The sequence below is a fragment of the Dipodomys spectabilis genome, unplaced genomic scaffold, assembly GCF_019054845.1.
Source record: "Dipodomys spectabilis isolate Male_0828 unplaced genomic scaffold, ASM1905484v1 ptg000002l, whole genome shotgun sequence".
NCBI classification, from domain to species: domain Eukaryota; kingdom Metazoa; phylum Chordata; class Mammalia; order Rodentia; family Heteromyidae; genus Dipodomys; species Dipodomys spectabilis.
This window is the reverse complement of record NW_024870679.1, coordinates 48,877,416-49,125,691: the sequence shown is the minus strand read 5'-3', so window position 1 is coordinate 49,125,691 and position 248,276 is coordinate 48,877,416. Positions and strand designations below refer to the sequence as shown.

At 40.9% G+C, this 248,276-nt stretch overlaps 3 protein-coding genes, 1 long non-coding RNA gene and 1 pseudogene across 5 annotated transcripts; 3 read left to right on the top strand and 2 right to left on the bottom strand.

The window, feature by feature from the left end:
* Nucleotides 1-13,214: 13,214 nt before the first annotated feature.
* Foxj3 (forkhead box J3) lies at nucleotides 13,215-107,290 on the top strand. 2 transcript variants are annotated; one of them, XM_042677044.1, is made up of 13 exons: nucleotides 13,215-13,399; nucleotides 31,312-31,372; nucleotides 40,092-40,416; nucleotides 52,023-52,097; nucleotides 72,687-72,770; nucleotides 79,271-79,372; nucleotides 90,421-90,549; nucleotides 93,625-93,799; nucleotides 94,943-95,359; nucleotides 99,141-99,242; nucleotides 99,640-99,831; nucleotides 102,220-102,327; nucleotides 104,291-107,290. In XM_042677044.1, the coding sequence occupies exons 2-13, from the start codon at nucleotides 31,329-31,331 to the stop codon at nucleotides 104,404-104,406; spliced, it is 1,869 nt and encodes a 622-aa protein (XP_042532978.1). In that variant the 5' UTR covers nucleotides 13,215-13,399; nucleotides 31,312-31,328; the 3' UTR covers nucleotides 104,407-107,290. The 2 variants fall into 2 exon arrangements, with proteins under 2 accessions (XP_042532978.1, XP_042532987.1); XM_042677053.1 differs by lacking the exon at nucleotides 79,271-79,372.
* Nucleotides 107,291-115,849: 8,559 nt separating this feature from the next.
* On the top strand, nucleotides 115,850-117,886 carry Guca2a (guanylate cyclase activator 2A). The gene is made up of 3 exons (XM_042684431.1): nucleotides 115,850-116,052; nucleotides 117,062-117,269; nucleotides 117,642-117,886. Exons 1-3 carry the CDS (start codon nucleotides 115,936-115,938, stop codon nucleotides 117,704-117,706), a joined length of 390 nt encoding a protein of 129 aa, XP_042540365.1. The 5' UTR covers nucleotides 115,850-115,935; the 3' UTR covers nucleotides 117,707-117,886.
* Nucleotides 117,887-123,950: 6,064 nt separating this feature from the next.
* Guca2b (guanylate cyclase activator 2B) lies at nucleotides 123,951-125,996 on the bottom strand. Its single transcript, XM_042685134.1, has 3 exons — nucleotides 125,887-125,996; nucleotides 124,789-124,972; nucleotides 123,951-124,213 (listed from the first exon to the last, which is right to left on the bottom strand). The coding sequence occupies exons 1-3, from the start codon at nucleotides 125,977-125,979 to the stop codon at nucleotides 124,155-124,157; spliced, it is 336 nt and encodes a 111-aa protein (XP_042541068.1). The 5' UTR covers nucleotides 125,980-125,996; the 3' UTR covers nucleotides 123,951-124,154.
* A 43,660-nt stretch (nucleotides 125,997-169,656) lies between these two features.
* On the top strand, nucleotides 169,657-170,581 carry LOC122103831 (annotated as a pseudogene).
* Nucleotides 170,582-174,422: 3,841 nt separating this feature from the next.
* Nucleotides 174,423-175,118, bottom strand: LOC122104149. Its single transcript, XR_006146890.1, has 2 exons — nucleotides 174,984-175,118; nucleotides 174,423-174,747 (listed from the first exon to the last, which is right to left on the bottom strand). It is a non-coding gene; the product is annotated as an uncharacterized LOC122104149 (long non-coding RNA).
* Nucleotides 175,119-248,276: the final 73,158 nt, after the last annotated feature.

Sequence of the window (248,276 nt, the reverse complement as noted above, 5' to 3'; positions counted from 1 at the left end):
GAATTCAAGTGTCTCATGCATGCATTCATTCTACCCCTAAGCTACATATGCTTTTGTATATGTGAAGCCTCCTCTAGCCTAGTAAATGTAACAAGAAGTTGAATCAAAAGGCATGTGAATTTTTATTTTGTCAAATCTGTCACACTCCTTCCCTCCCTCCCTCCCTTTCTTTCCTTCATCCCTTCTTCCTTCACTCCTTTCCTCCCTCCCTCTCATTACCCCTCTCTTCCTCCCTTCCTTTTTTGTTTTTGACAAGGTCTTGCTAAAAGACACAAGCAAATCTCAAACTTGTAATCTTCCCATCTCACCCATCTGAGCAGCTGGAATTATTATTTTATGGCAGTACTGGGGCTTGAACTCAGAGCTTGGGCACTGTCCCTGAGCTTTTCTGCTCCAAGATGATGCTCTCCCACTTGATCCACAGCTCCACTTTTAGCTTTTTGGTGGTTAATTGGAGATAATCTCATGAACTTTCCTGCCCAGGCTGGCTTTAAACTATGATCCTCAGATATAGCCTCCTGAGTGGCTAGGATTACACGCATGAGCCACCAACACCCAGCTAAATTATTTTCTAATGTGGTTTTTACCAATTTATACTCTTATAGCAACATACAAGAGTTCATTACTCCATATCCAATACTTGTAGGAGGGAAGAAAGGAAGGAGGAGAGGAAGGGAAAAAAAGAAGAGGAAGAAAGAAAATAAGGGGAGGAAAGAAGGAAGGATATCTTGCTAAGGAATGATTAGGAAAAAAGTTTTAAGGAGGGTAGATTTTGCAGTGAACTATGAAGTCCATTAATGTCCCTACAAGCTGCCCCTTTTAGTCCTTCTCTATCTGTCATCTTTCACTTTGAAAGTAATGAGAACTTCATAGGGATCTGCTCTGGTTTGCAGCTCCTAGAAGCTGGAAGAAGCCAGGAAACATTCTTAGAACTTTCAGAGAACCACGGTCTTATGACACCTTGTTTTTTTGCCAAACAATGGCATTCATTTCAAACTTCAAACCTTCAGACTGTAAGACAGTAGTTTTGTTTTAGCTTTGTGTTAGTTTTGTAGCAATTTGTTATAACAACAATATGAGTGAATACAAAGGTTAATAAAGTCAATCAGGAAAAAGAATACATCTTAAGGGAAAATCCATAGTTTTGTTCATGGTGTCTTGAGGAACTGGTATGAAAGTTTATAGGAAAGTGTCAGCGGATCATTGGAAATATAGTTTGAATTTTAGAAGAGAGGGTATCCTTTGAAACATTAGAATCATTTCATGGAGGGAATACTTGGCACCTAGAATGTAGGTGAGATGGCGTCAGAAAATAAGTTTAAAGCAGTGCTGTCCCACAGAAATATAACTTAATTTGTGAATGTAAGCCATGGAAGCATTTTACAATTTTCAGCAGGCACTCTAAAAATAAAAAAGCAAGTGAAATTAAAATTTAATAGTATGGTTTATTATGTGCAGTATATCCAATTATGATCATTTCACTATGTAATGAAAACAAAAATTACTGAGATGGCTTACCTCAATTTTTTGTTACATCTCAAATTCATTACACATCTTACAATACATCTCAGTTCAGCACATCTATAATAAATTTCAAAGGCTCAATAGCCTTCATGTGTCTAGTGCTACCATATTGAGCAGTGCAGTTTAGAAGGAGAGGCACAAAGAGTGAGACATGGAGAGGCACTTGTATTTAGCAGATGAAAGAAGCCAGCAAAGGAATTAACAGAGGCAGGATGATGATGAGGATAGCACAATTTCTCAATATCCAAATAATATCTTTAGGGAAATGTGGAGAATGGGCATAACATGCTCTTCAGTGGTAAGAATCATTCAACTCTTACATTTGAGAGAATCTTCTCCCATTTTCAGGGCAGCTACATCTAAACGTATGTGGCTAGACATAAGAGGGTGACCAAGGTTAAGAAGAAAGGAGTACCGAAGTGTATAAGGTTGTTGAAGGATGTGATGATTTAGAACAGGTGCCTTGTGGGAGTAAGATGGAGATCATGTTACCATGACAACTGATTATTTTGTTGGTCCAATGACCAGTTACCATGGTGATGAAATCTTTGTGTCAGTGTGACATGGATCCCAAGGGAGAGGAAGGATGCTTGTGCAAAGGACCCTTTGCTCATTGGCAAAGCTTTTCATATTTGTGATAATTTCTGCACTGCTTGATGAAGCCTCCCTCAAGAATTTCAATCAACATGGATATTCCTCCTCCTCCCAACTGTTTATTTATAGCAGCCATCACTTGTAAAATTCACACATTTTTGCTGTTCATTTTCTACCTGGTGATTTCTCATTTTTGATTCTCTAGTTGTTTCAGTCATTCATCTTCCCCTTAAACAGATGTAACCTCATTAAAGACAGGGATCTTACAATTCTTACAGTTTAGTTGTGTTTTTAAAGGTTTCGGTATACTGGTACTCAACAGTAAGCTAGTGGAAAAAAAAAATAAGACCTTGGGAGCCACCAGATCTGGGTTATTATCACATCAATGTTTATTGCTTGCTAGTTGTGGGAATTAGGAAAACAACTATTTTTTTAGTTTTCTTCTATAAAATGGGGATCACAAAACTTGTTCCATGGGGTGGTTATGATTTTTAGGGATAAGTGGATTAGCTAACGTACATTAGGAAATCGATAAATGATCCCAATGATTTAACATGGTTCCTAATCTAGTCCTGGATGTAATGATTGGTACTTAGTAACACTTGGTGCACAAGAAAATAATGATACTATGATACAAAGATAATAAGACTAGGTTGAATTTTTCAGTTCCTTAAAGATCACTTGTAATTCTTTTTTTTTTTTGGGTCCGGTCGTGGGGCCTGAACTCTGGGCCTGGGCGCTGTCCCTCAGCTCTTCAGCTCAAGGCTAGTGCTCTACCACTTGAGCCACAGTGCCACTTCCGGCTTTTTTCTTTTTGCTTATGTGGTGCTGAGGAATCGAACCCAGGGCCTCAGGCATGCAAGGCAAGTGCTCTACCACTGAGCTACCTTCCCAGCCTTCCCTTGTAATTCTTAACTTGCAATCGAAGTTATGCTGATGATAATTTATTGGGAGGAAATGATTCAAGTATTCAGTTAAGGAAATAAAAGGAACAATATCCAAATATTTGTGCTTCCTTGGTAAAAGAACATACTATTAATTAAGTGCTTATTCCAAAAAGAAATATAAAGGAAGAAAACAAAACAACATATGTATCCGATCCTTCATCTGGATCCAAAACTAATTTACAGGAAATAAATCTTACCACAAAAACCAGGTGTTAGAATGTATGACTATAGTCCCAATTCTTGAGAGGCAATGCTGAGTGGGGAAGATGACTTAGAACAACCTGGGCAGCATAGTAAATTCTTGTCTCAGAAAACAACACAAAACAATACTAAGTAAACAGAAAATAAACAAAACCCAAACAACAAAGCAACCAGAAGAAAAAAGTAAAGAAAAAAATCCTGAAAGGGTGACATTGAGCCAGATGTGTTGTTACTTATAAATTAGTATGTTGAAGCCGCGCACTGGTGGCTCACACTTGTAATCCTAGCTACTCAGGAGGCTGAGATCTGAGGATCTCAGTTCAAAGCCAGGAAAGTCTGTGAGACTCTAATCTCCAATAAATCACCAGAAAACTGGAAGTCGTGCTGTGGTTGAAGTGGTAGAGCACTAGCCTTGAGCTGAATAGCTCAGGGACAGTGCGCAGGCCCAGAGTTTAAGCCCCACGACCAACAGAAAAAAAAAATGTTGAGTTGAAACCCCTTTATACAATTACCTAAAGATTATTTTCTTAAAAAAAAACCTGTTATCATCTTAGGTAAGCAAGCAGCAAAATCAGATTGTGAAAATACTACTGGGAAAATGGCCTCATTTCTTCAACAAACCCATTGCTGGGTAAAAGAGTGGAGATAAAAATTACAATATTAAAAAAAAGAGTATTTCAGTTCCCACATTAGGTCTTATTTGAGCTTGGATTCAAACAAAATTTGAAATAATTCATAAGGTATCGAGTAATTAAAATACCCCCAAAATGGATCAAAGATCTACCTAAACACCAGTGACTTCACTGATTTTTAGATAATATTGTTGCAGGATTATAGCTGCTAAAACAAGAATTTTTACCTTCTGTAGATATATTTTCACAATATGTATGCATTGATGTAGTATGACGCAGATGAAACAAGATTGTTTCCTACTTAATAATTGTTGAAGTTGGTTGATGGATCTATAGGGACTCTTATACTTCTTTTTTGTTGTGTCAGTACAGGGGCATGAACTCAGGGCCTGGGCACTCTTCCTTAACTTTTGCTTAAAACTGGTGCTCTACCACTTGAGCCATAGCTTCTTTTCTAGCTTTTTAGTGGTTAATTGGAAATAAGAGTCTCATGAGCTTTCCTGCCTGAACTGGCTTTGAACTATTATCCTCAAATCTCAGATTCCTGAGTAGCTAGGATTACAGGCAGGAGCCACGGGCACCAGTTAAAAATTATATTTTTAAAACATTAAGTATAGCTAAGATTATATATTCAGTAAAGACTTAGATATATTTGTCCTTGCTGGACAAATCCATTGTGTGTGTGTGTGTGTGTGTGTGTGTGTGTGTGTGTGTATGTGTGTGTGTGTGTTTGTGTATGTAGTATATATAGCATATAAAGTATATATATTGTATATATGTATTCCCTAGCTAGTCTTTGGTAATAAGGTTTTTACATGGCAAACATGAATCAATCTTTCACTTAAAATTATTCTTTATGTCATTCATTATGCCTCACACTAGATTCCTTAAAAACAAGACTGAGAGAAAATTTTATGACCAAGAAATATTTTGGGAGGGGGTTGTTTTTGTGATCCACCCTAGTGAGGTAGTAAAGGAAGTAAAAAATAAAGGAAGAGGGAGACATTTGACTATGTTACAATTACCATACATATCTCATCTGGCACTCCTCTAAAACTGCGGCAGCTTAAGAGATAGAGCTTTTCAATTATGTCTAGCCTTAAAGACTAGGATCTGGATCTTTATACTTGGAATCACTCTCAGGCTCATCTTGCCTCAACAAACTTGAAATCATTTTTTAAGGCTGAGTTTGAATGTTTCTATATCTGCAAACTTTTTCTTAGACCATTTATCCCAAGTCAGATCAAATTTCTCTCCCCGCCTCCGCCCCCAACCTTTTTATGTGAATCATACAGGGAATAGGCAGTGTTAACATTTGTAACTCTTTAGATGTGCCAAGTTCTGGGTATAGTATTCTGTGCATGGGTTCAGTTAACTCACAACATACTTACTCAGTAGCTATTATTCCATTTACAGATGAGGAAACTGAGGCTCAGAGAAATTAATCAATTTATCCAAGTAAAATCATTGAGCTTGTGAGGAGTGAGGCTGGCTAGGTAACCATAGTCTTGATCACTACTGTGCTATACTGCCCCCTAGCAACTATTTTTATCTTTGTAATATCAAAACTTTTTAAGGGGAATAGAAGCTCTTCCTACTTTTGAAAGACTGGACAATCTTAATTATTTTAGAAGGTTCTGATGTTCGATGATTAAATCAGATATTCTATGGACTTCTTTTTCTGGTGCTGAAGATTGAACTGAGGTCTTCACATGTTCTAGATAACCACGCTACCACTCATCTACACCCAGCCTGCCAAGAAGAGGTTTTAAAAATTAGTATGCTATTCTCTTTGGAGATACATAGAACATGTTAGGCCTTAGAACCCTGCATCTATGTTTGTGTTGAGTTCAGCCTCCACCACATGTTCTCTTCATCTGATTCCATTAAAAGAAGATCCACATATACTTCAAGCTAGACTTTCTCATTGCCATGTTCTCTGGTGTGTTCAGTGTTTTTCATGCATCACAATTTCTTTAGGGATGTTTTTGTGTCTTTACTCAATATGCTCTAGGCTCTTTAGATCCTAATATTTCAGAAAGTCTTCAATTATGTAGCATTTCAAACAACTGAGGTATAACATACACATAAATATTAGCTAGTAGTAATTTCTTAACTGAAGTGAGCAGCCCCACATGATACAGGAAGAGTCACTGTGGCAAGTGAGGAAATGCTAGTTACAGTTCTAGATAATCTACTTAGTTAATTTGACAAATGTATTGAAGTTATTCAGTGGATACCAGGTACAGTGTTGGGTGCTAGGTTAGGAAATGGGCATGGCTTTTGTTTTAAGAACAGGGACTGAATCTTAACTCGCTTTGTAACTTCCCCAGGTTCTGGGCCATGATGTAGACCATGGCATCTAGCTTCTAAAGGCCTGAGCCCACAGACTAAGACTAAGTTTCTAGTCCTACATTTAATACCTTTTGCCATTCTACACTGATTTAATCATCCTAGTCCATGTAACCTCCATATTTCCTCACCAATCTGGATCATCAATGGTAAGGTTTCAGTAAATGTCTGCACTAATCCGCAGAGATTCTGTTCTATTATGATAACAATCCCCAGATCTCAGTAGTCCAATCAGCAATGGGTTTAGCCATAGCTTTTTTGCACATTGTTTTCACTCTTGGACTGAGGCTGGCAGAGAAGGTTCTATCCTAAACATGGCTGGTCTTTAGGATACAGGGAAGAAAACCATGGCACAGCACACTGCCTGAGGTCTTGGTTTACACTCATTCTCATTCCTTTAGCTGATGCAAACAAGTCAAACAAGCAAGCTTGCTATCCATGAGGAAATGTAACTCACCCCTGAGAAGCACAAGTGTTTGGGAACAAGATAGTTTACCAAAGGTCTTGAGTAGACCTTGAGTAGAGATTGTATAGGTTGAATCTGTTCCTTCTTGGGAAGGATTAAATCATAGATTGAGCAGTCCTATTTCTAGGACTCTTTGCAAAACTTACATCAAGGATGTGAGGCCATCAAGGATGGCCTCCCTCAACCCTAATACTGGAGATCAAACCCAGAAACATTAACAATATGTTACTCAAGCACTCTACCACTGTAGCCTAGCCCATCATAGAAAAATTTTAAATTACTCTTTGAGTGGCTAGAACACAGGAGATTATATTGATTCTTATATTAATCTCTGATGGTTTGGAATCAGACAATTCTGCATTGAAATCCTGTTTCTGCCTCTCTCAAACTACTCAGTCTGCTTTCTTTTTTTTTTTTTTTTAAAAAAAAGGAGATTACTATCTCTTAGTTTTGCTGTTAAGGATTAAATAAAACCCTATGTCAAGGACCTATCATGATGTCAGTCACAAAAGGAATACTTAATAAATCATAGCCACTCCTTTGACAGGCTCCTCTAGCATTGGAGTTTCTTGATGGTTCTTTAGCTCATTAGGTACTAAGTAAGCTAATAACATCACTAGTTGAAATTAATCATTTCTTACCTACCAAATTTGTATCCAGAGTTTCAGACTGCTTTGGGCTGCAAATCTTGGCTACTTTTCCTCCTAAATTCTTTCATTCTAATATTTCCAAAAGATACTGCTAACTAACTGATAGCCAGGAGATTTCCCCTGGTTCCACTCTATCTGAACATCCACTGACTCACTCTTCCTAGCACCACCCTTTTCATCTGCACCATTGCTTACACATAACATAAATACTTTATTTAATCTACTCATTTGCTAGTGTTTGCTCAGCTGTCTTGGTGCCTTTGTGGCTTTCATTACTTTTAATTGGCTCAGTTGATTCTGAGAATGGAGGTGAGTCAAGGTTTGAGTCAGGTAGTTGCAAGGACTAGGGATAGCTTAATGGTTGAGGGTGGCATTGTTTGCCAGATTGCTTTTTCTTTTTAGCTTTCTACTGGGGTGGGGAGTAATTCTAACTTCACTTTTCTACAGAGAATGATTTGGCCATATAGTCTTTGTTGGGAAGGACCACATTTTGCCTTATTGACATAATCCAAAGTGAATACCAAGCTCCCAGAGGGCAGGAAGTCAGTTTAAAGATGCTTGATATATATGTATATATGCATACATACATACATACATATATACACACACATACTTGTGGAGCTCCACTAATTGGTTGTTTTCATCAGCCAGTAGTATTTAATAACTATTCATGAAACTATAACTTCTGTGGCCTCTACTTTTCTTGTATCCACCTAACTTCTTTGAACAGCACAGGCTGTTCTCTGTTGCCTGTTCCCTCCATTTTTTAAATGTGACTTCCAACCTTGCTTCTGTCTCTATATGGAAAACTCCTGTTCATTTATTAAGACTTAGCCTTCCCCTTCCCCTTTAAGGGTGAAGCTTTCTTTGCCTTCCATGTCAGCTTCACAATCCTCATCCAACTGAGCAGAATTAAGCATTGCCTTTCTCTGTTTCCATGGCATAAGTACAAATTTCAACCAGTCTGCATTGGGATGAATTGTTTACATGTCTCCTTTCTTTATTTATTCTTGTTTGACTCCTAAGTATTTAGCACAATGCCTGGTAAAGAGTAGGTGCTTGATAAATGATTATCGAATGCTATTTAAGTATGCATTGTGACTAACACCCAGATGTTGTCATTAAATAGCAGGAAAGTGGAGCTGAGAGTTTCTTCATGGGCTTCATACAGCCCTTTCCCAGAATTTCATATATAAAATCTAGATTATATAAACAAACTCAGGGAATGGGGAAGGCTCTTCCAAGGTTAGAAATGATAGGAGGTGTTGCTTTGCATTTTTCTTTTTTCTTCTTTCAAGTCTTGGCTACTCTTAAGTTCATTCCACATTTTCTCCTTTATTCTTAAAACAAATATAGAAGGAGTAGCGGATTGGGAAGAACCCCATTTGTCTAAGTGGCTGTGGGTCATTGCTGAAGTACTGCTAGTGCCCAACCAAGGGTTTTGTAGGGATCTCACTGTTCATCTCTGGGCAAGGTCCTTTTCACTGAATTTACAACCCACAAGAAGCTGGAAAAAGATTGCAGACAATTCAAATAATAAAATTTAGATCTCACTGTCTCAAGGTTTTGTCCTGGGTTAAATACCATCACCTCTTGGAATGCTCCCCTGCTCTGTATTCCCGGCCTCCCTACTCCCATCTCCTAAGTCAGAAACTATTCTATGCTGACACTACATGCTGTCATAATAATGACAGATGTTTTGCGGGGCTTTTATTTTATGATAGCCTATATATGATCTTGTTGGCTTTGATTGTTGTTCACAATTTATAGGCAGGGCAAAAGAGAATAGGAGAACCCAAAACCAGGTATGGCCTTCTAAACTGGGTTTTAAACTTTTCCTCCATTGGTGGAGGTACCAGGATCCTTCCAGCTGCTATGGTCAATATAACTTTTTTTTTTTTTAAGGGGAGGGGATGCTTCTTCACCACCTTTTAAAAATTATCTTTTAATGATAATTTTTTTTGTGCCAGTCCTGGCCCTTGAACTCAGGGTCTGGGTGCTGTCCCTGAGCCTCTTAAAGAGAATTTTTAAATTTACTGTGCACGTTTAAGGTACAACATAATGTTATAGGATGAGAATCAATAGTAAACAGGATACTAGAGTCAAATGAACAAATCTACCATCTCCTACCTTTTTTTTGTGTGGCAAGAGCAGCTAAACTCTGCTCACTGAGCATGAAGCACAGCTTAATTCTTCTTCCTTTTTTCCCTCAGTAGCTCCTAGTTCTTTTCTTCCCCAAAGCAGCAGATATTCCAAATTTGCCATCCTACTATGGCAACTATCCTAGTTAAATTCTGTCTCTTATCCTATGGCCAGCTAGCCCACAGCAAGTACTTTAGGGAAACACTTAGGAATCCCAGACAAAGTGGGAGGCAAAGAACTGTCCATGACTTAAAAGAGGTAGTGGCAATGTAAACCTGAACCTCCAGCCTTGGAGCCAGTCCAAATATTCATCTTCCTACTCTTTTACTCTGTCTTCTGGCAGACTCCACTTAAGTGGCTCAGGGAAATTCCCAGCTAGGGACTTTTATGACCCTAAACTGAGTTTCAGGGTAAAGCTTGGTGAATATTGGCCTCAATTTCTTCTCCTGACATGTGGAGGTAATATTAGCTGTGCCCATCTCCTTAAATACATGGCTCAAGGTATTTCTTTAGCACCCTTCTGCTTTTGTCCCCACTCAAGAGGAAGGTGGGCTATGAGACCTGAAAGGCTGAGAAGAAAGCTAGTGTTAATTATGCTACCAAGAATCTACCCAATGGAGTAATGAACAACCAAGAGCTTACATATATACGCACATATATGTACACATACATATATTACTCTTAAGTTAACATGTATTTTTTTACATTGAATTTTTGGCGTTAAGAGTTTGAACTCATGACTTTTTATATTCTGGGCCAATGTTCTACCACTTGAGCCACAACTCCAGCCCGCTTGCTTGCTTCTTTCTTCCTTCCTTCCTTCTTCTTTCTCCCTCCCTTCTTCCCTCCCTCCCTTCCTTTTGGTGGTACCAGGGTTTGAATTCAGGGTCTTGTGCTCACTTGGTTTTCTCACCTAGCTTGGCCCTCTGTCACTTGTCTTGATTTTTGCCTTCCATCCCTGCTTTCTGAATTATTTTGGAGATGGAATATTTTGGACTTTTCTACCTGGGCTGGTTTTGAAGAGCAATCCTCTGGATCTCAGCCTCTTGAGGAGCTAGGATTATAGTTATCAGCCACCAATTCTGGTTATTTTTGAGATTGGGACTCACTTTCTGGTCATGCTAGCCTAGACCATAATACTCGCATTTGTGCTTCCTGCTGAAACTGGTGTAATAGGCATGTACCACCATACCCATTTTTTTCTGGTGAGACTGGGTCTTTAGAACTGTTCCCTCTGCCCAGACTGGCCTGAAACTACTATCCTAATCTTAGCCTTCTGTGTAACTGACAGGTATTTAACATTGTGCCCAGGTATTGATTGAGATGGTATAGGGAAGTTAATTTTCCCCAGGCTGGCCATGAACCAACATCTTCCAGATCTCTGCCTCTTAACTAACTAGGATTATGGCATGGAGCCACCATCTTCCAATAAGACTCAGGAACTTCTAATTTCCTTGGCAATTTGGAACTGTGGGAACTATCACTTTTCAGGAAAGCTGGATAGGGCATAGTATTTTCCTTATCACAGTGTATTGTAATTTTTTTTAACCTACTTGCTTCCTCAGTACTAGGATTAAGTTTTTTTTTTTTTTGGTTGTGGGGCTTGAACTCTGGGCCTGGGCGCTGTCCTTCAGCTCTTCAGCTCAAGGCTAGCTCTCTACCACTTGAGCCACAGCGCTACTTCTGGTTTTTTTCTGCTTATGTGGTGCTGAGTAATCGAACCCAGGGCCTCATGCATGCAAGGCAAGCCCTCTACCACTGAGCCACCTTCCCAGCCCTAGGATTAAGTTCTTAAAACCACAGCACAGCTATTTTATTTTTCCTGTTCATTACTACCATTCTGGTCTAAGCCATTATCCTGCAGGTAGACACTGGAGACTAGGTTCCATTATGTATTCTCAATAGAGCAAGAGTGATCTTCTTCTGTTCAAAGCCCTGTAGAGGTTCTGTTATAACTAAAATCCTTTCAACGGTCAACAAGACCTCACTCTGTTCTTACCTTCCAACTCTCCTGGCTTTCTCACTATTTCCAATAACTTCAGGACCACTTTTGCCACAACTGACTGGCACCTCCCTTCACCCTATTCAAATATTTAATTAAATATCTGAATGGTGTTTATTTATATTCAAAGTGCCTCTTCCATTGTTCTTGATAGCCCTTTCCTTTCTCCTATAGCTCTCAAAACTTTTAACATACTACAAGTGTGTGAGAGGTGGTATAGGGCTTGAACTCAGAGTCTCTAGCTATTTCTGGACTTTTCACTCATGACTGATGCTCTACCACTTGAGCCACACCTTCAGTCCATGATTTTTGCTGGTTAATTGGAGAGGGAATGTTGCAGACTTTTCTGCCAAGGACAGCTTTGGATGTCAATTCTCAGATCTCAGCCTACTGAGTATAGCTAGGATTCCAGTCGACAGTTATCAGCTTCTGGCTCACAATTCTTTTTCTATGCTTATAACCTGTCTCCCAATCTAGAATGAAAGCTCCAAGAGGTTTGAATATTTATTATCCCTACCTTTCTCTCCCTCCTGTTCACTGATATATCAAGTTCTAAGGTAATGTCTGGCAAGTTTAATAGTGATTGACAAGTATTTGCTAGAAGAATGAGTGAATGAATCTTCAGAATCTCACTCAAGTATTATATAGAAAAGGAGTACGTGGGTAGTTTGAGTGCCTGGAAATTCTTGGCAAACAGCAAGTGTTCAATGTTTGTTGAAGAAAGAGAATGCTTTATGCCCTTTGAGGTGAAAAAAAAAAAAAAAAAGAAGCTTTCATGGCCAATTCACACAGGGCCCCCTTATCCACTCATCCAATTGGCCTAACACTCATCTAATAAACACTCTAAAACCCAAATATTGAACACCTACTACCAGTTCAAAAGCGTTCTTGGTGCTGCAAAGGAGTTATGTGACTAACATAAATGAAGCCAACAGCAAATAATAGCTTGCAATGTAACTAAGTGCGAAATTACAGGGCAGCTTATCAGTGCTAATAGTTCAGAGGAAGAATCAGTGAAGACTGACGTAGAAGAAAATTCCAAAGTCCACGAGGTGTCCTGGCTAGCGTTCTAAATGCTACACCTGTTGACAGCAGAACCATGACCCAGAAGGCGAACTTGAGATCAGAAGGGCCCTTAGAATTCCAAAAGTAGAAGGAAAGTATGACTAGGCCGGGGAAAGCCCTTGGCAAAGACGGGCCTGGAATCCTGGCCTCATGAAGTGCCGAAGAGCCGGGAGAAAGATTCAAGGCCTCCTTGTTAGGACCTGACGACTCTGCGGGGTACCAGGTCAGAGAAGGGGGTCTGGGTTCTTGGAGACGCTTAGGAGCCTGCAAAAAGGTGCGTGTGGGGGTAGGGAGGGGAAGGTCACGGGGAGGCATTCTTCCACAGCACCGAGCTTCTGGAATCTTTGGAAAGGGCCCAAGGCGGCCGACCTGTCATCCTTGAGTGCGGGGCCGCCCTCGCCGCCTTCACTCCTCAGACGTCACTCTCAGTTGCAGGTACCGGACTGGGAGACGCTCACAACCACCCTGTGGTCGTTTAGCCCCAGCAGCGCAAGTCCCGGGGCACTACTTGTCCCCGCGGAGGGATTCCGCGCACGTCGACGCGGCCGTGACGCCGTCGACGCCCGGTCGGTGGCGCAGCGACGTCGCGGGAGGCGGGGGAGACAGGGACGGAGTCGGGGAAAAGGGGGGCGGGCGTGGAGAGCGGGTCGGGAAGTAGTTCCGGGTGCGCGGCCCCGGATGTTGGCTGCTCCCGCTGCCGCTCTCGGCGCTGCTCGGGGCCTTGGCCGCTCGCATCAGACGCTGTTGGGACCATTCCCGGGGGGCGGAGACGCACGCAGCGGCCGGGGGCTCGGCCGGGGCCGTCCCGGCCTGCGCAGCCTGAGGTGAGCGCCCACCACCGGGGCGGCCGGGCCGGGGCGGCGGGCGAGGAGGCGGGGCTGGGGCATCTCCCGGGATCGAGGCAAGGTACTGCCCTCCTCGAGACGCCCTCTCGCTTCTCGGGGGCGCGGGCGGGCCCGCCGTGTGGTAGGCGGCGGGTGGCGGGCGGGGCTGGGGGCCCGAGCCCGTGCCGGGGCCTGGCGGGCCGCGAGGGCCGGGTCCCTCCGTCCCTCCCTCCCCCGCGGCGCTTCTCCTCAGCTGCTGCTGCCCCTCAGCCGCGGAGCGGCGGCTCCACGCTCCCGCCCCTCCCCCCCGGCGGGGCCCGCGGGGAACCGGACGTGGATCCCAGGGGGCGCCGCGTCTGAGGACCGCGACCTCCCCTTTCCCTCCTTGACCTGCGCCCTAGCCTGGGTTCGTCCCGAGCCCGGCGCGATGTGGCTTCTTCCCTTCAAGCCGAGGGCGCTTTCCCTCTCGAAAGGCAGACAGTCCCTGGCCCGCCTCGCGGGTGCCCTTCGGGGGCCAGGAGGTCCGCTCTAGGTGCCCGCGTTCCCGCCCATCCTGTCACCGTGTCCTTTGCTGGCCTTAGGGCAAAGGCAGCCGTTCCCTGCGGACGTGTTGCTGTCCTGTGTGTTGCATCCTGCCCACGTGGTAGGGTGTCCCGTCTCCCCCCCCCCCCTGCCATTTTTTTGCAGCTGGTGGAGAGGGAGGTTAGCCGGATGGTTTTTCCTCTGTGATTTCGTCCGGGTGCCGTGGAAGGTATTAAGGTCAGGTCAGTGTGTTTTGTCGAGGCCCACCGTAGGTGAGATGGGCCAATCAAGAGTTGTACTCTAAATTTGAGACCAGTAAGGGGACATTTCCTGGCTGGGTTTAGTTTCCTTAACATCTTTTCTTCCAGCAGCTTTTTCTCGTTCATATCACCTCCCCCAGGAGAATTAGGCAGGCACTTGCCAATCGAGGTGTGTAGTTTCTCATTTTGCTCTGCTGTACTTTTTGTGTACATGTTGGCATAGATTTTTCTATTTTGTGTTGGTGCTGTGCAAGTTTAGCTGGATTCTTGCATGAAGAGAAACGGAATTAGGGACTAGGGGGCATCTTTATGTCTTTACTAACACGTCTTTTTTTTCCTTTTTATTGTCGGTCGTGGTGCTTGAACTTTGGGCCTGGGCACTGTCCCTCAGCTCTTCAGCTCAAGGTTAGCTCTCTACCACTTGAGCCACAGTGCAACTTCCGACTTGTTCTGTTTATGTGGTTCTGAGGAATCGAACCCAGGGCCTCGTGAATGCGTTGCAAGCACTCTACCACTGAGCCACCTTCCCAGCTCCACACTTGTCTTTTTTTCCTCTTCTACTTTGTTCTGTAGTGAAGAAGCATGTGTGTCATATGGGAGTGTTCATCCTTACCTCTTTTCTTGCAGAGCCCTGGGTGGATAATTCCATCTAGTTCTTTCTCTGAAGACTTACTTTGCTTTCTCTTTTTTCACATTGGCTAGTATTTCACTCTCTGTTTCTTGACTGTGTGTGTGTGTGTGTGTGTTTATGTGTGTGCACCAGTCCTGAATTAGGGCCTGGACACCGTTCCTGAGCTTTTTTGCTCAAGGCTATGCGCTATCACTTGAACCACAGCTCCACTTCTGGCTTTTTGGTGGTTAATTGGAGTTTAATGGACTTTCCTGGCTGGGGGAGGAACTGGCTTCGAACCACGATCCTGAGATCTCAGTCTCCTGAGTAGCCAAGATTTAAGGCTTGAGCCACTGGAACCAATCGACAGTGATTTTGAAATGTGTTTTGGGTATTTTTTTTTTTTTTTTTAAATGTTTCTTCCAGGATAAGGTTTTTATCTTCCTGTGCTTTGCCCATTTGGAACTCTTTAAAAGGGAACAGACTACAGTAGCAATGAGAGAAACCTTTGATTCTTGCTAGAACTTGATGAATATGGAAAGCAGGCACTCTTTTTTCTGATGAGGTGGACTATATAGATGTAATTTAGTTTTCTTTTTAGTTTTTTAGGTAAATCTGAGGGTTTATCTTTTCTGTTGTTTTGTGTTGGAGTTGGTGAATCTTGTTTTTGGTTTGGGCTGCTGAAGAAGTTTTTTACTGGGAAGTTTTTCAGGCTTTAATTAGTTATTATTATTATTTTTGGATGAGGCTGGGACATGTTTATTTTGGGTCTTTTTAGTTCATTAGTTTGGGCAAAATAAATATTACTGTTTTGAAGTCACTCTTTAGATGCCAAAATGGTCTGCATTCTCCCTTGTTTATCACATTGTTCAATCTTTTCAAATGCATTTTTGATACTAATTTTTCCTTTTATCTGATACAATTGTTTGATACTCTTATATGTAGAATAAAATATTTAAATATAGAGTCTACCTGCTTTCAGTATGCTAAGTGTGGGTGGGGCAGTGGAAAATAGAGAAGGTTGTTCAGATACATTTGGAGGCATATTAGTATGTCAGTCCACATTTGTGTACTTCTGCAAAGTAATGTGCCGCCCAAGTGTGAAGATACAAGGAATAAATACAGGTTTTTGAAGGCTTCAACTTGTGTTTAGTGAGGTACGGTTGTTTCTTTTGTTGGAGAAATAGCATAAACATCATTTATACTCACCAAACTACATCAGACTTCCATTTGGGAAATCACTGCAACCAAGGTCAAAATTTAAGTGACATGTGGAAAACAGAATTTTCCAAAAGTGTACAAGTAATATTCTAGGAGACTGAAGGGTCATGTACATAGGCAGAAAAATGGCAGGTTACAAAAAGATCCCAAGTAGTGGACTGTCAAAGACTTGTGTTAGTTAAAGTAGTGAATTTAGGACTATCAGGATGATTTTTCAAGGATAGAGGGTTTGTTTGGTAGAGTATTATGGTAGGTTCTAAAGAGTAGGATGATTCATGTTATTCCTGAGATAAGTTTTTGTGTCAGCTGATGAGACTGACTAGAATGTTCTTAGAGAAACTTAGGAATAAGATGGTCTGACTTAAGATAGTGCTTGTGAAAAGCTAATGTTTATTGAATAGTTACTGTATGGCAGGCTTTGTTCTTAGAACTTTACATATATTTACTAAATCACCATATTATAATCATATAAGAACTTTGGGCAACCTAATGTATTTTATTATAATACAATGAATAATCAAAAGAAATGTAGATTTTCCAGTGATAGGGCTATGGATGGTGGTGTAAAGCATAAGAGTAGATACATGTTGATGGGAAAGTAGTATAGTGGGGAAATAGCTTTAAGGATTGGAATTTTTGAGATGAATGAACTAGGAAGTACATCTGTGCCATCAAAGCCAAGGACAGAAAGATTATACAAGGTAGGGCGTATCAAATGCAGTTTAGAAGTTCAGAGGCATAACTGCAATGGAATGACTATTGATTAGGCCAGGAGGTAATTTATAAGTAAGAATTTTGAAAAGAAAGATAGCTTATGTTACATTTTGTTTTACACAGGACATGTGAAATATTGTCTGATGTATTTTAGTAGTTAAAATTTTTTTTTCTAATGCTTCTCCCAGGATCATTCTTATTTATGTAGGAGCTACTGAAATACCAGATTTTTTTTCCTTCAAAAATGCTGATTATTTTACGCATTTACAGCTTTTCCTTAAACTTTTCTTCTAATAAAAAACACTTTATTGAGATACAATTCAGGTACTATAAATATTACTCATTTTAAACATACATTTCAATGGCTTTTAGTATATTCACAGAGTTGTGCAGTTGTGACCACAATAATTTTTAGAATGTTATTTAAAAAAGAAACTCTGTACCCATTAGCAGCCATTCCCCATCCTCCTGCCATCCCCCAGTCTCTGGCAATCACTTATATACTTATCAACTAACTGTATAAATATGCTGATTCTTCATAAATGAGATCTTATTGTTTTATATCAGAAAGTAATTTGTTTCTGTGTATTTCAAGGGTCATTCATGTTTTAGTATGTGTCAGTATTTTAGTTCTTTTTATTGCCAAGTATTCCACTGAGTGGATATACTACATTTTATTCATCAGTTGATGGACACTTGCGTGTCTTACTCATTTAAATCCTTCCTTTTAATCTTCACTATACCAAAACCTCTTACGGCTTTTCTTTTAGATTTTAACCTCTGCTATGCTCTACAAAACATTAGGAATATAAAGATGAGTAAGATATAGTTGGTTCTTGAATATTCATATAGGGCTTATTGGTTTATGTAAGTTTTCTACTATCTCATCTGATCTCACATTAACCCTGTAATACAGAGTTTTTCTTTGAGATGAACAATCTGAAGTTCAGGTTAGATGACTTAACTGCAATTGCACACCTTCGTCAGTGATGGAACAACTAAATTTTAGTTCATGTCTGTTCCATTTCTGCTACTCAGTGCAACTAAAAGGTCCTCATAAAAATTCCTGGAGACTTAAGGGACTGGAAAGTCTACTTGAGGAATCACAAAATTTTATTTTATTATTCTTTTTCCCCCCTTATGTTGAGCCCAGGTTCACAATATGCTTGATTGCCAGCCCAGTAATTTTTTAATTTTTATTTTTGGTTGGTTGTGGGACTTGAACCCTGGGCCTGGGTGTTGTGTCCCTTAGCTCTTCAGTTCAAGGCTAGCACTCTGCCACTTGAGCCACAGCACCATTTCCAGTTTTCTGGTGGTTAATTGGAGGTAAGAGTCTCATAGACTTTGCTGCCCTGGCTGGCTTTGAACTGCAGTCCTCAGATCTCAGCCTCCTGAGTAGCTAGGATTACAGGCATGAGCCACAGTGCATTTTAATGACTTATCTTTGGGACTTAAAGACTCCTAGACTTTTGTTGCTTGTTTTAGGCAAATTTATATTTTTGCCTTTTCAGAGTTTTTATCTGATGATGATATGTGATAGTGTTAATAGCTCACAATTTTGAGGCCTTACCATTAACATAAAGATGTTCTAAATACATTTATTATATAAGCCTCACGACAATCCCTTATAACTAGATTTAAAAAAAATGCACATTGTTTTACAGATGAGGAAATGGGCACAGATAGCTTATGTATCTTGCCCTAGGGTACATAGCTCAGAATGGAAAGAGCCAGGATTTGAACCTCTGTACTCTATTTTCAGAACTTAGTAGTTCTTTGTGTTTGTGTGTGTGTGCATGTGTGTGCGCGCGCACAAGTACTGCTGGGGCTTGATCTCAGGGCCTGGGCAGTGCCCCTTTGCTTTTTCATTGAAGGCTGGTGTTCTACCACTTGAACAAGAGATCCACTTCTGGCTTTTTGGAGGTTAATTGGAGATAGATAAGAGTCTCAGACTTTCCTACTGAGCTGGTTTGAATCTTGATCCTCAGATCTTAACCTCCTGAGTATGTAGGATGCCTGAACTCTGTAGTTCTTAATCACTGTATTGTTCTGTTTACTGGTTATGAATTAATAGAGGATAATATATCAAGTAAGGGCATGACGAGAATACATAATTGGAGAAGCAGTTAAACAGCAAAGTAAATGACATTGTATCTATATTTCTTTTTAAATATAGACCTAGCACTAGTATAAATATTGTTTGGACATTAAAGTTCACTTTTTTTTTTTTTGTGGGTCCCTGCTAATAGCCACTCATCTCAGAATTACATTATTTTCTCTTCACTCTCTCACTGTTGGCTTTGTCATTTGGCTTTTCACACAGGTGCAATTCAGAAAGCTTAGTCTGAGAAAGCTAAAACTTACTGTTGCCTTTTCTGTCTTTAACTGTAAAGTTTTCTTTTCCTTTCTAAACATTTAGCTTTTCTGTCCTAGAGGAAGATATTGTTTTCCCCCCCTCTGCCCCAAAACTCAGAAAACATGACAGTGGCATTTTGTAATAACTGTCCACAAAGTGTAGACCACCTGTATTGACATAACTGGATTGTAGTGTACAAATAAGAATGAAAGTACAGTGTTTGGTTAAGGAGATTGACTTACATTGAAATTGGGAAAGACATCTGCTGTACAGGATTTTTGATTTAATAGAATTTGTTATAACCAGATCAGCAAAGCATTATTACTGTGGGCCATCTGTTGTGATATGGAAATAGCTTTTTACATGGAACCAGATGTTGTATTATATTTATAACAATGGCATTTTATGTATTTTAAGTAACCTTTTGTCTTCGGTATCTTTGATGGATACTCTATTTTATGTGCATATTGACTGATAAAATGGATGTGAAGTATAGGATAATTAAGACCCTATATAAGAACTCTTACTTTGACACCATTAATAAACCTAGTTTCTAGACCACTTTGGTTGCTAAGATTCTTCTGTAAATCTAGAACTGGAGATGTGGCTCAAGTGGTAGAAGGCCCGGACTTTTAAATCCTGTACTCAGACAGCCACAATCCTATTGTAAATCTAAAGTGATTTTGGACCTACATTAATAGTGCACTGTTTGACTTATTTCCCACTGTCAGTGGTTCAAGTCATCTATGATCAGCTCAGACTTATGGAGTGCACTAGAACATAAGCTTAAGAGAATTGTTAGGATCCTCCTGAAACTGCTTATGTTGGCTTATTTTTTATTATCTTCAAATCATAGAGTGTCATGGATTCCATTGAAAAGTTGGCCATCTATACTATGATGATCCTATGTGTGAAGAAGACTTTCAATCAACTTTCAGCTAAACTTTTCACCTGGAATACAAAGCTGAAAGCTCTAACTGAATTCTGCTAGACAGAGTCCTACTCAGATGATTGTGCAATCAAGGAAAACAGATTGTTCTTCTGATTATTTGGAAGAGTTCGATGCCAGTGTAATTTTGTTTAAGACCTCAAAAATTAGAAATGACATTTTCCTAAGTTAGAGACAACTTCACATTAAACCATTAATAGGACTAATTTATAATAATTGCTGTGAGATTTGTGAGAGAAATGGGTTATGAGTAAGACTAGTAGAACTCAACTAGTATAACACTTTCAAAATCTTTTGCTTGTAGAGAGATGAGTGTGCAGGGAGGGTGAAATAGGGTAGTAATAGGTTATTTGTTGAGATCCTAGATATTGGCTGATGAGTGCTTGGTAAATTATTAAAAATAACTAAAAGCTGGGTATGATGGCACATGTCTTTAATCACAGCTATATCGGAAGCAGAGACAGAATGATCACAAGTTTGAAGCCAACTGAGAGCTGGTGAGATGATTCCTCAAAAACAAAATAACAAATGGCTGGGTGTTGGTGGAGCCTAGCTACTTATGAGGCTGAGATCTGATGATCACAGTTCAAAGCCAGTCAAGGAAGTAAAGTCCATGAGACACTTAACTCCAATAAACTACCCCCCAAACTGGAAGTGGAGCTATGGCTCACATGGTAGAGCACTAACCTTGAGCAAGCCCTAAATTCCAGCCCCAGGATCAGCAAAAAAACCAAAAACCAAAAAAACATAACTAGGGACTTAGCTTAAGTTGTAGAGCACTTTTATAGCAAGCACAAGGCCTGGGGGTCAGTCCCAGTACCACAGATAACAATAGCAACCAAGCATTAAAAGTTTCTGTGGCTTAACTGTAGAACTTTGGTTAATTATGTCACAGCAGTTACAAGTAGAATGGCCCTTCTGTGTCAAAGAGAAGCAGACTATCATACACTAGGTGTTACGCCTATGGATCTTCGATATGTTACACAGGGTAGACATGTAAAGTAAATGGATAATTTTTGTCTCACAACATACTGGATACCAATCACTGTTAGAAATGCTACTTTTGTGCGTTAAAGGAAAGCATGCACAGAGTGCAGTAAGAACTGTTGTTAGAACATACGCTTAAGAGAATTGTTAGGATCCTCCTGAAACTGCTTATGTTGGCTTATTTTTTATTCAAATCATAGTGTGTCATGGATTTCATTGAATAGTTGGCCATCTACACTATGAGGATATATGCTTCTAAAACATTTTTACCTTACATTTTACTGTTTCAAAAGTACTTTCTCTGGTCTGTTGAAACAGGTAGAGCAAGTATAATATTTTATGGACAAATGTGGAAAATGAGTTACAAGCAAAAACTTCTTAGTATCCCACAATTGTTTAGTAGTAGAGCAGATACTAGAACCTAGACATTCAAGATTTTTCTATTTTTTTTAAAGTAGAAAATTGACACGCTATTAATTAAGAACAGACTTTAGATTTCTAAGGTGAAAAATAAAGAGCTATAGAGATCTCAAAAAAAACCAAGACTACTTAGAGCAGAGTATATCTTAGGATAATATCAAACTTAAGAGTCATAAGACTAGTGGGGACAACTTAGTTACATTTAGGTCCATTTCTTGTCATTGGAAACATTTTTACTTGAACTTGCATTCTTTGTATCAAACTTAGAGGTAAGAAGGGGAAGGAATCAATGGAATTAAAAAAAATTGCTAAATAGCAGGTTTAGTCTTATTTTATACAAGTATATGATAATGAAATTTCTACTTTGAGAAATTATACTTTGAACATGGATCTAGTACAGATGTCAGGAATACTGTCACAGTATGGGACCTATTGTCTTTTGCCTGATGTGTAGGAAGATTGACAGTGTATTAGGAAATTTACTTGAATGGGAAAAAAGACTGGGGAAAAAGTATAACAATAGGCAATTTTAAGTTCTTTTTCCTTGAACCTGTCTCAAAAGTGGGCATAATTCTTTGTTTATAGTCAGGAAAAGAAAACAGGATTTTTAAAATTTAAAATGATAGTTTAGAAAAATGAATCTTATGACCTTTAAAGAGCAGTTTAAACAGTCACTTGGTACTGTCAAAAGTGTTTTGTTTTTTGAGCAGTTTTGTAGATGAATGAGTTTGATAAGTTTTTTGATTATAACCTTATAGGTCAAGTTGTGAATGTTTTAAATGATTTAAGTTTCTTTGTATTAGGATTTTCTCATTTCAAGAAATTACTTTTAGTCCCTCAGGAGCAAACAAGACCTTAGATTTCCTTACAGTAATTAATTGCCCACAAATAACCTAAACATGTCATTCTAGTTTATAATGAAAACTAGACTTAAGGATGAACTTAACAGCTTCCATTCTCTGGCAGGATTCTAAGGTATTTTTTTAAATTCAAGAATGTTGGATTCACTCATTTCTCTCACTTGTTTGCTTATTTATTTGCTCTCTGTTATGTTCAGAGCACTGTACTAAAATACTGGGACACAAATAAAAGGCAGGTCCCTGCCAGCTAAGATTATCTTTTAGTATGACAGAAACATCCCAGAGATATCCTTGCGTTGGTAGCCATATATATCCTATGATTTTTATTTACTAGTTTTTAACCAGAAAGACTAGTTTTAGAGAGAATGATTAGCTTACTTGTTTGAAGAATGTAATGCATTAAGGGGTGTGAATAGATGGTTTTAAAAGCAGCTTACGGTTTCATGGTTAGCTCTTTGATTGCAAAATATTGGGAATCATTGATCTGAGCATGAGTGGGAAATGGCTGGCCCGCGGGGCATATAAGGCTCATGAAATCATTTGGTTTAGGTCTGACAAGGCATCTGCAGGTGGGACTCAAAATTTAATAAGTCTAGGAGCTTTTTTCAAAGCAAAATTCAATAAATCCAGGCCCTCAAGTGTTATAAATATCTAAATGGCCTTTGGCAGTAAAAAGGTTCTCTACCCTGATAAAGAATGCTTTCATTTAAGCAGCATTTCTTTTTTCTTTCTTTCTTTCTTTTTTTTTTAGAGATAGGGTCTCACTGGGTACTCCTAGCTGGCTTGGAACTCAGTCCTCTTGCCTGAGCCTCCTGTGTGCTGAGCTTACAGTCATGTGCCATTTTACCTAATTTATATCAGGTTTGCTTTGGGAGAATGACCAAGAAACCTTACCTGGTCGGGTGGAGGAGGTAGGATGTCTGATCCCAGGCCAGCCTGAGCTATGCAATAAGACCCTATTTCACAAGCAAAATGAAAACAGAAAAGAAACTTTATATTGACTCTTTCACAAGATGGAAAAGGGCTGGGAAGGTGGCTCAGTGGTAGAGCCCTTGCCTTGCATGCATGAGGGCCTGGGTTCAATTCCTCAGCACCACATAAGCAAAAAGAAAAAAGCCGGAAGTGCCACTGTGGCTCAAGTGGTAGAGCGCTAGCCTTGAGCTGAAGAGCTGAGGGACAGCACCCAGGCCCAGAGTTCAGGCCTCATGAGCAGAACCTCCCCCCCCCCCCAAAAAAAAAAAAAATAGAAAGGACCCTCGCCTCTTGCTTTGCTTAATAAAGAGGACATATTCTGAGAAATGTGTTGATTTCACCTTTGTGAGACTATCAGACTGTGCTTGCATAAACTAAGATGGCTACAGTGTCACTAGATAATGTAAGCAGGCATTTGGGAAATATTTTGCAGTGTGTGGTTGTCCTTAGCACTTAGTGGGACACATTGTTGGCATTGCAATATATTCATTATGTTAGTAAATGAAAGGGAATTTCATGTTTTATCTTAATTTCAAGGATTTCAAAATTGCTAAAAATAGCTTGTTTAGTCTAATGAGATACACAGTAGTTCCCAGAATCTTAAAAGTTACCACTCAGGCTCTTGTATCCCACTAAAACACTTGTATAGTTATTTGACTACTTTTTCACCTGTAGTCACTAGTTAGTAATTGAAAAGCAGCCCATTTGTTGTTGACTCTAAGTGAGGCAAAATTTGCTGTTTTTCCCATGGAATAGTAGAGAGCTAGTCTGCCTTCTTTTACAGTTAGCATGTCAAGTATTTGATAGTGATTTTTCTTTTAGCATTTTTGGATTCTTGTGCATACAAGACATTGTTGTGGACATTGAGGTCTAAAGGTAATTAAGAGGCATAGGCTGTTCACAAGAAATGAGTGTAGGTTTGCTGAGAAAAAGAGTGTATTTTTTGTTTGTAATTGATCAAGAAAGCTTCATGGATGAGATAGTATTTGAATTAAGATTTGAGATGAGGGTTGCTGGGTTAATCATAATCAAAGACTTAAGAGACAAGGCATAATGCAACCTAGAATAGTGACTGGTTGATTCCCAAACTGGGATATTAAAAATGTTCATTGTTGTATCCTCAGGATCTATAGGAATGTTTGGTAAATAATTGGGCTCAGTAAATACTTGTGAATGAGTCAATGAATTGTCAAATCTGGGAAAATTCTGAAAGTACTTTTATTATACATTTACAAAGTTTAAGATGTTTAACTCTTTTACATCATGTAGAGAAATAGAGTGTTTATGTCACTTTTTTGATTGGCCACTAGCAGCTCTTAAAACCCCCTGGAAAATAATAAGCCAGGTCTGTATGGTAAAAGTGAGATAGAGGGCTGGAAAATGTTTTTTTAAGCTAAACACATCCAGTTTCTTCAATCATTCTGCACTTAATATTTGATTTCTGCACTCTTCAATAGGGTATATCCCTTCCTGCAAGCGTTCTAGCTTCTAAGTGTTCTTAGCATATCCTGCCTAAAAATCACAGCACAGTACTCCAGTGTTAACTACCAATGAAGAGTACATGGTACTCTTAACCATCCTTGATCTGAATACTATTCTTCTAATGAAGCCTAAGATTTTATTTTGTTTCTTTTTAGCAGCTGAGTCACTATGTTGGCTCATAGTCAGTTCTTAATATTAATTTATAAAAAGTTCTTTGAGTAGATTCAGAGAGATTTCCTACCAGTAGAGCTAACATTATGGGCATTCATGCCCATTTTCTTCTGATGAGTATAAACTTTTCTGAGAAGTACTGTCATTCTTAGCTTCCTGAAATTGAAGAAGGAAAAGAAAAAGAATTAATCAAACAGTGATAAAGTTGAGCAAATGACCCCAAAGATTATAGTCCAACTGCCTTGTTGAATATACTCAAAAGTATGTAAAATATAATGGATATATACTTACATTGAGGTTCAACAATAACGATCTTGTCCACATATGCCTTTAATATCTTTTTCCTTTTTAAATGCTAAAGTGCTTTAAAAATGTAGACGTATTTAATACCTGTACATCAGTATGCATCTCTAAGAGATAAAAATATTTTCTTACAAGCCACTTACCATCATTTTATTTTACCAAAACTGACAATGTGTTTTTGATGTCATCTGATAGCCAGTTCATACTCAAATTTCTGATTGTCTAAAAATGTTTGCTTACAATAGGTTTTTAATACTGAATTAAGAGCCAGACAAGGTCCCTACATTTTATTTAGTTGTTTCTCAAATCTCTTCTGCCCTAAACACAGCTCCCCTCTTCCTTTTAGGCATAATTTGACTCTTCCATCTCCTTTGGTCCCTATGTCTCTTATCTGTACCAAATTCTGTTACTGTTCCTTTTGAAATGTGAATCAGATTTTTTTCTTCCTTTATATCAGTTCTGCAAACATTTTGGAATAGTATGTATACAACGTGCTAGACAGTGTGAGAGATATAAAAGTTAACTTGACATGTATGGGTCCACTAGGACCAATATAGGAATCTGTGTTCTCGTGGTAGGAATAGATGCATACTGAAAAAAATGCAAAATGGATAGTTTGTTCGCCAATGGGCCATGTCTTGATTATAATAGCCTTCCAGTTTTTTCCTGGAAAGTGCTGCCAGTGGAATCCTCTTAATATATCACTTTTAACCATGTACTAATCAAACAATTAAATTCTCTCTTGAACAGTCCAAATTATTGTTAGCCTTTCACTTAATGCTTCTACTAGCTCTTATTATTATCCTTCTCAAGTGGAACTAAACTCAGGTTTGTATTGTCATGTGGCATTTTTTTCTTCAACAAAATTATAAACATCATGAGAGCAGAAATCATGTCTTCTATGTGATAATGTAAACGTACTAAGTACAGTTGCAGTGTCCTGCTTGATATAGCAGACATGTTCTTACTACCCTCCCTGAGTCATCCAGAGCTTCTGCTTTTAAAAGGAAATAATGCAGATCTAGGTTTCTTCTTACTCCTTAAAAATCGTCTACTCAGTGGTCTGAATCAAGGATAACAGATGATTTGAATGTTACCAGTTCCCCATCACAACTGGCAATCTCTAGTACTTTTTGGTTGTGTTTAAAGATGATGTAAGGCTATAAATGCTTTATGTAGTCCTTGTCCTAGACCACTATTTTCTGAATTAACCTGTGTATCAAAATCATGTATGATAGCTTTTGCTGATTAGATTTCCTGTTTCATCCTAGGTTCCTAAATGAGGGTTTCTAGGAATGAGATAGAAACCTTTATGAAGTAAACAGTGTTTTTTAGATTTGACTTAGGTGTGCAGGTAGATAGTTTTATTAACTCTAGTAACTTCTGATTTTTTTTTCACTTACAGTATATGATCTGTTAATCCTCTGACATCCAGTAAGTTTTTAATAGATTCAGCTTATTTTTCAGGGTTACTGTATATCTCTTGCTTTGAATTATACAGGCAAAGCACATGAATCAAATGCCCAAGATAAATATACAAGATCCAGTGAAGTGACATCTTGGTTTTCTAAATATAACTGAGCTCAGATTTAAAGCCTTAAAACCCTTCAGCCCTTTGAAAGCTGATATTATATATGTTTGTTTAGTGAATGAATACCTTTAAAAGTTGTTTTATATGGAAGAGTTCAGCATTTTTGGATTGGACAATCTTGATGGATTTTTAATATCTAATGCATATTCAATAAAGGTGACACAATATGATTTATTTTCATATTATGTCAAATTTTCCACAAAAATCTATAAATTGGAAAATGGCTTTTTATTAGACCACATGATTTAATTTTAAGTATGAATATTGTGGTTTAGTTATTGAGCAAAGTAGAGAGACTGAAGTTTCAGAATTATCCAGTGAGTACATGACAGACCCAGAAATAGAATCTTGTGTTACTTGCTTGGGTTATGATTTGTTTGAAGAGAGGGGCCTGTGATCTGTTTACATAAATTTCAGGAAGCAAATTTAGGGTTTGGAAGAAGTTATAGTTCTGCAATGTTTGGCCAGGAACTCTCCTTCCCCATGTATCTTACCTGTTTTATTGAGACTAGTTCTAAACCAAAGGAGTTAGTTGAGTTTTATCACTTTCTCCTCTTGGTGTTAAGAGTTGACTAACTGCTTCTTTCCCATCTTCTGTTTGACTTTTCATGGTCCTGTTTGACTAAGTAGTTGATTTTTGATAGTAGAGTGATTTCTTTTAGGATCTTTTTAGTTGTCTTGAATCTTTTTTTTTTTTTTCTGGGCATACATGTATCTCTGAAACTGTGTTTTTAGACCCTCAAACCCAAAGTCCAAGAGTCCCAGGTTAGGTCTGGCCAATTGCCCTCATATGCCAAATAAAGAGGCATGGGTGAAGGGCAGAGAAAGGAGATTTGTTACATGGCAGCTATGAGAAGACAGCACTTCAGTACATTTTAGCCATCTTCAGAGTACAGATCTTCAGGTTAAGGGGAGAATTAGGAGCTGGGGGGAAGCTATGTATATGAGAAAGGTATTGTATAGTTAAACAGTTGCAAGTCACAGGTATGGCTTGGTTGACCATTAGCTTACTCTTTGTCCCAGGAGGAATTCCAGGAAAGTGTTACCACTTTATTACTGGAACAGAACAGGAACAAGGTGGTCTCCTGAAGCTTTGTCTGTTTACTTTAAGATAATAAGAAGACATTGCTTGTTTTAGGACAGTTTGCTTTCCTTATGGTTATCACTGAATCTTCTCTTTTCTTCTGCAAACAGGTGATTGCAAAGAGGACTAGCTCAGATCAGAAGACACTGATACAAAGTTGGGAGATTTACAGGGCTCAGTTAAAGCATCTTTTAAGTTGCAGCTTGCATCTTCACTAGGCATAATGAATGCATAATTAGTATGCTTTAGAAATAGTGGCGATCACCAGAAAGTCAGTTTTACTGAATGAGCTCAAGGAGTTATTGATTTGAAAATAATTTTCATTAGTAGAGTTGCTTTCTGGTGAAGTCATTATTTTTACTCTCCACTTCCTGTTCTAAGTTTGGCACTTGGAAGTGGATTTGTGGCACTGTAGAGAAGCAGGAACTTGACAGAAAACATTTGTGTGTGATATTCTGAATTCTTTTCTCCTTTCTTGTTCATGTTCTGTTCAGTTTGCCTGTTTAAGAATATGAAATTCAAGGGCTGGGAAGGTGGCTCAGTGGTAGAGTGCTTGCCTTGCAAGCCGGAGGCCCTGGGTTCTATTCCTCAGCACCACATAAGCAAAAAGAAAAAAGCCGGAAGTGGCGCTGTGGCTTGAGTGGTAGAGTGCTAGCCTTGAGCTGAAGAGCTGAGGGACAGCGGCCAGGCCCAGAGTTCAAGCCCCACGATCGGACCCAAAAAAAAAAAATATGAAATTCATTATTTTTTAGTATATTCATAAGGTTGTGCAACCATCTCTATAATCTAATTTTAGAACATTTTTCTCCTCTCTGTAAAAGAAACTTAACAACTACCAGTCAAATCCCTTTTCTCCTTTTATTCCCGCTCCCTGATAGCCTAAGAAAGTACTAATCTAATTTAATCCAGCTATCTCATCTACAGTTTCTGCTGATAGGAATTTACTTATTGTGGTCATTTGAAATACATGAAATCATCCAATGTGTAACCTTTTGTGACTGGTTTATTTTACTTAGCATAATGTTTTCAGGGGTTGTACATGTTACAGTATGTATCATTTTTTAATTTCCAAAATATGTAGTTGCATGGAAATAATACATTTTACTTATCCATGTATCAATTGATGGTTTAGATTGTTGCTACTTTTTGGCTGCTTGAATGACATTTTTGTCTAGCTTTCCCTGTTTTTTCATATTTTCATTTTGGGAGTATTTTATCCTTGGAGTAGTTCATAATGTAACTTTGTCTTTAACTTTTTGATAAATCGCTAAATTTTTCCAAAGAGGCTGTTTTAGTCTACATTTCTATCAGTGACATGAGTGTGGCAATTTCTCTGTTTCTTTGCAGCACTTGTTATTTTCTTTTTGATTATTCCTATTCTTGTAGGTATAAAGTAGTATCTCATTGTGGTTTTGATTTGATTTCATTTTGATTTGAGTCATAGTGAGTAATGTACTTTACATAGTCATGTTTCTCCTTAGCTGTTGAAATCTTATACATATTTTGGATATCTAGCTTGTTCTTTTATTGAAGATTGGTCTTAAACTTTCATGGAGGGAGAGAGTTGAATGGATACAGAATGTATTAAGTAAGATCTGGTGTTCAGAGATCTATTTATTTATTTAAATTTATTTTTTGGGTCCAGTTGTGGGGCCTGAACTCTGGGCCTGGGTGCTGCCCCTTAGCTCTTCAGCTCAAGGCTAGCACTCTACCACTTGAGCCACAGTGCCACTTGCAGCTTTTTTTTTTTTTTCCTGTTTATGTGGTGCTGAGGAATCGAACCCAGGGCCTCATGCATGCAAGGCAAGCGCACTACACTGAGCCACCTTCCTAGCCCCTCAGAGATCTTTTAAGACTTCTTTTTCTAACTCTGGAAGAGCCCAGTTTATTCATTTGTTGAAAAAATATGACTGCTAACTATAGTTAAGTTTTAGGGATATAACAGAATATAGCAGGCAGAAATCATCGTCGTCTTCTTCTCCTTCTCCTTCTTCTTGTTCTTTTTTTTTTTTTTTGGTCAGTCACGGGGCTTAAATTATTGGGTCTGGAGCTCTCCCTAAGCCTTTTTACTCAAGGCAAGTGCTCTCTTACTTTAAGCCACAGCACCATTTCTGGTTTTCTGGTGGTTAATTGGAGATAAGATTCTCATGGACTTCCTGCCCCAGGTGGCTTTGAACTGTGAATTCAGATCCCAGACTCCTGAGTAGCTAGGATTACAGGTGTGAGCCACTGGTGCCCAGTAGAAATTCCTTTTCTTAACAGAGGAGAAGCAAGCAGTAACTTTCTATCACTTGTATCAAGTGATAAAATAGGGCAATGGGAATAGAATGAAAATTTTAAAATATTTCTGTTCTTTCTGGAATTCTTAATCTATGCTACTCTGCATAGATTGCCTAACTCAATTGTACTTTCTCCATTTTATGCAAATTGAGGCTAGTCTTATTTTCTTTTTATTCCTGATATTTATTTATTTAATTTAATTAATTAATTTATTTATTTAAAATCAGGCAAGCAAGTCCACAGAGTAGACAGGCTGCTCCCTTTTTTTTTTGGTCCGGTTGTGGGGCCTGAACTCTGGGCCTGGGTGCTGTCCCTCAGCTCTTCAGCTCAAGGCTAGCGCTCTACCACTTGAGCCACAGCGCCACTTCTGGCTTTTTTCTTTTTGCTTATGTAGTGCTGAGGAATTGAACCCAGGACCTCATGCATGCAAGGCAAGTGCTCTACCACTGAGCCACCTTCCCAGCCCCTATTTTTTATTTTTTGTGCTGGTCCTGGAGCTTGAACTCAGGGTCTGGGCACTGTCTGAGGACATATGTACTCAAGGCTAGTTAGTGCTCTATGACTTTGTGCCACAGCATTATTTTTGTCTTTTTAGTAAACAGTTGCCTATGACTTTCATAGACTTTAGTGAAAGGGCTGGCTTTGAACCATGATCTCAGATCTCAGTCTGTTGAGTAGCTGGGATTACAGCCATGAGCTACCAATGTCTGGCTGTTATTCCTAATTGTTAACCACTGAGCTATATTCTTATTTCCCCCTTTGCTTCTGATAGAACTGATATTGTGGAATATGACTTTTAAATGCCAAATGAGTTGACTGTCAACAGCCCCTTGTTTCCACCTGCCCCTAAGACAGCCTACTTGAGAGTATGTTTGTGTTAGCAGAGCAAGTAAATCCATATCACAGGCTTCTAGAATCCTTGTTGGAGAGAGAAGAAAATGAGACTAAGTTCTTGATGTTCAGGTCTTTTGTTAAGTTAGTTCTACCAACTTTCCAAGTTACCTTTTTGGAGAAGAATAGATTAAGTGGCTAAAGAGTGTTTAGAGAAGCATTTTAATAAAAACCGTAATGTAATTTATAGTTTAATTTACTTCAGAGTGTCTAATTACTAATTTTTCTTCACTTTTTAGATTCTCTTTGTGGCCAGATGGGTTTGTATGGACAAGCTTGTCCATCTGTAACTTCATTAAGGTTAGTGACCTTTTTTCTTCCTTTTTTTAAAAAAAATATTGGACTAATATTTAAAGTGTCATGCTGAGGAAAGAGAAATAGACTGGGAGGTTATTTACGAGGAGGGGATTGGGCTAATAAGGATAATGAAAGAGATTGAATATGGTTGAAATAGATTTTTTGCAGCTATGAAAATAGAACAGGGAAACCTGTTTTGGGAAGTGGGGGAAGAGAGGAAGAGAGTGATAGAGGGAGAGATATTGTTGGGAATACATTGGGTATATATGTGGAAAAGTGATAATGATTCCCCCCTATAACTAATGTAAGTTAATAATAAATGTTGGACTAGTCAAGTTATTCTACAGTTAATTTCATTACAAGGTCCAGAATAGAGTACTGTTGATGAAGTTAAATAGTTTTATTATAGAATAAGTGTCAGTCTTATGCCTCTCCCTCCATAAAGTATAGTAAGTCAGCCTTCTGTGAAAAATACATTGGAATTGGTTTTGTGAAGTAGTGTAAATTAATTGTAGTAGAAAGATATTTTTTGCTTAGAGATATTTTTGCTTTTAATTTCCATTTATTGAACTAAGTAAATTTAGTGGTGTGATAATATATATTAAATAACATAATTTTATAGTTTCTTTTCCTAAAGAGCTAATCAGCTTTCTATCTATCAGTGAGAATAAGAATAGATATTGGTTAAGTAACACTAAAGTAATTAATTCTAACTTGTTCTGCAAGAATTATGTGTAAATGTAATATCTGAATTATTTACAATAAAAAAGGAAAATGTAGAAGTAAGAATTAAGTTATTACATTCAGACTTCTGAAATTTGAGAAATCAAATCTTACATGAAATCAAATGGATGAAACAGATAAATAGGGAATTTTTCTTATATCTTGGACTTCCAATTTCTCTTTATAATGATTGGCCTTTAGGGACTGTTATGGTTCCAAGAGCACAATTTGAAAAACAACCTGAACTTAATCTATTAAGTGAAATCTTTCAGATTAGACTAGGAAGTGTTGTTGGCAGTACGTACTAGCTGCTTATGGTATTGGTAATCAACTGTATCATTTATTTGTTTAGCACATTGATCACCTAATATGTTGTCAGGTACTGTTCTAATGTAACAGGTAAAAATTTTATAATAATGGGGTATACATTTTGGTGGGGGGAACACTTAACAAAATTAGTGAAACTACTTGTTTGTGATAGTGATAGGGCTAAGAAGAAATTAAAATTGGATAATAAATATAGGTGTAAATATTATTTTAAATAGAGTAGCCTTGGAAAGCTTCACTGAAAAGGTGACATTTGAATGGAGAACTGAAGAAGTGATACAAGGTGGAGATAAGAATTATAGGCAGAGGGAACCCAGAAAGTGCCAAAGCAGGAGATTACTGTATGTTAGAGAAACACTGAGGTGGTTGATGTGTGGGTCAGAGTACATGATGAAGAGTATTGGAACTTTATTGCTGTGGGAGGAAGGGGGATATGTGTGTGTGTTTTTGTGTGTGTGTGCGGGGGAGGGAGATGTTAGAAAATGGCTAGAGTCATGAATGTGAAGTCAAAGAGTCCTTAGGCTTCATTCTGGCTTTGTGGAATGCCACAAGAGAAAAATGAACAATGAGGTTACCTTTTTAGTTTTTATGTACTTAAGTTCTCAGTAGGTGAAAAATTCTTCTGCAGTAGAAAAACTTCTGAAGTAGAAAAACTTTATGCCCTTACAGGATTTCTTTTTATCAATGGATTTTTCATCCTATAATAGAGATAGAAGAGTAATTTGATTTTCTACTTTCCTATAAACAGAAAACACTAGATAGCTCTGAAAGGAATTAAAAAAACAACAATACTGTTATAACTTTTTCGATCCCAAAACTATTCTAGAGCTTATTTGACTTAAAGATGATTTCTGCTTAGTATGATGGGAGGTGTCATTTTACTTTATTTTCATAATATTTAAAATTTGATTTAAATATTGGTTATATCAGGATGTTTTGTAGACTTTGATCTTCTAGTAACTAGATTTTCTTGAAAGATATTTTAGGCTGGGCACCGGTGACTCATGCCTGTAATCTTAGCTACTCAGGAGGCTGAGATCTGAGGGTCATGGTTCAAAGCTAGCTTGGGCAAGAACGTCCATGAGACTGTTATTTTCAGTTAACCATCAGAAAACTGGAAGTGGTGTTGTGGCTTACATGGTAGAGCACTCGACTTGGGCTGAAATGCTGAGGGACAGCGCCTGGCCCAGAGTTCAAGACCCATGACCTACCAAAAAAAAAAAAAAAAAGATATTTTAGTTGTGGGATATGCTAGTGAAATAATATCTTAAGGTCACTGACTAAAATTTTAAATCCTTTTCTACGAGCATGTTTAAATTATGCCTGCATATGACATTGGGTTAGGAATAATACATGTTTAACATTTTTGCTGAATAACATTTTTTTTTGTTGATAAAATATAGAACTAGAATGGGTGATAAAAATATCATGAGTTACTTTATAATTTACTTTTTGCTATAATTCCTGTGTGTATTGTTTTTTTTTTTATTGTCAGCTCAAGGCTAGTGCTCTACCTATTGAGCCACAGCGCCACTTCTGGTATTGTGTTTATTGGAGATAAGAGTCTCATGGATTTTGCTGGCCGGGCTGGCTTTGAACCATGATCCTCATATCTCAGACTCCTGAGTAGCTAGGATTACAGGCATGAGCCACCAGCACCTGGCTTCATGTGTGTAATATTAAAGATTCAAAATTTTTGGTGGCTTTATCTATAAATGTACTACTTAATTCATAAACTGAGTAGTGTAATAGCATCAGAGTCATGGTACTTAGTATTCATATATTATGTTTTTCATTTCTGTAATATTTCGTATGGCTTATCTCAAGCAGAGAATTCCCATTCTCACATACATTTACATGTAGAAAATATTGTCTGTCATTGGTTTTCTAAATGGAAACCAGTATTGATTTGCGATAAGGAAGGGAAGAAATTTACTTTCTTTTTTGGGGGAAGGGATTTAAAACCACATTAAATTTTAGTCTACTTTTCTATAGAGTCTTCCTCAAATTAGAAGATTGCTATAGCATCTACATAGGAATAGAGCCAGAGCTCTGACAGTAAGAAACTTAAAACTTAAATCTATTAATAAACATTCATGGGCTGGGAAGGTGGCTCAGTGGTAGAGCGCTAGCCTTGAGCTGAAGAGCTGAGGGACAGTGCCCAGGCCCAGAGTTCAGGCCCCACGACCGAACTCCTTCCCCCCCAAAAAATATTCATTTGCTTTTCTCTCATATATACTTCTGTCTATATATTTATATATACTGTCCTTGTATTTACAAATTGGCTAGCCCCTGACAGGAAGTCTTATGAGCTGATCAAAAAGAGGACATACTGCTGGGAATAAGAATGGGTAGGCAGGTGGGAATTTGTAAGCACATATTTGAGTGGGAGTGGACAATATAATGTGTAAGTGAAGAAGGTAAGGGAATGGAAACCGAAGTGAAATTAGGATTCATATGTAAGTCTCTAATCTAGTGCTCATGCTCTTGGAGAATCTTTCCTTATTTTCTTTTTGTGGTTCAGGGGTTTGAACTCAGAGCCTTCTGCTTGATAGACAAGTACTCTACCACTTGAGCCCACATACTTTAAACAAAATGACCTATGAGCTGGGTGACTGTGGCTCATGCTCAGGAGGCTGAGATCAGAGGATTGTGGTTTGAAGTCAGCCTGAGCAGGAAAGTCTATGAGATCCTTACCTCCAGTAAACTACCCTCTCCAAAAAAATGCAGAAGTGGAGCTCTGGTTTACTATGAATATGTACACTTACATGTCAATCTGATATAAAACTAAAAAGCCTTTGCTTAGAACATGTAATTAAGAAAAGCTTTATTATACTCCATTTTATATCCCTAGCAGTGAAATATTTCAAAGGTCCAGCATACACAATATATCCTATTCTTGCTGAACCTGATGACATTGTTTAATAATACCAACTACCTCATTGTGTGTATAAAGTAAGCGCTCCAGTGAACACATTTTAATTTGTTAATATGTCTGCTTGTCTTAGACTTTAGGATTCTAGATTAACCCATTTCTATTTTTAAGTTCAGAGTGGAGTGAACTTTTAACATAAACTTTAACATGAATTGTACCAAAAAATAAGAAAAACCCTCAGAAGAGTCTTATTTCCTCTCTTGTTCAGAATGTTAGTTTTCTACAATTACACTCAAAGTACAGAAGTGGGAAACCTTTGGCCCTTGGGCTTAAGGCCCACAAAATCATTTGGTCTGGCTTTGTCCTGGCAACTGCAAGCAGTACTCAACATTTAGCTTTTTCCCCAAAACAAAATTAAATAAATCTAGATCTGTAAATCTAGAGAAGAGCAATAGATATGTTATAATTATCATGTGGTAACAAAACACAAAATCATTCTATGGTAGATTTTTTTTTTTTTTTGTTTCTACCTCAGTCTGCTCCTTTAGCTATCTAAATACCCACATGTACGCTTCTTGTAATTTTCAGTCCCCCATTCTCAAGGGAGGCAACCTAGGGTTTCATCTGTTGTCTATAGCTAAGTGAAAACCCAAGCTTTCTGGGTATTGCTTCTCAGATTCCAGGATGGTGTCTTGTAGTTCAAAACCCTGTAAACCAAGTTAAGACTAAATACTAGATGACAGGTAGTGGTCACTGCTCTAGCTATTTCTAGTGGTCTGGGGGGGCTGAGATGCTATAATAGTGGTAGTATATATTTGACTACTAGTGATGGATATGATCAGAAGTTTACAAAAATCACTACTGTGGTAATTACAAAGATTTCTTTTGAGTTCTCAGTTGCTCAATTTTTCATATGTTGCCAAGTCTGTAGATGAAGTGCCAAGTATCAAGAATGGAGTGGGAGGATTTAGTAATATTTGGGTCACAATGTCATTACCTTCACTAGTCTTACTCCTTTTATTTTCTTGGTGTCTACTCAGTTAGAAATCTCTGCTATTCCCCTTCCTGGTTGGAACTTGAAAACTTTCCAAGTAAGCCTTTTCTACTTCTTGGGAATTAGGGAGGTTGCTGAGGGAGTGCAAAGCAATGTGATAAAGTTGCTAAAAAGCATATATGGGATTGTATTATGGAGAGTGTTTCATAAAGTGGGATTAGAGCACCTCACTTTCATGACTTAATTTTGAATTGTTATATACTGATGATCCTTTTAAGTAAAATAGATCCCATCATAGATTTAAGAACATCATACAGGTACCATTCTTTTTATCTTTGTTTTCATCTTATTTTTCTTTGCTATTCTAGTAGAACTGTTTCTACTCTTGTGTAATGCTACCTGTCAGTCTGTTCTGAGTCATAGTTTGTTTTTTTCCCCCAACTTATAAAGGACTTTGATTCTCTGAGTATCCTTCCCTATGCTATTGATTCTTTTCTTTTACTTGCTCCTTTTAGTTTTTAAAAAGTTTTTTTTTTTTTTTTTCCCCTACTAACAAGTGTTTTGGCTTAAAAGAGGTGCTACTCATTTTGGGAGGAATGTACCTATATCTTCATTGGATAGTTCTTACTTTAGTTAAGAAATTTCCTTCTTTTAAGGAGTTAAGAGTCTCATGATAAAGAGAATTTATATATATATATATATATATATATATATATATATATATATAAATCCTGTGACTGGTATTTATACCTTCTAGAGGAGCAGAATCTCAGATGATAGAAGATGGAAAGAGGGAAGGGGTTGATCAGGGTTTGGGTGGCAGGGGAAGTTGTTTGGTTTGAATTTTGAAGGAAAAACAGAAGCTACTCAGAATAAGGAGGAAAGGTCATTCCAGCATACAAAGCCCTATTCCTTATAGAATTGCTGTTATTTTTCATATAATTTGTATCCTGGATGATATACTAGCATGGTCACTATGCTCTGTGTGTGTGTGTGTGTGTGTGTGTGTGTGTGTGTGTTGGGAGGAGTTGGAAGGGGAAAAGGTAGAAAACTTAGACATATGATGTCATTTTGCATAGGAAGCAATATATTAAGTACCATATTATAGTTGTCCTAGGAATTTAGAGAAGGATAAAAGATTAGTAAAAGCCAAAGCATTTGAAAATGAGTTTAGATTGAGTATACTAGAAGAAAGGAGACACTGAAAGTTTTGGAATGACATGAGAGATTTCTCTTGTACTATACATGGACTTGAGGTGATTAGCAGGGAGGGAGGCATAGTGAGAAATCAAGTGTCCAGGAGGCCAGCTAGGAAGCTTTTGGAATGAGGTGAGGTAATAAGAGCCTGACATTTCTTAACCAGATTTCCATAATCAGATTCGTCAGAGCCTCCGATGCTGTTTTTAAATTTGCCACCATCTGTTCCCTTATACAAGTGGACTTCTGTCATCACCATTCCACTAATAAGCTTCTTTCTAAAGTTACTGGTGATGTGACCAAATCTAATGGTGATCTTTTGTTTTCCTGCTTAATGGGAAACCACTGCAGGCAGCCACAACCCAAGTAGCAACATTGGAGGCACTTTCTGCTTCACTACCAAGAATATGTAAAGTTTAATAAATTGTGAACAAAGTGAAACTCCATTGTTTCAGAGTTTAAAATTGAGCCATATTTTTTTTTTGAGCTATATTTTTATACTGTACTTAAAATTTTGCTCTAGAGAATTGATGATTAGAAGAAGCACAACAATGACCTAATTATTACACAGATTGTCTTTGAAAACTTTGGAGGAACCTCTTTCTTTTCTTTTTTGTTTTTATTGTTGGTAATGGGGTTTGAAGTCTGGGCCTGGGTGCTAACCCTGAGCTCTTCAGCTCAAGGTGGATGTTCTACCACTTGAGCCACAGCGCCACTTCGTTTTTCTGGTAGTTAATTGGAGATAAGAGTCTCATGGACTTCCCTGCACGGGCTGGTTTTGAACTGTGATCCTTAGATCTCAGCCTCCTGAGTAGCTAGGATTACAGGTGTGAACTACCAGTGCCTGGCTAGAGGAACCTTTTTCTAGTGCTGTACCACCAATTCCCTACACCAGTCTTATGACTGAGGTACTCTAAATTCTTTTCCTTTTCCTTTTCCTCTTCCTCTTCCTCGTCCTCCTCGTCCTCCTCATCCTCCTCCTCTTCCTCCTCCTCCTCCTCTTTCTCCTCCTCTTCTTCCTCCTCTTCCTTCTCCTTCTCCTTTCTCCTTTCTTCTTCTTTTTCTTGGCTCTCATTTTGTTGGTACCAGGGCCTTATGCCTACTAGGCTTGAACCATTCATTTACCCTATTGCTTTAATTATTTTTTAGATAATGTCTCTGTTTTTGCCTGGGCTGGCCTGATCTTTCTGCCTCCCCAGTAGCCTTTTTTTCCCTTTATTTTGATGTCTCTAAAGTCCCATTTTTTTTTTTTTTCTACTTGATCATTAGGGTCACTGTTTCCTTCCTTCCTCCTGCCCTCCCCCCTCCCTCCCCCCTTTCTCTCTTTGTCTCCCTCTCTCTCTTTTCTTTCTGTTGGTCTTGGGCTTGAATTCAGGGCCTAGGCACTGCCTCTGAGCTTTTCTGCTCTATCACTTTGAGCTACACTCCCACTTCTGGTTTTCTAGTAGTTAATTGGAGATAAGAGTCTCACAGACTTTCCTGCTCAGGCTGGCTTTAAACTGCGATCCTTAGATCTCAGCTTCCTGAGTAGCTAGGATAATAACCATGAGCTGCCAGCAAGAGGCCACTATTTCTTTTTTGATCCCTGAGTAGAAGGGTTTGTATTCTCTGCCTTAACGTTAATAATTTCACTGTTATATGTCATGCTTCCTTTCTACATTCTACATTCTCACTTTAATTCTTAGACCAGGATCTTTGCTTTTCTAGAATGCGTGTTAGCTTAGAAAGTTTTGTCTTTTTTTTTTTTTTTTTTGAGTGGTAATGGCCTGGATTTTTTTTACCTTAGAGATAAATATATTAGGTAACTCATTGGACATTTGCCTAGGCCTGAGCTTTTAAAGTTACTTTTCTTTTAGTCTTATAGATTGTACTCTTAAGTTTTTATAAGCTGCTTCCTTGGCTTGTTTATGAAAAATAACTGCCTGGTACTGCTTAAGCTCCTTTGGTTTTGCTTGTCACTGTCCTTGTCTTTGCATTCCTCTTTCTGGTCAGCTTTCCCAGCTAGTTTATTTCCTGCTGTTCTTGTTAATCCTGCTTTACTCTACCTATCTCTTACCTGCTCAGTTTTTCCTTTGCATGCAAATTCTTGTGTGTATTTTTCAATACATACAAGCTCTTGTCTTCATCTTACTATTTTCGTTTTTGTCTTCACCTTATTTTTGATAGTACTTTGTTTGTAAAACTTCCCTAAAATGTGTGTAAATTAAATTAAGGTACAGTTTCAAATTTTAAGGGTTTAGGTTTTGATGAGTAAGCTGAACTGCAGGTTGAGTTTTCATACCAAGATACTATACCTTGTTAAAGTGGCAGGTATTCCTTTTTAAAAAGACTGATATCAACAGCAGTTTCTGTGTACATATTGTTCTATATTTTGAACACTTTAAAAGAAGTTTGTTATATTTTAGAGAGGAAAGAAATAAGAAAAAAGATCGGAAATGTTGATCCCTTAAATATTTGATTTGGTCATTAACATCCTCAATCTTTTTCCTCCAGATTTAACTCAGGCTTTCCCTCACTTTGGAACTCCTAGATTTGTGAATATTGGATTATTTTGAGAAGCAGGGGTTCTTTCCTTGATATTGACTAAGGAGTCTATTTACCTTCAGGATGACATCTGAACTGGAGAGCAGCCTAACATCCATGGACTGGTTACCACAGCTTACCATGAGAGCAGCCATCCAAAAATCTGATGCTACACAAAATGCACATGGAACAGGAATTTCTAAGAAGAATGCACTTCTTGACCCAAATACGACCCTGGACCAGGAAGAAGTACAGCAACACAAAGATGGGAAACCTCCATACAGTTATGCCAGCCTCATTACATTTGCAATTAATAGCTCACCCAAAAAGAAAATGACTTTAAGTGAAATTTACCAGTGGATTTGTGATAACTTCCCATACTATAGAGAGGCTGGCAGTGGTTGGAAGGTAGGTATTTTATTTAAATTATTTTTCTGGCATAGTAAGCAATGAGAATAGTATTTACTGTTGAAACTGAAGTTTTAATATAACTTAAGGCTTTAATATAATTTAAGGTATAATTATACCTTAAAACCAATATACAAAGTTTAGGTAAATGACACTGTAAAAAAGCAGTATGATATTACCATATTCTTCATCTTTAATGACTTAAACTTTGTTTTCAAAGACTTTTAGATTTATATAAGACATACAAAAATAGCATAGACTATTTCATTTTATACGTTTATCAACTTCCTCTAATGTTAACATTTTATATAACTATACCACAGATAACCAAAAGAATTAGAGATGTAGCTCAGTTGTCGACTACTTGTCTGGGATTTACAGTCTTGCATTTCATTCCCAGGACCATCAAAAAGTAGAGAGGGGAAAGTTAAGATCAAAACCTAGGCGTTAATGTTAGTACAATACTAGTGACCAGGTAATCCTGGTAATTCCTGAGTAAATTCTATTCTTTATTCAGATTTCATCATTTTCCCCACTGTGTCCTTTTGTGTTCTAGGATCCAACCCAGAATTCCATACTGTATGTCGTAATCTCAAATTTGTAAAGCTTCCTCAGTCATTTCTTGTCTTTTTTGTCTTGTTTTTGACACTTTTGAAGAGCAGTTGTCAAATATCTTATATAATTTCCCTCAGTGGTATTTTCTGACAGTTGGAGGTGCTACATTTTTGGCAGAAATAGTGAGGAAGAAGTGATATGTCCTTCTGCATATTAGAGGATACCTGATGTCAGAATAATTGTGATTCTTTGGTTAATGTGATATCTGCCAGTCTTCTTCGCTCTAAAGTTACATTTTCTACTTTGTAAATAACAAAATGTTTTGGGTAGGTACTTTGAAAGTATCCAAATATCTTGCTGCTTCTTAAACATTGTCCCATCAGTTTTAGCATTCATTGGTAATAACTTCTTTAATGACGATTTTTCTCTTTTCCTCTCTTCCTTCTACAATTATTAATCTGCATTCTTCAGTAAGAGAATTATTTTTTCTCTTCCATTATTTGTTCAGTTATTTATTTGTTAATAGTATGTACTTGGGATATTTATTTTTTTGTGTTTTCTTTGGCATCCAAATTGTTCTAACTTTGGCTGTTGAGCTCTTACAGCTTGGTCCTATTCTTTTATTTCTTTATTTATTTTTTGGTCAGTCATGGGGCTTGAACTCTGGGCCTGAGCACTGTCCCTCAGCTCTTCAGCTCAAGGCGAGTGGTCTGCCACTTGAGCTATAGCGCCACTTCCAGTTTTCTGGTGGTTTATTGGAGGTAAGAGTTTCACAGACTTTCTTGCCCTGGCTGGCTTTGAACTGTGAGCCTCAGATCTCAGCCTCCTGAGTAGCTAGGATTACGGCGTGAGACACTGGCACCCAGCTCTTTTATTTCTTTAGCATTTTTTCCCCTTTTTGGCACCTTACGGTGTTCAAGGGCATCTTGTTAGCTTCCTTGCTATAGTCCTAAAGTAAACTACTTTTTTTGTTTGTTTTTTTTGAGATAAAGTCTCACTGGGTATCCCAGGCTGGATTGGAACTTACTACCTAGCCCAGAATGGCCTTGACCTGTATTCTACCTCTGCCTCCAAAGTGCTGAGATTACAAGCATGCACAACTACTTCTTGTCTACACTTTTTTTTTCTTTTGGTCAGTCATGGGTCTTGAACTCTGGGCCTCCCTGAGCTCTTCTGCTCAAGGCGAGCGCTCTACTACTTCGTAGTCTACACTTCTTTAAGGAGCCCTTTGATTTATGTCATATAACAAATATTCTAACTTAATTTCTTTGTCTCTTTTTCCTTTTTTTTTTCCTCCCCCTTTTTCTTTTTCTAGTCCTGGGGCTTGAACTCAGGACTTGATGCTCTTGCTTGGCTCTTTCATTCAAGGCTGGCTACCACTTGAGCCACAGCTCCACTTCTGACAGTTTTTGGTCATTAACTGGGGACAAGAGTCTCAGAGACCTTTCTGCTTGGGCTAGCTTTGAACCACGATCCTCAGATCTCAAACTTCTAAGTAGTTAGCATTACAGGCTAACTACTAACCGCCAGTGCTGTTTCTGCACGTTTTATTCATTTTCTTTCCTTTTCTTTCTTTCTTTTTTTTTGGATGCTGATACAAAGGCTTGAGCTCAGGGTCTTGTGCTCCAACTTTTTGCTCACAGTTGGTATTCTACTAACTTGACCCACATCTGGTAGACTGACATTTTGCTGGTTTATTGGACATGAAGTCTTGCTGAATAGTTAGGATTACAGGCATGACCCTCTGGTGCCTTCTTGTTTATTTTCTTACATAGAAATTATCTAGTTATGGGTTTTGGGGTATGTGCATCCAAGTGGGGAGGAAGAAAGGGATTTTGTAGGGATTTTTAGTTGTTTTTAGTTATTTATCAGATGAGACTTTAAATTTTTCCTAGGCCTTCTCACTTCAATCTTTGTCTTAGCATTTGACTAAATTTATTAAAGATATTTGCTGATGGGTTATAAATCAATGATATACCTTGCATCATGACAGATAATCAGATGTTAAGGGAAAAAGGACCACTTTGTATTTTTGTGTCTTCCATGCTATAGCATGTGCTTTTTGTTTCCTCATTTATTATTAATAGCTGTGTATTCAAATTTCAGATTTTGTTCACAAATCTTGTTTTATTAGTTTTTGCTTTTGTACACACTCAGATGGTAGTTACTTTTTCTATTTTAAGTGTATCAAACACTATTCTAAGTGCTTTTTATACCGTTGTCTCCTTAAGCCACACAGCAGCCATATTAAGTAGATCATCATTGTCCATGTTTTAAAGATAAGAAAACTGAGGCTTAGAGAGGTTAAGTTTCTAAAGTCTCTCGGCTAGAGAATGGTATAGCCAAGATTTGGTACTAGAAAATGATAGAAATGTACTTATCACCCAGTCTGGAAGAAATGGTTATATTGTTAATGCTCATAGAGTTCATAAGCTTTATAGATTAGAATGATGGTGATTATTATTGTGAAGGTTAAAATGTGTTTGTAACTGTAGCTAAGTATAACTACGCCCCAGTACTGTGAAATTAATATAGTTGCTTAATATCAATAAAAAAATCTTTGGGGGAAAACTGAAAAAAAATGGATTTGGTGCTCGAATTGCTAGATTTGGAGATATCAGTACATATGACCTTAACTAGTATACAGGGTTTATAATTTTGCAAACATGACATAAACATCTGTTGAACTTGTTAAGATGAGTTCCCTCTTTCATTACTGAGAGTTGATTGCTAATAATATCCTTTGAATGAGAGTCTACTCTAACATAGTATTTCTACTCTAACATAGTATTTCAGTGGAGAAATACATTATAAAATTTGACCCAAGAATCAAAGCATACATCAAAGCAAGTAGCAGTGATTTACCTAAACAGTGAAACTTTGCATTGAAGATGTCTTCTGTCCAGGTGTAGATGAGGGAGCTTGGAGATTTGGGTAAATCTGTTTGGCATTAGAAAACATAGAGAGTGGCCACTAGGAATTTGTGGGTATTTTATCAACTGTTATAAACTTAGATGCCTATATGTACCAGACAGGTAATAGTAGATAAGTAAGCAGGGTACCAAACTGAAGAGTGCACATCTTATGTAAAAAGAATAGCTATTTTCTAGTTCACCAAAGAAAGTGATAATCTGGATTTTTTTCTGAAATTTTCCTGTGGTGTGTATGTGTGTGTGCGCATATGTATGTATGTGTGTGTGCGTGCATGCATGTGCACGTGTGCATGTGTGCCTGCCTGCCTTGTCTGTCTGTCAGTTCTTGGGCTTGAATTTGGGGCCTGGGTAGTGTCGTTGAACTTTTCTGATCAAGGTTAGCTCTCTTCCACTTGAACCACACTTCCATTGTGGCTTTTTGGTGGTTAATTAGAGATAAAAGTCTCACGGACCTTCCCACCCAGGATCGATGATCTTTAGATCTTAGACTCCTGAGGAACCAGGATTATGAGTGTGAGCCACTAGTGCTCAGTGAAATTTTCCAATTTTTAAATGTTACCAATTCTAAGTTTCTTAAATATTTTGCAGTGTTGATATGTCAGTTGTCTGTGTTCAGCCTATGGACGACTAATTTGGAACCTTTTTTTCCCCAGGTAATTTTATGTCCACTCACTGATTAATGTTTACCATCTACCTTTGTGAAACATTGTGGTAGGCTTTGGCAAAACTGATAGGCTTGGCACATTGCCCTAAGAGAACTTACCCTTATTAGATGAAAAAAATAGATACAAACAAGTAATTATGTGCCTATATATAAAAGCTTTAACAGAGAAATGTGGAATAGTACTGTTATACAAATAGTTGAGTAACTGTGCATATCTACTATGAACTAAGTCATGAACATACTACGTATGTGACCTATTATAAAATATTAGGGTATGATTATAGTTAAGATTTGGTGGGGAATATGAGAGGCTACTTTTGGATTAGTGCTAACTGGTACATCACCAAGTCCTATTAAATAAAAGGAAGGGAGAATCATTAGGAAGCTATTGACGGAAGTGGTAATTGAGCTATATTTTGAAGAGGAGTATGATTTAGAGGAATATTTTAAAATTAAGAAAGTCATAAGTATTGCAAGTAGAGAGTTGGGATGATCCTGTGAATGAATATATGATTGCCCAACTGAAGAATTTTGTCCAAATTTTAAATACCACATAAAGTTTGATTATGTTCCTCATTAACCTGTCTGACCTCAGTTTCCAATGAATTATAAATCTGCCCGAGAGCAACAAATCTAGTCTGATGATACTTGCTGGTATTTAGTCCTAATCATTCTTTGAAATTGCTAGAAGTAGTGATACACTTTCAACTGAAAATAAATGATTTAGATCTAAAGACAGAGAAGTGTAGGAGGGGAAAATGATGATAGGTGGTACAGGATAATGTTGCTTTTAGAACCAAAAGATCCTCAGAAAGAAATATGAACTAGAAATGGATGGAACTGAAATGAAAGGGATGTAGAAGAGAATAAGATTTTAAGTGTATCTTTTTATATACTTTTAGTAGTTTGTTTTATTGTTTTTATTGGTTGTAAGGCTTGAACCCAGGGCCTGGGCACTGTCCCTGAGCTGCTTCTGCTCAAGGTTAGTGCTCTACCACTTGAGCCACAGTGCCACTTCTCAGGTTTGAGTGATTAATTGGGACTTTGCTGCCTGGGGTTGGCTTCCAACTGTGATCCTAAGATCTCAGCCTCCTGAATAGCTAGGATTACAGGCATGAGCCACCAGCACCTAGCATCAAGTAGTTTTTGATTCTTTGCTTGTGGGACAAGGTCTTGCTGTGTTACCCAAGCTGGTCTTGAATTCATTATCTTCCTGCCTCAATCTCCTGAGAGGATCATGCATGCATTTGCCCCACCACCTCTTTTTTTTTTTTTGGCCAGTCCTGGGGCTTGAACTCAGGGACTGGGCACTGTTCTCATCGTCTTTTGCTCAAGTCTAACACTCTACTACTTGAGCCACAACGCTACTTCTGGCTTTTTGTGTTTATGTGGTATACTGAGGAATCAAACCCAGGGCTTCATGCATGCTAGACGAGTACTCTACCACGAAGGCACCTTCCCAGGCCACCCCATCACCTTTTAAATATTTTATGAATTACAAAAAATTAAAAGAGATGAGAAAAGGAACCCCTAAAAATGAAGGTTTTTTTTTAAACCTAACATCATACCAAATAAATAACAGGAAAAAAACCTTTGACCATGACACTCTGACTATTCGTGTGTATTCTAAGGTCAAAAAGAAGGGAAATTATGAAGCTTAATTATTTAGTAGATCTGTGTTTGGTAGTAGTACTTCACTAGAAGCCTTCTCTATCTCCAGTAGCTCCAAGAATAGGACAGAAGTTAAGATGTTGGGAGTAGTTCTGAAAATTTATGTGCCTGGATAGGGTAGAACAAATCAATACATAGGTTGATGGGTTGAGGTATTTGGGCAGGGGAAGGAAGCTATTAGGACAGTCACAGTGGGAGAAGGTTCAGATTGTAATTGATTGGATTGGCGGTACCACTTTAAATTCAAGTTAAAAAAATAAATGATTTTAAAATTTGGATTCTTATATCACAATTCCAGAGATTTTGAACTAGTTACTCAGAAAATAACTTAGGAATTTTCATTAAAATATATCACAAGTCTTTGAGAGGCTACTATTGGGATCAGTGTCAACCAACATGCCTTGATTATTTAACTAGAGCCATTTTTCTTAAGACTGACGGGGATCATTCTGACCTGTATACCCCTGACTTCCTGGGCTTATAGAAGATAGATACTATCTAAGTTGTAAAGTCTCAAGCAATTTTTTTGTGAGGAGTATATATGTCCAGGCTTTCCCATCTCTATGAGTGTTTTTATTTTCTAAATATGCTTTTTGTTTGTGTGAGTGCTGGTCTAGAGGCTATCACTCTACTACATGAGTCACAGTTCTACTTCCAGTTTTTTGGTAATTAATTGGAAATAAGGGTCTTAGACTCTCCTGTCCAGACTAGCTTTGAAACTTGATCTTTACATCTTAGCTTCCTGAATAGCTAGGATTACAGGTGTGAGCCCCTGGCACCTGGCTTAAATATCTTCTGACGATCGAATTGAACAGTAAGCAAGAGGGGTTCTTAGAAAAGAAGAAAGGGAGCATGAATTAGGAAGCTGTTATATTAGTTTTAATGAGATAGGTGCCTTGGGCTGAGGTAGTAACATAACACGAGATGGAGTGAAGTAGGTAGATATAAGGTAGAATTAACAAGACATCTCAGTTCTGGGCATTTACCCCAATGATCACAAACAAGGCCATACTAAAGCTATAACACAACTATGTTTATCTCAGCATTATTCACCATAGCTAAGATATGGAACCAGCCCAGATGCCCCTCAGTAGATGATGGATCAAGAAAATGTGGCATGCATATATATACATACATACATACATACATACAGTGGCATTCTGTAATTCCACCAGAATGACACCTACCCAATTGTTAGAAAATGGAACGACTTGGAAAAAGTCATGTAAGTGAAATAAGCCAGACCCAAAGAAATAGAGGTCCCATGGTTTCCTTTATTTGCAGTAATTAGTATATGTTTAGGATAATCTTATCAGATGAGCAGAAAAATTCAAAAGCTATCTATGTATTTGGATAGGTTCATTTTGCTTAGGATCATCTTATATGATCATAGATATGACCATATAAGATGATCCTAATCATTTTGCTTAGGATCATCTTATATGATCATAGATATGACCATATAAGATGATCCTAAGGAAAATGAACCCCAAAGTATGGACATAAGAGGCCTTCTTTGTTGTTGTTTTTGAAGTATTATGTGATTTTTTTTTGTTTCTTTTGTATGTTCTTCCTCCTATGTCACTGTATTTGATCTTGGTACCATGCATCTTGTATATACATATATCTAATTTGGGGAGAGGGAGGGGAATAACAAAATGCTGAAACAAGGACACAAGATGATACATTCCAACAATGCTACTCATAAGACATTATGTTGGGGGCTGAGAAGGTGGCTCAGTGGTAAAGCGCTTGCCTTGCATGCATGAGGCCCTGGGTTCGATTCCCCAGCACAACATAAGCAAAAAGAAAAAAGCCGGAAGTGGCGCTGTGGCTCAACTGGTAGAGCGCTAGCCTTGAGCTGAAGTGCTGAGGGACAGTGCCCAGGGTCAGAGTTCAGGCCCCATGACCGGAATTCCTCCCCCCCCCCCCCCCCCCCAAAAAAAAAAGAAGACATTATGTTGAAATGAACTTTACAACTTTGCGGGGGCGGGGGGGGGGAGTGGGAAGTGGGGAGGAAAGGGTTAGTAGGAGAATAACAAAGGAGCGGGGTACAATGCTCCATAAGAAATGTATTTACTACTTTACTGATGTAACTGTAACCTCTCGGTACAGCATCTTTACAAGAACGTAAAATTTAAAAAAAAACAAGACAATGATAGATTTGTTTTAGATGGTGAAGTAAGGATAAAGGTAAAGGTTTCTGATTGAAGCAGTTTAAAAAAATCATTTGATTAGTAAATGAATTAATTTGTAGTGGCATTGGAGTTTGAATTTGGCCTCTAGAATTACCCTACTTGTTTTAAATTTATTTTTCCAAATTGAGCCTTATACTTGGGTCCTGGGTTGGCCTCAGACTATGATCCTCCTACCTTTACCTTCCAAGTACCATAGGTATGTATGGCTTGCTTCTTGAAACAGGCTTGCTTCAAACCATGTTCTTGGCCTCAAATCACTAGTGTCCTATCTCTGCCTTCGGAGTAGTTAAAATTTTGTGAGCAACTGTTTCTGACCAATAAGGTCTTTAAACTGAGAAGGGAAAATCTCACAGGTTGGATATAAAGATTGAGTTTAGTTTCAGACATGTTGAATTTGAAGTGCTTCTGGAGATGTCCAACTGACAATTGAAATATATGTTAGTACCCAGAAGTAATGTCTGTATTGTATTTAAGTGTCATGAATGATCACTGAAGTCATGGCTATAAATGTGATCAACTAGGTAGCAGATACCGCAGCATATAGGGAAATGAAAAAAGGACACAGGGTTAGAAAGTTAAAAATTTACAACATTTAAGCTTTTTAGAGGAAGAAGGCCAAGTAGAGATTGGTTCTTTTAGATTTGGTTTCAGTATATTACTATTATATTTTATTCCACATTTATTTTAGTAGTATATGTCTTTTAAAATTATTTTTAGTGTTGGTCTTTTTTTTTTTAGGTATTGGGGTTTGAACTCTTTTTCACTTACTAGTCAGGTGTTCTATCACTTGAACCATGTCTTCAACCCTTGAATTATTTTTAGTGATTGCTGTAAGTTTCCTATATTTATCTATCACAGTATGTTTAGGCTGCTAAAGCTTTAAAAAAAAACAGACTTGGTAATGTATGACCAATAAACATTTGTTACATTTCTAGAATTTGGGAATTCCTAGATGACGTTATTGGCAGATATGGTATCTGGAAGCTGTTGTACTAGTCTTAGTGAAGGTTCATAGACGGCTGTCATCTTGGTATAATCTCACATGGTAGAAGGGGCAAGTGAGTGTTCCTAGAATTTCTTTTCTAAGTGTTAATAATCCTTTTCATTGGAATTAAGTTTCAACATAATTTTTATTTTATTTTATTTTTATTTTATTTTTTTTTGGGTCCAGTCGTGGGGCCTGAACTCTGGGCCTGGGCGCTGTCCCTCAGCTCTTCAGCTCAAGGCTAGCGTTCTACCACTTGAGCCACAGCGCCACTTCCGGCATTTTTCTCTTTGCTTATGTGGTGCTGAGGAATCGAACCCAGGGCCTCATGCATGCAAGGAAAGCGCTCTACCACTGAGCCACCTTCCCAGCCCCACAATTTTTATTTTTATTTTTTGGTTGATCTTGGGTCTTGAACTTAGTGCCTAGGCACTGTCCCTGACTTTTTCAGCACAAGGCTGCCACTTTGAGCTACAGCTCCACTCATGGACTTTCCTGCCCAGGCTGGCGTCAAACTGCTATCCTCAGATTTCAGCCTCTTGAATACTAGGATTACAGATGTGAGCAGTCAGTGCTTGGCTGTCAACACAAGAATTTTGAGGGGACACAAACATTCCATTCATTGCAACATCTTTAACTTACTACATTCTACTTTTATATAGTATTAAGCTATTTTATGGTTGTGTAAGACCTTTATAAATTATCCTTCCAATTCCTTTGCTCCATTCTTTGTGTTGTTGTCACATGTTTTACATATTTTATAAACCCTATAATAAATCATTGCATTTTCTTTAGTCTTTGAAGAATTTTACAAGTAAGAAAATAAATTTTAAATGCACCTTTATTTTTATCATTTCTGGTACTCTTCAGCCTGATGAACTTTCATGATAATGTTAGCTAGTTAGGACTAAAGAAAATAAATTCTTTGAGCTTTTATCTGGAAGTCTATCCCCTCCTCCCCCCGAGTATGGCCTCAGTGCTGGGATGTCAGCACTCCTGACTTTTTATCTTGCTTTGTGAGAGATATTTTCACTGCATTTATAGTTGACCTTCACCTCCTCTCCCACTTTGAGTATCTTGAAATATCACTCAGTTGTTTTCTGGCTTACATAATTTTGAAAACATCCACTGTAATTCTTTATTCTTCTGGCTTACATAATTTTGAAAACATCCACTATAATTCTTTATTCTTCTATACATAATCTTATAATCTTTGTTTCCTTTCTGGCTACTTTTAAGGTGTTGTTTATGCTTTTGTCATTTTAACTACAATGCATATAGGAATGCATATAGTTTTTTTTTTTGAAGGGATTTGCTGAGGAAGTAAAGCAAGTACTTATAACTTCCAGCCCTTGAGTGATAGATTTTTAATTTACTGTGCTTGGTATGTAGGGTGGTATCTTGTGTTATTTTTGGAAATTTTTTGACTGTTAATTTGTGAAGTTTTCCTTCTGCCTCATTTTCTTTCTAGGACTTGAACTATATGTGTGTTATATATAATTATGTATGTATCATATAATAACATTAATTATATATGTATTAAATAACACATATATTGTTTTTCAGTGATCTGTAATGTTTTGTTTTAAAGTCTGGTTGCACATCTGTGTACATTTTTTTATCTTAGTTTAGATTGAACCCAGGACCTCAAGAGCATATTAAGCAAGTACTTGCCCATTGAATTATACCTAACCCTTATCATTAAAAAAAAAAAAGACTAGGGGCTGGGAAGGTGGCTCAGTGGTAGAGTACTTGCCTTGCATGCCTGAGGCCCTGGGTTCGTTTCCTCAGCACCACATAAGCAAAAAGAAAAAAGCCAGAAGTGGAGCTATGGCTCAAGTGGTAGAGCGCTAGCCTGGAGCTGAAGAGCTGAGGGACAGTGCCCAAGCCCAGAGTTCAGGCCCCATGACCGGACCCTAAAAATTAAAAAAAAGATTAAAAAGTGGTTGAATACAATCTATAAGCTGTCTAGACCTTGCAGGAAAGCAAAAAAGAAAAAATAGGCAACTTTGGCGCTAGTGGCCCGACTGCTCAGGAAGTTGAGATCTGAGGATTGCAGTTTGAAGCCAACCCAGGCAGGAAAGTCTCTTATCTACAATTAATCAAAGAAAAAGCAGGTGGTAGTGCTGTGGCTCAAGTGGTAAATGCTAGCCTTGAACAAAAGATGCTCAGGGACAGTGCCCAGGGCCACAGTTCAAAAAAAAGAAAATAGTCATCACCTAAAATTTCACTTAAACTACTTACATTTTGTGTTTTGATTTGTTTCCAAGAATAAATTAAAGCCATAATCTGTGTACAGTTTTGTATTTGTCCTTTAATATTTAATGTTATTATCAGGCTTCTTCCTGCATCAATAAAGGGTCTTAAATACTTAAAATATGCTACATTATTGTGGAATTCACTAGAAATTGTCTTGTCTAATAACTTCCCTTTTCAGCATGCATAATTTTAAAATCAGGTTTAATTTGAAGATCATTCAAAATGTTTATTCCATTTGTTGTTATATTCTGATGCATAGAAATATTTAGGTTTCTGGTTCTGTTCTCAAAGTTTATTTTTTTTATTCCATTCATCCAATGAATTTTCTTCTTTAATTTCAGAATTCCATTCGACATAATCTGTCACTGAACAAATGTTTCCTTAAAGTGCCTCGATCCAAGGATGACCCTGGAAAGGTAGGATTATTTTGTTAAATGCATTTGGATTCTTCTGTTTGAATTATTAATCAGGAACCTTTGAGGTGTAGCAAGTACTCCTCTACCACATTTCACCCTGGCTTAGTTGGTATGTTTTAAGGACCAGCCAGTTAGTGAGAGCTTTTAAGCAAGAGAAAGCCAGCAAAAGTTAGTTTCAATTGTTTATTTTTCCTGTTTTAGTCTTTGGTTGTGTTCGTAAGTGTTGTGCATTGAATTTAATTTGATGTTGGAACTGCTTGTAAGGAACTATAATCTTTAAAACTACTATACATTGTAATAAGTAGCAAATGAAAAAATTCTGACTTTCAATGTTATTACTTTGTTTTGTTAGCTATTTTTTTTTCTTGACTATCCTTCTATCATTACATTTTTAAGTTTGTATCTACAGGGATATCTTTTTTTAACTCCCCCTACCCTTTTAGTAGCCATGTCAACTGTAGTGTGGCTTTAAGTTGGTATAGTTGGTTTTTTGGTACTCCTTATAGAACTCAGCCTTCTAGCAGGTAGGTATTCTATTACTTGAGCCATTCCTCTAGCAATTTGCTTGGTTTCAAAAGCTCAGACCATGTCTGTTTGGACCATACTTGGTTGTCTGCGTAAGTTATTAGATTAAGACTTTTAGATATTGTAGCTATTGGTAAGATATAAATTCTTGTTTGAATGGTTAGACTTCTTTAGGCTAATGTCTCTGGAAGTGTAAGTCTAATCATATAAACACCCTGCATAAAAATATTCCTCGATGTCTTGGGAGATATTTGTTTACTATGTTATAAAATATCCTTTATAATCATTTGCTTAATCTGTCATTTGAATTTAGATTCTTTTCATTCAAAATTTACTCTGTGAAGAACCTCTTGAAGTTTCCAAAACATGCCTTTCATATGGTCTTAAAGGCCTATTGCTTGTCTTTTAAGATTGATGGGTAACATTACCTCTCAGGAACTTTTGTTTCCCCATACTTCAGTTTGTTTTGCTTTCCTGTTATTTGTCATTGTCCTGTCTTATTTCTTTATCTTTGGGCTTGCTTTCTCTAATTTACAGTGACTATCACATAGTAGCCAGTGATCTTTCAAAGATGTTAATTGACCATATAGTTTTTGTTTGACTGTTTTTCAAACTCTTCATTAGTTACCTACTGCTCTTAGGTTAAAGATATTTTAGGCTGGGTACCAGTGTCTCATGCCTATATCTTAGCTATTTAAGAGGCTGAGATCCTAGGATCGCAGTTCAAAGCCAGCTTGGGCAGGAAAGTCCATGAGACTCTTATCCCCAATTAACCACTAGAAAACTGGAAGTGAAGCTGTGGTTCAAAGTGGTAGAGTGCTAGCTTTGAGTGTAAAAGCTCAGGGATAGCTCCCAGACCCAAAGTTCAAGTCCTACAACCTACTAAAAACCAGATCATGTATACTTAGCCCCTGATGCTTGCACAGTGGCTACTGGTACTGAGGAGGCCCTCTTGTTCAATGGTAAATCTGTATCTTCCACTAGACTTTTAGCTTCTTGAGGTTGCAATTTCTACCTTAAAGCAGACACCTCCTAAGTAAGCAATGTTTTATAGTGCTTTTTGGCATCTACTTTATCAAGTGGTTCTCCAAAAGATTGTTATATTACTATAATAGTCTTTCATTTTTATCCTTGTTCACACCTCTATAACTTTGTGATCAGTAATTGACAATAAAAATTTTCTTTCCTTTAAAGCAGACTTAGCTAAGCTAGAATTTGATATACAAGTTTCTTTGTAATTTTTTAAATAGGTAGTCTTATGAATCAGATTAAGAAGTACTTTGAAAAGACGAGAAATTTTATTTGAAATTTGTAAAGGCACTAATGAGATTTTATAAACATTTGATTCTGATTTAACTTTTTTTTTTTTTTTTTTTGGTGCTGGTCCTGGGGCTTGAACTCAGAGCTTAGGCATTGTCTGTGAGCTTTTTTTGCTCAAGGCTAATGCTTTACCACTTGAGCTATAGCTTCATTTTCAGCTTTTTTGGTGCTTAATTGGAGATAAGAGTTTATAGACTTTTCTGCCTAGACTGGCTTTGAACAGTGATCCTCAGAAGTTAGCCTTCTGAGTAGGAATATAGGCATGAGCCCCTGGTGCCCAGCTGATTTAACTTTTAATGAATTACAGATATTAAAATTCAAAGCACACAACAAGAATGCCTGACCATATTATGTACTATATTTTAACCAATTGGCGAGCAATTTAAAAACCTAGTGCAATGCCAGGTGCCGATGGCTCCTGCTACTCAGGATGCTGAGTAGCCCAGGCAAGAGAGTATGTGAGTAAGACTCTTATCTCCAGTTAACTACCAAAAAAGCCAGAAGTGGCTCAAGTGCTAGAGTACTAGCCTTGAGCACAAAAAGCTCATAGACAGTGTTCAGGCCCTGAGTGCAAGCCTCAGAACAAGCACAAAAAACAAACAATAACAACAACAAAAAACATTTTGTGCTATCAGTTTTTTTTTTTTTTTGCACAGAAGTTAATTTTTCTTCTATATTAAGTAATCTCACAGGTTAAGGAGATGTGAAAAACATTTACTCTTTTACATTTTACTCTATTCTTTTGTTTTCAGAATTACATGGAAATGAATTGAGTTCAATAAATTGAAGCCTAAGAGCTTTCAGCTTTTTCTGTTAGTCTCAAATTTATCAAAATGCATCATTATTCTAGTCTCAAATTTATCAAAACACATCATTGTTCTCATTAAATCATAATAAGTAAATACCTTATATTTGATCTTACAAAGTACATTTTTAGTAATATAGTAGCATTCAGTTCTGATCGTAAAGTGAGGTTTAAATAACTGTTGTTCCTTTTGATTATGGATATAAATTAGTATTGTGTATTTGATCTTAATACATTCAAATGATTAAAGTCATTTTTATTTTTTTATATCAAATAGATTTTGTTTAAAGAGGAAACAAAATACGATTGTTTTAAGATGTTTTGAAAACCTCAGTAGCACCTAGCACATTTTAAGAAGTACTGAAGAGTGACTTACTTGTTCAGGTTCATTGTAGAATAAGAACACTGTTATATTGGCTAGACTTACAACCCAACATATAACTAACTTAAGAGTGGGTAGAGGGATGATACTTCTGCAAGAACTGTAACTGGATTCTTAAGTTATTATCAATTAGGATATCTCTTTCCATTTGTTAGTTTGGCTATTTTCTCTGATGGTTTCATTTTTGTCCCAGGTGGCTACCAACAGTTTGTCGTTTCCATTCTGCCAGCTTAGTGAAAGCAGTAGTGCCTTCTGTGTTCTTCCACCTGCCTTCCAGGTGGAAATCTAACAGGTGTCCTAAAATGAATGCTGACTAGTGATTTTTTCCATTATGCCAATCTTCCTCAAAAGGAAGGCCAAAATGTTAGTTAAGTTTTGGTACTTATGATTTGTTTTTTCTTTTTGTATTACAGTGTTTCCTGGCAATTTGAGGAGCTTTTCCAAAACCACCCTCACCACAGTGGGAGAAAACCATTGAGCCAAGGTGGGGTGGGAGTAGATTTTGAATTTGGGTGTGGGGTGGACTTTAACCCATTAGGGTTTGCTAGCCGTGTCCTTTGCGCAACAAGTTCAGGAGATAGAATTAACTCAATATAGCATCTTCTTCATGGCAGAGATTCCTGCTGATGTGTTATCCAAGAGGTGTAAAGATCAATCTGAAGTTGAACTGTGTTCTAGAATTACAGTTGTTTTTATATGGCTATTTTTTTCCATACTTGATTCTTTATGTAAGAAAACTTTGCCATAAAAGCCCTTCATATTTGAGATGTTGCTTCATATCTTGATGGCCTAGAATCCACTTTCCTCTGTTCTTGAAACTCATTTTCTGCAGCTAAATTGCTGTTTGACTTCCAAAAGAAACACAAGTAAATCACATATTTTTGTCATCTGCAAGATCTCTTATATTTTCATTGATTAAAAACTCCCTTCTTCCTTCTGTAGTTCTGAAGTCTTTGTGTTTTCTTTTTCTTTTTTCAGCCATACTGAGGATTGAATCTAGGGTTTTATGCATCCTGTAATGCACAGAACAACATTATGTATTTGAGCTACATTCCAGCTATCTCTACTTTTTAGTTCTGTCTTTTAGCTTTCACAAGTTATTTTCTGTATTTTTGTGTGGCTTTTTGATATAATACACAATACACAAACTATATAGTTTTATACATTTATAATTACATATATGTATAGTATAATACACACACATGTATATATATACAGAAAGAGAGAGAGAGAGAGAGAGTTGGCACTGAGATTTGGACTCAGGGCCTTTGATTTGCTAGGCAGTGTTCTAACACTCAGCCACACTCCTTAGCCCTTTTGGCTTTAGGGTTTTTTCGTTTTGTGCTGGCACTGGTGCTTAAATTCAGGGCCTGGGTACTGTCCCTGAGCTTCTTGTTTTAGGCTAGCAGTTTATCATTTGAGCCACAGCTCCATTTCTAGCTTTTTGGTGTTTAATTATAGATAAGAATTTTATGGACTTTTCTGATGGGCTGGCTTCAAACCATGATCCTCAGATCTCAGCCTTCTGAGTAGCTAGGATTATAGACATGAGCTATCTGTGCCCAACTTTTAGTTATTTTTTTGAATAAGGTATTGAATTTTTGTCTAGTCTGGCCTGGTTGGAAACTCTCCTGTGTATTCAGATTTGAAAGACTGAGTTAGAGATCAGGATAGATTTCAGAGAGAAAAAGAAGTGCCAGCCAGGCTTCTGATACACCAGTGGTCAGAACAGTTTAATTTCAGTTGCCTTTTATTTATACATGCAGTGTAAGTAAGAGAACATTTTATTGATCTTTTTCTTTTCCAAGTTGAAATCTCAGTTTTAATATAATATTTAACCCTAAAATTAACATAAAAATTATAAGGTAAAATTCACAGAATGTAAGCACCACTATAATCAAGATATACATGTATATTCTATAATATCCTCTGTAGTCAGCTCCCTCCCTTTCCTCAAACTTTGGAAAGTACTCATCTGTTTTCTGTTCGAATTTTGTCTTACATGCACACATACACACACACACCCCAAAACCATACAGGTGCCCTAGTGCTGAGCCACACTTCCAGCCCTTTTTTTTTTTTCCAGGGCTGAGGACCAAACCCAGGGCTTGCGCGGGCTGGGTGGGCGCCCTTCCGCTGGGCTAAACCCCCAGCCCCCCAGCCCCTTTTTTTTGATGGTCATTATTGAGATAGTCTTGCTTTCTATCTAGGCATGCACCTGGACCACAATCTGATTATTTTAGGCTTCTTGTTATAGTTGGGATAACAGGCATACCACCACCAAGCCCAGCTTCTAGCTTGTTTCTGTTGGAGTAGTGTCTTGTAGACTATTCTGCTTGGGCTGGCCTAGAATCATATTCTTCTAATGTCAGCCTCTCTCATAGAATGACAAGTGAATGCTACCATATCTGGCTGAGGGTTGAGAAGGCATGTGGTGAACTTTTCTGTCCCCTGGCTAGCCTGCATCCTCGTTTTTCCCAGTCTCAGCCACCCAAGTAGCTAGTATTACCGGTGTGAGCCTTTAGCACCTGGTATAAGTGTTCTTTTTGGAGTGCCTTTTTTAGTGTCATGCATTTGAGACTCATCTGTGTTATGAGTATTTGCAACTTGTTTTATTTTACTGCATGATCCTATCATCTGGCTTTATTCAACTTGTTGAATAGCCATTTGAAGATAGGTGGGTAATTGTTAGTCATAAGTTCATTTTACATCAAGTTCTTTAAGCTTATAGCATATAATTGACAAACATTGAGATATAACACTAAAATAGTCATTGTAAGCTAATTTTTTTGTTATAGACTCTATATTAAACATGATACCTGTGTGCCTTGGCAATTCATTGTGATACGGTAAAATCTCTACAAGTTCAAAACAGTTTTTAAAAGGATTAAACATTGATGACTTAAAATTAAGAAATAACTAATAATGTAGGGGATAGCCTTAACATTTAGAGAAATCACTTATTATAATCAATGTTTTGTATATTTTAAACTCTCTGATGAGGAATAAATTCTTTAGCTTTCTCTAGTAATAGTTAGTTAAACCAACTGTCAGTGATTTAAAAAGTGACAGAAAAAAAAAACAAAACAAAACCAACCACATATAACCACATTTGCCCAAAAAGGTTGTTTCAGGGATGTTGAGCTGGCATTGGAATTGTATGTTGAGTCAATTTGCCAGCCAGTCTGCCTTTGAGTACCTACTGTGTTTGATCATTAGTAGTTTATTTTAGTAGTCTTAGTAGAATGGCTGTTTAACTTGCTGGTCTAAGTAGAAACTTCTGAGAATGAAAGATGATCTTTTTTTTCCCACTGAAAATTCCTTTTATCATTTATCAATCAAAAATAACAGCATAGATTCTAAAGCATAATCTAAAAAGACAATTACCTCATTCAAGGAAGCTATAGCTTTCAAGGTTCAATAGTATGAAGACAGAATTGTAAAAAATTGGCACCAGAATCTGACTTTTAATATCTGCTTGCTGGCTTGAACTCTGTACCCAGTATTCCAGAAGGCAATTTCTTCCCATTCCTCTAGGTAACTTTTGCAAACATTTTAATATTTACTATTATGTTTATTGTAGCATCAGTTGCCTATGTTTATTGCCTATAGTTTAAAAGATTTAACATTCCTCTATTGTGCTACTTAGTTTTCTTCAAACAATACTTGTATAAAATTATACAATCTAATTATATATGAAGTTGAATTTCTTGGCTCTCAAGAATTTATTGTTTCTGACCATGTCTTTATTACCCATGAATTCTCAAAATATAAGACCAGGAGCTAGGCAGTGGTGGCTTATGCCTATAATCCTAGCTACTCAGGAGGGTGAGATATGAGGATCACACTTCAAAGCCAGTCCAGGCAGGAAAATCTGTGAGACTAAAAAGATTGAATATTTTATTAGATTCAATGAACAATATGCCACATTTGTCACTTGAAAAATTCACAAGTGAAAAATTGAAATGCTGGATATTCTCACTATAGATGTTGTATAATTGTCTATTATCCTGAATTACATTTCTGTGCTGCTTTAGTGAATATTTTTCCACTACACAACACCTCCATTTGTTCTATCAGTATTATTTCTTCTTTCCAAGCTGTTAGGTTCAATAACCTTTTCTTGTTTTTCACAGTTTGTACTGTTTTCACTTCAGTGCACTACTATTGTAGTTTATTAAAATACAAATGAGAAAATTCAGAGTTGCTGTTACAGTGTGCGATTTAAAAAAAAAAATCATTGAATGCACCAACATAATGTTAATAAGTCATTTGAGGAAATAATATATATTTTTTCTTTAAAAACTCAATAAAGATTATGAAAACTACTCCATAACTAAGCATGAAATTATATCAGAAAATAATATAATGAGTTTGCTAACATGGAAGTAACAAAATAACATCACTAGTACAAATGCCATCACTCCCCATCTTCCTTTGTAAAGAATTTATTTTTTGAAATAATCATCATGTGGACCCCTTCCCTGGCAACCACCTATCAGCGGCCCCTGTCCTGTCTGGCCTACAGTTGCCTTTTCCCATCACCCATTATAACAAGACCTGAAAGAATGCCACCCCAACTGCCATGTACATGCAAAAGGTCAGGAGCCCGCTTCACTAGGCAGTAGGCGCCATGTCTTTAGATAGCTATTATCTCAAACTCATCATATGCATCAGTCTGTAGAAGAAAGGGAAGGAGGGCTCACTGCCAAAGCCTGCAATCTCTTGATGTTACTGGATCCCTGACAGCAGCAGCATGATCTGCTCTATGACAAGGTTCTTCAGGGGGCAAGGCACGCCAGCCTTTCCTTGGGCAGGTTTCACATTGTCTTCAAGTTGTACCTTTTCAAAACCTTGCTGCTTCTCAACTTCCGTCTTTGTGGGGCTTGACAGCTCTGAGGGAGCCTCAGCAGCAGGGGTCTGGGTGGTTGTCCAGGCACTGCCTTCAACCTGCAAGGTGCAATAGCAGCTACTTCAGGTCTTTCTTCTTATTCCTCTTCTCCTGAGACAGCCAATTAACACACTTATCTTTCTGATACAGCTCAGCCAGCACTTCCATCTGTTCTTTATAGAAAACTGTGGACTCTTCAATGGCAGAGATGTGTTTTGGCAGCTTCATCGATGTTGGAGTTCATCAACTTGATTATGGTAGTCCACCTTGTAGGGCAAGTTGAGAATGAAACAGGTTTTCAGCTTCTTGGGCACATGTATATTCCTGCTTCCTGTTCCCAGCTGTGCCATTGTTGTAGTTGTTGGGGAAGAAGGCCTAGTGCTCTAGCTTTATATGTTATTGGGCTTCCAGGTTGGCCAGGTACTGGTAGTGGGCCTTGTAGTGCTGGTAGTACTCCTGCAGCTGCCAGCTGTTTCACCTTTTTTTTTTTTTGCATCAGTCATGGGGCTTGAATTCTGTCGCTGGGTGCTATCCTCAGCTCTTCAGCTCCAGCCTAGCGCTCTACCACTTGAGCCCCAGCGCCACTTCCGGTTTTTTGGTGGTTAACGAGATAAGAGTCTAACAGACTTTCCTGCCCGGGCTGGCTTTGAACGGTGATCCTCAGATCTCAGCCCCCTGAATAGCTAGGATTATAGGTAGGAGCCACTGGTGTCTGGCAGAGTTTCACCTTTGTTTCAGCAACTGATCACGCTTCAAGGTAAAAATCCCACATGGTTTGTGGGTTGTCTACATCCTTTAGGATAGTCATATCAAGTGGTGTTGCCTCCTCATCCTTTTCTTCTTTGCTCACTACTTCATCTTCCCTAGGAAAAGCCAGGAAACTGAGCAGCTTGTTCTGATATCTTACTTGCTTCTAGGCACTTAATTGTGTCTGGTGTAGTGCCCCAACTTGCTCTGCACCTGCTCCTGCTTCAGTTGTTCCAACAGCTGGGTCTGCCTCAGCAAGTGCTGCTGTAGGCCTCCTTCTCTGAGAGCTGCTGATTGGAGGCCCTGTGCTGTTCGCAGTGGCTCTAAGCTTCTGCAGATCCTGAGCCACTTGGCTCCTTAACTCAGCCATCTCTTTCCATTCTTCTGACTTCTCTAGGTGGTCCAGCTTCTCCTGCAGGTATTTCTTCACCTCCTGCTCTGAGTGCAGGATGCTATCAAGCGTTTCCTTCCCACTGTTTAGCCTGTGAAAGCATCCTGCAGCTGGGCCATCTGATCTTTCAGCCCTTGGTTGTGCATGAGTGTGTATCTCATGGTCTCAACGTTTCCTCTCCATTGTCTCAAGGAGCTTGTGTTGTTTCTCAGCATACTGATCCTGTTCCTCAGACTTCTCCAGTACCCACAGATGCTCCTACTGCTCCAGGTTCTGGAGATTAAGGCTCTGGTTTTCCTGCTTCTGGATGTGAAGTTGTTCCTCCAGGTTTTTTAGCTCATCTGGTGGGCCTGGACCTGCACCTGCTGCTCAGCCTGAGATGGAAGGCTGTAGGGGCAGCAGCTCTGCCAGCTTGTTTTCTTAGTTCCACCAGGGTTGGTCTCTAGATCCAACACCTGTCTCACCCCTTGCACTTTCCCCTCTCTCAATTGGCTTATCTGCTATAAGAGCTGCTGGACCTTCTTCCACATGGAACTCTTCCCCCTTGGTCCTCCGCAAAGTTGTCTCCCTCCAACTTTCATGTCACCAACTCTTTCATATTGTCTATTTGTTTTTCCAACTCTGCCCACTCCTCTAGTGCTTGTTGTAACTGGTGAAGTTTGATTTCTGTGTCAGGAGCACTCCAGCCTCTCCTGTAGCTTGGTGTTCTCTTCCTCCTAGTCATTATAGCTTCTGGTCTTTTTTGTGGAGCTGCCACTTCACATTATTCAGGTCTTTAATGAGCTCTAGATTATTCTTGATTTCATTCTGTGGTGGAGACTGCTGACAGTGTCATCTCCAACTCTGTGACATGGTGCTGTGAAGCCTGCAGGCAGTTCTCTTTCTTTGGCCACCTGCTGCATGTGGGCCAGGGCAGATGCTAAATTGAATTTTTCTGAAACCAACACTGTATTGAGAGTTTATGGAGCTCCAGCTCTTTTTTTCAGTGCTTCCTGCACACAGGCTATCTTCTCATTTTCTTTGCCCCGTTGGTCCTTTAGGTCTGTCTTTTCCTGCTTCAGTTGTTCTGTCTCATTGCAGAGCAGGTTTCATATTCTGCTGGAGTCCAGGGCAAGCACCAGGTGTTAGTAGGACCTTTCCAGATCTTCAGTGTTACTGGGACATGCGCCACTCTTGACCTTGGCAGCTCTGACTGAGGCCAAAGATGGGAGAGGCTGAGGGTCAGTGTGATCTTTGGCTACACCCTCAGTTGAATTATAGTCCTTAGTAGTATTTGTCTTAGGGTTACCTCCCTTTTTAGTTTTCTTCTTTTTCTTGGATTCTGCAGGTCTATTAGGACAATTTCTCTGCTGATATTCTTGTAGTAGTTTCTTTCCTGAAGCTAATTTTTTTTTTCATCTTGTTTGCTCAGACATCTCAGCACTGGGACAGGTAAAGTAGGCTGCCAGGGGTTGCACATTCCCAGCTTCTCCGAATCTCACAATCACCCCAACTATATCTACTTTCTGCTGTATCTACAAAATCACCTCGATTCTTTCACTCACCATTTAGCACCTATACCTCCCTCAACTGCTGGTAGTGAAGTAAGCCAACAGAGGGAATACAACAAGTGCTACTTGGTGGCATTGAATGTGGGCATGGCCTCAATTCTTATATCCCATTGGTCAAGGAAACATGAAAAATAGGGGCCAGAATCTTGTGATTGAGGTAGAATGCAGGAGAGCTACTCCTGCAGCCCCAGCCCTGTACAACCCTGTCTAGTTTGGTTGGGGGAAGAGTGAGATCTCCTCTTGCTGGATGGATTCAGTTTTACAGGTCACCTTCCATCACACAACTGAGGTTACCAGAGTTTCCACTAGGCTTCCAACTGCACCTTCAGGAGTGGCACCAAGAAACCATAGCTATCTGCCCATATCCAGTGTCTTTGGATCTTCACTCCATGCAGAAATTTAGCTCTTTTGTTCTGAACATATTTGCTGACATTTGTATTGTGATTAGGGATCCATTGAGATTCATAATGGCCTTGAGATATATATATATATCCTTTTCTTCCAGTTGCTCTGGGACTGGAGGATTCAGGAACATTATAGGTCCAGGGCTCCTCTCTATGAGTATTGGCCAAGTTGCACACCTAGACCATGCATAGCGCAGCACATGTTCCACACATTTTGGCTAGTAATCTCAGAAGGTTCAGAAACACAATCATGAAAAGAATGGAAATATCAGAGAAACCTATGTCGCTGCTGTCCAGGTGTATATGGAATCCACACCGGCATAAAAAGAATGATAACTGGCAGAAGGCTGAAAACAAATCTGTTAGAGGAGCAGTCAACTAATCAGCCACATCCAAATGATGTCTAATGTGTCCAGAATCCAGGTTCAGGGGCAACCCTCTACCACTCCAGAGCCTTTGAACATGTATTTTAGTACTGAGATGATTGGCTGAAGTGATTGATGAGTTCATTTTATGTGGCTAGCTTTTCCTTCCAATGAAAAATTTCTGGTTGTAGTGGTACACATCTGCAATCCTCTCTGCTCAAGTCACTTCTTTGGATTAAGGTGTTCTCTCACTGTGTTCACTCACTGTGAAATGCATGGCTTCCCAGATGCTGGGTGGTGGTGACTTCTCAGTCCCTCAACTAAGATAGTAGCTGTCCTGAGCCTAGATCACAGCAGATGATGTTATTCTTAAGTATTGTTGGACAATAAGTATAACCCAAACTGAAAAGTATTGTTAGTTTACATATGATTCATTCACATAGCAATAGTGTTATACAGTATTGGAAAAGAAAGCAAGGCAAAATTGTTGAAAATGGATTGCCAAATGTAAACTGGGAGAGAAAGAAAAGATTTAAGACATGGATTAAAGGCATGAAAATTAAGGAAACTTTTGAGATAGGTATGCATTGAGATCTAAAGAAAAGCAATTAGCATATAATTGGCAGTGGGGTTAGTTAAAACATAAAATTTATAGATTTAGCCATTTAGAATGGCTAGCCATTTATGGTAGGAGCTGCTCTCCCTCAGGAGTATGAAATTAATATTAGCCTCTTAAGTTTAATTATACTTAATCATATCATAACATTTTTCAACATTGCTATTTTCAGCATCATTCTAAAAGATAGCAAGAATACTTTGTGTTTTCTTGAACAGTGAATAGAATTACCGGGTCAGAGGGTAAAAGATTGTAAGAGACTGCATTCTTTTTTCCAAAGTACTTGTTATTTTGCATTCTCAAGAGAAACGCATGAGAGTTCCAGTTGTTCAACATCCTGGCCAGCAGTGTGGTATTATCTATCCTTTAACTTTAGCTGGCTGTAAAGTAATATCTCCTCATAGTTTTAACTTAAATCTTCTTTGAGCATCTTTTTCTGTGATTAGTAGCCATTTGTATTTCATCTTTTTTTAAAGTTTAAGTTTTTCATTAAAAAATGATATTAGGGGCTGGGAAGGTGGCTCAGTGGTAGAGTGCTTGCCTTGCATGCATGAGGCCCTGGGTTCGATTCCTCAGTACCACATAAGCAGAAAAAGCTGGAAGTGGCTCTCTGGCTCAAATGGTAGAGTGCTAGTCTTGAGTTGAAGAGCTGAGGTGCAGTGCCCAGGCCCAGAGTTCAGGCCCCATAACTGACCCAAAAAACCCACAAAAATGGTATTTTTCTTAGATTTGTGCTGTGAAAAATATTTTGTGCTGAGTCTGCCCTTTTGTGTTTTCATAGAAATTTAAAGAGTAAAAATTGTAAATTTTAATAAAGTATAATTTGCCCATTTAATTTACCACTTAGTACCTTTTGTCAGTGTCCAGAACATCAGTCAGTGCCATAAAGATTTCTCCTGTTTTCTTCTGTAAGTTTTGTGTTTTACATTTAGGCCATGGTTCATTTCACATTAATAATTATGTACATTCGTCCTGTTGAATATCTTAATCCATATGAAATGTCCCCCTGCCTTTGTAGTGCTATTTGATCAAATACAAGGTCTCAGAAAGCTAGACACTGTTACTAAACTATACCTATGATTCAGCTCTTTGAATTCTTAAACTGTTCTTTGTCTTGGAGCCTATTTTGATAATCATTTTTCACCCCAACTTTCTTTATGCTACTCTGTATCTCTTTCTTGTATTTTGCGTTGCTTTTGGTATATTAAAGCCCTTGTATTTTGTAAAGAGTAAGTAGCAATTGGTTCTTCCTTTTTTGTTGTTGTTGGTGGTGGTTGTAGGGTTTGAACTACAGGCCTGGGTGCTGTCCCTGAGCTTTTGTGCTCAAGGCAAGTACTCTCCTACCTTGAGCCACCGTGCCAGTTCTGGTTTTCTGGTGGTTAATTGGAGATAAGAGTCTCAGGCACTTTCCTGCCTGGGCTGGCTTTGAACTGGGCTGGCTTTGAACTGGGCTCTTCAGATCTCAGCCTCCTGAGTAGCTTGGGTATAGGCATGAGCCATCAGTGCCCAGGTGGCTCATGCTTTTTAAATTACCTATTAATCTGCTTTCTAATTAGAGTGCTTAGATTTTATATTTGATATTATTGGTATCATTACTTCCTTTTGTTTTTATGTTTCTTTATTTTTGCAACCTTTTGGGTTAATCAAATAGTTTATATTGCTCTGTTTTATTTCCACTAGTAACTTTTTATTTTTTATTTTTAAAGGAGTTATTCTAGAACATAACAAAATATATTATTAACTGATTATAGATTACTTGGAGAAAACATGCTCTCTTCCACTTTATACCATGACCATCTACTACCATCTGCTTCCTTTAAAATTTTTTTTTGGTGTGTGTGTTTTGTTTTGTTTTCTGCTGATACTGGGGCTAGGACTCAGGGCCTAGGTACTGTCTCTGAGCTTCTTTTGCTCAAGGCTAGCATTCTACTAAACTACAGCTCCACTTTTGACTTTTTTGGTGATTTACTGGAGAAGTCTCATGGAGTTTCTTGCCATAGCTGGCTTTGAACCATAATCCTCAGATCCCAAGTTCTCTGAATAGTTAGGATATAGGTATGAGCCACCATTGCCTGGCCCTTATCTACTTTTTGCCATCTGTTACAATGGCATAATTTTATGTTTTCACTACTTTTCTTTTTTGCTGTTGTCCTATCTTGTGCTTCTACTTAGGTCATAATTCCTACCTTAGAATTTTTGTTTAAAGCGTTATTTTTTTTTCTTGTATCTGTCCAGGGGCTTAACTCAGGACCTTTATGCCGTCCTTGGGGTTCTTTTGCTCAAGGCTAGTGTTCCACCACTTTGAGACACAGCTCCACTCTTTTTTTTTTTTTCTGAGTATTGAAGTCTTACAGCCTTTCCTGCCCTGGCTGGCTTTGAATTGCAATCCTCAGACCTCAGCCTCTTGAGTAGCTAGGATTACAGGTTTGAGCCACCAGTGCCTAGCCTTTAAAAACGTTATCTTTTAAGGAAGTTATTTGAATGAAACAGTTTTTTTTATCTTTTCTGGTATAAATATATATATATATATATAATATATATATATATATATATATATATATATGATTATTTTTATTTATTTGGTCAGGTATAGGGCTTGAACCTCTGGGCTTGGGTGCTGTCCCTGCGTTCTTCAGCTTAAGGCGAGTGCTCTACCACTTGAGCCACAGGCCGCTTCCTGGTATATTTTTCTTGTCAAAGTTTTCATCTGGTATGTTTTCCCTTCTCCCTAACAATTCTTGGGCTTTTGACATTTATTCTTTTAGTGCATGTCTGCAGGAATCAGATTTTTGTTTGTTTATCTGCAAAGGCCCTTATTCTACTCTCATGGTTTTTTTTTTTTTTTTTTTGTATATTGAATCCTGGATTTGTAGGATGTTTCTACTTCTGAGAACATTGAAGGTGTTTTGTTTTCCTTGGGCTTATAAAAATTCTGCTGCCCTTTATATTTTTCTCCTGTATGTAATATGTTTGCTCTATTGTCCTTTTAAATGCCTTTTAGAATTTCTTTTCTGTATCTTTGGATCTAAGCAGTTGAACTGTGATGTATTTCAGTGTACTTCATATTTATTCTACTTGTGTTTTTATTAATCTTCTAGAATCAGAAATTCTTAATCCAAATGTATGTTTTTAGTTATTCTTTCTTTCTTTTTTTTTTTTTTTTGTCGGTCGTGGGGCTTGAACTCTGGGTTTGGGATCTATCCCTCAGCTCTAGTTATTATTTCTTTAAAAATTTGACTCCATTTCTTCCTTTCCAGAAGTATCCAGTATATAAACTGTTTGACACTGTTTTACAAGTCCCTTAAATTTTATTCATTATTTTCTTTTTATTTCTCGGATCGGCTCATTTTTTACCTATGTGACTCTGACTCCATCCAGTTGTTAAGCAAATCTAGTGAACTTTTATTTCAGTCATTAGTTACTTTAATTTTAGAAATTCTATTTGGTTCTGGTTATTTTTGTATGTGTTCATAGATGTTGATGAGATGGAATCTCTCTACAGTAGAGCTACTGCTCTACTGTAGCATTAAAGTTTAGTGCTTGGTGTTTGTGTTGTACTATACAATGTAGATATGAGACATTCTCAGAAGAAGCCTGGTCCCTGTGAGTTTTTATTGTAAGAAGATATTAGTACTGTCATGATCTATATAGGACCTTTGTAGTATTTAGTACCTTCATGAACCTAATTCAGTCTTTTGTCTGATTCCTTATATCATTACTGCTCTTTCTGAGATCCTGGATATTTTAAAAAATTTTATTGTTAAGTAGTTTACAATTCCATAAGTCAGGTTATGAGTATAATACATCTTGATCAATGTTACTCTTTCTATCATTCTCTTCCATTTCTCTACCTCCCATCCCTATCCTCAAGTTATATAGCTTAATTTTTATATAATATACATTGAATATAATGATTATATTTGCTTACTTTCCAAAGTTCCTAGATTTTTAAATGAGGAAAAATGTAATTACAAGCAAGAAAATTTTGAAAATAAAATCATTTTAATGGTGAGTAATTTGGATTATGATATCATTTCCAACTAAACTCCAGAAGAGGAGTTAATGGGAGATAAGCATTTCACAGACTGGTTTCCAAATAGGATCCTCAGATCTCAGCCTCCTAAGGAACTAGGATTACAGGCATGAGCCACTGGTTCCTGGCTCATTTACTCAGAATTTGGGAGAATTTTTGAAGTTCTTATTGTTTAGGGAATTATTTGACTTTGTGTGATATTAAAATGCTATTTTAGACCTGTTACCAAAAACTGACATTGTCTAAAGGAAGAAATCAATTAGAAATCAGGAAGTTTGAATTTGTTTGGGCAATACCACTGACTTTGCTTTGTGACAGGTAACTTTATGACAGGTAGCTGAGTTGTATAACTAACATGTATTTGATTAAGGGTCCTTGATTTCATTTTTAAGATTATATATTTTATTTAGATATATTATATTAAGATTTAACTTCATTTAGAAACCCATCTCAATAAAATTTAGTTTTATTAAAAATACGATTTAGTAGTTTAGTATATAATTTGTGAAGTTGCATAACCATTGGCACTATCTAATTCTGGGACATTTTCATTTCATTACCCAAGAAAGAAAGGCATATCCATTTACAGTTACTCATTTTCTCCCTTACCTCAAGCTGCTGGCAACTGTTAATTTATTTTTTGTCTTTATGTATTTGCCTTTTCTGATATTTCATACAAAATAGTAGAGTATATGGTCTTTTGTGTTGGGCTGTCATTTAGCATAGGCTTTCAAGGCCATACATATTATAGTATATAATGATATTTCATTCTTTTTTAATGACTAAATGATATTCCATTGTATCAGACATAATATTCTATTGTATTAGACATATTATAATTATTTATCTGTTCATTCAGTTGATAAACATTTAGATTATTTCTACTTTGGGCCATCATTTAAGAAGCTGCTGTAATCAATTGTTTATAGTTACTATTGTGGAAACGTTTTTTGTTTTCAAATTTATTTTATTGTAAAGATGCTGTACAGAGGGATTACAGTTATATGAGTAAGGTAATAAGTACATTTCTTGTCAAGCATTGTTACTATTACTTTAGAAAAGTTTTTTTTTTTGTCAGTCGTGGGGCTTGACCTCTGGGCCTAGGCACTGTCCTTGAGCTCTTCAGCTCAAGGCTAGCACTCTACTAGTTGAACCACAGATCTACTTCTGACTTTTTGTTGGTTAATTGGAGATAAGAATGTCTCAGGGACTTTCCTGTTGGGACTGGCTTTAAACTGTGGTCCTTAGATTTCAGCTTCCTGAGTAGCTAGGCATAAGCCACGAATGCCCAGCTGTTATATACTTTTCACTTAAATAATTTGTAAATATTTACTTTCATTCTGTGGATTAACTTTGTTTTCACTTTCATGGTAGTGTTTAACAAAAGAAAACTCTAAAATCTGGTATTTTCTGTTTTCTTTTGACTACTTGTCATTCAAGAGAATATTTCCTAATCCAAGGTTCACAAAGATACACATTGCTCTTTTCTAAGAGTTTGACAGCTTAGCTCTTAGGTCTTTGATCCATTTTAAATCAACTGTTTTATAAGTTATGTTAATTTGTGGGGATTCTAATTTCATTTTTTTTTGCATGTGGTTGTTTCCAACATTCTTGTTGGAAAAGTCTGTTCTTTCCCTCTTTGAATTATCTTAGTAGTCTGTGGGAAAACAGCTGGCCATAAAATATGGATTTTTTTCTAAATTCTGAGGTCAGTTCCACTAATCTAGTCACCTGTCTCAGTGTTGGTATCACATTATCTTGATTACTGCAAGTATGTAATGAGTTTTGAAATTGAGAGGTGTGGCTCCTTCAACTTTGTTTCTTTCAAGATGTTGTGGGTCTCTTGCTGCTATGTATATATTTTAAGCTCACCTTGTCAATTGTTGGAAAAAATGATACGGGGTATTTGATAGGAATTAAATTCTGTAGACAAATTGAAGTCTATAGATAAATTTGGGAAGCTTCTAGGCTTACATAAACACAGGATAGGACTTTCCATTCTTTATTCATTCTACTTCAGAACACTGGTGATAGCTCTTATCTATCCAGATGTTTATATAATTATAGCTATATAGCAAAATAAGTTTGCAATAGCTATAAGCTTACTTTTTTGCAATTTTTTATTGTGATTAAATGATTACATAAATTTCACAAATGTCACAGTATTGTGGGATAGTGATACTTAGTTGAAGTCACAAACACATTCTAACCTTCATGGGTATAAACTTATATATCTCAGAATGCTCTGAATATTTTAATGTGTTTTAAAGATGTTCATTGAAGTTAGGAGTTTTTATTTATTTATTTTTGCCAGTCATGGGGCTTGAACTCAGGGCTTAGGCACTGACCCTGAGCTTATTTTGCTCAAGGCTAACACTCTATCACTTGAGCCACAGTGCCACTTCTGGCTTTTTCTGTGTACATGGTACTGAGAAATCAAACCCAGGGTTTCAGACATGGTAGGCAAGCACTCTACCACTGAGCCACATTTCCAGCCCCGAGGAGTTTTTAATACGTCTTTAAGATACTTATTAGAATTAGATTCTTCAGTATGGCAGTAAAATCAGAGGATTCCTCAAATAATATCTGAAGTAAAATTTGAAGATAGAGGGGCTGGGAAGGTGGCTCAGTAGTAGAGCGCTTGCCTTGCATGCATGAGGCCCTGGGTTCGATTCCTCAGCACCACATAAGCAAAAAGAAAAAAGCCGGAAGTGGTGCTGTGGCTCAAGTGGTAGGGAGCTAGCCTTGAGCTGAAGAGCGGAGGGATAGTGCTCAGGCCAAGAGTTCAGGCCCCACGACCAGACCCCCCCCCCACCGCCCCCCCCCCCCCAAAAAAAAATTGAAGATAGAATACTGGTTTGTTAGTGGTCCAGTGAATAGGGCATACAGTATGATCAGCTTCTAGGACTGGTATAGATGCATGAATCACACTAGCTAGGTTCAAGAAAGGATAAACTGACAATTCACATCAGGCCTAAGTATGGAAGATTGATAGATGGAGCTGTATTTCTGTTCATTGTCAAATGTTGCATGAAAAAGTATCCTAGGAAGATTAATGAAATAGTGGAAAGAAAAACAAAATTTGAATATTATAAATGCAATTAATTATAAATCTAGGATTGTACCTTATATTCCTATTTTTTGGAATCTCTCTCTTCCCTCTTTCCCTTTCTTACTCTCTCCTTGGTTTTCCTTCTTCTCCCAGTATGTCTGTGTATATGTGGAGAGGGAGAAAGCTAAGAATTAAGACTAGGTTTCTGGTCTGGCTATTCATCTTTCTGAATGTTGTGTTCTCACCTGTATAATGTGTGTGTGCTATGTGATCTGGTCTTTTCAAAATGTTTTTTGGAGTCATGATTTCTTAGAGGTTGGAACATGGTTAGGTGCTCAATATATACTATTTAATGAATAATGTGAAAACTTACACCAAAAAGAGAATAAAGAGTGGAGCTAAGAAGATGGCTTAGTGGTAGAGTGCTTGCCTTGCATGCATGAGGTCCTAGGTTCAATTCCTCAACACCACATAAAAAGAAAAAGCTGGAAGTGGCGCTGTGGCTCAAGTGGTAGAGTGCTAGCCTTGAGCTGAAGAGCTGAGGGACAGTGCCCAGGCCAAGAGTTCAAGTTCCACAACTGACAAAAAAAAATTTTTTTTTAAAAAGAGAGAATAAATAATAAAAATAAACTGTGAAAATATAAGCATAAGAGAATAGTGAAAATAAATTGTGACAATCTAAGCAGACTATTTCATTGCTCCTCAAGATGCCCTTATGTAAAATGTGTTCAAGCAGTTTATCTTAATAAATTGTTTCATTTACTGTTTAGATTTGAAGTCCCAAGTTATTAAACTATATAATCTTTTTAAATTATTTATTTATTTATTTTTGTTGGTTGTGAGGCCTGAACTCTGGACCTGGACACTGCCCCTCAGCTCTTCAGCTCAAGACTAGCGCTCTACCACTAGGGCCACAGCAGTACTTCCGTCTTTTTCTGAGCCACTGAGCCACCTTCCCAGCCCAAACTATATCATCTTTATACATAAAATTTGAATGTCATCTAATACAGTTAGCATATGTATTCAATTAAGAGTTAGCATATATTTAAATTGATCGTTTCCACTTTTAATTTGCCCATAGAAGAAGTCCTTGCATTCAAGTACCACTTTAACTTACTTAGGAGTTTTAAGTTTTTTTTCAGTCAACAGTAGTGTTTCACTAAATGCAGTTGTACATATCTCTAATCCAGGCTATTTGGGTGTTTGAGGCAGGATGATCACAAGTTTGGGGCTAGCTTAAGAAATTTAGCCTCAGAATAAAATTTTTATAAAGGCATTGGGGAGCATAACTCACAGGTAGAGCCTAGCAAGTATGAGGCCCTGGGTTCAGCCCCATAAAAACAAAAAACATAACCCACAAATTTATAAATTAGTGTTCCTTTTCATGCTATTTTTCTCTTGTACTTGTTTAAAAGTTTGCTTTTGGAGCAGAGGATTATAAAAATTGCATTAATGCTAGTAGGATTATTGTAATATAGTGTTAATATAATTTATATCTTTACTTTTAGGGGTCCTATTGGGCAATAGACACCAATCCGAAGGAAGATGCGCTGCCTACTCGGCCAAAGAAGAGGGCACGATCTGTAGAACGGGTAAAAGCTCTTTATCATAAGTTTAGTATAGGAGATTGACTATGTCAGACATGTCAGTTTTAAAGTTCATTTCTAAATAGCAGATGTAAACAAAATAAAGGTAATATGTTATTTATACAGTATTTAATATTTTTTAAACACTTTCAGGCCTATTATTTCATTATTCTTACTCTTGTAGAAGTTAAGTAAATGGTCTTGTCATAAGTAGAACACAGCTATTGTCTGAGATTTGCATCCATGTCTAGGTCTCTGGAGTTTCTATTTTATACTCTTTCCTCTTCACCTGGCACTAGTTTTATGTAACAAACACTACCTTCCATAGCAGATGACTTTTAGATTATACTGAATTTTCTTCATTTTTGTCCTCAAAATATTCTTTGCTACTAACATCCAAGTAATAATCACTCTGTGTACAAAATCAAAGAGAGAGAGAGGTTATTCTTGCTTTTATGATTAAGTCTTTGTAAATCCTTGGTTAAAATTAACTTGCAAAGATAAAAGAAAGAAGCACTGTGATGGATACTTTCAGTTATATATGTAGCCTACTTTTAGTTAGCACTGCAGGTACTGTCAAAAAAACTTTTCAGTTTTTTCATTCTTTTTACAATTCCAGTATTGGAGTACAACTATCCTATGTACTGTTATTCTTTTTTTTCTAAATTGTTATTGTAAAGGTGCTATACAGAGTGGCTGCAGTTATATGTCAGGTAATAAGAATATTCCTTTCTCTCAGTTTTTCCTCTATATACTGTTTTTAAAGACCCATTTTGAGTGTTTAACATTTTGTGAAACCTTTTCTTTCCTTTTCCATTTGTGCTCATAGAATTTTTGTTATTTTATAAAGTTTCTCACATTTTATAGAAATTTTTTGTTTTTATATTTGTCTCCTTCATTGCATTAATCTCCACTTCAAGGCATAGGAAGAAATATTTTCATCTCCAGCATTAATGTTTTTCATAGATTAGTGTTTATAATAGATAACAGAATAAATCTAGGCAGAAAGAATAGAATTAAATGAAGGAAACTGAGTACATATTTTTCCAAATAAATTTGATCTATGCCTATTCCTGGTAAAAGTATAAAATTTCCTGTCTTTAAAGACAAAAACCCTGAACAGGGTTGTGATTACATGAACATATGAGGTATAAGAGCAAAATGAGGTATACGAGCAATATGACTTAGGCAGCTTTATTAAAACTTGCAGAGGGAATTGAATGTATGTAGAATTAAAAAGTCAGAACAATTTTTGGCATTACACAAACAAAAGTTTGTGATAATTGATATAGGCAATGCGATATGCTCAGTATGTAATAGTTTAAGAAAACAAATCTCAGTTCTTATCCTACTGACACTGCTTCTTAAAACAGATTTAGCACCTGGACTTTGTGTGGATAACTGAGGTACATAACATTTAGCATCTACAGCTGAATAAAAGAGAAGTAAGATGTTTATTACGAACATAAGTAATCAAGTCACATAATTGTGATTTTAAATGACATAGGAAGTATTAAGTAATTAATATGTTAGACCAAGCAGTGATAATAAGTGATTCAGAAGTGATAATCCTGCCTAGGATGGCTTCTGCAAATTATGAATTATGGTATAAAAGTAACTTTTACCAAGTACTGATGGCTCATGCCTATAATCCCAGCTACTCAAGAGGCTGAGATCTGAGGATTGCTGTTTGAAGCCAGCCCAGGCAGGAAAGGCCATGAGACTCTTACCCCCAATAAACTACTCAGAAAAGGCTGGAAGTGGCGCTGTGGCTTAAGTGGTAGAGAGCTAGCGTTAAGTGGTAGAGAGCTAGTGTTGAGCCAAAGAAGCTCATGGACTGTGGCAGGTCCTGAGTTCAAGCTCCAAGTCCAGAACAACAACAACAAAAATAGTGTAACTTTTTTCATAGAAAGTGGTAAAGGATATTCCACTGAGAGAAACAGAAGTGTGATTGACTTATAAGTAAAAAGTAGGGTAGATAATAATAGTTGAGATTTCTTTTTAACTGGAATGAAGAATTTAGGGTCTGAATATTTTAGAATAGAAGTAAGATTTAGGTAGAAAGCTTGAAGGAACAAAATCAAGGACATTGTTTTGATTCCTCACTTCACTCAATACTGGGGATTGAACTCAGGGCCTTGTGCTTGAATGGAAATACTCTTCTGCTTGAGCCATGCTCTCTGCCTCTCTTTCCCTAACCCTTGTATTTTTGCCTGGGACTGGCCTTAAACTGTATCCTTTGCCTGTTGCCTCCTAACGTAGTTAGAATTACAGTGATATATCACCATACCATACCACCACCACACCTTATTTGTTGAAATAAGACTCACAATCTCATGGTCTGTGGGATTACAAGCATGATTTACCATACTTACCCTCATTAGCTGAATTTGACACTTTTGAGTGTTGAGAAACAAAACGGCAAAAAAAAAAAAAAGATACTTAATTTTCATAAATACTCATTGGTAAAGTACTGGGTTAGGGGTATATACTACAGGAACAAAAGAGTTATCTATCTAGAAAGCCAACATGACATCAAGTCAGTGTATCTCCATAATTATATGTAATGTTTTATCAGTGCGATAGCTCTTTGTGCTGTGGATCTTGGACATTTTATAGCAATAGCTTGGTACAAAGTCCCACATGGGTACTGAGTTTCTGGGATGCCACAATTCTTGGGTGATATCTGGCTTGATGGGAACTCCCAGTCCTGTCTTCCAGTACTGCTACTTGGCTTCTCCAGCCTCTGCCTTCTAAGCTGCAGTGTAGCCTCTTGCAGCTTAAACTTTTCTTCTGGTCCCTGTGGAACTATCTGCTTTCCCTCACACTCCTCTTATTGTTAATATATGACCAAGTTATATAGTCTAATGTTCTGTGGGTTGTTAAGCCATGATTGCTTCTGGGCTCCAGAGAAACTTACTCAAGATGGCAGCTCTTGCTCTTTGGGAATATGGGGGGAAGAGATACAGAATGTGAGTTAGTCACTGCCTCCCAAGTCCTGTGCTGGGAATAAGGCTTTGAAGTTACGTGTGCTTTTTCTGCACTGAATTTGACAATCTCTCTGTGGGACTGTATGATTTACCTTGTGTTGCCATCTTCCATTTCCCCATTCCCTAACAAGAGAGCCAGGAACTGGCTGCAAACACCTTGTTGCTTTTCTTCTGCTATGATTACTTTTCTTTAATTTTCTGGCTCCCTGCAAACTCCTTTATGTTTTTGCCTTTCTTGTACTCCCTTCTTCAGAATGTGGACACTTTTGTGTCACCAGATTCTTCTCATCTATGAAGTGAAAATGGTAGGTGCTTCCCATCTGCCATACTGCCTTATCCTTTTAAACTTTTTCTAATTAGACTTTTCCTATTAGTCTACTTATGAACAATGAAAAACAGAATCAGTGCTCCTACAAATAAAAATGCACCAGACTACTGAAAATATTTAAAGAAAGTACCTTTTACTTTCTATTGAAAGAAAGAAAAGTATTACATAGTTAAAAGTTAAATAGTTAAAAGATTTTTTTCAAAACTTTCTATCTATAATAACTGAAGCCAAGAACCTGACCATGTGGGAATGCAGTCCCTCATATCAAAGTTTTCTCCTTTGTGACTAAATATTGAGTATTCTTTTGTATATTATGGCATCAATAGCAGATATGTTCTAAAGGTTAAGACTTATTGTGTGTATCAAGGACAGTGTTAAGTATTTTACCTGACATTTCATTGATGGTCTTAACAGATCTCTAAAGGAAGTGACATAATCATCTATAGATGAGTAAACAAGCGTAAAGGTTGAATAATTTGCACAAAATCACACACAGGCTTTTCCATTCTGTCAGTAAAAGAGAATTGGCAAACCAGTAATCTGGGTTGCAGTGACTAAATAGAATAAGGGGAAGATGAGATTTGTAGCTTTCCAAAGTAATCTTCTTGGGTTGGGGGCTTGGGTCAAATGGTTTGAATGCCTACCTAGCTAACAAGTACAAGATCATGAGTTCAAACCCTGGATGATGACAATGATAATTATTATTTTTATTTTATTTTAATTTTTGTTGGTCGTGGGGCCTGGGCCTAGGTGCTGTCCCTCAGCTCTTCAGCACAAGGCTAGCACTGTACCACTTGAGCTACAGTGCCACTTCTGCTTATGTGGTGCTGAGGAATTGAACCCAGGACCTCATGTATGCAAGGCAAGCACTCTACCACTGAGCCACCTTCTGAGCCCAAACAATGATAATTATTATGATGATAATCTGTTAGCTTAGCTGCAACTAAGTTTAGTCAGCACCAAATTGAAGCATGAACAAGTTGTCTTTGTGGCCCTTCCACTTCTGATATTGAGCCCTATTTCATTCTCACCTCACTCTCAATGAGTACCCAGTCCCTGGTTGCTGGATTCCAACATGTAGAAGTAATTTCTAATTTTTCCTCTTTTCAGTTATGCTTCTTGCTCTTTACTCTTATGCTGATTATCTTACCTGATAAGAATAAAACTATACTGAGGAACTGTGATAGATTAATCTCTGAAATGTTCCTCAGTGAAATTGAGCTCGTGCATATTCACTATGATCTGTGTGTGTGTGTGTGTGTGTGTGTGTGTGTGTGTGTGTGTGTGTGTGTGTGTGTGTGTGTGTGTGTGTGTGTGTGTGTGTGTGTGTGTGTGTGTGTGTGTGTTGGTTATTGAACTCAGGGCGTTGTGCAGTGCTTGTTAAGTTCTTCCATTGAAATGCAATCTCAAGCCCGAAGTATGATCTTTAAAAAATACCTGTTTAATTATTGTCTTATGTGGGACAAATGTCTTTTGCCAAAGAGGGAATATACGTGGACTGGCATTCTGATCACATATTTGGCCTTTAATCCTCAAATTAAAGTTGAACTTTTTTTTTTTTTTAAGTTTTATTTTATTTTATTTGAGAACATACTGTACAGAGGGGTTACAATTACATGGGCAGGATAATGCATACATTTCTTACCAAGCATTGCAGCCTCCTCCTTTGTTTACCCTTCACCTCCCTTCCCAGCCTCCCCCCTCCCCCCCACCCAATCATACCCCCCTCCTCCCCCCACACCGACATTGTAAAGCTGGTTTTGACATGACATTTTGTTAAAGTTGAACTTTTGATGCCCTTTGGGTGAGGGAAGAATGAGTTGTCACCATACATACATACATACATACATACATACACACACACATACACACACACATATACGTATATATTCACATTTTTCAGTGAAGAAAATCTATATAGTTTTTGATACCCATGTTTGCTTTTTAAATGACATATGAACTTGTATTATTTGAGATGTTATTCAGTTGTTCTTACACAAAGTAAGATCAACTGGGAGATTTAAACCTGAGAGATTTCGTTCTTCCTTAAAAGTCTAAGCTGATGGATCTGGTCAGAGGAATATTATACAGGTCTGTACCACAAGGTTATTCAGGCATTCAGATTCTTTCTGATCTTGTTGTTTGTTTGTTTTTTCCCCCCTCTAAGGTATTAGCCTCGAGTTTGGTTAAATAAGTCCAACCTACAGTAAAAGGGAGAGATAACAGGGCCAGCATGTTCCTTTCAAAGATGCATTACAAAAGTCTCACTTATCACTCCTATTCACGTCGTGTCCTGTTGGGCACATTTTAGTTACAGCTATCTGCACATGAATCTGATAAATCTGAGTGGTTTTAAGTTGATAACTATAGAATTATGGTACTGAAGAGTAGATGTTAGAGGACCATTAGTAGTCTCCACTACACTTACAATTTTTAAGCCAGGCACACATGTGACTTATATATGTAATCTTCTCTAATTGGAAGGCTGGGGTTGAAACTATCAAGAATGTAGACCAGTCCTGAGCAGAAAAATTCATGAGACCCTTCTCAGCTGAGAGATGGCACATACTTGTTAGTCAAGCTATGACAGGAAGCCTAAAATAGATGGATTACAGCCCAGGACTATACTTGGGCAGGAATTGAGACCTTATTTCAAAAATAACCAGGACAAAAAAGGACTGGAGGTATTGCTTACCCAGCAGAGCACCTGCCTGGCAAGAATGAGGCCCTGAGCTCAAATACCAATATTATAAAAACAAAATAATACACCTTTGAAGTATGTGGATTATTAAAAAACTGAAGGTAAGAGTTTAATCACTAAAGGAAAAAAATCCCTAAAACATTTTTTTCCCTAAAGAAAAAATTACAGATGTGGTTCACACTTAGAATTCTAACTACCCAGGAAACAGACATGAGGATCATGATTTGAAGCTAGTCCTGGCAAACAAATCCTTAAGACTCTTATTATAGTTAACATGGCTTATGTGGTAGTGCCCCATCCATGAGCCAAAAAGAGTGTGAGGCCAAGTTGGAGTTCTAGTACCAGCACATATACATAAAAAAGTTGTTGAATTCTGTGGTGTTTTCGGAGAACTACAGGTTGGAGAATTTGATGAAATCCCTTCAAACTATGTTACAGTTGCTGGGTATATGAGCTAACAATTATTTGTTTTGTTCTTGTATTTTAGGCCTCAACTCCATATAGCATAGATTCAGATTCTTTGGGAATGGAGTGTATTATTTCGGGAAGTGCCTCTCCAACTCTGGCCATCAACACTGTGACTAACAAAGTAATTCTGTTTTTAAAAACAATTTTTAAATGTGCTTGAGTAATATATTTAATATGCTTTTATAATGACAATAAAGTGCTATATGATTAAGTTTAAAGGTGATACAAATTTGAAAGCTGGCCCAGAACGTTTTAAGATATGCATAAATTAGAAGAAAGTACTTCTCAGGAGAAATTGGAAGGTGCTTACTAGGCAGCTCAGTACTCATTTAAATTCTTAATTCTGCTAGTTCCATTGATAGAATTTCTGAGCTGATATTTTATTAAACTTATTAGTTTGAAAACCCTGATGACCTTCTATGTGGCTGAAAAAAACTATCAAATTCCAGGAAGTCAACAGAACCCAATAAAATACATAATGTGAATACTTTGGATTAACCTCATTAGAGTTCATTGGGATGATTACCAACTTACTTTCGTGATACTCGTCTTAAACATACCCAGAAGCAGTATTTGATAGTGTGCTGCATTTGTTGTGATGCCAAGTTATTAGATACACAGTGGGATTCAAATGTTTCTTCCTGAGGTAATTTCTTAACATCATATGTCAAAGCTGGAAAGATTTAAGAGAAATCTAGAAAACTCTAGAAAGATCTGGAAGATTCATGAGTTAAGCTTGTATATTAATTTTCTCACTTGTTAGATGATGAATACCTTGAAGCCATGCACCTCTCATACTCATGTTCACACTCTATTTCAATCTTGCTCTAGCATTTCCTAGTCTTCCCAGCTTTTATCTGCTTATTCTCTCTGGCTTTTGGATTTGTACAACTTCTACCTCTAAATCTTCCACTTTCTTACACACATATGTAAATATAAATGCATATACAAACTATGAATTACTAGTGTACTCATGGGATCTTTTTGGGGAAAGGTAGTGGAGAAACTGAAGACAAATTTTTAAATCAGAGTAACATTGTAAAATTTCTAGTTTAGACAGGAAACTGGTAACTGAATAATGATTTTTTCCACCTGGCAATCTTTGGGATATTAATTACTTAGGAAACAGGGTCTAAGAATTTATATTTGTTTGCTGTTGGTAGTAATAATTCCAGGATTCCAATGCACTCCTACTAATTTTGGTTACAGTGTCCTTGTGAAAAAAATCACTTCTGGAGATGATTTCCTGTGAAACTAGAAATTCAGTGAAAGTGGATGGTTTAGAATCAGAAATCTCTAATTGGTACTAGAGATCTAAACAAAGATAGAGCTGTGGTATTAGGTTACAAGAAATAGTAATATTGGGAGTTTTGATGAAATCATGTTCTCCTTTCAGAGATGAAGAAATACCTAGTATCAGACAAATCCTTCTGTCTACATATGAAATATACACATATAATTAAAAAGATAAAAAGTAGGCAGCAATGAAGACTAAGACAACTAGGTCTTTGATGGTGAGAATACTTGAGAAAAGGTGAACAGGTTGAGAGCCAGCTCCGAAAATTTCCCTTTGAGTCATGTCTCAGTTCTCAGAGCATAGCAAAGAGGCTAAACGGAGAGCCAACCTAGAATAACATTGAAGTTGGAAGAAAATAATGGGAGTTTGGGACTACCAAATAGCTGAAACTTTAAAGAGATAAAATCATAAAGAATCTTAGATTTGAGTTCAGCTTTTTATAAACAATATCCACTTTACATATTTAATAGCTCCTCATTCAGTGTACTTGGGTTCAGACACAAACAAAGCAGAGTTTTTACTAGCCAGCACTTAGCGGTCTCACAGAATAGAGAAGAAAAAAAATTGTTGTTCATGGTCTTTAAAAAGAGCCAGATAAGTACTCTAGCCTGTGAAATTACTGGAGAAGGGTTCTATCCCATGAATGAAAGCAAACCAAACTAAACTACAATCAACTGTTTTTATGGTGACATGCAACTGTTTTTTCTTGTAAGAAGAAAACAAAATTCTGTGTGGAGAAAGATAACATCTTCCAAAGCATCAGTAATTTTTTATGCATTATTGATCAAAGATATGCATCTTATGAACTACTATTCTGTTACTAAAAAAAAAAGAGTTAAAGAATCTATAGATCATAAGAAAAATTAGCACCTTCTGGACCAATCTGAGTAAGCAAGAAGGGAGAAGGAAAGCAACAAAGAAAATAGGAGCAAAAGCAGGCATAGTATTTAAAGCCAAGTATACAGGTGATTACATTAAATGCAAATAGAGTAAATATTCAAATTAAAAGGCAGATTACCAGACAGAATGAAGGAAACCCATTTCTATACTATTGATAAGATATATATCTTAAATGGAAATATGACACATTGAACCATAGGCCTTTTATTATAAAAAGGAGTCACTGATAAGAAAATATAATAAATTTATATATATCTAATAACAGCCTCAAAAGTGGACAGAATTGAAAGGAGAAGTAGGCAAATCCTTGATCACAGTTGTAGATTTGACATCTCTAAACTCATAGAACAATCAGACCAAACCAAGGCAAACAAAAAATTCCATTAATTTTAAAGATAGTTTGAATCACAAGAGTATAAAAATTAGCCTAATTGACTTATATAGTGTTTCACCCAATAGTTAAAAATGTATATATTTTTAATATACACAGAATAGGATACAGATAGCGTACAGTGGGATTAAGGATAAAAGTCAGAAAATTACTTTAACATTTACAGGGTAAATTTATAGTTATGAATAACCATTAGCCCTGGGGCTATAACGCTAAAGGTTACATGCCTGCCTAGTATGCAAGAAGCCCAGGATTTTATCCTCAGCATCACAGTGAATGAATGAATGAACAAATGAACAACCCATGGATAAATGCATCATGATAGAAATTATAAAATACTTTTAATTGACAAAATACTTTTGACAAAGGCCTATGATACATAATCATGTACATTTACTAGACTAAATAAGGAATAAATATTTAGAAACAGGAAAGCAAATCCATGGATGTAGGAAGATAGTAATAAAAATAAGAAAGTCAGGGGCTAGGAAGGTGGCTTAGTGGTAGAGCGCTTGCCTTGCATGCATGAGGCCCTGGGTTCAATTCCTCAGCACCACATAAGCAAAAAGAAAAAAGCCCGAAGTGGTGCTGTGGCTCAAGTGGTAGAGCGCTAGCCTTGAGCTGAAGAGCTGAGGGATAGTGCCCAGGCCCAGAGTTTAGGCCCCACGACCGGACCCCCTCCCCCCCCCCCCCCCCCCCCCCCGCAAAAAAAAAAGAAAGTCAGAGAAGTAGGAAAGTATTTAAATAGCAGTAATCAATAAATGAGAAACTCAAGAACATTTATAAGAATATAAACTCTGGCATCCAGTAAAAACTTGCCAGACAGAAGTGAAATACAGTAATATATTTTTGTAAGTTGAATATTTGAGAGGTCGAGGCCAGAGGATTGTGAATTTGAGGCTATTCTAAGTTATAGGATAGACCCTGTGTCAAAAAGAAAAAAAATCAAAAGAACAACAAAAATTGCTAGGTGGGCAAAGAGATACTGAGAATGTAGAGACAGTTGGCAGTCACACAAACACAGAAATGACACAGCTGATGGAAAACTAGTTGAGAAAAAAAACCTTAAAGTTATGATTGTTTTTCATGTAGATGCCAAAAGACCTGTTGAAGATGTTTTAAAGATTCTACAGATAAAGACTTAGAACTTTAACAAGTAATTGTAGTAGGGTCTAAACTGATTTTAGAAATCAGTTTTTCTGCATCCTAACTATAGACAGAAAATTGAAAGATAATATGTTAGTGTTCAGAAATATCAGCTATATAGGACTAAATGAACTCTACATAGAAATCTATAAAATGTTACCAAAAGAAGCTGTGTGCTGGTGGCTCACATCTATGATCCTAGCTACTCTCAGGCTGAGATCTGAGGATTGCAGCTTGAAGCCAGCTGGGCAGGAAAGTCTTATGAGATACTTAATCTCCAGTTAACCACCAAAAGGGCAGAAGTATATCTGTAGCTCAAGTGGTAGAGTATCAATCTTGAGCAAAAAAGCTAAGGGACAGTACCCCAGGGTCTGAGTTCAAGCCCTAGTACTGGCCTGAAAAGAAGGGGAGGTGGAAAGAGAGCACAAAAACTATAATTAAATATAGGTATATTTTTCATGCAGAAGATATAAAGAAGTGATCTTTTTCCCAGTTGATGTATAGATTTGGAGTTATCACAGTCAAAATACTGATCTAATTGTGGGGAAATACAAGACACTAGAAAATGGCAAGCTGAGCCTAAAATGTTAATGGGAATCCAAGTAGCCAACAGTAGTTGAAGATATGTTGATGAAGCTAATGAAAATAGAGGCTTTATTATTCCAAATGTCAAGAATAAGTATACTGTAATTGGAGCATGTGTTGTTGGCACTTTTAAGAGTAGACTCAGCAGAATTCATAAACAGTCGCAATGTCAATGAGAAAATCAGTTTTAGTTACATCTGAAGTCGATAACTGATAATACAATAAAACTCTCAAAGAGTAAAATGATGTTTTATATAGGAAGAAGGCAATGATAAAGAATAAGTGGGTATTAAGAGGATAGAGATATGGCTTAGTTGGTAGAGTGCTAGCCAGTGAGCAAAAGCATCAAGGTACCAAGTTCAAGTTCTGGTATACCTAAAAACAAAAGAGTAGATGTTAATTTAGCTCATAATTGGCTCAAATATAGGAAAACCTCATGCCTGTGACCCTTGCTACCCAGAAGACTGAGATCTGAAAGTCTTGTTCAAAACCAGTCTGGGCAGGAAAGTTTGTGAGACTCTTACTTACAATCAACTACCAAAAACTGGAAGTGGAGCTGTAGTTTATGTGATAGTGTGCTAGCCTTGAGCACAAAGGCTCAGGGTCAGCACCTAGGCCCTGAGTTTGATAGATAGGAAAATGAGTAGATATTAATAGAAGTCCCTTTAGAGACTCTCTTGAACAGGAGATGTGGGTTGGAAAGCAGCTAACTTTGATGATTGGGAAGGGCATGAGCAGGGCTTCTGGAGCATTGCATGTTCTGTGTCAGCAGTACTCAAAATGTGGTCAGCCTACAGACTCCTGAGTAACCAGTGTCATTGTAGAGAGTCCATAAAGTCAAGACTTTTCATAAATGGTATTTGTCATGTATATTTGTATTTTCACTAATGCAGTAGAAGCATTTATGTATAAACTTGTTGACATCATAGCACAAATCAAAGCACTGACACCTAACTGTACAAGTAGTCTTTGAATTCTAGCTTTACTTAGGAATATCTGTGATAATACAAAAACATAGTTTTATTAAATTGTGACCATTGAATATATTTCTTTTTAATATTCTGTAGAATAACTTGGAGAGAATTTCAAATGCAGTTCCACAGACTGAAACATTCAAGGAAAGGCATTTGTGTGACCAAGTGGAGTCTACTTTGTTCGTGGATCACATTTTTACTTGAAAAAAACTGGCAATAATAATTATTTGAGTATTTGGTGTGCTTTTCTTTGGCAGTACTAGAGTTTGAACTCAGGGCTCTATACTGGCTAGGTTGGAGCTCTATTACTTGAGCCTTTTTTGCTTTGGTTTGTTTCACATCCCTAGACTGGCCTTAGATTACCATCTTCCTATAGCCACCTCATACACAGCTGTGATTACAGATGATCTACCATCTTCAGTTTTTTGTTTTTTTGGTGCCAGTCTTGAGGCTATATAACTGAGAGCCTGGACACTATCCTTGAGCTTTTTTGCTCAAGACTAGCACTCCCACTTGAGCCACAGCTTCATAGTTAACTGGAGATAACAGTCCTGTGGATATTCCTTTTCAGGCTGGATTTGAACCGCCAACCTCAGATTTCAGCCTACCTAGTAGGCATGAGGCATCAGTACTTGGTCAGCTTGTTTTTTGATATAGGGTCTCATTAACTTACTCTCTGGTTATTGGCCAATATTTTCTTAGAGAAATGAACAAAGAAAGTCTCTTATTTTAAGGCAAATTTTTAAACAAAACCCCCAGAATTTTGAGAAAGTTCACTATAGTGAGTCTGAGCATTTCCTAAAGAGATTGAGTGATGTTAACAAGTTTGATGCTAATTATTTGCAGGTTATATGATTAAATGTGTCCATATAGAAGGTCTGTATAATTTAGCAAGCCATTATTTTCCAGATACCAAAGCATTATGTTATAAAGCCATACGTGGATACATAAACCATTCAAAGGTAGAGGGCTGGGCATTGGAACTTAGGTTTGTAATCCCAGCTACTGTGGTGGCAGAGATAAGGGGGATCAACAGTTCATGGCCAGCCCAGACCCAAAAAAAAAAAAAAATTAGTGATAGCAAGAAAAAAAAAATAACACTTGTGTCCCTGTCTTGGGGTTCATTTCACTTAACATCATCTTATATGGTAATATATACATAGCTTTTGACATTTTCTGCTTGTCCTAGACATGTACTAGTTATTGCAAATAAGGGAAACCATGGGCTTGGCTTACTTCACTTAGTATAATTTTTTCCAAGTCTTTCCATTTCCTAACAAAAGGGGTGATATCATTCTTTCTAATGGAGGCAGAAAGAACCGTATAACCCCTGTTTTCACTGTATTTGATTCCGGTGTCCTGCATCTTGTATGTACATTTTTATGATTTGGGGAGGGAAAGGGATATAACAAAATGTTTAAATAAGGATACAGGTTGACCTATTGTAACAGTGACACTATGTTGAAGTGAACTTTACAATTTCAGGTTGGGGGAGGTGGGGAGGGAGGAGTTGGGGAAGGGATGGTAGGGAAAAAACAGGAGGAGGTAACAGTGCTCGATAGGAAATGTACTTATTACCCTACTCATGTAACTGTAACCTCTCTTTACAGTATTTTTACAATAAAAAATACATATAAAAAGAAAAAAATTAATGAGATCCCTCATTAATCCCTCATTAGTCAACAAATAAGCCATTAGGAATGGTGGTATATACTTGTAAACCAAACTGTGTGAGAGGTTATAATTAGAAGGATCACAGTTTGAGGTCAGCCCCAGGCAAAAAATGCATGATTATCCAAAAACGACTAAAGCAAAACAGAGCAGCAAGTGTGGCTCAAGTGTACTGCTCTTGCCTACCAGTGGGAAGTCTTCAGTTCAAACTTCAGTACCAGCCTCCCACGAAAAAAAAAAAGATAGAAGGGAAAGGGTAAAAAGGGAACAGAGTACACAAAGTTTATTGCCATGGTTTCAGATTCTACATTGCAACTTAAACAATTATCACTTGTCATATTTTGATGTTTCAAAGAGACTATGCACAGTTATTTGAAGAATTTATTAGAACATTTGTCCCTTTTGTATCAGGTTTGTTTTCTGTGCTTCCATTCAAACTGTAAAGTACAGCAGACTATTGTCGAAGCAGCTTTAAGAATCTATTTTATTGTAAGCTACCATTGAGATAAAAATGAGAATACCACTCTTTGTTTTTATTTATTTGTTTACATATTTATATATTTATGTTACATATTTATATATGCCTATATATACTTATATGTAAGCATATATTTTTATATATATTTGTTATGTATATATTTCCTTTTGCTTTGTTACATGTGTTAACATGTAATTGAGTTTGCTGTTTTCATATTATTTAGTAAGTATATGAATCTAATTCTTTTATTATTATTTTGTGTCAGTCCTGGAGCTTGAATTCAGGGCCTGGGCACTGACCCTTGAGCTTCTTTTGATCAAAACTAGCACTCTATCACTTGAGCCACAGCTCTATTTCCAGCTTTTTTTTTTTTTTTTTTTGGTCAGTCGTGGGGTTTGAACTCTGGGCCTGAGCACTGTCCCTCAGCTCTTCAGCTCAAGGCAAGCGCTCTACCACTTGAGCCAAAACACCACTTCTTGTTTTCTGGTGGTTTATTGGAGATAAGAGTTTCACAGATTTTGCTGCCTGGCTGGCTTTGAACCGTGATCCTCAGATCTCAGTCTCCTGAGTAGCTAGGATTATAGGCGTGAGCCACCAGTGCCCAGCATTTCCAGCTTTTTTGGTAGTTTTTAGTGGAGATAAGAGTCTCGTGGACTTTATTGCTGGGCTGGTTTGAAACTGTGATCCTCAAATGCTTAGTCTCCTGAGTTGCTAAGATTATTTGTGTGAGCCAATAATCTCCCTTTTTCCTTTTTTTTTTTTTTGTCCTGTCCTGGGGCTTGAACTCAGGGCCTGGGCGCTGTCCCTGAGACTCTTTGTGCTCAAGACTAGCACTCTACCACTTGAGCCACAGCATCACTTCTGGCTTTTCCTGAGTAGTTTATTGGAAATAAGTCTCAGGCTTATCTGCTCATACTGAATTGGAAACACGATCTTCAAATCTCAATCTCAGCCACCTTAGTAGCTAGGATTATAGGAGTTAGCTACAGGAGGCTGGCCTCTCTCCTCTCCTCTCTTCTCCTCTCCTCTCCTCTCCCCTCCCCTCCCCTTCCCTTCCCTTCCCTCCCCTCCCCTTCCCTCTTCTCCCCTCCCCTCCTCTCCCCTCCCCTCCTCTCCCCTCCCCTCCCCTCCCCTCCTCTCCCCTCCCCTCCCCTCCCCTCCTCTCCTCTCCCCTCCCCTCTGCTCTTTTTTCCGGTATGGGGCCTGAACTCTGGGCCTGAGCGCTGTCCCTTAGCTCTTCAGCTCAAGGCTAGCGTTCTGCCACTTGGGCCACAACTTGCAGCTTTTTCTGTTTATGTGGTGCTGAGGAATAGAACCCAGGGCCTCATGCATGCAAGGCAAGCACTCTACCACTGAGCCACCTTCCTAGCCCTTTTTCCTTAATTTTTAACATTAAAATGATATGTGAGATCAGAGTTTGAGAACTGCTGTTTTGTACTTTGATCCTTGATAGTAATAAAATGGATATGCCCATTTTGTAATAGTGTAATTGTGCATTTTATTTTCCTGTGTTAATTTTAGCAAGAAGGTAAAGGTCCTCTTAAAACTAAGAGGAGTTGGGCTGGGAAGGTGGCTCAGTGGTAGAGCACTTGCCTTGTATGCCTGAGGCCCTGGGTTCGATTCCTAAGCACCACATAAGCAAAAAGAAAAAAAAAAAGCCAGAAGTGGCGCTGTGGCTCAAGTGGTAGAATGCTAGCCTTGAGCTGAAGAGCTGAGGGACAGCGCCCAGGCCCAGAGCTGAGGCCCCATGACCGGACCCAAAAATAAATTAAAAAAAAAACTTAAGAGGAGTTGTTGAAAATGATGACTAATAGTTCTGGCCTTGAGTAATTGGCAACTGAACATGGACAGGAAAGAGTGAACAATTCAGAAAGTGACCACTGGATACTGATAATTCATTGGTTTTGTTTTAAAGCTTTATTCATTGAGGCCCATAAAGTATATTTTAGGACATTTATATGGAAATAGAAATGTTTATATAGAAGATAGTTAAACTCAGGGGTTGGGGTGCTGTGCTGTCCCTGAGCTTTTTTACTCACGTCTAGTATTCTGCCACTTGAGCCACAGTTGAGCTTCTGGTTTTTTGGTGATTAATTGAAGATAGAGTATTTTAGAATTTTCTTCCCTGGGCTGGCTTTAAATAGCAATCCTTAGATCTCAGCATCCTGAGTATCTTAAGATTATAGGCATGAGCCACTGGTGCCAAGCCCTTCTGATTTCTTATAACTTCTTCCCTTGTATATCTACTAGTCATTTATTTCAAACTAATGTGAATGTGAGATAATTTAGTTTTACCTTAAGTTTTGTATATATTGCCTAGTTTTCTGTGTATTTTAGCATAGCTAGAAGAACAATTATTATTAAATTCAGCAACACTTTCTGACTATATCCTGAGCAGAATGTTACTTACTAGAAACTCAAGATGATGATAGTCTAGATAAAAATTTGCCACAAATTAGACCTTAAACCAGATTTATTAGTAATTCTTGTAAGATAGGAAAGAAAAGTTGATGGGAACACTTCATCAAATCATTTAAATATAGTTAAAAACTAGGTTTCTGTTAAAAATACATTTTTGTTTCCATTTAAAAAATTATGTTTATTACAGATGAAAACACTATAACAAATAAAAATCCCTTATCAGTGGTAAAGTCTCCAGGACTGCTACAGCCTTTGCTAGTTAATTATTGTCAACAGTTTGACATATAGTCCTTGCTAATAAGTATTTTAGCCTATTTGTTTTAAAAATTAGATTATACCTATGATTTTATGAATATGTTGGGCAGTTACGTTTCTAGTTTTCAGTATCATGAACACTATAATGCTGTAAATTTCTTTCTTAAGGTCTAGGTTATGTGTTTTGTTTTGGTTTTTTAGCTTGGTGTCAGAGTTTGAACTCTGGCTTTTACACTTGCCGAACTTGGTTCGTAGGCTGGCATTACCAGTTGAGCCACCTTTCCAGATCTGCTTTTTGTTGGATGTTTTGGAGATGGAATCTTGCTAACTTCTATTTGGGCTGACTTTAAACCCTGATCCTTCAGATCTCAGTCTCCTGAGTATCTAGGACTATAGGCATGAGTCACCAATACCTGTGTTGTATGCTTTTTTGATGCCTTAGATTTTGATAGTAACAATAGTTTTGCTTAAGGATTAAACAAAAATATTTTTTTGTATTATAGCAATATTTAACAGTAAAACTCTGTAATCTTTGTTAAATTTTTACTTAATTGTACCTGGTTGTTTGAATTTATGTACTTCTAGATAGACATGTTCTTTACTTTGAGAGCATTGAGAATATTATTTCACAGGGAACATAGAATTAGCATTGAGGAACATGGAGAAAAACTAGAGGTTGGGGAGCCGGATGTCGGTGGCTCACATCTGTAATCCTAATCCTAGTTATTCAGGAGGCTGTGATCAGAGAATCATGGTTCAGAGCCAGCCTGGGCAGGAAAGTCCATGAGACTCTTTATCTACAACTAACCACTAGAAAACCAGAAGTGGAGCTGTGGTTCAACGTGGTAGAACTCTAGCCTTGAGCAAAAAAAAAAAAAAAAAATCTCAGGGACAGTGACCAGGCCCTGAGTTCAAGCTCCATGACTGACCAAAAAGAAAAAAAAGACAAAAAACCACTGGCAGTTTGTTTTCCTATCATATGCCTGTTTAGTTATGTTTTTGTAGAGTTGCTTAAAAGTACCCTTTACTCAGTTTATTTTTTTCACTCTAGGTAACATTGTACAATACTGATCAGGATGGTAGTGACAGCCCACGAAGTAGCCTTAACAACAGTCTCTCAGACCAGAGTTTGGCATCTGTTAATTTGAACAGTGTTGGGAGTGTGCATAGTTACACACAGGTAAGAAAGTTAGCTTGTTTTCAGTGTTCATTTAGTGCTAAAACTAACCAAACATAGTGAAAGTAATAAAAAAAAAATGTATATTTCTCACTAATTAGTTCATTAACTTCATAACTAGTACTACCTTGCTAATACTTTATTTTGGTATCTGTTTTCCTTGATAGTTAACAAATTGCCAGCTGATGAGAATGTGAGACACTTTACTTTTACTTTAAATATATGGATACAAATACATGGTTTGTTGTGTTACATATTTTGATCTATTTTATCTGTTCTTAACATCTAGAGAGCCATAGTTGATGATAATTTATACTTCTTGGAAAAACTTTAAAGATATACCAATTTGTTTTCCAGATTTAGGTCTGAGAAAGGGATTCTGTAAGCCCCATATCCTGGTACATAATTATTAACTGTTTAATTTTGATCTGGAAAATAAAACATGCTTTAATGGGAGCTATCTATAAATATTCTTGCTTCTTTTGGTAATTTGATGCCTTTTACAAGAATATGATCCTTAGTTTATCTGATTCTTTTCTTTTCAAACTATCTGGCTTTTATCCTTATCTTTGAGTAGAGAACAAAGGCCAAAAGGTGAACACCACACTGTTCATTGATGTAAATTTGATCTCACCAGATCACTTCCTATTCCAGGATAATTAAATAGGAAAAATACTCACACTGGACTAGGATAAAAAGGGAGAGATTAGTGGCTGGGAAGGTGGCTCAGTCAGTGGTAGAGTGCTTGCCTTGCATGCATGAGGTCCTGGGTTCAATTCTTCAGCACCACATAAGCAGAAAAAGCTGGAAGTGGCGCTGTGGCTCAAGTGGTAGAGTGCTAGCCTTGAGCTGAAGAGCTAAGGGACAGTGCCCAGGCTCAGAGTTCAGGCCTCACAACTGACAAAAAAAAAAAAGCAGAAGTGGGGGGCGGGGGAGGGACTAGAGATAAGAAAACAACACCAGAGAAACAAAAACTCAGAACAGAATTAAAGTTTACATTTGAAAGTAAGGAGGAAAAGAAGTTGACTCTACCAAACTACTCTCGGTGCTCTGGGGGGAAATGTTGCTCAAAATGCAGAAGAAACAGGAAAAGCAATAAAAATTTCATGAAAAAGGACAACAAGGTATTTCTGTAGAAAAAAATGAGTATAGAACCAATTTGTGAGCCAGGCGCTTGTGGCTCACACCCTAATCCTAGCAACTCAGGAGGCTGAGATCTGAGGATTGTGGTTTGAAGCCAGCCCGGGCAGGAAAGTCCGTGAGACTCTTATCTCCACCAGGAAACCTGAACTGGCTCTGTGGTTCGAGTGGTAGAGCACAAGCCTTGCACTGAAGAGCTCAGGCCCAGAGTTCAAGCTCCACAACCAACCAAAAAAAAAGAACCAATATGTATTAATAGAGATTGAAAAGATGACTGAGTTCTAGAGGAAAAAAAAAATCAATATAGTATTATAAAGAGACATTATAGCAATTTTTAAAATTTCAGAAGTAATCACCCATATATATTCTGTGGTACAAGAAGTAAGTTGCATGTAAAGGAACACAAATCTGACTTTAGTAATACTAAAAGTCTGAAGATAATCTGACACAATGGAGAATTGTGAGGTTTGTGATAAGAAATGTTAAACTTAGTCAAACTTTCATTCATATTTGGAGAGAACTGATGCCTATAATCCCAATACTCTCAAGGTCAAGGCAAGATGATCACAAGTTCAAGGCTGATTGGGACTATTTAGTAAGATCATGCCTCAAAAATGGCAATAAAAAATGAGAAAGATTCTTTGCTATATGTCCTGCCCTTATTTTTATGTTTCTTTCCTGAAAAATATTCCAGTAAGCCCACTTTATTAGTGCATTTATTATTACATGGAGTTTTAACCAAGTGTGGTCAAATAAATAAAAATCAAAAAATAACAAAAAAACTAAAATCTTGGGAATGTTAGAAGTTTCATAGTATAGTACAGTTAGAGATGAACTTCTACAGAAAACAAGGTGACCACAGAAAATGGAAGGATTCTAGCCCTAACTCATCACTTAATTGGATCATCTTTAAAAACACTTTTTAATTGTTATTATAAAGGTGATGTACAAGCCAGCCCACACAGGAAAGTCCAGGAGACTCTAATCACCAGTTAACTACTAGAAAACTGGAAGTAGAGTTGTGGTTCAAAGTGGTAGAGCACTAGCCTTGAGCAAAAAGAGCTCAGGGACAGTGCCTAGGCACAGTGCCTAGGCCTTAAGTTCAAGCCCCATGACCAAGTAAAAATAATAAATTAATTAATAAAGGTGATGTCTGGAGGGGTTATAGTTGCATAAGTCAATAAAGAGTATATTTCTTTTTGGACAGTGTGCCCCTTCCCTTACTCTTTCCCAGTTTTTCCCTCCCATTCCCACCCACAAGTTGTATAGTTCATTCTCAACGTAGTGTTCAGTGAGTACCATTGCTGCATTTGTTCACCCTTTGTTCTTCCATTCAGTGCCTCCTCTTACATTCCCAAAGACATAAAAAGAAACAAATAGAACAAAAAGGAAATAAAATCAGCAAAAAAGAAAAAACTACTCATTTCCATTTCCTGGAGTTCATTTCAGTAAATAATATTTTGTATGCTCAGATGTACATAGGCACTGTGCCTTTCTGTTCTTTTCCTAAGATTATCCTTCTTTGTTCTCACTGTGTGTGAATGCCTACAGACCTGTATAATTTATTATGTCCTGGTGTATTTTAGATCTTGTTTCCACATATGAGAGAAAACACACACTATTTGTCTGTATCTGAGTGTGGCTTAACTCAACATGATTTCTTCTAGGTTCATTAATTGAATCATATTCAGCAAGTCATTGAACTTTTTAAAATTCTTATGTGAATCTAGAAGTTGGGTTAGATTGCTGTGGTTCTTCAAGATCCATATTAATGATTTTGCTTCCTGCACACATAAATGTATACTCAGCTAGAGAATGGAAAGCCATAAATAGGTTTGTTTTTTCCAACATGGGCATTAATGCTTTCAGGTATGTATGTCATGTAATAAACCATTTGTCATACACACCCACTGAATTCATTGTGTTTTCTTTTGTTAGGTGACAAACCATCCAGAACCAGTCTCTCAATCATTAACTCCACAGCAACAGCCACAATACAACCTTCCAGAACGAGACAAGCAACTACTTTTCACAGAATATAATTTTGAAGATCTTAGTGCCTCATTTCGGAGTCTTTATAAATCAGTTTTTGAGCAGTCACTTAGTCAGCAAGGTGAGTTTTTTTTCCTTCCCATTTATTCACATTGAAGGATTATTACACTCCTCAATAGGATCATTCAAAAACTAACACAAACTGAGATTTTATTGGTGGACAATTCAAGTTGTTTTAGTTTGAGAAAGCAATTTCCTATTTAAAGTAAAAAGCAAACAATTTATTCATTTGATTATGGAGAAGTTTTACACTTCCCTTACAATTGCATCTGCATGGAATGGACAGTAAGATGAGCTTTTTTTTTTTTAAGATACCTTTGTTTGTAAAAACATTTTATTGAAAAACATTCTTTTAGTTTCACACAACAGCTGTTATACTTTCTTAATTTTTAGAGCCTTATCATCATGATTAGAATTGAATAATTATGTTCTTTGTGCTTTAACTGTGCTCTGTGTATATTTATGTTATGTGTAGCCTAGCATCGTGCCTACTTTACTTAATTACTAGGGCACCCTGTGCACTGTGTTAAAGAAGAGTGTGTGTGTGTGTGTGTGTGTGTGTGTGTGTGTGTGTGTGTGTGTGTGTGTGTGTGTGTGTGTGTGTGTGTGTGTGTGTGTGTGTGTGTGTGTGTGTGTGTGTGTGTGTGTGTGTGTGTGTGTGTGTGTGTGTGTGTGTGTGTGTGTGTGTGTGTGTGTGTGTGTGTGTGTGTTGGTTCAGGGCCTGGGCACTATCCCTTAGTTTTTTTGCTCCAGGCTAGTCTTTTTGGTGGTTAATTGGAGATAGTCTCATGGACTTTTCCTACCCAGGCTGGCTTCCAACTGTAATCTTTAGCACTCAGCTTCCTAAGTAGCTAGGATTACAGATGTGAGCCACTGGAGCCTGGCAGATAGCTGTCTTTTCAAGGAAGGCTTCACTGGGTGTCTGGTTCCTTTTTGTTTTGCTTTAGTGTGTAGACATTATGTTAGGCATAATTTTGTTAAATGTGTCCACTAGAAGGTCTTAACACCTAATATTAGAGAATGATGTTTCTTTTCCATTATCAGAGAGCCCAGTATGTATTGGATGTTCCATAAACTCTTGTTAAAGAGAACCAATGCCTTGCATCCTGATAGATACTTTTGATCTGTATATAGTATTGCAAATCATGGACAAAATACATGTCTGGAATCTAACCAGAAATGATCTTTACATCTCTGTTTTTAGGTTTGATGAACATCCCCTCTGAATCTTCCCAACAGTCCCACACTTCGTGTTCCTATCAGCACTCACCTAGCAGTACAGTGAGTTCTCACCCACACAGCAACCAAAGTAGCCTGTCCAACAACCATGGCAGCAGCCTCAACACCACAGGCAGTAATTCGGTTGCACAAGTCTCACTGTCCCACCCGCAGATGCACACACAGCCGTCTCCACATACACCCCATCGACCTCACAGTTTACCACAGCATCCACAGCGTCCTCAGCACCCAGCACCACACCCACAGCAGCACAGCCAGCTCCAGCCCCCTCACTCCCAGCATTCTTCTCCACATCAGCACATACAGCATCATCCCAACCATCAGCATCAGACGTTAACACATCAGCCACCTCCACCTCCACAACAGGTATCCTGTAATTCAGGTAAGTTTTCATCTTCTGGCTTATATTTGACTAACAATGAATTGTGATCTGTCCATTGTTAATTTAGGTATCATGTAGTGTTTACTATTGTAACCCTTTTCAACTGCCTCCTTTTATATTTCCTTATTATAATTTATTATAACTTATAACTCTAGAGTTACATAGTTACATAGGTAACTATGTAAGCTAATTCTACAATTCTTACAAGTTTCAGGTTTAACTCTTGTCCTTCTGGTGGCTACTTTCATTGATCATTTAAAAGGAGAATTAGATGGGTGCCAGTGACTCACGCCTGTAGTCTTAGCTACTCAGGAGGCTGACAATCCAGCTCGGGCAGGAAAGTCCATGAAACTCTTATCTCCAATTAACCACCAGAAAACTGGAAGTGGTGCTGTGGCTCAAAGTGGTAGAGCACTAGCTTTGAACTGAAGAGCTGAGGGACAGTGCTCAGGCCCAGAGTTCAAGCCCCATGACTGACATACATACATACATATATATTTAAAAAAATAAAAGGAGAATGAATATAAAGTCTGCATTGATTTCCCTCATGTGACATCTAATAAAAGTAAACACAGGTTTATTTCAGAAATACTCATGGCTCTTTAGGACCTTGAATAAATTAATGATACTGGGATTTGAACACAGGGCCTTGTGTTTGCGAGGCAGGCACTCATGCTATCACTTGAGTCATATCCTTAGGCCTTTCACTTAAGTTTATTTTGGAGGTAGGATCTTGTGCTTTTGCCTGAGCCAGATTCAGACTGCAGTCTCTCTACCTCCATGTATCTGGGATTACAGACATATTCTGCACCAGCAGTTTTGCGTGTTATTTTTTTTCTTTTCCTTTCTTTTTTGAGACAGCATCTCACTATTTAACAACCGAGGTTAGCTTCAAACTTCTGATAGTCCTACTTCTGCTTCTTAAATACTGGGATTGAACCACACTTAGCTCACAATTATTTACCTTTTTTTAATAGCTTTGTTATTATCCCATCTATAAAAATGGAACCCAAACCTGTATCCACTGTTGTTATAAGGATCCAATATAAATATACTGAGAATGCAAATATGAGATTCTTGGATTAACACTTTAAATATTCATGAATGTTCCCTCTCATTGCTTATTCCTGCCAAGCATCTTATCTTAAAAATAGTAGGTTGCAAAGAGAAAAGAAATCTTTCTTTGTAGCCCACTTAAAAAACTGAGCCTGGTGAATAGCTCAGTAGTAGAGTGTACCTAGCATGTGCCAATCATATATTTAATTTCAGCATGCATGTATGTATGCATACATACATACACACACACATACTCCTGTTGCTTTAAAGATAGGTCTTAATGGTTTCTGGGAAGGTGGTTGACCACCATTGCTCATGAGACGGCAGTATTTGCACTGTGAAACCCAAAGTGTATGACATAGAAGACTGCAAGGTGGGGTTATAGATCCTTCTTTTATCTTGCTTGGTGACCACTTACCACTGATAAGATTTTTATTCTAAAAGGAACTTGTAGATAATACCACTACTAGATAACATTAACTCTGGGTACTTTTCAAGAAAATAAACAATGTATTCTTTTACATTGAACTTTACTATAAAAACTTTTTCTGGAGCTTTTTATGTTTACAAAAAAGGAAGAATATATTTTAGGGGGAAACTTAAATGAGATAAATTGAAGAAGAGCAGAGCAATGTACCTGTAACATAGTAGGTATTTGATAAATACTATCACACCATTTTGGCCGGTTTTTATCCATGGAGTTATCTAGATTCTTAAAATCTGAGATTAAAGCTATCTTCATAGTATTTTATTAGTGTTTATCTTCTTCAAAACAATAAACAAATATTAAGTATTTTAATTCTTTTGTTTGACTTTAACAGTCAAATTTGTTTTCATGATTACTTATTCTAAGTAGGCTCTAGGATAAAATTAAAAATTGTAATTATTTCCTGACTTGATGGAATGTTTTCTAAACATCTTGAAATAGTTTCTAGATACATACCTACACAAGAAGTTATATAATACCAGAATTAAATTGTTGAATGGACAAATCAACTACTAGTCCCTGCCTTTAATATCAATACATTCTTCAGAAATCTAAGCCTATCCTTAATGTGATTTGGAAGATTGCCTTAACGAATAGTGATCATGTATTGGTAGAAGTCTGTGGTACTCTTGCCTTACCTACATTTTCATAAAGTATAATGCCAGGGAAGAAAAAAATAGTATTATTCCTGAAGACATTGATGATGTGCCCTTGCTGCTGTCTAGCAGCTTACAAGGAAAACCAATTTCCACCTGGAAGGGAAAGGGGTGCTAGAGTAAGGATAATCACTGTGGTTGTGATAATAACTCATCTCCATTTACATTTGTAAGATGGAAATGATCAGGTTGTCTTTGATTGGGAAGGAATGGAAGGAACAAGAAAGAAATAGAAATTTGTCTGATATGTGCTAAGGAATTTAGTTACCTTATCCTCCCAAATCAAGTATAAATTACTACATTTTACAGATAGGAAAATTACAGCTTAAAAGAGTAAAGCAATTTGTTCAAGATTCTAAGTATTAGAACTAGGATTAATATCCTGACCTGACTTTGAAGCCTGTAACACAAGTTATTCTAAGAGGGCTAAAATCCACAGACGTTTCTTGAGTAGGTAGAGTTCAGTCACCTACTCTCTCCATTAGAAGTTGCTTTATTATGATTTCCCAAATGAACATTTACAAATTTTTTTCTACCATTCCTAAGGAAAAAGATTAGTCACGTTAAGAATGCTTTGTGTCCTTGGCATACTTGTTTTCTGTAGGCCTTTGTGCCACCCTGGCCTTTTGACTGCTAGTCCTCTTTGTTGACACACACTACAGACTTAAGCTCTCCCATGCCTGTGACATCAGAGGATAATGTCTGACCATTTCTCACAGAAGGCTCAGCCCTCTCTTCTATTACCTTCCCAGGAGAACTATGTTACAGTATTTCCTTCTCCTCTACTCTTACCATATGTTCTGGCAGTATATTAAATTATACTCTGTGATGCTTCTAAATGTGATTCTTTTAGAAGTTAGGAAGGATGTATTTTTTAAGGTTATAACAACACAAGGAAATGAAACTTTAAATAAAGGGAAATACTGATGTGCATGATTTTTCTGCTTGGTCATTTTTATTTGTACAATATAAATGAGAAGAGCAGCATCAAGCTTGACTTGATAAGGCAGTTTGTAAACTGCCAGCTGGAGGTTGGAGGTTAGAAGACCTGTGCTTTCACTTGAGTCAAGGTTCAAGTCTTAGATTCATCTCAGGGATCATATTGAGTTATGCCACTTCTCTGAGCTGACTTTTATTTATAAAATGGAGAAAAATTGTATCCTTCCTTGCCTGTGTCACAGAACAGATTGACCCAATACCAGATAGAATTGGTACAAGTCCCACCAGATACCTGTGGCTCACACCTGTAATCCTAGCTACTCAGCAGGCTAAGATCTGAGGAACATGGTTTGAAGCCAGCCTAGGCAGGAAAGTCCATGAGACTCTTATCTCCAATTAATCACAGAAAAAGCTGGAATTGGCACTGTGGCTCAAGTGGTAGTAGAATGCTACCCTGGAACAAAAGGAGCTCAGGGACAGCACCCAAGCCTAGAGTTAAAGCTTCAGAACTGGAAAAAAAAAAAAAATAGTACAAGTCCCTTTCTAAGACTGGACAGGATCAGCTAGCTTATTGTCTTCCCTTAACATACTCTTCAAACTTTCACTGTTCAAGAATTTTAAGATTATTGTTACTACCTTGTAGGTGTTTCAAACGATTGGTATGCAACACTTGATATGCTAAAAGAAAGTTGTCGAATTGCCAGCAGTGTTAACTGGTCAGATGTAGACCTTTCACAGTTCCAAGGTGAGTACTGGTTCTTTTTGACATAACTAAATATGGTATTTTCTCTGGAAGATTATATGTTTCTTTGTAGTAGAAATAAATACCTCTTTTAAATAAAGAAAGTGAGATATATGCTTTAAAAGAACACTTTTAAACACTTAAGTAAAATATTTTGGTCAGTTGATAGAGCAGAGGGTTATGGAAAAGAACTCTAAAAGTAATTTGGCCATATTTAAAAGAATTGGGTTTTGAGTAATCATGAAATGCTCGACTATGTGGCATGAGCAAATCACTACTATAATCTGAAATGAGCCAGTGGGTATTTTGAGGGCTGGCAATAAAAAATATGTATCCTGGTCTTTTTTTGTGCAGTGTTTGCAAAACTGTGCTAACTGTATTTCAAATGTTTTCCTCATAGGTCTGATGGAAAGTATGAGACAGGCAGATCTCAAGAACTGGTCTTTAGATCAGGTTCAGTTTGCTGATCTCTGTTCTTCTCTTAATCAGTTCTTTACACAAACTGGCCTTATCCACTCACAGAGTAATGTTCAGCAAAATGTTTGTCATGGTGCCATGCATCCAACAAAACCTTCCCAGCACATTGGAACAGGTATGGGCTTTTTCTCACTTACTGCTTTAGGCAACTTGATTTGTTGCTAAAGTGACAGTGGTTTGTTTAGGTGTTTTGTTTGTAAGAAATGAGTGGTAGCAAGTAATTTATACAGAAGGCTTATCTTTTAAGAATTGAGTCAAGGGACTGGGAAGGTGGCTCAATGGTAGAGTGCTTGCCTTGCATGCGTGAGGCCCTGGGTTCGATTCCTCAGCACCACATAAGCAGAAAAAGCCAGAAGTGGTGCTGCAGCTCAAGTGGTAGAGTGCTGGACTTGAGCTGAAGAGCTGAGGGACAGCGCCCAGGCCCAGAGTTCAGGCCCCATGGCCGGCAAAAAATTTATTTTTTAAATGAAAGGGCTGTTCTGTTCAGATTTATATGATTTTTCTATTAAGTATCTTTAAGACATTTATACAAAGAAAAATTATGTGTTTTCTGAGAACATAGTTATAAAGACATATCAGTTTGAATTTATATAGATTGGCAGGGGAAAATCAACATTTTATATCTTCCAAAGGTGTTAGAATTACAAGTTCAGAGTTATACTTGATTACATGTAGTGGCAAATTCACATTTTTTTAGGCTCTATAATGAGAACATGGATAAAGAGAATTTCTATGTGAAAATAAAAAGATTAGGAATGTGACTATTTGTAAAAGTTAAGGATGCTTAATATAGGTATATGTATGTTCCTATTCCAGAGAAATGATAAAAGAAATAATAATTTAAAAAAAAGCTGGGTGCTATTGGCTCATGCCTGTAATCCCAGCTATTAAGGAGGCTGAGATCTGAGGATCGTGGTTCAAAGCCAGTCCAGGCAGGAAAGTCCATGAGACTCTAATCTCCAGTTAACCACCAGAAAACCAGAAGTGGAGCTGTGGTTCAAAATGGTAGAGCACTAGCCTTGAGCACAAAAGCCCAGGGAAAGCACCCAGCCCCTGAGTTCATGCCCCATAATTGTCCCCCCGCCCCCCAACAAAAGATCCCTAGTAAAAAAAATCACTTTGTTGTGACTTGAATCCTAATAATCTGTAGAAAGAATAGCACAGAGTCTGAAAAGTTGTTAGTATATGAGTAACCAGGCCTTTTTAGCTGAGTCCAGTCTTAAAAAGTACATTAGCCATATATCTGATAGCTGATGGGGACAGTACATATACACACACATAGCACTGAGTATACTAGCGCTATAGTTTAATTTAACTTTTCCTTCTTTCCAAGTCAGAGTGCAGTTCTTACTATAAAAGGCATGTAACCTTGAGAGGGAACAACTAGAGGTCAAAAGTTTTGGTTCTGTCTCACTTCCTCTCTGATCCTGTTTTCCCATCTATATAAACAGAGGTATGATTGGACTAGATATTTCTCAGGACATCTGGTTTTCCCATAGCAGATGAATGATTTTAAGCAGCCAAATCCACTGCACCATACCTGAATAAAAGGGAAAGAGTTTTCTTACCTTCTCTATCATTGCAACATGGCTAGATTTCAATTTGTGGCAAATACTAGAAACTCTTGGGGAATTAGCCTTTCCAAAATTCCAGATGTTCCTTGCAATGTGAACCAGTTTTATGGTCCTCATTCCCTGTGAGTTACTGAGGAAGAGTTCATGATGTTTATTTCCCTCCTGTTTTATATCATTAAACAATGTCATTGACATTTTAAAGCTATTAAACTGGATGGCTCCTATGGATAAAAATATATTAAGAACCATCTGAAGTACTATTTGAATGAAATCCATGATCCATTTGAATGGTATACGTTTTTAAATCACTTTGGTTCCTTGTATAGTTAGTTACTATTACATTGTGCCTCCCACTCACTTTGTTAACTGACTAGAGCACACATGATTAGGCTACTTTCAGAGTGAGAGGATCAGTGCAATAGAGATATAAGCAGTAGTAAAAGGCTTATGATCTAGGAGATCTGGATTCTAAACCTTATTCTGTCAAAATTGCATATATTTGGACGTTAGGTGAGCTTTGCTGACTTCAGTTCCCTGTAGAGTAGGGATTGTTCTTCTTTCATCCTCCTGTGGGCTTAGTGTGAGGTCAGATGAAGTTATATATATGGAATTACTTTTAAATACTTTTGAAATGTAATGCTTCATGTGACAACAGTAGACATAACTTACCTGTTAGCTAGAGAATTAATGGCAGCGCCGCAGTTAATACCAGTATGCTCACCTTGTTCAAAAAGCCAGCCCTTCCACCTCACCTGCTTAGTTTTATTTTAGGCAACAGTTCTGTTAATGGTTTTTTTGTTTGTTTGTTTTTGTGGTCTTTGGACCATACTTTTTTTTATTATAAAGGGGATTCTGTTAGTGTTTTAACACTTCATTTATTTTATTTATGGTGACATGTTTTCTTTCTTTTTGCTTTTAAATCTGATTAGGAAATTTGTACATAGACTCTAGGCAAAATCTTCCTCCTTCAGTGATGCCACCCCCTGGTTATCCTCACATCCCACAGGCACTCAGCACTCCGGGAACAACAATGGCAGGTAGAGTGAATGAGTGAGTGTGTGTATGTATTGCTGTTGGTACCAAGTTTAATACCGAAAAGCTTGAGAGGCCTGCATGGTAAGGCTGTTAGAGGTCTGGGGTATAAGGGATATTTGAGGTCATTTGACAATGACAGGACTCTAGCATGCCAGGATCCTAATTTGATTAGCACCATGGATTCTGCTTGTATTCATTCAAGTAGAATAGCTCCAGTAGGACTGGAGCTATGGCTTCTAGAGAGGTTCCTTACAGAGACAGTAAGTTTTAAGAATTAACTAGTTTGTGAACTTTTTTCCCCTAGGTTCCTGAATATATAAGTCTTACATTTAGCCAGGAGACAACGGCTCATTGTTAGAACTGGGAGGGGGTCTCAAGGATCACCTGGATGAGGAAATAGAGGATCAGAAAGAAAGACACTGCCTAGACCATCCAGTTTGACAAGTGGCTAATTCAAGATTTATGTCCTGGTCTAGATTCAGTTTATTTTTCTCATATACCACATATCAGGGCTGGGAAGGTGGCTCAGTGGTGGATTGCTTGCCTCCTATACCACATATCCTTCCTTTGAGCTATCTGAGGAAAAGACAGAAAGTAATGTACAGTGGTAGAGGTACTAAAAACCCTGAAAGAACTGTGTACCCACAGTAGAGAAGGAGTTGGAACAATGTGGCCTGTTTCTAGATAACAGGGAATAGATGTATCTGTTATCTACACTCACTAGTAATTTGTAGATAGCATAATATATGATGGTTAATTCAAATTGCCAGGTTTGAATCTTGTTGTTTTATCACTTAATAGTTAATGAAACTAGGCAGGCTACCAGTTACCCAATTTCTGACTCCAGTGTTATTTCTGTCAGTAAAAGGAGCTAGGGATACCATCCAAATCTTGAAGTTAGGAGGACCAAATTGGGGTTATATTGGGAATCACAAAAATGAGGAAGTTGTAAGTTTTTGTTAAATTGGAGATGTGCAGGATTTCTGCTGCACTGTGATATTGTGAAAGCCTTGCATTTCATGCAATTGTACACTAAAGTGTTTATGAGAAAAAAATAATTAGATGAGACTACTTGAAATTTTCTGTTCGTATACTAACAAAACAGTAAATACAGTAAAAATTCCTCAACAGTTAAAGCTTAAGTTCTAGGAAAAGAATGAATGCTATGAGTAAATACTGATTTTAAAAAAAAATTGTTTAGAAGGGGTCTCTGAAGTGTGGAGACAAAGGCAGAATGCCTTGAGACTGTGAAGCACCTACAGAGCCAGAGTGAATCAAGAAGAATGTGGGAAAATGAGCATCTTGGACTAGATACTCTTCATAGTTCACTGTGATATACTGTGTTGATGTTTTCTGTTCACTTGCTTTTACATGGTGGCCCAAAAATTAACTTATGGGGAAGAATTAGTATGGTCCAGTCTGACTTTGGTGACAAATAGCCATCATTCTCCTGTTCACCATTTTTATGTGAGCTACTTGAAGTTACTAAAGCATATGTTGGAGTCCAGTAGATCCTGAGGGAAATAGTTGCATCAACACTTTACTCATGCAGCCCAGTATAGTGAAAAGAGCATGGTTTTTGGAGTCGGGTTAAACTAGGTTCAGACCTTATCTTGTACCTTCACTAGTTTTATGACTTGCTCATGTTTTTGTGTGTGGGACGATAAGGTCTTGCTTTGTAGCTCAGCCTGACCTCAAACTCAGAATCCTTCTACCCCAGCCTCCCCAGTGCTAGGTTTGGGATTTTAGGTGTGTACTATCACAACCAGCTTTTTGTTCATCCTCTTAAGGATCCCCCTTACCTTCAGGGTAAGGCTCAGAACTGCTTCATAGCACATATTATCCCATGAACCCATACATAATATGTGCTATGTATTGGCACATAGGAAATGCTTAGTAGGGGTTAGTTCATTTCTAACTTTTGTTTCTACCCAATCACTATTGGTGTTTCCCTATTCTTCCCAGGCCACCACGGAGCCATGAGCCAGCAGCACATGATGCCTTCCCAAGCCTTTCAGATGCGGCGCTCCCTGCCTCCAGATGACATCCAAGACGACTTTGATTGGGATTCAATTGTGTAGAGCTTGTTTCTGCAAGGCAACAGACCCCAACATCACCTTTCTGTGCAGTGCAGTGAAGGGAAAAGTTTAAGAAATCCAGTTGAGTAAACAAAGTTGATAATCACTTTGCTAATGTTACCAAGATTTCTTTTGAAGACAATCAAAAAGATTTTAGCTGGATAACTTACTGCTTTTATCTGACCCAAACAAGTACTACATGTTTGTCTCCCTGCCAACTGCCCTATGTAGCTCCTAACTGTTGTGTGATTTGAACGGCTTTTTGCATATTTGTGTCAGTTTAATGTTAACCACAAGTGCCAGACTGATTTTTCAGACAGAACCTATTTTGCTGCAACCAGTTTATAGATGCATATGTGTAAATATGTGTACAAACATTACTGAAAGGTTTCAGTTTTTTTTCTAATTGGATTGTCATGTCTTGAAAAGAACGCTATTATCAGTTTTTGTTCCTTTTTAGGCTATTTTCTGCAGGATGCTTTTAACTGATGCTTAGAACTGAAAAGAAATAGATTTTCTCCAGAGCCTAGTTCCCTTTTAATCTCTTTCAGAAATGTAATAATGAATTCTACCCAGTAAGTCTAGGAACCCAGAGTTTGATACTCTCCAAACAATCCAGAGGGGCATGTTGTTCCTGAGCTGTATGAAGAAGAACTGACCAAATTTGTTTTGCTGCTTGGGGAAATTATAGAAATGTTGTACCTTGTCAATGTCTGTTTCTTAAATCTGAATTATGACAGTTCTGAAATGTTTGGCTGATTAGAAGCTGAGTATTGCTTGGCTCATAAACAAATCAATGCTTCCACATTTGCTTATATATTTATTGTCCAAAAGTGTTATTTTAATATTTATTACTACCTTCTGTGAATGCTCAGCTCCTATTGGGTTCAGTAAGAAGTGTGGTGTCTGAAAGCATAGAGTAATTTTTCTTGATAAGAGTTTACAGACAAGACAATCAGAGGGACATTGTATCAGTCTTTGTATCACCACTTCTTTACCAGGTGAGTATATTTCTCTCTTTCCCTCCCTCCCTCCTTCCCTGACTCTCCCCCTCCCTCCCCCTCCCCTTTCTCTTAGCATTCCTGCAGATTGGGACTTAGATTCAAAGGATTTTTTTTTTCTGGAATTGAATCAATCCATCTGAGTAAGAGAACATCAGGACAGGTTTATAAAGGAACTTTCCGCACTTAGCCTCTTTCTGTTTAAATAGCACTGAAAGAAGAGTAGAGCTATATACCCAGATTTGATTTGCCTCAGTCTGTGGTGCAATTATTAAGTGGCCTGCTATTCCTTTCTGTGTGTCTGTGTGTATGTGACATTTGGCCACTTCATTTGGAATGAAGCCTACCTTTTGGGGGTGGTTTTTAGTTGTTTTATTTCATGTCATATCACAGTTATTCTACATGGATTGATTTTCTTAATTCTACAGTAAAGCTAGAATGAATGAGATTATTTCCCTAATGAATAGGTTTTGAATTGATTCTCAAGAGAAAATCTTTCTGTTTTAATGGATTAATAGGTTCTATCAAATCAAAGAGGAATAACTACTCACTGGTTGTTTATTACCAGCTCTGGTCTCTCTTATCAGCCATGCTAAATCATTTTACTTAGCCTTAGTGATTCTGTGGTTGAGTAATCTCTACTTGAAATAGTCATCTTTGTGTATGTGAGTGTGTGTGTATATGTATGTGTGTGTGCATATGTGTACCCATATGTTTTTGTATGTGTCTGAATGGAGTGTTTCCTTGAATGAATCACTGGGAAGCCAGCCATAGTAAAGGCTGGTGAGATTTGGGAGGAGGGAAGAGCTTTATGTTTCTTTGTTGCTTGGACCCTGCTTGGTATGAAAAGCTCAGTTGCAGCCCTTTGGATTAGTGAAAATGAGAGGATTCTGGGAAGGCAACCAACAGATGCCTCTAAGAAGGATCCAGGCAAGATGAGAGGACAGCCTGCAGAGTAAAAGCTTGAAGGGGGTGTTCAGTAGTCTACTCAAGTCACTGTTTTCTAGATATTGAAATTGCTACTTTGAAGCTTTCTGAATTGCTTGGGTAGCAATGTGCACTTTAAAGAATTGGGGTATTGGAATGCAGTCTCTTAAACTGAGTTGAGTAGAACTACTGATCTTACAAATTGTATGATGCTGATTTCTCATTTGTCAATCATTTACTGATTTGCAGTAATCAATATTTTTTTAAGTATTTCAACTTACCAAGAATGGCACTGGAGGCAAAGTCTCCATCCAAACCCATCTGCTGACTTTGGCCTCCAATGGTCCCAGGACCTTCTCTGTGAGCCTTGACCAGACAGGGTTGGCTGATAAAACGCAGAGAGTCCCTCTAGTGGCCATTTCTATTGTTAGTTTACTAATGCAGAGCAAGTTAGTTCTGTCTTGGACTTAAATTGACTAGAGAATAATAAATGCATGTAATTAAATGGGGCACTCTGTCCAGGAGAATAATCCGACTGGCATTTGTGGAAGTTTTTGAAATGTAAATGTATTCATGTGTGTTTCTGTAAATACGTCTGTCTCAAATGTCCTTTGAAATGGGAGGGAATCGATCTGGGGATACTTTCAAATGGAAAAGAGTATTTTGATATTGTTCATTCAGAGGGTGATGTGTACATATCTATATTGTATATATGTGATGAAAATGCATTGGCTTTTTGTGCAAACACAACCTGCTTTCTGTACTGCTATTGGACAGTCAGTGTTTTAATGTTTCTACAGTTTTGCTATTGCACGATTTCATATTCTGCCTCTATGATGAACGGCACCCATTCTTTGTAACTGTTTAGTGCTGTAAAGAAATATTCCAAGTGTCATTAGGATTGTTGCTGCCAGAACCGATATGCATGAATGGCACTTAAAATAAATATATTAAATCTATTTGCAACTCTGGTTGTTCTGCATCATTCGCTGCATTTCATTTGAGGGAATCAGACTGGAGCTAGTTCAGATTCAGAAACCCATGGTCAGCCCCAGAGCCCTCAAGCAGTGGACAGTTGTGTCTCACAAAATACTGCCTCAGAACAGTGTCTGTGGTTATTCACTTTACATCTCATTACTTCTGTGAACTTGAGGAAGATATTTAACCTCTGAGTTCATTTTCTTCATTTCCAGTGCCTATAAAGTGAGAGTAACACTTCCTAGAATTGGAATGGGGTTGCACTGATCAGTCTGTTTAAACATTTACAACAGCACCTATAGCATATTCAGTGTGTTCCAGGTACTTTTCTGAGTAGATATTGTGGCCGTCACTCTGCAGGTGTGAGACAGAGGTGTAGTCATCTGTCCAGATTCTTTGATTGACAAGTGAGAAGACTTAGGTTTGACTCCAGGCATCATGTGTTTGTTTGTTTTTTTTACAGGATCCTGTTATCAAGGGAATCCCTATCATGCCGCTTACACTTGCTTCTAGCCTTGTCCCAACACTGCCTTCCCAGAGAGCTGTTTCTAAATGGTGACTGTAGAGCTTAACATTTGCAAAACAAATATGCTGTGACAAGGCCTTCTGTGAGAATCCCAGAAAGGAGGAAGCCACAATTCTGCCCTTAGGGGTGCAGATTTTCCCAGAACAGGGAGAAAATGCCAATCCAGAGAAGGTGGTTAGGGAATCTACTCCGGAAACACTCCCTGGCAAGGTGGGATTCTTTTTTGTGTGTGTGTGTGTGTGTCGGTTGTGGGGCTTGAACTCTGGGCCTGAGCGCTGTCCCTCAGCTCTTCAGCTCAAGGCGAGCGCTCTACCACTTGAGCTACAGCGCCACTTCCGGTTTTCTGGTGGTTTATTGGAGATAGGAGTCTCACGGTCTCTCCTGCCCGGGCTGGCTTTGAACCGCGATCCTCAGATCTCAGCCTCCTGAGTAGCTAGGATTATAGGCGTGAGCCACCAGCACCCAGCTGGTGGGATTCTTTTGATAAGGGGTTAGATTGTGTTGAGAACATGGACATTGGTTTAGGAAAGCTTTGGGGTGTGAATAAACTATTTGGACTCTTGGAGGTGCCTGGCACTGATAGTGGGAAGGTCTTTCCATTGATACTAATGCTTTGAGCCAGAGCTAGAAGGTGATAGCAAAGGAACTGGATTAGCAAAGGGATTGTGGCTTGCAGTGGGAGAAGCACAAGCCTTCCCTGAGTGGTGGAGACTAATGATGCCAAGCCTGGTCTTACTGTTGTGGGAACAAGTTTTGTGCAGCTCAGCAATGGAAGACTGGCACACAGGGGAGGTGGAATTTAACCCAGAATCTGTCTCACCCAAAAGGGGAGTTTTCCACCAGGCTCAGAATCTGAGATTGGGAAATCCCAAGAGCATTAACTTAACTGCATTTACAGTTCAACACAGCTAGTAGTGGATCTGTAATAATGAAGTCTGGGTCTGACTCTGGAGCTCATTGCCTTTTACCTCCTAAAAGGAAGGTTTCCCAAGTGAGTAATGATTACTCACAGAAAGGGAGGTAGGGAGTCCCTCTTGGGAGCTAAAGCTTGCATTACTCCCATCACAGGTCAGTTTTCATGATTACTAGTCACTTGGAAGGCCTGTAGTAGAAGACAAATGTGGTCACCTTGTGCTGATTCTCATTTATCTGTAGCACATACCTCCCCAGATCAAAGAAAATGGTGAAATCATTAAGCTTAATGTGTATTTCTCAAAGCTTTAACATGACACTTGAAAAATGTCACATTTATAAATGTGACCCGTGGCAAATCCTGCAAATGCCATGGTAGCATCAGCACTCAGGTGGGTACCTGAATGGAAATGCCCTAGAAGTGCAGAACTGTCTTGAAAGTTTCAAGCTTGCAGAGGCCCTAGGAAGCTGCTCACATAACCTCACATTGTGTTGTTGAGAACATTGAGACCCAAAGAAGTGACTTGTTTCAAGTCACACAGCTACTTAGGGAAAACTTAGAGACAAATGGAAAGCCATTTACATGTCAGCAACTTAAAATTTCCAGTGCACATTTTCATTTCATCTACACAGTGGCCTGATGATGTAGTACTGTTCTTGCTTCATTTTATGGAAGAGGAAGAACAACTTAGAAGAAGTAAGAGACAATGGGATTTTTTTTTTTTTTGGTCAGTTGTAGGACTTGACCTCTGGGCCTGGGTGCAAGCACTCTACTGCTTGAGCCATAGCGCCACTTCCGGTTTTCTGGTGGTTAATTGGAGATGAGTCTCATGGACTTTCCTGCCCCGGCTGGCTTTGAACTGCAATCCTCAGATCTCAGCCTCCTGAGTAGCTAGGATTACAGGCGTGAGCCACCAGTGCCTGGCAAAAAAATATGGAAATTTTAAATGTATGTTTGGGAAACATTTCCCTTAGGTGGAGGCAGACGGCAACCAAAAGCTACAAAAAGCAGCCATGGTGGCATTCTGACATGCTTTTCCATGCCTGTGCCTTCCTAGAGGTATTTCAAAAGCAATTTTGAGCTTTCTCCCTGCAGTCTCCATTTGAGATGGAGAGGTGATTAGTCATTTGGCTTCATCAAAACCAGGGCTGTTTCCAGCTTTGAGCTCTCAAGCAATGGCCTAAGCCAAGGGGCCTTGGATGTCAGAATCAGCACCCACCATTTATTAGGCACCTGATGTTACTTTTCCCAAGCACGTGATGTAAGTCACTGTATTTACTCTTTCATATAACTGCTTGGGGCTGTCGCTATTATTACCAGCCTCACCTTACAAATAGTCTGAACTATAGAGCAATGAATTGACTTGCCCAGTACCATCTGGTTGGTTCCTGACAGAGGTAATAGCAAAAGGAGAGCTTGCATTTCAGACCCAGGTCAGGCAGCTCCACAGTTCTGCCCCATCTGCCCAGCAAAGGGCCTATAAAGTGAAAGCTGCAGGGAGCGCCTGTAGCCACCAGGGGGCAAGCTGCCAACTCTGCCCTCCCTCTTAAGGAAGTATTCTTTTACTTTGGGGCCATGCTTTGTTTCTATAGGCCTCAAGGAAAAGCAGAGTCACAGGGTGCCAGCCCTCAGAATCTCTCCAATATAAAATTTCTCCAGTGTCAGAGCTCTACTGTCTGAAGAAGCCAAGGAGCCGTTCTAGTTCTTAACCCTACCTACAGCTGCTTGGCTAGGGCTCCTCCTAGCCCTTCTGACACCCACTGTGCACCCCCCCCACACACACACACACTAAAGCTTAGGCTGAGGAGATCACTCAACCAGTCCTAGATCTCATCTTTTCAGGACCAGCAGATATAGAGGCTGGCACTGTTTCTGCAGGTGTGGTTTGAAACAGCCACCTACCTTTCTTTCCCTCCCCTGCCTTGCCTCTGAGCCTGAGTGGACCTAAGTGTCTCCACATACTCACAGCGTCTGCCACAAACATTATGATTATTGCCACCATTTGCCAGGTCCCTGCCCCATACTTGACAGCCATTATCTGACTTAGCACTCCTAACTGCCTGGTGAGATCGGTGTTGTTATCTGCCTTTTACTGCTGGGCATTGCTATTTGGAGAGGTGAAGTATTTGCCCAAAGGTCATTGCCAGTGTAAGGGAAAGGACAGAACTCAGACCTGCCTCATTCTGGTCAGCTTTTCCCAGGGGCAGATTGCCCCTTTCTCTTCCTCCCTGCCCTGTCCGTGCATTACAGACACCTAGGAGTGTCTGGCTTCATGGGTTGAATGTAGCCTTCACAGTGCAGTCCCCAGGTTGGGAGACACTTTCTTGTCCCATATACAAAGGCAATAAATACAGGACAATTGTTATCTTCAGTGATGCTCCCAGAGACAAGTGTGACCCTCTGGTTCCATGAGAGTCTGTGGGTATAAGCTTGTGTGAGACTGTGAATAGAACCTTGTGTGTGCTCCTGACTGTGCAGTTGTGTCTAGGACTTGTGTACTTGTATGCTGTTGAGCTAGAGAGGCAGGGTGATGACTCTCAGAGGCCAAGGCTCCTCATTCAAATTTGGTGGCATATTAGCCTCTTCCTCCACTTCCAGGTCCTTTTTTTATTGGTGACACTTGATCAGGATCAAACTTTGTTCCCAGGCATGTCAGAGTTGGGTCCTGCAAAGTCTGGCACAAATTCTTCCTTTTTCTTACCTCACCCTGATCTTGTCACTACTCAAGTAGCACCCTCCGAGCTAGATCACAATCATGTATTCTTCTTCCTTCTCCATATCCAGTCCTATTCTAGCTTTCTCACCCTCCCTCCACCCCCAGAAACTGGCCCAGGGTGACTGATACTGTGGTGGAGATGTGCCCTACAAGCCCCAAGGGCCAACACAGTCAATGCTTGAAGCATAGAAAAGAATGTGGGCTTAGGAGGCAAAGGAGCTAGAATTCCATATGAGCAAGACATTGAGCCTCAGTTTCCTTATCTGTAAGATGGAGATGAAAACCTCTTACCTCAAAGTGTTAAGCCATTTGAAGAGCAGCTAGCCTGGTGCTACATATTAATCCCAAGGAATGGCCTTCCTTCTCCTCTATTTGGAACCAAGTTGCCAAGGTCACCTGATACTCCTGCCTCTTATCTTCCCCTGCATCCTTTGCCCTCCTGGGGCACCCCTTCCCTCCTGGACATGTACAGCCCATGGCTGAGAGTGCACTTGACCCCACTGCTACACGGTCATTACATCACAACTCTGCCATAGGTCATTTCACTCTGAAGCCTTCAGTCCCAAGCTCTCATTGGCCAAGGCCCCCTCACATGGTAAGCAGCTGGTACCCTGGCCCTGGGACCTGTTATCCCAGGCTTGTCCACTCATGGCCTCCTTGGAGTCAGTGTTCACCTCCTATTCCCCGTCTAACCCAGGGCTCCAGGAGGAGCTCCTGGGGCACATGGCAGGTGCTCCAGCTATGACTACTTCTCTGTACTTAGGATGTGAAGTTGCTTCAGTGGCTGTGCCTCAGAGTTAGGGAGGAGGAGGAAGCTGCTGTTCTGTGGAGTGGGAGCAGATGGTGAATGAGCTCTCCATCTCATCCATGCCAGACTGTGGGGATGGTACTGTTGAGCAAACAAGTAGGCACACCTGCTATCCACTCCACAGCTGCCCCTAGAGCATCAAGGGCAGGAACCGACCCATCTGGGGCCTGGGGTAGGGAAGGGATCTCAGCATAAGAAGCCTGAATTGGACTCAGGTCATCAGTCTTCAAGTCCCAAGTCAGCACCTGCTGTGTGTGACGCTGATCACTCAGAGCCTTGGTTTTCTTCTCTAAAATGGGCATCATAGGCCTACCTCACAGGATCTGACTCCATGGCCACCCCTTTCTTTTCCTTTTCTGGAAAAAAAGAGGAATAAAGAGTTTGGTACCAGGAAGATAAAATAGGAGGTAGGGTAGTAGACTGGGTTGAAAACTTAGAATTTTCTTTGGCATTGGAGAGAACTGGATTCTATTCTGGACTGAGATAGCCTCACGTTTGTATCTATACTTATGCTGTCTATTGATCAAGTGCCTTTTTACAGTACACAATGAATACAACAGGTGCAACCCTGAGAAAGTCATGGTCCCTTAGACCTCTCTGAGCCTCTAAGCTTCAGTTTACCCATGTATAAAATGGGTTGTAGTTATTTCTTACATATTCTTAGAGCTGCTAGGTTCAAATTCATTCTAATGTCTACTGTAAGCATTTGTGGGTTTCTAGAGGTTCCTATAGAAACCAGCGATTATTATAACCTCTAAAAAAACATTTACAAGTTTTAGAGGTGAGGCTTTGGAGTGTGGGCCACACCCCTTTCAAGGTCACACAGAACCGTAAGTCTGCAAGCTCCTACCTGGCTCTATTCCAGGCCTTACTGCTAACGTTAGCTTGGGCCTATGACATGCAGGCAAATGGAGTTAGGCCTGAGGGGACTAAGCTTTAGTGGACCCAACTAATGGGCACATGAGAGCCACAATAAGGGACCCACACAAGGATGTTAACCTCCTGGCCCAGGTCAGGCACTGGAGTGAGTGTTAGCTATGAATTGGGGATGAGTCCAGTTTCCACAACTGAAAATTTCTCAACCCAGAGCTTGGCATAAGCTCTGTATCATCATGGCAAAAAACCCTGCCATGTTGCTGACCCCACGAACACTCAGCATTCTGGTCGCTGGGTGAGGCCTGGGGTCTCCACACACTTTGCTCCAAGCAGTTCACAGGATGCTGAGCAAGGCAGACAGTCTGGATAGGTGTTTGATAGAAGAGAACAGGATCTGAAGTCAGGCTTGCAGGGACCAGTTCGATGAGGAATATTTTCTAGAAAATCTAAAATGTTCGGGGAAGCTGATACTGTCTGTTAATTTTCAGAAGCTGAAGCTGCATCTTAGGGTCCTCTCAGAACCTTGAGTTTACCAGGCTCACACCCTGGATCCTGAGACTACCAGGAATCAGACTGGGCAAGGAGCTGAGGGGAATGGGGAAGAAGAGTGGGTTCCTATTTCCCGGAGCCAATGTCAGAGGTAAAGTTGGGAAGGGCTAAGGCCTTGGAGCCACTTCCTCTTTCCCACAGCATGATGTGATGTCACTTCTGCAGTCCTGGTTCCCTGCATCCCTGCTTCTTACCAGGAAACCCTGGTCAGGAGGTGTGGGAAGGAGAAGCAACAGGAGCCAAAGCCCTTGTATAACCCCCCACTCAGCCACACCTGGGGAGAGGGCGCTGAAGAACCATAGTGGGTGAGTATGGGAAGGGTTCCTTCAGACCTTAGTGGCTCACTCAGCCCCATCCTTAATGCCAAATCAAAGCCCAGCTTTAGCCTCCCACGTCATCTGTGTTCCAACCCTGATCATAAACCCCACCCCACCATACTTCCTCTTCAACTGCACACCCTACAAGGAGCCCTAATCCAGACCAAATCAACCTCGGCATCCATTAGTCCTCACATCAAGCCGCCCCCACTGGATGCTGCCCCTCCCTGGATTCCAGACTAATCCTGTGTTTTCACATCAGCTCCATTCTAACCCAGATCTTAATCAGAACCACAACTCAAACTCACTCCAAACTCCCATCGCTAGCTGCTACCTCAGTGCCACCCTAACTCACCTCCAATCCCAGTCCTTGAACCTATGCTGGTGCCCATCGCAGTCCACCCAGCCCCACCTTGGCTCACTCTTGAGCCAAGTCTTACCCTCTTTCCACCCACCCTCATTAGTGGACCCCTTTGCTACACCACTGCCTCACCTTCACCCCACATCCTTGCACCTGCACCTGTATTGCACATCCTCACCCAACTCTGCCCTTGCCCACGCTCAAACCCACTGTGCACTCAGCTAATGGAGGCCAGGGTAGAATGGACACACTGCAGACAGAGACTTCTGCAGGTACATGTACACACACATACACACATAAAAAATATGCCTCGTAAGCATTCACATGCATACCTTGTCACGCATGGATACACACATCCCTCAATGTATATATACATCGTCATACACAGACAAACACTTCAGTGTGTACACAGCACACACTTCAGCTCCATATGCATGCATTTTGATGGACACAGGCATTTGTACACAGGCGCACACCAGCAAGGAGAGCAAGTCCAATCTGGCACTGAGGACAGTGCAGGAAAACCTCATGCTACCTGATCCTGCCTGACTGGGCCCTTTGTTCCCTTATCATCAGCTCTACTCCCTCCCATGCCTTCTCCAGTATTGACTCTCCTGTCCAAGTATTGCTGCCTGCTTTGTCTTTGAACATCTGCCTGGTTTATGGAATAGTAAGATGGCAGTCCCATTGCTGTTCTTCCTCCTGGGTCCAGGGGCTCCGCTCACATGCCCAGTGCCCACTAGTGATCCCAGACAGAGGCCTGTGGGCTCGCAGGATGAGGATGGAGCATGGCTCAGACAGCCAGCTGGCTCTCAGAGCCATGCCAGGAGCTCCTGTGAAGGGAAATGTAACAAAGGGATCCTTTACTGAGGGCTTCCTGGATGACAGACATTGAGCTAAACTCATGAAAACTACATTTAACTCTCAGAACAATAGCACTGGCCCACAGGCAAGGTACTTACCTGGACTTTCACAGGGACACTGGGGATCACAGATGGGAAAATGTCTGCCCAAGTCACATACCTCAAAATGGGACAGTAGGTGGGATTTGAGGGCAGGCCCGGGAATGACCAAGATAAACCCCTCCCTAAAATCACAACCTGAAACCTCCTGGGTCTGCAGCTTTGTCTATATCCCAAACTCCCTTCCCCTGGGCTGACTTACACTCTCTTCACAAAATGGTCTGCCACTCTACCTATCTTCCTTAAAGGAATTTCCCCTCACTCCTTAGAGGAAATTCCCCCGTGCCTGCCTGAGTGCCCTGCCCTCTCCTACCCTCAACCTGATTGCCCTGTTGTCACTGTCCTGGGCTAGGTTTGGGCCTTTCTCAAGTGCAGGGTTGGGTCTTCAAGGCCTGGCCCAGAGTATGCTGACCCAGCCCAGCTGTGGGTCAAAGTGGTTCCAAGGGAGGGGCAGGACTCTGCCAGTCTCAACTGATCTCTTATCTCCTGGGGCCTTGGTCTTATCTGATGAGGTCTGACAGGCAGCAGATGCACCTCTGACAAGCTCAAGGTTACTGAGTAACCCAGGCCTCTTTAAAAGCCCCATTGTTTGCCCCCAATGTCCAGTACTGGCGAATTCTCTCCTCTGAGCACTGCTGCCATGAACACCTGCCTGCTCTCTGCGCTGTGTCTCCTAGGGACCTGGGCCACCCTGGCAGGAAGTGTGACCGTGAAGGTATGTCCCCATTCCTATGTGGTCCAGCCCACTCTCCCAAGAGAGCTCATCAGTTTTGACCGAGGTATGATGGGTAGTTGGTAGCTTCAGCTTCCAGGCAAGATCCCCTTTTCAGTCCTGCCAGCCACAGTTACCTTTCCCTCCAAAACCAGAGAGGAGAGAATCCAGGTAGACAGGAGAGAAACATCTGTTGGGCAAAGAGAATGACATTGCCTGCAGTGACCATCTGCTCCTGCCCTTGAATCTCACTGCAACACGCCAGCAATCTGGGTGCAGGAGACTAATCATTATTCTTTCTATTTTACAACGGGAGGAAATAGTCTCAGAAAGGTTCCACAACAGGCCATGGCCTAAAGCAACTCGGTGTAAATCCAGGCATTGTTCCTGAGACCTGTGCTCAGCATGAGCATTTGTCTGGGTTCCAAGAATCACATGGACATTTGGAGGTCCTGATAGATGAGTCTTATCTATCTACTTTGCAAGGCTCCCCCCCCCTCCCCACACTCCTCCCTCCCCCTCCTCCCCTCCCCACTGGCCATGGCCCAAGCTGGCACCCAGCATGGGTCTTGCTCTTTACGAGAGCCCTCTGGAAGCCCTTCATTGCTTCTCACACAAAAACTAGGCCAGAGGCTGGAAGTGAGGGCATAACACCCAACCACACGGCATTCATGTGGGCAGTCCATATGGAGCTATGATGCCTGGATCCTGGCCTCTGCATCACCCTCCTCAAAAAATAAAAATAGCATACCAGCTCTTGGTGAGGTACGTACTGTGTCCTTGGAACACCATGCCCATGTCTCCATTCTGCAGAGGGCAGTATGCAGAACCTAAGGTCTCCACTGTGCTTAATGTTAGCTCTGACTCACACTGACATCAACCCCCCACCTTCCCCCCACCCCCTGCCAAGCAGAAACTCTCCTTTCACTGCATGCACAGATACCAATCTGTTTTCTGGGGATGCAGGCAGCCTCAGCCTGGCCTCATATTCTGCTCTGACTGTCTCTTCCAGGATGGAGAGTTCTCCTTTCCTCTGGAGTCAGTGAAGAAGCTTAAAGACCTTGAGGAGCTCCCAGAGCCCAGGCTTGGCAGCCGCAGGAAGCTTTTACCCATGCTAAGGGAGCCTGTTGCTCCCAGGCTCTGCAGTTATGCTAATTTTCCAGAAGCACTCAGGCCACTGTGCAAGGAACCCAATGCAGAACAGATTCTGCAGAGACTGGGTGAGTAGCTTTCTCTCTGCTGGCAGCACTGGGAAGTTCTCTGACTGGTGCTCTTGAGAAAGAGCTGTGCTCTAATTTGGGGGTGGGGTGGGGGACTCAGAGGAGAAGCTTAGCTCTGATTGGTGGGTCCAGCACACTGCTTCAGCTTTTGGCACCAAGGAGAAAGTGATTGGGAGCATGCACTCCACTGGGCTTATGTATCTCCTTGCTGGCTTAGAAGCTCCTCTTGGATTAGCTGGCTTCAGTGGTCTTTGTAAGCTTGTTTGAGGCAGAGAGCTCAGCTCCACTTGATTCTCCTGGGGGCTGGTTGCCAAGAGGTTTGGGAGATGGGAAGCTGGTTGGTTCTCACCAGACCTCATTTCTCTTGTCTAGAGGCCATCGCTTATGACCCAGGCATGTGTGAGATCTGTGCCTATGCTGCCTGTACTGGATGCTAGGTTTCTGCCTCTTCCCCAGCCCACAAAGAAGCCCTTTCTTCTACTGGAAGGTCAGCCTGTGATACTCCAGGTATTAGCATTTCAACATACCCTACTGGGAGTACGGAGAAGTGAAGAGAGAACAGCTCAGAAAGTAGCTGAGGAAGTGGAGGACCTGGGCGAAGCTTTCGAAGATCTGTGCCAGCCCCCAGTGAATAAATTAGTTTCAAGTACTCCCAATGTTGCTTCCATTTCTTTCTTCATCCATAAGTCCAGCATCGTCCAATATTGTGGATACTGCTCTGGGAAACTCAAGGTTTAGTGTGCAAAGTAGAAAGACCCTAATTCCCTTCTCTAGCATCCCACTCACTTGGGGCTACCACCATACACAGGTATAGAGGGAAACCTGTATCTCTAAACCACGACCCAAATGGGTGGATTCTCTGCTTTTCTTCCAAGTCTGCCATGATCACTGAAGTCACCAACCCACCTGTGAGCACAGGAATCCATCAGGTCTGGTCTGGATGGCCAGCACAGACACTTGATGCTCTTGTTTTCAAGGTACACAGAATCTAGCTTCTTCTAACCATCCAGGTTTGCCTGCTCCTGCTACCCTGTGCACTGACTTTTCTCCACAATCTTGATCAGGTAGACTACTCAAGCTTCAAGTCTTCATTTCATTGCCTTTCCTCAAGGCCTTTTCCCTGGCTACTTGATCAAAATGTTCAAGTACTCTGTCCTTGGAGCTCCCAGAGTATCCTGATTGCCCACACCCTTTGCACAGCTCTGTCTACCCTATGGTATAATGGCTTCTGTGCCTGGGAAATCTCTCTGCCCCCAGACAGATGACATAAGGATATAATAGGGGGAAAAAAACAAACCTAGGTCCGAGCTCCAGGCCTTCCACATCCTATAGGATGTTAGGGAAGTCACTGTTTTCTGTGTCCCAGTCTTCTCTGTAAAACCAGAATACTAATAGTGTGCACCTCTGGTCTGGGTGAAATAATGCATTTAAAGCTCCCATTTCAGGCCTGACACAAACATAAATGGAATTCAATACATGTTAAAAACAAACAAACCAAAGAAAGGGGGATCAAGGGTCAGGCTGTGAATGGTTCAGACAAGAGTGAACAGGTGTGGTGTGGAAATAAGGCCAGTTAGCCAAGGGAAAAGAAAACAGGTGGCAGCCAGGGGGTACGTCTTGGGGAGTGGAGTAAAAGGGAAATGCCACTTGGGGGTTCAAGCAGAGTTTCTGCAGGCTGTGAAATTTGGAGAATAACCTCTTCTGGCTGAAGTCTTGGAAGACTTGATGAAGAAGGAGATGAAGTATATTTTCCTTAACATTTGGAGCTTGCTTTAGGGTGGATGGATCTCAAAACCAGGGTGAATGAGGGAAGAAAAACTTTCAGAAGGTGAGGATGGGAGGAACACATAAAGGCGCTGGGCTAGTTCAGCCTGGACAGTGTAGAGTCAGGGAAGGAGACAGGACTGACCCTGATTTAGAAGTTGTATGCCCCTCTCTGATCAGAAATGAGAATAACAAAATCCGCCTCCCAAGGTTGTTGAGGGATCTGATGAGCTGTATTGTGGGTAAAATCATTTAATGCTTAAACTCTTAAGCCAGACTCTCTGGCAATGAATTCTGTCTCTGCCTGCTATAGTTTTGTGACTCCCGGGAGGTTACTTCTCACTTTCCTCGTCTAAAAAATGTAGATGATAAGAGCCATAATCTGTAGAGTCAAATAAAGATGAAGTGAGGTAATAGTGGAAAAATTCTTAGTATCCCACTAATCCTGGGCAACCAGTGGATCAGAGAAGAAATGCAAAGAAAAATTAAAAGGTATTTATAGACTTACAAACAACACAACACAGCAACTATACCAACACTTACCAGATACTGAAAAAGCAGTTCAAAGAGGGAAGTTTATAGTCATACATGCTGACACGGAAAAGGAAAGTCTACACTAAGCAAGGCCAACATTACACCTCAAGGAACTAGAAAAAGAATAAAATATGGCCAAAGTTAATAAAAGGAAGGAAACAACAAAGACTGATGCAGAAATAGATGAAGCAAAGACTCCAAAAACAATGGGAGAGATCAGCAAAAGTAGGAGTTGGATTTTTAAAAGATAAACAAAATGAACAAACCTTTAGTTAGACTGAGAACAAAAGAGCAGATACAAATAATAGCACCGGGGACTCCCAGGGCTGTGTCCTCTTGCTATAGAAACTCTGTTTTGCTGTTTTCCTGTTGCTTTCAAATAAACTTGATCTGTCTGCTTGAACCAGACACACAAAATAATAATAGTAATAATAATAGTAATGATAATAATAAATTAACTTTAAAATAACAGCACTGAGCTTTCCTTCTAAAATCAGGAGTAAGGTGGGATGCCTCACTTTTCCTACTTTTAGTCAATGTAGTGCTAGAAAATCCTAGGCACAGCAACTAGTCAAGAAAAATAAAGGCATCTAACACAGAAAGATAGAAGGTGAATTGTCTCTGCAGATTATACGCTCATACACGGAAGACTCCACCAAAAATAAAAGCCTTGTTAGAGCTAATAAATCTGGTAAAGTTACAGGATATAAACAGAATAGAGAGACTAGAAATCAATTTACAAATGATGCTTCACAAAAATGACAAAAATCACACAAGGAAAGAACAGACTTGAATAAATGGTGACAGGGAAATAGGATGTCTAGATGCAAAAGAATGAAATTAAAATCTTATACAAAATTCAATTCAAAATGGATTAAAGGCTTGAATGTTAGCGCTGAAACTACAGAACTACTAGGGAAAAAAGAAGAGTACATTTCCTGGCACTGGTCTTGGCAAGTGTTTCTTGGATGTGACCCCCAAAAATACAAGTAACAAAAATAGACAAGGGGGAATGCATCAAACTGGAAAACATTTGCATGGCTAAGGAAATAATCAGCAGAATAAAGAAACAACCTATAGAATGAGAGAAATATTAATGAAGCATACATATCTGATGAAGGTTTAATATTCAGCATATTTAAGAACCTGAGTAACTCAGCAGTAAGAAAACAATCCAATGTTAAAGCAGGCAAAGGACCTGAGAAGTTTTTCTTTTGACACACACTGGGAAAATGCATATTAAAACCATGATGACATGTCACTTTACATCTCTTCTAAGGGGTCTCTTAGAAGAAGAAGAATATTAGCAAGGATGTAAAGAAAGGGGAATAGTACGTGCTTTTGGTAGAATATAAATTATTGCAGCCACTGTGGAGCACAGCATAGACAAGCCTCCCTCTAATTAAAATTAGATCTACCATATGATCCAACAAGTCCACCTCTGGACTTGTTGGATCTTCATATCATCCAAATGATATGAAGTGTATTGAGAGATAGGTTCCCTGCCATGCTCATTGCAGTATTACTAAGGCATCCATGTATAACTAAAGCATGGAATGAAGAAGATAACCTTAATTATACAAGAGAATACTCTCCTCTTCAAAAGAGGGGAATCCTGTCATCTTTGATCAGGTGGATGAACTAGGAGGACATTTTGCTAGGTGAATAAGCCAGGTACAGGAAGACAACCCTAGTTATTGGTGGAATCTAAACCATCTAACTTCTGTTCAGATAATAGAAGGTAGCAACTGGAGGTGGGGAGCAAATGGAGAGAAAAGAGGAAGGGCTGGGAAGGTGGCTCAGTGGTAGAGTGATTGCCTTGCATGCATGAGGCCCTGGGTTTGATTCCTCAGCACCACATAAGCAGAAAAAAAGCCAGAAGTGGCACTGTGGCTTAAGTGGTAGGGTGCTCACCTTGAGCTGAAGAACTGAGGGACAGTGCCCAGGCCCAGAATTCAGGCCCCACGACCGACCCCCCCCCCCAGAAAAAAGAGGAAGAAGGCAGGGCACCTCTGGTTTATGTCTGTAATCCTAGCTGAGATCATAGTTCAAAGCCGGCCTGGGAGGAAAAGTCCATGATACTCTTATCTCCAATTAACTAAAAAAGGAGGAGAAAAAGAAGAAGGAGAAGTTGGAGAAGGAGGAGAACAAGAAGGAGGAGGAGGAGGAGGGAGAAGGAGGAAGAGGAAGGATGGAAGGAAGGAAGGAAGGAAGGAAGGAAGGAAGGAAGGAAGGAAGGAAGGAAGGAAGAGAAAGAGGAAAGGAGGGAAAGAAGGAAAGAAAGAAAGCAGCTGAAAGTGGCTCAAGTGGTAGAGCACTAGGTTTGAGCAAAATATCTCAGGGACAATGCCCAGACTCTGAGTTCAAGCTCCAGGACTAGCACAAGAAAAGAAAAGAAAAGAAAAGAAAATGGCGCTGGGAAGATGGCTCAGTGGTAGAGTGCTTGCCTTGCATGCATGAGGCCCTGGGTTCGATTCCTCAGCACCACATAAACAAAAAGAAAAAAGCCAGAAGTGGCACTGTGGCTCAAGTGGTAGAGCACTAGCCTTGAGCTGAAGAGCTGAGGGACAGTGCCCAGGCCCAGAGTTCAGGCTCCACAACCGGACCCCCCCCCCAAAAAAAAAAAAGAGAAAGAAAAGAAAAGAAAGAAGGAAGGAGGGAGGAAAGAAGAAAGGAAGGAAGGAAGGAAGGAAGGGAGAGAAGGGAGGGAGGGAGGGAAGGAAGGAAGAGAAGAAGGAAGAAGAAGAGAGGAAGAGCAACTGGAAGAGAAGGAAGAAAAGTGAGGACAAAGAGGAAGTAAAAAAAAAAAAACCACAATAAAGCTGCCATGAAGCCTGTAGGGCCACTGCTCCTCCTCTGTTTGGGGACAATGGCACAGCCGCCTGGCTGCATGTGGTCAGTGCTCCTGCAATGTCAGTTCCCCATGCTATCTCTACCAAGAGGCTGCACAGTGCAGCTGTAAGGGGCAGTGAGTGATGCATCAGGTTGGTGCTTGGGGTCAGGTTAGACTTGAGAGATAGATGGCACTGGGGAGTCACAACAGGGCAATGAGCCCTGTCAGAGAAGTGCCCATGAAGAAAGCTCTAGTCTGGCCTCAGTAGCGGTAGAAAGTGAGCAGTAGCATCCAAGAGAGCTATAGCAGGCCTGGCAGAATCCCAGCCAGCATCTTGAGGGAGGGGGAGGAAGAGGCTGTGAGCCTCACTAGCTAAACTGGGCAGTCAGTCCAGGCAGCTGCCCAGGATCCACTATGGCCCTAGGGAACTTTCAGATGCAAGGACCTCTTGCGTCCTGCTCTCCTCATTCTGGTTGCCCAGCATGATGGCCCAGGAGGAGCTCGCTCTGTGGAAAGACAGTGTTCTCAAAAACTCCAAGCCTGGCTGGGGCACTGGTGGCTCACGCCTGTAATCCTAGCCACTCGGGAGGCTGAAATCTGAGGATCGAGGTTCAAAGCCAGCCTGGGCAGGAAAGTCTGTGAGACTCTTCTCTCCAATAAACCTGGAAATGGGAAGTGACGCTGTGGCTCAAGTGGTAGAGTGCTAGCCTTGAACTGAAGAGCTGAGGGACAGTGCCCAGGCCCAGAGTTCAAGCCCCACGACTGACAAAAACAAAAAAGAAACTCCAAGGCTGAAGGCTGCTCCAAGGACGTGGTGGCTGCCCTGAGCCCTGCCATCAGGGCCACTGACACAGAATGGCAGGGATGGGATGATTGGACATGGACTATCGTCTGGACATCCTGGGGGAACCCACTTGACTGTCCGAGTTAAGTGTTTCTCTCTCTTATGGATTCTCTTTATTTGTAAAGGAGATAAGAATAACCATAATACCAACTTCTTCGGGTGGTCATGACTTGGGTAATTTCCTCTGTCACATGTTTAGAATGGTGCCTGGGCTATACAGCAAGTGCTCAGAAAGGTTGGTTGTGCTTCAAACTCCCCAAGACCACCAGGCAGGAGAGAAGGAGGGATGGAAAGACTCCAGAATGGAGCCTTAGGAGGCTGAGGGCACAGCAAGAGCTCAGGGAGAGAGGAAGAACACAAAGGGATGGAGACAGTTAACCTTGATGTTTGCCAAGGAAAGGTAGCAGGAGATTCCATCCCCTAGCCTGTCCCCCGCCCCTGCTCCTCACCTCCCCTGCCAGCTCCAAGCTAAGTAAGGGTCCTGGAGCTCACAAGTCTGGATTTTTCTGTGGTTTGGATGATTCTCTTGCCAGAACCCCAGCTCTCTCATCTACAAAATTGGAGTGTCATGAACCAGGTCTCCAGATCTTGGAAACTTCAGGGGAATTCCAGCCTTCCTTCTCAACCCACCCAGCTTCCCAAGATACTCTGCCCCCGGTGCCTGTGAATGGACAAGTAGACACTTGACTCTGGATAGAAGCTTTATTCTGGAGCAGGACTGTCTGGGGGCTCCTCCACCTTTGTTTCTCATCGCCTTGCCCCAGATCCAGCCACCCTGGGGAGGTGGTGATGAACATGGTGGCCAGGAGCTTTTGGCTGTGCATGGATGGGATGGAGAGCAACGCAGGAGATGAGGTGCAGGGTCTGAGGAGCAGGCACGCAGGGCAGGTGAGGGACACCCAGGGTCATCTCAGCAGCCAGTACAGGCGACATTCACACACAGCTCACAGTCATCGAAAGCGATGGTTTCTGGGTAGGAGAAAGATGGTCAGTGGAATCCAAACCTGGGAGATCTATACTCACAGCTTGCTGCTGGTCGGGCCACAGGGGGGTGCTGACCAGGAGGAACCGGTGTTTTCCTCGCAGGTATGAGGCAGGAAGATTTAGACAGAAGAGTAAAAGGGCATGGCCCCCCTTTCCTAGAGAGGATGGGGCACCCCCATCCCCAGCTCTGTGCTATGTGGACAGATCAACAGGGACCCTGCTGGAGGCATAGACAAAGGATAATGCCTGCTAGGGCCTGCATTATGCTTCCAGGCTCTGTCACATGGTCTAGTCTCACCTCAGCCGTCACTTCCCCTGTGAAAGCCTTTGGGGCCCTCACTTCATTAGATGGCAGCTGTGAGGCCTGTGTCCCATGTGTTCTGTGGTTCCCTGTTTGTTTATGGACCTGTTTCCCTCCCACCTGTGAGGTTGTTGAGAGATTTCCCCAGATGAAGAGGTTCCTGTCTGATGACTGTGCTCAAACCAGAGCAACTCTGGGGTGAGAAAGGCCGGGGGACTTTTGAACCTCCCTATGCACAGCCACTGGGCACAGCACATACTCAAGGCCTTGAAGATGCTGTCAGCTTCCTGGGAGGCACAGACGGGGAGGAGGTCTGAGGGCAGGGCTGGGTGGTAGCATATAGAAGGCAGGGGTCTCTGGGCCTGCTGGTGGAGACTGGCCTGCTGCCCCTCCAGGTGGCTCAGCTTCTTCACTGATTCCAACTGGACCTGAAAGCCTTGGTACTGCAGGAAGCAGAGGAGATAGAGGCTATTAGGCCATAGGCCAGAAGCAGGTGCTGTCATGAAACCCAGGGGTTCTGGGCCCCATGTCCTCTGCACCTTTCCTGTCTAGGCCATAGAAAGAGTGACGTGCAGGGAAGAAGGGCCATCAATCTCTTCCCACCAACTCCCTAGGCAGCCCACATGGGGTAGGGAGACATCTTTGTGTGCTATGGAGCCCTGCAGATCAAGGCCCTAGTGTCAATGATGCATGCTCTCTGCCAACAACAGGACAATGGGCTGTGCCCTTAGCCAACATGGTGGCTCCAAGCTGGCCAGGTTGACTCTCAACCTACTGCTGGAACCCCTTCTTCCCCTCTCCCTCCATCCCCGCCTCTGGGGACCCTGCCGGTTCAGGGATGAAACCACTGGGCCACAGCTGGGCTTCCCAGGACACACTGAGTTTGGGGCGGCTGACAGTGTCCAGACAATATGGTAGGCAGGCCTTCTTTCATGGCTCCTTCCTGCCTCTGGGCCTCAAGAAGGACACTGGGCCTTTGCATATGCCGTGACCTCTGTCTGGAACCAGTTCTTTTGTGTATCCTGCAATGTTTCCCACCATTCCCTGCCAGGGAAGTTGTTCTGAGATTATTCTTCCTCCATGTGTAGGTAGGTGAGCACAGAGCTGGGAGCATGAAAGGGGTTTTTCCCAGGGCCCACAGCTTGTTCCACAGTCTAAGCCTCGTGCCCAGTGTCAGCTTTGGAGAGCAGAGCAGAATAAACAGCAGATCTTTCTCATCCTCTCCATCACCAGAGCCTTCGCCCACTGGCTGTCTCCTACTTGAGCTGTGACTAGCTGTTGAGCTGATCTCAGGGCTCTCCAGAAGGGTCAGGGAGGCGGGGGGAGTAGGGGAGGAGGGCTGGCCGGAGGGACTCACCTTGATGTGGACTGACTGTGTGCTCTGCAGCAGCAACAGGAGGACCACAGCCACCTCCCACAGGCATCCTGACACAGTCCTGCTCACCATCATGGCTCCTTGTGTGTCCCTGCAGCCACTGTCCACCTGACTTCCCAGCCAGCAGCTTCTTATAGGCCAGGCCCCAGAGCCTGGGTCACTCATTAACTGGCCAGCTGGGTGGAGCTGACAGAAGTCTGAAACCCAGAGCTGGTTCCCATGAAGGGGAGAGGAGGAGGAGGAGGAGGAGGAGGAGGGAGGAGAAGGCGGAGGGAGGCCAGCACCCTGGACATAGTAGTGATTGTCAAGTTCAAAGGGCTGGGACCACTCTACTTCCACTTTGCTTCACAACTCCTCCAGGAGTAGAAAAGCAGGGAGAGTATTTTGCAGTTTTACCAGGTAAAATGACTTTCTGGGCCCAGGTCAGTTTGTGCTTTTATTTTTTTCTCTAAGTGAGAGATGAGATACAGACAGAGGGCTGATGACAGAGTTCTGTAGAACCAACTCCCAAGACCATTCCACTTACGATTTAAGGGACTAGGAAGTGGCGCTGTGGCTCAAGTGGTAGAGCGCTTGCCTTGAGCTGAAGAGCTGAGGGACAGTGCCCGAGCCCAGAGTTCAAGCCCCATGACTGACAAAAAGGAAAAAGAAAAAAAAACGATTTAAGGGACTACCTTTCTTCCTTCTGCTGGGGTTTGAACTTAGAGCCTTATGTGGCTAGGCATAAGCTCTTACTACTTGAACCATATCTCCAGCCCTTTGGGGAATTATTTTTCAGATAAGATCTGGAAAGCCTAGACCTTGATCTTCACCCTCTCATATAGCTAGGATGCCAGGTAAAATCCACCACACCCAGATTTTTGTTTTGTTTTGTTTTGTTTGTTGAGATAGGGTCTAAATTTTTATCTATACTGGCCTCAAACTGCAATCCCAATCTCTACCTCCTGAGTAGCTGGGCTTATAGGCAGGAACCACCCTCCCTGGTCCTGAAAGGACGATCCTACTGACCAGACCTGGCTCAGGCTTTTGCCTGTCATCTCCCAGCCATACTTAGGTAACCTCACTATGTATAGCCCGTCTATTCTCTGTGTGTCTTTCAGAAGCCGTCATGAAAGGAGAAAAAAAAAAGCACTAGTCTTGAAGAGAATGAGGTGGGTTCAAATTCTAGTTTTGCTGCAGTGGTGTCACCTTGGACATGCCACACCAAGACAATCTTCCTTCGTCACAGATACACAGCCTAAGGTTGCAGCGGAAGCAATGGGGCCCTGGCCCACCCGCGCTCCCATGAGCAGAGTGCACCACCTCCAGGGTTGAGGGACAGGTCAGAGAGAAGAGAGCAAAGTCTAGAAGGTGCTATCACCACAGCCTAGCAAGGTGGTTATAAATGGTGCTTGTGCCAGGTCTTAACACTGTTATGCAAAGACTCAAGTATGTGACAAGCAGGAACATACCTTCTGCATAACGTTGAGTGGAAGTTCACATGGCTCATCTGGACATCTAGGGTGCTGCTCCAGTTCAGATGTCTTCCTGCTGCATTGCACCCACCTCCTCTTCACCTGCCTGATCCCATTTCCTGTTTTCACGGATGCAGTTCATTTGCTGGAAGTGCCCGCTCCCCCTTTGCTCCCTCTCCCCACCCCTGCCATCTTCTCTCTTCTCTCTTATCTAGCAATGAAATGGAAAAAAGCTCCAGTGAACTTTGGCATTTCCTAGATCTTCAGCCTTTACTTTTTGGACCTGAAGATATTGATGGACTCTTGTTTACCTCTCATTGGGAGGCTGATCGTAAACATCCTGTTATGCTCACGCTCATGTCTTGAATTCTACCAGCTGACACAATGCTTTCACTCCATCCCACGGGATGGGGATAGTGCTTGCTCTGCTGTAAGGACGAGGAGCCCCAGGCCCAGAGAGGCCCTATAGGAGTAGGAGTGGGGCCACTGCCAGGGTTCCACTCAAAATTCTCACCCCTGCTCAGCCTGCTATGGGAAAAGGACACAGGTCCCAAACATGAGGAGTGCTCAGTTCACACCCAGTGCCCACAGCCACCTCTGTGTGACCTTGAATACATGACTCTGACTTGGCTGAGCCTCTGTTTCTTCATCAGTGAAATGGAAAGCATAACTAACAGCCTCATGATGGATACAGTGAGGAAGAGCTGAGCAACCTTTCTGTTTTAGGGCTCGGTAACTCCCTGTCTCTAGATGGAGCGATTGCCCAGCATAGCCCAGAGGACCTGCAGTCCAGGGGCTTCCCTGCCTGTGGGACATTCCCACACAAGCCCTGTCCCTGCACCTACAGCTGGAACAGCTCTGACTTCCAGGCTGCTCGGGCTGGCCTCACTGCCATTCTGTCCAGAGCTGGATTTGGTGATCTCTAGGACGTCGGGCAGGTGATGTAGGCTCCGTCATTGTAGGAAGGTGACTGGTCTCCACGACTCTGCTCTGTGTCTCAGAACAAGCTCAGCCCACTGACCCCCCGCCCCCCAGGCTGAGGGACAAGGATCAAGCCTGAGGGGTTTGGAGCCCATGGCTATGGTTTCCACCCCTTCTCTGCAATCTGGCTCCTCCAGCCAGGGCCCCTCACGTGTCAGCCTTCCCCTGGGAATGAGACGCAACTTCCTCATCTGCCTGATAAGACTCAAATTAATATGTCTAACCTATCTCCCTCTAATCTCTTATGAATGACCCATCATCCATCAAAAACAGCCAGCTGCACCCCTCCAGCCCGCTGACCTCTACAAGTGCTATCAGGTGACTTGCTTCTTTACACACGTAGGTGGGGAGGGGCTGTCAGGCCAAGATGGGAGCTTCTCACCTGAGAAGGTGGTAAGGGGGGTTACACATGGCCTCTGTGGGACTCTGGGAGTGATTCTTTTTTTTGGGGGGGGGGTTCTGGTCATGGGACCTGAACTCTGGGCCTGGGCGCTGTCCCTCAGCTCTTCAGCTCAAGGCTAGCACTCTACCACTTGAGCCACAGCGCCACTTCCGGCTTTTTTCTTTTTTCTTATGTGGTGCTGAGGAATCGAACCCAGGGCCTCAGGCATGCAAGGCAAGCGCTCTACCATGAGCCACCTTCCCAGCCCCAAGTCAGTCATTCTTGATGCAGCTCTTTCTTTTGTCAAATTCAGTTCACTAGTGGGTTCAGTGGGCTCTACTAAAACATATCTGGATTCCAACCCTCCATGTGCCACCCTCTCCATCATGGCCCAAACTCTCACCATCAGTGAGATGGATGGCTGCGATGGCCTATACTACATAGAGTTCTCCAGAGATTTCTCACCAATCAATCAATGTATGTATGTATGTATGTATGTATCTATCTATCCTTCCATCTATCCATCTATCTATCCATCCATCCTTCCATCTATCCATCAATCTAACTACCTATCCAGCAACTTATCTATCATCCCTCAACTTGTGTAGTTTGACTTGGAGCAATTAGCTGGCATGTTGTTACCTCCAAAATCCATAGGGTTGATTGACAGGCTGGAAGTTCAGGTAAGAGTTGATATTGCCATCTGTAGTGAATTTGTATCATTTTATGTTGCCTTCACATCCATTTTAAATTCATGTCGGATTTTCTTACATCAGAGGCAGCCTGGATACTTCAATGTAATGAATCCAGACTACCTACATTATATAACAGCTCCCTATGCGTGGCTAGATACAACATACCCACTCAACCTCTGTATAGATGATGCAGAAGTGTCACAGTAGCCATTTTGTCATAGTGTGACCTCCTGGAACTTGTGCTGGCTTACTTTAAACACATTAACTAAAATCTTAGTGAGATATGACAGTATACACCTGTAAGCACAGCTACTTAGAAGGCAGAGGGAGGAAGACCGCAAGTTGTGGGCCATCCTGGATAGTTAATTAGTTCTTATCTCTGAAACAAAATGGCTCAAGTGGTAGAGTGCTTTTCAGAAGTCCTGGGTTCAAAGAACACCAACACAAGATTCATGGGAAACTTGTCTGGATAATACCCAGGACCCAATGAAGACATTGGCCTCCTGCTCTGGGAATAACCTGGCCTCCCTGTGAGTAGCCTCTGGGACTTCCATGTACCCCAAGAACCCATAAATCGTCAAATCTCCATTTCCATCTTACACTATCTCTCCTAAGCATTGGAGAAGTCTTCTCCACCTTAAGGATCCTACATGAAGCACAGTGTTGATTCACACATCTGCAGGCCAGGGCAGCAGGTGGGAACCTCCGAGAGTTTCTAAGTTGTAGTCTTGAGGCAAAGCCCTCCTTTAGCAAACCTCAGTCCTTGCTCTTAAGTCCACTAACTGGATGAGGCCCACCTACACACTCCACAGGGAAATCTGCTTTACTTGAACCCTACTGAGTACGCATGGTAGTCACATCTAAAAAGCTATTTTCATAGCCATATCAGGTATTTGACTAAGCAACCAGGCCAGATGACACATTAAAGTAACCATCTCAAGTATCCAACAGATTCCCTTTATCCTTCTTGCCCTTTTCAGGCCTTTTTTCCCCGCAGCAGCCAAACAAGCCAAATCAGATCAGTTCTCTCTGTTCTAATCCACAAATCATTTTTTTCCTCCCAGCTACCAATGGCTCCTTACCTCTTAGTCTGAGTAAAATTCAAAGATCTCCAACCACAAGTCCTGCAGACATTCTTTTTCCTCTTTGACCTCAGTTCTGAAACCTCTCCTCTTAATTCTCTAGGTTTCAGACCCCTGACTTTCTTACTCTTTCCCCAGACATAGCAGGCTTATTCCCTTGAGGTCTTGATTCTTCTATGTTTTGATAAAAGTCTCTCTTCACTTCACCCAGGTCACTGCTTCCTCCAACCTCAGAGGGCTTTCTGCTGCTTCTTTTTTTTTTTTGGGTCCGGTTGTGGGGCCTGAACTCTGGGCCTGGGGGCTGTCCCTCAGCTCTTCAGCTCAAGGCTAGCACTCTACCACTTGAGCTACAGCACCACTTCCGGCTTTTTTCTTATGTGGTGCTGAGGAATCGAACCCAGGGCCTCGAGCATGCAAGGCAAGTGCTCTACCACTGAGCTACCTTCCCAGCCCCTCTGCTGCTTCTTATTCTAGGAACTAGCTTTCTTGTCACATGCTTGTGTGTTTGTGTGTGTGTATGTGTGTGTGTGTGTGTGCATGGTGTGCACACATGTGCATACCTACATGTATTTCATTTCTTGCATCTTTCTACTGTGAAATTTACCTGCTTTGCTCTCCCAAAGCAATAGCTGGCACATTCCGTTCATCCACTACTTGATAAATTGGAGTAGTGGACAGGATCTGAGTGTCTGGCTCACTAACATTAGATAGAGTTCAGTCTTGGACAGTTTCCCTTCTCTGCATGGTACTTTCCCACTTACAATTTCCTGGAATGTTCTGGATATTCACAGAGTCTGTGTTTATCATTTCCATAGCTGTGAAATGATTTTGAGAAGTTGATTTGTGTCTTGTGTACATAAAAGCCCCTAGAGCACTCAATGACTTAATCAAGCCAGGCAAGGAGATACAAACTTATAATCCCAGCACTGGGGTGGGGGCCGAGGCATGAGGCTCTTGAGTTCAAAGCCAGTCTTGCTACATAGCAAGATTCTGCCTCAAAAAACAAAAAAAAAAGAAAGAAAGAAAGAAAGAAAAAAAAAGTAATGCCTGGTGTGGTGGCTTATGTATATAACCCTAGCTATTTACGAGATAGAGATCAAAAGAATCACAGTTCGTGATCAGCTTGGGTAAGAAGTTGTTAGATCTTAATTCAAGGGAGAAAGCTGGGTATAATGGTATGTACTTGTCATTCCAGTGTAAATAGAAGGATTGTGATTCAGGCTAGTCCAGGCATAAATTCAAGGCCCTATTATAAAAACAGCAAAAATGAAAAGGGTTGGGGGTGTGGCTTGTATAATAGAGCGCCTGCCTGGCAAATCAAAGCCCTGAGCGTATCCCCTCATCCAAATTAATAATAATAATAATAAATCAACAAATATTTTCTGATGGTCTGTTATGCATGGAGCTCTCATTTAGACACTGGAGATGCAGCAACTCATAAAACTAGTGAAGCTCTTCCCACAGAGCAATGCGGTGTCTGGCCCTGGGGAGAGAATGGGGTGGTAAGTTCTAGTGATGCCTTGAACCCAGAGCCCACAGGCTTCTCTTGACCCTGGGCTATAAAGGTTGAGTGAAGAGAGGCACTCAGGACCATGCTGAGGCTGAGGTTTCCCTGAGTCAAGGGTTGCTGCCATTGATGGAGTCTGGTACAGGGAAGAACAGGGTAGCTGGGGTATCAGGAGTTGGTTTTCACACATGAAGTCTGAGCGGCCCCCTCTGGCATCTGTGTGGAGCTGTGGGCCATAGATGTAAATGCTGTCATCAGGGAAGATCTGCTTCTTGGAGTCCTCAGTCTAGATAGAGGTGTGAGTGACCAAAGGTTGTACTTGGCTCTAGTAGAGAGAAGTTGCAGATTACTCTAGGGTTTGCAGGTATCAAGGTCACTGGGGACCCAAATGGGAGCAGCTCCAAGAACAGTGAGTGGAAAGTCCCCAACTCAAATGAGCCCAACCTATTCCATTCGGTACAGGCCTCCATCCTGCCTGGCAGACACCCGTTGTACTTTGTTTCACAGACACTGTTTTTCTGTACACAAGCAGAACCTTACCTGCATCCTGTTATGACAGTAAGTTCCTGGAAAGGATGGTACATGTGACACACAACCATCTGCCACAGACAGAGAAACGGACAACCCAGCAGCTGCCTAGAACAGCGAGTTAAACAAACTACAAAGGAAAATGTTAGGCTTGGTCCTGTTAGCTCATGCTTGTAATCCTAGCTCCTTGAGAGGATGAGAGCTGAGGTTTCAGTGTGAAGCCAGCTCCAGCAGACAATTCCAACTCTTCAGTTAGTATAAAGCCAGGAAGTTGAGGTGTGGCTCAAGAAGCTTATGTAACCACAATTCCAGTCTGCGGAGGGTGACATTGCCTGTAGTCTCTGCCATTTCCTCTCTTGGAAAGTGAATTCATCTTAGGAGGTTAGCTTGCCCTCCCACCACAACTAATACACGCACATAAGTATATTTTATATAACACACATATATAAATACTTTATTTATTTATTTATTGCCAGTCCTGGAGTTTGAACTCAAGACCTGAGTGCTGTTCCTGAACTTCTTTGTGCTCAAGGTTAGCACTCTACTACTTGAGCCACAGTGCCATTTCTGGCCTTTTCTTAGAGATGAGAGACTTATGGACTTTCTGGCCTTTTCTTAAAGATGAGAGACTCCTGGACTTTCCTGTCTGGGCTGGCTTTGAACTGCGATCCTCAAATCTCAGCCACGTAATTAGCAAGGAATACAGGCTTGAGCCACTGGTGCCTGGCAGCCCATCTAATTTTTTCTTTTTTCCAGTCCTGGGACTTGAACTCAGGGTCTGGGCACTGTCTCCGAGTTTCTTTTGCTCAAGTCTAGCACTCCACTCTACTTGAAGCTCCACTTCAGCTTTTTCTGTTTATGTGGTACTAAGCAATCGAACCCAGGATTTCATGCATGCTAGGCAAGCACTCTACCACTGAGCCACATTCCCAGCCCTACATCTAATATTTTGAATGAAGGATTCAGAACAATGTGTTCAAGAGAAGATGAGACTGAAAGTGGAGCTAGAATACTTAGCAATCACTTGCAATCAAAGGGTAAAACAGAGAGGTGAAATTAATTTAAAGAAGGGTCACAAGTCCAACGCATGAACAAAGTTGACATGGAAGACCCTGTAGGGGGAGCTGTGTGTGGTGTAGTTTCCAGTAACCTTGCAAATAAAATTTTGGCTTTCTTCTGGACAGGTGGATGACCTAATAAATGGCTCTATTTTTGCTCTGGCCACCAGGAAACTCAGAACCAAATTGTTGCCTGACATTAGCAATTACACTGAAACTCATTTTTTTGACTCATTTTTCCAGGCTAGTGATATATTGTATTGATTTTGTTTTACAGGTAACCTTCCTCTTTTCCCTTCCATTCCCCTCCGCTTCCTCCTCTCCCTTTTCCTCCTCTCCCATCCCTTCCTCTCTCCTCCTTCTCACTTCTATATACTTTCAGGTTTCTCTGTTTTCCTCAGCTCCAATGCCTTTGGGTTGGGTAATTAATAAGCAGAAATAAGTGTGTCAAGGCTGCCCCCTGCTGATCACCAGAGAGCACTGCAGGCAGGGGATGATTGCTTTGTGAGGCTAGTTAGGTTAAGAGTTAAAGGGTGAGCAGTCACATGTCCTGAGTTGAGGGGAAGTGGAAAGCTTCTCAATCCCCATCTCTGTTCCCCCAGTCACCCTTCCAATGCAACCAGGAAAGCTGTCAATAGTGCTGCTTGTTGGAGAGAAAGCTGAAGAAATGGGTGGGTCACTGGAAAAATCGCTAATGATGTTCCAGCCCTGGGCTTTCTGGGAGATGAAGGCTCAGGTGAACAAAGCTGAGATGGGGAGGATAGTGCAGAAGAACTCAGATCACAGTGGCACCTGGCACTGAAATTGGGTCTTGGGTGGGTGCGGATGTCACTGGACCCTCTGGGGTCCAGATCTGCTCTATTAGGTGGCGTATCTTCTGTCCACTTCAGCCAGTATTTCCGCCTCCTATCAAATGGCAGTGGTGACAAGAACATTTCTGCCAGGCATTCTGTCTGAGTCTTTCTCAAAGATACAATACAGATATGGTTTGGTATAACTCTACCACCACTAGCAGCAATAAATAATAGCAACAATGTATCGAGTTGCAATTCATTCAGCCAGCAAACAATATATTGGGTTCCAGGTTCTGTGCTGGGCTCAGAATTGCCCAAGTCAGTCGCTGCCGGCAAATGGCTTGTGGTTGAGAGAGACAGATGTGGACAATGTGGCATGGCAGATGTAGAGGCAAGGACCAGGAGGACCATGTAGGCACCACCGGAGGGGATGCTCAGGAAGTGGTGGAGACCTGGAAGAGGTGCCACCCACCTTGAGGAGGGGTGTGTGTGTGTGTGTGTGTGTGTGTGTGTGTGTGTGTGTGTGTGTGTTGCTCTGTCAGGAAGACTCCTCCTCAGGCCTGGGTGCCCCCTACCTCTGATACATTCAGAATTTGGTTCTGCCCATCCCTCTTTTCCTTGGGGATACCCAGTATGGAATCCAACACCTGCTAGCTCTATTAGGACTGTTTTTGGTACATGGGTCCCCCAAACCTCCACAGTGCGGTTGACAGCCTCTGTCTTCCATTCATCAGAGATAGGACCCAGGCAGCTTCAGCCACTACTGGGACCTGCAACATCTTTGCTGATGCTCAAGGCTGGGGTTCTTTGTCTAACCCTTCTCCCATTCAGCCACTGAAGAAATCCTGTCTGCTGAGTCAGGCCCCACGTGCCTGCCAGGCAGGCTAGGGTTCCAGTATTCCTACCGGCCAAGGCCCAGCTGCCATTTATGCCAAATTTGCAGTTGGAATCATTGTGAAACTTGATTGCTCTGACTTGGGGACTTCTTAGAGTCCAACTTCACAATAAAGCTAATCAGACACAATCATCAAATGTCAAATAGGAGCTAATGAACCATTCAGAGGCTTGGGAGAGAAATCAAGCAATCTCTTATTTCAGGATTATCCCTTCCAAATATTGAATCTGAACTGTAAGCAGAATTTTCTATAATTGTGCCCTCCTTCTAGGGGTGGGGGTGGGGACTGTTGGCATTCACTTCACGGCTCAGCTTTTGGAGAGCCGCTTGACTAGGGGACCTGCTGCTTCCCAGAGGCCTGGCGGGGAGAGGGGGCGTTGTGCTCAGAGGGAGGTGGGTGGAGCTTGCTGGGATCCCTTTCCCTTGCCTCTCACACAAACCTGTGAAGCTCAGCGTGACTGCTGTTTCGTGGCAGGTGGGGGAGTAGACTGCAGGCAAGGGGCACATCGGTCTCACTGATGTGAGAGGTGGAGCCCAGAGACTTGTAATGTGACCACCCTTGCTCTCTCTGCTGCATTGAAATTGTAATGAAGACCATCTTTTTACTTGCCTGTACGTGTGTGTGCTGGTCCTGGGGCTGAAACTCAGAGTCCTGGGAGCTGTTCCTTAGCTTTTTTTGCTCAAGGCTGGTGCTCTATCAGTTTAGCCATAGCTCCACTTCTGGCTTTTGGGTGGTTAGTTGGAGGTAAGAGTCTCACGGGCTTTCTTACTTGGCTTGGTTTTGAAACTTTATCTTAAATCTCAGCCTTCCGTGGAGAGTGACTCATACCACCACTGCCCAGCCCCAGAGAGTACTATCTTTGCAGTAAGCTCATGTCTTGTGCACCTGGGACATATATGAATGGAGATTGAGCCACGTCTCCAGCCCCTAGGAAAACAATGTTTATAATAGGATGTGGTTGAACTAAAATAGCTTCTGTGAGATGGTTACCCTTAACATGGCAGTGCTATCAAGCAACCACTTTGACAGAACAGATTCTAGCGTCTCCATCTAGGAGTGAATTTATATTAAATATGTAAAGAAAAGTGGTCTGTGAAGCTATGCCTTGGCTCCATCCCTTAACCTCTCTGTGCTCAAGGCTAGTGCTCTCTCATTTGAGCCACAGCACCATTTCTGGCTTTTTCTGAGTAGTTTATTGGAGATAAGAGTCTTACAGACTTTCCTGCTTCGGCTGGCTTCAAACCATGATCCTCAGATCTCAGCCTCCTGAGTAGCTAAGATTACAGGTGTGAGCCACCAGTGCCCAGTCTGGAACTGGCATATTGTTAAAAGAATAAAAGAAGGGCGGGGAAGGTGGCTCAGTGGTAGAGTGCTTACCTTGCATGCATGAGGCCCTGGGTTCGATTCCTCAGCACCACATAAGCAAAAAGAAAAAAGCTGGAAGTGGCGCTGTGGCTCAAGTGGTAGAGCACTAGCCTTGAGCTGAAGAGCTGAGAGACAGCGCCCAGGCCCAGAGTTCAGGCCCCACAACTGGACCCCCCCCCCCAAAAAAAAAAAAGAATAAAAGAAAAGGTGATAGTGTCCAAAAAGAAATGTATTCATTACCTGATTTATGTAACTGTAACCCCTCTGTATATCACCTTTATAATAACAACAAAAATAAAAAGAAAGACAGAAAACTGGTAAAATATGAGTAATCTTGAATTTGAAGAAATTCAAATAAACTAGAATTCTTTAAGAGTACTAAAACAATGTAAAATATCTGGTTTGGATCATTGTATTATGGTTACACAAATTGTTAATGTAGGAGAAGCTGAGTGAAGGGTTAATGTAAACTTCCTGCACAACCTTTGCAAACATTCCTTAAGTCTAAATTTACTTAAAAATAAAAAAGTAAAAAAAAGTCAAAAACAAAAGAATCTGCACATTTATCAATCTAGTGATTTGGGACGCTATTATTTTAGAGCATTTTTGGAAGTATATCCTTTTATTTATAATAGCGAATGATGCTTTATAGAAAAAATGCTTGGCTCAAGTGGCAGAGTCTTCCCTAGCAAGCCCACAGCCTGCGACCAAACCTCAGTACTGCCTAAATAAATGAACAAATACATAAACAAGCTAACACTTGCCTCGATATTATCTGAACAAAAAGGGTAAGAGATGAGATGGATTGCTAAGGGGTCCCGCTCCTAGGGCCTGGAAGGTTCTGCATATGCCCCCTCTCCCACCCCCACCTCACCTCCAGGCAGCTGAGGTAAAAGGGAAATCAGAAGGTTACGCAATGTCATAGCTCGCACATTTCCAGAAAGCTTTGAGTTCCAGCCTATGCATGACAGGCTTCAGAGTTAGAAAAGCTCTTCTAAGCAAGCAGTGGGGTGGACCAGAAAATTCTGTTTTTAACATCTACTTTCCTCAGTGGAATGGGAAAGGAGTCCCATTGGAGCTGAGAGATGGAATCTTTTGGGGTGGAAGGTAGAAAGAGATGAGGAATCATGTGTGTAGATTTCTTTCACGTGGTGGATGTCTCCAGTATCTATTCTTCCAGCCTCTGTGTTTGGTTTTGTTGATTTATGGAGGATGGTAGCTCTGTGCTTCTCAGAGTTGTACACCATTGTTTGGTGGAGATTTAACCGATGTGGGCCACATTCTAGACCAAGTACTTGGCCTGCTTGCTTTTTTGGTTGGTTTTGGTTTACCTTTTTGTGGTGTTGAGAATTGATTGAACTCTGGACCGGGCTTACTAGGCAAGCACTCTGAGCTCTGTTCTTGGTGCCTATTTATCTTTAGGTAGCTAGCAGTGATTACATTGTTTTCCCACTTAGTGTCCTGTCCCCACTAAACTTGTCACAGGAGTGTCCCATGTGGGATGCAGGGCTGAGGCCCCACTGCAGTTCTGCTCCCCACCCTGGGCCTTGTCAAGGAAGCATCCTGGGGCAGCTAGATTTACCACCTAGGTGGCCAGTGCTCTCTGCACTGACCCCAGATTTCTAACTCCCAACCCATACTGGAGATGGAACCCAGGACCATAGAAACAGCCACTGAGCTCTATCCCTAGCATTGGAGGAAGATTTTGGAGGATGCTTGTGATTCCCTGTCAAGAGTGTCCAGCCTTGGATTTTTGTTAAGATGGAAATTTCAATTCTGTCTAAAGGAAAGAAAGCACGGGGTAATGACATTTCTAGAACACGAGTTCTGTTACTACTTCAAAAGTAGCTAATAATATAAATAGACCTGAAGGGAAGCCACCACAGCTGTGGTGTTCTCAGGTGCAGCTGTGGGGCCATTATTTAAAGCTTTAGTTCAGACCTCCTGTGTGTGTGTGTGTGTGTGTGTGTGTGTGTGTGTGTGTGTGTTTGTGCATGCATGTGGGTGTACCTACATATGTGCATGCATGCGTGTGAATGTGCATGTGTGTGAGTGTGCACTGTGAGTGCATGTAAGAACATGCTAAACTGGGCTTGAACTCAGGGACTCAAACTCTCCATCAGCCTTTTTGCTCAAGGTGGGTGCTTTACAACTTGTGGCTCCTCCATTGTTTCAAGACAAATGTGTAATTGTTCTGGGAGATTAGGTTAAGAAAACCTGCTTCATTATGGCTGATGAGGCAGTGTGGCTCAAAGGATTCTTGGTGGACCTGAAGGTTCCAATTTAAGTCTCAGTGCTGGCATTGACTAGTACCATGACCTTAGATAGATACTTCCCTGAGCCTCAGTTTACTGATCTATAAAATGAAGGTCACCAGCCTCCTCCGTACCTTATAGGTGGTGAGGGTATCTGTATAGAATCAGTGTTTTCTTCCAGAGATGGTGAGGGTGGCACCCCAGGTATGGTATATACTTTATAGTGGCACATCTGGCTTCTAATTTCACATGGTGATTACCAATGGGCCTCCTGTCCTGTCCTTGAATCTTGAGGTCCCAGCTGCTTTACTTCACTTGAACCAGTTGGAGGGTGGGAGGCTCCTCCTGCTGGTTCTGCCACCAACTAAAAGCATCTCTTATTCACCCCTGGCCAGCCACACCTGAGGTCCCCCTTGCCTTCAGGTCAGGCAGATTTGCATTGTTGATAGAAATCTCCCTTTGCTGTCAACATCTCCCTTCTTGGGCTTCACGTGTTTCCTCTGGGGGGTGAGTGTGAACTGCTATGAAAGGGGACTTTAAAACACTGAATTTAAAACACTGAACCTGTAAGCTCAAGAGAGGAAGTTTCCAGAGCCATCTCAATCTCTGTCCTGCCTGCCTGTTTCTCTCTGACTGTGCTGGCTTCAGATGCTCTGTTGCACAGGGCAGGGAGGGTAGGGGGGGAGGAACGGGGGTGTAATGGGGGGAAGGGGGCAGCAGCTGTGTGTGGAGGCTCCTTCACCCATTCCCAGGTTTATAGGACAGGATTGCAATTTATTTTGGCTGAAACCGTGAGTTCTATCTTGTTTTTCGTATTAAATGTCCTTCACTGGCTGGTCTGTGAGGAAAAAAATGGGCTTTGCTGTCAGAATTTCTGTTTGGTTTTCCATTTAGAATTTCTACAAGTGAAGTGTTCGAAGTATAAAAACAATGGAAGTGATGTTTCTTGATATTATAAAATAATTTTAGTTATAGATTATTTGGAATTTTCTTGGAAGGCAAAAGGAAGAAAATTGAATCATCTGTGCTATTTGTATTGGAGAGCATTTGTTGGAATTAGCACACTCATGTTGAAGATCAATTTAGTCATAGAATAAAGGCACAATTAGAACAATATAAACATATTTCACATTTTGTTTCAATCTTCCTCTTCCTTTCCATGTATGATGAGTATTTTCTCTAAGTCTTTTGTTTGTTTGTTTCTTGTCTTTTTTTTTAATATCTTAGAGAATTGTAGCTGTTTGGCTATTAAAAAGAGAGTTAATTTGTGAAGTAGTAAAAAAAAAGAAATAAACACTTAAAAAGTTGTTTAAACACTTGGTTAACACTTGTTTTTAAGTTCAAAGGGTTTTTTTCTTAGAAAGCCAAATCACCAACCAGAGTTTCTTGTCTAGAAAATATCCATAATATTCCACATGGAGAATGTAGAAGATTTTTAAAGATGTTGAATGTATCCTTTGTTGTTCTAGTGGTTGTCTAGGCTTTTAATAATGAAAGCAACTGGGCCAGTGGCTAATGGCTCACACCTGTAATCCTAGCTACTCAGGAGGATGGAGATCTGATGATTGTGGTTCTAAGCCAGCTCCGGCAGGAAATGTCTAAGAGACTCTTATCTCCAACTATGTACCAGAAGTGCAGTTGTAGCTCAAGTGGTAGAGCACTAGCCTTGAGCAAAAAAGCTCAGGGACAGTGCCCAGGCCCTGAGTTCAAGCCAGGATCAGTATACATAGAAAAAGAAAGGCAACCGGTATACAAAGATGTTTCTGATGACACCTGAGTTGTAAGTCTTGGACAGCAAATTCTTATACTTTCTAGATTTTCAGAGCTACATAGTGAGCTACATAAGAGAGGGAAGATGTTGTTAATTTTACAAATCCCTGTGTAGCTATGGCCTAGAGAGTCACCCAGATCTCTGTTGTTGAGGGGTCTAGAGGTTTCCAAGTTAACTGCCTCAAATTGGCAGAGGACTTGCAGATGGATACTTGAAGATGTTATTAGGCATTTGTGCATGAACTTGTTTTCATATGTGTGTGTTTCACAAATATGTACCATGGCTGAGAAATATTTTCAATTGCTTTCCACTGATTGTTTGAACTGTTTAAGTTTAGATTATATGATAATGACCAATGTTCCCTTTTCACCTAATAGAGTGAAAACAGATGATGTAAAACCCCATAAAACTTGCCTGGTTTGATAAATGAAAAATGTTAATTTTATCTTTTAAAAGTTAGCATGTTTGCCAGGTGCCAGTGACTCGTGCCTGTCATCTTAGCTACTCAGGAGGCTTAAATCTGAGGACTGTGGTGCAAAGCCAGCTTGGGCAAGAAAGTCCATGAGACTCTGATCTCCAGTTAACCAACAAAAAACTAAAAGTGGAGCTGTGCCTAAAGTGGTAGAGTGCTAGACTTGAACAACAAAGATCAGGGATAATTCACAGGCCTTAAATTCAAGAACTGGGACCAACCCCAACCCCTTACCAACACCAAAAAAACCCAAAACCAAAAACACCCAATAGAAAAACACCTTTCAATGGAGTTATAATAACAAGCTTATTAGCAAAGGAACAAGGAATCATCAGTATAAAGGATGATGTCTTTAACAGTGATGAGTGGCATTAATATGTCTTCTTTGAGCTTCCATGTTTAACACCATCACCATCCCTCTCTTTCTATTTCCTCCCTTCCTCCCTTCCTTGCCTTCTTTCTGTCTTCTTCTTTCCCTTCCTTCTTTCCCTCTCTCACTCCCCCCACCCCCACTCTTTGTCCTTTCTTTCTTCTGTGCTGGTACTGATGTTGAATTCAGGACTTGGGTGTTGTCCCTTCGGTTTGTTTGTTTGTTTGCTTGTTTTTTACTCAAAACCAGAGCTCTCCAGTTGAACCACATCTCTACATTTTGCTTTTTGGTAGTTGGAGGTAAGAGTCTCACAGACTTTCTTGCCCAGGCTGGCTTTGAACTGCAATCTTAAGATCTCAACATCTTGAGTAGCTAGGATTACAGTGGTGACCCACCTGTACCAAGAGTATATGTTACTTTTCAAAGTTAGCTAACAACTCAGTACAATGTGTAGAGAATTGTCTCTCATTGCTTTCAACAGTTGGCTCTGGGGCCAGGCCACTCTACTCCAAGCTTTCTGGTCAAGTCTTGTCCACCTTCTGTTGTTTTTCTGGGGAAACACATTTAGCATGAAATAAACATGGCTTGTTTTGGAGGAGGCTGCATGCTGGGGGTGAGGTGGGGAGAGGGTACACATCTAGGTTTAAGGCTCAGCCAGCCGGTGCTGTGGTCTCAGGAATTCTATTTATTTATTTATTTTGTCTTTAGGTATTCATGGTGAGCCCCAGTTTACTGCTGGGGTATTGAATAAGGCATGGTAGAGTCTCTTTAGGTGCTATAGCTTGTCATGGGCAATCGATAGAGCAATGAAATGCAGCAATTGTTTTGCAGAAATAAAAGAAAAAGAAAGGTGATGAAGGCTCTTTATGTTCTTGCTAGTGTCTGGATCTTTGTTCTTTGTGAGAATGAGTTAGTGATAAATCTTGGGGTGACCATCCAGCCCATTCATTTGTACAAATTGCCCAAGCAAAATAAAATCCTCTTACAACAAATGGCACATTTGTTTCCTTTTCATGAAGGGCCTCATGCTCCGCTAAACTCCTGATATACATTTTTTGGGTCTTATCAGGACAACAGCTCTGGGAGATGTTCATCATTCACTGAGTACAACCTGTGTAATCTTTAAGACGCAGACACCAGCATGAGTGCATGCCTGCAGGAAGCTTACATCTTGGTAAAAAACAAAACAACAACAACAAAAACCCACCTTAACTTACACAGACAAAGGAAGAGATTTTGGAAAGTGCAGTCATTTGCCCGGTCCTATGTCTAGACTTTGTACAGGCCAGGGTTGCTGCAGACATCTGAGTCTTGTCTCCTGTATGGCCAGTTTGCTCTGTTGGCTGTTTCCTGTCTGCCTATTCTTTCAAGCTCCTGTCCATAAGACTGTCTGTGGGAGGTAAAGGATTTGACCACAATGGGGTATGCGTGTGCACACATGAGCACACACACATATACCCCACTCCCCACAGTTTTTGTTGTTGTGGTTTTTCTTTTAGGACAGGGAAGGCTCATAGGAGACCTGTAAATGGAGGTGGGGTTGAGCTGTGTACACATTGTCTTTCCTGCCCCATGTGTTCTGTTTTCCTGGTTGGTACCAGGCAGGAAACTTGGTGACTGGCTATCGCCCAGTTGGACCTGTCTCCAGACTCACTGGACACTGGGACAAGGTCCTGAATTGGAGGGGCCTTTTCTATGGACTGCTCACGGAGGTAGGAGTATTCTTTTTGGTAATTGTGTTTTTTAGATATGATATGCCTTATGAGCTATACATAAACACTCATAAATACTCACGGGGTACAGACATTTCCCTGTTCCCATGACCTTCAGTTTCCAGTTTTTCTTCTTGGGGCTCCCTGCATCTGTAGAAAGAAAACATTTAGACTGAGGGAGTGGGAGGGCTCATCCCTGGGCTAAGACTCTGGATGTGGGCCGCTGAAATTACCTGTCCATAAGCCATGTTCTGTTATAACAGTCTGCTTTCCAGAATCTCTTTGAAGCCTGTTTAGAGATCGGAAAACACTGCTGCCACAGGAGGTGAGTACATGATGTTCTGGGTCATGCTCTTGGATCTTGTGAGTGCATTTACTAAAAGCTCACCTTAGAGTTGATGCTCGGACAAAACTGTCCCCAGAGAGGAAGATAACACAGATGGAGTGACATCTTAAAAGCACTGTCTGTCTGCTCTGTGTGCATTGCCCCCATTGGTTCCTCTCTGAGCCTCTCTTAGTGTGCCTACCCCCGTAGTGTGGCTTGAACTCATTGTCTCACACTTCCTTAGCTCTTTCCCTTATAGATGGTATTTTACTACCTGAGATATACTTCAGTAGGTATTTTGCTGATTAATATAAGATGGAGTCTCACAAACATTCTGCTTGGACTGGCTTTAAGCCACAGTCTTCCAGATCTCAGGCCCCCAAGTAGCTAGGATTACAGGTGTCAGCTAGTAGTGCCTGGCTTGTTAAAGTCTCTTGAACTTTTATCTCCAATACTGGTTTTGGAGAAAGCCAGGGGTATCACCTTCTGAACCGTAGGTGATAGCACACATGATTGATTTAACTGAGTACTTGCTTCAAGGAAGTAGGAACTCTTCCTAGTCCAAAGATAACAAAAGCAAGGAGAGAATATTTCCTCAGAAAACTAGAGTCCAGATCTAACACATGGTATTAACTTACAGCAGAGGTCAAATAATACAGTGCGGTCCATAGTTTTCTGTTCTCAAGTTTTTGTTGTTGTTGTTGTTGTTTAAACATTTCTCAGAGCTAGGGGGTAGTGGTGACTCAAGCAATACAGTGCTGGCCTAGCAGTGGAGGCCCTGTGTTTAGTCTCTCTTTGCTCTGTAGAGGGATGGAGCAGTGGAACAAACACCTACGTGGCGTCCCATAGCACTAATGGTCACTAATGGGACAACTGCTGGCTCTGTATGGGAAGGGCTTTTGCTTCTCACTTCTGTAACCTGCTTGCTGCCATACTTAAGGCAAATCCCCTTAGTTCAGGGGACTCAGCATTTTGGACATTAGTCTGCTAGGTCCATGAAGGCATGTCAATAAAAGTTTTGCTTCCTGAAAAGCCTAGTTGTGCCCATCTCTATCTCAGTTTCCCACATCTCTGGTGCATTGGCCAGGATTTGGAGACAGCATTGTCTCCAGCTTCTCTAGGGCTCAGCCCTTTAGGACATCTGAAGGTCTGTTCCATATGGACCAACAGCTCTCTCTATACCGCCTGACAGGGTATAGAGCAGGTCTCAGCAGCATGGAGGAACCCAGAGAAGGCTCTGGAGCCAAGCAGGAACCTCGCATTTCAGAATGGTCAGAACCTGGGTTCAACTATCTAGGTTGCCTGTCCTTAGGGGCAGAGAAGGGGAGATGGATCACCTCCCAGAGACACCAGAGTTCCCTTGCCTGGAGTCAGGTTCTAGATGGAGGGCGAGTATGAGTAATGACTCTGTGTGTGTGTGTGTGTGTGTGTGTGTGTGTGTGTGTGTGTGTGTGTCTTGAGATCATCCCAGATGTGAAGTGAAGCAAGTGTAACATCTCGATCTACAGGTCGCCTATGGTCTAGGGTGAGCCCTGATAGGCTTCTAGCTGGGATTATACAGACCTGCTTCAGCTAAGAGAGGCTCCCAGGAGGGAAGCAGCTACAGACATGAACTGAACTCTAAAACTACAGTCAGGAAGATTGTGCTAGAAATCCCACTTGTACTGGATCAGCTACTACCCATAACATCATTGAAAATCAGGTCTAGTCATATGAAGTCAATAAGTTGCTCTTTGAAGTCCTCTGTGGATGCCTGAACCTCTTAATCAAAGGCATATGGGGGGACCTAAAGGAGGTAGGTAACCTTACCCTGAGACAGCAGATGCAGGTCTTAGGGTCTAAGAGACTTCTTGTTTGCCCAACAACTGCCATATACACTCATATAAACCTGGATAAAACAATAGAATGAGCCAGGTACCAGTGACTCACACCTGTAATCTTAGCTACTCAGGAGGCTGAGATCAGAAGAACTAAGTTTGAAGCCAGCCCAGGCAAGAAAGTCTGTGGGACTCTTATCTCCAATTAACAGCCAGAAAAACTGGCAATAGCGCTGTGGCTCAAAGTGATAGGGCTCTAGCCTTTAGTGAAAAAGCACAAGGACAGGGCCTAGCCCCTAAGTTCAAGCTCCAATACCACCAAAAAAAAAAAAAAAAAAAAGGAATGTTCGACCACTAAAACCTCATTGAAGGGCCCTTTTGTTGTTATTTTGTCCACCTCACCACAATCAAGGTAACAGAGCTTGGTCCCTGGATTTACCATAGCTGAGTGAAGCCAGCACTCTTCGAGTGGAAGTGCATCCCCAATCCAGCGTCGTCATGCAAAGTTATCGTCTGAAATTCCCGCATCCAGACTCTCCAGCTGCCTCTGAGCAGGGAGACGGCAGCCCTGCTTTAGCCACTCCGGAGGGTGACTAATCTATGCATCGTGTTGTTGCCTGGGGAATCGACAACAGGCCGCCAAGATGAATCCTTTACTTCCTTTCTTGGCACTGTGACTTTTCTTACGTTGGCTTCTTCCACAAGCCAGGGTCTTTGTGACAGATGTATTCTCACCGCATGATCAGGTACCTTTGTCACCCAGACTCTGCTGTTCTGTACTCCTTACTCCAGTACAGGCGCTGTCATCAGATCATGCCTTCACAATCGTACCATCTCTTCAGTGAGCTCCTAGGTAATCAGCATATATGTTTCAACCCCACCTCTCACCCTCAAGAGCAATGGTAGAAATTCCACAACTTTCCTGGGGGGGTAATTGATGAACTAATGTCCATGTTTTTTGATGTGGGTATGGCCATAGGCGTGGTCAAGGCATAGGCCTAAGTGTGAGAGGGGGATGTGGATGCCTTGCCTGGGAGAGAGCTTACGTGTTAGATGGTAAATACATTTGTCTTAGGAGTCGCTGGCCCCTAGGGTGAACTTCACTCGCAGTCTTGTCCCTACTGGAGTTGTGTTTCATGGGCTTCCTGGCAAGGGGCAGAGCCCTCAGCCTTCCCTCTCAAGGGGAGGGCTTCCCTGGATTGTGCCCTTCACACCTGTAACTCCACCAATTTCACTATACTTAAGCTCTCAGATTGGGAGCAGAGATGTACAGTTGATATAAAGATAAATGGAAAGAGATTTGGCCCAGCACCTTGCTACATTTCAGTCTTGTCACTATCACCCCCGAGACTACCTCATACCAGGTCTTTCATTCCTTTTATGAGGAAATGGAGAGTGAATTTCCAACCTCCATCAAGGCTAAAAAAATCTGCTTCTCCTCCCACTGGCTGAGTCCATAGCCCAGACACAGAAGGTTACCTCATGTTATATTTGTGGGGGAACTAACTTGGGAGACCATGGAAGACCATGGAAAGACAAGGACCTAAGCCCACAGGAGCCCTTCAGTGAAACCCCCTTCTCGGAAGTATTCTATTTTCCATCCAGAAGGCTGGTTTACTATCCTGATGGGAGAATTAACTTGCCTGGGACAAAAGTTTTACAATGACACTGCCTAGGAGACCCAATGGTGTGTGTGTGGTCAGGGAGCGAGGAGGGGATTCCAAACCACATGGAACCTCAACCTAACCCTCTAACTCATCTTCCAAACCTCCAGGGAGCCCGGAACAATTTAACAGTGGGCACAAGAATTATTTAACAGTGCCCAAAGAATTGTATAGAAATTGTAAGATGCAGGCTTATACACTGCTACCCAGTGGCTGGTTCAGGTCATGTGTACTGGGCACTATCAGGCCATCTTTCTTCTTATTCTCCCTCAAACAAAGTGAATACTTGGGAGTTCCCACATACAAAGGAAAATTGAGTAAACAAAAATGGGGTGCTTTACAAATTAGGAACTGTCAGGATGATGAATGGCTTCTCAAGTGAATCATTTAGTACTATGGTCCTGTCACCTGGGCAGAAGATGGGTCCTGGGGCTATTGTACAACTACATTATTTGTTTCCAAGTAGTAGTTGAGATTATAACCAATAAAACTGCAAAAGCCTTTGACATACTGGCCAAGTAACAGAGAGAGGTACACAATGCAGTATGTAAAAACCACTTGGCCTTGGACTGTTTACTGGCTTCTGAAGGTGGGACATGTAGAAAATTCAATTTAAGTAACTGTTCACTACAAATTGATGAAAAAAGGTGATCAAAGACATTACAGATAGGATGAGGATGGGTATTCACGTACCTGTCCAGACTTGGAGGGGATGGAGCCCCAGTGATCTGTTTGGTGGTTGGTTTTCTATCTTTGATGGTCTAAAAACCCTAACAGGGGCAATAATACTTACCTTGGGAACATGTCTGGTACTGCCTAGTTCTCCTATCCTAGTGATAAAGTCTGTTGGAACTATCATTGAGGTTCCTGTGGAAAGGAAGACAGCCACCCATGTTTTGATATTATGGAAACACAAACCCCTAAATTAAGATGATGCTCTTTGACTCAGACTGTGTCTGAGAACCAATGGGGGAACATGCAGTAGAAAGGGGGTGTGACAAAGAAGAAACGCTCTTAAGTTTATAGTTGCCCCTGCTACATGAAGGGCTTTTCTAGCTGTAATTACTCTTTGTTCTGGAGTGGGAAACTGAAACTGATTGGTGGGAAACTGAAACTCATAGAAACAAAGACGTAAGAGAACTCTTGTAGCACTAGAGACAAGGCCGTCAATGAGACCACTGCTGATCCTGTATGGGAAGGACTTTTGCTTCTTGCTTCTGTAATCTGCTTGGTAGGGTACTTAAGTTGCCCCTTTGTTCTGGGGACTCAGCTTTTTGGACATTAGTCCACTGAGTTTGTGCAGGCATGTCAATAAAAATCTTGCTGCACGCAAAGCTTTGGTCTTCTAATTTCCTATTTGAGTTCCCTGCAACACCAACTATCTAAAGAAAATATATTGCCATATTTATGGCAACAATGCTGTTAATGCCACCTAATAAAGGAAATTTTATTTCTGATAAAAGAATGTTAAAAAAGCACAGATTGGTGCTGGGCCATCAATCAACTTGGATGTGCTGTTGTGCTCCCTGAATTAGCATTTTGATCAGCCTACTTGGCAGGATAAAACAATTAATATTTGTAATGTCACTTTGGTGAAAGCCAATAAGCTCTGGGATACATAGTAGAAATGGATTTCCTTGACCATTCTTTTAAGATCACACAGAGTATTTTAACTCAAAAGTAAAATGAAATAACAAGATATATAACAATGAAGTTGGCATGCTGTTTTATCTGTAATGTAAGTGGATGTTTTCTTTTGCAGTGCAAGCTCTGCTGTTAGTGACCATTTGGTCCCATTCCCATGCATCTACCAGTTCCTATAGACCTCACTAGCCCACTAGAGGAACTGGGACTCAAAGAAAAAAGGCTCCTCTCCTCATTGTGCCAATTCCTCCACACTCCCTGTCACTTGACTATGGTTGTGAACTATTAAGAGGCAGCATCAGAGATGGACACTTGTGGTTCACATCTGTAATGGTGGTTCAAAGTTAGCCTGGGTAGGAAAGACTGTGGGATTCTTTTCTACAGTTAACAATCTCCAAAACCAGAAGTAGAGCTGTAGTTCAGAGTGGTAGAGTGCTAGCCTTGAGCAAAAGAGCTCAGGGATATTGCCCAGGCCCTAAGTTCAAGCCCCTTGACTGTCCAAAAAAAAAAAGTCAGCGTCAGGCTTTGCATACGATAAGTGTGGGTAACAGGCCAGGCATTGACCTGTCCTGACATTCACCGCACAGGGACCAACATCTCAGGTTAGAATTACTTAGAGACTGTCTGGAGATGTGTGACCGCCACAGGTCTGGGTGTGGACTGTTGCAGTGGTCTGAGGATGAAGGGAAGAAACACAAAGATGACCAAGACATGGTCCCACTCGGGGGAGATCCACATCTCAAGTGGAAGATGACATTCCAGAAACCAATTACACAGTTGCAGGCACTGGGAAAACAGAGATAATAAGTTGGGGTCTCCGTTGGCTTGTAGCTCATAACTTGATAATGAGAGAGACATGTGAATAGAGAATTGTGATCACAAATGAGAAACGAATGCCAAGTGTTCCTAGGAGGATGGGGTGGAGCATGAAGATCAGAAGAAGTTTTTGTAGAAGGGTGGACACAAAGGACTTTTGAGGTGGGGTTGGTTGAGAGGGCTAGTGTAATGATGGCAACTGCCATTCTTAAGTTTTGGCATACTGGCTCTCTTAATCCTGATGACAGCCTTATTCGCAAGTAACATTGGGTCACTTGCTTGTGATTATCGAGTTTATTAGTCAGGGGCAGAACTGGTTTCAAATTCTGAAGTCTGTCTCTGGGTTTGGGCATCTGCATCACACTGCCACCATGTACCACAAGTGCGTGGTATAGGAGAGGAGGGGGCCAGGTAAGATTAGAGCTGATATGTAAGTGTGGTAGATGGTGCAGAGATTTTTCTGCCTCCTGCCTGAGCTGAGACTTTCCCTGGTAGACACAGAAAGATAATGCAGAGGAGAGCTTGCATGCAAGATGAAGAAAACCACCTTGGCAGTGTGATCATGAACTAGATGCAAAAGAACCTGGAGGCTGTCTTAAGGCAGTTGCTCCACCTGGGGAGAGCAGAAGGGCAGAGGGGCAATGGGCTGGAGAGGAGGGACACAAGTAAGAATGATTTAAGAAGTAACAGTGCCCAGAATGAGAGGAGCAATTGGATATAGAAGGACGCAGGAATTGTCAGGGCCAACACTTGTGGCTTGAGCATCATTTGCAGCTATCATCTCTGAATGGTATTCTGGGCTGCTGAATGCTGCTATTGTCCCCTGCTAGCTCAGTGGAGGGATGGCAGAGAGAAGGTCACAGTCCCCCAACCAGGCTGTCCCAGCCTGACTTGCAGGGCCATCTCTTTGTTCTCAGACACCAAAAACAAACAAAAGAGCGGAGAGACACAGCGTGGACAGTTGTGCCTCTCGCAGGGGAGTCTTAAGTCCCTGCTACTGGAAACCCAGATCCTTTTTGGCTAAGTCCCAGGATTCTAAATACCCTATCTCCTCCCTTACCCAAGAAAGCAAACTTTTGGTTTGCATCATTCCAACCTCTGCACCTGGGAAGGCAACTCACTCACATTTGTTATTGGTGCTGGTGGTGGTCATAGGGCTTGAACTTGGATCATAGGCACTGTCCTTGAGCTTTTGTGCTCAAGGCTGGTGCTCTACCACTTGGAGCCACAGTCCTACTTCCAGTTTTCTGGTAATAAATTGGAGATAAGAGTCTCATAGACTCCCCTGACAAGGCTGGCTTCCAACTGCAATCCTCAGATTTCAGCCTCCTGAGTAGCTAGAACTACAGGAATGAGCTGGCTCCATCTCACATTTTCTAGCAATGTGGTGCTTTTCTCTGCATTGTTTCCACCTTGCCATCTAGACTAATTTCTCCGTCTCACCTTTGCATACTCAAGAGGCTTATTAAAGCATTTTCCCAAACAAAAGCACAGTCTTCTCCTAAAGATGGATTTTGTTGTCATCTCTGGAATACAAAAATGGCTGCAGGCAGCTTTGAAAATTGCAAGGTTTTCATTTCTTCCATAATGTTCAATATGGAAAAAAAAAAGAAATAAAAAAAGTGAAGAATGGAGATCATTAGATTTAGTGGCTTTTTTTTTTTTTTTTTTGCTGGTCCTGGGGCTTGAACTCAGGGCCTGGGCACTGTCCTTGAGCCTCTCTGTGTTCAAGGCAAGTGCTCTACCACTTGAGCCACAGCACCACTTCTGGCTTTTTCCGTTTATGTGGTACTAAGGAATCAAACCCAGGGCTTCATACATGCTAGGTAAGCACTCTACCACTAAGCCACATTATTCCCAGCCCATTGCAGCCACCTTATTGAACAAACATTAATTGAAGGAGATTTTCTACTTCTAGCAATAAAGGATCATATCGGAGAACTAAACTAGTCCTTACCCATACTGGGCCATGGGTCATCTCTGGCCCAAAAAGGAACAAAAAAAAAATCTCAGTTTCTTCCATTGAATTAACATGGTCCTCCTGACTACCTCCCACTCCATACCTGGTTAAAGCAGATATAATCCTTCTCCAGTAGAAGATATAGTCATCCACAATCTCAAGTTATATCTGTGAACAAATTTTCCAATGCAAAATCTGACATCAAATCAAACTAGGTGCTCTAGTTTGGCTCTTAAATATCCCCAAAATGCCTATGTATTGAAGCTTTGGTTCCTAGCCTGTGGCATTATTGGAGATGGTGGAGCCTTTGGGGATGAGGCCTAGAGGGAAGAAGTTTGGTTATTGGGGTTTCCCTCTAAAGAAAATATTGGGATTCTGCCCATTCCTCACTTTCTTGCTCCCATGATATGAGCAGCTTTGCTCTACCACATGCTCCTTCCTTGATATTTGGTCCCATTCCAGGTCCCAAAGTAATGGAGCCAACCAAAGCATTTGAAACTATGAGCTAAAATAGTTCTTTAAAAAATATGTATGTAAGCCGGGCGCTGGTGGCTCACGCCTGTAATCCTAGCTACTTAGGAGGCTGAGATCTGAGGATCGCGGTTCAAAGCCAGCCCAGGCAGGAGAGACCGTGAGACTCCTATCTCCAATAACCACCAGAAAAACCGGAAGTGGCGCTATAGCTCAAGTGGTAGAGCGCTGGCCTTGAGCTGAAGAGCTGAGGGACAGCGCCCAGGCCCAGAGTTCAAGTCCCACGGCCGACCGAAAAAAAAAAAATGTATTTATCTCTGGTATTTTTGCCACTGACAGTGGCAAAAAGGTGAGGGGCCAGGTGATACTAGGTGTAGGAATAAACATGATAACAGGAGTGATATCTAGCCTCAAAAGCAAATAATATAGAGATGCTCAGACATAGATTAAGATGGTTATTGGAGAACTATTATATGTCAAACACCTGCACTAGGCACTGAGGATAAAATAGTGAGCAAACAAATCATGATTTCCACTTTTTTTGTGCTTTTGCAGTCTTCTAAGGGAGACAGATATTCATCAAATCAATTGTAGTAGGTTGATTGCAAAAAGGTCCCAGGTTTCCCCTTCCTTGCACCTGTAAACCCCCCTCCCCGTTAAACCCCCATAATGTGACTTTGCAGCTCTCCTAAAGATAGGTGAAATCTGCTTTGGGCTGGCCTTGCACTTGCTATGGTCTACAGAATGTTGCAAAGAAGGTGGCAATTCAGAGCCCAAATCTCTAGAAGCCTTGTTTCCATTTGCTTGTGCTCTTAGGATACTGACTCTCTGAACAATTCCAGACTCTCCAGTTGGAGAAAGGGAGATAATCCCAGCCATTGCCCCAGACTTGAAAAAGAGTCCAGCCAAGAACCACAAATCTGCTTTGCTGACTTGCAATGGCTACAGGCACCTGAATGAGCCCCCCTGAGCTCAGTGCAGATCAGTAGAACTCTCCAACAGTCCTCCGAGAACAGATACTTATTGCAGGTGCAGTGATAGTTATGTGGCATTATTGTGGACAGATGACTGAAGCAAACACAAATGAGTAACTGTAACCAGATGAATAAAGGAAATGTATTGGGCTCCCATGTTTAAAAGAGGAAGGTGATGTGTCTAGTGTGTTTTCATTTATGGTGTTTATGCTTTTTGTTGGTGGCTTCTTGACTATGTAAGTTATTGATGTCATTTATCAATTCTGGAAAATGACTGCTTCCTGTCAGAATATTTCTTTGACTCACTTTCTTCTTTCTGGAATAGAAATGAAGCATCTTGCTGTGGGTAACTTGTTTTATGTGTCTCCCACATGTTTTTCCTGCCTGTGTTGTAATAAGAAATTTTGTTTGGATTCTGTTTCTACTTGATACATCTCATTTGTATATGCATGACAGATCTTCAGAGGCCTCTGCTCATTCACTAGGATGCTAATTTTAATTATTTATTTATCAAAACTTCTGCTGGATTCTTTTTTTGGGGGGGGGGTTGGGTGGGTTAATTTTGGCGCTCAAATTCAGGGCCTAGGCACTGTCCCTGAGCTTTTTCCACTCAAGGCTTTTGTGCTCTACCACTTTGAGCCACAGCTCCAATCTGGTTTTCTGGTGGTTAATTGGAGAAAAGAGTTTCATGGTCTCTGAAACATGATCCTCAGATCTTAGTCTCCTGAGTAGCTAAGATTACAGGTATGAGTTGTTATTTGTTTGTTTAAAGAAATCACAAGAAACTGCTGGATTCAAGACTTCTGGGGTTGTTTCTTTTGGAAATAGTAGCCAGGATCACCGGTAAGCAGTTCTTGATATGAGCTAGCTTCTCCTCTGGAGACCCTCTAGCACTCCAGTGCCTCTCAGCTCTCATGGGTATTTACATAAGCAAAAGGCCCCAAAATGTAAGTCTCATTAGATGCTAGTAACTCAGCTTCTGCTTATCCCCTTTTGTTTCAAGTCATCCCATACTTTCTACTTGTTAGCACTGAGATCCCTAGGTAGTGAAGCTATCGGGTAGCGATTTCTCTGAATTATTAGATGCTTGTCTTTCTCAGGAGCCTCCCAACCCTGGCCATTCTGCTGTCTTAGAGTATAGTCTTTGGATGCTTTCCAGCATTTCCTGGATGAAGGAAAACAGAAGCATTTGCTAATGAGGCCCATGATTCTCCTGCAAACAGACTCTGGAAAATAGGTAAATTTGACTAATCTATTTTTCTTTCTTGGTACTATTATTATGGGTAATTCAGGACTTATTACAACTGTCAAATCTTGATTTCACAAATGGGGAAAGAGTTGGTCAAAAGGTTGCCCAGCTAATCTCAGATTTTTAAAGTATATATTTTGGTAAAATATGTAGTTGAGCCTTCTCAGTTCCTAAGGTAGGTGTCCCTGGTGAATACATTTCTTCATGGGGCAAATTTTCATGTAATAGCAGTAGTTTTTGTCATTTTTTTGTTGCAAATCTCAGAAATCCATACGCATAACAAACATTTATTATGGAGGCGTCATATTACTTAAGTGGAAAGGGTTTGTGAACATCGCCTTTGTACTGTTAGAAAAAATAGAAATCTCATGTGAAAAGTTCTCTATGTTGTGGAGAGACCCCTTCCATTTCTTCTTCCTTCCCTGTTGAGTTGCTGAGAATGGTGGTGCTAACTAAGTCTTTGCCCAGTTAAGTCAGGAGGATTTCTGTGGACTTCCTGATCCTACTCTTCAAGGGCTGGTAAGTTATCTAGAGGACTCTTTTGGCTGAGTAAGCATAACCAGAAAAGGAGGATTTCATTGTTTATCAGTGGATGTATCATGGAACCCCAGAGTGGAAATGATATAGCCACCTCAGACAAAATTGAAACTAGGAGGTGGGGAGAATCTAGGCTTTCTCATCCTTTTCATCATTCATCTCTGTTCAGTCTGTATCCCTGGAGATAAATGTTCTCTGCTTTTTTTCCATTAGTGAGAAAGAATAGGGTTCCTGATTTATAGCTATAGGCAGAGCTTCAGTTGCTTGTCTTCTCAGTACCAATCAGAGATATTCCAGTTGTCCCAGAGCTGAGAGATCATCCCTGCTCCCACACAGTGTCACATGACACAGATGTGGTGCCTAACAGCCTTCCTTAGCCAGATTGGGAGTTCCAACAGAAGGGAAAGAGGGAGTAGAGAACTGGGCCAAACAATCAAAAAGGGTTGATTATAGCTGAATACTTTATGAGAACATTGAAAGCCTGACTTGATATTATAAGTCTTCACTTTCTTCAAAAGAGAGCAGGAGAGGGGCTGGGAAGGTGGCTCAGTGGTAGAGTGCTTGCCTGGCATGCATGAGGGCCTGGGTTTGATTCCTCAGCACCACATAAGCAAAAAGAAAAAAGCCGGAAGTGGCGCTGTGGCTCAAGTGGTAGAGCGCTAGCCTTGAGCTGAAGAGCTGAGGGACAGCGCCCAGGCCCAGGGTTCAGGCCCCATGACCGGACACCCCCCCCCAAAAAAAAAAGAGAGCAAGAGAATGCCTTAGCCCTTGCCTCACCTGAGGCCTTGCTTAGCCTGGCCTCGGACCCTGCATTTTCTTGCCTCAGGCCAGACCTGGCCTAGCCTCAGGCATGACTTGGGCCCTTATTACATACATCTCAGGTCTACTTTGCCTCCCTTGGCCTAGCCTCCCCTGGCCTCAGGACTTGCCAGGCTGGGACTATTCTAGTTTCTACCTGTTTCAAACCATGCCTTTGCCTAAGGCCATGACTTGCTTTGCTTCAGGCCTTGCCTCCCCTCAGGCCTTGAATAGGCCTTACCTTGCCTGAGGCCTTGTCTCTTGCCTTGCTTCTGGCCTTGCCTCAAGCCTCATCTTACTGCAGGCCTGTCCTCAGGCATTGCCTCAAGCCTAGTCTTGCCTTGCCTCAGGCCTCACCTCAGGCCTTGCTTTGCCTTCCCTTGCCTCAGGCCTTGCTTTGTCACAGGCCTTATCTTCCATCAGGCTTTGCCTCCTCTCTGGCTCTATCTCATCTCAGCCTGAGGCTTCAAACCCCTGGCCACTGTGATATTCATGTCTAGATCTGGCCAGTGGAGGTGCCAATCTTTTCCCTCCCCGATGTGTTATTAGCTATTGCCATGTGGCTGAAGTAAAAGGTTTGCTTCAAAACATTCACCTTTGATGCTCCCTCTTGCCCAGAAGTTGGATCTACACTTTAAAAGTTTTATTTTTTTCTCCAAGAACTTATTTTAATTTCTGAAAGTTTTACAGTTGCATAAGTAATACATTCATTTAAATAACTCTATTTGTATTTATTGTAGGAAAAAATTATATCCCAGACATACCATTTTTCATGGTGGGGAAAACAAGACAATTTACCAGTCTGTTGTAACTGGTAAGGATTCCTGTGTCCTTCTGACAGCATTGTGCCTGACCCAGCAACACCATCTCAGGAAGTCTGTGGTTAAGATGTGAGCTATTATCTTGCCCATGTAATTGTAACCCCTCTGTACAGTATTTTCACACACACACACAAAATGTGAGCTGCAGGGAGAATATGTATGGCCCACCTACCAATGGGAGCCAGTGATGCCATCTGATGAGAAGGTTGGAAATTCCTGGAAGCATTGGTCCTGGCTTTAAGTCCTACTCCCTACCTGTTCTTTGTGTTACTCTGGTCAGCTTTACACAATCTGTTAAGACTCTGACACATGAATAATAAAGTTTTATCAACTTGTACCTTTTTTTTTTAAACCAGTACTGGGGCTTGAACTCAGGATCTGGGCACTATCCCTTAGCTTTTTTAAATTTTCCTTCAAGGCTGGCCCCCTACCAATTGAGCCCCTTCTGACTGTGCTTGATGGTTGGAAATAAGAATCTTTCAGATTTGTTTCTTTCAAACCTTGATCCTCAGATCTCAGCCTCCCGAGTAGCTGATTATATGTGTGATCACTAGTGCCTGGCTCAGTAATGTATTTTAAGATGGAAAATGAATTCAATGGAATTTTAATATTGGTAATTGTAATCAAATTTGCCCCAGCCTCTAGTGGCCAAAATATCACCTTCATCTTTTCCGTAGCTCTGAGTCAAAAACTTGCTCCTGTCTCTCACGTCTCTGACAAGTGAGCATATCAACATTATTCTAGTCTTCCATTTTTGTTAAGAGTTAAGTTTGTTTTGGTAAGGAAGAGACAATTTTGTTTCTTCCCTCCTGAATTTCTGCCCCAAACAGAACAAAAGGTGACTCCAACTAGGGCAGAACAGAGCAGTCTAACTACGCAGTAATGCCATGTCTGTAAATACTGTCCTATCAGACAAGGTCTATGTGACTTAAGTGTCACTGTTAAATAAGGAAGGCTAACTGGCTTGGTCCCTTGGGCTCACAAAACCAAAAACCTAGGGCCTCAGGACAATCCCAGGAGAATTTAAAGGCACCCTTATTTAACTTGCTTTAAAAAAAATAGTGTGCTGAGTTTTTATGTTTGACTTGGCGGACATGCTGGCTGGGGGTGGGGTGGGTCTGCCGCTGAGTTCAGCATCAGCCCGAGATCTTGCCTAGATGGATGGAGGGAGAAAGTCTGCTAAAATGAAGGGTTGGGGGCAGGTGTGAGAGCTCAGCTTTTGTTCAACTCCAAGGAAGGAGAGGCCAGAGAGAAAAATGGTTGTGTCTCTAGGACTGGATTTGTACCATATTTGGAATAGAATGAGCATTAATGTCAGAACATGGGACGCCTCTTTGTTTGGAGCTGGACAGGAGCCTAGACATGCTGGGACTTTGAGGATCCTGTTGGAGGTTTCCAGGCCTGCCTATAATACCAGTCAGTGAGATCAGTAAGCCTTCTCCTGGAGCCTTCAAGGTGAGCTCCACTAATGAGGAAGTGGCCCCCGCATGGAGGGCTGTCTAGCTCTCCCCTCCCTGTCCTGAAGTTTACAGGAACCCTCCTAACTTTGTGGTAACTTGGAGACTAGAGAGTTATCAGCTTCCTGGCTCCATTCATGGCCAAGGAAGAGTGTCAAGAGAGAATTGAGAAGGGAGCCAAGGAAAGAATCTTTGAGAGTTAGGAGAACTCTTATTAGTTTATAAATATGCAAACTCCTTTTTTTCCTTTCCTTTTCTGGCAGTGCTGTGTGAGATTGAACTCAAGACCTCATACTTGCTTTGGCAAAGGCTTGAGTCACTTCCCCCCTCCCCCTGCCATCCTATGCTTTTAGTTTGTTTTGTGCTTTTTGCCTGGTCAGCCTCAGACTATGATCCTCTTATCTCTGCCTTCTGAGTAGCTGGGATTATAGGTAGGTATCATCACATACAGCCTCAAACTCATTTTTTTTTCTGGTGTTCCTAGCTTACATGGCTTTGCTCAGATTTTTTTTAATCTTTGAATTCCCTTATTAATTTTTAATGTAAATTATTAGCAGAAATGAATTGTATAAAGGGGTTTTGTTGTGATATTTACAGGTATGCATATAAAGTACTTTGACCAAATTCTCCATCTATATTACTCTTCCTTAAATTTCTTTCTCCTGCCCCCTCCATTTAAATAGTTTTAGTAGATTTCATTATGCCATTTTCACATATATAATGTATTTTTATCACATTCCTTCTTCATATCTATATGTCTAAATTCTTCTAGAGCCTCAAGTAAGAGTAAACTTTTTCTTCTGTTTACTGGCTCCTCATTTTCTACTTCTGGTTGTTGTTATTTGTTTGACCACCCATGTTTTCTGGTAGGTAGAAAACTCAGTTTCCTACCCTTGTGGTCCAGATTCATGGTGGCGGTGACTGCGAGGAGGGTTATGTCATAATTCAGCCCACCATAGTGGAGTAGGAACACAGCTTTGTGAGCAGATTACCCTTTGGTTGAACTTAACCCTGCCATTCACTAATTGTGTAGCACTGGGCAAATTCCTCAGCTTGGCTGAGTGAAGTTATCTTGAGAATTAAATAAATTAGCCTACATGTGCTGGGTTCACAGTGTTCTAGAGGTATTAAATTCTGTTTTCCATGTTCCCTCTTGTCCAGCTAGTGTAGAAAGAGCTTCCTACCTAGTTTTAGCAACAAACAACCTTCCCCCACAAAGCAATGAATCAATCAACAATATGAAACTTTCAAGATGGAGAATAATAGTGTACACCTGTAATCCCAGCTGCTTGGGAGGCAGAGACAGAAAGACTGTGGCTTGAGGCCAACCTGGCTAAAAAATTAGTGGGACCCCAGGTCAACAACAAACTGGGCATGGCAGAAGTGGCTCAATTGCTTTGTGGAATGTCTAAAACCTTTGCAGGACAGGCAGCTACCTCTATACCTCTTGGGGTTCCCAAGACACTGGATTTGATGGTAGGAGATGGGAATACCTAGTGAGCTAAGAGAAGTGTTAGTAATGTGGGGTTCTCTCAGTGTCCTAGAAGGAAGAGGTGTCACTCTCAGAGGTGGTGAACTGAGAGGGCAAGGCCAGTGAAGGAGTGGTAGAGCTCCCAGAGCTTTTCCTGAAGCAGCTAGGAACTGCTGGACAGTTGTGGCCTGGGAGGACCACAGCAATTGCCTGGCTATGACAAGGCAGGAAGAGCAGGGAGTATAAGAAATAGCCTCTCTGCTCCTTCCCTCCCTCCCTAATCTCTTATGTTAGAGCCTCGCCTCCCATTGGCTGAGAACTTTCCCAGAAGTCAGAGGGTACTGGTGATGCATCCACAGAGCAAGGCCAAAGGCAGGGCGTGGAGAACAGCCAGCAAGGTCTCACTGCTCTGCAAGGTTTGTTGTCTGGCAGTAAAGTGTGTTAGACACTTGGCTTGTGATCAGTGGAATTGAGGGGGAAGGGGAAGCCTAATCAGCGTCTGGCTAAATTCTGATTTATTCTCTTTGCTTTTGGAAATGTAATAATCTTCTCCATCAAAGCTCCATCTATCTGCCAAAATAATGCACGGCCTTTTGTACAAATGAAAGACTTACTGCTATTATGCAAACATAAAGGAGACCTCATTTGCATGTAGCGAGGGTTGGGGAGGGGAAGAAAAAAAATCCTATTTGCAATAAAATTAATTATACCAGTGTGGCAAAGAGACACATGAGTATCCATTTAACACTTGGACAGGAGCAGAACTAAGTTTCCTTGCCAACCCTGATGAAATAATGGAGCCAAAATGAAAATACTCTGAAAAATGGGGACCTGGCGAGAATAAACAGGAATGGGGGGATTTCTGGCCACTAGAAGACCCTCCCCCCACTCTGCAGAAACAAAAGATGGAAATAAAGGTTTTTACAAATAACAACCATGAATATTAATGTTCTAGAGCTCATGCTTGTACCCAGTTTCTCATGAAAATGGCTTTTTTTGCAGAGGGCTGTTAGCTGGTGATTTGGGTCTGTTGTGAAGTAGTAAGGAGGACATGTTTTGAATCTGAAACCTGGAGGCAGGTAGGACCAAGAGAGGTTTGTTATACAGTTTTGCTTGAGTTTCAGGAAATAGGACACTGCAAAAGCAAGCAAAGAAATCACTGGCATGGAGAAGAGAAAATTGGAGTGTCTGTGACTAGAGGATTATTTAGTTCATAAGGTGACCAGGTTCCTCACATTATGTGAACATATAGGGCTGCTTTGTCTGGCTGCCGCAAGCAGAGGGAAGGTGTCTTGGGTATAGGCTCTTGTGTCTATCTAGGTCTTAGTCTATCTCCCATATCTATGCCAAAGAGACACACCCAAGACATGTTAAGAAATGTATTAAGGAGCCAGATAAGGTGTCTCCAGACTTGGTCTCCCATAAAAGCTATACATGGCTGGGCTCTGATGACTCAACTCCTGTAATCCTACCTACTAAGTAGGCTGAGATCTGAGGATTGGGGTTTGAAGCTAGTCTGGGTGGGAATGTCCCTGAGACTATCTTCAATTAACAACCCCCAAAGCAGGAAGTGGAGCTGAGGCTCAAGTAGAGCAGCAACAGCCTTGAGCAAATAAGCTCAGGGACAGCTCCGAGGCCCTAAATTCAAGCCGTAGTATCAGCACAAATGAACCAACACACAACAGATTAGGCATGGTGGTATGTGCCTGTCATCCCAGTGAAGACACATAGGAGGATTGCCATCCAAGCCATCCATCTAGCCTAGGCATAGAGTGAGACCTTATCTCCAACAACTAAAGGGTCTGGTGGAGTGGCTCAAGTGGAAGAGAACCTGTCTAGCAAGCGTGAAGCCCTGAGTTCACACCCCAGTACTGTTCGGAAATGCATATTTCTCCAAGCTCCCCACAGATATCTTGGGCATCAGGATGGGAGAGAATGTTGTGTTTTTGTTGTTTTGAAACAGGGTCTTTCATTGTATTCCAAGTTGGCCTGGAACTGGCTCTTCTTGCCATAGTCTCCTAGGTGCTGAGATTATAGATATGCACTAGCACCTAGTTAGGGAATATTGCATGCTGATTTCCTCCCTTGCCATCTGAGAACCCTGTGCCTACTACCTACTACCACCTACCCTCTAAACCTTCCTGCTTCTGGGACTCAGCTCAGCTCAGTGCCCATTGCACAACAGGTGTTACCCTTTGCTTCTAGGTAAGTGAAAGCCCCAGGGACTATCTGGAAAGAATAGTGATAATTTGCTTCAGGTCATCTGCAGCTAGCTATCAACGAAAGGAAATGCGGGCTGACTCGCTTCAGCCCCTTTCCCTCCACTCCAAAGTCAGGGTCAAAGGTAAAAGCATTGTAAAAGAGAACATAGGTCATTTGTGGTGCTGGAGGTCAAACTTAGGACATTGCACTTGGTGGGCACGCGTTTTGCCACTGAGCTACATTCCAGCCCTGCCTCTGCCTTTTGATCTGTAAAATGGACTAATCATAGATTTTCATGTCGTTATGGTCAGGTAAATGAGGTACTATGCAAATGAGGTATATGCAAAACATCCAGAACAGTGACATATATTGAATTGATATCCAGTATGAGCTGTCACAACAGCAATTATCACATGGCATACTCTAGGGAGGTGTGTCTGGTGTGAAATGTTATTTATCTACTGGGATGTACATTTTTTTTTAACATCTAAGGGGTGATGATAAAGTTGTCTTAGTTGGAGGATACTAAGTGAATCAGACAGAGCCTTTTTGGAAGAAATAATATTTGGAAGAAATAATAGTGTGTTCTCCTAGTCATAGTGCTAATTTTTTTTTGCATTTCTTCAATTACGGTGTGTGTGTGTGTGTGTGTGTGTGTGTGTGTGTGTGTGTGTGTGTGTGTGTGTGTGTGTGTGTGTGTGTGTGTACTGGAGCTTGAACTCAGGGCCTGGGCACTGTCCCTTAGCTCAGTGGTGTGACTTGGGTAGTGACAGGTAAACAGACAGTAAAAGAATAATCTAAACTGATCCTTTTTGGCATATCTGTCCCCTGCCCCTAGGGAGAGGAGAGGAAGCAGGAGGGAGAGCAGAAAGAGCAGTGGATGCTTCCAAAAAGGGACAAAGACTGGGCAGCTGGTTGGTGTGTTGTTTCTGAATTTTCCTGATCTCCATGGAGTTTTTGTTATTTTTGTTCATTTGCTTATTTTGAATTACTTAGCAGATCTAACATTTCCCTATTGGAGGAAAATACAAGTGGGAGGAGTTCTCCTGTACCAATTTTAATGGTAACCTTGTCTCCATGCTCTCAGGTATCTGACCCAACTGAGCTCAGGGATGCTCCTGCCAGGGCTCTAAGCTATACAGACACAGGTGAGACAGAGAGATAGATGAGAGTACTCTGGTTTTCAGGCTACCCAGGTCAGAGCTGGCTGTTGATGGCTTCATCAAGTCTGTGGCTATGACACTATGGGTCCAGGGACAGCTGTCTTTGCAGTAGCTTCATCAAATTGACCTGGGTCAGCACTGGCTCACCTGCCAGGTCCTTTCCAAGCCTGGTTCAACAGCTCCCTTCATTTTTCCAGCTGCCTGATGCCCTGCCAAGACAGAGCTCATTTCTGTTGCTTGCAACCAGGAAGCCTGCTATATCCACATGGCCTAGTTGCCTTCCTTTGAAGCAGAAAGCGAGATCCATCCCAATGAAATACCTCCAGCTCCTTATAAACCTTAAATGCTATCTGCACTTTGATTCCTGTGCGTGTGTGAATTTCACTTTCAACATTACAGATGTACAAACATAATGCATCACCATGCACTGAGATATTGTAACTATGGTGATGGGCAGAAAGAGCACTGCTCCAGCAATTAGACCAGGTCATGGCTATAGTTGTGCAACCTTGAGCAAGAAGTTCCTTTTCTCTTTAAGCTAAGATGAACTTAGAGCTCTTTTCCAGTGCTTAAGATTCTATAATTAATCCTAGCTACTCAGGAGGCTGAGATGTGAGGATCACAGTTTGAAGCAAGCCCACATAGGAAAGTCAGTGAGACTCTTATCTCCAATTAACCAGAGGCAATCTGGAAGTGAGGCTGTGGTTCAGGTGGTAGACTGCAAGCTTTGAGCAAAGAAACCAAGTGAGAACAAGAGGCCCCTAGTTCAAGCCCCCATACCAGTATAAACACATACAAACACACACACACACACACACACACACACACACACACTACCACCACTACCACCACCACCACCACCACCACCACCACCACCACCACCAAGAAAGGCTATTCAGATTGGGGAGCAGACAGCACACAGTCCTTCAAGCCAGTATGATCAGAAACCCAATGGATCTAGAGGGGTGGGAACAACGCCAAACAGGCTCAGGCCATTTCGCTGCCTCTGTGTGTCCCTTCCTCCACTCAGCCTTCTACCATGGAGGGAAGGTACTGAGGAAGAAAGAGAGTAGGGCCTTGTCTCCTGAGGCACAGGGCTGCCACTGAACAGTAAACTGATCTGCTTACACCCAGATGATAGTGCCAGGGGCGCTTCTAGCTCTCCAAACCCCCAACCTCCTAGCATGAGTTAGGGCCAAGCAGTACCCACGACTCTTATGTGGGGACAATATTAGATATGACCACATACAAGTATAGCAATTCCACATCAAGGGTCTCATACTGGTGATCGCTCTGCTCCTCACTGCCATCCAGGCATCAAGTCCACACTTTTGGAGCTGTTTGCAGCGAGCTCAGCAGGCCAGCTGGGAGATGACACAGAGCAGGGATGGACTCACCTGTGGAACAGCCTGTGTGCTCTTCTGCAGTCAGGATTGGGCACTGTCTCCATCATGGCAGGTCTCCTCTAGCCGTTAACAAAGAAGTTCTCAGAAGTCACTCTGGAGTTCCCTGTTTTCTGAATCCCATCTTTCTGGACCTACTGCATAGCAGTAACTCAGTTTCTCCTTTGTAACTGTTACAGGGATCCCTCTCCATTGCCATTGGTCCAATTCTTCAGCCAGGACCACTAAGGGCCCAGCTGTCTAGGGATGAAAGTCTGGTCTTTATCAGTGCTTGCACAGAAAGTGATTGGTGGAAAGTACAGTGAGCTTAGAAAGGACCCTGAAAGAGGGAAGCCACATTAATATACACATATATACACACACATACATATATATGTGTCTATCTAAATATATACATATGTGTATATATATATATATATATATATATATATATATATATATACATTAGTGTGTATGTGTGTGTGCACGCACGCACGCGCGTGTATGTATGTGCATGTACTTAGCTTTTGGTGACTCATCTCTACCACTTGAGTCACACTAAAACTTCCAGCATTTTGGTGGCTAATTGGAAATGAGAATCTCACACATTTCTGTCTGGACTGGCTTTGAACTGTGATTCTCAGATCTCAGCCTCCTGAGTAGCTAGGTTTACAGACGTGAGCCACTGGTTCTTGGCCAAAAGACATATTTTATGCTAAGTGCTTCTACCTCTACTCTTATAGGAAGAGTATGATGGCCAGCCTTGAAATTTAGATTCAAGGGGGGGGGGGACACTTGAAGTGGCAGCATTAATATGATATAAAAGCCAAGGGCATCAATGTCTTCCTGTGCTTACAGTGAGGGTTTCATCTTTTAAATGTTGGACAGTATGGAAACAGGGTGGTAAATGGGGTGGATGAACTGATTGTTCTTCCTTTACACTCTTGTATTTGTTCTCTGTCCTGTGTTTATTCCTGTTTCTTGGCTGCTGACTGCTTAAGGGTATTGAAGAATGGGAGGCAGCTCCCCATCAAACCTACCCTCCAGCAGAGGCTGATCTGACCCCAACTCCTCCATGGTCCTGCTCTTCTGCCACCTCTTCCTGACTCTTCATTTTATGGCTATTGTTGGCTGACTATACTGGGGTCTCAACATTCCTGCCCAGACTTCTATAAGTGATCTCTTCACTGAAGTCCCTTTATTTGAGTCTTAGAAGGCAAGCTTTGCCCTCACTGGGACTTGACCAACGCAGTGATTCTCTCCTCCAGTCTTGAGTACCTCCAAAAATGGATATTGTCTTATTGCATCATCTCTACAAAGGTTATCTGACCATGTAGTATTCAATGAACCAATCAAAACTCTGCTGAGGATCTGTCTTTTCCCATGACTCTTGCAAGGCCAGAACAAAAAACATTTAAAACAGATATGTATGCTCTTAATTTCTATTTCTAAGAAAGTCACCAGGATTCTTTCCATTGTGCCCCTTCTTGAGGTTCCCAATGCTTCCAGGTATGGTCCCAATGCCCTAAAGACAATACCCCATGACCCAACTAAGTCTTTGTCAAGTTCAGATGCAGATCACACCTGCATGTCCCAGAAACCTTTCACACAAATAGCTAGTGGGTATATCGCACAATTTTCTCTAACCTTTAGGCTACCTCAGAGCTTAATCCCTTCTTATTGACTCTCCTCCACTAAACAAGCACCCCCTTCCTTTTTGCCCCATTGACACAGATAAACTTATCTGTTCTTGGGAGTTACCTGGCTTTTTATCACTCCTTACAGTTGACTGTTCCCAGCAACCAGTGCTGGGGACAAAGGCATGAGTGGATGCTGGTGGGTTAAGTGCAGGGCTCATGGGGAAGATTTGGAGAGAAGACAAGGTGGGGGGGGGTCGTGGGGGTGGGGGGCTTAGGGTAGACCCACATCAAAAAATTTGGGTTGAAGAATCCAAGCAAGAGTTTGAAGGCCCACAGGTACCATCAATGTGGCCTGCTGCTATATCTCACATCTTCTAAATTAGAGCCAACCTGTTTATTCTCCATATTCCTGGCTACTAATATTCTCAGAATAGGATGGCATGCTTAGGTTCAAGTTGGAGAGCGGAGGCTAGGCTAACTCCCAGCAGAAATTAAGGATTTCGGTTTGTTCCTAGCCTCAGCCACCTTCTGTTGCATTGAACAAGACCATGCTGCTTTTTCTCAGTGCTTGCTGATCAAAGATGATGCATTTACATGTTAAGAGTACATTTTACCTTCAGAGACCCTGAGAATGTGCAACTGGTAGAATCCTTGGATGTTATTTATATTACCTTCATTTGGATTGTGAGAAAATAGAGGTCCAGAGTGAGTGTTATCATTAGGAATGTATATACACATATATGCATATATATACATATACAAACTATATAATAATATACAGTATATGTACATATAGTATATACATGCAGCTATATATACATATTTGTTCCTATTATGTATATATACACATATGCATGTATACATACATATACATATATATATATATACATATATATATATATATATATATGACTGAAGAGAATTTATTGGCACATATAATCGAAGAGTAAAGTGGTATATCAGATTCAGGTATGGTTTGATGGCTCACTGATCATCTATGTAGCCAAGGTTCTGGTTTTCATCTTAGTCGGTCTTCCTTAGTATCTTCCATTACCTAGCAATTTGTTCTTGTGGCCACCCGTGGCTTTATTAATTCCAGACCTTACGTCACCGAGAGAAGCTGCATCAGGAAAAGGTATCTTTTCTTTGTCAGAGCATTTGAAGTATCATCTTGAATCTCATTGCCCTGAATGGGGTCTTGCCTTCGTTGGAAGTAACTTGTGTATCAGAGGATGGAACAGGAGGGAGCCTTTTGAGCCTGTCATGCCCTACTCTTGGAAATTGGGGTCAGGAGAATAGCAGCAAGACCATGTAGGTTAGACGAGAAAAGAGATATTTTTGCTAAAATTTTGGGCTCCGATGGTGGGAGAATGGAGCAGATGTTCAAGGTCAGGTAGCTGGCCATAACCAAACTCAGTATTTGCATGCGGATGATAGTATAGAGCCATTTAAGTTTTTCTTTGTTTTGTTATAGACATCCAAACAAAACTAGAATAGAAATGTTTGGGTCTCTGGAGAGCACAAAGGCTTTTAGGAGAAATTGAATAGAATCTTAGATAATGGGGCATGTCATTTAAAGGGTTCTCCCCTATTTACTGAGATTTTTAAGTGTTCTGGAATGTCCTTTTAAGCTGGAATAATGTTTTGGGTTTTTGTTGTTGTTGCTGCTGTTACCTTGTCTGTGAACTGCCTTAAGCCTGGAGTTTCACTTTCCATCCGGGTTAAATACCCTCTGGCTCCTCTCTGGCTCCCTTTCTCTTACCTGGGTGTGTTAGTCAGGCCCCCTTCTCTGAGACTAGCAGCAGCAGGAGGAAGATACATTTTGGTTCTGGTTTCAGAGCTTTCAGCCCATGATCATTTGGCTTCATTGCTTTGGGCCTGTGGCAACACACACCATCCTAGTGGAGAATGTGTAGTGGAGGAGGGCTGTCCAACCCCTGATGGTTAGGAAGCAGAGGGAAGGATGAAAGGGAGGGGAGAGAGGGATGGAGAGAAGGGTAATGGGAGGAGGGGAAGGGGAAGGGAGGAAAATCGAGGAAGAGGAAGCAGGGGAGGGGAAAAGGAGAGAGGGAGAGGGGGAAGGAAAAGAGAGGGAAGGGAGAGGGAAAGGGAGGAAAGGAGTGTAGAAGAAAGAGAGAGGAGAAGGGAGAGAGAGAGAAAGAGAGAAGGGGAGTTAGAAGGGGAGGGAAGATGGAGGGGAAGGAGGGGGAAAAGAAGCAGAAAGGGGCTGGAGGATTAGGGAGGCATGAGTTGAGAGGAGGAGGAAAGAGAGAGGGAGAAGGAGGGTAGATTGAGGGACAGGGAGAGAGAGAGGTCAGTTCCAATATTCCATTCCAGGACACACCCCCAGTGACCTAACTTCCTTCCTCTATGTCCTACCTCCACCATCTCCCAATAGTGCTACAGGCTGGCAATCAAGTCTTCAACATATAAGTCTGTGAGAGATGTTCCAGATCCAAAATGCAGCACTCAGGAAATTACCAAGGCAGAGAAGGAAGGAGAGCAGAGCTGAGCACCTGCCACATTCTGGGTGCTGTGTGAAACTCGGGGAATGTAACCAAGAAGGGCTCATCTTCACAGCAGACCCCAGTTTAGGGGGAAAGGCAAGTATTAGGTAGGTAAGTAAAATACCATCACAGCAAGTTCAGTAATAGGTGGAAGGATTAAGTGCTTTCTGAATGCAGAGGAAGGTGGGAGGGTATGAGCAGGAAGAGCTGGGGAAAGTCAGCTGAGAGGCAGAAGGGGTTCTATAGAGGAGACTTGGGAGGCCTGAAGCATGATCACAATGCCCCATGAAACCCTGAAGAGTACCCAGGCATTGGTGGCTCACACCAGTAATCCAAGCTACTATCAGGAAGAGCGCTAAGGATCAGTTTGAAGCCAGCTTGGCAGAAAAGTCCATGAGACTCTTATCTCCAATTAACTAGCACAAAGTTGAAAGTGGAAGTGTGGCTCAAGTGGTAGAGTATCAGACTTGAGTGAAAAAGCCAAGCAAGAGCACAAGTTCAGGCCCCAGTACCAACACATAAACAATAATGAATCCTAAAGAGGAAGAAAGGTGTAGCCGTAAGACCCTCGCCAGGAACACAGCAAGGAGTGGGAGCCAGGTGCCAGTGGCTTATGTCTAGTTACTCAGGAGGCTGAGATCTGAGGATCTGGGTTCAAAGCCAGCCTGGGCAAAGAAAGACTCTTATCTCCAATGAATCACCAGAAAACTGGAAGTGGCACTGAGGCTCATGTGGTAGAGAGCTGAAGAGCTGAAGGACAGTGTCTAGGCCCAGAGTTCAAGCCCTACAACTGACCAAAAAAAAAAAAAAAAAAAGAGCTGGAGAGCAGGCAGGAGCTGTGCCATGGGGGTTTGGGGCTTGTGTTGGGAGCTTAGAGTCTCTTTTAGGCGTAGATGCCTCTGAAGAGTTTGACTAAGGGAGACATGATTTGTGTCAACATATTTCTGTATCCGATTCTATGGTTCCATAGATTCTTAAGTTCTTTTGGACAGAGAGGATCAGTCAGAAAACTAAAGAAAATCTGAAGAACCAAAAGTCTAGAGGGAAATTACATGGAGAGAAAGAGCAAGAATCAGCAGGCAGTTTTCTATTGGGAAGTATCAGGTCCAAACACCTCCAATCTATTTTTCGCGCAAGCGCTGTGTGTGTGTGTGTGTGTGTGTGTGTGTGTGTGTGTGTGTGTGTGTTTGAACTCAAGGCCTGATCACTGTTCAAGGACAGCACTCTACCATTTGAGCCACAACTCCACTTCTGGCTTTTTGGTAGTTAATTGGAGGTAAGAGTTTTCTACGTGTATTGGCTTTGAACCAAGATCCTTAGATCTCAGCCTCCTAAATAGCTAGGATTACAAGCATGAGCCACTGACACCCAGCCACCTCTAGTCTTTAGGTAGTCCTTCCTAGGATACAAATTTTAGCTAAAAGTGCTTCAGCAGCCTATATTGCTGTGACAAAATACTTGGAATAAATAACTTAAAAGGTTAAAAATTTGGTTGTGGCAGCAAATGGATTTGGGCGCTCTTGTTAATGTCCATGCCAGCTGGGGGGGATGGTGCTCTAGAACAGGGTCTTGCTTATAGGGGGCTGGACGGGACTTGGAGTCTGCTGCAGCATTGGGGAACCAGTTTGGGGAGAAACTTTGACTCCGGAAATCACTAGTGGAGGTGATAGATGAGCACCAAATATTAGTAAGACATCTGCAAAAAGAGGCCTAAGCACAACACAATCATTCAGAATTCACAGAACAACGAAAGAAAACCACAGGCAGAATCACAACCTGCTTGGAATTGGCAAGTGCAGCCTTCTAGTCCATTCAGTCCCAGGAAAAATTTAAACTGGAGGACTTGAAGACTCTGGAACCAATACTAAAGAATATTCTTACCTGTAGTAAGAAATTCCCATGTGACGTTCAGCCTGTACCATTAAGAAGAATTTTAGCTCTGGGTGAAGAAGAGAATTGGGAATTTGAAGATGGAGAAAGTGGTAGCGGAGCAGGGTGTCCTGATCCTTTTCCTGCTCAAGTTCCTGATACTTTGTTACCCAGATTGCCATCAGAACCAGAATTGAGAAAATTGGTCTGAAAGATGCTGGACAGTGCATTGATCCCTATATTACAGTTAGCACAAAAGATTGGGATAGCATAGATTTAACTCCTGTGCAAGATATCCATTTGGCTTCAAGAAACCATCTATGCCCATTTTAGTGTGGATACTGAGCTCCAGAAGCATGTTGAAACAATAACCAAAGGTACAGCTATCTTCTTTGAAATTTAACACTACAAGCCTACAAAAGGTTTGCCAGCACCAAGTGTTTTGCTTTCATGGTGATGGATGAAATAAAACCTGGACCAACTGTGATAGAATTGTACATGAAACCTATGGACTTTTAAAGGAAATTGTAACTAGTGGCCAAGAAACCAGTTTATCTTCATTTACCTTAAACATTACACAAGGAATGATCCTGGTATGAATAACCTGGAACATCTGTGGATTTTTGCCAGTCAGTAGACACCATCATAGCTCTGTGTAGCATATTCCCCCTCAACAGGCAGGATGTGAGCCATGCCCAAGGGAGCCCATTGCAAAGCTGTACCATAGAACTAAAAAAATCCAGCATATTACTGGCATATCAGATGCCTTTGGATGCAGGTTTAGTGTAGACTTTGAAATGTGATTTTGCTTTTCTAATAGTCTATTTTCTAATTACCACTGTGCCTAGTCTGCTACCGGGAACAATACTGTTGTGGTAGATGTGCTCATCTTCCAAACTTAACACAGCAATAAGAATATGCTAAGAGTTTATACATTTGTTCCCTTTTTATCCCATTTGCTCTTTTGGTTTAACTTCAGATTCGGGGTTTAGGTGGGTAGGACAGTACCATGCTACTTTGAGAAGAAGTGGACCAGTTATGCTGCCTGGAAAGGTTGGTCTGGAAGTTTATAGGCTGTTTAAATGTGGCCTAACTTTAACCTTGATCAGACAATTCTGACTGAACCTGTATGTCTTGGCCAGATAAGTATCCTATATGGGAGTGTTTCTGTTTTTAGCCATTTTTTCTTTTTCTTTTTCTTTTCCTGGATGACCAGATTGTTTCTCTAAAAGTGAGCATATTTGTAGTCATGCTGATTAACTATTCTTCTCCATCACATTATTTTTTACCTGATAGATTATAGGGTTAACATTGGAACCATCTCAGAGCAATCATACACTTTTAGATGGATTTACAATGTCCAGTAAATAATATAAACTAAATATACAATCAGATGTTAATGAGATACTGCAGGAACAACTGATTTTTTCCTGGCAGTTGATCATAAAATCTTAAATCCTACATACCTCTCCTTAGAACGATAGGTATGCAAAATTGGAAAAGCCAGTCTATTTTTTTAAAATATAGGTAGGATTGCCATTTAGTTCCTATTTAGATACACTGACATCCATCCATATGGAAATGTGCAGCTTATTACTGTTGATTATTTACTTTTGGCTTAATGATGCATATAATTTTCATAGTACACATGAGGTGGATATTTGATACACAGAACATTAAATTTGTGATCTGGGGGTTAATATGGAATCTACATATTTTAATACCTTTAAATGAACAGTGCATGAGGGGAATGCAGTGTCAGTATGTGGACTATTTTTGATCTAGTGGAATAACCCAAGTCAATATGTTAGCTTTTAAAAATAAGTGATCACAGTTGTTTTAACCCTTGCACTTCAAGAGAGCTAGTCTCTATTTTCAATTGTCTGTTAGGTCAATTATTTGCTAGATTAATGTTAATAAAGTTATATGAGCCTGAAAAAAATCTCAAAGAAAGGAAGGAAGGTGTATTTTGGCTATGGTTCTGGAGTCTATGGTCACGGCCTTGTTGCCTTTGGGAACAGTTCATCATTGTGGAAGCACGTGGGAGAGGCACGCTGCTCACATCATGGCAGCCAGGAAGCAGAGGGAGGGATGGGTGGGGAAGGGAGGTAGAGAGAAGGGGCAGGGGGAGGGAGAGTGTATGCAGTCTCCAATACATTGGTTAAGAGCATATTCCAAATGACTTGCTTCCTTCAGTTAGGAAGTTTCCACTACCTCCCAACAGCACACTCAGGCTTAGTCCTTTAACACACGAGCCTTTGGGGGACATTTCGTATTCAAACTATAACATTCTGCTCCTAGCCCCCACAGGCTTATGGTCATGTCATAATGCGAAATCTCCCAAGAGTCCCCAAAGTCTTTACTCTATCATTGCCCCAAAATCTAGTCCAATGTGTCCTCTGTGACTCAGAGAGAACTCTTGAGTTGTGAGTGCCTATAAAAATATCAAAACTTATATGCTTCCAACACACAATGACACTGGGTTAAAAAAACAAAAACCCAACCACTCCAAAAGGGAATAATAGAGACATAGAAAGGATCAGACTAAAGCAGGCCCAAAATTCAGCAGGGAAATCCTGCCACTTGATGCTCAGTGATGGGGAACATGGTGGTATCATGTGGGCTCTAAAGGATTCAGTAAGTCCTGGCTGTGAGGTCTTGCCGGCTGTAGCCCATGTATCTTCTCAGGTAGGCTTTGCTGGCTGCTGGCAGATTTCCTCAGCAAGCATTCTATATTTCTGGACATCTCCAACTTTCTAGGGTCTTCATTGTGCTTTTGGCTTCACCCTTACCACTTTCACACATCACCCTCTCTATGGCAGCGTGCAGGGTCTCCAACTTGGCTTCCCAGGCTTCCTTTGAAATATCAGCAGAAGCCTCTATGAGCCAATACATCTTGCACTCAACCTGTCTGCAATATGAGCATCATATGGATGATACCAATATCTGCCATAATATTGAACTGTAGCTGGGCATGTCGGGTCATGCCTGTAGCAACTTCTCAGTGCATGGACTGCTGAGTGCAGGGAAATGAATCCTGAGAAACAATTCTCTAGGTGATTTTTATGAGCAGAGTAACCCAGTGTTTTCTCCTTATTCAAAAGTCTATAAAGCTGTGATAGATGAGGCCTGCACAATTCCTGTGATGCCATCTTTGTTATCTTTTATCTATTAGGCAAAACACATGGCTTCTTTTTAATAGTGCCCCTCTCTTTAAAGCCACACCCTCCATAGCAGTGATTTCACATATGGCAAAACCGCAATTCTTTGTGTGACTTTGGTGTTCCTGATTCTCACCATAAATCTAGCTAACAGCAGTCAATAATACCCATGCCACCTGCTTGAAATTTCTTCCACAGCACAAACAAGTCTGAGGTTTAAGGGAGACAGAAACTAGCCAAGTTCCTTGCTAGAATGTAGTCAGAACAGCCTTTAGTCCAATTCCCAACCTTGTCCTTGGTGACATCTGAAACTTCCAGAGTCTTTACTATCTACATTCCTATTAACACTACTTTTAGAACCCACCAGAACCCACCAAGCTCCATTTACAGCATTCTAGATTTTTTCTAGTCTTCTCTCTCCAAACTTCTCCTGCAAAGTAATTCCAGTGACATCAGCAACAACTGAAGTTCTCAGTACCAAGTTTCCTTGTTAGTCCTTGTTCTGTTGCTGTACAAAGTACCCAGGAAAAACAAGAGATAAGAATTACTGTGTCTCAGTGATTACAGAGCTTTTAGTCTATGGTCATTTGGCCCTGTCACTTTGGGCCTGTCATGAAGCCAGATGTGGTGTAGAGTGAGTGGTGTAGCAAAGCACCTTGAGTCATGGTGGCCAGGAAGAGGAAAAGAGGAGGAGCAGACAGAGGTTCCAATGCCCTCCAAGGACATGTCCAGAAGGACTTCACTTCTTCCCACTAGGCCCACTTCCTGAAAGTTCTACCACCTTCCACCATCAGTGGAGGACCAAGTTTTCAACACATGGACTTTGTGTGTGTGTGTGGGGGGGAGTGAGGGGGCATTTAAGATCCAAACCTTAACATTTCTCATTCCTCCTCTTCAACTGCTGAAAACCATTAGACTATTTCTCATCTTTATGGATTTGCCCACTTTGGGCATTTCATGTAAATTCAATAATAACACACTTTTAGTCTTTTGTGACTGGCTCCTTTCACTCAGCATGCTTTTTAGGTTCATCCATGTTGTAGTGTGCACCAAAGTTCCTTTTGTAGCTGGACACTAGTGCCTCATGCCTGCAATCCTACCTACCTGGAAGGCTGAGATTGGAGAACTGAGAGGGTCCAGGTCAGCCTGGACAGAAAAGTCAAAGACATTCCATTTCAATGGAATAAGCCCAGTACTGTGAGGCCAGGCCTGTCATTTCTAACTATAGAGGGAAATTTAAAATAGGAGGACCATGGTTCACACCAGTCTGGGGAAAGAAGCAAGACCCTTTATTTAAAATAACCAGTGTAAAGAAGGGCTGGAGTCTGGCTTAACGCTTGAGTTCGAATCCTATTTTAGGAACATTGCACAGAGAAACCATAATTTGCTAATCTATTCATGAATCAATGGGCACTGCCTTGGTTCTCTCCCCAACCCCTTTTCCTTGTGAATATGCTGCTGTGTACATCTGCCTACAAGGTCTTGTGTAGCCATTCTCTTGGACACACATCACGGAGAAATGCTGGGTCTGTGTTGGTGGTCATCCAGGGGGCCGGTGCCGAGGATGGAGAGAGGACGGAGAGGAGAGCGGTGCTGCAAGAGAGCAGGGTTACTTTCTTTAGCATCACTCAGTCGTTACAATGCGCGACCCCAGCTCGGCCTCACGCACAGCGGGCCTTCTCCACACACTGGCCGCTTTCGGGCCAGGGAGCGGGTGCAGCGAGCGGAGAGCGCAGCCCAGACCCGTGCAACCGGCTCCCCGCTGGCGAGGTCTCTCCCGGTGAGAGCCTGACCGATTCCAGGCTGGTGTCTTCCCGCAGATGGATCACCTGTGAATAAGGTCCATTCGCCGCGGAGTGAGTGAGCCTGACTCCGGGCTTCTCAGGACATCCAGGGCTCGGAGCCGAGCCGTCGCGGGTGACGGACGAAGCTCGGGTAGGTACCAGCAACCCGCAACCACCAAGGCCCGCGCTCTAACTGCTGCCCTCCGAGCCACCGCGCACGCGCTGCTACCCGGCCAAGGAAGGGGCGGAGAGTGGGTGGGGCGCGTGTCTCCTGGACCAATCGGAGACGAGAACCCCCGCCCTCCTTGCCGATGGACCGAACTTGACCCCGGCGGTGGGTGGAGTAGGCGGGGCCAGACGCGCGGTCGCGGAGGGGGCGGGGCCAGAGGTCTGGAGGCGGGGCCTGGAGCTGTCAGTCCGAGCCAGTTGCCGCCGCTGCCGCGGTTCCTTGCACCTCGTGGCCCGGGTGGCCGCCGGCGATACGGTCCATCACTAGCCTCCGGGCATCCCGAGCCGCTTCTCGTGTCGAGGCCTGGCGCGCAGGTAAGGCTAGCTGCGGCTGTCGAGCCATCGCGTCTCCTTCCTCGGGATCTGTCCGTCGCGCGGGCGCCCCCTCCGGGCTGTGTCATCGCCTTGGCTCCCCTCGCCTCCTAGGGGCGGTCCCGGGGGGCGGGACCACAGCCCTCCCTCTGGTCCCCCCCTCCCGGGCTCCCCACTTTCTTAACCGCTCCGTCTGCCTCCAGGATCCCTGGCCGACCTGGCGTCCCCACCGGCGTGGGGATCTGATTCGGCGCAGCCCCTCCCGGGCCGATTACACAATCTGAGGCACTGAGGGCGGGGGTCCCCATCCAGCCCCACACCTGTCCTCCTGCCGCGCGTCCAGGCGGGGACCCAGATCAGGTGCCGCCGCGGGGGCCGGGAAAGTTTCACTTTGTGACCTGGGTTTGTTGACATCCTGGAGATGCGGGGAGACGGTGGGGGCCGAGCCTCGGAGGAGCATGCGTCCCTCCAGCAGTGTTGGCTTTGCCCTGGGGTGGTTCAGGTCCAGGTTTCGCTGACGTTTGTCCTGCAGAGAGCCTTGATCTGGGGCTGGAGGGTGCCCGGGTCACTGGGCTTCGAGGCTAGCAACCCCCGGATTGCAGCAATCTGGGGGACAGACAGCCCAGGCTGTCTTCTTCCCTGTCTTAATTTAGCATTGTCATTTAGACCAGGTAGGCGAATTTACTTAGCATTTTTCCTGACACTTTATGTTTGTGAGATGCTTTGCCGTCCCTGATTAGTTAATTAATCAACAAGGTGGGAAAGCAAAATAGATAATTTGAAACGTGTGGCTCATGATGTTCAGCAACTCTTTAAGAACTGAGGGCAGAAGGCTCTGTGGTAAGAGATGCATTGGCCAAGGTGCTGTGAGGACAGCTATTTGGTATCTGATGGTTGCTTGAGTGGACTTAGGTATTACTGGCAAAGCCTTTTTTTTTTTGCTTTGGTTTAATTAGGTTGTTTGGTGAGGGTCTTCCATTTAGTGCAGTTTTCTTTTTTTCACTTAGGCATAGGCATGAGTGCTTTACTGAGTGCTTTGCTGATGAAGCAGTTAAGGTAAACAATTGAAGCCTAAATAAGTTTGGATGCTTGTCTGCTCTACCAGGTTACCCTAATTGTGCAGAAAACCTTGGCTGTCTGTTTCTCCTTATCTTCCCACTAGAATTGTATGGAACTAAGTAGGCATTACTCTTTCCTCATTTAGTCTGAAGACCTACCTCTTGCTACCTATGGTTTTTGGACATGCCTAGGGACAGCCTCCAAGTGGTTTATAATGACATTTTCATCTATCTGTTACACAATACAGCTTAAAATCTTTGTAGTTAGGTGCTGTCGTCTTGTTGAATCTTTAATAATATCTACTTCATTTTAATAGTGCTTCTATAATAATCTTTCTATTAGTATGCCAGTTCTGTAACACCAGTACTTTTAGTATATAAGCAGTGATTTACTAGAAATATTATCAGGGCAAAAACAATTATCTAACAGATTTGCAGCACACTTTACTTAGGTAATTACTGCCAGAGGCTTAAAAAAATTCTTTGGTGTAGTGGGTATTACAATGGGTTTGATCTATGAGGCCTTTATGAGGGCTTTTCTCCTGCACTATTACAATGGTTTCAGTGAGTAGGTCACTTCAGTATTTTGCAGTGATATCATATGAGTTGATACATCATACTCGTTTTTTTTCTTGGATAACATTCCAAATTCACAATCTACGGTTTTGATTTGGCAGCCTACATTTTACAAAGGAAGGTATTTGTTATATATAGGGAGTTATATTAGAATTACAAAGGTGATTGCAGTATATTTCATTAGTAAATGTACCAGGCCCTGTTCTGAGTGATTTACAGATACTATTTTCAGAACTCACCTATAAGAAGGAACTATTTTCACACCAGGTTTTAGGCAGGGAGGTAGAGGCCCAGTGGCTTAATAACAAATGGCAGCCAGACTTTTACATAGATAGCTTGAGTCCAGAATCCAAGTCCTTAACCAGTATGAGGTGCTAAATTTGTAGATTGTTCTTTTGGTAAGTATTTATTTTTACCTGATGTTCCCTCAGTGTTAGGTTTTGCTCCATGGGGAAGAGAAGAATGTTTTCCAATCCATACCAAGTATCCAGTTAGGAGTTCTCATTGTGATCTTATTTTTATTTATTTCTTTTATTGCAGTACTGGAGTTTGAACTCGGGGCTTCATGCTTGCTTGGCTGAGGTTCTGTCACTTGAGCCATGCCTCCCAGACTTGTTTGGGCTAGTTGTTTTGGATATGGAATCTAGTGAACTTTTCTTCCTGGGCTGGCCTTGTATCTTGATCCTCTAGATCTCAGCATCCTGAGTGGCTAGAATTACAGGTGACATATGTGATTTTGATGAAGAAATCTTTTTCCTTTCCATTTCCTTTCTGATGGGATGACAGTCATTAAAGCAGATGAACTACCTAGCCTTACCATCCTTAGGATCTGGAGAGGTAAGAAAGTGTATATGAGAATTAAATAACCTGCTAAGGCATGAAATAAGATGACATATGAAATATGCTCTGTGTGTGTGTGTGCGTGTGTGTGTGTGCATGTGTGTATGTGTCCAGGAAAGTGAGCAGGAAGCTGTATACTCTTTCTACTAGTAACTACACAGAGGAATTGCAGTTGTTGACAAACTTCATCTAATTTTATTGTATCAAATATTATTCTTGTAATTTTTTTTAAAAAAATGCTTAGCACTGGCAGTAGCTCACCCAGTGACTTGGGAGATAGAGATTTGTAGATTGTAGTTTCAGCCCATCCTGTACATAAAAGTTCATGAGTCTTCATCTTACTCAGTGTCTGGGTATGGTGGCCTTGAGCCTGTTATATCCAATGACAGAGGAAAGCTCAAGTAAGAGGATTGCAGTTCATGAGACCCTATCTCAAATAATGGGAAGCATGGCTCAAATGGTAGAACACTGGTCTAGCAGTGTGGTACATGAGTTCAATCCCTAGTACTGCCAAAAAAACTGAGAAAAGACATGAAAGAAGTGGGGTAGCCTGGCGCTGGTGACTCACGCCTGTAATCCTAGCTACTCAGGAGGCTGAGATCTGAGGATCACTGTTCAAAGCTAGCCTAGGCAGGAAAGTCCATGAGACTCTTATCTCCAGTAAACCACCAGAAAATGGGAAGTGGCGCAGTGGCTCAAGTGGTAGAGCACTAGTCTTGAGCGGAAGAGCTCAGGAACAGCACCCAGGCTCAGAGTTCAAGCCCCAGGACCACACAAAAAAGAAAAAAAAACAAGTGGGGTAATCACATTCAGTACCATATACAAAGCATGCATGTATGTATGTATGTATGTATGACATGGGGCTTGAACTCTGGGCCTGGGCGCTGTCACTGGGTTCTTTTGCACAAGACTAGCACTCTATCACTTTGTGCTACAGTGCCATCTCTGGTTTTTCTGGTAGTTAATTGGAGATAAGAGCCTCACAGACTTTCTTGCCTGTGCTGGCTTTGAACCATAATCCTCAGATCTCAGCTTTCTGAGTAGCTAGGATTACAGGTCTGAGCCACCAGTGCTGGTTTTCAGAGGCATTTGTAAGGGACTATTTTGCATAACTTGGCAAGAGGCTTAGGTTGGATGATAGCAAGGCCTTAACTAAAGACCAAGGAGTTACCAAAACCATGGCAACTCAAGTTAGACTTAGAAGAAAGTTTGTGTGGGTGTGTAGGGGGGTGAATCAAGGCCTATAATCCTAGCTACTCAGGAGGCTGAGTTTTGGAGAATCACAGTTCAAAGTAGAAGGAAGCGTTAATAGACTTTTAGTTTGCCCATTTCTCCCTCCAGTCCCTCCATCATCTGTCTAGTGGGTACCTGCCCCCACATTTGGACACCCATGCTCATCCTGCTCCTGCATGGACATCTCCAGGTGAACATCAGATCTACTTTCTACATCTGTGCATCGGAGTTGATAGGATTGTATTCAGTGGTAGGGAATGGGAAACAACAGAAAGGTTCTGGGCTATTCTGGCTGTCGTCTTAAAAGACCATCCATTATCAGTGTGAAATTGAGATTAGAGAGGAAATTCAAAGCCAGGGTGGCCAGTTAGGAGGCCTATGCCAGAATCTAGGAGGAGGTGATCCAAACTGAGACAGCCAGTGGCATGGGATGGGTTCAGAAGAAAGAACCATCCGCAACCAGTAACTGCCTGCCCAAACCATCAGAAGGTGGGCATTTCCTGGGGACCCTAGAGGATGGGAGCTTTGGTTGGAGCCGAGGAGTCCAGTTTAGATATATTTTGTAGGCATATTCCTCCAAGCTGTGGACTAGATCATGGTTAATGTAAGGCCTCTGTAGACCAGAATACAGATTGTCTTTCTTTTCCAAAAGGGAGTATGCCATTTAATAGAGTGGGTAACTCCCTCTGTCCAATAAAGAATAGCAGGATTCCTGTTCCTGGTTTAACTGCCTCTGGTTAACTCCTCTGGTTTAACGCTTTGTTGAGGGTCTCTATTGTGTTGGGAATTGAGAATTCATCTGAACTCAGAGGTACAGTGGAGGCCAGAGAAGTAGACTGTGAATCCAATGATCCTTCCCATCCCACATTTTGAAAGACAGAATTGGAAGTAGGTACCCTGGCCTTGGAGAAGTTTGGCTGTGAAAGGCTGTTACATTTATGTGGTGGTTATACAGTGAAATGGTCCATTTTGCAAATGGACCAACAGGACCCATTGGCAGCATTTTGTTTTGTTTTGTTTTTTTTCCCCTGACTTTGCTGGAAAATGTCCATATAGGGGAGTCTGATCTTTAGTCACCCCAGTTAAACACGTGTTGGAAAGCCAAGGCTGGTCATAGGGAACCCTGAGAAAGCAACAGAGAACTCTTCTTTCCAACTTAAGCTTGGATTGTGTGGTGTTCCAAGAGTGTAGGGGAGGGAAGTTTGGATGACCACATTGACTGGAAACAGGATAATTTTGGGGAAGCAAATAAGATTTATGCAGGAAATCACAAAGGCAGAGAAAATATAATTCCAAATGTTATGTTTATTTTCCCCCTTGTTTCTTTATGTCTTTCTGGCTTAGGATGAAATATTTGTTAAAGAGTCATATTTACTAATTTGTATGTTGTCTGGCAGTGTATGTGGAAACAAAGTATAATTGTCTTGTTTTTGGCTAGGACAATATTGGTCATGTTTATGCAATATCTTTTAGGTTGGTGGTTCTCAACCATAAGCAATTTTGACTCCCTGGAAAATAAGCAATGTCAGAGACAGTTTTGATACAAATTTGTTACAGGCATCCAGTGACTAGAGACCCAATGCAACAGGCCATTTTGTGATGCATAATCTGTGCCCCCTGCCACCAATAATTATCTAGTCCAACATCACTACTGTTGAAGTTAAAAATCCCTCCTTAGTTGATTAAAAAAAAATCTGATCATTGGGCACCAATGACTCACATCTATAATCCTAGCTCCTCAGGAGGCTGAGATCTAGGAAATGCTGTTGGAAGCCAGCCTGATCAGACAGATTTGAAAGACTCTTATCTCCAACTAACCAGCAAAAAGCTAGAAATGGAAGTGTGGCTCAAGTGGTAGAACATCAACCTTGCCTGAAAAATCCATATCAGAGTGTGAGGCCCTGAGTTCAAGCCCCAGTTCTTACATACAAAAAAAAATTGTGATCAGACCAAGCAGGCACAATGGCTCAAGCCTATAATCTTAGTTCCATGGTGAAAATTGAATCAGCTTTGTTTGTGGTCAGCCTAGGCAAAAGGAAATTTGTGAGACTCTATTTCAGCCAATGCCTGGGTGTGGTGGTAGGTTGGAGATGTCGCTCAAGTGGGAGATTTGTATGTCTAGAAAGCACAAGGTCCTGAATTCAATCCCCAATACTACCAAAAAAAAGTTCTGGAACAAATTGAACAAATTGAGATGAAAGGGAAGAAAACATAAAGTGTTCCTTGCCCCTTTCAAAGTGAAAAAACAGTAGCTTCACATCTGACATTCAGGAGGGAAACCCAAGCACACAGGCTGCCAAGATACAGGCATTGCTCTGCCACCCAGGAGCTATTTCAATAACTGGATTGCTCAACACAGTAGTTTGGAACAGGAAGTAGAGTCCCTTGTAGTGGCAAGAGGCTACAGGGGTGATTTGTGGAGGCAGAGGGTTTATAGGCCAAGCAGGAAAGCTGGGCTTTGCCAGAATACTTTTGAAAAGTTCTAGGGGAAGTTTTCAAAGGTTGTTTCTTGAGAACATTGAGTCTGGTGCTTAGAAGATACAATCTCTGCTCTGGGAGTGCTTGACCTTCTAGGTTTTAGATCTAAGAGCCTGAGAGTACTTCCTAGATTATTCTGTGTCCAGTTACAGAGTAGAGAGTGAACAATACAATTTTACTTTCAGCTTCTACCTGTGTCATCTCCTACTTCTCCTTTTTTTTTGTCAGTTGTGAGGCTTGAACTCATGGCCGGGTGTTGTCCCTGAGCCTTTTTGTGCTAAAGGCTATCACTTGAGCATCAGTATCACTTCCAGTTTTTGAGTGGTTAATTGGAAATAAGAGTCTCACTGGGACTTTTCTGCCTGGGCTGGCTTCAAATTGTGATCCTCAGAGTTCAGCCTCCTGAGTAGCTAGGATTATAGGCATGAGCCACTGGTGCCCAGTCTCATGCTTCTTTTTAAAAACCATTTTTTGTCGGTCCTGGGACTTGAACCCTGGGCCTGGGTGCTGTTCCTGAGCTTTTCAGCTTGGGGCAAGTGCTCTACCACTTGAGCCACAGCGCCATTTCTGGTTTTCTTGTGGTTAATTGGAGATAAGAATGGACTTTCCTTCCTGGGCTGGGTTTGAACCATGATCCTCAGATCTCAGCCTTCTGAGTAGCTAGGATTACAGGTGTGAGCCACTGGCACCCAGCACAACCTTTTTTTTTTTTTTAAATTATTATTATGGAAAAATTTCAGTATATACAAAAATTGAGAAAACAATTTCCTGAACTCCTATTTACCCAGACCTTGTCTTTAACTGGCCAACTATGACCTCTGAGCCATCTTTGAGTCTTCTCTTCTCTTTTGGGGGGAGAGAATGATATTGAGGATCAAATCTAGGGCCTTGTGCATGCTGAGCAGTTTCTCTACCACTGAACTACATCTTCAGCCCCATTTTTTGCTTGCTTGGTGCCACATTCTTGCTCATGTTTATTTGTTCACAGCTTGGAGTTCTACTGTATTTTGCTGGTTAATTGGAAATAGAGTTTTATGGACTTTCCTGCCTAAGCTGGCTTCAGCCCATGATCCTTCAGATCTCCTGAGTAGCTAGAATTACAGGCATGAGTCACTGGTATTCAGTGATCACTAGTTATTTTTGAAATGGGGTCTCCCTTCCTTTTTCAACATGCACCCAAACTGTGATCCTCCTATTTTAGACTTCTTTTCATTGCTGGAATGACAGCTGTGTGCTACCATGCACAGCTTCCTTCCTCTGAGATGGAGTCTGGAGTCTGACATTTTTCTGTCCAGCTGGCTTGGAACTATAGTCATTTCAATCTCAGCCTCCCATGTAGCTTAGGATAGCAATCATGGGGTACTCAAGCAGCTGTGGATTGAGAAAGGGCATGGTGAGTTGTTGTTGTTTTTTCAGGGCTGACCTCATACTACAATCTTCCCATATCAGCCTTCCTAGTAGCTAGGATTAGTGGTGTGAGCCAGTAGGGCCTGACTGTAAGCAATTACTGTACTTACTTAGTCAGAGACCATTGCCAACAGAAGTGAATGGTTTTTCTTCAAAGAAAATGCATAGTGGGAATCCACAATTGAGAAATAGGAATCTGCCCAAGCAAATCTGGCATGGAGGTAGGGGTCAATAATTTTTAGTGGGAAGATACAGGTGATCAGACATAATTCCTTTCTTTCTAAGCCTCCTTCGTAGAGAAGCCTACTTGAGTTTTCTGCAGAGATTCATTTCAACCATGGTAGGATTCTTTGGTTTCCTGAAAGGTGCCTGGCTACATTGTCTCCTTTGGGACCTCTTCTTCCTGTTTCATGATTCTGGAGATGTGCCTTGTGTGGCGAAAGCCACTTGGCCTCTGTAGACTGTGTCACACTTGGCAATTCTTGGTGGAGTAACTCTTTCCCAGAAAAGTACATGTAGGGTGGGTGGGCAGGGGCAAGCTCTCTGGTGATTGGCAGCCAATGGAGGACTTACTTCATGGAGATAGCATTGCAGATTCCACTTTGACAACAGTGCCAGCTTTTCCTAGCTGTGTCTCCCTAAACTGCAGGACTGATATATCTATATCTATATATCTATATCTATATATCTACAGGTCTAAATCTATCATCTATCTATCTGTCTGTCTATCTATCTATCTTTTTAGCCCATTGGAAAATTGGCAAGCCTTTACTTGACACAGTACTGTGTTGTAATGTGCACACAAAAATGGCTTCAAGAGTTGAGAGAGTTCTTGAATAATGAGATAATTGATATCTCTGATCTTTCATTAGTACTAGTTTGTACAAACGTAGCCCTCCTGGAATAAATTCACAAGTAACTTTATGGACATGAAGACCTTGGTCTTTGCAAAGCTCTCTTTCTCATCCTTGTCCTATATATTCAATGCATGTTACTCTCTTCTTATTTTACACAGCTGTAGGTGGCATTATCTTGTTCTGAGCATTCTGTATCACAATGTTAGACTTTAGGGTAGTGTGTTTCTTTGGGGGAAAGTAGCTTGTCACCTATTATTAATAACTATTATCTATCCTGTGCTTCTATCACTACTAAAATTTGACCTTATTTTCCCCAACTACTGGGGTTTGAACTCAGCTTTTGTGCTTGCTAGGTAGATGCTGTATTACTTGGATCATACCTTTAACCCTTTTAGATCTATTCATTTTTGAAATAGGGTCTCCCTTTTTTGCATGGGCTTACCTGGACCATAATGCTCTATTTATGCTTCCTCTATAGCTGAGATGATAGATGTGAACCACTGTTTCCACCTACCAGTTGAGATGAGGGCTCTCTAACTTTTCGAACTGTGATCCTTCTGTACCTTACTCCCAAGTAGCTAGGATTAGGAATGTGAGACACCAGTGCCCTAAACACTGTTAGATACCTTTTAGGTAGGAATTAGTTTTCTTCTTTCCAGTCCTGAGGCTTGAACTCAGGGCCTGGGCACTGTCCTTGAACTGATTTTGCTCAAGGCTAGCACGCTATCAATTGAGCCACTGCTCCAATTTTGGCTTTTTCTGTGTATGTGGTACTGAGGAATTGAACTCAGGGCTTCATGCATGCTAGGCAAGCACTTTGCCACTAAGCCACATTTCCAGCCCTAGTTTTCTTTTCTTTTCTTTCTTTTCTTTTCTTTTTTTTGTAGATACAGAAACTGAAGTTTTGAGAGGACCAAAAAATGCTAGGAGATAGCACTAGGTTTCTAACAGGTGGTTTACTCCAAAGCTCAAATACAGTTAAGCTTTGTGGGAATTGCTACCAAGATTGATGGGTAGAGGAGATAGAGGGGGTAGGTGCTATGACAGGGGACAGAGAGCTCTGGTTACTGTAGCTAATGAAATCTTTACATTGAGCCCCCTGGGAACGTTGCTTTTGAGTGATAAATTACCTGTGTCCTATTTTTGAGCTCACTGTATAAAACTTAAGTTACACACTGGTAACCCTGAGCCAGATTTGCTCAGCAGATGTGTTTTGTTTGACTTCTATAGAGTTTTCATTCTTTCTTTTTTAAAAAAAGGATTGTTTTTCATCATTTAAACATAAGAGATTTTACACTAAAATACAGATTCCTGGCCTCTCTCAAACTATCAGAAGATCTGGCAGCAGAGGGCCACATTTTTCTTCCTTGGCAGGAGTTGGTTACAGTGGCCACTGTCTTTGGATATGGTACCGAGTTTGCCTATTTTCCTACCCTGCCATCTTCCTTATCTCTGTTACCTTCCAGGACTCAGAGTTAGAAGCATCCTCATAATAGGTACAGGGTATTCTCTGCTTGTATCAGAGGTGAATGAGAAGAGGCTTGTGTTTGGTTTGAATTAAGGCTTTCCAAAATTGTCCTTTGTAGACAGCCTGGAGAAGACAGCTGTATTTGGTATGTGAACAGACACGCTCACATCCCCATCTCTACAATTCCTAGCTATGGCTAATAAGACTCTGGGTTTGGGCCATAGGAAGTTAATAAGATTTGAGACTTGGACCTGAATCAGTGAGCTGAGGAGCATCAGGCAGGAGAGATTTGTAGACTCAAGATGAACATGGTTACCTTGGGATGGTGGATTAAGGAGCAGAGAAGACAGAGGGAAGCAATGAGGTGGGAAATCAGAGAGCAGCCAAGAGAAGAAAGCTGCCTGATCTCTACTCCCATTATACTTCCTGCCTCCATTTATAGCATTCCCTCATACTTACTGAGTGCTTACCATAATGCTAGGTCCTGTTCTAGATGTATGCCGTACATCAGCAAACAAAGCTTCTGTTCTGGTCAGGCACTAGTGTCTGATGCCTGTAATCCTAGTTACTCAGGAGGCTAAAAGCTGAGGATCATGGTTCAAAGCCAACCTAGAAAGAACAATCCATGACTCTTCAATTAACCATCAAAAAGCTGGAAGTGGAGGTGTGACTCAAGTGATAGAACAGCACCTTGAGTGGAAAAAGCCACGAGAGAATAATCTTGTTCTTCTAGGGTTTGCATTTTGGTGAAAGAAAACAGAGGACTCCAAACAACACTGCAGATATCTATAAATGTGTGAGGTGGTAATAAGTACTAAGAAGAAAAATAAAACTAGGTAAGGAGGCAGACCAGATAAATGGGTTAGTGATATTTTATTAGACAGTGGTGATAAAGTGATACTTGAAAATGAAGTGAGAAGGAATGAGTCATGAGGCACAAAAGTGGTGGAGCATTCCTACAGAAGGTTTTACAGTGCAAAGGCCCAGAAATACAGGTATGCTTGACCTGTATGAAGAACAGAAAGGAAAATATTGTGGCTGAAATGCCAAAAATAGTGAGTGAAAAAGAGTGGAGGGAATGTAAGGTATCACAGCCATACTAAAAACCTGGGATTTCATTCTGAGTGAAATGAGAAGCTACAGGAAGATTTGAGCACCAGTGATAGAATCTATCTTATGTATCAAAAAGAGACTATAAAGTAGCTAAGGTGAATATGGGAGACTGATTAGAAAACTGTGCAGGAGTTCAGGTAAAATATAGTGGTTGCTAGGACTAGGATAGAGCTGGAGGTAGCAGGAAGTAGCTGAATTCTGTAGAGGCAGAGTTGGCAGGACTTTCTGGATGCATTGAGTATTGGATGTGAGAGAAAGAGGGGTCTTAGGATGACTCAAGCCTTTGAATATAAACATGGCAGCTTTGGAAAATATCCAAAAGCTACAAGGAAAATGAAAATAATAAAAGCCTAAAGAAAACTCTATTTACAGCAAAAAAGTGGGTATTACAGTTTGGACATGAAATACCTTCCATAGGTTGTTTGATTATATTCTTGGTACCCAGCTGGTTGGACCAAGAAGTTGTAGACACTTAGAAGATAGAGTTTTGCTGGAGGAAGTGGGTCCTGGGGATATGCCCTGAAACTTATACCTGGTCCCTCTTCTCTCCCCTTCTTTCTCTGCTTCTTGTCATTTACATGGAGGTGAACCTACCACCATCAGGTTCTGCCCAAATTCATGGGGCCAAGCAGCCATGGATGGGACCATCTGAAACTGTGAACCAAAATAATTCCCTCCTTCCTCCTTTAAGTTGTCAAGCATATTGCCATAGCAATGAAAGGAAAGGAATTTAATGACAGGCTTCAGAATATGTGCGACGATTGTCCCAAGTAGATGAGGTGAGGTGGAAGCTGCATAGGAGGAAGCAAGAAGCTGTACAGAGATGATGACTGGGCCCAGCAGCAGCAGGTTGTAGAAAGACCCAGAAAAGTCATATATGTTCAGGTGAAAAGTACATTTGGATGCACAAAAAAGCAATATCCTTTGTTTGCAACAATTGTGGCAATTGGGTATATAGCTGGTGGAGGGAAGAAAGTTTTGTGGATATAGTTTGGTACAGAGAGCAGAAGAAGAGCAGGTGTATTAAAAAATCACCAAGAGGAACCACTATATTTATAAAAAGCATCCTTCCTCTGTAGTTGCAGGAAGAAGAAGATCTTTGAGTTGTGCAAAAAGCTCTTCTGAAAATATTCTGGCATGTACTCTCTTCTGCCCGGAGGAACCTCATACAAACACTGTAGCTGTCCAGGAGAACTTAGCTCATTCAGCGCTAATGAAAAAAAGAAATGGTGGACTTCTGTTTCTTACCATGGCAAAGCTAGGTTATTTGGATCAAAGTTCCACTGAAAATGTTCAGATGTTGGATGTATTTTTAAAATCGAAAAGGCAATAAAGAGCTGGGCAGATAAAAAGAAAATAGAGGCCAAACCTATGATCAAGAGGGAACCTAGAGATCTGGATCAAGATTAAAATCAATGTTGTATTTGCCCTCAGAACATTGGTTGATCCTAATATAGACTTTGGTTTTAAAGCCACCTTTCAGGGCAAAAAATTTAGTCAAGTGATATGCCTTGTCCAAAATGGAGCATCTTTTAGGAGACCCTCTGTATGGTGGAACTTCTCAGGACAAAGGTAAGCCAGTAAAGCCATGTTCCCACCTCCCTGGGACAGCAAGGAATTTGGCCTAGATATTGAAGAAAGCAAGAGGAAAATGGAACTATAACTTGAGGCCACTATCTAGCTTTTGTACAGGTTTTGAGGGACAGTTTTATATCACCTGTGTTTCAGAGAACCTTAAGCCATGAACTTGTGTAAGGTGTTCAAGATTCATAGTGTACTCTATATCAACCCTAGATATCTTGAAGAATCAAAGGCAAATCTCCTGAATGAAGGCACTCGCTCTAATTTTCAGTAAAATTAAAAATAATAAGGCAAACAAGAAAACAAAACACGATGAGAGGGTAGCAGAATCAACTGAGCAGAATAAACTTTCTTACGAATTCTTTCTGTATTGTTAAATGTAGAGAAAAATAAAAAGCTGTGCTTGTTATGGTCATAGAAATAAAGACAAGCTTGTAAATTCTTCAGAAAATGAGTAGTAATTACAAGATTTAAAAAGGACCAAACAACTTCTAGAAATAAAAAACGCAAAAATAAACTGGGTACTAGTGGCTCACTTCTGTAACCCTAAATTCTTGGAAGGCTGAGACTTGGAGGATAAAGCTTTGAGGCCAGCCAGGTATATATGTGAGACTCTTTCTTAATCTATAGATGGTCATCATGGTAATGCTTGTCAATCTAGTTTAACAAGATGTTATGACTGGGAAGATTGAGATTCTAGCTCAGACAGCAGAAAATTCTGCAAGACTATGGCAGTGGAAGAATCTGGGTATGGTGGTATGCTCCTCTCATTACAATGATGAAGGGAAGCCTAAAATAGGTAGAACATGGTCTGGGTACATGCTAGGCAGGAAGGAAGACCCTATCCGAAAAAATAACCAGCACAAAAGAGGGCTGGAGGCATGGCTTTGTAGTAGAGTGGCTGCTTAGAAAGCTTGAGAACTTGAGTTAGAACTCCAATACCACTAAAAAATACAAATCTAAAATTTAAAAAACTTGAAGAAAGATTAATGGATTAAATGGAAAGGCATAAGAAATTATCTGGAATGCTAAGCAAGGAGACTAAAAGACAGGCAATATAAACAGAAGTTAGAAGATGTGGATGATAGCAAGGGAAAGTCTAACATACACTTAAAAACTTGCCTTAAACTTGGAAAAATTATATTAAGTGAAGTAAGCCAGGCCCAAAGAAACATAGGTACCATGGTTTCCCTTATTTGCAATTACTAGTATATGTCTGAGTCAAGCAGAAACGGTCAGATAAGTTGATGTTAGGCGAAATGAACTCTAAGATAAGGACTCAAATGTTTTTTTCTTTCTTGTGATTGTTTCTAACATATTTATAAGATGATTTTTTTTGTTGCTTTGAATGTCCCTCTCCCACAGTATAACCCCTGTTTTCACTGTATTTGATGTTGGTATAATTTGTGGAGGGGGAGGGAAAAAATTGTTTAAATAGGGATACAGGTGGACCCATTGCCAACAATTATATGTACAAGACGTTAGGTCAAAAAACGAACTTTACAACTTTGGCAGGAGGAGGTGGGGGGGGGGGAGAGGGGAGGGGGAAGATGGAAAAGGATGGGAAGGGGAAACAAAGGAGGAGGCAACAATGCTTGACAAGAAATGTACTCATTACCTTGTCCATGTAATTGTAACCCCTCTGTATGGCATTTTCACAATTAAAAAAAAAAACTTTCTTTAAAAAGAGAAGAAAGAAGGAATGGAGCAGAAGCAACTACTCTAGGAGATAATGATGGACATTTCTCCAGAATTGATAAAAACCCCAAATTCATACAAGGAACACCAAAGGTAGACAAAATTCCTAAAGAATGGCCAGAAAAGACAAAAGACAAATTATCCACAAAAATGTATTTTACTAGTCAAATATGGTGGATTATGCCTATTATTCCAGCACTCAAGACTTTTAGGCCAGCCTAGACTGTGTAGAGCCATCTTGTATCAAAAACTAAATAAATAGTTATCAGTTTAAGCAAAGCGTGTTTTACATACTTCTCAGAGCTGACAATGGAAGCCATGAGACATTGGAAGCTGAGTGATTGAAATACTGATGACTTAGAATTCAGTGCATAGAGAAAAATGCCCTTCTAGAATAATGCCTCTTCTGATGCTAAGCAAAATGAACTCCAAGACCTGGACACAAGAGGTTTTTTCTTTGTTGTTGTTTTTAATGTACTATGTGATTTCTTGTTTCTTTTGTGTGTTCTTCCACCTATGGTTCATCCCCTATTGTCACTGTATTTGATTTTGGTACCCTGGTATTGTATACATTTATCTGAATTAGGGAAGGGAAGGGGAACAACAGAATGGTGAGACAAAGGACAAGGGAGGAACCAATGCCACAGTGGTATTCACAAGACAATATGTTGAACGTGATCTGTACAACTTGGGGGATTGGGGAGAGGGCAACAAGGAGAAAATGAGGGAGGGGGTAACAAGTTCAACAAGAAATGTACTTATTACCTTACTTATGTAACTATAACCCCTCTGTACATCACCTTGACTATAAATAAAAAAGAATAATGCATCTTCATCTAATGAAGAAATGTAGTTTTCCTCCTCTTTAGTGACTTTGTGTCATTGAAGACAATCATAATTGATATTAAGGATGAAAAGGCAAGGTACAATAAGGAATAAAGGATTTTAAAATGAGGTAAATGTGGAGTAATTCACAAGTAAATAAAAAATGAGGCTAGAAACAAGATTTTAATATAGGCTAAATACATACAATTGCGACTAAGACAAAAGTAGCATGTAAATTAAGACAGGGAGTAAAGGAATAAAGAGGATTCTGAGGTTTTCTATAAGCTGGGAGGAAGGTGACTATCCTCAGGATAAGTTAACAGTGCATGATGTTCTTTCTAGAATAACCACAGGAAGAACAGAGATGGAGTTTGTAAGCCCCCTGCTAGCTGAGGAAGGCCCATCTACAGTAGGGCTACATGAAGAATGAGAGTCAAAAGATAGACACATGTCTCCTGTAAAGAAGCAAAAATCAGGGAAAGTAGGTCTTATGGTTGGACACATTGCTGATGATAACACATGCTTTCTTCCAGGAAAATATTACAGCTTGAAATTTGTGCATACAAATTTGCTAACAACACCATACTGTATAAGGAAGAAGAAATGACAGAACTAGAGAGGAGTAGAAATAGCCACGGTCATAGCTGTGTTAAATTACAATATTTAAGATATTTTAAAGATTAAGAACTAGGTTGGAGGACTTTCTCTGTGAATATCACATAAAAAGCTACAGTAATAACTACATGTAACATTGATTTAAGGATGAACAAATAGTCCATCGGAACAAACAGGAATGAACCTCCTTGCATTTGTGGACTGGATGCATTGCTGAGATAAAAGGTGAACTTTCTGGTAAATAGTACAGAGATCATTAATATTCAGATGAAAAGATGTAATTTGAATGTCATTTACCTAAGACATAAAAATCAAATTTAAAGGGATTAAAAAACATAAACATGTAAGGGGAACTCTAAAGGCTTTCATGATAACAGAGTATCTTCATAACATTCACAAACAAGTTAAGAAAAGATGAGATTTGCATTGGGAATTTATTTAAATCCAAAGCCACAATGAAAATATTGGAATAATAAGACAGCATTGGAAGAGACATTTGTGAGCTTTGTGAGGAGCTCAGGGTCCCCCAGAGACCATGTTCACTTTATTCATCATGGTGTCTCAACATTTTCTCAAAGCTCAAAGCCATAGGTCCAGTACCCCAGGGTCCATATACTAAGTACTTATCACCATTTCCAAATGATAGCTACTCATCACGTGATAAACCCCAAAGAGTATTTTTGTGTGTGTGAAAATATTGTGGTTTGAACTCAGGGCCTTTCATTTAGTAGGCAGATTCCCTACTGCTTCCAGTCCCACTATTCATTGGCTGTTTTTGAACTAGAAGAGTCTTACTTCCTTTCCAGGCTTGTGGTGAAACTGAGATTCACCTCTTTTAGGCTTCCTATCATTGTTAGGAGGACAGGTGTGTGCTGCAACTGCATATAGCTTCCATTTGTTGAGATGAAGTCTTGCAGACTTTTCTACCCAGATAAGCCTGGAACCATGATCCTCCCATTCTGAGTCTCTCATATAGCTTAGGGTTACAAGTATGCAGCACTGCACCAGATGAGTTCTATGAACTTTCCTGCCTGGGATGGCCTTGAATTGTGATCTTCTCATTCTCATTCTCCCCAATAGTTAGATTACAGGCTTGAGCCACTGGCACCTGGCTCACAAATGCTATGTCATTGTTCTTTCTTCTTAGAGGGAAAAAAGAAGGGAGAAATGTTAATGTGAGTATTATAATATTCAGTATAGAAACCATGTATTTAGGATCAGGCAAGTTTTGAAAAAGAATATATTTCAATAGAAAACAACGATCTCTTTACAATGGAATTTTTAGTCTGTTTAGGAGATCATAACACATTGAAGAAAATACTTGACAAATCTGGAACATTTTTTTAAAAGGCTATTTATGCTGTAGCAGCACACAGGAGGACAGAGGTAACACTTCCAAATGTGGTAATTGGGAAAGCTGTCATGGGGAAAAAAGATTTGGACTGTATGTTGAAGAGAGTACATTTATGGATAGGACAAGAAAAAAGGAGAAAGCTTTCCAGGGGATGATGGAGTTGAAGCATGCTTTGTAGGCAAGAAAAAATTCAAGGTGCTTTAGGGACCTGAAAAATAAAACCAGAGGGAAAGCCAGCCCCACCCTTGGCTTGGATTTTAACTGACCTTCCTACTTCCTTTTTTGCTCTCTTGTAGTCTGTTAATCAGAGCAGTATTTAAAAATGTAAAGGAGATCATGCTAGTTGCCTGCTCAACCAGTGCTTTCCTGTTACTTTTAGAATATCCCATATCATTATTGCACACTCTGAAAAATCTGATCTCTGCCTAGATTTCGGATTCATTTCCTGCTGCTTCTCCCTCTCTCCCTTTATTGTAGCCACGCTAGCCTCATGTTCTTCTGAGAACACGACAAGTGCGTTTTTACCCTGGGAGGCTTTGCCCTTTTAATTTTTTTCCTGCTTTTTTTTTTATTGCTCATTCCCTGACTTCATTCAAGTTTCTGATTGGGTATGACCTTCTCAAAGTTGGCTTTTTTGACTCTTGTGTAGGTTAAGAGTCTTTTTCAAGCCCTTATTCTGATTTGTTCTCCAGAACACATCAATAGCTTGTTTACTGAGGGTTCTCTTCTGTAAAAGATAGCTTCATGATGCAAGAATGTTGTCTTACTTAATAGCATATTGTTAGCACTAGAGTATTACTTTGATCAGAGTTTGGACCGATGCATATTTTTGAATGATCAGTTAAATGAAAGTCATATGTGGTAGAGGTAGTGTAGTGTATCATATTGTAGGACATTTATTACCTGATGATTTTGAAACTGGTTAGGCATTTAGGAAGGCACATCCTTAATTAAAAAAATACCATGACTAGCTTAGTGACAATTTAGATGGAACAAACAAATTCCTTGAAAACCCAGGGATATGAAAACTATCATAAGAAATAGAAAATCTGGATTGAGTTCTATCTACTAAAGAAGTGAACTCATTATTAAAGATTTTTGCAGGGTCTAGAAGTGTGATTAGTGGTACAGCACTTGCCTAGTGGGTTCAAGGCTGTGGGTTTGATCATGCCCCACCCCCAAAACAGAACTTTCCAATGAACAGCAGGCTCAGATGGTCTCTCCTGTAAAGTCTTCTATATATTAAAAACAAACAAACAAACAAATATACAAGCCTTTCCAGAGAATAGAAAAAGAAGCAACACTTACCAGCCAATTTCTCAAGACAAAGTAAAAGTACGACACCAAGGATATTACAACAGAGGAAAAACCAAAGGATAAGTTCTCATGGACATGTTCAAGAAATTCTAAATACAATACAATGAAAATGAATTCAGCAATACATAAAAAGGCTAATATATCATCATGAATGAGTAGGTTTTAGAAATTCAAGACTAGGTCAACATTTGAAAACAAATTAGGATAATTACTCAAAGTAGGATAAAAAATAAAAAAAATCATCTCAATAGATACAAAATATGGATTTTATAAAATTTATTATTATTCATGAATTTTAAATAGTCTTAGTGAAAGAAGTTCTTTAATCTAATGAGAACCTAAAAGTAATGATTTATTTTAATTTTTTTGGTGTTACTAGGCTTTCAACTCGGGGCCTTGCATTTAGGATGAAGTGATACTGCTAGCCATACCTCCGGCTCTGTTTTTCCACTGGCTGTTTTTAGGAAAGGGTCTCGCTTCCTATACCTGAACCACAATCCATCTACTTTTAGGCTTCTTGTCTTTTCTGGGATCGCAAATGTGTGCCACTGTGTCAAGCTTCCTTCCATGGAGGTAGAAATGGAATACTGAGGAATTTTCAGCCTGGGCTTACCTGATACCATGATCTTCCTAAATTTTAGCCTCCTATAGAGCTGGGATGACAGATGTGTTCCAGTGCACCTGGTTATAGGTTGAGAGGGGTCTCTTGAATTTCTATGCCTGGCCTGCTTTTGAACCAAAATTCACCTGTTCTCAGCTCCTAAGTAGCTAAGATTATAGGTGTGAGCTACTGGCTCCTGGGCATATAAAAGAATACCTTAAAGTAAGCATCATACTTAATGATGAACAGTTGAAAGTCTCCCTTTTGAGATGTCAATGAGCTCTACATCTACTTAAAGTTGCAGTACAAGTTCTAGCAAAAGGCCAGAGAAAGAAATTCTATCATATGGTTTGGGATAGTTTCATTGTTTGAGGGGCAACCTGATTGTGTAGACATTATTATATAGAAAAAAATCTAAAGAACCCTATTGGAATTGATCAGTAATTTTAGCAAGGTTGCTGGTTACAAGTTCAGTATTTAAATACCAATCATACTTTGCCAGTCAGGTGATATCTTTTTGTGATTTCAGCTACTCAGTATGCTCAGGTGGGAGTATTATGTGAACATATAAATGCATGATTTCCCTAAGTAACGTAATGAGAACTTGTCCCAGAAACAAAACAAAAACTCACTTGTACTTTTGTGTACTAGCAACAAGAGCAATAACAACAGACAAATAGAAACCATAGCATTTATAAGGGCTTCAAAAACCATCAGGGCAGGGCTGGGAATGTAGCTCAGTAGTAGAGTGCTAGCCTTGAGCAAAAGAAGCTTAGGGACAGTGCCCAGGCCCTGAGTTTAAGCCCCAGGACTGGCAAAAAAAAACCCCCAAACAAAACAACAACAACAAATCCCCATCAAGGCATAAATGAAATAAAAATAGGCAAGAACTCCACCCTATTATTAAGAAGACAGTGAGAGAAGGAAGACTTAAGTGGATGGAAAGATATACCATATTTATAGACTGGGTGTCTCAATATTGTAAAAGATGACAGTTTCCCAAAAATTAGTCTGGATTTATACAAAGCATCCCAAAATGCCTTCTGGCATTTGAAGTGAATATTAACAAACTGATATATATCTATATCTATATATAGATATAGATATATATGAAAAGGGCTAAACCTAAGACAAAAAGAATGCAATAAAAGGCTTACAGGTGGCTCACACCTGTAATCCTAGCTATTTAGGTGGCTGAGATTTGAGAATGGGATTTGAAGCCAGCAGAGGCAGAAAAGTGCCCATGAGTCCCTCTTATCCAATTAACCACTCAAAAGCGGGAAGTGGTGCTGTGTGGCTCAAGTGGTAGAATGTTATTCTTCAGCAAAAAGAGGCTCAGGGAAAGTGCCCAGGCTCTACAACTGACAAAAAAAGAATAAAATAAAAGGCTGGGAGAACCTACATCATCAGGCATTTGGGCTGATTATAAAGCAATCGTAATTATTATGACAGTACAGTATTTGACCATAATAAACCAATGGTCTTGTGAAGGAGAAAATAATGGTGTTTCCTCAGCATTCATGAATTCTTGCTGGGATGAACTCCTATGACAAAGACAAATGAACAAGAAAAAACATATGTTTATTAATTTATTAATAAATAAGTTTATTTATAAAAAAGTTGATTAACACAGGAGGAACCTCAATAAAGAGTAACTCAGAGCAGTGACTTAGAACATTGGATTGTTAGCATCTTTAACAAGGGACAAAAAAATCCGGACATAATTGAAAAGACAAGGGAAAGCCTTTCAAGCTTCTAAAGAAGAAAACAGGGGGAGTTAGGGGAGGGAAGGGATAGTGGGAGAAAAACAAAGGAGGGGGGTAACAATGCCCAACAAGAAATGTTCTCATTACCTTATTGATGTAACTGTAACCTCTCTGTACAGCATCTTTACAAGAAAATAAAATTAAAGAAAAAAAAAGAAGAAAACACCACGGGAAAGTAAATGTGTGGGAAGAGCCCATGGACTAATGTTTGCTTACAGATTCCCCTGATTCTGTCTTTGGGATAACAGTCTATAGCTGTCTAGAAGAAATTATATTCTGCTTTTAGGCAAAAAAAGAATGGGAATGTGAAGAGCTTCCCTCTGCTTATTGCTTCTTAATCACCTTTCCTAATTTAAAAAAATTTGTTAAAGAGGGACATTTTGGGGTCATTTATTCTCTTTTCTTTCAATCCAATAGAACAAGGTAGAGAATTTTGAAAGAGATCCTTGTACAGCCACTTGATTTATAACAATGGTAACATTAAAAAGTGGTAAAGGATGTTTCCCCCACAAAATACTGCTGCTTCCCAAAATGGGACATTTTGGGGGCAGGACTTTGCAGGAACTCAGACCAGAATGCACTCAGTTGATGCTGGGTAACCAAGAGATGCAAAAAAAAAAAAAAAAAAAAAAAAAAAAATCAACAAAGGATCCCTTTTCTAACTTACTAACTTTGAGAGAAAGTATTTGTCACTGAATTGGCACTTAACTGAAGGGCCAGTTAGGTAATTTTTCAAACCTAAATTGATTCATATAATCTAGAGTGAATTTTGGGAATCACCTGGCAACATCAGCTTCAACAGTAACTAAAAACGTGTACATTGATACCACAGCATCATGAACCAGTGAGAATGAGGGAACAGAATGGCTCCATTGGACCTACAATGAAGGAAGTCCTTGCTGTGTGGTGATCCTGGGTCAACTGCAAAGCTCAGGATGTAGATATGTTTGGTTGAGCCAGCTTTCTCCATGCTTGGTTGCTCCACCACCAGGTTAGACTGCTGCCCTTGGCACAAATCCTAATCATCAGGTCTCTTCCTCTGCCTCTCCCTTCTGCCTAACTTTGTAGATCTTCCCCACACAGTCACTTCCCTGCTCTACACTGGGACCATGTGCTTTCTCCTCCTCCCTGAACTCTCCCCACCTTAGCCCCGGGTCCCTTTCACTGCACACATCCTTGTTCCATTGTTAATATTTTGGCTTGCTTTTTTTTCTCCACCCCACAGACTGTCAGGGAGGAGCAGGGATCTGTTCATCAGGAAATGTGGTCTTTTGGGTGGAAAAAGACTGGCTTCCTGGCAATGCCAAAATGAAGATCCTTCTCTACTGAACACAAACAAAACCCTTTTATCTGTGGAGCTTCCTGTTTCCTCCCCAAAAGCCCTGACTCTCAGTCATGGGGCTTCATGCCAGGGGCACATGAAATCATAGCATCAGCTGGGCACATCTTCCTGCATGTTACTTAAGATGGGGGAGAAAATTGTTTCGAACTGTTCCTCCGTACAAAACCAGTTGCCACGTGTGGGTTGAAGAATGTGATGGAGGGTAATAAAAATTCATTAATGATTCATCCATTGGCAAGCCTGGGCCCCGAGTTCAACCCTGGTGTCACCAAATAAATAATGAACAAATAAATGAAATGTCTTTAGATGAATAAAATAAAAAAGAGGAAAACTGAGCCAGGTTCCAGTGGCTCACACCTAGCTACTCAGAAGGCTGAGATCTGAGGATTACAGTTTAAAGCCAGCCCAGGCAGGAAAAGTCCATGAGATTCTTATTTCCAATTAACCACTAAAAGTAAAAACAGCCAGAAGTAGAGTGCTTTCCTTGAGTGAAAAAGCTAAAGATCAGTGCCCAGGCCCTGAATTTCTGAGTTAAAACTCCAGTAGCAACATCAAAGGAGGAGGAGGAGGATGAAGGAGGGAGGAGGAGGAAGAAGAGGAGAAGGAAAAAGAAGAGAAGGGGAAGGAGCAGGAGAAGGGGAAGGAGAAAGAAGGAGAAGGGGAAGAAGGAGGTTCACCTGATCTTATAAATAGTCTTGTTTCTAGTCAGCTGCTTTGGGTCATAGCTTCAACATTCCTGAGTGTTTTCCACCTCTCTCTGGTTAGGATGCCCTTGAGCAAACAATTTTGAGTAGTCCATAGAATGTTACTGCCGGTTTGACCTGGCAAATCTGGCATCTTGGGCTGATTTAATGAAGTTGGACACACTTTTGAAGTATGACTATAGATTTCCTTTTATTCCCTCTACCTGAATGTTTCCTAAGGCCCTGCCCTTATTGTGTTATCACTTAATTGCTAGGATTGCTATAGTGGGAATGATAAAGACAAGGAAGTGGTTAGGGCTCCTATTAATGTTTTAACTATGTTTTAAAATTTGTGGCAGAGAATTTTCATTCCAAGCATTGAAAGAGCAGCAATCAAAGAAAATCTTTGAAGAAATTAAGGTGCATGGGTTAAATTGTGTGTCCTTCCTCCGTTCATATTTTGAAGGCTTACCCTTAGTATCTTAGATTTTATCCTTATTAGGAGATAATAACTATGGTGGTAATCAAATTAAAATGAAGTTATTCATATGGGCTCCAATATAATAGAACTGATTGTTAGAAAAATTAGAAATGTGGGCTCCGAGATAGCCATAATGTTAAGAGACAGAGAGAAGGTGGCATGTATAAACCATGACAGATGCCTAGAAAAGATGCTTCTCAGAGCCCTTGGAAGGAACAAAGCTTGCCAGCACCTTGATCTTGAATTTCAGGCTTCAAATCTATGGAGAATAAATTGCTGTTGTTTAAACTTCTTAATTGATAGTTGCCTTATGAAACTAATATATAAGTCATAAAGTTAGGCTATAAACAACCAATTGGAAATAACCACATTTTATCACATTTAATGTCTAAGTTTCCTCCGTCCTCCTCCTCCTCCTCCTCCTCCTCCTCCTCCTCCTCCTCCTCCTCCTCCTCCTCCTCCTCCTCCTCCTCCTCCTCCTCCTCCTCCTCCACTTCCTCCTCTCCTCCATTGAAACAAAATTGCATAGACTGCATGGCTGAAATAGCAGACTTTGAGTTCTCACAGTCTGGAGGCTGCGATTTCAAGATCGGGTTTCTGGTGAGGATCTTCTTCCTGGCTTGCAGTAGGTTACCTTCTCGTAGTGTCATCACATGGCATACAAAGAGAGGGGAAGGGAGAGGAGGTGGGGGAGAGGAGTGGAAGAGGAAGAAGGAGGAGAGAGAGATGTGGAGGCCAAATGGTGTAGAGAGGAAGAAAGAACACAGACCTGTTTTCTGGTTTGTTCCTCTTCTTAGAAGTGTACTAATTCCATCATGAGCCTACCTTTGATGTATCTAAACCTATTTACCTACCAAAGTCTCTTAAAGCCATCACTTATACATTTTCATGGAGCAGACATTCAGCCCATAAATACCTAAGATATCATCAATTGTAAGGTACATCCCAAATAAGAGATATGTGTATATAAAGAAATATGCACCTGAAAATCAATAAAATATGACAGCATAGATGAAAAGCAGAAGTTCTTTGTTCTATAAACTAGGTAAACATGATCTAAGCTAGGACCAGAGAACAGCCAGAGGAACTCTACTAGAGCTACAATTTCAGTCTAGTCATGGAAGAAAATACCCAGTGTGTTATCTCTTTTGCAGTGGAGTGAGCCTTGGAAGTGGGGTAAGACAAATTCCTGATATCTTCAGGATGAGGACCAGTGGAAAAGTTCCCATGTCCACATGATGGAGCACCTGCAAAAGTATCAAAGGGCAGGACAGTTCATCTAAGTTGAAAAGTAGAAATAGCATCTCCAATTCTTGGTCCTAAAGATCATTTTAAAGAGTCAAATGAAGGGAAAGATTGAGAGTGAACAAGACAAGGAGCCCCAAAGGAACTTGTAGTTGAGGCAAAAGAGATACAGATGAACCCTCTGTGCTGATGCTTGGGCTGATGGGGACTGTGGACATCAGTGAAGGAATTGGTGGGTGATGTTGAGACATCAGAGAAGAGTCAGGGAAGGTACCTCCCCCTAGTGCTGTGGCTGCTTTTCAGAAAGACATGGAAAGCAGGATGGTAGTGGTGTGTAATACCTTTAACTGATCAAGTTAAAATGGAATTGATTAATTTTATCTCAAAGTATCTTGAGTTTATCTAGAAATAACTTAGATTAAATTTCTGACTTTGAAGGGAATTGAACTTCAATACCAAAACTGATTCTGGTTACAGAGGAAAAAAAATATGTATTTGATCTGACACTGTTGTCTACATTTTAACATTTTCTCCTCATATTTCAGCTTCATTCCTAACCCTTTGTCTCTATTTCCATATTATTATTATATGGGTTTCCAAGATACTTTGAAACTCCTTATACTGGAAAAAGGAATTCAGAGTTGCACTGTGGTAATAGAAAGGCAATAAGAATCCTGGTTCAAGGGAATAGAATGAGTATATTCATTGCTTTTCTAGAACACATGGAAACAACAGTTTAAGATAATATAGAAAAAATAAAACCATGAAGGCTCCCTAAACAGGAAGCAGTTGCTATACATTGGCACAGATCACATTTCTGCAAGGTGGAAACTAGACAGGCTTGCATTGAGGTTCATTATTTCAAGAGTAGAATAGTCAATTGGAAGTCAGCCTAGAACTCCAGAGGAGAATTGTATTTGAGGTAGGATGTTTCACACATACAGAGGAGAAGAATGAGCTTTGAGGTAGTAGTGTGGGTGGCTAACTAGAATGATGTCCTCAGGACATTTTGGCTGAGACACTCTTTCCTGTCTAAGATGCATATAGAGCAATTTGAATTCTAAGAACTGCTTTCTGAACATATGAAAGACTTGCTAAGAGACAGCTCAAGGTGCAAAATGGGTGCCAAGGAGCACTCTAGAGCAATTGTGTTGGGTAGACTCAGAAGATAAAAAGAAATCTTGGCTAAGAGCCAGAGAATAAAGAGGAGAGCCATGTCAGACTAGGATGAACACACACAGAAGTGTTCTACTTTCCTTTTATAGTGGTGGGAAATCCAAATCTAACCTGCCCTCTTCTAACCTGCATATAACAAAGGGAAGGATCTCTTCACACACAGATTGCCCTCACATGGAGAGCAAACAGATCTTCTAAAGTACAAAGGAAGTAATCATGATCAACAGTCCTTCACCAATAAATGTAAATGGTCACCAGGGGATCTCCAGACATTGGAGGGGAATCAGCAGCCTCTAAAACAAAGATCAAAATATTCAGACATGAAGGCATCTGAGAGGAAATGGGAATATGCACACCAACTCGGAGATTTTCACTTGGATAAAAATAAGGACTAGAAGATAATTCCAGATAAATAAACAAAGAGGCATAATGTTGGCAAAATCTTTCAGAACCTAGGATAAAAATGTGGTAAATAGCCTGGAGCTGGTGGCTCACGCCTGTAATCCTAGCTACTCAGGAGGCTGAGATCTGAGGATCACAGTTCAAAGTCAGCCCAGGCAGGAAAGTCTGTGAGACTCTTATCTCCAATAAACTCTCCAAAAACTGGAAGTGGCACTGTTGCTCAAGTGGTAGAGCACTAGCCTTGAACTGAAGAGCTTAGGGACAGAGCCCAGGCCCTGAGGTCAACCCCCACAACCGACAAAAAAAAAAAAAAGTGGTAAATATAAGAGATATGCAAAAACTAAAACAATAATAGGTAGAGTTGAAAAAAGGCCCAGTATCTTTACAGTAGATATGAAGGTAGTAAAGAATTGAATATACTTTCTCTGACCCAAAGAAAGAATCAAATGTTTCAAGTAAAAGGGCAGGGCGGGGAGGAGAATCAAAAATGCCGAACAGGCTCTCTGTTCATTTTCCAGCTCTCACGCTCTCTTGCTCTTCTTTTCTAGCTCTCTCTGCTCTCTCTCTGTTCTAGCTCTTTCCTCTCTCTTTCCCAGCCACGTGGAGTGCCAACCTTGCCTGGTCCCAGCAGGTCTACTGAATAAACCTACCCCTTACCTGAATACCACGTGAGTGCTACTGTTCTCACCCCTCTCTCTGCTCTTTTCTAGCTCTTTCCTCTCTAATAAAAAAAAAATGCCAAACAGGATAGTGAGGAAAGTTCCAAACCAAGACTCATTCTGATGGATTTCAGTATTCTGAGAATAAGAGTAAGCACACAATCTCTCAACAAGATGGGGTGGGGGGGAAAGCACATTCCTTACATATTAATATGATCATCAACAGCAGTAGTAATAGTTTGCAAGCTTTGAGGGAAAGTTAATTAATAATTTTATACTTGGCCATATTTAGTAGGATTCTTTGGGCTACAAGGAACAAAAAGCCCTCACCGAGATTATGAGAGAGGCACCATGTGGTCTCACATTATGTGGCGTTTAGATGTGGGCATTGCCAGGGTTGGCAGCTCCATCAGCTTACTACTGGCAAATAGATACAAGTTTCAAGATGACTTGAGTCATTCTCAAATCACTGGCTTTGTAATGGACTAGCTCCGGTCTGGTGACAAGATGCACACAGTAGTAGCTCTAGGCACTACATCTGGGAATAATAATCTCCAAAGGAAGGAGAAGATGCCACTTATTCAGAAGTCCCAACAGACTTTTCTTCTTGTTGTATTGACCCAAGTTTTGGCATCTATTTATTCCTAAACCAGTTAAAGGAAGGGTAATAGGTAGACCAGTCCAAACCATCCTGTTGTGGACACATGGAAGAGAACACTTGTATTATGAGAAGTGAATGGATTACATTATAGAAACTGTGTACTTAAGAACTTTCAAGGGATTTATGATTTGCTGTTGGTAGGTGCGATTCTTATACTTGGTTCTTCCAAACAACTCTGGGGGAAAATGCAATCATACTCGCAATGGAAAGGGAACAAAAATGTATCTTGATTATCGCAGTTCATGGAGGAAGTAGCAGAGAATTCATTTGCTAAAAGCATTGGCCACATCATTCTTCCAAGTAGCCCAAATTTCATGATATAGGACTGACTGCCTTTTGTGCTTCTTGATCCCCCAGAGTTCTTAGTCCTGTAATGTCAACCATATTTCTAATGTTTACTAGCTTTTATTTTTTAGAATCAATTTAAAGATGAAAGCATGGAAAGTATAATTACTGAAGTGAATGTAAATTTATTAAACATGTTTTCAGTATCAGGTGTGAAATGGAAGGAAATCTAAATGAATCTTCCTTAGTGAGGCAATGTTTTTACATGAATAAAGCAAGAAACAGAGATGCTAAATGCATTAGAGTTACAAAAGAAACTATCCAATGAAACAGATTTCTAAAGATGACCATGGTGTCATAAATCTATAGTCCCAGCCACTTAGGAATGATAGGTAGGAAAATCATAGTCTGAGGCCAGCCCAAGGGAAAGTTACTGTGCAACCCTATCTGAAAAACAAACAAACAAAGCAACTAGAGAATGTTGGAAGGGGTGACAATGATCAAGATGTGTTGTGTTTATAAATGGCTTTGTTAAATGGCAACTCCTTTTTAAAAGGATAATTTTAAAAGTAACAAAGGGGGAAAAAGCCTAGAGAAGCAAAATGTCTTGTGCCTGTAGCTCAAATGGTAGAACACTTGAGTGTGAGACCCTGAGTTCAGTCCCTAGAATGGTTGGAAGGAAGGAAGGAAAGAAGGAAGGAAGAAAAGGAGGGAGAGATTTAGTGGTTTGCTACCTCTGAGGCATAGAACATGAAACTGCTAAGTGGACAGAGAGGGACTGAGACTTTCTACCCTTTGCTATAGCTTTTTGTTTTGTTTGAAAGGAAGTGCAAGTAAAAATTGAGTACAAATGGAGCGATGTTATGGAGTGGACACGGTGTGATGGTATCACATGTGTGTGTGGCATTGGCACTGAGAAGGCTGAGATGCCCTGGAGGAAGAGTGGCGTCTTTATTCCTGGTGGGTGGCACACAGCTGGCCGCTGCCTGGCTGTCTGTCAGCAGAAGCATCCCCACTGCCCCACGCTGCCTTCTTTGAAGGCTTTTCCTTGCTTAGGAAATGCCCCAAGATGAGATGATAAAAGATCAGTATGACCCTTGAACATCTTTAGCTTATCTCGCAGGCACTAGCTGCAGTGCTAGAGACCTGTTTTCCCAATAGGCTCCACACCATTCAGTTGATCAGGCAAAGATGAAATAGTTGGTTAGTATATTCAAGCCACTTTCTTTCAAACCAAACCAAACAAACAAAAATCTCTTCCTCTCCAGAATCTCACTCAAGGTGGCAGGATGTTCGTACTTGGTGAGAGCTAGTGACCTGGCCTGGCAAAGGGGTACCCACACTTACACCTCTCCCTCATGGGCATCATGAGGGGGTGCTTTTGGACTGACAGGGCACATCCTGTGCCCATTGCTTTCACAGTCCTTCTCCTTTTGGAACTAAAATACATTCTGGAAAATTTACTTCAGTGTGGTTTGATCACTTGGAGGAAATGAGACAGGTTGTGTGGAAATAGCTAGGCAGCGATCCAGTGATCTTTTTGAAATCATCAGCATTCACCTTTACCCTCTTGTGACTTTAAAGCTATCTCTATAGAACTGTTTGGTAGAAAAATGCCTATACTAGAAATTCCAAAAAGAAATGATCTGAAAGATGAGAGACTCCTTCCAAATCATTGCATTGAACCAGTCAAGTGAGAAGACATATTGGTGTTTGACACAATTTAATATATTTCCACTTTAAACTAGCTGCAAAGGTCTTAAAATTTAGTGCCCCCCCAGACCCCCACTCCCCTCCCTCCCCCCCCACCTGCCATTTAAATTGTTGTCTTAACTTTTTCCCCTTGGCATTGAGACTTAAACTCAGGGGCTCTCACTCTCACTTAGCCTTTTCCCCTCAAGGCTAGTGCTGTGCCACTTGAGCCACACCTTTACTTCCAGATTTTTGCTGGTTAATTGGAGATAAGACTCTCTCAGACTTTTCTGCCTGGGCTAGCTTTGAGCCAGCATCCTCAGATCTTGGTCTCCTGAGTAGCTAGGTTTACTGGCATGAGCCACTAGAGCCTGGCTAGTCTTAACTTTTTAGCACTGCAGAGGGCTTTGAGAGAGAATATGGCCAGATGAAGGATGGCTTCAAATGATGGAGATTTATATACCCAGCACCTCCACCACAGACTCACAGTGTGGTTCTAGCAGATCATTCTTCCCTGAATGTGGGTTGCAAAACAGGATATTCAGTCATTGAAGGATGCACTGAGAACTCACAATGGGACCTTCCCTGGAAGATGGAACCATCTCTCCAGTTTATAAAGGTGTTCCTTTTGTTTGAGTCTTTTCAAAATGAACGAAGGCTATGCATCCAAAAGTTGCTTCTGGGGTTTACCAGCCTCATTTATTCATTCAGCCATTGTATAGAAAAACCTACTCTAGACAGTCATCAAGGCAACTTGCTTCTTTCTGGAGGGAGAAATAGAGAAAATCCTTTCTATTAAAAAGTAAATCATGGAGTTCTTCAATAGGGATATGAACTTTGGGAACAATGGAACAGTGTAAGGGGAACCTGGAGTACCGAATAGGCCTCACTAAGCAGATGACATTTGAGCCAGCTCATGCATAGGGTAGTGTGAAAGAAACAATATTCCAGACAGGGATTGACCAAGACAGAGGCTCCAAGGTGAGAGCAACCAAGACAGCAACATTACCCTGTGGGGATTTTCCCTTCCTCTCTGAAACAGATCCTCTCCATGCTATATAAAGGCCCTTGAACTGTGGAACAGGCCTGCTTGTGGCTAGTGGTAACATTCGCAGCCAATCCATTGGGAGGTATTTTGTTTACTGTGTGAGTCATTGTAGCATGCACTGGACCAGAAGGAGGACTTGTTAAGGCAGGTTGATATTAGAAGTTTGAAGGATGAGACCTATGTAAACAGGAACCTCAAGCTTTGGAGAATATTAAAGGAAAATTTTAGACCCTTTTTTTTTTGGGTCCGGTCGGGGGGCCTGAACTTTGGGCCTGGGCACTGTCCCTCAGCTCTTCAGCTCAAGGCTAGCACTCTACCACTTGAGCCACAGCACCACTTCCGGCTTTTTCTTTTTGCTTATGTGGTGCTGAGGAATCGAACCCAGGGCCTCGAGCATGCAAGGCAAGCGCTCTACCACTGAGCCACCTTCCCAGCCCTAGACCCTTTTCCAATTTAGTTTTAACTTGGTTCATTTTCATTTCCTCAATAAAGCTGATTTTTTTTAAACAGCTCTTTTTTTTTTTCTTTTTGCTTATGCGGTGCTGAGGAATCAAACACAGGGCCTCAGGCATGCAAGGCAAGTGCTCTACCACTGAGCCACCTTCCCAGCCCAAAAGCTGATTTTTTTTATTGTGGAAAAAAAAAGCAAGACTTCTGGGCTGCACCTCATGGTTCTGGGTCTGTTGGTCTGGGTCGGCCTTTGAGGAATTATTTCTTCACCAGGTTCTCAGATGCTGCTGCTTCTGCTGCTGTTTGCCAGGTCCCATCCTTTGAGGACCACCATGCTATCCAGTAAAATGTCTCTAATAGTGAGTGGTGCATGCTGTGGTGCACCTTTACGTGTAATTAATGGACATTTGTTAGGAGCTTTTATATAGATAATTTCTATTCTTCCATAATTCCCACAGTCATGTGATGTGGGGGCTCAAACTCTTTGTATTTTGTGGAGGTTCAACCCTTTGTACTTTGGAGCAATCTTCTTTTGTTCCAGTAATGGGGCTTGAACTCAAGGCCTGGACGCTGTCCCTTAACATTTTTGCTTAGGACTGACACTTCATGTCTTGAGCCACAGCTCCACTTCTGGCATTTTTCTGGTTAACTGGAGATAAGAATCTCATAGACTTTCCTTGAGGGGAGGGAGGACCGACTTCCAGCCATGATCTTCATATCTCAGCCTCCTGAATAGCCAGGATTAAAGGCATGAGCCACTGGTACTCAGCTGGAACAAACTTTAAATTTTTTTTACTTTATTGTTATTATAGAGGTGTTATACAGAAGGGTTACATTTACACAAATCAGGTAAAGAGTACATTTCCTTTCGTATGGTTCCCTCATTCTCTTCCATTCCCTCCCTCCATCTCTACCCCCAAGTTGTACAGTGCACTTTCATCAATGTCCAGTGCACTACACGGCTTCATTTTTCACCCTTTTTCTTTTTAAAAATATTTTTATTGTAAAAATACTGTACAGAGAGGTTACAGTTACATGAGAAAGGTAATGAGTACACTTTCTATTGAGCATTGTTACCCCTTCCTTTGTTTTTTCCCTACTATCCCTTCCCTCCCTACCTCCCCAACTCTTCCCTCCCCTCCCCCTAAGTTGTAAAGTTTGTTTTCAACAGTGTCTTGTACTCTCATTGTTACAATGGGTCAATTTGTATCCTTGTTTCAGCATTTTATTATTTCCCTTCCCCTCTCCAAATTAGAAAAATGTATATACAAGATGCAGGGCACATGGGGGAATATACAGAAGAAACAAACAAACAAAAAAACACATAGTACATCAAAAACAACAACTACAAATAAAAAACTTCTTGTGTCTGTATCTTGGGGTTCATTTCTCTTAGCACCATCTTATATGGTCATATGTACATAGGTTCCTACCTTTTCTGCTTGTCTGGTAAGATTATCCTAGATGTATACTAGTTATTGCAAATAAGGGAAACCATGGGACCAATGTTTCTTTGGGTCTGGCTTACTTCACTTAATAAAATTTTTTCCAAGTCTGTCCATTTCCTAATAAATGGGGTGGTGTTATTCTTTCTGATGGAGGCAAAGAATTCTATTGTGTATATATATCACATTTTTTTTATCCATTCATCTACTGAGGGGCATCTGCATCTGGGTTGTTTCCATATCTTAGCTATGGTAAATAATGCTGCAGTAAATGTAGTTGTGCTGGTAGCTTTAGTGTGGGCTTGTTTGTGATCATTTGGGTAAATGCCCAAAAGTGGGATTGCTGGGTCATAGGGGAGCTCTATGTGGAGTGTTTTGAGGAACCTCCATACTGCTTTCCAAAGTGGTTGAATAAATTTACACTCCCACCAACAATGTAGTAAGGTTCCCTTCTGTCCAATCCCCTCCAGCATCTGTTGTTATTAGAGTTCTTGATTATAGTCACTCTAAATGGGGTTTTCACCCTTTTTCTTTGGGTTCTGTGCTCCCCAACAAATATGCGCATGAATACACCATGTACATATGACCATATAAGATGATGCTAAGTGAAATGAACCTCAAGATATGGACACAAGAGGTTTTTCTTTGTTGTTGTTGTTATTTTTTAATGTACTATGCCTTTTTGTTTATTTTGTATGTTCTTCCCCCTATGGTATATCCCCTATTGTCACTATATTTGATTTTTGTACCCTGCAGCTTGTATATACGTTTATCTAATTTGGGGAGGGGAAAGAAAATAACAAAATGCTGAAAAAAGGATCCATTGCAACAATGATACTCACAAGACACTATGTTACAACTTAGGGGAGGAGAGGGTGAAGTGGGGGAGGGAAAGGATAGTAGGAGAAAAACAATGGAGGGGGTAACAATGCTCAACAAGAAATGTACTCATTACCTTACTTATGTAACTGTAACTCCTTTGTACGGTATCTTCACAATAAAATTCTTTATTTTTATTTTTTTTTTGGGTCTGGTCGGTCGTGGGGCCTGAACTCTGGGTCTGGGCTCTGTCCCTCAGCTCTTCAGCTCAAGGCTAGCACTCTACCACTTGAGCCACAGTGCCACTTCCGGCTTTTTTCTTTTTGCTTATGTGGTTCTGAGGAATTGAACCCAGGGCCTCAGGCATGCAAGGCAAGCACTCTACCACTGAGCCACCTTCCCAGCTCTACAATAAAATTTTTAAAAAGGAAAAAAGAATATAGAATCATCAGAGAAAGGAAAGACACATTTAAAAAAGTCTTTTGTTTCCATATCTTTGGAGTTCATTTCAGTATGTTTATTATTTGATATAAATTTGAAGAGGCACTTAGGCATTGTACCTTTGTGATTCTCCTGTAAGACTATCGTCTTTTGATCTTACTGTTTGTAATTATATAGAATTCTGTGTACTTTATCATTTCCCAGTGTGTTTTAGATCTAACTTCCTCATATCAGAAGAACATGCACTGAGCTTGGCTTACCTCACTTAACATGATTTGTTCTCATTCCATCCATTTCCCTGCGAACGATATTGTTTAATTTTTTTCTAAGGATTATGTAAAACAAAACAAACCTTTTTTTTTTTTTGGCTAACAAGGTTGTAGTTGCCCAAACTATATAATTAAGTTTTGGAAAAGATGCTGTTAGGTCACAGCCATGGGATTAAACTTCTTCCTGTTTCTAAGATCACTGGACATACAAGCCCCTTAAACTCTTGTTATTTTTTTTTTTTTTGCCAGTCCTGGGGCTTGGGCATTGTCCCTGAGCTTCTTTCTTTTGCTCAAGGCTAGCACTCTACCACTTGAGCCACAGCACCACTTCTGGTTTTTTACTGTTTATGTGGTACTGAGAATCGAACCCAGGACTTCATGCATGCTAGGCAAGCCTTCTACCACTAAGCCACATTCCCAGCCCCTTAACTCCTGCTATTTAGTCAAGAGAGGAAGGACATACTTCTGTATGAAAGGAGAAGATCAAAAGCTATGCCTTCCTGCTCTCTCTTTGCCACACGTTCAGGTTTAGAATACCCAAGATGAACGGATGTAGCCTCTGTCTGCTTTGACAGCTAGCATTTCAGATTTCTCCTTTGGCTCTGTTTCACACTTCTTTTTCTCTCTTTGGTGAACATGGCTGGGGTGGTGGTGAGGCTGGGTCCTTCTCACCTTACTGACAGTGTTGGTGGGGAGGGTGACCTACAACATGAGATGCTTGTCACTCCACCAGGAGTTAGGACTTAAGCTGGGATATCTGCATTGATTTGTTCCCTTTATTGACAGCAAGATTTGTGAGACCAAAAAAATTGTTCACATTTAACAAGAACATGGTATAACTACAGTTCTCAAGCTTCGTCTCCCCTGAAGGCAGGTGTGAGTTTTCTCCTTTCTCCTGCCCTCCTGAGGTGTTGAGAGGAACCTTTCCCCCCCATTTCACAGTCCCTTTACCTGCCTGCACCTCGGCTTCCTTGTCGGTCATGCAGGAAATGAGACCCTCCTTTGCCAGGAAATCTTTGCAGCTTCTTGGCTCCTTGGCCTAGTTCTCTGCCAATTCCTCCCTTGTGGGAAGGACACAGTTCCAGGATTGGTGCCAGGAAGGAGTGCCTGAAGGATTTGCCTCCAAAGACACTCCCATTGCCCTCTCTGATGGTTTAGTTGGCTCCTGTGTACATGTTCCAGGACCCCTTTGCTGAGTTGAGGATGCAAAAAGACTAAGAAAACAACAAATGTTCATTTTATCCCTTTTGTATTATGTTATCTTTAGAAGTCAGTTATGTTTTCTTTTTTCTTTTTTGTTAGCTGTGGGGCTTGAACTCACGGCCTGGATGCTTTTCCTGGACTCTTTCCCTCAAGGCTAGAGCTCAACCACTTTGAGCCACAGTTCCATTTCCAGCTTTTTTTTTTTTTTTTTATATTTAATTGGAGATACGAGTCTCACAGACTTTCCTGCCTGGCCTGGCTTTGACTCAAGATCCTCAGTAGCTAAGATCTTCCTGAGTAGCTAGGTTTATAGGAATGAACCACCAGTGCCCAGCTTGCACGTTTTCTTGCTTGCTTGCTTCTTGCTTTTGCTTACTTGCTTCCTTCCTCCCTCCCACCCTCCCTAACTCTCCCTCTTTCTTTCTTTCTATTTTTTTTTTTTTTTTGCTGGTCATCGGGCCTGAACTCTGGGCCTGGGCGATGTCCCTCAGCTCTTCAGCTCAAGGCTAACACTCTACCACTTGAGCCACAGCACCACTTCCAGCTTTTTCTGCTTATGTGGGTACTGAGGAATCAAACCCAGGGCCTCATGCATGCAAGGCAAGCACTCTACCACTGAGCCATCTTCCCAGCCCAACCTCTTCCTTTTCTTTCTCTCTCTTTCTTTCTCTCTTTCTTTCTCTCTTTCTTTCTCTCTTTCTTTTTCTTAATACTTCCTGTTTCTAAAAAGATCTGATTGTAGACCAATCAGAGTAAGTTTAAAGCTTGTTTAAAAGGGGAAGACTCTTTCTGCTTTTTTGAATACTTTTGTTCTTATGAGCAAGACCTGGCACCTACCAAGCAGAACAGAGGTGGGAGATGTGTGCCTGGAGTGGGGTCTTGGAGCCCTCCCAGGGCCTGAATGGATTATACTCTAGCTGAGTGTGAGGATTAATAGGAGTTCTGAGGGTCCTAGGAAAGGGTCCACCAACTAGCCCAGGGCATGGCACAGAGCACATACTCCAGAAATATGAAACTCATCTTTCAGCTCCTAAGACTCTTAAAAACAGGTGGCCACTGATGCCTCGTTGCTAAACAGACACTGATGAACATGACAATGTGCCAGACACCACGCTGGTCCTGTGGAGAAAAGTGATCTCCAGAGACCAAGCTGCCTTTGTGGGCACAGCATCTGCAGAGGAGAGGATATTTTTGTAGCAGGAGAGTAGGATGAGTCTGAGAGTAGGATTCATTAAACCAGATTGCTCTTGGACTCCCAGACAGTGTTGGGGCTGCATCCACAAGCTTGTGTTCCTAAGCTGACAGTTGAGTGTCTCGGTTTTGCTATTACATCTGCTTATTTATTCTGGTATAGATTACTTTGGTCCAGTGTGTTGCTTTTTTCTCTTTCCTTGCCTACCATCTTTTCTTCACTATATCTTGGGTACAGGCATCAAGCCAAACCTTGGTGTCATAAATGCACACTCTGGAGCTCAGTTATCTGAGCTCCGGTCAGGCTCTGCAATCTTTTTTTTTTTTTTTTTTTTGCCACAAATGGAAATAATCATAGGGGTTTTTGCAAGTGGTACTATATGGCATACACTTAGGACAGCACCTGGCACATCCACAGTGCCAGATGGGTGCTCACTCCACTTACGATCTAATTTTAAATGTCCAGATTTCAGATATGCTAATGTAAACCACAAGTGCTAAACCAGGTGACTCTGATACTTGGGGAGGGGGGGCATGAGGTTGGGAGCAGTTGGTTCTTCTGCTTTTCTGTTTTAGAATTCAGTAGGCTTTTTCAGCTTGAACATTTGGCCAATATCTTTTGATTGTCAGGAGGGTCTTTTAGTGCAGCTCACACATGCCTTTAGTGTATTTCTCATCATCGTACATTGCAGGGGAATTGTGATCTACCCACGTTCCTTCCTGGGAGACCTCCAGGGGACTATGTGATGCTAAGATGGAAGGGATCCTCTAAACAGTTGGAAGATACTCTCACTCTCCCATCCTCCTCCTCCTCTTCCTTTGGGAAGCCACTTCTCTCCTGCTAGTGGGAGGGTCCATTTTGGTGACTTTTCCTCCTCCTGTTCTCATAAGTAGACCTGTGACCTGTAGTGGGCTAACCCTGCTACCACACCCCTTTAGGCAAGTGACTGGTTTAGGGATGGGCATTTACTATAAGATATACATACTATATCCATATATATATATATCCATATATATAGCCTTATATAAGGCCATAAGATGCTACCCTGGGCCATCTGGCTAGATCTAGTTGGGGAACGTGGCTCTTTTTTTTATATATGTCAATAAGTTGTGAGAATGTTGGTTTGCCCAAAGCTGTCTCTCCCGAGCATAAAGATTCCATCTACAGAAGGAAAGGAAAGTTAGCATGCAAAGAGAAGTAGATATAAGCAGAAGCAAGGATGAGAAACATAGAAACAGGAGCACCTCATTTCAATATGCCAATCCAGTTTACCCAAACCACATTAAACATGGTAACCTTTTGAGTTATGTGAGATAACTATTTATTTTTATTTTTGTTTTGTTTATTGCTGGTTGAATTGGTTTGTTTGCTAACTCCAGTTAAATAATCCTAACTTATAGAGTTTAGAAATATTTTACATACTAGGTTTTCTAGAATGGCGTGGTAAAGCCTCAGAGGAAAAAAAAACAAAAAATAAAGGATGAGTTTGCTCTGAGGTTAGACTCTCCTGATGATAGAAGAATGGGCAGCTCCGCTATGACTTGCTCATAGAAACATCTACTGGGGACTTTGTAACTCCTGCCTTGCTTGGTGGACAGTTCTCTTTGAGAGGGCATTTCCTTGAACTTCTTAGCTCTTAATGGCTTCTATCCATCAATGTTCTGCTCAGATATTTCCCTTCTGCAGCCTTTGGATCCTACTAGAAAAAATTTTCTCTTCCTTTGCTGAGTTCCCACAGCACATTATTTATTTCAGCTTACCTGAATTTGTAACATGTAGTGAATTGTATACTGGGCCCATTTGTCATTCAGAATCATTCCAGTTTTAGATCATACACCTAACTGGCTGGAACACCAGCCAGTGTGAGGTGTAGACCCACCCTCCTGATGGGTCTGATGGGCTGGACTTGGTTAAAAAATTATCTATATGGGTTAATTTATGGGTCAATTGTGCTACAATTCTTATATCTTTTGATTTAAATAACAAGAATAGGGCCCTAATTTGTGGTGTTTGAAAGAAGTCACTATGGAGGATCTTTATTTAACTAGCTTATGGTTCCTAAATTATGTATAATGAGGATGTGTTTCTTTTGTAATTAGAAAAATGTATTACAATAATGAAAATGACTTCCTGTCATGTTGATGGGGTCAAAATAAGGTGGGTCATATGGTGTAAAGGGATTGATAATGAGAGCTAATTTGCCCTTCTGGTGATATAGAAGATATAAATAAGTCATTTACTAACTGATGCTTGGTTATTTTTAATTATTTCAAATGGGCAGATCTTAAATAATGCCTCATGATCTGTATTCAATAATCAGGACTGGCATTCAATGCTTTCAAATATATTTGCTGAATTTTACATTTGACAGAACTAAGTCACACTCAAAGCACTGTCGTTATTCTCAGGGTTCTGTGTATCTGCTGTGTGGTATATAATCAACATTCCATTTAATATATATGACAGTGACCTGTCTAAAGTTCTTTATACAAATTCTGGATACTTATGGACTATATAGATATATATTTCATATAACATTTATGGGATATATTCCTATGTATTTTAATATAAAGTTTATGGGCTAAGAGGGTTACTCAAGTGGTAGCATACTTGCCTAGCAAGCATGAGACTCTCCTTCTTTCTCTCTCTCTCTCTCACACACACACGCACACACATGCACATACACATTGAAAGAATATATAAAATTTAGAAAAATTATGTCATAAAGATAAACATTTTGCTTAATTTCTTCTTCTCATTTCATACAATGTCCCAAACATCCAAAGTCAAAGATGAAGGAGAATAATGATGGTCAGTCAGTTGGATTGGACAAAATTTAATATCCAGTTTATCCAAGTATCCATTGTTTTCCAAATAGTAGCACTGTGATAAGGCAAAAATAATTTGATGGTATTACTCAATTTAGAGAAAATTAAGATAGAATATGATTATATTTTTTTTTATTTATTTATTTGTTTGTCAATCATGACAAATAACTCTGGGTCTGAATGCTGTCCCTCAACTCTTCAGCTCAAGGATAGCACTCTACCACTTGAGCCACTGTGCCACTTCTGGTTTTCTGAGAGGTTTATTGGAGATAAGAGTCTCATGGACTTTCCTTCCTGGGCTGTCTTTGAACAGTGGTCCTCATATCTCAGCCTTCCGAGTAGCTCGAATTACAGGCGTGAGCCACCAGCGCCTGGCAGAATATGATTTTATGTCTCTTCCTTTTTTTCTTTTTTTGGTGTACTAGGGTTTGAACTCATGGCCATGTACTTGTCAAACAGGCTCCCATATGAGTTATTCCTCCAGCCCATAATATGACCTTTTCTTGTTTTTAACATGCCATCTGAATGAATGTGTTATGTCAATTTTCACTGTATATTAGCTTTCCTTTTAAAAATTAATCTTATATTTACCATCTTTTTAATAGACAGACTTCAACACTCTAAGGGGCATTTTGTTCAGCAATGGTAAGCCAGGGTACCTCAGGATGTTTTATAAACACATTCATTAAATTACTGACTTTTCCAAGTTTGACAATTTACTAACCTGATATAACAGGTAGTTCAATTTAGCCGCTGTATGGAGAGCAATCATTTAGCACAGTTTGATATTTAACACTGCAGCTTAACCATAAAAAATACAATTTATGCTAATATGTTCTATTCAGGCCTGTTTCCAACAAAGCCTGCAATTTAGCCACTTCGAGTTCTCACAACTGCTGTTTACTAATAATGCTTGATTTCAACAGAAGAAATATTCCCTCAATTCAAACAGCATGAGAAATGAGTATATGAGGGAAGTTAATCATTTGGTGATTCTTTTAATCCTTATGCTAAAAGTTGGATGCAATTTTCACATCTTCTCTTTTTTTCTTGTGCTATATTATGTTTTGGATCATTCCAGAACTAAAACAAGTATAGAATGTTCGCATTTTAGGAAAGGGATGCATTCCTAAAGAACTGTGATAATTCAAAACATGCACCACTCCAATCTAATCTTTTCTTAGGGACAAATCTAAAAAGTAGGATTTTCTTGACCTCAACTGTGAATAAAGATGGGATTTAGTCATTTCTTATGGCACTAAAATTTATATAAGAGCACTGCATTGTGTATCTCTTGCTTTGTGTCAGGTGTCTGTGGAATCATCAGAGTGTAGACCTATCTGCATTTGTGGATGTGAGTCTAGAATAAGAACCAACCTCCTTTCCCTTCTTCCCTCGACTCCCTCCAGCCAATTTTGGCCACTCGTAGGAGTGATGTGGTGGTTGTGAACTATGCCTGAGTTTATTTGTACACCTTCCACTAAGCCAATAGGTCCATGTTGCCATTCTTTTTGTTAAAAAATTATTATCTGCTTTATTGTCATTGTAAAGGTGATATACAGAGAGATTACAATTTCCTGAGTCAGGTAACGAGTACATTTCCTTCATGTCCTTTCGTAAAGTGTCTTCCTTTCCTTCCTCCTCTCCCAGTCCCTCCCCTCCTCCTCTTGTCTCCACTCATGAGTTGTATAGTTCACTTTCATCAGTTTCCAATGAGCTCCACTGCTGTACTTTTCACCCTTTTCCTCTTGAGTTCGGTACCCTTCTCCTCCCCCACCTTCCCAAAGATATACACTTCAATACATCACATGTAAAGAAAAGAAAACAAAATCATCACAAAATAGAGATTTAATATTTTTCTACATCAAAAAGGTATGATTAGTCATGTTTACTGCCACAGAAGGTACAGCTCAGTGGTAGAGTATTTAGCTGTAGATCCAAAGGTGCCTGGTTCAAATCTGGGTGTTTGCTGAATAGTTCTTCTTTTTTAAAATTTAATTTTATTGTCAAGGTTATGTACAGAGGGGTTACAGTTACGTATGTGAGGACATTTCTTGTCGAACATTGTTACCCCCTCCATCATTTTTCTCCCACTTTCCCTCCCCACCAACCTCCCCACCATTTCCAACATATTGTCTTGTGAGCATTGTTGCAGTCGTTCCTCTTCTATACCAAGAGCTTTTGCTCTCTTTCCTTCCAGTCTTGTAAAAGCTGGCCTCTAGGAGATAATGTATATGGTAAAGGAGAAGATCAATAGGTAAGAATTTGCTTTCTTCCCTGGGATCTTTCCAGCAGGGTATGCTGCTATTCTCGAATTAGGGCTGGTTGTGATTGCTTAGGCCAATAATGTGCAGTGGAAGGAATGTTCTGTAACTCCTAAGGTGTGGTTGCAGAACAGTGCTCCTTCTTCCTGGCATAGATGTTTCCATCCTAATCCACAACCTGTAACTTGCCTTCATGGCAAAGTCTTGGCAGATGTGAATTTATTACAGATTTTGAGATGGGAAAATTACTAGATTATCAGAGTGGGCCCAGTGCAATTGCAAAGGATAGACCTACAAGAGATTTGACAGTGCTTTGCTGCTGGTTTTGAGGACAGTGGAAGGGGCCAAGGAAGGCAAGTGTCCTCTAGAAGCCAGAAGAAGCATAGGGACAGATTATCTCGTTGGGTCTCCAGAAGAAATGCAGATTAGCTTTCATCTTGATTTTAGCTCAAGCCCTTACTTGGAACTTCTGCCCTCTCAAACTATCAGATAATAAGTTTATATTTCTTTGAAGAGTCATACTTGTGGTAATTTGTTATAGCAATATCAGGACCCTGACACATAAGGCTAGGTCAAGAAAAGTCTGAACTATTGTAATATCACTCCTGGACCCATCTTTTCCATGGAATTCCTTGGAATCCAGCTCAAGTCACATGTGGGTCTTGTGGTCAGCTGCTCCATGGGAACTCAGGCTTTGATCCAGCTCAGTCCAGGCATTGGATTTATAAATTAAGAAATTTTTATAGCATTCCCCAACTATTTGAGTCACCTTTAACATTTTGTTTTTCAAATTGAGGCTCCAGGGATAGTGACACAGAAACAAGCTTTCTCTGCTCTTCTTGGCTCCAATTCCTGACCCACAGAACCCATGAGTTTCATACAATTATTGTTATTTTATACCAGTAAGGACAGTGTGGTTTGCTGAGGTCAAGGAGATGAGCTCCGTGAAGCAAGGTAAAACATCTCACTTATGGCCCAGAGGCTGGTGTGTTTTGGCATCTCATGATGGGGTATTGTTAGAAGCTGATTTAGGCTGAGGCTGTGATGGGGCTGAGGCAAACAGAAATATGAATCTTTACATTGTTTGGTGTGGACCTTGTGTGCTAGCGACAGAAAACTGATACAAGACGTTTTATTGAAATTTGGTGCTGGCACAAAAATAGACCTGAAGACTAATGGAACAGATCAGAAGACCCAGAAATGAACTTATACATCTACAGCCACCTGATTTTTGACAAAGGCACCAACAGTATGTTGGAACAAAAAGATGTATTCTTCAACTAATGGTGTTGGGAAAACTGGATATCTATATATGGAAGATGGAAACTGTATTCTTTTCTGTCACCTTGTACTAGTATCAACTCAAAGTGGATTAAAACCCCAATGTAAGATCTGAAACTTTGAAACTACTATAGGAAGGAGTAGGAAAACATTAGAACTTATTGGCATAGGCAGGAGCTTCTTGAGTAGACCTTCAGGGACTCAGTAAATAGGAGAGAGAATTGACAAATGGGATTATAACAAGCTAAATATCTTATGAATAGTGAAGGATATTGTCACAATGCTAGAAAGACAGCTTACAGAATGGGAGCTCTTTGACAGCTATTTATCTAACAAGGGTCTAATAACCAGAATATACAAGAAGCTAAAACCCTAAAGCCCCAATGAATCAAAAAATCCAATTAATAAATGGGCAAAAGAGCAACATAGACACTTCTCAGAAGAAGTACGAAAAGCCAATAAGTACATGATGAAATGCTGAGCATCTCTGGTTATAAAGGAATGAAAAGCAAAACAACATTTAGATTCCATCTCATTCCAGTCATAATGGCTATCATCTAAAATACAAACAAATGCTGATGAGGTGGTAGGGAAAAAGTAACCCCAATATACTATTGGTGGGAATGCAAACTAATACAACTACTATGGAAGGCAGTTGGAGATTCCTCAAAAAACTAAGCATAGAATTATCCTATGATCCATTGACATTGATACCATTCTTGTGCATTTATTGAATGACAGGATACAATAAAATCACCTGCATACCTCTGTCCATTGAAGCACTATTCACAATAGCAAAGTTAAGGAAACAGCCCAGATGCCCTTCAGAAAAGTTAATATATGTATAAAATTAATATTTTAGCATACACACAAATACACATCAAATGGAATTTTATTTATCCACCACGAGGAATAATATGTCATTTGCAAGGAAAGGATGTACCTGGTAAAAATCATATTGAGTAAAATAATCCAGGCTCAGAGAGACAAAGGGTGCATGTTTTCTTTCATATGTGGAAGTTAGGTCTAAACTATAAATATATATGAAAACATACAGAGATATCTATATCTACATCTGTCTATTTATCTATCTATACTGACTAAAGGATGATATTCATGGGAGTGAGATCCTACGGTTATTTCACTTTGAATAATTAACAGGTAGTTTGATAAAAATGAATACCAGAAAGCAGGACCATGTCTTGACTCAGGGAGTGGGGGCAAAAATGAGGGGGAAAGACAAATGAGAAGAGGAATAATAGGGCAAATAAGTCACAATACTTAGTGTGCATATATGAAAACTTAACAAGCAAGTTTGAGGAGATGGATGGGGAGGGGGTAGAGGGGCAGGGAGGTGGATGGAAGGAGTAACACTGATCAAGATGCATTGTACATGTAAATAGACATGTTAAATCAAAGCCCCTTTGTACGACTAATTGAAGATAAAATGAGAGACAGAAAGATAGACAGAAGGTGGGGAGAGGAGACGTTTTGTTGAAACACTTGGGTTTGGGGTACTTGATCACAGCTGTTAGGATGATTCTAGCATTCAGGCTCAGTACCAGTGGCTAAAAATACAGAGGTGTGTGCTGTAAGAAGCCAAGGGGAGGGGAAGTCAAGAGAAGGCTGGTATAACTGTTTAAAACAAGATCTTTCTATTCTGATATCCTTAGATTATTAGTTTGTACTAGATTGCCTCCCTGAAAGTAAATTCAAAAGGAGGTGGCTTGAGAAAAGCATGCAACTATCTGAACTTTTAGATCACTGTCCTCTGGTGGATCCTTGGGACTGTCTGACAGCCCTGTAGTATTTACTAGTCCATGCACTGCCATTCACTCATTCATCTGGCCAATGCTGGCTGACTCCTTGTGGGCCAGTGGGCTATCTCATACTTTGTCCTCTTCACATGTTTCCAGCATGTCCTTTCTATTTTCATAAGCAGGATTTTCTCTCAGAGATTTCCCACATTTTAGATTCTGAAAGGGCCTTGGGGAGCAGTTTGTTTTGCTGCTGGTGATTTTACAGATGAGGAAACAGACATGGATAGCCTCATTTGAGCCAGATCATGCTATTACTTAAGGGATGCAGATCTTGGCTCAGCAGAATCCTCACCCATCATGGCTGTGTCCTATTTTATAGAGACTTTAACTTGACTGGATCAGCTAAGACTGAGGATAGATTTCACATGAATAGATTGCCTTGTGAACTGACTTTTGTGTGTAGACAGGAGAATTAGTGTCCTGATATGAGTTCGATAATGTGTTTGGGAGCCTAGGGAGTAAGAGAGAGAAAGGAGAAGACTGGAGTCCTCCCAGCTCCTTCAAGGACACGCTTACAATTTCTGAAAGAAGTCACTAGGCTTCATCTCCTCCTGCTTTCCCAGTAGCTCCATCCTGGAGACCGTGCTTAGGACAATTTGGGTTGTTTGGCGATGGACAAGATCTGTATTACAACAATATCCTTCTACTAGAGGTGAGTGTGTTATTCTACAAAACTAAAATTTGTTAGTCTAATAGTCTAATCTATCTATCTATCTATCTATCTATCTATCTATCTATCTATCTATCTATCTATCTATCTATCTATCTATCTATCATCTAAGGATGTATTAACTTACTTTTGTGTTACCAGGCAGCAGATCATATCCAGGGCCTGGTGCATGCTAGGCAATCATTCCACCACTTTAGCCATGCCCTTAGTACTTGAGCCACAGCTCTACTTTCAGCTTTTTGTAATTAGTTGGAGATAAAAGTCTTATGTACTTTTTTGCTTGGGCTAGCTTTGAACTGCTATCCTCCAATGTCAGCTTTCTGAGTGCCTAGGATTACAGGCATGAGCCATCAGTGCCTGGCCCATCCATGTGGTTTTGGGGACAAGGTCTCACTATTTTTATATCATGAATCAGTCTGCCTCAGTCAGCCAAATAGGATAGTTCAGATTATAGGCATGTGCCACCATGCCTGGCTCTGTGGAATCTTAAAACTCTCCATGCCTTTCCTCTGCCTTCTGGGTAACTTTTTCCTCCTCTTCTTAAGTTAGTGCTCCTTCCGTAGATTTAATTTTCTAAAATGTTATGTCCATTCCTGGATCTTGTGCATTTTCTTTTTTCTTTTTTCTTTTGCCAGTCATGGGGCCTGAACTCTGGGTCTGGGTGCTGTTCAGCTCAAGACTAGCGCTCTACCTCTTGAGCCACAGCACCACTTCTGGCTTTTTCTGCTTATGTGGTGCTGAGGAATCGAACCCAGGGCCTCATGCATGCAAGGCAAGCACTCTACCACTGAGCCACCTTCCCAGCCCATCTTGTGCATTTTCAATTGTGAATTGATATTATTTTGCTCTTCATTTCTCTCAAGTTTATCATGTCAACTGTGATATGAAAGCTTTGAACACAGCACTCTTTTCTTCATACCGGTTATATTCCTTTTAAGTTTTCTTAAAAGAACAAAAGATTGTTTAAATCTTCCCAGCATTTTTGTTGTTGAAGAGCCCTTGTATATTATCTGCAAGAAAAATTCTTTCTAGCTCTATTATTTAGTAAAAAAAAAGTAATATGAAACATTCTTTTTTTCTAGTTATATGCCTGGGCTGTGCTTGTATTTTCCCTCTGTACAGGAGAGTCTAGCTTGGGTTAAGTCCTGCTATTCCTGTGGAAGGGGGTTAAGTGGGCTGACTCATTAGAATATTGGGGTACATACACACATATAGTTATATACCTATACACATATTCAGATTCTAATTAAAAACAGAGCTGAAGAAACCCTCTAGGAGCCCCTCAGCTGAGAGGGAGGTAGATCTGATACTTTAGTGGGGTTTTTTGCTTTGGTGCTTTCCCTTCCCTGGTTGACAGGAGCTGGCCACTGGGGAAGTATGTGCATCCAGGGTTTGACTAGAGGAGACTGCTTTTCATCCTTTTACCCCTAGCTCAACTTTTGTCTGTTGTTGCTCTTTTGCTAAGACAGTTAATCTTGGACAGTTCATCTCTCCTTCTTTGATTCCCTTCTCATTCACACTACTGAAAAAAATAAACATACATGTGTGCTTATCTATTTGTATGTACATGCTTACATGGGTACTCTCGCTTAAGAGAAAGATCAAGGACTGGGAATGAATGTGGATTAGTGGTAGAGTGCTTGCTTAACATACATGAAGCCCTGGGTTCAATTTCTCAATACCAAATAGACAGAAAAGGCTGGAACTGGTGCTGTGGCTCAAGTGGTAGAATGCTAACCTCAGGGACAATGCCCAGGCCCTGAGTTCAAGCCCCAGGTCTGGAAAAACAAGAGAAAGATGGACAAATGTGTACTATGTTTGCAGCATATTTCAGATTAAGATGATGTTCTCTCCTGTATGTGTATGTGTGTGTAAAGATAGATTTATGTGCATTGTAGACAACAGTATTTTTTTTTGCTGTTTGTCATAGTTGCATGGTTGTACACAAATTTAGACTTAGCTTTAAATTCATAGTAAAACTCTTCTTAATGATTTTCCTTTTCCTCCTTGGAGAAATTACTACCGCTGAACTTTACTTTTGTTGGCATATGTTGTTCATTCAAATAACACTTTTTGGGGTACCTGCTCTGAATTGAGCAGAACCTTGAAGATACCAAGGCTCCCTGACTTATATCTTATCAATATTTGTGTATTAGCTTTTTTATTGGCAGGTTTAATGATACATCTCAGTTTTATCACCATTCTGTCAGGAAGTTATTAAAGAAAATGTTAAATAGCAATGGGAAAAAGCTGTGAAACTGCATTTGTTAAATTCTTCCCAGTTGACATTTACCTGGACCTACCCACTAATCAATTTTGTATCCACTGGATACGTAATTACAGGCTTCCAGTTTCGTGATGGTTGGTCATGTGAGATAAAATCTAAAGCACCCAGTAAATTCTTCTCCCTGATGGATAAGATCCATCAGCTTTAGTCTCAAAGCTCTGTTGATTTTTATCCTGGCTGTAGCTGTTGATTAAAATAAGCTAGGGCTGGGTCTATTGTTTTTCAGAGACTTAGAGGGCTCAGTAGGCCAGGGGAAGAAACAGAAAAAAGGGAGACTTAGCTCAGTGCTGTTAAACTATCTTAGTGTGTGTGTGTGTGTGTGTGTGTGTGTGTGTGTGTGTGCGCGTGCTCGCGTGCACACGCGCGCGCAAGCACTGGGGCTTGAACTCAGGGCTTCATTCTCTTACTTGTTTGTTTGTTTTTTTTCTCAAGTCTGATGCTCTTTCTCTTGAGCCACCCCTTTACTTCTGGCTTTTATTTTTTTTTTGTTGGGTCACTTGAGATAAGGGTCTCCTATCAGGATGGATATGGAGTTTTCTTGGAATCTCCAGATTTTGTTGTCTTCGAGGTTCCTGTGAGACTTCTTCTGGGTGGTATTCTTTCAGACTGAATGCTGAGGTGGGAGCCCTGCTACGTGCAGGAGCTTTCCCCCTTGGAGCTGTGTGTCTTCTTCCTCTTGCCCTCCTCGTGCTTCTGAAGGAAGGCTTTGCTTCTCTGTTTTCCCCAGGCTGGCCCTAACCTTGGAAACCCCTCTGCCTGCCTGGCCTGCGGAGAAGTGGATCTTGACCCAGGCATCTCTCAGGCTTGCCCAGGCATGACAGTACCCATTGCAGCCCTGCAGGGCACAACTTGCCTTACCCTGACCTTACAGTTTTCCCTCCATCCCTTACTGCGTTCCCTGCCAAAACCCAGCAGGCTCTCCCTGTCTTACCCTTCCTCAGGGAGTTCTTGCTCAAAGCACTTCTGCGTTAGTGGGATTGTACCCTTGGGTGCCTTGAAGGCATTTATTAAAGAAGAAAACAATTTGTTTCTTTTCTTTGGGCTGAATTGTCTTAGGGCTAGTGAGTTTTAGTTGTACCAAATTGAAAAAGCTTAATCCTAAGACCTCCATTTACACTACATTCCCCCTCCCTCACCCCCAGCTTGGAAAAGGGCTTTATGGTCATTCCATGTGAATGGGGTCATACAATACCAAGGTCCTCTGCCTCTGGCTTCTTCACTTAGAATGCTGTCTGACATTCATCCAGTTTGCAGCATGAATCAGTAGTTTCTTTCTTTCTTTATTATTGTTGAGTACTATTCCACTGAACAGACCTTTCCCACATTTTGTTTATCTGCTTAACAGCTGAGGTATAGTTTGGGCTGTTTCCATCTTTTGGCTGTTCCGATTAATGTAGCTATGAATCTATCATACAAGGATTTATGGGGACATATGTTTTTCTTTCTCTTGGGTAGATACTTGGGAGGGGAACTGGTGAGTCAGATGGCAAATTTGTATTTAACTTTTTAAAACAACTTTTGAATTGTTTTCTCAAGTGATGACAGCATTTTATTCTGCAATCAGCCAATGTCTGTGGGCTCCCATTGCCTTACACTCATAGTACACCTGCCCTTGTTCTCTATCTGAATGGGTTTATATTTTGTAGTGCTGGGGATCAAACCCCAAGCCTCAAGTATACTAGTCACACCTCTCAGTCCCAGTCTTGTTTTTCAAAGTTTGGCTTAGAGAAGACACATTCTCAAAGCCCTGCTTCTTTGAGCAATGAACAACGCCCCTTTAAAAGCTCAGACACTTTGCATATTGGGATTAGGACATCAATATAGGAATGGTAGGAGGGGAATTAGAAACAGCTTACAACTTTTTTCTTTATAATTGATACTTAATTCTAATGTGAAGAAGGGAAGAATGCCTGTTCTTGCATGTAGGAAACTTAGCAGCATACTGCACAGCTAAGAACGGTGCTTACATTAGAGTATACATGGATATTCTGATTGGGTAAAAGATGAGCCAATATTGCTTTCAAAAAGTGACTATTGCTAAAGCATGGAGAAAAAACCACAGCAGGCTCAGGTGAGCTGGCCCTGTTAGGACAGGTAGGAGCTGCATATATATCTGCTGAGTGAATGAATGGAAGGAGAGAATTATTCATTTGCTGGGGTCACCCTAATGAGACACCAGAGCCTGGGCAATATGAGGCCAAGGTGCTGCAGGTTTGGTTTCTCTGGAGGCCGCTGTTCTTCACGGGACCTCTCACCGTGTCCTCACGTAGTATTTTCTCTGTGTGCAAGACTCATCTTCCTCTTTTTAGGACACCACTCATATTGCATGAGGACCCCCGCCATGTTATGACCTCATTTCACTTTGTCACCCTTCTCTTTAAAGGCTTCTGGATACAGGCTGAGTGCATTGGGGTTAGGAATTGGGGGTTTACTGGGCTTAACCAGGTCATCCTTCTCAGCGCAGTGTCCCACAGGGATTTAGAACCACAATTAAAAGGTTCCTTAGTGCTAAGCCCCAGCCAAATGAAGAAGTATAGCCTTCTTCAACGTAGACCAGAAATTAAAGATGTAAACGTGGGTCTTAACAGGGAAGAAAAAGTCTAGGTAAAAAAACACTGAAATCCATGGATTTTAAGAGGATTATTCCATTTTTATTTCAGAGGCCTTGTCTATGGTTGGTATGATTTTCTTAAACTTGATTTTACATCAGGAAATTGTGTGAGGTTAGCCTTAGTTACATTTTTTTGGTGACACCATCACTTTGAAAGTTTGATTCTAGCCTGGGAGCTTCCAGTGAGGTGTGTTGCCTGAACTGCCTCGTGTCTTCCTCCATGCATGCTCAGGCTGGAGCTTTGCAGCCTAGAGGCTGCAGGAGAGACCAGGGGATGCTTGATGCTCACCTCTTTGCCTGCAGCTTCTCCCTCCTTCAAGGCTGGCAGGCTGGACCCTCCTCAGTCTTGAGGAAGGAAGGGAGGCAGGCAAGTAGGCTGCTGGGAGGTGGGAAAGTTTGGGGCCACATCTCTCTCTGGGGGTAGCAGCAGTCAGTAGCTTACACAGTGAAGAGCCTCTGGACCATGGAACTGGAAGAGCCATGGAAGGTAATAATTCTCATCCTATCCTTTCACATGCCACCCTGCCCAGTCTTGCCCAAACTTCCTGTCAGACTTGTTTTTTTCTTTTCTTCGCTCTCCCATTCTCTCTCTGCCACTGTCTTCCCACCTTAGTCCAATTATTCCAGAGTAATTTACACTATACATCCAATTCTTTCTCCTGTCACTTAGCTCACCTACTTTCTCTTCTTGTGCCTGCAAACAGGTAGGCTATAGACTAAACTCATGAGCTATGTTGGAGCTATGCCAAGTTTTGGTTTCCTAGGGCTGCCATTCCAAAGCACCATGAACTGAATGGTTTAGAATAATAGAAATGGATTATTTTGCAGTTCTGTGACCAAAAGTCTTAACATCAGGGTGGCAGCAGAACCATGCTCTTCTCTTTGTAGGCATGAGGAAGGAAGGTGGCTGGGCAGGTCCCAGCTCTTCCTGGCTTCTAATTCCTGGCTCGTGGCCACCTAGCTCCACTCCGCCTCTCATCCTCTTTCCTGAGTTCAAGTCTATGCGCCAGTTTCTCCTTTTTGTAAGGCCACCAGTCATATATAACTATATAACCTTACCCTAACTATATAACCTTACCCTAACTAGTTACATCTGCAGTGACTGTTTCCCTAATTATGGTTTGGGATTACTAAGAGCAATAACTTTAGAGTTATTAATTTCTAAGAATATGCTCAGAAACATTGTACTACTTTTGTTTTGTCAGTTGTGGGCCTGAACTCTGGGCCTGGGAGCTGTCCCTCAGCTCTTCAACTCAAGGCTAGCGCTCTACCACTTGAGCCACAATGCCGCTTCTGGATTTTTCTTCTTATGTGGTGCTGAGGAATCAAACCCAGGGCCTCATGCATGCAAGGCAAACACTCTACCACTGAGCCACCTTCCCAGCCCAACATTGTACTACTTAAGAGTGAATATCGTGCTTGCTTTTAAGGTAGTGAAAGGATGGAAATGACATGGTATTTACATTGGAAAGCAGAGTTCCTGACAAGACAGCTGGTCCCAGACGTCATCTATATTTCACCTGGTAGAGGACCTCTGTCTTCCATCTTAATTTGGCCTAAAGAAAAGTCTTCTAAGAACAGCCTTGATACCATGCTGTTTCTCTTGGCAATAGCACAGGATTCAGTTGTTCTATGCTCAGGCAAAGCCATCTTAATGGAGAACAACAGGAAAAAGTAAAAACACCTTATAAATCAATCTTTGTTACTTCTAGAGATACAATAATTTAAAGCAGACTCTGAGTGTGTGTTGGGACTCACCAGAAGTCAAAGACTGAATGGCCAGATTGACTTTTCAGTCCACGTGTACTAGAGGTCAACATGCCTCCACACCCCCTCTCTCCTTGCCCTCCCTTCCCGCTTCTCTGGGTTGACCTGGAAGTATTAGAATAGCATTTCTGCTTTGGGGAAGGACCTGGACAAAATTCATTTGTATGCATCTGCTCATCTCAGTCAGGTTTCCTGGGAAACCGACTCTGAGAGGGAGATTTTCTGGGCTCTGGGGAATGTGTTCTGGTCCGTGTCTGTGGGGGACAAGGGAGGCAGGAGTATAAGAGGAGAGCTGAGTTGGGCTGCAGTCACCTGCAGACCTCAGTTGGTCCCATGGGAGGCCCAGGAGCCAGGATGGCTTCACAGGATTGGCCCCAAGTGAGGCAAGAGGGCCAGGCCTTTATATCTGGGACTTGTAGAAGTCATGGGCTAACGGCAAGAGGGGAGCAGCCCAAGAGAAACCAGGATGATTTCTAGAGAAAAATTGCTTGGGAGCCACAGCATTAAGGAGGCACCCCTCAGCACCAGGGGTTGGCAGCACAACTCAGTACAGGGGTGCTTCGGGAGACAGAGGGAATGCACTTGAATCTCAGCTACTCAGCAACCACTGTTCCTGAGACTAAGGCTTTGGGACTCACCTAGGCTTGGCCTCTGGCCTCACAGGGCTTTCTATCCAATAGAGGTCAAACAAATATAGTCAGTTAGAATATAGTGTGACACTACATGGTGAGAGAGTCCAGAGGGCTTCCTGGAAGAAGTTGTGCCTAACCTGAGACCTGAAGATCTCAGGCTATGCTAGGAAAAAGCAAAAAGGAAGTTCTGAGCTAGGCATCAGTGTCTCATGCCTGTAATCCTAGCTACTTCTGGTGCTAAGACCTGGAGGATAATGGTTCAAAGCCAACCCAGGCAGAACAGTTTAGGAGACTCAATGTCCAGTTAACCTTCATTAAGAAAAAGCTAGACTGGAAGAATGGGGGCTAGAGGCCCTGAGTTCAAGACTTGGTACAGGCAAAAAAGTGTGTGTGTGTGTGTGTGTGTGTGTGTGTGTGTGTGTGTAGGGTGAGTTGAGGTTGTAAGCTTTGGGAGTAAGCTTGTGCTGGGAAGAAGAGCATCCTGGAGCCAAGGGTATGGGTAAGCCTAGAGTGGTCATTGGGAGAAGAGAATGAATTAGAAAGGGAGGAAAAAGAAGAGAGTCTTGTGCTCCATAGCTGGGCACAGAAGAGCCCAGAGCAGTCACTGTGGAGTGGGGGAACAGGAAGAAAATCTTGAAGACTTCCATTCCTGTCCCATGTCCAAGTTCTTGTCATTATGTCTGCCCACGTCTCTTGGGAATCTTTAGCCATTTTCCAGCCTCCATCCCTGCACCCTGTCTTCCACACATCCACCTGCTCAGCTCTCTTCTGACTTCTGGCCTTCCTCTTCTTTGGCTGGTGCCCTGGGCTCACTCCTCCCTTACTGGCTCTCTCTTTGCAAACACTGGATTTGGTCTGCTCCACATCCTGTTGCTCTGGCTCCTGAACCCATCATCTAGTTTCACAGAAATCTCCTACATTTCACCAGGGACCTTCCTAGTGATTTCTCTGTGCCATCTTTTGGGCCTTGCTACAGCTCAAGTGCTAGTGGCCCCCTTTCTTCATAAAATGTTCTTGACACTAGACCTCTTGATTTTCTTCCTGATTTCCCAATGTTGTCTCCAGCTTGGCTCCTGTAAGACACCCCTTCCCCCTCTCTCTCCTGCTCTTCCATGGAGCTCTGGAAACTCACCTCTTATTATTCCTGATATGTGGGCTGCACCTAGCATCCTGCCTCCAATGAACAGAAAGGGAAATGATGATGGCTGTCACTACCCATGAGCTTTACCTCTTCATACTGTTGCCTTGAACATTTAACATTGCAACATTCCAGCCATAGCAGGCAATAGGATCATAATGGATTAGAATACCCCTGCCCAACCCAGTGAAATGTGCTGCAATCTTGATCCACCTTGACTAAGTAGAGGTTTGACTAACTTATTGGTGTTTTCAGCCTTTGGGCTCCCAAGGGGAGCCTGGGGCAATTGTTGCTGCTGGGCCATTTGGTCTCAGACATAGCTTTGTCTGTTTTCCCTCAAATGCTACATGGAAAAAATTGGGAGGCAACCGGATGTGCTCCAAATGGTGTGATGGAAATTGGCAAAGGAAAGTCTGGAAAATGGATTACCATCACCAGATGGTAAAGGGCCTCCCATACTCAGCTACGAGTTGGGATTTCGATCTGTAGAACTGGGAGCCTTTCATAGTTTGTTCTGGTCTGTACTGTAGCTCTTCCCAATTCTATTAATGCTTCTTTTACTTATAATCCTGATGTGCTGTCTGGTTGGGCAAATAAACATCCACTCCCCTTTAATGGAATTCCCTAATAGCTTATCAAATTGATTTTTGGATTCTGGAGCCACTTAGTCTAGTTCATGTTTTCTGGGAACAACTTCCCTCTATATCTTGTCTTGTTTTTGAGGTACATGAGGTCCTTGACAACATTTCATTCTGGAAGCTGGTTAAGGCCATATGGAGGCCTATGAGATCATTTGTTATATACTTTTATGACCTCAAAAAAGAGATCTAAGCCAGGTATTGATGGCACATGCCTGTAATCCTGCTTCTCGAGAGGCTGATATATGCAGACTGTGGTTCGAAGCCAACTCCTGGCAGAAAAGTCCATGAGACTCTTATCTCCACTTAACCACCAGAAAACTGAAGTGGTGTTGTGGCTCAAAAATGGTAGAGCACTAGCCTTGAGTGAAAAAGCTCAGGAAGAGTGGCCAGGCCCTGAATTCAAGCCCTATTACTGACATTTTTTTAAAGGAAACTATGTATATGTATATATATGTATACACGCACACTTAAATATCTGGATGTGTGTGTGTGTGTGTGTGTGTGTGTGTGTCTGTGTGTGTGTGTGTGTGTCTGTGTGTGCTGGTCCCAGAGCTTGAACTTGGAACCAGAACACTGTCTCTGAGCTTTTCTGCTCACAATCACTTTATTATCTCTTGTGTTTTCTATAGATCAGGAACCAGGAAAGGCTCAGCTATATGATCTTGACTCAGAATCTCTCAGGCAGGTGCTGTCTGATGGTGGTGGAGCTGGCAAAGTAAGGGACAGACCAGGCTATTCTACCTTCATGTTGTCCCAGGCTTCTCCATGTGGTCTTCTGAGTAGATTGGTTTGAGCTTCCACACAGGTTGGTGGTTTTAGAGCTGTCCCTTGCTTCCAAAGTAGTTTAGAACTCCTGCATAGCTGTTCCCAGAAAACCAGGTAGTCTTTTACCATAAGCCTTGGAAATAACATAACATAACTTCTACCTATTAGTTAAAATAGTCACAAAATCCAGCCTGCTTTCCAGGGGTAGAAACATGGATCCCACCTCTCATGTGATGGATGGGAGGCTCACGTTCTAAAAAGCATGTGAGCAGTGAGAGATGTTGTTGATGCCATTTTTGGAAGGTCTGACCTGCCACAATGGGGCAAGGAAGATAGTGGGGGTAGGGAGAGTAGAAGTTTGTTACATATGACCTCAATAGATCACATGCCTTTTTCACTTTGTGTGGGTCTATAAACAGACTGCATGCACATAAATGTGAGTTGGATGACTATTAGGTTGGGCACCCAGAAATATGGCCTAGAAAGGCAGCTTGTGTGATAGGTTTATTATGGAGTTGCTCTTATGAAGCCCCTTAATAGAATGAGAGAAACTACCAAGGGCAGGGGAGAAAGTAGGTAACTGTGTGGTTTTGGAGAAGTCTATCTTCAGCCTAATTACATGAGAAGCCCTAGAGTGAGAATTGTGCCACAAAGGTTGTTCTGCCTTGAGGCTGGGAGATTAGACCATTACTCTCCTGTGCTAATCAAATTCTGGTGTCATAGGGGAAGGTGGGGAAACACTACTAGGTAAAGCAGCTCCCATCAGCTAAGGAGAACCCTAAAAAAAGAAAGAGTACAGGTATTACCAATAAGCAGGATTCATGTTATAGTTTGAGTGTATTTCAAATGATCCCCCAAATGTTCATATTTAAAGGCGTGGTCCCTGGGTGATAGGATTTGGAAGTGCTTTGGGCCTTTAGGATGTAGGCCTTGTAGGAGGACCTTAGACCATTAAGGAATATGCACAAGAAGGGGACGTTTGGACCCTGAGCTCTGCTTCCTCGCTTGGTTATGGATCTGACCTGATCTTGGACTTGGACTTTCAGAGTCATGGGCCAGATGACCCTCTTCTACCTCATAAGTGGCCTATGTTAGGAATTTCGTTATAGTGATGGAAAGTGCACTAACCTTATACACCAGCATGGTAGATGGGGCTTCTCCTGGGACACTATTTCATTTGCTGCATCCCACCCCTCAGACTCTTCTGAGCCCTTTGCTTCTCACTTTAAAGGTTACTGCCATCTCTTCAAAACTTCATCAGGGTTTTTAGGGGCAGAAATTTTTTGGATTAGTGGGACAAAAAACAGTCTCCATTGCTGTGGTTGGTCAGGAGGTTAATGGATGGATTCACCTCACCCTCCTTCTCCAGTACTCTTTCTAGAATCTCATCTCTTGGCAAACACTTCTGGTAATCAAGCTGCCTTGTGGAGTGGAGTGACCCAGATGAATATCCCCAGGCTCTGGCCTCTTAAGTACCTTACTCTTCTTGTCTGTCTGCGGCTGTTGTACTTGTTGGTTTGCAGGTAAAACTGAATTCTGAAGGACCAGGAGACATCCATTGGATCACCTGCCATAGGTGTCACTGTCATAGGCATTTCACCCTGCCCCCATCTTGTAGCAGCATCCCTACCTCTCCATCAACCATCATGGCTAAGGCATCTAACTGGTGAGACAACTTAATTTCTTTGCTTACTGTTGGAACAAGTTGTCTAAAATGGACAGGCAGTGGTAGCTTTAATTTTAGCAAAAAAAATTCATCCCAGGATGGTAACATTTCTAGACCTACTGAGTCTAAAGTAATGTCTTTAAGAAAGCCAGAGTTCCCAAGTGACAATGAAGGCAATAGTGAGCGGGGCTACTCCTACTTCACCCTAACTTTGCTTCTGAGTCCAATGTGCTTTGTTGTTTGAGGGAAAGCCCTGTATGATAGATCTTGATTTAAAGTAGATAATACCTCTTGCACAGGAATTCACACCAACCATGCACCTTCACTATGCTTTGAAGAAGTTGTCGCATTGCGCTGTCAAGCCTCAAGCATCACTACAGTGCTGTAGGTAGCAGGACCAGTGGGCCACATGGTCAGGGACACATGGGGACCTTGTGTTGAAACATGGAATTCTTTCTCTGAAGTGTATTTACCAGGGTTCAGGCTTGCAGTGTGCAAATCATTGGATAGCAGTGTGGCTGAGGCCAAAGGTAGGAAAGTAAACTTATACCTGGAATATCTGTCAGTTCTATTTGGTATGAAACACTGCCCTTTGCAGGGTAGAAGTAAATCAAATGATCACCAAGAGGGTTGGTCTCCTCTAAGGATATTAGGGTTAAGAAAAGGGCTTGATGTAAAGTAAAGATGAATGATATTTTAGCCTCTAAGAATTCAGGAAAAGTTAGGTTTAATGGAAACTACAGCATTTTTCATAATATCAGGATTGGAGGTTGATGGCTGTAATAGTTCATGTTGGGGAACATAATAGCTTTAGTATTTGAATGAGCAAATCTGTAGGACTTGGGGTTAACTGCAACTTATTTCAAGAAGTATGAGTGGAGTATCAAGAGGAATCAAAAATTGAGGATTTTTTGTTGTTAAATTTAGGATTGGGCATCATTGGGATTAGGGTGAGAGTTAGGGTTCTGGCTAGATTAGGGTAAGGGTTGGGAAAATGGAAAAATTGAGTGTCAAACTGAAAATAAATTTTACACTAGGAGTGAGTAAAAGGTAGGATGCAGGAGAAATACAGTACTGTTGTTAGTATGAGGATTTGGGCGTAATTAAGGTTAGAGTTAGCCTGAATAGTTCTCTTTGGGTTAGGGTTAGAGTTAGGAGAAGGGCAAATATTGGGTACAAATGCAATCTATTTTTAACAAGTATCAGATGATTCAAAGGTAAGATGAAAGAAAAAGAGTATATTTGTGGATCATTAGGGGAGGGTTAGGGTTAGTTTTCTAGTTCAAGTTACTGTCAGCATTATGGAAGGGCAAGCTTTAGGGTAAAACTGAGTTTTCCACTAACAATTAGAAGTAAAATGCATACAAAATTTCATAGAAACTTCCATATTTTCCTTACATTTACTATTTGGATTGAATTAGGGTTACAGTTAAGGGTTAGGTTTCTGAGTAGCACATGGGCTAGATGTTAAGTAAATCCGAAACTTATTTTATTGTCTAGTCATTCAGGAAAAGTTAGTATCAAAGGAATCAAGTGTATTTTCCATTATATCAGGGTTCTAGGTGAATGGATGGAAGAGTTCGTGTTAGATAACAAGTTAGTTTAAAGTTATATTCAGGAAACGTGTAGGATTTGGGGCAAACTACAACTTATTTCAGAAGTGCAAGTGGAATATCAAATAGAAACCAAACGAGCATTTTTTTGCTAAATTTAGGATTGGGTCATTGTTGAGGTCAGTGTTAGGGTTAGGGATAAAGCTGGAGTTAGGGTTAACATTACGAATATGGGTGAAACTGAAAATAAATTTTAGAACTACAAGCAGAGTAAAGGATGCAGGAGAAATACAGTATTGCTGTAATATAAAAGGATTATGTATAATTAAGAATAGGGTTAGCCTGAGTGCTCCACTTGGGCTTAGGAGTAGAATTAGGAAAAGGGTACAACTACAACCTATTTTAACAAGTATTAGCTGATTCAAGATTAGGGTAAAAGAAAAAGAGTGTTAGTTTTAACATTTGAGGGTCATTAGGATTAGGGTTAGGGTTAGTTTCTAGTTCAGCTTATGGTTAGGGTTAGGGAAGAGTAAGCTTTAGGGTAAAACTGAGTTTTCTACTAACAGATGTAAAATACATTTGAAATTTAACGGAAACTTACATTTACTATTCTGGGTTAATTAGGGTTAAATTTAGAATTGTGTTCCGATTAGCTATAGGGATAAGTTTTCGGGTTAGGGTTAGCATATGGATCAAGGTTAGAGTCATGTTTAAGGTTAGGTTCAGGGCCAGCGGTTATGGTGAGGGTTAATGTTAGGGTTAGGGTTGTGGTTAGGTTTGGTGTTATTGTTGGTGTTAGGCTAGCTTTGGAGTTATTATTGGTATTGGTCTTAAGGTTGGGACTAGCTTTGAGGTTATATTTAGTGGTTAGTTTTAGGACCAGTGTTCTGGTTAGTGGTGATTGTTAATGTTAGTGTTTGGGTTTAGGGTTAGAGTTTAGGAGTGGTGTTAGGTTTAGTTCTCAGGGTTAGGGTTAGTGTTAAGTTTAGGGTTGAGGTACAAGGTTTAGGATTAGGATATGGGTTAGGGCTGGGGTCAGGGTTCAGTTAGGGCTAAGACTAGGTTTCAAGTTTAGGATTTAGTATAATTATTAGGGTTAGGTTTGGCACTGGGGTTGGAGTTTAGGGTTGGGCTTAGTTTTAGGGTTAAGGTTGTGGTTTGTGTTATGATTTGATTTAGAGGTTAGGTGTTATGCTCGTGTTGGAGTTGATGGGTTAGTTAGATTGGGCTTGGGGTTAGTATTAGAGTTAGGGTTAGGGATAAGTATAGGGTTAGGGTTAGTGCTATGGGTAAGTCTAGGGTTATAGGCAAGGCTAGGTTTGGGCTAAGGATTGGGGTTTGGCATTAGGGGTTAAGATTAACCCCTATGACCTTATGGAAGATCTTATTGCAGTCACAGGATTATTGCAATAGCAGGGAGTGGTGTGATGTACTGGGTTTGGCCGCCTGCTTCTGCAGCTTACTTATGTGCTGTGTTCCTATTTGTGGAAGGCAGGGTATGGGTAGGGCTAAGCTAGGGCTGGGGTTAGGGTTCAGTGTTTCAGATTAGAATTAACGCTAGGGTTTGCTCGCTGTAGGCACCCGTTGCCACTGCCTGGCTGTGGCACAGCTGCAGTCTATTTTCAACTCAGAGCAGCCTGGAAATCTGACTTCTCTGTGAACCAATTCTGAGGGTTTTACCTTCTCTATTAGCCCATCATGGGAACTTCTCCCATGAGGTCACAGTTACGACCTTATGAGAGATCTTATTGCAGCCACAGGGTTAATCCAATAGCAGGGAGTGATGTGGTGGACTGAGTTTGACCACTTGCTTCTGAAGCTTACTTAGGTGTTGTGGTCCTGTTTGTGAAAAGCCTAGATGTATCCCCTCCATGTTATAATGGATTGTTGCTGGACTCCCCTGACCTGATTGTTGCTGGCTTCTTGGGTCAAGATAGACACCTCCATTTATGTAATAACTTGTTATCCTATGGACAGATAGTATCTATCAAGGCTGAGTGGAATCCAGATGCTGTTTTTAGAGTGATCTAGAGTCCCCTGCTGAAGATGACATGCTCCAAAACCCAAAGGGTCTGCACTGAAATTCTCTGGATGGAATATGTCCAAGGCACTTCATGCACGTTTATCTATCACAGCTACCCTTCATCCCTGAGGCATGCCAGGCCATGTGGTCTAAATGGCAGGGAAGCTTCTCTTGCAGCTTGGATCTGTTGTAGTACTTTCAAGCTCTGAGTTCCACTCAAAGCAGATATTCCTCTATGCCACTTCTTTTATAAACAAGAAAGTGTGTGTGTGTGTGTGTGTGTGTGTGTGTGTGTGTGTGTGTGTGTGTGTGTGTGTGCCTGTCCTGAGGCTTGAACTTATGGTCTGGATGCTGTCCCTGAGTTTTCTGGCTCAAGGCTAGCTTTCTACCATTTGAACCACTCCTCCACTTCTGACTTTCTGTTGGTTGATTGGAGATAAAAGTCTCATGGGATTTCCTGCCTGGGCTGACTTTAAACTGTGATCCACAGATCTCAGCCTCCTGAGTAGTTATAATTAAAGGAATGAGCCACTGGTGCCTGGCTATAAACAATAATTTTTATATCCAGAAGACTTAAGAGGTAAATGATGGCTTGGGAGTCTCTATCACCATTTCTGCTGCACCATGTTACCTCTTCTGTACTTCCAGACCTATTTCCAGGATATCTAAGAATAGAAGAAAACTCACCTGTGATGGATTGCATGTGGACGAATTGGCTCACCCTTGAATTGCCACGTATAGATCAATTTTATCTTTTCAAAATAGTCTCTGACTCAGGTACCTGTATTGTTCAAGGAAAGGAGTTGGTACTGTGTCCTTCCCTTATTCAGAGAGTGATTCAGCCTGAGAGATGGCTAAATCAGGGAGGATTTTTTGGATCATGTTATAACCTTTGAAGTATTCATCTTATCCCTTAGCTAAGAATAGATCTGGACTATGAGCAAACCTTTCTAAAATCCTCCTCCTCCACTATAGTTTTGAGTTGTCTTTCTGTGTCCATTTTAGACAATAGGGATTATTGCATTTTGAACTTTTTTTCCCTTTTCTCTGCCCAGTTTGTCCTTAGCTGAAGGAGCACTTCCAGAAGCTTTTGGACCAACAAGAATGTTACAGCAGTGGTTAATTCATGTGCCTGTCTCTGTGGGAGCCAGGGGTTGACCTCAAATGGTTTGACTCCACCATGTCAGAGTAGGACCAGTCTAAATAAATTTCATATTTATTGATGAGAAACTAACACCCACTGGTTTAACAGTGTATTATAGGGAATGAACAGCTGTTTGGTGATTAGATCAGGATGAACATGGTAACAGTTTTGGATCTTATTCTTCTTTATTTGATCAAATGAACTTTTAATTATTGGCATTTGGATGATTCTGGCAAAAATTTATTTTCTTGGGACACTGGATGGGTCTTTGAACTTTTGTTTGTAGTGGCTTACAGTCTGGTGGTAGGTAGATTTCTTTAAGCATAATTAAAATATAAACACTGCACTTATATTTATTTAGCAAAGATTGAAAGTAAACCACTGGGTTCTTTCTTCTTAATATATTATATATATTTGCTTTATTTTTCTCTTTCTGTCTTTCTGTCTCTGTCTCTTTCTCTCATAATTTTTTTTTGGATGCTAATATTGGGCATCCAACTCTAGGCCTGGGCACTATCCCTTAGCTTTTAAACTCAAGGTTGGTGCTCTACCACTTGAGACATAGCTTTACTTCTGACCTTTTGCTAGTTAATTGGAATTAGGAGTCCTTCATAGACTTTCCTGCCCAGGCTGGCTTCAAACTGTGACCCTCAGGTCTCAGCCTCCTGAGTAGCTAAGATTAGAGACGTGAGCCATCAGTACCTCATGGCTTTGTTTTTTTTTTTTTTTTTTAGGCAAAGTCTTACTTTGTAGACCAGTAGACCAGTATGTGCTACCCTGCCCTACAACAATCATATGGATGATAAATTTGATGTCTTGTACAAAATAAATATATACTTTTGACTTGGAGGAAATTTAAGCTTCTTCCTCACCCCTCCAGGCAATTCACTTTGTTTTCTCTGAGTGTAAGGAGTTTGGAGAGTAAATGTAGATGAGCAGAATCTAAAAATGAGACCACATTCCAGTTACTTTCCCTCCATGGTTCATATTATAACTTCAAGGGCTGGCCAAAACTTCTATCAATATATAATCAAAGAAAAATTAAAGATGTGCATCATATTCTATATATCCATTGTATTAGTGAAATAGCTTTGAATCATACCTGCCCTTCTATGTAGCCAAAGAGGTTGATTATGTCTTTAAGGAAGGGAGACAGACAGCCCTCTTCAAACTTCAAGCACACATATATGGATATAAGACAATGGGTTGCCCTATTTAGAAATCACCTGGTATTGGGGTTTAATTTGTAGAGCTACAGGAGACTTTACTTGCAGCTACTCCTTGAGCAGATTCTCAGAATGTGCTTTCTGTGGCCATTGTTTTGCAAGGATCTTGATATAGGGAGTATTATATTTCTTTGTGTAAGACCATTCTCCTAAAACTCATAGCTCCCTAGCTGGACTGTTGAATGCTAATCCAGACCAGACACAAAATAGATAGTAGGCAGCATGTGTATATAGGGTCTGTCATCTATCATAACCTTCCTTCTCTAAAGACTGTACCTTCGCTTCCTTAGTTTCTTTCCTAGCCATGTCTCAACAGGTGCAAAATAGGCAGGGTTGGAACACAAGAGTGGAAATCCAGTGGGCTGCTGCTTTTGCTGCTCATCTTCTCCATCTCACCCATGACAATTTCCTGCAGGACCCTATGTAAAACAGGAAGTAGTTGAGTGGAGAGCCTGGTGGGTGTTAGCAACAGGAAAGTAGTGACTCCCTTGGTGAGTCCTGCCTGGCCTACCTGGATCATTCTGGAAGGAAAGAAAGATATCAGGTGGCTTTCTGTCTCTTTTAACCAGAGGAAGCATCTAGAATTTTTCTTCAGTTTCTAGATCTTCATCATAAATACTTAAGTCTTGGAGTTCTGTTTTTTTTTTTTAAACAAGCTTAAACCCTGAGTCATTCCTAAGCACTCTCACCTCCTACAATGATATTCCTCTGTCTATTTGAAATTTTAATTATGCATTTACTCAATGGGTTTCCCTCCTGGTTAACTTCTCCTGATAACTCATTAAACCCTTGAGTCATACATTCATTATTATAGACAGGACAAAAATTAAAGAACACAAAGGAGCTGTGCCCTGGGAGAAACTTGAAGGTGGATTACTTGTGGTTAAGTGTGCCTGGAGGGCTCAATTGCCTCTTATCACATTTTAGAATGTGTCTTGCACTTCTTAATGTCCTCAGATCATTGGTTGTGACTTTGGCTATTGTAGAATACTAGCTTAAAATTCTGGTGGAAGTGTTTCCCTCCTACCTAACTATGACTTCTGAGCCTAGATGATCTCAGAACCAGGTCGGAGCTACAATGTTCTCTCAAGGAACATTGAGAGAACCAGGTCACAACCTTCAGAGATTATTCTTAATAACGTCTTTCCTTCCCACCACACTTTTACTAAAACCTTTCCAGCTTTACCTTTTCTCATCTTACCAGGCTATTCCTCAGCCCCTCCCCAGGTCAATTACTTCTATTGATCACACCTGTTTGCAAACTGGGGCTCATGATAGAAGCTGGCTAATGTATTGTGAAGATTACCCAAGATAAGACATGTCCATACTTCCCACACAGTGCCTGTACCATTGTAAATACTTGGAAAGGTGAGTTATTTTTTCCATCTTCAACTCAGTCTCCCTCACCTGAGAATTTCCAAATATCAATAACAATAGATATCAGAGACATCATTTCTTGAGTGTGACCATCTCCCCTTACAAGCTGTATCCCTATCTGCATTATCTCTTTGTTCTCTACCACAGCCCTGGGGGAAGAGACTATTATTACCCTATTTCACAAGCTCAGAGATGTGAAGCAATGTGCCCAGGGCTACAGAGCCAGTGAGTGGTGGAGCTGGAGACAGATTGACTTCCAGTCCTTGGTTTTTTTGTCCTTTCATGTTTTTGAGATAGAACCTTGTATGTAGCCTAGGCTGGTCTCACACTCATGATCTTCTGGTCTCAGATCCCCAGTGCTGGGATTATAGTCTTGCACCATGCCTGTCCTGTCTTTGGCTTACTAGCTGTGTAAAAATCTTCAAGCAAGTGTTCTTTATATGGATTTTGATGCATATAGGCTATGATCCCCTGCACAGAGACTTTTGAGTTCTTGATGACAAATGATTTATTATTGGAAACAGCCAATCCCCTTGGGCCAGGGTGAAGCCACCTGGCTTATGCTGAGGTGAACCCTTGAGTGCTTCTCTGGTTTTCATTTCAGAAACAGTGAAATATATTTTTTTTTCTGCAGAAGTTGGCATTTATTTCTTAATAATCAAGTTAAAAATTTATGTAGCCTCCCTAATCAGCAAAACAAAGACTTTCTGTACTTTTATGTATGCTAGAAACTACTAATGAGTTCTTGGGGATTTATCACTGACTCTAGAATAGAAGTAGGAGCCCGGATATTTGGAGTCAGTAATAACAAGTTTTGCCAAGTTCCTTCAGCTGCAAGAGAAGCTTCCTACACTCTGCACATCTGGTGCTGCTTCTGTCCTGGGGAATTTGAGGATGACTTGATGGCCCACACAGTATGTTGGGTGTGCATCTCTTCACTTCAGATGTCCTAGGACCCTTGTAGAACCGTCTCCTGGATGGTGTTGGCATCTGAGGGTCCTCTCTGTAGGCAGAGTCCCAGATATGCAGCTCAGTTATCCCAGAGAGGAGACAGGAATGTTGACTTTTGCACCAAGTAGAATGGCCAGCACACTACAGAGTTCCAAAGCACAGCAGGAGGGGCTGCTGAAGCCTGTTCATTGTGCACACAGGGTCAAGTTCAATTATTTAGTCTCTCTTTGTGGTGGTGACTTTATGATGGTGGCTTATTGCTGTTCTTCCCTTTTCTCTTCCTCTTCTTCCTGCTTCTTCTTCTCTCCTGTTCTTCCTCTTCTTCCTTCTCCTTTTTCTCTTCCTTCCTTCTTCTTTCTAGTCCTCTCTTTTATTCTTTCTTTTTGACCTCTATCCTTCCTCATCATTCTCTCTCTCTCTCTCTCTCATACTATGAAGACCAGAGAAGATAAAAGTACTTATTCTAAGCTGAACATAGAGTGGAGAGTACAAAGGAAAATAAGAAATCTCTCCTGTAGGGTGTTTTGTTCAGGATACTATAGTTTGGATATGGTTTAAGGGCCCCTCTCACCCCCGGCCCTGATGCCTGTCCAAAGGTTCATGTGTTGGAAGTTTGGCCTCTAGTATGACAATGTTAAAAGGTGGTGGCACCTGCACCTTTAAGAGGCAGAACCTAGTGGAAAGTTATTAGGTTATTGGAGGCATGGCCTCAGAAGGGATTTACATAGTTCTCCTGGAACCCCATGAGTACTGGGTTCATGTCCCATGATGTGATTTCCTTCCCACACACTCCTGCCACTGTGATTCTGTCTTCCATAGTCTGTTCACCAGAGCCAAGCACATGCCTTTGAACTTTGATAGTGGTGAGCTACATAGACTTCTCTTCCTTATGAGTTATCCAGCCTTTAAGAATATGTGTATGGCAACATAAAACAAAACTAACACAAGGGTGAAGAAGCAGACATCTGACAATTACAATAGGAAATGTGTTCTAAGAACTTATTATGTACCTGGCATTGTGCTGAGTTCTTCTTGAACCAGATCATCTTATTTAATCCTCAGAGAAACACCCTGAATGGAATTCTGGCATTTTATCCTCTTATACATGATGTTGAAGCAAAAAGAAACTAAATAACTGGCCCAAAGTCACACCACTAGCATGTCACAGATCTGACTTGAGCCCAGGAAATCTGACTCCAGTCAGCACTATTAACAGTTCCACCACCTCCTACTTAATTATAACACATTATGACAAGCATCACATAAGTAGGGTTGAGCACAAGTGAAATTTGAATCTGGCCTGCAGTTTTCAGATTAGAGAAGTGAGGGAAAAGCATTGCAGGCATTGGGGGCAGTGTGAACAGAGACAGAGTCGTAGAAATCCAGATATTAACAACCCATGGCGCTAGGTTTGGGTAGGCAACTAGACAAGATTCCAGAATAGCTGAGTCTGTGAAAGCCTTGGATCCAGTGCTTGCAAAGTAGAACTGTTTTACTTAAGGTAGTGGATTAATTTAGTTTCTTATATGATCAGACTTACATGTTAGAGTAATAGTATTTTTAGAGAAAACAATCACACTATTGAACATGTTTTGTGTGTTGAAAATAGGAAAATTTGTTTTTATGTTTTATTTACTTTCCAGATTTTCTCTAATGAGCTTATCTTGCATATTTGAACATTTGGGTACTTTACATGTTTATGCATAAAAGGCATGTGTGCTGGAGAAGTGTGAGTTGGTGGCAGTGCAGCAGTGAGGGACAGTGGTTGGTGAGACTGTGAAGAAAGCAGGTGGAAGAGTCCAGTTGCAAGTTAAGAGCTTTGGTTGGCAGGGACCATATCTGACTCATCTCTACTGATCCTCAGCCCTTTCCAAGAGCCTACCAGGTACTACAATAAAGCTGTCTGGTAACTCCAATGCATGGGTCATCTGTGGATCTTTTTCTTGTCTGTTTTTCTCTTCACTTGCCGTAGTTTGGTTCTTTTTCCTGGAATGTTTGGTGTTTCACATTGGATGCCAGACACTGTTAGGAAGTTCCACATGGCTTCTGGATGATCTGTCTTTTCTTCAGAGAACATTTGATTGTTTAGATAGAGTATGGGAAAATTACTTGGATGCAGTTGAGGATGATCTACTCTGGTCTTACTGGTAAGCCATGGTTCTCCAGAATCGCAGTAAAAACCTGGAGTTTAACAAGTCCTTCCTCCTTCTCCTCTTCTTCCTCTTCCACTTCCTCCTCATCTAAATTCTTGGAATCCCAACTTTTGTCTTTCTGTTCCACTGAAACTAACATAGACTCCAGGCTGCTGATTTCTGTTTGACCTCTATGTTTAGACATCATCTATTATCAAAGGTATTAAAGGAAAAGTGTGGCTCTGGCCAGGGGACTCCCTTTAGTGAATATTTAGGTTCTCTGGGATATTATACCCTCAATGTTGACTGTTCTGGTTGTTCTCCAGTGTCTTCAGGTAGTTACATTGTTTGAGTGAGTGTGTGCATGTACACACATGTGTATGTGTGTGCCTGTATATGAGATTTTCTCTCGTTTCTATAGAAGCCTTAGCAAGAGGGTCAATCTGATACTAGCTACCCATACTAAATACTTGAGTTTCCAGCTGAAAGTATAAGCTTCTATCATATCTTTAATTCTTAGGACAGTATTTAGTAACCTCCTTCTTTATCTAGTATTTATTTACCTCATGGTCAAGGACTTCAATGTGTCTTTCTATACTAAGTAGAATGCAGTCACAATAGCCAACACATATTGTATGAAACTAGGAAAATTGAATAAAGAAGTTGGGTTGGGAGGAAAGGGGGAGAAAAATGAAAGGAGTGATATCAATGAAGACACAGTATACTTATAAACTGACATGTCGAATGGTAACCCATTATGCAACTACGTGAACGTAATAAAATTATAATTAAAAATTTATTGAAATATACACCAAGTTTATAAACATAGGTAGTCATGATTAATATTGGTGAATAAAGGTTGTTCTTTCTTGACAATAAGAGATTTAAAGAAAAGTAGACACTTCCAATGCGGTCAGGAGTAGAAACTAAGGGATTCTAATTACTGTTTCTCATTTTAATGTTCTCATAATATTCATACATGGTTAGAATGGTGACCTGCTAGCACAGTATACCTTCCATTTCTGGTTAGAAATATACTTAAACAAGAGCATATCTTCTTGTGGGAAAAAAAAGGATTCAGTTATATGGACAAGTAAGGTCATTTACTATACAAATAATTAAAAAATTAAGATGCAGGGTTTAACTTTTAACTTAATTGACTTAATTAAAATTAAAGATTACTAAAAATGAAGCTCATTTTTAGAGAAGGGTTAGCACCACGAAAATGGGATACAAAGAGGGCACCCATACACACACCCCTTTTCTCACCCTCATCTAGTTTCCTCTATTATTTTCATCTCATATTATTGTGATAGAAAGTACTATTCCAGGACTGAATCAAAGGTGTGACCTCTACTCTGCCCCCGTGGTTTCTCAGCCTCAGCAGTAGCTCACAGGGCTGTGGCTTTTCCTGTGGGAAGGGAGGGGAAGTCATGAATAATGTAGAGTGTTCCACTTGGGAGCACAAATGCCCGCATTACAGATCAATGCTGCTACGAAGCTTTGATTAGGAACAAGCATCACAATCTTAGAAATCCCTTTGCAATCCATCAGCTATGTTTCACTCCTGCTTATACAAAGCCCAGGGTGCAGCATGATCCCTGGGTGAATGTGTCTGTGGCAGATACTCTTGTCTGGAGAAAGTGGGGCACCATGTGCTAAGCAGAGTCAAGTCTCTTCCCCAGGAGATCTGTAATAGAGACGAGAGCTTGGGTTAAAACAGCTGCATTAGTAAAAGGAGTCCACATTAGAAGGTATTCCCTTGCTTAAATATTTGGGTGGTAAAATATTTGTGCTATAATAGTTACCATCTAAAGCCATTTTAAGTGTACAGTTCCAACAGCACTAGTACGTTCACATTGGGCAGCCCACCCCTCCATCCATCTCCAGAACCATTTTTATCTGGCAAAATTGAAACTCTGTACCCATTAGATAAATCTCTATTCCTTCCTCTCCCTGCCCCTGGCCACCACTATTCTACTCTCTGTCTCTATCAGTTAGACTCCCCCCAATACCTAATAGATTAGGTATGGAATCATACAGGATCTATTCTTTTATGACTGACTTTTTTACTTATTGTAATGTCTTCAAGATTCAGACAAGCGGTAGCATATGTCAGAATATGCCCTTCCTTTATAAGGCTGAGTAATAGTTCATCTGTGTGTAGACTGTATTTTGTTTGTCCATATTTTGTTTTGCTTGTCTGCTGATGGACATTGGATTACTTGAATTTTGTCTAGTTTGTAACTAGAAAGTTTCCCTTCAGGGCTAAGGATGCATAGCTTAGTGGTAAAGCACTTGCTCTGAATACATTAGGCCATAGGATCAATTCCTAACACAAGAAAAAATAAGTTAATTTTTAGCAAGCTATTTTATATATTATCTAAGAGTTTTGGCTTCCTTCTTCAAAATAAATGTAAAATCCCAAGATCCCAAGCCATGGTGAATACTGGCAACCTGTAATTCTAACTCAGGAGGCTAAGATCTAAGGAACACTGAAGCCAGCCAGAGCCCAGGTCCTGAGTTCAAGCCCCAGCACCAGACCCCCCTGCAAAAAAATAAATCCCACCAATAACTTTCAGATGCCAGAGTATAATTAATAATAATTAACAATTAATAATAATTTAAGTTAATTCTAGAGATCTTACAATATACGTTTATAAAATGTCTCAGAAGTAGATTCTACCCCCAAAGATATATTAGTCTAGCTGGGAAAATAAACTAGTACCAAATAACTTTATTAGCTTAGATGTGAACAGAATAGATGAAGGAGAGCGGTCCAGAAATAAGGTGGTTATATTTGGCCAAGGCAGGCTGAAGAGTTTGAATCCAGTCAGAGGAGTCTGGATTCAAGGGGTAGGTGTTAGGAAGTTACAGAAGATTTCACATTGTTCTGATACTTATGGGTCAGTTTCTTTTCTTTTTGTCTTTCCTTGTTCACTTTCTTTCTTTTTATCTTCTTCCTCTTAGTGGTCCTCCTGACACAGACTCCCTTGTGCTTAGTTACAGGTATGTACCACCATGCCTGGCTTAGAGTACTTAGCTTTCTATTTAGTTCTGTTTTTAACTTTGAGAAATATTTAACATGTCATTGAAGGTTAAATGATAAAAGCTATGGTATAGTCAGATCTATCGTCCATTGTTCTTTTTCCTATATATAACTCCTTTTTTTGTTAGGTCTTGGATTATTCTCAATTTCTTCTCTTGGAGAAATATAAGAAGATATGAACCAGTGCTCATCATTCTCTCTTTTATTTGAAAGTAGCATATGACACTCTTCTGCATTGTATATTTTCACTTAAATTTCTTTCTGTCAGAATAGATACTTTATTGCTTTTTATGCCTACAAACTCTATAATATGACTATATCATATTCCATTCAACTCATCCCCTACTGATAGTACTTGAGGATTAGTTTCATGAATTTGCTATTGTAAGTTGGACTTCAGAGAGTATTATGTACATGCCACTTAAAATACTGCCATATGCTTTTGGGATAGAATCCTAGGTCAAAGGCTCAAGACATAGGTATTTCTGATTCAGGAGGGTTGTAATACTTTGCTGCTGCTTCCTCCTCCTCCTCCATCCTCCTTCTCCTCCTCTTCTTCCTCTTCTTCCTTCTTTTTGTGCCAGTCCTGGGGCTTGAACTCAGGGCCTGGGTACATGGCTCTGAGTGTTTTTGTGCTCAAGGCTAGAGTTCTACTACTTGAGCCACAATGCCACTTCTGGCCTTTTCTGGGGGGGGTCCGGTCCTGAGGCCTGAACTCTGGGCCTGGGCGCTGTCCCTTAGCTCTTCAGCTCAAGGCTAGCGCTCTACCACTTGAGCCACAGCGCCACTTCTGGCCTTTTTCTTTTTTCTTATGTGGTGCTGAGGAATCGAACTCAGGGCCTCAGGCATGCAAGGCAAGCGCTCTACCACTGAGCCACCTTCCCAGCCTGACTTCTGGCCTTTTTGAGTAGTAGTTTACTGGAGATAAGAGTCTCATGGAGACTTTTCTGCCCCAGCTGGCTTTGAACCGTGATCTTCAAATCTCAGCCTCCTGAGTAGCTAAGATTACAGAAGCGAGCCACCCGTGCCTGGCTCCATCTTTCTTGTATCTATACCTCTCTTCCTTCTCTATAGTATGATGGAAAAAGTGTCCCCCTTAGATTAGAGACCACTGTTCCCACATGTGCCTACATTCTGATTCCCTTTCTCTAGGACTGCTGGCTTCTCTTACCTCTCTAGCAGTGCCACCAATGGCTTCCTCTTTTCTGGATTAGTCCAATTGGACAAACATAATCTGCAACCTTTAAAAAAATCACCTCTTGTTTGACTGTTTGCCTCACTCTAACCACTGTCTCACACATCTCTGTCTTCTTCGTACTTTTCAATGTATTTTCAGTCTGGTCTCCCAACTCCACCACGTTGTATATTCTGCCCTTGTTGATGTTCCCTGTGATGTCAATGTTATTAAGTCCAATAGAACTTTTGTCAAATGCTGTCACTTCATGGTCTTTGAGGGTACTGTGGCCTGCATTACACGCCCCACACCCATCACCTGTCTCTTCTACCTGACTTGCTTCTGTAGTTTCTCATAGCCCACTTCCCAGTGCACCCCAACCAGTTTCTTTGCCTCTCACTCACTCAGTCCTCAAACCTTCTCTCCTTTCTTCCTTATTTCTTCAAAGAGAACATCCATTTTATAGCTCTCCAAAATTCTATTACTCTTAAGGTACCATGGTAAAATAAATGCTGTATGGAAAATGTAAAACCAACCCTTGGGGAGAAAGATGTTTGTAACTAACTACTACAGTATAGTTAGTTACATGGTCTAAGAGAGTGTCACAAACACAGATTCCCACAAAGGCCAAATAGGCATTGCAAATGTGTGAAACAAGTTGCATCTAAGGCAACAATGCCTCCTTAGCCTCTGTGGGCATCTGTGTTTGTGATCACTCTCTTAGACCATGTAAATAACTATATTGTAGTTATTTATACAAACGTCTTTCTCCCCGAGGGCTAATTCTACATTTCCTCACAGTGTTTACCATGGTACCTTAAGAGTAATAGAAATAAAATTTATGGAAAAAATAAATAGCAAGCAAAGTATATATATGTATTCATGTATACAAAGATTCCTGAAAGTGTGATATTTACAACATTTTTTTACCTTGAAAAAAGATGTAAGAGTAAAAAGAATGTTTGGCAAAGTGTTGAGTATTTGTGGTTTTTGGCTAACTAATATCTAGATTCCTCATATGACAGAGAACTTAATTACTAAATATCACTGTCTTCCATTAACAGTAAGCTGGAATGTCTATATTTTAAAAGATTCAACTCAACTGTATGTTTTTTTTTTAATTGTGAGAAAACCATACAGAGGAGTTACAATTACATGGGCAAGATGACGGGTACATTTCTTATCAAGCATTGTTGCCTCCTCTTTGTTTACCCAAATACTATAAAAGGCAAATCATGTCAAGATACCAACAGAAGTGTGATAGACTATTGACTTTTAATTGGTAAAAAGAATGCTGCTATAAATATAATAACATGGTTGATGTGGAGAGAATATTGGGACTATTCTTCAATACTGGAAATGGAAGGGGAATCATTTTATATGTAGGGGTTAAAATAACTTTTATTAACATAACTAAGTAAAAGTTCTGATACTCTAGGTAAATCAAGTACCTTATAAAGTTGCTGATAATATGATTATCAATAAAGAAAATGTATCAATAGTCAAAACTGAAATGGAG

What these genes read in the sequence shown, in the direction of transcription:
- Foxj3 (XM_042677044.1), top strand. Translation starts at nt 31,329, where the DNA reads ATGGGTTTGTATGGACAAGCTTGTCCATCTGTAACTTCATTAAG. An exon ending in CCAAGGATGACCCTGGAAAG is followed by an intron (nt 52,098 to 72,686) that starts GTAGGATTATTT and finishes CTTTACTTTTAG; the next exon opens with GGGTCCTATTGGGCAATAGA. An exon ending in TCCGGGAACAACAATGGCAG is followed by an intron (nt 102,328 to 104,290) that starts GTAGAGTGAATG and finishes TATTCTTCCCAG; the next exon opens with GCCACCACGGAGCCATGAGC.
- Guca2a (XM_042684431.1), top strand. Translation starts at nt 115,936, where the DNA reads ATGTCCAGTACTGGCGAATTCTCTCCTCTGAGCACTGCTGCCATGAAC. An exon ending in CAGGAAGTGTGACCGTGAAG is followed by an intron (nt 116,053 to 117,061) that starts GTATGTCCCCAT and finishes TGTCTCTTCCAG; the next exon opens with GATGGAGAGTTCTCCTTTCC. An exon ending in ACAGATTCTGCAGAGACTGG is followed by an intron (nt 117,270 to 117,641) that starts GTGAGTAGCTTT and finishes TCTCTTGTCTAG; the next exon opens with AGGCCATCGCTTATGACCCA.
- Guca2b (XM_042685134.1), bottom strand. Translation starts at nt 125,979, where the DNA reads ATGATGGTGAGCAGGACTGTGTCAGGATGCCTGTGGGAGGTGGCTGTG. An exon ending in CACAGTCAGTCCACATCAAG is followed by an intron (nt 124,973 to 125,886) that starts GTGAGTCCCTCC and finishes TGCTTCCTGCAG; the next exon opens with TACCAAGGCTTTCAGGTCCA. An exon ending in CAGCATCTTCAAGGCCTTGA is followed by an intron (nt 124,214 to 124,788) that starts GTATGTGCTGTG and finishes TCTCCTACCCAG; the next exon opens with AAACCATCGCTTTCGATGAC.